General features: G+C 33.4%; 3 protein-coding genes across 13 annotated transcripts; 2 read left to right on the top strand and 1 right to left on the bottom strand.

Moving 5' to 3' along the window:
• Window positions 1-51,250: 51,250 nt before the first annotated feature.
• On the top strand, window positions 51,251-154,795 carry LOC105196442 (dual 3',5'-cyclic-AMP and -GMP phosphodiesterase 11). 5 transcript variants are annotated; one of them, XM_026140098.2, is made up of 16 exons: window positions 51,251-51,355; window positions 68,259-68,368; window positions 142,016-142,265; window positions 142,607-142,982; window positions 143,051-143,461; window positions 149,103-149,351; window positions 149,423-149,533; window positions 149,613-149,710; window positions 149,789-149,852; window positions 149,941-150,176; window positions 150,241-150,340; window positions 150,416-150,670; window positions 150,755-150,864; window positions 150,956-151,361; window positions 151,491-151,574; window positions 151,873-154,795. In XM_026140098.2, the coding sequence occupies exons 3-16, from the start codon at window positions 142,048-142,050 to the stop codon at window positions 152,044-152,046; spliced, it is 2,892 nt and encodes a 963-aa protein (XP_025995883.1). In that variant the 5' UTR covers window positions 51,251-51,355; window positions 68,259-68,368; window positions 142,016-142,047; the 3' UTR covers window positions 152,047-154,795. The 5 variants fall into 5 exon arrangements, with proteins under 5 accessions (XP_025995883.1, XP_025995882.1, XP_011160683.1 ...); XM_026140097.2 differs by lacking the exon at window positions 51,251-51,355 and having other exon boundaries at window positions 65,270-68,368; XM_011162381.3 differs by lacking the exons at window positions 51,251-51,355; window positions 68,259-68,368 and adding an exon at window positions 83,360-86,409.
• On the bottom strand, window positions 154,430-158,684 carry LOC105196441 (PDZ and LIM domain protein 2). Its single transcript, XM_011162380.3, has 3 exons — window positions 158,522-158,684; window positions 158,303-158,435; window positions 154,430-155,476 (listed from the first exon to the last, which is right to left on the bottom strand). Exons 2-3 carry the CDS (start codon window positions 158,411-158,413, stop codon window positions 155,297-155,299), a joined length of 291 nt encoding a protein of 96 aa, XP_011160682.1. The 5' UTR covers window positions 158,414-158,435; window positions 158,522-158,684; the 3' UTR covers window positions 154,430-155,296.
• Window positions 158,685-159,077: 393 nt separating this feature from the next.
• Window positions 159,078-212,619, top strand: LOC105195815 (probable G-protein coupled receptor CG31760). Of its 7 annotated transcripts, none has more exons than XM_039455997.1 (19): window positions 159,078-159,337; window positions 161,316-161,416; window positions 162,860-163,020; window positions 163,420-163,565; window positions 164,104-164,308; window positions 164,605-164,839; window positions 184,358-184,492; window positions 184,598-184,754; window positions 190,217-190,361; window positions 190,428-190,560; window positions 190,636-190,789; window positions 190,872-190,981; window positions 191,423-191,637; window positions 191,719-191,857; window positions 192,515-192,620; window positions 208,220-208,363; window positions 209,019-209,201; window positions 212,234-212,458; window positions 212,555-212,619. In XM_039455997.1, exons 4-18 carry the CDS (start codon window positions 163,428-163,430, stop codon window positions 212,435-212,437), a joined length of 2,403 nt encoding a protein of 800 aa, XP_039311931.1. In that variant the 5' UTR covers window positions 159,078-159,337; window positions 161,316-161,416; window positions 162,860-163,020; window positions 163,420-163,427; the 3' UTR covers window positions 212,438-212,458; window positions 212,555-212,619. The 7 variants fall into 7 exon arrangements, with proteins under 7 accessions (XP_039311931.1, XP_039311930.1, XP_039311932.1 ...); XM_039455996.1 differs by having other exon boundaries at window positions 163,407-163,565; XM_039455998.1 differs by lacking the exon at window positions 159,078-159,337 and adding an exon at window positions 159,356-159,496 and having other exon boundaries at window positions 163,407-163,565.
• Window positions 212,620-262,494: the final 49,875 nt, after the last annotated feature.

The raw sequence follows: 262,494 nt of genomic DNA, 5'->3' as shown, positions 1-262,494 counted from the left end.
ATAATAGAAAACGATGTAACAAAATGTTCTAATAACTTTTGCGCATAATCTATATATTGTGTAATCAAGGTATAATTGACAAGAATCGTAATTGCTACATATAATGTAAGAAAATGGATATACATATCATTTGGTTGTAACGGTGCGTGGCTTCGGTGTTACGGTGCGGGAATTTCGGGATCGGTCCGAATAAGGCTCGTCGGTTGGTCAGGTGTTTAAAATGATTATTCCCAGTGTTTAAGGTGAAAAGAAAAAGAAAATGATTTATTCATTAAATGAATTGCAGTCGTTGACAAAATAATCAAGCGTAATTTGGGTTACAAATAAAAAAAGGTTGATACGCTAACAATAATAGAGAAAGAGAACAGTTTGCAGGTCGCGGAGAATACACAAGAATGACTCGTACTTAGACGGAAAATAATAACGCGCAATCAAAATAATTGATAATAATAACTCGCATATTGACTGAAAGGAACATATTTAAATACAGAATAATTCGCGGTTGACTAAAGCATTACTGATAGGATATATGTGTTACGCTATGGTGGATTACGCGGACTATTGGTCCGTACGGTTGGGGGAATCGCGGAACGTGGCGCGATTGATAAGCGCGATCGCGTGGGCGCGTGCGTGCGGAAAGTCGCGAGCGCGGTCCGCCGCCGGTCTGTTCGTTTCCGCGATTTGCCCGAGCGCGCCCCGTGCAAAAGGGCGTTCGATGGACAAGGCGTGGATGCCCTGCCGATTAATGGATTACAAATACGACCCGGCGTTCAGTGGCATCGAAGGTACTCGAGGATGAGACGATTGGTCGAGAATGCTCGGCCGGTGATAGCGACGAGAATACTCGTCGAGGATCTCGGAGTTGACTGGTCGAGAATACTCGGCCGAGGAGCGACGAGAACGCTCGTCGAGGAACTTGGGAAGCAACGAGAATGCTCGTCTTCTGGGAGCGATCGAGAATGCTCGGTTGCCTTCTGGACAGGTCGGAGAACCGGAGGGATCTGAACTCTGCGTTCCCACTGCCGGCTTATATATCCGAACGCGTGGTTGGATGCGCCAATCCGCGCACTCGGCCGGTCAAACCGTCCACATAACAAAACTTGATCCCAGGGATATCCTGCGGATGTATGTCAAGGGATTTATTATATCCTGAAGATGTGCTTAGATAAACTTAAGAGGTCCTAAGGATATTCTGTGGATGTCTGAATGTCCGCTATGTAGAACCTTAGGATATCGTAATTCAGACATTCTCAGGATGTCTTTAGATAATCAAATTTGATCCTGAGGATGTCCAATGGATGTCTTAAAATAACTTTTAGGACTTTCTAATTCTATGAAATTTTTCAAAATATTTACATAAATATTATTGTACCACATAATTCTAATGAACAAAACAATATTTTTGTAACATTTTAAAAAACATTTTTCGCAAAAAAATCTTGGAAATTTTCTTTTGGAAATTTCCAAGCAGTCACCCATCCAAGTTGTGACCGCGGTGGATGATGCTTGACTTCTACGACTGCTGCGAACTGGATCCCTCGTGATGATCTTTGAACACTTTATGCTAATACATTTATATAATTGATAGATTAGGTGAATATATATTATTAAATAGATGAACCGTATAATTAAAGCATATTATTTATATAAATATACATAAAATTTTAGTTTTTTTAGTGATTTTTACAAATGCAAAATAGTATCTGAAATAACTTTTGTTATTTGTTTAAATAAGAATGCAACTAGAAATATATGCCAATATAATACAATAATTAAATTAAATATGAAAAAAATTATTAAAAAGACATTTAGAAATATTGTTTGCTCATTGGGATGTAAATCGAGTTTTTTTCATCCATGGACTTATTTTGTCTATCGATCGTACTGTGTTTAAAATAGAAATTTCGAACTTTTAAATCAAAAAAGCAAAAACACCAGTTTTAAATAGTTAATATATGATATTCGAAAATTTAAGTATTTACATATAGCTCAGTGGAATAGTCCCGCAGATGAAAAAATCATAGGGGTTATCAAAATCATACGCGTTTGACGTGTTTATAATCCAGACGGCAAACCTCGTAGGGACGTCCTAAGAACGTCCATGAGATGTTGTAACACTCTAAACCTATCCTATTCACGTTCCTGGACATTGAGAACGGATTCAGGATCGTCCTGAGAACGTTTTGTGCTGTTAGGATTTGTATATTATTAGTAATAAAAAAATTTTTTTTCTCAGATCAGAATAAGATATATTAAGGACTTTGATGGCAATTACAAATGTCCTAAGGACATTCTATGAATGATTTTACATTTTGGATCAGAATAGGATTAATCCGATCAAAATAGGATTTCTTAAGGAGATTTATTGCTATGTGGGCGCAAAGTGGGAGCGTTGCGGAACGCCACGGCCGGTGTGCGTGCTGCCGCGTGACTGCGCTGCGAAGTTATGCTGTGCGTGCACGTGGCTTCTTGCCGCGCTCGATGGACGCTTCGGATGGACGGAACTAAAGTCACTAAATTTATAAAGTACCGCATTCCGCTATTTTGGCTTGAACATGCGGCACATTTAAAACGTGCATATATGTATGAATATATTTAAATAATAAAGAAAATCATAAATTATATAAATCAATTTTATTTACAATGGTTCTTATTCACATATGATTTCATTACAACGTTTCTACTATTATATGTGTTTAATTTGTTAATATTAATATTTTCTTTTTTTAAGATAAAAAAGATGCATGCTATAATAAATGTTTTGATAAATTTGAAAACAATATTGTAGCATGACGGCACAAAGTCTGTACGACAATTATTTAAAAACATTTCTATAAAGTCTAAAGGTTTTAATTTATTCGAAATTAGGCATGTTTTTAAACGTTTAATATTGTTTTATTTCTCAGAGTACAACAATAACACAACAGATTTCACGCATCTCACGGTAAATAATTGCACTTAATGTGTAGATACATTATGAAAGTGTGCACTCTTTACACTTTCCGACGCTATTTTGGCTCCAAATTCTTACCCAAGCAGAATAATAAGTCAAAATGACATCAAAGTGATTCACAATTATGTCAAAATGACATCAAAGTCAATCGTAATTGATCGAAAAGTGACTTTTAATGATCATTTTGTTGTCATTTTGACATCATTTTGACGTCGTAATGACTCCCTGTTTTGCTTGGGTATACATTAAATCTTATGAATTGCGGTACTTCATTAATCTAGTGATTTTAGACAGAACGATACGGAGGTGCGCGGACGGTGGAGGGGCGTATCGTTACATGGTAAATAATCTTTTAATACAATTGGCTTAGTATACAGCAAAAATTGTCTGTATTCCGTTGTTTTCCATTGTAGGGCATGTTTAAGTACTCGTGGTCTACAAACAAAATTATTTGGACATTTTTTTATAACGATTGTTGTATTTCCAACATTTTCGCAATTGAACGTGAACCTAATTGCACATTATTAAATCCTTTTAACCAAAACTACAATAATTTTTTTATTATTCCAAGGTATATTAAATGCATATAATCTAATGGTACATCTGTTACTAATCCGAAATTGGGAATTTCATTTAAAACAGATGTACCAATTTGATGATCTCTGTATTCTTTGTTTGCAAACTCGTTATTTGTTCTTAAAACATTCTCTAATGTTCCTCCCGGAAAGCAAACCTTTGATTGTACCCGCTCTCCTCGAATAGTGCATTTTCGACAACAACTGTAACGAGTATGTTGTTTGATAGATAACGTACGATGCTGCAGGAGCATCACAAATTAAAGCGTGAATATTAATTTTACGTTAGAATATAAAAAGCCGTCTCTATATAATTTGACAGCTTCGTCAACGAATGATCGCAAAAATTTTTCGGCATACGTTGGTTTTTCTTTTCCACAAAAACATCCAACAATACAAACTTGTTTAGACACATTGTCCGAAACACAAAATTGGCCAAAAGACTAAGCCCTCAATATTTTTGGACAATGGCAATTTATTAATAATAATTAAAAGACGAACAGTTTCATTATTTTTAATTTTATCACGCTATTTCAAAATTACTTCAACTGCTCTTTTCAACCCAAAATGGTAATATTCACCTTCACTTATAGGTACAATATATGTTGATCTAGGCATTTGTAATAAATTTCTCCTATCTTTTGGAAAGGAACAGTTCGTATGCTTATTCAAGATATTTAACAATGCATTCATGGCATTATGAGGAATTCTGAATTTAATCGCCCATTGTTAAATTTTATTTTTGAATTTAATTTTTTCATCTAAAAGAACACTTTTATTGGAATTTAAAGAAATATCAAAGGCACTACCTTCGCTGTAATTTGTATTATTGTTGTTATCATTATTTTCACTATGTATTAAGTTACTTCTATCGTATTGATTTGATTCATTAAACATTTCATTAAATATTTTTGCTTAAAATGAATAGCATCGATTGTTTGCCTACAAAAATAAGAAAATATATATACACTACTCAAAAAGAAATAGGGAACACTTTCCAAACACAAAAAATTAGGCTATTTTCAAATGGCTATAACTCGGCGAAAAATCATTATAGAAAAAAAATAAAAAAAGCATTTTAAAGCTTGAAGTTTAAACTTTAACTGTCTGTCAACAGATTTTTAAAGTTCTTTTAACTTCCTTGTCTTATGCAGTAAAAAAGCACATCTTGTTTTGTTTCTTAAAATTTCGTATCTTTGATAGTTTTTAGCTCGACGAACGAATTTTTCTTGAACAATTCAAGTAAAGCTTCATAAACTACAACATTTTGACTACAAAATGTTTTTTTTTTGTTAATTTTTCTACGATTTTTTTTAATTGAGTTATGCAACTTTAAAGCTAAATCTGTATTTTTTACAAATAATATCGGCATTCCGTGAAAAATCGTAGACAAAAAATTAAAAAAGCTCGCAGTTTCAGCTTTAACATGCTATCAATGGTATCAAAAATTTTTTCCATTTCTCAGTGTTATGTCCCAAAAAGATACACTGCCTTTTCCTTAAAATTACGTATTTTTGACAGCCAGTAGCTTAATAAAAAAAAATTTTCTTGACAAATGCAATGCAAGTACCACAAAGTATTTTTCTCTACAAAATGCTTGTTTAAAAATTTTTCTACAATTTTTTTTAACCGAGTTACAAAACTTCGAAGAAACACATTTTTTACAGTACGTTTTTTTGTACTGTAAATGACATTTAACGTACCGAAAAGTGGCGTTTACTGTTCTGAAAGACTTAGTGGTGGAAAGCGTCACGACCAGATGGGATTTGATTTAAAAAAACACTACTATTCGGTCAATAAATTTCTCAAAGCTTTGGATTTAATATAATAGATTCTACATTTTTTAAATTTAATGTTTGCTACAAACAGATCTTTAGTCTGCCGTTGGGATCATCGTTATCTCCTATTTTAGCGGATTCGGTCATGCAAAATTTGGAGTGCAAGGCGTTAAAACTCCCCTCTTTTCATCTACCTTTTTACTGCAGATATGTAGATGACATTATATGAGCAGCCCCGGCTAACTTGTTATCGGGCATCCTTGACATGTTCAATTCCATGCATGACCGTTTACAATTTACTATGGAGATCGATATCAAGGGGAAAATTAGTTTTCTTGATGTTATGCTTGTAAAAGTGAATAACAAGATTATTTTCGACCGCAAATCAATTTTCTCGGGAAGATACTTAAATAAGTATCTAATTGGAAGATACTTAAATAATTTTTTCTCACACCATCCCCTGTGTCATAAAAAAGATGTTATTTTTGGTATGTTTGACAAATTACTTTTATTATCACATTCTTAATTTTATTGTAAGAACTTCATAAATTAATTAATATTTTATTGGAAAATAATTATCTTTTAAATTTTATCTTTTCCATGATAAATTTCAGACTCAAACACCTTTTTTATAAAGATGACACCTGCATTGAGGATAAACGTGTGAGAAGATTCTTTACGATCCCTTACATTGAGTCGCTATCAGAGAAATTTTTGTCTTTCTCATGTAAGTTTGACTGCAGTGTTGCATTCATGATTCTTGCTAAATTGAATAAATTTATAACTACTGACAAAGACCATATAGAGCGTCTTTCTTGTAGTAACGTGATCTATAATATTAGTGGTAAGGACTGCGATTCTTCTTAGGTGGGACAGACGAAACGCCAATTAAAAACAAGAGTCAGCGAACATAAAGCGGATATTAGAAAGGTCAGTTCTTCGGTTATCTCGTTACATCGCATTGGAGAAAACCACGAATTTGATTGGGAGAACGTGGAAGTTGCAAACAAAAATTCATCGTATGTTAAAAGATATATATCCGAGATGTTACACATATAAAATCAATTGCATAGACTCAATAAACAAAGCGATACCAAACTTCTCTCGGATGCACATCTTCCTATCCTCGATCGTATTCCTTCTTCTTAGGTTCGTCATCCCTTCTTCTATTCTTTTCGTTTGGGCCACCGAGGCTATCTCGTTCGATCCTTATTATTTGTATCTATTCTCACCAAGATGTAACAACCCATTTCACAATGCTGTGACACGAGTTTTGGTGCTTAGAGGTATTTTGTACATAATTCTTTGTTTTGATTATTTTCTTTTCTTTTTTTTATTTTGCATAATTTTTTATAACTTTTTTTACAATTTTATATCTTATGACTTATACAGCTCTCTTTTATTTCATATTTATTTTTATTTTTATTTTTATTTATTTTCCGTTTATTTCTTTTAACTATTTAATTTGTATTGTTGTCTGTTACAAGTTTAAAAGTCATCATTTTAATATTACTTTCTCATTTATTTATTTGTTAGCAACCAATTCATGTTGTTTTTACAAAGCTCTTGTCTCTGCAAACGCTCTGTGAGGTCGTTTATTATGTTAAGACGTTAAAAACAGATATACATCATGGTTTTGCACAATTTCTATTTGTTTGGTAACTTTTTTTCATTTTTGACCTTTATTTCGATAAGTTCATATCTTAATTAATGCGATTATTTTGTTGTTTTATAGACTTTTAAATCTGTACTGAGGAAGACCGTCATTAAAGGTCGAAACGTTTGCTTGACATTGGATTTATGCTGTGATTTATTTTTGCGTCTGACATCCTGCGTGGCTTTTGAGCTCATTATTTTTTATTTTCAATTTATTTATAAGAGCCTTAACCGTTATTTATTTTGTTCCCTTAGCAAAAATTCTCTTTGTGCTCCAATGGTAAATTGCAATTTCCATTCGAAATTGAATGAAAATTTGCTTTTTCCTTTGAAAATTTTATATTTCCATTAAAATATTGTCATTGGCTAATGGCAATGTAATTTTACCATTGGGATATTTACCATTGCCTATGGCAATCTGATATTTCTATTGAGGTAAATTTCCCTTGGCCAAAGAAAACATGATATTTTCATTTACTTTTCCATTCATTAATGGAAATATTTGTTTACCATTGAAAAATTTAGCATTGCCCAATGGAAGTTAAATGTTTCTATTGAGGTAAATTTTCCTTGGCCAAAGAAAGCGTGACATTTCCATTTACTCTTTCATTCATTAATGGAAATATTTGTTTACCATTAAAAAATTTAGCATTGCCCAATGAGAGTTAATATTTTCATTAAAACATGTGTAGCGTTAATATCGTCGTTGCCATCTCACTGCATATTTTATTATGTACACGGTAATTGATTCTGTTCCTCGGAAAATTTTCCAAACTGAGAATTTGCTATATATCTTTCTACATTCAGTTTACGATTAACGTAACATAACCTCTAGTCGTAGTCGTTACATTAATCATATGAACTACGAGTATGTAAAAAGATGGTGATTTCTCAGTTTGGAAAATTTTTTGAGGGACAGGATCAATTACCGTTAGTGTACTTGTGCCGTAAGACTCCGCTTGCAATAGTGACGCATTTGTACGAAATACGTATTTTGCGTCTACACATAGTCGAGCAGCGACGCACATCCGATTATTGGCCGATCGCGAGCGCGCATGGAGGAGAGGCCTGTGCTAGTCGTATATTACTACGCGCTGATCGAGGGAAAGCGAGCGAGCTTGTCCGGCAAGCGCCGGCATTGCAATTGATTAATAATTGTGATCGTAAGATTTGAAAAGAAGAAGAAAAAACGATCCTCTTGTCGCGGATACTCTTGTGCACCGTTCGGGCTAAAAGATTTTAGTCCGAACGGCGCATAAATATGTGAGAGAAAATACATCGTCTCTATAACTTAACCTTCTTCATATCACTGAATCTCTTTCACTGATGAGGTTAGGTTAGGAATCTTGTGGATTCGATATAATTTTACTGTGATTGATGTGTAAACAATTTTATATATATATATATATATATATATATATACTGCAATGATTTAAGTAATTACGAGATTGATAAGTCTATTTATTTATTTATTGAATATTTAAAGTAGGTATTGTTATGGACAAAGTCCGCATGACGGACAGTGTCGACATTGCCCGGGCAGTCCCTTAGCAAAAATTCTCCTTGGATTTCTATTAAAAATTTCCATTTAGTTTACCAATGAGAGGCTAATGGTAACCTGAATGGGGAATTGCCTTTAGAAAATATTTCCTTTTAGAATGTATTAATACATTTTTACCATTTGGATATTTCAATGTAATTCTTTTCTATTACACCAATGGAAAATTCTCAAGGAAAATACTTTCCAAAGGCAATTCCCTATTTAGTTTACTGTTAGCCTCTCAATGGTAAACTGAATGGAAATTTTTAATGGAAATCCAAGGAAAATTTTTGCTAAAGTTTTTTACAAAAATAACCCGGTTTTTAATAATATTATTTTAACATAACTTATAATAATTGTCCACCAATAACAATAACTTTTTTATTTATACCTAAACATACTTTTATTCATTTCTCAATAATCCAAACAAATGCATATAATAATGTAATAATATATTGGTGAGCACGAATTAACAGTGAGATTATATTTTAATTTTTTACTTAACAATATAAGTGAAATATGACATATTGTACAAGTTACAATTATTGTTGAATAGGAAATTATAACATTAATGTACTGTTAGTCATTATGCTTGCGTGGTAATAGCACGCTTCTTGATTGATATCCGAATATTCTATGGACGTCCAAAAATTAGCCATTAATAAACGTCCAAAATCGGACATGAATGGTCCGTTACGATGAAGGTCCATTTCATGTCTATGGACGTGCAGACATAAAATAAACTTAAAACGGATATTTATAGGATGTCCTGTGCTATCTGGGATATGATTATATATAAAATCAGATATGATTGACCTAACTATGAACTCATATATGATCATACATATTTATATAAAAATTACATATGATTATATGTAGCTTCATATTTAAAACCTTCTATTATACATGATCATCTAAGATTGAATATGGAGTCATATATTTACTTATATGGACAAATATTACTTCATATCAGATTATGCTTGACAGTATATAGTACATGATAAGACATAATCATATATAAATTATATATAATAATATATAATCATATATAAATTATATACAGTGCCCGCCAAAAGTTCGAGGACACCTAAATAATTTTTGAACAAATCTAGATAGCAAGTTGAAATTTGGAGAGCTTATATAGGATCATGAAAGCTATTTACTGATCTTATCAGTTTGACCTTTGATGGCGTCGCCAAGATCACATCAAAATTACATTAACTTTTTTAAATAATACACCCTATTTTTTATTCTAGACTCTAATAGCTGGTGTCAAGAAATTTGAACAACAATTTGAAACAACATTTGAACAACAATTGAGATAAATGATGCGTTCAGATCTGTTAACCCGATTAACATCTTAACCATTCTCAACAACAAATTTTTCATCTCAGAAAGCAAATCTCAAGGCATGTTCCAGCTAATATCTGTCAAGATATTTTTTTAATAGACCAGAGGTTACTTTCCATTACCATCTTAATCAAGCACACAAAAAGTTGGACGAGAGGCTGAATTAGCTTATTTTTAAGACGAGGAAACGCTTGGTTGACAAAATTAAACCGGTTAACTATTATTATTTTTACAAAACCAAGGACAATTTGGCTTCTAATGTGACTCTGAATGATGATTTTGAACCAGATTTCTCATTACGTCTAACGAACAATATCTTTTCACAAACGATTACTGTCGATCCGAAAAACTTTTTCAAATCAATGAACGATACCTCCCTTTCAAATATTAGGGAAAAATGATTCATAAATCTATCAACAACTCAGATTCCAAAGAAAACTCAAATTCTTTTACAACGAGGATACAAATTTTTCTTGCCGGTGATCGAGAAAAAAGGCTATGTTTGAATATATAAAAAATGTTGAAAATATTTTGTATAAGTTGAGTCCTGATCAACGTTTAAACATCAGAAATCTTTTTATACTATTCATCAATAACATTTTTTCTCTATCACAAAAAAATGGTATCACCGACAGATTAAACTTCTTAATGAAATCAACTATGAAATTTATAAAAAATAATCCTGGAATAATTTTTACAAAAGCGGATAAAGGTAACATCACGGTAGTTTTAGACAGTGATACATATAAACAAAAAATATTGCTGATGTTTGAGGATCAGGACACATACGTACATATTGATAAAGACCCGATTAACATCTTAACAAAGAGTGCGCAAGATTTGCTGATGAGGTGGAAAAAACATAATTATATCACAGAGGCTAAATATAAGAAGGTGTATTGTAGTGAGGGCAATCTCCCAATGGCGTACGGCCTTCCTAAGGTCTACAAACCGGGAATGCCTTTTAGAATAATCATATCATCGATTGACGGTCCCCGGTTTGGCTAATTTCTTACATGAGCTTATCTTAAAAAACATCTCAGATGCTCCAAGTAAAGTGGACAATAGTTACCATCTTGTAAAAAAACTCAAGGATAAATATTTAGAGCCTGACCATATTCTTATTTCACTAGATGTAATATCTTTGTTTACTAACATTCCAACTGAGTTAGCAATTGAAAGCATTTCCAACAGGTGGAAGCACCTTGCGAATGCTTGCAACATCCCTAAGGAAGAGTTTTTGCAGGCTGTAAGACTTATGATTGATTCCACTTATTTTAATTTTGAGAATAGGTTCTATAAACAAAAATTTTGCACTTCCATGGGCTCTCCACTGTCACCCATAATTGCCGATCTTGTTTTGCAAGATTTGGAGGAGAGGGCCCTCGAAAGAATTGACATTCATTTACCGTTTTATTATAGATACGTGGATGACATAGTAATGGCAGTTCTAACCAACTTAACTGACCTCATATTGACGTCTTTAACTCCTTCTACTCGAGAATGTAATTTACGTTGGAGAAGGGAGGTGACAAAATAGATTTTTTAGACACCAATATTATTAAAGATAACAACAGGTTAATTTTTGATTGGTATCACAAGCTTACATATTCAGGCAGATACTTAAATTATCTATCGGCTTACTCCTTGTCACAAAAAAGAGGCACTATCATGGGGATGGTTGACAGAGCCTTTTTATTATTAGACGCTAAATTCCACCAAAAGAATATTGAGCTTATTGTTGACACTTCGTTAATTAACGACTACCCTGCTGAAATTATTTTCGAGGCTATCAATAGCGGCTTAAAATCTCTAATTCACAAAAATACACTCAAACAAACAGTGAACAATACCGACAATAACACAAAAAATAAAAGAACTCAGTGGTTTTCACTATCATAACATATGATAGTTACATAGACAAGTGTCAATGTCTGCGACACAACCACGAGTTGAGATGCCACAACGGATCTGGCAAACCGTTGGTGACTTGATTGCTTTCCGGTCACGGTGACTGATGACGGCTAGTTTTTTCGACTTTTTTGACTTTTATTATTTTTGATACGCTGAGGATGACTCCAAAGTGAGTCGAAACGTTTGTTTGTAAAAGATATGAATAAATGATTATATATCAATACATGTGTTCGCGCACTTTGTACCCGCGCTGATTCTCAGTAGCCTATTGTTCAATTGTTTAAATTTCGAAAGCCCTTAATTAATCAATTTATAATATTGTTATATTTGCCGAAACGAGTACACAGTTCACTCGCGCAGAGACACTCGTTCTCACGACGCGAAAGGAGGACACTCTTTTATAAAAAAGGAACATTAACTTTAATCTAATAACTTTGTACAAATAAATCGTAGCGGAATTATTTGAAATATCTCGTGACAACTCCGCGTCTAAGAACAGAACAAAAATCGGCTGCGCTTCTTTTGTCTAATCGATGTTCCTTCAGCTAGCTTCTTAAACTCAGTCGAAGAACGGGCATAACAATATTAAATACATAGCAATATAAAGACAAAGGACTCTGCACAAAATCATAGGATTTTGGTTCTCTGTTCATTAAAATTCATTAAAATTTTAGCATGTTGTAGTCTTCTTGACTCACTGATCAAAAGTTTCAATTGGCACAAAACTTTAAAATGATTTGTTTTTTGTTACAGACGTTTAACACTAGAACGGCGGTCGCGGTCAAAATAACCGTTTCAGTTTTTTCTATTAACTTTATAATTAATCTATTGCTTGTAGAGTCTTGTAATTTTGTGATTGTGCATGAATTTTGCTTTTATAAAAGTTGAAAAAAAGGAACTAATTAATTAAAAAGAACTAATTAACATGATTTTTCTAATCCCATATTTTTCGTGAGACCTTTTACCACGGTTCTAGAGTTGAAGTGTTATATCTTATAATTATTTTAGTAAATAATGATTTAAATTAACCTTTCTAATAAATGAAGAGATTTTAGATGATAATATGCAATTCATATACATAACAGTATTTTTGTATATCTGTAATATTCTTGTCTGTGCATGTGTGTGTATTTGTGGGAGTGGAGTAGGTGGAAAGAATCCCACATAGCATGTAATATTGCAGTGATATTACAATAATATTGCAATATCACAGAAATATTACATATTACTGTGAAATATCACAAAAATATTGCTGATATATTCCACGTTGATAATAACATTGAAATATTCTAGTGATATCGTTGCAATATATTGTTGCAATATTTAATTGTAAAAAACAAGGTAATGTCAAATGACGTTTCTATTATGTCATTAATGCAATGTCACTATCTCTTCATTTAATTTCGATATTTTAATTTCTTTAGTATTCTTGATAATTTCGGTATTCTATAGAAGAAAATAATTTCAAAATAAAATAATGTAATCTTTTTTTAAAATAATTACAATTATATAAATAAAACTTTTTAAATAAACTTGTGCTATAGTATTTTCTCAGTACTTGCCCTTTCGGGGAATGAAAGTGAAAATTAGGAAAAAGAATTAATTTACTTTATTATTAGTTTAGATATTTACTTAGTTTATTCCTTAAACTGTAGTATTCGGAAAAAGTCACACTACTAGTAAACAGTTTATAACTTTTTAGGTCGTAACAATATTGTTTTAATTAATTAATCAATGTTATTTTTTTATGTCTAATATTACATGTAACAATTTTTCAAATAATATTGAGAATAATAATAAAAGTAAAAGAAATCATTAAAACGATTTATTTATTTAATTCCTCGTAATATTATATAAATATCACAATATTGTATAATGTTACAGTATTATTACTGTGATGTGTTTTTGCGGACATTTTGATATTACTGTGATATCACAGTAATATTTTAGTGATATTTGTGGTATATTTCATTGTAATATTGCAATGAAAGTGATATTGCTGTGATATCATTGCAATATTACGCGCTGTGTGGGATAGTACGTACTATTTGACTCTAAAAACGCATATTTTAAAATATCGAGCTACAAGAAGCAAACATTTTTATTTTAATTACTTAGCCATTTATTTACATCACACATGCACGCACACATTGCGGGCGCGCGCGCGCACGAACATACACAAAATTATATTTAAATATAAATTACTAATTTTGCTTGATTCCTTTTGCCTATCACTATTCGGGTTGCTTGATTTACTTTATTTTGCATTAAAAACAATGTATATATATATATATATATATATATATATATGCGCGCGCACACGCACGCACGCACGCACCCACATACACGCGCTCGCACGCACACGCGCACACACGCACACACACGCACGAACGCACGCACACACACACACGCACACACACGCGCGCCCACACGCGCAAACACGCACACGCACGCGCGCGCGCGCGCGCACACACACACACACACACACACACACACACACACACACACACGTGTCCCAGATCACCCGTGTACCCTTTTTTCTTCGCAGAATTAGGTTCTATCAAAAATATGTTTAGACAGAAGTTATAGAGCTTTTAAAGATCTATTTATTGATCTTATCAGTTTGACTTTGGATGGTGTGGCCAAGGTCACATCGAAATCACATTTACTTTTTAAAATGGAACAACCCATTTCTGATTCCAAAATCTAATAGCTGGTGTCAAGAGCTTTCCAAAACACTGTAATAAGTTTATTTTTATTAAATACTTTCCGAGTTCTGAAGCTTGAAAGTTACAGTACACTGTAGTTTTTAAGCCAGGCGGATCCCGATAGCACACGAGACCGATAGCACCATCACTCACAGCGGCCAATGTTTTTCCGTTGTTTGGATTAGATAAGTCAAGATGATTGGTTGGTGGACTATCGCACCATGCGCTATCGGATTCCGTCTTTTTAAGCCTCCCAACTCGGAAAGTACTTAATGAAAAATAACTTTTGATTGAAATTTACAGGGCTATAATGGTATCACAGAACCTATCACGTAACACCAAAAACATCCATTTTACCACCACCACCACCCCCCCCGGGCAGGGGGGGGGGGCCGAAAAAAGCTACAATGTACTGTAACTTTCAAGCCTCAGAACTCAGGAAGTACTTAACGAAAATAAACTTATTTAGAGTATTTTGAAAAGCTCTTGACACCAGTTATTAGATTCTGGAATAAGAAATCGGATGTTCTATTTAAAAAAGTTAATGTGATTTTGATGTGACCTTGGTGATGCCATTCAAGGTCAAACTGATAAGATTAATAAATCTTTTGAAACCTTACAACTTTTGTTTGAACATATTTTTAATTCGACCTAATTCTGCGAAGATAAGAGGTGTACTGGTGGTTTGGGACATCCTGTATAAAATATAAGGAAAATCGGGGCTATTTGGAACACTTTTTTCTTATGCGTCTCCTGAGTCCTGTATTTATCTTGTATGTATTAGGAGTATAAATAAGTTTCCGCCGTTTTTTTATCAAAAATTGGGCATTTATTGTGAAAGAACGGTACCCAATGTTTTATTCGAAGTATTGTCCATCGCTAGTCACTACTTTTTCCCATCTTTCTGGCAGCATACGGATACCGTGTCAGAAGAATGCTTCATCTTTTGAAGCTATCCACAAATCGACTCAATTTTTTGTATCTTCATATGATGTGGAGTGTTGCTCAGACAGGCCATGCGCCGTCGATCGAAACAGGTAGTAATCAGAAGGAGCAATGTCTGGTGAATACGGCGGGTGGGGTAAAACTTCCCAATTGAGTGTTTCCAGGTAGGTTTTGACCGGCGCCGCAACATGTGCACGAGCATTATCATGCAGAAGAATAACTTTGTTGTGTCTGGAGTAGTAGTGGGCACGTTTTTCCTTGAGTTCTCGGCTCAATCTCATCAATTGTGTTCGGTAGAGAGCCCCAGTAATGGTTTCATTTGGTTTGAGCAACTCATAATACACAACACCAAGCTGATCCCACCAAATACACAACATGAGCTTTTTTCCATAAATGTTTGGCTTGGCTGTCGATGTTCAAGCATGGCCAGGTGGTCCCCATGATTTCTTCTTCTTTGGGTTATCGTAGTGGATCCAGTTTTCATCACCAATGACTATACGATGCAAAAAACCCTTTCGTTTATGCCTGGCAAGCAGCATTTCACATGTGAAAAATCGGCATTCAACGTTTCTCGGCTTTAGTTCATATGGAACCCAGTTTCCTTGTTTTTGAATCATTCCCAATAATTTTAAGCGATGTGAAATTGCTGGTTGAGTCACTCCTAATGTAAGTGCAAGTGCTTCTTGCGTTTGGCACGAATCTTTATCTAATAATGTTTCCAATTCCGCGTCTTCGTACACTTTCGGCCTTCCGCTACGTTCTTTGTCTTCGACGTCAAATTCACCGTTCTTAAACTTGTGAAACCACTCACGGCAACTTTTCTCACTTAAGGCAGCCTCACCATATGCTTCTACAAGCAATCGATGCGCCTCGGCTGCAGATTTCTTCAAATTAAAGAAGTAAATCAAAAGCTCCCGCTTATTTGGCTCAAAACTCGACATTTTCGCACGAAAAGAGATGCTCATACAAAATCGCTAATATTTTAAGATTATGTTGTTGCCAGATGTCCAACCTTACGATATAACGTTTTACAACAATTTCAACCATAACATACTAGTGGCGCCATTTTTTGTGAAACGGCGGAAACTTATTTATACTCCTAATAGAAAAAATATATATTGGACGATTTGAAAGGTTGTACTTACCCTTCGTAATTCTGTTATAAATAAAACACGAAATTATACTTGTTTTGAACTACATATGAACATGTCGATCGGTGCGAAGTGTTTCGAATAGCCCGGAGAAATTTGAAACAAGTCCGGTATTATTCTCAAAGTTTTAAAATAAAAAAATCTAAGAAAAAACTGCTTTTAAGACTTTATTTCATTAAGAAAAGAATATAGGGGAGACCGGGGCAAATCGTTAGACGGGGTATTTCGATAATTGGAAATATCTTTTTATGGATACATATTAAAAATTTACTTTAAACACTGTAAACATGTTTTGATGTAACGATGTTGCTAACAAAGATTTGTTGGTAACGGCGTCATATTGAAGTCGTAGTAGTGAAAAATGTGTTTTGCGACAGTTGAAGTAATTTTTGATAGTCGGCATTTCTTCGAAATTTAAATAAGATAATAAGGTTTTTTTGAAAACTTTGAATGTATTGTGTCCAGTTGAACGTATTTGAAACATTTTGTGTTTACTTTTTGCTGTGTGATGTCCATTTTTGTCGATCATACGCAATAATGCGCACAGTTGATGTTGGAGCTGTTCGTAATACCGAGCACCGGGGCGATTCGTTAATACTGATTGCAGCGCCTAACCTAAGTTGGGTAACCCTAACCTTTCGGCTACTGTTACGAACGTCTGCGCTACGTAGAGTTAAACATTGAGGTAAAGTTCTTCATTGATTTAATTCAAACATAATAATATTGTGTCTTTTAGTACATAGAACATGAATATGAATATAAAATCGTTCTCTTAAGCAGGTAAAAAGTTATAAAGCGTTAAAGATTGACACTTGTGAGGTTAGGAAATCTGTCACACCGATGGCATAAAAGAACATGCGAACGTGTATGTTTGCATTTGTTTTTTGTATACCTACATCTTTTTTTAAATAAAAGAAAGTCTTAACAACAGCTTTTTTACAGACTTTCAACTTAAAATATAAATTTCGGAATATTCCCGGACTAGTTACGAATTACCCCGGGCTTGGGGCTATTCTTAATTCTTGACATTGGTCGAAATTTTTATATGTACTTTAAAGCAAGTACATTTGCATGTTCTATTTATATCGGCATTGTGAAGGTGAAGATTTAACCTTTCAAACCGGCTCATGTTTTTTTTTAATTAATATAGGACTCAGGAGACACAAAAGAAAAATAGGTCTAACGATTTGCTCCGGTCTCCCCTATAGTATTATTAAAGAAGTTGTATACACTAAAAAAGTACAAACAGACAATAGAGAATTTTATTACTTCAACGTTTTTGAAACAAGTCAGGAACTATTTGTATTTGGTGTTATTACATTTATTGAATTTTCAATTGTGTATTTTGTTACGTAAAATGCGAATATGAAAGAAAAAAATCGTCTGAATGACGATTCGACGTTCAATGTTTTAAATAGCTCCGACGTCAACTCCGCGCATTATTGCGTATAATTTACAAAAATAGATATCACACAACAAAAAGTACACACAAATTATTTCAATTACATTCAATTAATACGATATATTCAAAGTTTTCAAAAAGAATTGTATTTTTTTTACTTAATCAAAAAAATGCTGACTGTCAGAAATTACTTCAATTGTCGCATTTTTCACTGTCACTACTTCAATATGACGCTGTTGCCAATGAAACTTTGTTAGCTGCGCGTTACATTAGAACGCGCTCGCAGTATTTAAAATAAAATTTTTTAATTGTACCTATGCAAAGATATTTTCGAATAACCCGATGTTTCACATATCCCCGGTCTCCGCTATATATTTACTTATTTTTTTTATAATAATATTTTGTATATATGTGCGTGTGTGCAAATAAATAGTATGTGAGTGAAAATAAGAATGTTTACTTGTTACTCAATATTTTGAAATATGTTTTTTTGAGCCAAATAGTATATATACTTTCTCCACCTACTCCTCTTCCATACCCAAATACACATATGCACAGATATAAATACATACATATATAGAAATTATGTGTATCCCACATTATCATCTAAAATCTCTTTATTTATTACAAAAGTTGATTTGGATTATTACTAAAATAACCATGATATACAAAGTTTAAATGTCTATCAAAAAACTGGCCATTTTAAGTTTTGTGCCTATGGAAACTTGATCAGCGAGTCAAGAATTACAACATGCTAAAATTTTAGCCAATTTCACCAAGGACCAAAATCCTATGATTTTGTGCAGGGCCCTTTCGTATGTGATTATATCACTATGTAAGAAAAAAATTTTGTTTCGTGTTATAAAAATTTTGCCTTAGAACATTTTACAATGCTGTATGGTAAATTTATATGCAGTTTATAAAAAGTTTTTTATATACTTGTATTTTAAAAATTCTATCGTTACTCATAATATTTGTAAGGTTGCCAAGTTTGTCATCACATATGGTAAAATTGTAGCGAGTTTTGCGGTAAAATACCATAACGAACAAAAGGAAAAGGATGATAACTGACGGTTTCAAATTAGAATGAATCACAATAATGTCAAAATGATATTAAAGTGAATTGATTAAAAAGTGACTTTTAATAATTATTTTGCAGTCATTTTGATGTTACTTTAATATCACGGTAATTTTTTATTCTTTTTGGGTTCTTTCGTGAGAGTGAAAGTTAGACGATTTGATGACGCTATTGTGAAATTTCCAATATCTGTCTGAACGTGCCGTGACTGATAACGATTAGTTGACCATAATAGAGTACGTTTGGTGAAAAAGAAAGCGACTAAACGATTCATTCGATAAATATCTATATCGCGATCTGAGCCTTCTTCAAGTGGCATACGAAAGACTGATATTTTGGTGGCATTTGAAAGACTGATATTTTGGTGGCATGTTACTATGTGACAGCATAGTCGCAGGAAGAAAATAATAGTGGAAAGAAGCAAGGTGAGTTATTACCATGATTGCGCAGTAGTGGGGTGAGCGGACAGCCAATCATAGGGGGCCTATTTTATGAAAATTTAGTTTGACTGATGACGTTTGAATTTTGCGCGCATAAAATGGGTCCCCCGTGATTGGTTGATGAGCATGTCTCTCCCAACTTTTTGCCGCCATTATGCGCAATAACTAATCTTGTTTTTTTTTCCACCATGAAGTAAATTTTCGCACTTTTGCTAGAGCTTTCTTTCGAAACGTACGAAAAGTGAGAAAAATCAAAAGTTTTCATAAATTTCATCCATATTTCATGTAATTCGTAAAAGTGGATTTAAGAAAAACTTCTTAGATAGCACACGTATTAGAAGTCTTAAAAATTACTTTGAGACTCATATTCTGATTTTAGACTTATGTGTTTAAAAGATAAACTTAATCTTTTAATTTTTATTATAATTTTCCAAACGTAAATTCTCAAGTGGAGTAGCTAACTTTAAATATTTTCCATATAATAACACATTTATGATTTAAAGAATTATATTAAAATACAGTAAATAAACACATCAATGTGTTTAGAAAAATGTGTGTGTAGAAAAATGTCACTAATATTGGCCACTTTATTTTCAAGTGGCATATTTATTTCTTAAATAAAAGCTGAAAATAAAACTTTATAAATTTTATAAACTGGAATACAAACTAGAAAATGTCTTCTGTTATTTAATGGTATAGCAGTTTTATAATTATTACCTCAGGAGAATAGTTCAATACAATTTAACTTGAAAGTATATAATATCACATTTATTACACTTCCGTTACAAAAGATTTGCGATCGGGAGAAGCACAAAACCGGAAGAAGGCGTCCTAGCGTCATAAAACGATAAAAAATAAAGGATATTGCGCTTTCTTATAAAACACAAAAATAATGTACCAATCTGCCTTTTACTCTTAACAATAATACTGTTTCATATTTTGTAATATAATAATTAATAATTAATGTTTTTGCAAAATAATTCAAAAAGAGCGTCTAAGAAATTGGGTCCCAAAACTGGCACAATGCGTAATAATAGCAGAATTCAGACACGGCCGCGTAGGAATTAATTATAAGATAAATTGATAGACTAAATAATAAAATATATTTTTAAGCATTAAACATCAAATTTTATAAAATTAAAAGGTTAATTGAACTTTCTCACTTTACGAGTATATAATGATGTGATTCAAAATAACATATTGGTCCCGAAACTGGGATATTTGTAATTGAATTCTGAGACGATTTTTTCTTTGGCAAAAATTTGTCCAAAGCTTAATTTTCAAATTATAAGAAGAATTAGTTAGCGTATGACGGGATACAAGTGGTAAACAGGGGCGACGCGACTCACTGTTACACGCGGGTGTTTCCGTGATGCGCTTGTTGCACTCAAATGACTGACAACAATACACGAACAACACATTTAAACTTTCTTTCTCTCTCTGTCACTTTAGAAATGCTATACTTAACTTGTCAAATATCGAGATGACCGTAAAATCTGCAAATTTACATTATTATAATGAATGTACGCGCGCGAATAATAAAATTTAATGCAAATGATGGATTACTTAAATATCATTTGCAAGTTAAAAGTAGCACATTTAAAAAACACGAGGAATATTTTCATGGTTTTCGCAAATAATTAAAAATAAAAAATAAATAAAATACTTAGAAGAAATTTGATTTTGATCAATTTTTAAATATTTTGAATAAATAATAATTATCTTGATAAAGTCACTAATGGATTATACAATTTTTAACGAATAATGATAAACATGCATTTGCAACATTTTTCTAATAAATAATTTTATTAAATAAAAAATGTAAATTAATCAATATTTTCATTTTGAATTGCCGCGTTTTGACTTATGGCTTTAACCAATTATCCGACACTGTTATACCAACATAACCAATAATATCCAGTCAATTGCTTGATGTCATTGAGTGCACACGTGTTGTGTGATCGTAACGTAAACACATGTTTCGTTGAATAATTTTAACGCATTGAATGATTGTAGTAATCAGTAGTGATTAATAGTAATTAATAAATTCGATTGATCGGTTCGCCGCGTTGTTCCGCGTTTATCGATCAAGTAAGTAAATAGTGCAAATATGGTGAAATGTAAAACAATTTCAAGGGATAGACCCGGATAGAGAACAAATTTTAATTGAATTGTCGCATCGTGGAAACAACAAGCTGATCACCGTGTGGAATGGTGCATGAGTAAACACGCTCAAACTTGTTCGATCGCCCCCCCCCCCCGCTCACTTCTCTCTCTCACTCTCTATTCTTCTTTTCCTTCTTGTGTGTTTTAAATGTGCTATTTTTAACTGGCAAATGATATTTAAGTAATCCCATTTGCATTAAATTTTATTATTTGCGGGCGTACATTCATTATAATAACGTAAACTTGAAGATTTCACGATATTCTCGATATTTAGTAAGTTAAATATAGCATACTTAAAGTAACAGCAAGAGAGAAAAAGAAAGTTTAAATGGAAATGTATTGTCCGTGTATTATCAGTCATTTGAGCGCTATCGAACAACTGGCGCTTCACGGAAACACTCGCGTGTAACAGTGAGTTGCGCCGCCCCTGTTTACTACTTGTATCCGACCCGTTATACGCTAATTTTTCTTATAATTTGAAAATTAAGCTCCGGACAAATTTTTGCCAAAGGAAAAATCGTCTCAGAATTCAATTACGAATATGCCAGTTTCGGGACCAATATGATATTTTGAATTATCTTGTATATATTTTTTTCTCGCGCCTTATTAATGAATACATGAATCTGTTGCGTCTGACGTTATTTTTTTTATTACAAGGTATTAAAAAAATGTGGAAAAGTTTGTAAAACATCTGATAATTTTGTAGTTAAGAATTTCGTAGTTATTGTCTGTTCCCACGGAGAGATATCGCTTTACGTTGTACAGCGATTTTATGTTTCAAATCGATTTATGAAGAAAATATGAAAAAGGAAAGTAAAAAACAGTTTTAGGAAGCTACAAACATGTAAAATGATTTAACATTATCAATAATATATTCACCATTGTTTTAATTATATAATTTGAAAATCGTGTAAATTTTATTTGTGCTTTTCAAGAATTTGTTTTTAGCACATTTTATATAGAAAAAAGCTATAAATATATAAAATATATCAAATATTCTTATTTTTTAAATTATCTGATCATATTTTTATAGTATTAATATAGGAGAGATCGGGGTTATTTGTTAAAACTTTTTTTTTGTGTCTCCTGAATTCTATATTTATTAAAAAAAAACATGGGACGGTTTGAAAGGTTGAATCTTTCCCTTCACAATGCCAGTATAGATAGAATATGAAAATATACTTGCTTTGAAGTATATATAAAAATGTCGACCAATGCCAAGTACGAGGTGTGATCAAAAAGTAAGGTGACTTTATTTTTATAAAAAAATATTCATTTACTCATCCAAAATTATGTTATCCCCTTCAAAATAATTCCCCTCTGATACAATGCATTTGTGCCAGCGCTTTTTCCAGTCATCAAAACATTTCTGAAATGCACTTTTGGGTATTGCCTTGAGCTCCTCCAGCGATGCAGCCTTAATCTCCTCAATCATCGCAAATCTTCGTCCTTTCATAGGCCTTTTCAATTTTGCGAAGAAGAAAATGTTTCGTCACCAGTTATAACCCTTTTGAGCAGATCAGGATCATCATTGACGTCGTTCAACGTGTCTTGGGCGATGTTCATGCGACGCTGCTTCTGATCAAAATTAAGCAGTTTTGGAACGAATTTCGCTGACACACGTGTCATACCCAAAACATCCGTTAAAATTGATTGGCATGAGCCAAACGATATGTTAAGATCATCAGCTATTTCTCTAATCGTGATTCGACGATTTTTCAACACAATTTCTTTTACTTCCTGAACATTTTCGTCGGTTTTTGACGTGCTGGGGCGTCCAGAGCGAGTTCATCGTTAACATTTTTTCGGCCCTCTTGGAATAACTTATACCATTTATAAACATTTTTTTTGCTCAATGTTGACTCACCGTACGCCACTGTCAACATTTCAAGAGTTTTTGAACACTTAATACCATTTTTTACACAAAAATTAATACAAACTCTCTGCTCCATTATTTTCAATGGCAAAAAAACGCCGAGCACGCGTTTTTTTGCCATTGAAAATAATGGAAACACGAGTCTAACCTTTATGCCTCTCATATAAAAACAACACATGCTATATAGTCAAAACTGTGAACATATGATCGTGACGAGTGTACCAACACAAAAAAAAAAATTTTGAATTTAGAATGTACAGAGCGCGCGAAATTCAAAAAGTCACCTTACTTTTTGATCACACCTCGTATTATGAATAGCCCCAAGCCTGGAGTAATTCATAACTAGTCCGAGAATATCCCGAAATTTGTGTTTTAAGTTGAAAGACTGTAAAAAAGCTTTTGTTAAGACTATCTTTTATTTAAAAAAGGATATAGTTATACAAAAAACAAACATACACGTTTGCATGTCCTTTTATGCCATTGGTGTGACAGATTTCCTAACCTCACATAAGTGTCAATCTTTAAAGCTTTATAACTTTTTACCTGCTTAAGAGTGACGATTTTATATTTATATTCATGTTCTATTTACTAAAATACACAATATTATCAAGTTTGAACTAAATCAATGAAGAACTTCAGTTTACCTCAATGCTTAACTGCGTAGCGCAGACTTTTGTAATGCAGCCAACGTAAGGTTAGGGTTACCCATAGGCGCTGCAATATTAACGAATTGCCCCGGTGATCGATATTACGAATAGCCCTAACATCAACTATGCGCATTAATGCGTATGATCGACAAAAATAGACATCACACAGCAAAAAATAAACACGAAATGTTTCAAATACATACAACTGGACACGATACATTCAAAGTTTTTAAAAAAAACCTTATTATCTTATTTAAATTTTGAAGAAATGCTAACAGATTTCGAAGAAATGCTATCAGAAATTACTTCGACTATCGCAAAACACATTTTTTACTACTACGATTTCAATATGACGCTGTTGCCAACAAAACTTTGTTAGCTACATCGTTACATTAGGACGTATTTACAGTATTTAAAATAAATTTTTAATATGTACCCATAAAAAGATATTTCCAATTATCGAATTACTCCGTCTAATGGATTTGTCCTGGTCTCCTTTATATTTAAATAAATTTTGAGAAATAAAGGTATGCTGCTTTAAGAAGGCTATGCCAATATTTTTCATATATACAGGGTGTTTTTTAAAAAGCGCCCACTAATTATATAGTGTTATTTCTTGCTAAAAACTGAGTCGAACCATTTTTTTCTATAATGCTTAATAAAGCAGTAATTATTGAGTAAAGTTAATCCAATCATCGCCGTCTTTTAAACAGACATACAGTGAAGTTACAGAGGCAACTAACAATATAGCGGCGATCGCTTACGTATCAGGCGCGCGGTTCACCGACGCATGTCTGTTCAAAGGACGGCGCTGATTGGATTAGTTTTACTCGATAATTACCGTTTTATTAAGCTTTATATTAAAAAATGGTTCAGGATTTTTTAATTCAGTTTTTAGCAAGAAATAACACATATAATTAGTGAACGCTTTTTAAAAAACACCCTGTATAATTCAATGTTATTTATTTTTATTTATATCAATATAGAAATCTTGAAAAGTTTAATTATAACAACGAAAAAATTATTATAGCGTAAGCCATTTATGTTTTATTCGCCTCATAAATGAATTTGGAAATTAAATAGTTAATAACAACTTTAAGATGTTTTATGTCCCGATTTTTTATATGCATGGCTGTCTGTGTTGTCGCTAAATAACAAACACAACACAGATTAGATATGTGTGTTGTTTGAACTTTTGGTCGGCAACATGATTACACAAGGCAATTTCAGAACAAGCTCTATCACGTCTAATCCTTTAAATTGTTAAATATAAAGGTGAGAATGCTTGTATCAATTGCAACGGATTTTATTGTTAGTGCTGTATAATAATTTTAACAATCTCCAGTCTGTGCAAACTGCTGCAGTTTTGTCGGATTTGATATACACTCATTGCATAAAGAAAGAATACGTAATTTTACAAATTAAATTGACGAGCAATTTAATAGTATTAATGCTAAGAAGCATATTTGTAAAATTTTCCTCTTTCGAAAAGCTGCAAAGAATTTGTTGCGAAAAAGTAATACCTTAATTAGAATTTGAACCTGAATTTTTTTACATTCCGTGTGGGCGTTCTACCAATTCAATTACTAAGAAATATTTTTCGCAACAACAAATATATGTTAAATTAACATTGTCTTTAGGCGACATAATATTAATAAATAAAATTTGCACTTGCCACAAGACACACAAAGACACGCAATTTATTTTACTCGCGATAAAAACCGATACGCCTCACTTTCTACTCAAGGTTTAAACTCTATCGTTCTAATCAATCATCCCAAAAAGAGCTTACAATTATTCTTTTAAATCTCCTGTTTGCTTACTCCAACCATATCGAATTATGACGTCAGCTTCGCGAGAAGTAGCAGAAATTTCCATTTCTCGCACCGTGTATCGAGATAGATTACCTTTTTACATAATCGATTACGCATGACATTAAGGATTGATGAGATACACTGAAACTTTTTTTGGTTCATGGACTGTCAAACAACTGGATTGATTGTCGACTGAGATCCGTAGAATTTTGGAAATGCAGATTGATCTTATAATATTAGAAGTAAACAAATATGTTTAGCAATATCGGATAATAAAAAAGAAAGAGGTAGGAACAGCCTCGGGACATCAGTGCTTATTGTTCCGTATTTGGCTAGCATCGCATTGTTTTGTGCAGTAGTAATGCGTCTCTAGCTTTGCACCTGTTGCGACGCGATCTTCATAGGATCTTATCTACGACGTCAGCAAGATATATTACTAATGACTAGTCATATCACTAATTGTTTTTATGTGTCATAATATAAGCCAACGACCTTTTGATAATTGTATTGAGATTGCGTCATATTTACGTTTTTGCAAACTACCGTATTCCGTGTGACGTTTCTCGTGAACGCCATTTACGATGCGTGGGCGCTATTTACCAAAGGAACGATCGATATGGTTACGTAAATATGTCGCGGTGCGATGGCAAGCCTATATCCTTCCGTCATTTTCACAGACCATTTGGAAAGATCGAGAAAAGAGAGATATAACTATTCGTTACGTGACAAAAAGGGAAACGCATCGATATCTTATTTCGGTTTCTGACCGATAAATGCGAATTTGAACTAATAAATATACAACATATACATTTCTAGAATAACTATTTTTTGAAAAATAACGCTTGTAAGTGACGAAATGTCTGGATACTAGATTTCGTACATGAGGATATAAGTAAGACATGTAGAGCTGAATTTTAATAAAATATAACTTATTCAGGACCGAACGTGCACGTACTGCAATATCGAATCATCAAAATGCCATACGTGTGATTGGATAATGTTTATGGATCTTGCGTGCATGTCGATCGATTCTTGCGTGCATACTGTTCCTAAAGATATATAAGATTTGAACATGCCGGAAATCGCGTGAATTTGATTATAAATACAAGAACGTTTGCTGAGCAAAACTTGTTTGCGCACTTTTAAAAGCTATATTTTCTATTATTTTAGCTATGCATCAACAATAACAAGTACGAAAAAATGAGAATAGCGAAGGAAAAAATGACAAAAGATATTTATCAAAAATTTAATGAGGAATCGATAACAAGATTGTAATATCGTCGTAAAAAAAAACATATTCAAAATAAACAAATATTCAATCGATGATGTGAAAACGAATTGTGAAAACAAATTAAATGCTTACAATGGTCGTAGCTAGATTTTAGTGCTTATATTTATTCGTGTGACTTTATATACTTCTTCAAATTCACCACACTGCGCGCTGAATTACTTTTTCGGTCATAACACAGCTCTACGTTGAATAAGAATTGGTAATATCACGATTATTAAATTGAAATTAATTTAATAATACATGATGCTAACTTGCATCTAAATATTAAAACCTTTTCCCCTCTGAAAAAACTGTAAAAAATTTGTTGCGAAAAATAACATCTTAGCTAGGGTTCGAACCTGGGACTTCTTGAATCTTCGGTACGGGTGTCTTAGCCAACTCGAAAAAAATATTGTTAATATGTTACGTAAAATTGGTGCGTAAAAACATGTGTAGAAAAGAAGAGGTATTATGGCTGCTGTCGACAATATGATTATCTCTATTACCTCTATTATCACCCTTAGGTGATGTATTCTATCTGGTAACAATTGCTTATGAAGTTATTCGTTTAGTAAGCCGCCGTTTTTTAGTGATGCTAATATGCCAATACATAATAACTGACAATTGTTATAAGTCATTTTTACTTTTGAGCACTTTTAAACTTTTCAAAATACACTTCTGAACCTTTAATTACATATACTTCTTCATTATTCTTAAACTTGAGTGCATTATCACATGAAGGTACATACACTCGAGTGTTATTTTGTTATTTAACTTTTTATTCGGCTGTACACATTTTGAGTTATAAGGTACTTGAGCCGAATAAGGTCCAGTACTAAATAAGGCCCACTTTTAAATTTATCATTTAAAAATGCGCTTTATATTTAAAATCTATGCTTAAAAGATGTGTCATAGGAAGTAGATAAAGAAGGACTAGGGAATTAATACCGGTAGCAACACGTTTATTCAGTGCAACAAAAGCTTGTAACAAAGTGGGGAAATCAACCGTTTTTATAAAAATTTATTGTAAATTTGACAAGTATACATTATTTTATGATTTATTACGATATATTATAATATTATTTAACTTTCTAACTGCAGAAAAAAACAAATATATATATGTATATATCGATTTTTTGGAATAAGTATACTTTTTTATAAATAATGTATTATTAAATAAGGACCACTTGTACATTTATTGTTATAGCCATTGCCGTTTGTTTATTATGAATGTGGCTTGCAACAGAGAATAATGATTTTCAATGACGCTAACTTTCCATAAGCTAAAATTGCACTAAAATAGCCAGAATTTCTTAAAGTTAAAATATTAATTATAGACAAAATTGTGATGTTTTACAGTAAAATAGATCTTAAAGAATTTCGTATTTGTGATTAATCCTTAAACACACTGATCCCGTAAAATACGTAAACACATTTTTGGGTTTGGGAGACTTTCTCAACTTTGAGAAGTTATAACTTTGGTTCTAATTAACATTTTTTAACAATCTTTTTTTATATGAAAGTTCAGAATTTCAGAAATGTGACTGCATAATTGATATTGCCGAAAAAGTACTTATTGTTAAGTTATAAAAGAAAATCCATTAAGCAAAAATTAGAAATTGTTCAAAAATCCACTTTTCTTTTAAAAAATTATATCTTGGCAATAAAAAAACTTTTAAGGACTTTCAAATACGGCATTTTAAAGGTAAAAAGTCATATTTTCAAAGAAAATTATGGTATTGTCATTCTTTTTAAAAAGTAGAATTATACAACAAGGAGAATATGAGATATTTTTGGGTGTTTAAAAATCTACTTTTTTTTTTAAAACCATATTTTTGTAACAAATAATTTTTAAAGACTTTGCAATACGTTTTAAGGCGTTATACTTTCAAAAAAAAATTGTGTCACTGCCATTTCTATTAGAAAATATACTTACGTAACAAGGCGAATATGAGATATTTTTCATAAACTCAAGGTGTCTAAAATTGGAAATTGATGTATTTCATAATATAGGGGAGACCGGGGCAAATCGTTAGACCTTTTTTTCTTTTGTGTCTCCTAAATCCCATATTAATTAAAAAAAAACATGACCCGGTTTGAAAAGTTGAACCTTCCCTTTCACAATGCCGATATAAATAGAACATGCAAATGTACTTGCTTTAAAGTATATATAAAAATGTCGACCAATGTCAAGAATTAAGAATAGCCCCAAGCCCGGGGTAATTTGTAACTGGTCTGGGAATATTCCGAAATTTGTATTTTAAGTTGAAAGTCTGTAAAAAAGCTGTTGTTAAGACTTTCTTTTATTTAAAAAAGGATGTAGGTATACAAAAAACAAATGCAAACATACACGTTCGCATGTTCTTTTATGCCGTGTGACAGATTTCCTAACCTCACAAGTGTCAATCTTTAACGCTTTATAACTTTTTACCTGCTTAAGAGCGACGATTTTATATTCATATTCATGTTCTATGTACTAAAAGATACAATATTATCAAGTTTGAACTAAATCAATGAAGAACTTTACTTCAATGTTTAACTCTGCGTAGCGCAGACGTTCGTAACACAGCCGAAGGGTTAGGGTTACCCAACTTAGGTTAGGCGCTGCAATCAGTATTAACGAATCGCCCCGGTGCTCGGTATTACGAATAGCCCCAACATCAGCTGTGCGCATTATTGCGTATGATCGACAAAAATAGACACCACACAGCAAAAAGTAAACACGAAATGTTTCAAATACGTTCAACAGGACACGATACATTCAAAGTTTTCAAAAAAACCTTATTATCTTATTTAAATTTCGAAGAAATGCCGACTATCAGAAATTACTTTGACTGTCGCAAAACATATTTTTCACTACTACGACTTGAATATGACGCCGTAACAAATCTTTATTAGCAACATTGTTACATTAGGACGTGTTTACAGTATTTAAAGTAAATTTTTAATATGTACCCATAAAAAGATATTTCCAATTATCGAATTACCCCGTCTAACGATTTGCCCCGGTCTCTCCTATTTTGGACCCTACGTAAAAATTCTCTCTTTCATGGCACTATAGTATTTTAACTTTAGAGTAACATAGGCGAACGCAAACCTGTTTGAACGTGTTTTGTCCAGTTTTACATAAGATTACTCACAAAAAAGTTTCATTTACACACTATATGGGTCGCATTGACCCTAATAAAACTTTGCTGCCGTGTCGTTCAAATTCTAGTTGACCAAAAATGTTGATCAACCATATCTATCGAAAGAGAAGATTTCAAACTTTTTTTACGTCCTGGTCCGAACTTCGTATCTCATTCTGTCTTCGCACAGCAAGCGTTCGAAACTTCATATGGGGTCTCTCAGACCCATTTATGTGTTTAAGGATTAATAATCATTTTAACAGTGAGTTGGAAAATATGTTTAATTCCTTTGTTATTTTCAATTTATTTTTAATTCGGGTCTTATTAAAAGCATAAGAAGTTAATAAGGCTCAATGTCAGAGTTAAAATATTTCTTTTTTATTTATTTAAAAATGTTTTATATAGGTGATTATTTTGGCAAGTGATTGAAATAAACATTTTATTTTCATTTAGTTTATTTCAATATCTTTGTAAGTAAAATTTATAAAAAATAAAATAAGTTAGGTGGGCTTCATTCGGCTCGTGTACCTTACAAAGTTAAAGCAATAATATAGAAATTTGTTAATATGATTTTTTAAACAAAACTTTTACAATATATTGAAATATTTTTTTAATAAATCAATTGTTATTCTAGAGGGTAGAAACATTAGAGAGTGTTTAGAAACATTAGAGACATTATTTTATGCTTGTCGTTTAATGTTAAACAAGTAAAAAATTTTTTTTTAATGAAATTTCTAATGATATTTTTGAAGGTTCTGAACGCAGGAAAATTCTAAATCAGGAAAATTCTGAACAATAAAAAATTAAAAAAATATATAATTTTGTAACAAGATACTGTGTTTCTTTTAAACTAAACTAATTTTCTAAAATTATTTTTATGGATAGCCATATTACAATTATTTTTTATCTTCCACCGATTATGCAATGCATTAAATTTTTATCACATTCTAAATAATAATTATTTTATTACTTTTAATCTAGAATCTGTCAAATAACACTCTGACGAATGTAATTGTTCAAGTTTTAATAGAAAATATTAATTATAAACAAAGTTATTCAATAAAATAAGAATAGATTCCGTATTACCCTCTTCTCCTCTATATATGCAATTCTTGGTCATTTTATATTAGACATAAATGCTTTATTATTCTTTAGCGTAATCGGAACGATTAATCGAAGTGATAAAATAGCGTTGAGCCAGGACAGGGTAGGGCAACGCTGCCATTAGTACATTAAGTCGATGAGTACAGATCGAAAATTTAATGCATGTACGTGACGATCGTATTAGCTAACGATCATCAAAACGTTACGACGAGACCGATATTGACTGAGGAATACATAATATCTTTGACGAGGAATCGCATCGAAGCACGCATATCGTATTCGCGTACCCTGTTACTAATCAAGTGATCACCCAAGGTTAATTTATTTGAGAGCTTCACGAGCGGTCGATTTCGTTCAATTTTCCCTCTAGTTGAAAGCGAATCTTCAAATACATCGCGAGCCACTTCTCTCACGTGTGTCTTTGGTTTCATTTGCAATAGCCATCGGTGGACAACAATGTCATTATCCAATAAATCGCAAAAGCAAAACAAAATTGTTGTGCTTGTTTACCTGCAGTTGCACTACCACGTCCAGCCCCGAATTTGAAGAACTACCGGACAGATTTTGTGAGTGTGATATACGCATCTTGTGCCAAGAATCGCGAAATGATTTCACAAGAAAAGGTACAGAAGTGTCGTGTTCTAATTTTGACAAGCCTTTAATATGTTGTACTACGGATCAAAATAAGGGATATGTATTTTTTTTATAACTTCAAATTTTTTTCTTTAATTTAAAAAACTAAAATTTTTTTTATTACTGTTATAAAGTACTCTTCAAGCCATTCAACTTTCATTTGGAACATTTTTTTTCTATTTTTATTGTTTTAACTATATTCGTCTAAAAAAAAAAAAATAATTTTCTTTCAAGAGGTGTTTTACCCCTCTAAAAGTGAAAATAGCTACGTATAAAAGAATACGTGTCCCTTATTTTGAGCCTACAACATATTAGAGGCTCGTCAAAATCGGAGGACGACACTTTTGTACCTTTCCTTATTAGACAATGGTTATAATTACGAGTTATTTTCTCTTTCTCTTTATTAGTTTCTCTTTCGTTGCTCATTAAGGTTACATTACACGCAAAACGCAAGTCATAGGTCGCAAATGCGGACGTGACAACCTATCAGAAGCTTCAATGCTACTATTAACGCATTTGTTTGGCTGTCACATCCGCGTTAGTGACCCACGACCTGTGTCTCATGTAGAATGGCCTTTAGCTTGTTTAACAATGTCGTAACGGTCATCATATCCCGAACTTGTAAGTGGTCTGCGAGTTCTAAATGAATCTCTTTCTCTTTTTCTTCTTTTACTTCGCCGCTTAATTGAATCTTAACATATACACATGTCATGGATAATAATTATAAATTTGTCCGATGAATAACATTCGCGCGCAACAGTTGCGATTCAATGTCGCTGTGCACACGACCACGTTGCTTTATTACTTGCAACAGCGAAATCGAATATCGAACAAAGCGTCGTATTGACCCGTGTTGTATTTGCTTTAATGAACCATCGATAATGGCCCTCCCTTCGTGACAATAACGTTTTATCTTGATTCTAGTGCACCGTTGAATCAACGTTCTTGAGATACGTTCTATCGCATTACAAATGATCTTACCCCTCTTTCTCGTTTATTGATATTCTTAATCTTTAATTAATTGTGCATAGAGAGAATTTTTCATTATATTTTATCACTGGTGAGAAATAAGACTTATTATTACTGTTACTATTTTTTTACGATTGATTTTACTTTTCTCTATCTGCAATAATAATTTTGTTTTATTTTTACAGTAACGGTAGTAAAATTTATCGTTGCTTTATAACTATCCTAACAAACACCGAATCTGATATATATGTAATGCTAAATGATATATGTATATTTTATATGACATTACTTGTGTTATATTTGGTATTTATTGGAATATTTATTGGAATACATGCTCATGGATCATGTTGTGATTAATTTTAACTACTATAAATTTCGAATTTGAATTGATATTGTACGTAAAAATTTCTTTGTTATATACAGGACTTTGGAACAGGTCTATATTATATAACAGAACGCTTTGAAGAAGAAATTTTGTCTTTTTTTACACAAACGTAAAATTCATTTTATAGCGAGATTTCGCACAGTGAAACTTACAGCGAGATCAAAGATGAACGAAGTGATGATAAAGATACCGATAAAGATTTAAACCATTATTCTGATTTTGTGCCCTTAGAAATGTAATAAAATATGTTCAACATTTGTTAAGTGAGCAATTTCAGAGTAAAATAATGATTTTTTTTGTAAAAAATAATTTTTTCTCTTTGTAAAAAATTTTTACCTATTTTCCTACTTTCTATAAATTAAAAGCTAATGTTCTATAAATTAAAGTTGCTGATTTTCATGTTATCATGTATATAAATAATTATACGTTTTTGAAGCAATTATCATTACATTGTTTTTTTCACAAAAGTTCTAACTTTAGACTAGTTGAAGCTAATAAAGTTTTTCTTTATACACCAATAAAGAAGTTATGATTTTTTTAGTATTACAACGAATTTTGCCAATTCTGATTCAAATTTGAATACAGATACAAAAATGAAAAACGTTTGAAAAAAGTTTTGTATCAAACGATTGTGAAATTGTATTCTAAAATGATGAAAGAATGTACTAAAATTTTTTTAGATTTTGTAGAATCCAAAAATACTTTCAAAAATTCTGTTAAATATCAATTGGGTCAGACTAGGAAAGCAGCGAAAAAATCATGGAAAGTTAAAAGAAGTTTTAAAAAATCTAGTGAAAGAATTTTAAACTAAAATTCGAAGTCTAACAAGGAAACACAGGGAAGTGTCCGCCTCAGATTAAAACAAGCTTTTAATATGTTGTAGTACAGATAAAATTAAGAAACACGTATTTTTTTATATGTGCCCATACGCACTTTAAGGGGGTGAAACACCCCTTTGAAGAAAATTGATTTTTTTCTTTCGAAGCGTATACCGTCGAAACTATAAGAGATAGAAAAAAATGTTTTAAATGAAAATTGAATGGCTTGAAGAGTAATTTATAACAGCGGAAAAATTTTTTTTTTTCTTTTTTATTATTTTCTCTCACCACTTACTTATTTTTTTCAAAATTTTTATTTTTTTTATAAGCAAAATAAAGCTTATTTTATTACAAATTCAACGGTGTATGATAAAGTTACGATACAACATTCACATTTTCTTACAATAATTAAAAACCTCTCTATATGCACGGTATGCGCACCCGTCGGCGCGTTTGTGCGCTACGGAAGTGACTCCCGTTGATTTCGACGTGCCTTTAACATGTTGTACAGATTAAAATAAGGGACACGTATTTTTTTACACGTGCCCTAAAACACTTTTAAGGGTGAAACATCCTTTTGAAGAAAATCAGATAGAGAAAAATGTTCTCCATGAAAGTTCAATGCATGTTTTTCTCGCATAAAATGACAAAAACATTTCGAGGGCAGTCTGTATCTAACATGAAAACGCAGACATCTAGAAAAACATTTACTACAAAATAAAACGACACTACACTGAAGAATAACAACAATTACAGTGTTGTAAGACATTAATTTCTTGTTTAGAAAATAATATATAATTAATATAAGTTAAACATTTATTTACAAGTCTACATGATTCGACTAATATATTTGTTCTCTTCAACATTTTACAGATAAGGAGACTTGGATTACAAAAAATTATTACTCACACATTCCATACCTTCATTATCTAACGCCAGCTCATCAACTTACAACAAGAGAACTAACATGAAACTAATTAAAAAATTAGTTAGAAATTTTGTCTTTTAAATTGCATTTATACAATTCAATTAATGTGTTTATTAAATTCAATTAGTGTAGAAATATGTATAACCACACTACTGGCGCGTGCACTTTGGGTCATTTCCTTACATACGTAATTCTTGAATCTATACATGTCAATACTGCCGAGACGTAAACATTCTATTGCAAGATTGGAAATTATACTTTAGAGTTTAATTTTCCACGTTTTGACTATTGATATGTCTCAGCATTACAGATTCTATTTATATACTGATATGTCTAGACGTGAAAATATTTTCCTCGATAAAGCAATTTTGAGGAAACTGCACATTTACATAACAATTGAATGTATTCATTATATTCGAATTGCATTATTTATTTGAACTCTGCTTTTGCAAGTTAGAACCTGAGGATTGGAACTAATTATGATTAGTGCGTGCGTGCGTGCGTGCGTGCGTGCGTGCGTGCGTGCGTGCGTGCGTGCGTGCGTGCGTGCGTGCGTGCGTGCGTGCGTGCGTGCGCGTGCGTGCGTGCGTGCGTGCGTGCGTGCGTGCGTGCGTGCGTGCGTGCGTGCGTGCGTGCGTGCGTGCGTGCGTGCGTGCGTGCGTGCGTGCGTGCGTGCGTGCGTGCGTGCGTGCGTGCGTGCGTGCGTGCGTGCGTGCGTGCGTGCGTGCGTGCGTGCGTGCGTGCGTGCGTGCGTGCGTGCGTGCGTGCGTGCGTGCGTGCGTGCGTGCGTGCGTGCGTGCGTGCGTGCGTGCGTGCGTGCGTGCGTGCGTGCGTGCGTGCGTGCGTGCGTGCGTGCGTGCGTGCGTGCGTGCGTGCGTGCGTGCGTGCGTGCGTGCGTGCGTGCGTGCGTGCGTGCGTGCGTGCGTGCGTGCGTGCGTGCGTGCGTGCGTGCGTGCGTGCGTGCGTGCGTGCGTGCGTGCGTGCGTGCGTGCGTGCGTGCGTGCGTGCGTGCGCTGCGTGCGTGCGTGCGTGCGTGCGTGCGTGCGTGCGTGCGTGTGCGTGCGTGCGTGCGTGCGTGCGTGCGTGCGTGCGTGCGTGCGTGCGTGCGTGCGTGCGTGCGTGCGTGCGTGCGTGTCGTGCGTGCGTGCGTGCGTGCGTGCGTGCGTGCGTGCGTGCGTGCGTGCGTGCGTGCGTGCGTGCGTGCGTGCGTGCGTGCGTGCGTGCGTGCGTGCGTGCGTGCGTGCGTGCGTGCGTGCGTGCGTGCGTGCGTGCGTGCGTGCGTGCGTGCGTGCGTGCGTGCGTGCGTGCGTGCGTGCGTGCGTGCGTGCGTTAATTGCTATTACGTTGTCTTTTATTTAATGCGACAAAAATGTATTAGTCAATTCAGTACATATTAAATTCAATTTGTTAAGCGAATGTAGAAAAGTTATTAAAGTCAATTTTCTTATTGCGTGCACTTTGTGTCATTTCTTATCTTGAAATAGAATGTTTACGTCTCGGCAGTATTGACATGTATAAATTCAAGAGTTACGTTAATGTTTTTTTTGATGTTTGCGTTTCGATGTTAGACACCTACAAGATCCAATAGCGCACGTTGTAATAGTCCACCAACCAATCATCTTGACTTATCTAACCCAACCAACTAAAAAACTCTAGACATCGACCGCTGTGAGTGGTGATGTGCTATTGGTCCCTTGTGCTATCGGAATTTAGCCAGTTAGACAAAGACTATCCTCGAATTGTTTTTGTCATCTTATGCGAGAAAAACATGCATTCAACTTTCATTGAGAAAATTTTTCTCTACCTCTTATAATTTTGACGATATACGCTTCGAAAGAAAAAACCCGATTTTATTTAAAGGAGTGTTTCACCCTTAAAAGTGTTTCAGGGCACGTGTAAAAAAATACGTGTCCCTTATTTCAATCTGTACAACATGTTAAAGGCACGTCAAAATCGGAAGCGTGTCACTTCCGTAGCGTACAAACGCGCGGACAGGTGCGCGTACCGTGCGTATAGAGAGGTTTTTAATTATTTTTAGAAAATGGGAATGTTGTATCGTAACTTTATCGTATACCGTTAAATTTGTAATAATCTAAGCTTTATTTTGCTTATAAAAAAAATAAAAATTTTGAAAAAAAATAAGTAAATGGTGGGGAAAAGTAATAAAAAGAATTTAAAAAAAAAAGTTTTTTGCTGTTATAAATTACTCTTCGAGCCATTCAATTTTTATTTAAAACATTTTTTTCTATGTCTTATAGTTTCGATGGTATACGCTTCAAAAGAAAAAAAACAATTTTCTTTAAAGGGGTGTTTTACCCTCTTAAAGTGTGTATGGGCACGTATAAAAAAATACGTGTTTCTTATTTTTATCTGTACTATAAAGCTCGTTTTAATCTGAGCCGGACATTTCCCTGTGTTTCCTTGTAAGTACAATTATTATTTATTATACGGTTAAACGTGTTTAGTTCTTCGTAAGATATGTTGAAGATTGTACGCCGAATAAACAGTACGAAAATGTCACATTAGATGTAGTCGTATATTTTTTTATAAAAAGGGAAAACCGGTGATATTTTATTCTAAAACTTCGATTGACGAAAATCAACAGCATCATAATTGTTATAATTAATAGCAGATTTCTAATGTTTTTGGAAAAAAAGTGAAGGCCAATGGAACTTTGAAGAATGATGTAAACAAAACACATCTTCCATATGTTCATGATTTCATTAAGCCTGTCTTTGAAGATCCAACAATTAGAAGGTTACAAATATTATAAAATTACAATAAAATATACGTAAAATACAAATAGTTTTTATACTATGTTTTAATTTATTGTTTGCAAAATAATTAGTAAATATAAATATGATTTATTTACAGAGTGCTTTTAAGTACTTTATTTATACAAAGGATGATCAGTGGAAGCAGGAAAATGATCAGACAGCTTTTACAATTGAACAACTCGTGTATTCTGTAATTCGTTTTCAGGTAGAGCGGGAGGACATATCCTCGAATACAGTCGATCACCGAATACATACGATCAATACATCAATCGATATTTTTCTAGTTGTTCCTTAGGTTATACTTTTATTGCAGGGTGTATCAATACCCATCATGGTTTATAATATATACAATACAATATTTTATTACTTAACATTGTTATATTTCTACTGTATAAATTTAGTACACGTTATAAGCGAACTTATATTTTCATCCGTTTTGTCGGCTTAACAACATACCGTGAATTTAGAAAATTTTTGTTTGATTTGTCGATGAAACTAACAAAGCAAATATTTTTAGATATGTTAACGTACTAAAGCAGAAAATTGCTCAATTTGAAAATTGAAAAAATTCAAATTTATTTCGCAATAGATTTCATTTCTATTGCAACGTTTCATATGACATGTTGCAGAAACTTTTTAGAAGTGTTACAAATGAAATACAAAAGATTAAAGCTTTTTTGAAAGTTCTCAACAATAATTGATGCTGTGTATGGGAATTATTAATTACAAATTAATTAAATTAAACGAAAAAAATTATTAATAAAATATAACTTACAAAATCGAGTAAAATTTTGGAAAAGCTATACCACCCTTGACGACCTTGATCTTTATATATGTTATAGAGCAGGCATGGCCCACAAACTAGCTCGAGCTTCTCCGCTTTCCCTTCCACACGCGCGAGTCACGTGCACATACGAGGTGTGATCAAAAAGTAAGATGACTTTTTGAATTTTGCGCGCTCTGTACACTCTAATTTCAAAATTTTTTTTTTGTGTTGGTACACTCGTCACGATCATATGTTCACAGTTATGACTATATAGCATGTGTTGTTTTTATGTGAGAGGCATAAAGGTTAGACTCGTGTTTGCGTGCTCGGCGATTTTTTACTGTTGAAAATAATGGAGCAGAGAGTTTGTATTAATTTTTGTGTAAAAAATGGTGTTAAGTGTTCAAAAACTCTTGAAATGTTGACAGTGGCATACAGTGAGTCAAGTTTGAGCAAAAAAATATGTTTATAAATGGTATAAGTTATTCCAAGAGGGCCGAGAAAATGTTAACGATGAACCTCGCTCTGGACGCCCCAGCACGTCAAAAACCGACGAAAATGTTCAGGAAGTAAAAGAAATTGTGTTGAAAAATCGTCGAATCACGATTAGAGAAATAGCTGATGATCTTAACATATCGTTTGGCTCATGCCAATCAATTTTAACGGATGTTTTGGGTATGACACGTGTGTCAGCGAAATTCGTTCCAAAACTGCTTAATTTTGATCAGAAGCAGCGTCGCATGAACATCGTCCAAAACATGTTGAACGACGTCAATGATGATCCTGATCTGCTCAAAAGGGTTATAATTGGTGACGAAACATGGGTATATGGTTATGACGTCGAAACCAAAGCCCAATCATCCCAGTGGAAGAGCCCAGGAGAGCCAAGACCGAAAAAGGCACGATAAGTGCCATTTGTTCGAATGTGAAGGTTTTGCTCACAGTTTTCTTTGATTACCATGGCGTTGTGCATCAAGAATTCCTACCACAAGGTCGTACGGTAAACAAGGAGTATTACCTTGAGGTTATGCGGCGTTTGCGTGAATCAATAAGAAAAAAAGTCCGGAAGTGTGGAAAGAAAATTCATGGATTCTGCACCATGATAATGCACCTGCGCACACGTTACTAGTGAGTACTTTTTTGGCCAAAAACAATACTATCATCATGCCTCAGCCACCGTATTCACCAGACTTGGCCCCCTGCGACTTTTTCCTCTTCCCAAAATTGGAAAGGCCTATGAAAGTACGAAGATTTGCGACGATTGAGGAGATTAAGGCTGCATCGCTGGAGGAGCTCAAGGCAACACCCAAAAGTGCATTTCAGAAATGTTTTGACGACTGGAAAAAGCGCTGGCACAAATGCATTGTATCAGAGGGGGATTATTTTGAAGGGGATAACATAATTTTGGATGAATAAATAAATATTTTTTTATAAAAATGAAAAGTCACCTTACTTTTTGATCACACTTCGTACTGTAGCATAGTAGGGACCGAGAGCGGTTGTATGGAGGGGATAGGTGGATCGCGGAGTCAGAAGGAAAGACGGGAAAAATCAACTGTGCAAAGAGGGAGCATGTTCTCCTCCTCGCATGCTTCATGGGCGCCCATGGAGCCATGCATGTTATAGAGGCATGGATGCTGAACAACTTTTTCACATAAATTACTTGGTGGTCTCATAAAGTTTTCGAGATATACTTAGAGAAAGAAGAAACAGTTTTTCTTAATTATTTCAAAAAATATTTATTTTATAAAAAGAATCATACAAAAAATGAAGCTCGTGATAAGCTCTACAAAAAAGGTTATATATATTTTACCTAACTTCAATACTTTAGTCGTTATAGTAGAAAAATTGTTTTAAAATAAGTATACACTTGTAGTAAATGGCCACACAAAGCAAGGTTCACCTTATCCTCCTCTGCTTCGGGAGCTAAACAGGTACACACACACGCACAAGGGGGGGGGGGTTGCAAGGGACTGGGCCATCAGGCCTGATGGTCCACCCCTTCCTGCACCCACCACGTCGTTAGTGGACCGCGCGCGCGTGTTTGTGTGTGTGTGTGTGTGTGTGTGTGCGTGTGTGCGTGTGTGCGTGTGTGCGCGCGCGCGCGCGTGCACGCGTGCGTGCGTATGCATATGTAGTTATTATACGTACGGACCATACTTGGACATACTTATCCATTTATATGCTTTATTTCGCACAATTACAAACATGCGCTATTTAAAAGTGTGATTACGCGTATACCGTTGTGATTACAAAAATTATGAATAGAAGTTTTATTGTAAACAATTTTAAGAGCTTTATTTTTTATTTAACACATTTTTTGTAAAGTGAATATTTTCTGAAATAATTGAGAAAAATTGTATTTTTTTTCTCTAAGTATATCTCGAAAACTGTATGAGTCCGTCGATTAATTTATAAGGAAAAGTTGTTTAGTATCCAAGCTTCTATAACTTCTATGTAAAGGTAAAGTTTGTCAAGGGTGTAGCTTTTCCAAAATCATATCATTTTCTACCATATCTTCCAAAATTTCTTTTTTTGTAAACAAATCTGTATTTGTAATTTTTTTTTTAAACCGACGGCGTAACTACTCTTAAATTATAACCCGCTAAAAGTCCTTTGAATTTTTTGAAGTCTATCGAATTCCTCGAAATTTGATAAAGTCTGGTAAGTTTAGCACACTTCGATGAAATCCAATGAATTCCATGATGGTCACTTGACTGGTTTTTACTTTTATAACGAATTTTTTGTTGACATCAGTTATCAGAGATCGCAGGATGTCTCTAAAACAATGTCATTAAAAGTTTTAATTGTACCATTTTGTAAAGAACAAGTTATTTAAAATGTTTTTAAAAAATAGTGCAATGGAAATTTTTGATCATTTAGAAAAAAACGAATGACGAATCATTATGAATTCCAATGAAGTTCGATGAAGTCCAGCGTAGTCCATTGAATTTCTCAGTAATCCGATGGAGTTCATGTAGTTCGGTGAAGTTTTAAAGTCCGAAGTCAAGTGTACACCTATTTTTTGAGTTGTTATTCCCTCGATTAAAGTGTTTAGTCTTGTAGAATTTTATTAATTTTCCAAATAATTGCTCTCTAGTCTCAACAATTAATTATAAGATTGATCAGTCGACTTTTATACAATTAATTCTTTACTCTACAAAAACACAACTTATGACGTTTTTTTTCAATGAAATTCTCAGTAATAATAAAAAAAACATTGCTTTCCTTAAAAAACAAGAAAAAGTTATAACCAATGAATAGGTTTATAAGTTTAATTAATGAAATTAATAGTTAAAACGACCCATGATTTTGAGCACAGATCAATTCGTCGCTATCGCCAGGGCTTAAGATCGTGGAAATTAGACTGATATGTATGAATTAAACACTACCATTTATTCCAAAAGTAATACAATGCTCGGTAGATCGATTATGCAGAATTTATCCGACACGATGTTGAATGAAACACGTGCACGGATTTACAGTTTTAACTTTACAATATTATGCGTGCGATACACGCTGGTTTAATACACGAAAACGATTTACGGAGAAGTATTATCATATCGGTTTCAGAAATATAAGATACACGGTTTTGCGGTCTTTATATGTAGCTCGGCAACAGAAACGATTCGGTTGGTTTTTATAGCTCGATTACATGCGAGAATCGCGGTATGCGCTGTATTTACATTTACGCGTCGGCTCCGTGACGCGGTTGCGGTGCGCGCGGGTCGGTGGAGCGCACAGACCGTGCATAGCCGAATTCTGCGAATCTCGTGTGCGCAAGACAATAGACCGTTGAGCCTAAAATGCGTCAGGTGTTCGCGTCGGGAACGGATTTTCCGGAGCGAGGTGACGGGATCGTGATGACTGCATCATGATCGCTGGGTTGAGACAAGAGAACTCCCATTTTTTTGCAGTCATCGCGGGGATGCGGTTAAGCATAATTTTAAGCCAGCGGTCGAGAGCGCTTGACGGAGGCAAGAGGCACTTTATCTCGTGCGTTGTTGTCTCAGGATCAGAATTGGGAAAGTGAGCAGATACCAAGGACGCTCGGCTGAGGCATAAGAGACATGAAAACACTCCACCCTAAATCTGGCTCTGGATCTGACTCCGGAGTGATCAACGAGACTGATCGGTTTGGAAGAGTCTCTGCTGGGGGACTGCGCTTATTTATAGCGTGATCTCGGAGTTTCGAGGATGTTCGAGTGGAGTTCAGACCAACTTATAGTCTAGCATTTCCGCCACTCCGAGATCGGTTCGCTCGCGCGCGCACTCCGGATCACGCGTTTGAATTATGTTAGCAACAGAGTCTCTGCGGTATTTTGCGTGCACAATGTCTCATCCGTGTAGCAGTGTTGGTTCGCATGTAACTGTTTATCGACGTCTAGGCACATGTTAAGCTGTCCGGCAAAGTTACGGCAAACAGAGGAAATGCATCGTTACACAGTACTTGTCTGAGATTTACTCAAGAATCACTGGATCGACCTTGCTCGAGGTCTCGCGTGCGGAGTAGGGAGCTTAGCCGGTTGATGGATTTTGAATGAACAATAAGCTTTATTTGCATTCAAACACTATACAAGTTAATATTATGCACTCGTTGCTCTTCGAGATCGTGATCGATGGATAGTGTTTGTGCTATGCGTAGCGCAGATTCGATACCTGTACCGAATCACAGGCGTATCGAAACACAGCTGTAGCGGGTTAAGTTGCGATTCGTTACAAAATCGATTTCGATTGCTTGGTTTTTCAAATGCTTCTGAGTATCTATGACAATACGCGTCGGAGAACGCGATCCTAAGCGATGGGATGGGTGCGCGCCATACGTGACGAATCGGCTTCGGACAACGAGTCGCGCGAAACGATTGGCCAATTGCGCGGAATGATTGACTTATTTGGGAAATAATTCCCTTGCAAATCGCTTGCTCGCCGCGTGCTGGAGGCCAAAGTTTGTGCGCGCTTGGTTTGACGATTGACAGCTACTTGCGAGGGATGGCGCCATCGGTTCCTCAACGACCCGCCGATCGGCGACGACGAAACAATATTACATTTAATTAATTATTAACGTTGATTTTTATAAAAAAAGATTACTTTAAGAAATGAATGAAAACAATTTTAGAACTAATTAGGATCAATCAATAAAGTTCAATATAGAAACTAAAAAAAATTTTTAAAGCCTTATTTTATATTATTGAAAATTTTAAAGAAATTTAAGAAAATAATTATTAAAATATATTATTTTCGAATAATTGAATATTATTTTCAAATATTATTTTGATTGATAAATTACTATTTTTTTTTAAATGTTACATTTAATAGTATAAATATTTTTTTTAAATTATAAATATTCTGAATTAAATAAATATTCTAATGGATTTAGATTGGAAAATTTAAAACATTAAAATAAAACTTTTAATGAAAAATAGAAAAGAAAAACAAAAATAATTTTTTTAATTTAAAAGAGAAACTTTATGCAAATGGTTAGTTAAATAATTCTTAAATGTTTTTTTAAATTATTAAATCTGATTTTAAAGCTAATCATATCTATTACACGTATTTTTGTAGATGTAGCAATAAACTTATTTCTAAGAATTATAAAGCCTGTATTCATAGTTGAGTTTTATATTTAAGACCGTTTTAAATATTATCTTAAAATGTCACTAACTACAGAGCTGTTTTGGCACCTTAATAGTGCAGTCCCATGAAGTCGGCGTACGGCATATGTCATAAAGGAACTAGGCCAATTACAGATTTTACGTTCATTTTCGTCACTAGTAAGAAAGCCACGCTGATTTTTGCAACGTTCCAGCGTTTACGCTACACATACACATAGATTTCGTGCTGAGATGTTGATGCCATTGATGCGAAAAGTCACATTTGGAATTTTTACCAGGTCTTGTTTACCAATCTTCTTTTATTAAAATTTAAGTGGAAACTATAATTATTGTGACACGAAATGCGTATAATATGGAAACCATACTATCTCCTGAAGATAAATATCGCAAACAAATTTGAAGACGAGTGCGAGCAGAAATTGGCTCACGAATAACAAATTGTTTCTGTATATGTGGTGAAATAATATACAATAATTTTTTGAATGTTTCTGGTGTTACTCGGAAATAATTAAAAAATTTTTATTACAAATATGTTATTGGACCGATAGTGTAACAACACAGTAATAGTAAGAAAGCCTTCATCGGTCGTAGCTAGGTCTTAGTGCTTTTATTTTTATTTATGTGATTTTATATACTTCTCCGAACTCAACCAGAATGTGTGCCGAATTAATTTTCGGTCATAACACAGCGAGTAAAAATTAGTAATATCACTATTTATGTTAAATTAAATACTTGATGCTGATTTGCATCTATATACCCATTCCCCTCTGAAAAAACTGTAAAAAATTTATTGCGAAAAATAACACTCTACCCAGGGTTCGAACCTGGCACCTCCGGAATCTCCGGTCCCAGTGTCTTACCACCTCGACCACTGGGACACAGTGATATTTCTCGCAATATTTGGTATATGAGTGACAACGCATTTCTAAGCGCGTGATTCAAATTACAAATAAAATACAAATAAAAAATTTTTCTTTATCTTCTACATCATTTTTTGCACTAAATTGTGGCTAGCCCCTTGTGCTAATCGTCTTTCGATATTAAAAATTGGTTTAACCCAAAATCTTCGAGCATTGTATTTAATTTTAAATCCTCTTTTCTTTTCTTCGGCTCTCCTTAATTTGTATTAGTATACTTGAATTAATTTTTGACGAATATCTTTTTTGTTAAAATTACTATCTGGACATTTGTAAACTTTTAAAAGTTTTATTAAATTGATTAATTCAAATTCAGACATTTTATTAACGAAATTATGGACATTTGTTTTGACTTTATATATGCGAATGTATGTGTTAAAACATTATGCTGAAAATTTAATCGACTGTCCCATGGAGCGTATTTACGTCGGCGTAATGATCAGCCTGCCTAAAAGACATTAAAAATGTAAAAAAAAGCGCCAAGTTTTTTTTTGTTATGCTAAAACAGCAATAGATAAAATCACCCGCTTAAAAAAAAAACATTAATAATGTAAAAAAAGCGTCAAGTATATTTTTTTGTAATATATTATTAATGTATCACAATACTTAGCAAAAATTTGTGAAATCCGCTTAAAAAAACATTAAAAATGTAAAAAGAAGCGCCAAGTATATTTTTTTGTAATATAAAACCAAACCAAAACTACAACGAATAAAACCAAATATAATATCATCAAAAAGAAGTGAAATAAAAAATAGTGCAAGTATATTTATTACCGATGGAATGGAAGTCTTATGACGAACCACGTTGCAATTGATCACCACTCAAACGGGTCCCGTACTGATAAGCAGCAAATTATGTGACAAATAAAATCAAAGATGGGCAAAATTTCTAGCAGCAGCGTACTTGACGCGCCCGTTTTTCTTTTTTTTATTTTTTTTTTATAACTAATACTGTTAAAGGTCACCTTTTTTTGAACAAACTTCGTATAAATTTTGAATTTTACAATTGTAAAAATTATACGAGTATACAGGCTGTCAGATGAAGTTTGCCCGTGGACTCGTGGGTCGATAGAATAAGTAAAACTGAGCAGAAAAGTCCTGTATCATTTTTCAATATTTGCATTAGTTACCGAGATAAAAATTAATAAAATTGGCAAATGAGCGCGTACTCTCCCTGCCCACCGGGGACCGCCTATCGGTTGCTAAACCATAGACAACCAGCGCGGTGAGAAAGATAAGACGGCCATTGCTGCTTCTCCCTTCTCACCGCACCGCCTGTCGCGGCTGCCTGTGGTTTGACGACCGACAGACGGTCCCCGCGTGCGGTGGGTAGAGAAAGTACGTGCTTATTTGCCGACTTTATTAATTTTTATCTTAGTAACTATTGAGAATATTGAAAAATGATACAGGACTTTTCTGCTCAGTTTTACTTGCTCTATCAATCCACGAGAGTACGGGCGAATGTCAACTAACATCCTATATACAACAAAAAAATAGAAAAGTAATAGCGGGCGCTTTAAATTAATATTAGTAAAGAGTATATGTTTTTGAAATATATTTCACAACAAATTAATTAATAAACAAATAAATGAATTAATAAAATTAATATTAACCCTTACTAGTCAACGTGGGGTTACTCGCGGTTGAGCAAAATTTCTTGCGTATGCCTACGCCGGCACAGTACGTGGTACACGCGCCTATACCCCGCCTAAAAAAAAATTTGTTGGTAGAGAAATATGGCTCTGCAGTAGTGCTTCTTAACTGCTATTATTTCAATAGTTATATTGGTGTGAAAAATTCATACTGCTGATTCCAGCTTGGCTGGTGAAGGTGCTAAAATTTGAAGTAAATAATTGTTTACTTTTCATAATATTTTATTTTATCAATGTATTTGCACAATATTTGTAGTTTTTAACTTTTTATTAATAAAAGTATTTGATTTTTGATGTAATTATAGAAATATTGCACAGGGGTTGGACACAATAATATGAACACCTATTCTGACTCCGAAAAATAGGCGTAATTCAAGAAAATGTAACTTTGTCAAAAATGATCGTAAAAAAATTGTAAGAAAAGCATTTTAAAGCTTGACATCTCTAGTTTTCAAATTGATGAGTCCTTAAACGATTTACAGATTGTTTACGAAATTACGCGGAGTTAAATGGGGATACGTCAAATCTCAAAATATTTTACAAACTTTGCAAAGCTGTAAACCGCATTTGCGTGCAATTTTTATTTTGCGTCGTGGAACTTTGCAAAATTTGTCAAATATTTTGAGATTTGACGTATCCCCATTTAAATCCGCGTAACTTCGTAAACAATCTGTAAATCGTTTAATGACTTATCAATTTCAAAACTAGAGATTTCAAGCTTTAAAATGCTTTTTTCAAACATTTTTTACCCTTATTTTTGACAAAGTTACACTCTCTTGAATTACGCCTACTTTTCGGATTCATAATAGGTGTTCATATTATTTTGTCCAACTCTTATATATATACATACAGGGTGAAAAAGTTCACCCGTGGTCTCATGAGTTAATAGAGTAAGTCAAACTGAGCAGAAAAGTCTTCTACTATTTTTCAAAATTCGTAATAGTTACCGAGATATAATATTAATAAAGTCGGCGAATGAGCGCGTATTTTTCCTACCCACCGCACGCGGGGACCGCCTGTCGGTCACCATGCCAGAGGCAGCCGCGGCAGACGACGCGGTAAGACGGGTAAGACAGCCATTGCTGCTTCTCCTTTCTCACCGTGGCGCCTGCCGCGGCTGCCTCTGGCTTGGCGACCAACAGGTCCCCGCGGTGGGTAGGGAAAGTACGTGCTTATTTGCCGAATTTACTCATTTTTGTCTCGGTAACTGTTACGAATTTTGAAAAAAATAGGAGGACTTTCCTACTTGGTTTGACTTGCTTTATCAACTCACAATACTACGGGCGAATTCTTTCCGACACCCTGTTTATACAGGGTGTCCAAGAACAAGGGAACCTACCGGTTTGAAAACATAGAGGAGATCAAAGGGACAAGGAAAGTCTTATACCATTGTGTAATATTCGCTATAATTATCAAGTTATAAAATAAAACCTCTGAGCAATGTGCGATGACGTACCATCGTGCCTAGCTTGTAGGCAACGGCGCGCGACGGAAAAGGTGACGCGTCGTTGTGTGAATTGGCACGACGCGACGGTCTGAATTCACCGCACCGCGTGCACATACGTTGCAAAAATCAAATGTGTTAGTTACATCGACATACAGAATGGACTGTTGGGGCCTCAGCAACCAATCAAACAAGTAGACAGAGAACGAACGTTCTTCGTATTGTCTGCCTTTCACTCTATGTGTCTTTCTAACTCCACCACGGTCATGAACAGTCCATTCTGTATGTCAATGGTTAGTTATCAAATGTGTAAGAAGAAGATTTAGCTAACATAACACATTTGTTTTTTGCAGTGTACACTTAAGAACTTTGATTCTCTCCATGGGGAAATTTTCCAAACTGAGAAGTCACTACTTTCTACATACTCGCAGTTCATGATTAATGAAACGACTAGAGCTTATTGATCGTTACATTAATCATGAAGTATAAGTATGTAGAAAGATAGCGACTTCTCAGTTTGGAAAATTTCTCCATGGACAGAATCAAAGTCCTTGGGTGTATTTACACGCGGTGCGGCGAATTCAGACCGTCGCGCTGTGACAATTCAGACAACGACGCATCACCTTTCCCGCAGCGCGCCGTTGCTAAGCGCGATGGCGCGGCGTTAACGCACATGGACTCAGACGTTTTATTTTATAACTCGATAATTATAATGAATATCGCAAAATGGTATAAGGTTTTTTTGTCCTTTTTCATCTCTATATTTTCAAAACGGTAGGTTCCCTAGTTCTTGGACACCTTGTATACAGAGTGTCTGATAATTAATGATAAATCTTTTGCATGTAGTTATAATGGACCAAACTGAGTTGAAAAGTTCTGTATCACTTTGCGATCTTTACAATAGTTAATGAGTTATAAATTATTAAAAATTCCGAATTAGTCTCGCCCATCGCCAAATCCGATCGCGCGACAAAATAATAGTGATGCAATATTGAAGTGGTTAACAGAAAGCAATAGGGTGCAGATACGTGCACTTTGTGTTCTTTGCCCAAGTAATGCTTCCTAATTACGCCTGTACTACAGCATAAATCCCATGCACTACAAATGTATACTTTAAATAGATAGGATTATGTACAAAACATCAAGCTAAACAAAGAATATTAAAGCTAAGCCCTTAATTTTACAATACAAATCCTAAAACCGGCAAATTGTAATAACAAAGTGAAATAATGAATACGGCATTATTGGTCGAAAGCAGTTCTTAGTGCTCAATAATTTTTTTTAAGTGAATTTATAAACATTTACAGGATTCCATCAAACTGCGCGTCGCAATTTTGCCGAACTTAAAACACAATTTTTAAAGAATCCAAATGTAATATCACAAAATTAAATTGTTAATCAACTTTAATTATTTATTTAATGCTTGTACGTATCTCTACTATCCCCCCTAATCCCAAAAAACTGTAAAGAAATTATTACGATAAATATTACTAAGTATCTCGATGATCGAACTGACTAAGACACTCCTCGCAGATAGGGAGATCCAGGCCCTCAAACCCTAATCAAGATAATATTTTTCGTAATAGTTTCTTTACAGTTTTTCGGGGACGATAGAGATGCGTACAAGCATCAAATAAATAATTAAAATTGATTAGCAATTTAATTTTGTGATATTACATTTGCATTCTTTTTTAAAAGCTGCGTTTTAAGTTTGACAAAATTACGGCGCGCAGTTGGTAGGAATCCTGTAAATGCTTATAAATTCACTTTAAAAAAATTATTGAGCACTAAGAACTGCTTTCGACCGGTAATGCTGTATTCATTATTTCAACCCTTATATTTGGTGACATTCCTATTCTATCTCTCTACACTTATGCATCGCAAAATAACCATTAAGATTTTACATTCCTTGCAATAGTCATTTTAAAAAACTATAGTACATAATTATGCTATTCAGTACATTAAAAAATCGATTCAATCCATGAGAGTTTCATTATTGTTAACAATAAAAAGCTGAAATTATAACACAATATAAAAGCATGATTACGGGCCCATTCTCTCTATTTTTACTGACTTCTGCAGCGTAAGTACAGGAGTTACATGTTCAATTCCGATCGTTATTCTGTATGTATCACAGAGTGTATGTAAAATCTGTTTTCCACTTCTTATATTTTATAAACGGTTCAAAATGACGAAAAATCACGAAATACGTATGCAATCAATTCAAGAAGCTACTCTTTTAAAAAAGCTAGAGAAGTAAATCAGCCCCTCGAGACATGTATTTCACGATTTTTCGTAATTTTGATCTGTTGCAAAATATAGGGGAAAGGTATAAATTTTATAGACATCCTGTATTTTTAAAAGCCTGCGTTGGATCCTAAGGTAACCTGTTTCAGGCCTGGGGATGGCGAGCTGATTGTGTCTTACAAAACTTGGCTAAGTGCCATATTATGCATTTTATTGTGTTACATATATGTGTAGATATTTTTTAATAAATCAGAAGAATGCACATAAAATTCTTCGAGAAACAATGTTGTCCTATGACCGCAACAATTTACAAAATAAATTTTTTGAGAAAATTCTGTCTCGTAAAAAAAAATCACTATCCATTACGTCTATCATATACGACTGTAATGTTCGATAATCAAAATGCGGATGTGCATAAATGAACGATTTAATGTTTACTTGATAACTGTTGTCACGCGGTATTACCTTTCATCTTCTTGTTTTTATTTCTGTTGCTGGGTTTTAAACGTTTGACTCCCGAGAATGGCACTTTTCTTGTTAAATAAGTAAAAAATCGTACAGAGAAACTAAAAAACAAAATTTGAAAAGTTTGTTGATTGATTTGCAGGTTCGCGGAACGCAGTCAAGCTGGCTGCCTCCGGCGGTAATCCCGCCGCTGCCGTCGCCGCATCCGCACATCCTCCTGTGCTTTGGAGCTCCCGCAGGAAGCCGGGTAAGTCCCTTCGTCCGTTTAAAACGGCGTGCGTATCTACAGTAGACAATTAAGTTTAAATTATAAGAACACAAAAATGAGTGACAAAACGTAAATGATATTTTGGAAGCAACTTTTAATACTTTTTTTGGTTTAATCCTAACCTGTACGGTGTATCTCTGAGAGTTACAACAATAAATCAATTATTTTATGTAGTCTTTTAGCATGTTTGATGTTGCTAAATTGCTAAAAGTTTCCTCTAACTAATAAATCAACGTTTAAAATCATGTATTTAATTAATAATATGTTATTAATATAATTAATATATAAATACTAAAAAATTGTTTTATTTGTATGTATATTTTTTAACGATTAAATTTGCGTAAAATTTTAATAACCTATATTTCAAAATCATTATCTAGGGATTTTTTAAATTGTTAATTATGAATCCAAAGTCAAAATTCAAAATTAAAAATGGCGGATACAATTATCAAAATCAACCGAATTCACTTGAAATTTATTATTTATATATTTTTGAGATCTCTAATTACGAATTCAATGTCAAAAATACAAAAATCGAAATGCTAGATGTAATATTGCGGACTAATATGACAAATGTAATTTTCAAAATTACTCAGATTTGTTTAAAAATTCTGTTTGCCATATTATTATAGATCCGTCATTTTAAATTTTACATTTTTAACATTGGATTCGTAATCAGTAACCTCCAAAAACCCCCAGGTAACAAAATTATATTTATTAGAACAAAATGCAACAAAGGATTAATTTAAAAGAGCATTTCACAAATTTAAAATAATGCTTAAAGTTATATAAATCCATTGCGATATAAATTCAAAACCGCAAATTGTATACAACAAATTAAAATAGAGATAGGCGGTCAGAGCAAGATTTTGATACTGAAATGATATTTCATATATTTCAATTCATATCGAACTGCGTTTTGTTACTTCAGTTTCAAACAGAGCTCTCGGAAATGGAACATAATTACAATTGAAAATCAAATTAATACCAGCCATGATGTAAAGAAATAAGGTAAATCATTCCCATGCATGCGTAATGGTTCAAAGCAGCCTCTGCTTTTTGACCAATCAGAATCTGCCCACAAATGCTAAAAAGCAATACGATTCTTTCTACTTAGAATAATGTTATATGTGCCTTGTATAACACCGCTATTCAATTTCCTGGTATTTAGATCACTAAATATTGTTCAGTCCCAGCAAACGGATCTTAGCAAAAGCATCCTAGAGAGAGACTAAACGAATTTAAATAGATTGCAAATTTATAATTCATTTAATTTCATTTAAATTCGGAAAGAATAGCAATTACGTTATTTCAATTCTATTGCTTTGATCAAAAAGTTCTCAGAATAACCACTAGGCGCTGAGTGAACCACGATGCTCTGAGTCAACTGATTTGAGTTCTGGTTTTTTTTTTCCATTAGATTATAACATCTATCATTGACATTCCTACAAAATTTTATCGCCATAGCTTGACATTTGTAAAAGTTACGCGATTTTAAGTATATCTACCTCTGCACGTGTTTTCGATTTTTTACAGTTTTAAAAATGGAGTTGAATTTGCAACAACGAGTTTGTATTAAATTTTGCGTTAAAAATAGATTCAATGGTGCGAAAACTTTGGAAATGTTTGGAAACTGTTTCGGCAATGATACTCTAAAGAAAACAAGTAGCAACAGGACTTTTCCATGATGATGAGCGTAAAATAAACACGGATCTTCGTGCGTCGGCTTGAGTCCTATCTCCTTTAGCTTCTCTGTTATCCTCTTGTTCTATTAGCAACCGGCTTGTTGTAGACCGTAAATAGATTTTTGCAATAGACAGGCATTTCCGCCTGATCTTAAATTGTCTAGCATGCTCTGAGCCCAAACCTTTAGTTCTGGATTCGCCTTCTCAAGCACCATTCACTTGAGCATTTCTTCGAGCATCTCCGGAACATCCATGTACATTTTCTTTTTTAAAAATCTATTGAGAAAGACAGTTACTACATCTAGCTGATAAATTGTAATTTCCAACTCGGCCAACATTAGACGGAGCGACTTTAGTCGAGCAACAGGTGCAAATGTATTATGGAAATCAATACCATAAATTTGACTATACCTCTTTGCCACTAGTCGAGCCTTCCTTTGAGAGACTGTTCCGTCCGGATTAAATTTATTTGTGAGTACCATCTTATATTCAACACTGCGTTATCTAGGGGGCGTCGTTACAATTTTTCAAATCTCATTCCTGACAAGACTTTTAAGCTCTGAGAGAATGCCACTCCTCCATTCTTCGGAGTTTTTGCTTTTCATTGCTTCACAGGGAGACACTTCGGCTGCACCTGCAAAAGCAGCCTCTGAGTCAAGGTTGTCGCAAACGTCACTTGTACTCTCTTTCGTAGGATCTGTTGCATCCACGAACACGTCATCATCTTATTCCGCTTTAATCATAACAGGCGCTTCATCCATCTCACTGCCAGAACTTCCACGTGCTGAGTGATACAATTTTCTTGGACGTCTTCTTGAGCCAGTACGCAACACTCTCGGTTTTCCTTGTCCACGCTGACTCGTTTTACATGCCTGAGGCGTTTGGGAATCCTGCGGAGTCGATAACATTGGTGTTCCGGCTGGAACATCTTGCAATAGAGAATTAGGCGCCTGTGGAGACGATTGTCGACCTATTTCAGTTAACCCACCTCGATTAAAAGGGGAAGTTGGACTTGTCGATGTCTGACCATAATTTTCTGGCAACAGATCACAGATCTTATGCCCGTTTGTAACAATATCTCGCGCTGAATCCATGAAACGTACATGTCGAGCAACAATTGCCTTACGTTTCTCAGGCAACCCTTCGTTTTACGTGGATACCTAATGAAAACTTTTTTGATCAATTTTGGTGCCAACTTATCCTTGGTCTTTGTCGACGACGAATACCTCTGCAGCAAACGTTTTGAGATTTGACAAATTCGGTAATTCCCCGGTCCATTTCTCCAAGGGAGTAACTCCTTCAAGTCTGCTTGAAGGACACCAATTCCTGATGTAACATGCTGTCGCAACAGCATCAGCCCAGAACATTCGAGAAAGTCCAGACTGAAGTAGGAGACATCTCACCATGTCGAGTAACGTCCGATTCATGCCCTCAGAGACACTATTTTGTTATGGCGTCCGCGCGACTGTCAGGCGCTGCTCCATGCCACTCTCCTCACAGATCTTAGTCATCTCAGAATTACAATATTCTGTCCTTTTATCCGATTGAAGCATCTTCACTTTTTTCCGATTTGACATTCTACATTATTCTTGTAGAGCCTGAAGGCTTCAGGAAGTCCACTCTTCTCCTTGAGGAAATACACTTGACACATCCGGGAGCAATCGTCAATAAACGTGACAAAATATCGAGCTCCACTGGGCGATGGCATGCGAAACGAAGCAACTACGTCCGACGTGTATAATTCTAAGTGTCTTTTCACAAAGTGGACTCCTTTTAGGAAACGATAAGGCGGACATTTTTTCTTCCAGACACACTTCATAGCTTTTCACAGCTTAAAGCTCCTTATTCGAAGATGCGGGCTTGATCAGACTGCCTACCATCTTTATCAGATCTTTTGAATTAAGATGGCCTAACCTTTTATAGTATTCTATTATACTCGAGCAAATGGGAGAAACAAGTGAAACTTCTGCGTACCCGACAGCATTAGCATAAAAAATCAGGTATAAATCACCTCGACGCATAGCTCTCATTTTTGACTCCATTTCGGTCGTTGACAACAGCAGATTCTCTCTGAAAAGTTATCGTATTATCCTTATCAATAATTTTGAAAACAGAAACAAGGTTAGCTCTGAGATCTGGCACAAATAGGGTATTCTGAAGCTCAATGATCTTACGACCTTTATTGCAGGTGATAGAGACTCTTACAGCCTCTCTACCGTCGACATCAGTTGATGCTTGGTTTACAAGATTGAGCCTTCCTTTGCTAGACTCATCGACCCGCTCAAATAGATCCTTACTTCCACACAAGTGAACAGTGCACCCACCATCCAGTATCCAAGCCGATGGTTTTACACTGGCACTGATGACTGAAGGATATGGCACCAGTGCACGTCAAATGTCATCAACAGCCAATGCGCTAGATTGTTCAAGTGAAAACTTCAGATTAGTTTTGTCAGATTGCTTTGTCAACTCATCCTTGTTCAACTCCGGACAATCAGGCTTTTTATGTCTAGGTTTATGACATCTGAAGCACCAAATTCTTGACTGGATCCGCGAAGTTACCTCTCCACTTTCCTTGCTCTTGTTCCTCTTGAAGTTTGACTTGCCTTTTGAATTAGGCTTCGCTGCCAGATCTCCTGTGACATCGGCGATTGGGGTCTGTACTTGTACATCATACTCTTCGAGTATCTTCACTTTTAAGGCCTCCACATTTGGTAGTTCATCTCTGGACTCGATCGCCACACGAAAATTGTCAAAACTGGAAGGGAGACTATAAAGAAACATTATAGAGAGAAGATCAACATTGATCTCAACTTCCATTGGTGCCAGTTTGTCAACCGCATCGAAAAATCTACTCATATGGTTACGCACGTCATTATCTTCCGACATTTTCTGCAAAATTAGCTGTTTTAACAGGATAGCCTTTTGAGCCGGACCTTTGGAAGCATAGATAGATTCTAACTTGAGCCACACTTCTCGCGAACTCTCGAGATTTTGAACCTGAGCGAATTGAGAAGAATGTATGGAAAGAATTAGATCTGACCTTACTTTTCTGTCTATGCGTTTCCACTCCTTTCGTGCTTGCTCTGCTGCAACCAACTGGAACGCTGTGGAATTTTCAGCAACTACAGGACACACAATTTTGCCGGACACGTATTCTCACAGATCATTTTTGATCATTAAAGCTTCAACTTTCATTTTCCACGTGTCATAATTGTCCTTTAACAATGCTTCAATTCTGGTTGAGTTAATCACTGTTCCACCCGACATGCTCTCGGTTTGTCTCACACAGCCACGAAGCAATATTCCTTAATTTCAGCTAATTGCACGCAGCCACGAGGCAAAATTAACCTCAAACTGGAAACTCGCTCAATTCACGGGCCCATAACCTGTTGGATAAATCGAGTTACGATGCGAGGGAATTGATTATGAGAAACTAGATAAAGACCGCGACTGATTATAACACTTGTAATCGAGAAAAGAATACGTGTATTTATTGCTGTCTATTTATAATTAGTCCACGAGGCACACAAGGGCGACAGAAGACATAGTTAGTGAAAACTCCGTACATAAAGATAGACTAATAAAGGGCGCCACATACAAAACGAGTCGATTTACATCGATAAGAGCATTTCATCACGAGATGGCAAAGAGTACAAATTGATTAACTACGAATTATGAATAGATGTAACAATTTTACATTCAACAGATCATAAATATTTATTATAAATATTATAATAAATATTGTATAAAATATTGAATCTATATTTTAATATTTTATATAATATTTATGGTAAATAAAAAAATATTTCCATACTTATTTTTTATTAACAGTAAATATTACATATAAAATATTAAATATAGACATAATAAAATATTAAAATATAGACAGAAAAAACAAAATATAAACATATATTTATTATAAAACAATCTATATTTTAATATTTTATATAATATTTATGCTAAATAAAAAATAAAAATATTTTTATATTTATTTTTTATTAACAGTAAATATTATATAAAATATTAAAATATAGACAGACAAACAAAATATAAACATTTATTATATTTATGATTTGTTCCATTTGAGACCTCAAAAAAATTTATAAAACATTTTAATAAATATTTATAAATACTTAAAATAAATATTGTATACCGTCTAGGTAACTATATAATTTTATTCTTTGAAAATTATTAAATATACTTTTTAAAATTCTATTTATTATAGAACTTTATTAGTGTTGTAAAAAATAAAATAATTTTAGCTTTATTTAGGCTAGGTGTCCTACTTGGATTATGTCCTATGAGTAGCGTTTACAAGTGGTCCGAAACATTTATTGTCGTCAGCGTGCCTTAAGCATGCTAACGAATCGGACCGATCATGAGCATCGTGAGGACAGTGAGCGCTGTGTGCGTGAATCGGACCGCAACCTATTAGAATACGTATGAGGCATGATTATAAGTTTATTCTACAACAGCATTCAACGAACTAACAGCTACGAACGACGAACTTTGCGAACAAAAGCCTATTAATGACCTTGAAGCTTCAAAACAAAAAATATTTCAATTATTCATTTGTACAGTTCTGTGACATCACAAGTAAATATTTCTTGAACGAAGCGTTTGCCAGCGTATGTACAGAGGAAAATTTTTGTTTGTTTTGAGGTCCTGAATTTATATTTTAAATTTGGCTGTTTTACCCGGAAACACCCTGTAAATTAAAATAGATTGCGTGACCCGCCGAAACTTTTTTTGATTTAAATAAAGAATATAAATCATTTCATTTTAATCCTGTTTAATGGATTAAAAGGGATTACATGATCCGCATAATTTTATTTTAATTAAAATAATAAGAATCTGTAGTTTTAATCCCACTTTATGGATTAAAACAGATTCAAGGAATTTTTAAACTTTAATTTGATTGAAGTAAATTCAAAAAATTAAAAATTTGGAGCCAGTAAAAGATTAGCAATGTAGCGGCAAGCGCTCACATACTACCAGACGCGCGGTTCACCGATGCACGTCTATGTAAAGGACGGGCCTGAATTAGCTCAATAATTACTGGTTTATTAAGCATTACAGAAGAAAATGGTTCACGATTTTTCGACTTAGTTTTTAGCAAGAAATGACACTATAGGAAGACCGGGGCAATTTGGCAGACGGGGTAATTCGAAAAATGGAAATATCTTTTTATGGGTACATATTAAAAATTTACATTAAATACTGTAAACACGTCCTAATATAACGATGTTGCTAACAAAATTTTGTTGACAATGGCGTCATATTGAAGTCGTAGTGAAAAATGTGTTTTGCGACAGTCAAAGTTATTTCTGATAGTCAGCATTTCTTCGAAATTTAAATAAAATAAATAAGATTCTTTTTGAAAACTTTGAATCGTGGCCTGTTGAATGTATCTAAAACATTTCATGTATACTTTTTGCCGTGTAATGTCTATTTTTATAGATCATAAATAATAATGCGCACAGTTGACGTCGGGGCTATTCGAAAAACCAAACGTCGAACCGTCGTTTAGACGATTTTTTGTTTCATATTTGCGTTCTGTACCAAAATACACAATTTAATACTTAACGGATGTAATTACACAAAATACGAATAGTCTATGACTTATTTCGAAAACGTTAAAGCAATAAATTTCTCTATTGTGTTTGTATTTTTGTTGTTGTTGTATGTAATATTTCTTTATAACACTATATATCCTCCTCTTCTTAATAAAAGAAAGTCTTCACAACAGCTTTTTTATATTTTTTTATTTTAAAACAAATTTCAGAATATTCCCAGACTATTTTACCCCAGGCTTGAGGCTATTCGAAATTGGCATTGGTCGACATTTTTATACGTGCTTCAAAGCAAGTACATTTCTATGTTCTATCTATACCGGCATTGTGAAAAGGAAGGTTCAACCTTTCAAACCGTCTCACGTTTTTTTTAAATAAATATAGGACTCAGGAGAATTGAAAGAAAAAAAAGGTCTTAAGAATAGCCCCGATCTCCGCTACAATTAGTGGCCGCTTTTTAAGATACATCTTCTATAACTATATATAGGGTCTTGCAACCATTGAACAATATTTTAACAGCGTATTTTGGAGGTAAAGTGAAGCAAAAAGTCTTAATACAAAAATTTCGAGGTTACAATAGTTTTTGTATTATAACCAATCAAAGATAATCAATAATGTCGCGTAGAATTTGCGCGCCCAGGACGGTAATTGTACAGAACATTCATCGGTTTATCATTTGTCATTGATTTTACATAATATTGATTTTTACTACACAGCTGATTCCTAAGAACGTTGCTAATTATTATTGTTACAATTATTAAGCTTTATCATTTCACAATTGCGAAACAAAGATTTTTACGTTTTTAACATAAAAAGTAATTATGAAAAAAGTTATTTATTATTGTTTTTGTATTTTTCACGACTTATGAATCGTAAAATCCTATAATTACAATAAATCAAGAAAATAAGAATTAATCGTCCACATTTGTAAAACAATTTCAATTTTTATTACAATCTTGATAAACTGAATTATACAATTTTACATAGAGAAATAAAGTACATTAATAAACATCCTAGCAAAACATAGTAATGGTGTTATCTTCGAATTATCATATATCTTTAATATTGAATCTTTATTTCGCAATATTGTTGCAACATTTACAATTCAATGCTGCTGAGATGTTAATACAATTACAGTATGCTATATAGGTTAATATCTGATAAAAATTTGTTCAGTTTACTTGTTTTTAAAGATGTATAACAGAATTTCAATATAATATTTCAATATTAATTTTAATATATTATAATATTTCAATATTATATTGAAATTCCACCATACATTCTTACAAATCATATTACAATATTATAACACGATTAATTTTAAACTTTGCTGTTTGTTATTTGTAAATTTAATTGAGCTAATCAGAGATGGTAAGATTGGCTTTCTTGGAGACAAGCATTATGAGAGCAATTCTGTGGACTCGTGCGACGATTATTGATAGCGTTCCTGGTAAGTAACGTGCGAACGGTCTCCGTCGGGCCTGTATACAGCATGTAGCACGTGCGACGAGTCTTTGTACAAAATATATTATTTGCATTTAATGTATTGAACAATCTCAAGCCAAACGTTGATCCAGATGAGCCGAATCGCAAATTTAACACAAGTTTACGATTGTAATACAGTCCTTAGGCAGAGAGGAACCTGAGAGGCGTCATACTGGCCTTTTTCTGTAATGCTCGAAAATCCCGGCATGCTAACGACCTCATCCATTTTTACCCGGAATGTAAGCTACGGGTTTATTTGGAGAGACCGCTATTAGCGTTATTGTGTTGTCACTCTTTTTATTAAACACACTCGTATTTTACATTCCGGGTGAAAATGGATGAGATCATTAGTGCGCCGGGAGTTTTGAGCATTATAGAAAATAGACCGGTATGGCGCTTTTCAGGTTTCTCACTGCCACAGGCAAAGCGCACAATACAAGCCGGCTAAAAAGAGGTTAGTTAATCGAAATCATGACAGAAATTACGAAACTTTGCAAGCAACGAGGGTTAATCAAGGCGAAGATGACTAGACTCAAGACAAGGATTGAGCAAGCCCAAGAGCATCAAGCAAGTTAAGAAGAGGCGAACTATATTTCGCCAAGTTCGAGGAAATTCAGAAGAAATTCAAGAATATACAGCATAAGATCAACGATATCACGGAAGGTGAGTCGATGATTGTAAACGTCACAGGACGATGAATTCGAGGGAAGATATCTCGAATTAAAAATCAAGCTAAAACGATGGAATATAATATATCAACACGGCAAGCTGAGATGTGCACATCGGCAAATAACGAAATGTTGATGTGAGTGTTACAACAGGAAAGCGAGCTCATGAAAAATTGAGTCTATAAAACAGCGAAACGCAAGCGTCTGCCAGTAACGGCGATTCGATTGCGAGATAATTCGAGCAATAGACAGAGTTGATGCGCAGGATTGCGGACGCAGGCATGATCAGGCAAGAATCGAAGATCAAATTGCCAGTGGTAAGAATTCCGACGTTCAACGGAAGAACAAAGGAATAATAGCGGTTTTTAGAAATGTTTCAGTCGATGATACATTTTAAGTAGAAAGAAAATCGGCCACAACGATTTGAGGTTTAGTAACGAAAGTTGAAGACGCACATATTCGACATGTACAAGCGACAGAGTTTGCTGGCATATTGCAAATATTCAGAGAAACCGTGGATTGAAATTGACGAGTAAAACTCTGTAATTACATTCATTTTTGGATGATCAAGACGTGCTCAGGATGGGTGGTCAATCACAGTATTTGCCATGGAGTTTCAAGAGAAAACATCCCATAATTTTGCCAGCCGAAATGAGATTCACAAAATTATTATTTGAGAGAAACCATCACAAGCTTTTGCATGGTCCATTACTTCTGTTGTCATCTATAAGAGAGACGTACTGGCTTATCAAGGACTATGATAAGCCAGGAAAAGTAGCCTTGAATGCATTTGATGTACTCGGACTAATCCGCAAGAATTGTCTCAATTAATGGGACTACTGCCACACGATAAAGGGTATCTCAGCCGAGCTTTTGCAGTTACCGGCGTAGACTTCGCAGGTCCTATTACCACTCTCGTCAACAGGGGCAGAGATCGCAAAACCGGCAAATCGTATATTGCGCTTTCTATATATTTTGTTACAAGGACCATTCATTTGGAGCCTACCAGCGAGCTCTCGTTGGCGGCGTTTCTCGCAATGTTTCGTCGCTTCATCGGTCGACGAGGGTGGTCCACGCACGTTGTATAGTGACGCGACAAACTTTATCGGCGTCAATCAAGAATTCAAGGAAATCTATCAATTTGCTCGAGATCAGGTCAATGGAACCATTGGAGAAACACTTTCGAAAGATGGAATGGAGTGAAAATTTATACTACTACACTCACCCCACATGGGAAGATTTTGAAAAGCGAGCATAAGGTCCTGCAAGTTAAGAAGAGTGGTGGAAAGCGTGTTACTTACATTCGAGGAATTGTCTACAGTCCTTATACAAGTCGAATCCTTTTTCAATTCGAGACCACTGTTATTGCTGTCTATATATCCAGTTGATCTGCAGCCTCTGACTCCAGCGCATTTTCTGGTTGGAGGACCAATGACTAGCATACATGATACGAACGTAACCGATATTCAGATGAATCGCCTAGATTGTTGGCAGCTCATTCAACGAGTGCTTCAAGACTTCTGGAAACGATGGGCGGTCGAATACGTCACCAGTCTGTAAGGTCGAACAAAGTGGACGAAGGAACAACTCAATCTTCAGATCGGTGATTTAATAATTTTACGAGAAGAAAATTATAGCGTTAAAGTGGAGTAAGAACAAGTTATAGACTTGCATCCAGGAAGCAACCGAGAATTTAGTCCGGGTAGTCTCTATGCGAATCGAAAGTTGAAGCAAGCGATCACCAAACTGTGCAAGCTACCGGTGACACCGAACGATAAAGGGAAAATCAGCGTGCCTAATTTAGTGGACAGAATGTTGAAGACAAGCGTTAACGATGCAAGTAATTCTGCGAACCCGCGCGACGATTCACGATTACCGATAATGCTTCCGGTAACTAATTTGAGAGCGTTCTTCGTCGGGCCTTACCTATATACGTTAATCAAGTGTATGCGGCATATAGCACGTGCAACAAGTTGCATGAGTCTTTGTACACAATATATTATTATTTACAATTAGTTTGAAACGAATCAATCTCAAGTCAAATATAGTATGTCTATAATATAGTGTCAAAATCATATACCGTAAAGAGGATGCTTGACTGACGGAATTATATTTTTTTCTCAAGACAATTTCTTTGAATTGGGTTTATAGAATCGAAAATTCTTTTACACAATTAAAGTATACATGTTAATTTTAGGCGGCAAGGTCAATTCCATGTTAATAAAAGTTAAAAGTTACATTAATAATCACTCACATCTGCACTCATGCACACCGTAGAGCTATCAAGTCACGACAATGTCAGATTAATCTGACAGTTCTACAATAGGTTTGCTGGGCAAACGGACCACCGTGTGGACAACGTAATAGAATAATACTAAATTATCGAAACTTAGATCTAAAGCTTAGAAAAAGATATTCCTAACTAGCAAACAATATTTTTTAAATGTTTGTTTTTTATTAATATTTATTTTCTCAACTTATTTTGGAAAAAAATTTAATGTTTATTTATTATAGTATTTTTTTTCATTGAATATTTATTTATAATAATGATTTCTTAAAAACGTTTTTAATGTTTATTTAATATTTTGTAAATATTTATTTGGCATTAATTATTAATTCGAGAAAATGGTTTCAGTAAAAATATTATAACGTTTATTTAATTTTTTTTTCAACATTTAGTCTTCATTAATTATTTATTTGACAAAATTTTAGTTAACTTTTCTATTATATTTATTTAACATTGCTTAAATATTTATTTTTTATGGATTATTTATTTTAGAAAATGATTTTATTTAACATTTTTTAAACGTGTATTTAATATTTTATAAATATTTATTTGTTATTAATTATTCATTTGAGAAATAATGTTAGAAAACATTTTTTTAATGTCTATTTATTATTATGTAAATATTTATTTGCTGTTATTTGAGAAAAGGTTTTTAGTTAATATTTTTTAAACATTTATTTAATATTTTGTAAATATTTATGAAATATTTATGTAAAAAAATTATTTTTGGTAAACATTCTTTAAATGTTTATTTAACATTTATTTAATGTTTATTTAACATTTGAACTTGTTAGTTTTTAATTATTATTTATTTTAAAATTCATTTGAGAAATGTTTCAGTTTTAATTTGTTTTATATAATTATTTAGAATAACGATTTAATATCAAACATTAAGAGTATTTTCATTTTTAATTCAATTATTATACCATATTGATTTTTTTTTAGTTGTATCCTCGTTTAAACGAATAACAGAAAAGTTATTCCAGATGCTATTTATTTGTGAAAATCAGTAAAAGAATTATAATTTTATATATGTTTATATAAATAATATGCTTTAATTATACGTTTTATACTATATGTTTGATAACATATGTTGACCTGATCTGTCAGTAATTTACAGATATTAATACAAAGTGTTCACAGATCATTGCTAGAAATCAATTCACAAAAGTCGCAGAGGTCTAGCAATGTTTGGCGCGGATATGATTTAAATAGTGACCGCTTGGATTTTCGAAAAAAAATTCCTGAGAAAAAACTCTGCAAATCTGGCACTCCTACAATTAATAAAAGAATTAAGAATATGATATAATTCGAGTATAGTTCCTAGTTTCACAGATAAAAAAATCTGTTTTGATTTAGAAAACATTTTTATTTTTAATTTAATTTTAAGAAACATTTTTTACAATATTAAAATAAATATTTTTTTAATAAAAAAAAAAGGACTTATCTCATTATTTTTTATGTTTTTGAAAACGTTTTTAAGCACGTTTTTCATATAATTTTAAAAATATTTTTGGAACATTTTTTCTTCATTGTTTTAACGTTTAGAAAACATTTCTTGTAAACCTTAAAAAAAAAGTTTTTTTAATGTTTAATAAACATTTTTTCAAATTTTTAAGAAGCGTTTTTGTAACATTTAAAAAACATTTCTTTTACGTTAAAATAAATGTTTTTTTTTTAATGATTAAAGGCGACTTATCCTATTATTTTTAACATTTTTGAAAACATTTCTAAAAATTTTTCTGGAATGATTTCAAAAATTTTTTTAAATACTTTTTTCTTGCTTGAGTTGCTTGGATAAAATTGTATGTATGCATACGTGCACGTAAAATATACGTGTAGAATGTTAAACGGAATCTTTGTATCTATAGAAATAGAATATGGTTAGTTCCTGGGTGATGGATGGCGATAAAATCGAAGAATAAGGATAGATGACATAGAGGAAAGTGGGCTAAATCGGACCGTGTTCCAAAGAGAATCTATTTAATTTAAATGAATACGGTTAAGCAGATTCAAGTTATATTTATAATGTAAAGTCCTCATGTGACATTTCTCTGTCATAACATTCAGAATAGAAGCAAATATATATTTTCAGCTATCGTGCCAAAAATTTTTTTAAAGAAAAAAGGTCCTTGTAAATTATTATTTGAAAGATACTGAAATATTAAAAGGTAATTGATTTAAAATAATTAAAGAGTGTAGAATTAAAAAATATCAATCATTTTGTGATCACTTTTGCGGTTTATTGTAAAATTTGTTCCAAAATTAAAAGGACTCTTGTTCAAATCGGATTTTTAAATTGAAATTGTAACCTGATCGTAGCACTGGTGATCGGCCGACAAAATTTAGTCCTAGAAATAATAAATTAGTAAAATAATAGAGTCATCAGACTCGGATTAATTGAATTTTATTGATTTCAACTTCAACTTTAATTACGTAATAATAATATCATAACAGGATCGGGAAACATCTAATTATTAGGTGTACAACTTTGTTTCCGCCGTTTTTTCGACATTCGAGGCTTCATTGTAAAAAACTGATTATACATTTACGATTCAAAGCATTGTCCATCGCTGGCCACTACTTTCTCACATCTTTCGGGCAGCGTACGAATCCCGCGTCGAAAAAACTGCTTATCTTTTGAAGTGATTTACGTATCGATCCAATTTTTTACTTCTTCGTAAGAACGAAAATGCTGATCAGCTAGGCCGTGTGCCATTGATCGAAACAAGTGATAGTCAATGCGAACAATATCTAGAGAATACGGCGGGTGAGGTAGGACTTTTTATTTCAACGTTTCCAAGTATGTTTTGACTGACTTTGCGACATAGGGTCGAGCATTGTCATGCTGCCAAATCACTTTATCGTGTCTCTCGTTGTATTGCGACTGTTTGTTTTTCAATACTTGGTTTAAACGCATTAATTGCTTTTGATACAGATCGCCTGTGATTATTTTAGACGGTTTTAGCAGTTCGTAACACACTAAGCCGAACTGGTCCCACCAAATACAGAGCATGACTTTTGAACTGTGAATATTTGGTTTGGTCGATGCGGAAGCATGGCCGGAAAGTCCCCATGATTTTTTGCGCTTGGGGTTATTGTAATGAACCCATTTTTTGTCTTCAGTCACAATGCAATGCAGAAATCCCTTCTACCTTTCAAGCAGCTGTTCACAAGCAAACAAACACCGTTTAACATCTCTCGGCTTTAAGTTGTACGACACCCAATTTTCTTGTTTCTGAATCATTTCCATGGCTTTCAGGCGTTTTGAAATGGCTTGTTGAATCACTCTCAATGATTTTGCCAATTCTTCTTGTGTTTGACACGAGTCTTCATAAAGTAATGCCTCCAATTCTGCATTTTTGAAAACCTTCTCTCTTCCACCGCCACGCCGATTTTCGTGTCAAAATTAACGTTCTTAAAGCGTTGAAACCACTTACGACACGTTCTTTCACTAATAGCGGTCTCGCCATAAGTATTTAAGAGCATTCGATGAGCCTTAGCCGCAGATTTCTTCATATTGAAGTAGAAAATTAAAACCTTCCACAAATGACAAGAATTTGACTCGTAAAGTGACATTTTCAATTGAGAATTACTTTACAAATCAACTAATGCTTCGATGGGGTTATGTTGACAAATGTCCAAGTTTATTGTATGCCGTCTACATCTGTTTATTTCCACCACCACATACCACTAAAGCTATCTATTGGAAAATGGCGGAAGCAAAGTTGTACATCTAATATATAAATTGTAACTGTTGTATATTTCACTGTTCAATTGCTCGTTTTTACTCAACACTAAAAAGAAATACATTAATATCTTTTAAAATTTTATTTAAAAATAGATCAAAATAGAATCCGATTTGTACAGGAAGGTAGTCCGATTTGGAACCAGTAATTCCAAATTAGGCTGGAAAAAGCGTTTTTACATTTTCCATTACAGTTCAACACAGGTGAGAGATACATCAAAATGATTTAAAGCAAAAATGAATGGAATTAAATTATCTTTCTAATCGCACTTTCGTTTTCGCTATCGGATTTTATTTGCGTCTTATAGAGAGCAAAACCTGTAAATAGATCCGATTTAGCCCACTTTTCCCTATTCATTAGTATGTTGAACAAAGATCACCTGCTTGCTTACCTGACCTTAGCGCTACTCCCCTTACCCTTCGCCACGCGCGCGATCGTGTGTTGCTCGAAAAAAAATCTTGTGATACCAACGTCAAAGAAATTTGGCTTTAGGTTCACCATCTCCTTAAAAGATAACTTTGGTACTGATAAATCATCATGATACAACACTTTTCAATTTTAAATTTTTTATTCATTTACAGCTATCATAAAAAACCGTTATCTTAAGTTAATAAACCACGTTTTCCGTGACATCAATAAATATTATTCCGCTAAAAAATTTGTAATTTTTGAATTGTGTTTTATCAATCACCCTTTTTACAGAATATTTCGATAACATTATATTATACATATACTTATATGTATAATGTATCTACTTATTGCTATTCTCTGAAGGTAATGCTTTTTCTTAACAACTCTAACGATACAAAAGTTCAAAAGACATCTTAAAGATATTCCTTAGACATCTTTTGGGCGTCATTTTTCAAATTTCTGTGCCGTGTGGGATATCACATATTAATTTTATTTAATTTCAGTTTTCTGTACGCAATTATTTTTTTTACGGAAACATATTTTACCAACACACGAGAATTTTTTTAATAAAGCTTTTTACTCTTGAGAAAAAACAGAAAAAGTTGAAAAAAAAATCAGTTTTTTTTTTCAAGTCTTTAAAACTAAAATAACCGAAATTCTTAATGCGCGGTTTTAACTCGGTGATGTGGGTTTCACAACGGGATTAAGAATTAGTTTTGGACGAGAGGAAAGCAGAGATTCGGTACGCAAAAGCGTTTTGGTGTTTTGAATGTTTGTTTATTGATAAGAGAAAGAATAAAGAAACAAAAGAAAAGGTGCTGATAATCTATCTTACAATTGATGTCTTAAAGTGTGCATGTGCTTATAAGCATCCCTGAGTTCCAATCTTAATATCAAATTGATAAAATTATCGCGGATTTGAAGTGACTTTCGACACTTTTTGTTCTAAATTATTTGTAGTTGTTCCCCTTTCAGTCTTTACATATTCTCTTTATGTTGCTTTTCGTTCTGTTTTTACCAGATCATGTTCCGAAAACAATATCTATTCACGGTCCTCAAGATTATCATTTAGACTACGGCATTCCCGACATATCACGATTTTTGTAAGCTGATGTCGCATTTTCATATTTGGTAAGAGATTTTTATTTGTTAACTAATTTAATGCGTTAATTTGTGATGAGATTTGTAACCTTATTGTAATTTGTAATACTTGTTGTTATAGAACCTAAGTTTCTTGTACCGAGGAAGACCGTTGATTAAAGGTCGAAACGTTTACATTTATTTGGCATTTGTTTGTTTTTGGCGCATAACACCCAGCACGGCTCCTTAGCTCGTCTTGTTGTATTTGAATCATTATTTATAAGAGTCTTGAAATTGTATTTGTTTTTTAATTTTTTTAAATTTATTGATTCGAACAAAGTTTGATTCGATTCCATTTGGCATTAAAAAGAACCTTGATTTGCATCTCTAACCGAGTGAAATAATATATATAAACGAAGAAAGCATATTTGGTCGAAGCAATTTTTGATACTTAATAATATTTTTGCAATATATTTTACAATTGGTAAACCTTTGAAAAAGCGTTTTCTTCACTAAAACAAATAAAAACATTTAATTTTTACATATTTTTGTCATCTGAATACGAATATGACACTTAAAAATGGCGGTCGAGACCGGAAATACCGCAAAATCACAAAAAAACTTAAAATTTAGTCTATTTCCAAAAATATTAATTTTAGAAACAAAAGTTTTAGACAAAAAATGAGAACTTAAAAAACTCTACAAAAAAGGTTATATACATTATTTACGTAAACTCCTTTATTTCATCGGTATGTAAAAAAAATTATTTTTACATATTTATTACAATTCAATGCACTGTATAAGGTATGTTGTATGTTTGCGTGTGTGCACGCTAACGTTTTGTAGTGGCGGTAAGCAGAACTACAGGCGTTCGTAGTATCCCGAGGTCATAGCGGAAAAATCCTGTTTTGAAAGTTACACGATAAATTGAGACACCCATGTGATACAGATTGCGTGGGCGGGGGAGAGGCTTTGCCTCTTCCTCTGCACCCCCTCCCCGTATTTTTTCTAACTCAACCTAACCCTATTTTAGTTATAATTTAGCAAAGGATATCCAATTGACCACGTTGCAATATTAGATTTGAAATTATGTAACTAAAATAGAGTTGGGTTGGGTTAGGAAAAATATGGGGAGGGGATGCAAGAAGCCCCTCCCCAGCCCTTCTTCCCGATATCCGCCCACGTCGAAGTTACTAATCTTAACGCATTATTTCCGAACTATGGTATACATTGATGCAAGATATTCTTTTTGTCAAGAGAACTATCAATGAATAAGTTATTTTGAATAAGAACACGTAGGCAGAAAGAGGAAAGTCGATTAGAACGCGAGCGTAATAAGCGTATAAGCATTTTAATTGTAAATGTTGAGATAACAGGAATGCTAGATGTTTCACATTCATGATACATCTAGGATCATCTTTAGTTGCAATTAAGTTAAATAAGGTAACATCACTGGCTGCTTATCCGACATATGTATTTTATCAATAAAATTGCAATGTTGCTGAGATCAGTTGTTGAATCGTTAAAAAGAAATCAAAATTTGTATAAAAAACGAAAGAATCCAACGAAACTTAGCGGGTCCAGAAACAATTACAGAATTTTGCGGCTGTTGCGCAACTATTATATGTAAACAAAAATTTACTATTGTGGAGCTGCTTGTTATATAATTGTGAATAATTTTATAACAATATTCTTTAACAATGAAAAATGTGCAGAAATACGTTGAATTAATACGAAAATAGATGATCGATTGAACGTTGTCAAAAGTAAACGCGGCAACGTTCTTAAAAACTCGATATCTTATCACTAATTGCAACCGTGAATTACAATATAAAAAAAATAAAAGATTATATAAAGTTGTTACGAAAAGGCCTGTTTTTAATGTATTTGAGAAAGTAGACAAACATCATTTTTTATAGTTTTTGAAGCGAGAAATCCTGATGGTCTAGTAAAATTACGTCATATTATAAGATATAGAGTTCAGAAAAATGTATGGCGTCGCGAGATAGGACGTTACGCACGTATCGATAGTACATAGCAGGGTCAAATTGAAAGGGCTTGTAGCCAAGATTTTTTGTAGGATTCTCTTTTTAATGTTTTCCTTAATTGAGTTAGGTATAACTAGTATACACAGATAAATTAAATAGTTTGAAACATTCATTTATGAATTAAATATTTAATTTTTACGTTAAAAATAAATAATTTACGGTTCTGATGTCTCACGTTTCTTATAAGACAATTTTCTTGATTTTCTCACGAGCAAAATCTTTGACGATATCTTTGAAAGGCAAAGATTTTGTTAACTCGTTCTCTATTGAAAGCAGTAGAAAAGCGTACAATTTTTTTTACTCTTAACGATTACTTTAATTTATTTTTTATCAATGACAATTTCCAAATTGACCTTTCTGATGAACGTTTTGTAATATATGATATTTTTGCAGGGAGTGTCCTAGTTGCGCACAGACCCGATTAAACATCACCAATCATAGCGGCCGATGCTTAGAGTATTTCCGTTGGTTGGGTTAGATTAGATTACGTGATTGGTAGTGTCCGATTGGATCTGTGCGTAACTGAGACTAACCTTTTTTGCATACTTGGTATAAATTACATGTATAAAAATAGCTGATTTTAATTGGTGTTATTTCAACTTTGAAATCTTTTTTTAATTGCACCAGTCACTCAGTATATCGCATTATCCTATTAATTCGTACTCAAAATTTGAAGAAATTTTGATTTTTTAATCTGTAGAGTAGAGAACTATCTTAAGAAATAAAAGTTTTTGATCTTATTTTATTGAAATTGTTTAAATAATTTATTATTACCTATTTATTTTAATTAAATAAAAAATTGATATATTATCATTTTTTTGTTTTATAAAAATTATTTATTGCAGAATAAATTTAGTTTGAAATAGTTTTGAAAATAATTAATTTAAAAAGCCGGCAATGAGGCCTCTGGCGGTCAGTTCGTCTAATGGATAATTTGGCCCTGGTATACATAGTATGAAGATATCATGTTTTGACATTAAAAATACAGAATATTTTAGAAAAAATGCTACAAGTACTACTAGTAAAATTATGAAGTGCAAAAAATAGTTTTTGCGTCTACAGGGCGCTTTGCGGCGATCCGTTGAGTGGCAGAAGATCTCTCAAATACATTCGTGCAAGCACACGACTGTTGTGTCCGATATTTTTGGTAATAAATATAGCATTTTTATCAGACATTTTGATGTGGAGATCTCGGCCCCAAAGTTTGTTACCTTATTTCAGTTACCTGTATACATCATCTATATACAATACTGCAAGTTACTGCAAGTGAGACATGAAACACACAAGTAATACGAAATCTGTCGCGTAATTGTCAATTTCTTTTTACCAAAAATTTTTTTGTCTTTTTTTGCTTTTGATGTTGCGAGTTATTGAATGATCCACCAGTTTTAACGTATGAGTTATGCTGGAAAAAAAAATTTCTTTGTAGATTCGTTAACGCTGACGCTAAATTCTACCAAGTTGTTATCTCGATATATCATGATAATACCACGAACGCTACCTCATCAGTTGCATAATCCGACATGACGCCTCAACATGTCTGTACATTCGTGTATCGGTACGACATAACACGCGGAGCACGCTTACGTGACGCGGAATCAGGTATTAAGGCTCTTGACTCTTCAGCCGAGAACTCCGCGTCGACGGTAGCGACATTTCGTCGCGGACAAAACTAGAACTAATACACGTGAAACGTGACAGATTGACGATGAGATGTTGTCGTACATATCATTTTGTTATTATGTGTTTCATTGTGAAAATATGACTTGTCTCGTATTTACCAAATTGGCCGCGAGTAAAAATGGACCGCGAGTAAAGTTTCTTTGAATTTTATACATAAAAGTACATTTTTTACTTCTTTCAATAGCTATCTGTGTTTTGCTGTCTGAATAGGCGTCACTTTACGTGCTTTTTACGACTATATTTACTGACTGCTAGGCGAAAAATGGACAGTCGTGACCGATATTTAGAAGTGTTTTAAAGCCATCTGCTTAGTCTGTTTTATCCAAATTGGCTTTATTTACAAATGGCATGTTTGACAAAATTACGTGTCATTTCACGCAATTTCTTGCTTCCGACGTCACGACTTCAATCGGTCGCGGCGAGTACTCAGGAGCCTTAAAGTTTTTTTATTTTAATACGTTATAATGCATTAGAAAAAAACGAATACATGTTTAATCAATGGAAACGTAGAGAAAAAGAGGGTATTATGATTATTATAGACATTATAGCTACCCTCATTATTTCCGTTATTAGGTGACGAATTGTAACAATTGTTTATAAAATTATTCAATCAGTAGCCCGCGGTTTTTTAATGGCGCTAATGTGCCAATACACAATTGCTAACAATTGCTGTAAAATATTTTTACTTTTGAGCACTTCGACACTTTTTCAAAGTATATTTTAGCATTTAATTACACATATTTTCTCATTGTTTTTAAACTTGACCGTATTATCACACGAATGAATGTACACTCTGTTTTTTGTTATTTAACTTTTTATTTAGCTGTACATTCTTCGAGTTATGCAAAGTTAAATAATAACATAGGATTTTGTTAGTAAAATAAAAATGAGTGCCATATTACCTCCTTATTATTTTCCTCTATTGTCATATTATTCTCCTCTATTAAATTATTGAAAATGCACAAGACACAAAAATTGGGAGTGAAACTTGTTTTAAACATTTATAATTAAATTTTTTAAATCATGTCAAAGTTTAGGATAAAATTTTATTTATGAACTTACATAATATTGTGCAATGCAAAAAATATTCAAGAAGTTAGAATGTGAGCGCATATATTAAAATACATTTTTGTAGAGATATATATATATAAAATATATATAAAACTTTAAATAAAATTTTGAAATCTGTCGCAAATCTATTGGTCGCAAATCTATTCTCCAGACAGGACAACATTTATTAAATTGTATGACAAAATCTTGAAGAATTATAATTTGTACGTATATTTACATAAATAGGTTAAAATTACATAAAAGTATTAACCTTTTATAAAATATTGATAACTGTTTGCGTAATTAATTTTAAAATAATAATTTAATAAAACTATAATGATATGGCGAATCATCTTAATGGTATATTTACAAAAAATTGATAATTATTAATTTTTTGTGGAAAAATAGTTATTTTTAATTTTAGATTTGGGCTTAAATTTTATTTGCATTTTACAGAATAAAAATGAATTTTTATATAAAGTAATATTTGAAAATAGCCGAGAAACAGTAATTGTGGCAGATATATCTAAATTAAGTTGCTGACACTGTACAGCCTAAATTAGTTGTTGAAACAAAAAACCGAAATTGATCTGTAATTAAAAATGTTAAATGCATACAGTAAACCTAAAAAAAATTGTTAAAAATTATAAATTGTTAAAATTATGTCTTCATGTAGAAAAAGGTTTATTTTTTGGCCATTATTTTTTATTAAATTGTCAAAACAGTATATCTTTAAAAATAAATTACTTTTTTAGTTTTATTGTGCAGAAAAAATATTTGTAATCGTTTTATTTAATTTAACGTCTCAAAATCGCAAATCAGCGCATTAAGTCGTTTTTTTTTAGATATTGTGAGCAAATTTAAAAAAGAAAACATGTTTTAAGAAAAACAATCGCAGGTTCGAAATCTTATCTGATCTCAGATCACTCAAACCGCTAGAACTCCATAAAGCAATCGCGTTCAAATTTTAAGAAAATATTTTTAAATAGTCATTATTTACGAAATTGTAAAAAATCAAGTTTTTTGACACTACAAATGGGTCAGCCTCCTTAAAGTTCAATAACTTATTTTTTGTATTTTTGGTTGCTACCGAAAAACGAATCTGAGCGTGAAATGTCTATTATGTCAGGATTTTGAGAAATCTTATTAAAGTTACTAAAAAATCACAATTTTGGCATTTTTTAATATGTAATATGGATTAAAGTATGCTATAAACTTCTGCAAAATTTGAAACTGTAGCTCCAATCTACCATTATTAGAGGTGGGCGATTTTGTCAAAAAAATCGATTTTTTAAATTGATACAAATCGCAGACTTGAGAATCGATTTGATAACAAATCGCATAAACCGTTTGAAGAATCGATCCGTCAAAGATCAATCCTTTTATTTAATTTTACAAGGTACTAAATATTATTTAAAATAACTACACAGTTCTTTATATCAGTGAAAAATGATAATGGAATTGAAGTCGAATCGACATCAAAATGATGATTTCGACATTGAATTGATGACGAAAGTATCATTTTGATGTCGATTCCATTATCATTTTACGCTGTGTAATAGCATATTTTTGAATAAATATAAAACATCAATAATTATAATTTATTAATATATATTTATTGCTCTTTAATTTTACACACACACACGCACACGCACACGCACACACACACACATATCTTTTCATACATAGTGGAACTAGAAGACCTACTGCTTTGAAAACATAGAGGAGATGAAAAGGGACAAGAAAGTCTTATACCATTTTGCGATAATCGCTGTAATTATCGAGTTATAAAATATAACATCTGAGCCAATGTTCGGTGACGTCGCGCCATCGCGCCTAGCTCGTAGGCAACGTTGCGCGGCAGGAAAGGTGACGCGTTGTTGACTGAATTGGCACGGCTCGACGGTCTGAATTCGCCACATCGCGTGTATAGTCGTGAGCTAAAAAGTTGCAACACATTTTCTTCGATTGTTTTTGAAATGTAGACTTGCTCATCAAACGGCGAACGTCATTGGTTCTTACCTGTGGATCCAACCAATTAAGCATCAAACTATCTACCATCAAAAAAAATGTGTTGCAACCTTTTAGCTCACGACTATACATACACTGCAATTGTATTATGTTAGCTGAAGCTTCTCCTTATACATTTCATAAATAACACATTTAATTTTTGCAGTGTACGTACACGCGGTGAGACGAATTCAGATCGTCGCGCCGTGCAAATTCAAACAACGACGCGTCACTTGTCCCACCGCGCGCCGTTGTGTACGAGCTAGGAGCGATAGCACGGCGTCACTGCACATTGGCTCAGACAATTTTATAACTCGATAATTATAGCGAATTTCGCAAAATGATATAAGACTTTTTTGACCCTTTTTATCTCCTTTATACTCTCAAAGCGGAAGGTTCTCTAGTTCCCGGACACCCTGTATATATCAATAGAAGTCCAATATTAAAATAATAATGTAAAAAAAATTTAGTCAAAACTTTTGTTGGGATCACACAAACCCTCAGTGAATGTTAAGGCTTACCTCACCTCAGGAATATATAAATGTCGTATCTTGTACAATTTTTTTTTTTAGAATTAAATGTGTACTTATGCGGGTTAGATTAGATAAAGTCAGTTTCAATGAGATTAAGTATAACCTTAAAACTATTCTGGTTTTGTTTATTTTTTATCTTATATTGGTTAGGGATGGGCAATCTCGATTTGATCTTTTAAAGAATTGATTCTTTTGTATATGATACGCGATAGAGACCCTCTAGGGTCTTTAATACCCGATTAGATCGATCCTACAGTTTCGATTAATTGGGTGAATTGATTCTTGAGATTAAAGATCGAATTTATAAAAGTATAAGCAAAGAGGAACCTGAGAGTGACCATGCCAGCTTTTTTCTTATAACGCTAAAATTCCCGGCGCACTAAAAACGCACATCTATTCTGGTCGGAATATGAACTAAAATTACATTCATTTTACGATACTGTCGATAAAAATGGTTCAAGTTTGTGCTAAAATCATATGGTGGGGGTACTCTTACTGCATGATTTTAGCACAGACTTGAACCGTTTTTATCGACAAAGTCGCAAAATAAATGTGATTTTAATTAACATTTTGAGTCGACTCAACTAATATATATAAAGCACTCACAGTTTATTAATTGCAAAGGTTAATGACCTTTCGAAAAAATAGTTTTAGATTATGTTTACACATTCAACTAAAAAATTATCTAAACCAAAATATTCCGCCATAGAAACAAGTCTAATACAGTACTGGACTTCTTCAGGAACTAATGTGAACTTAAGTAATATCGCCATTAAATACTTGCCTACTTTAGCAAGATCAGTTCTTTCAGAATGACTTTTTTCCCGTACTGATAATATAATGATAGACAATCGCAATCAATTAAAAAATGACAGATTTTCTAAATTATTATTTTTTTCTAAATATGACAGATTGGCATCTTTCAGAATGAGTTTCATAAACGAAATAACGTGCAACATATATATATATATATATATATAGAATATTCGTTAACGGTTGTCTCCATGTTTTACCATAGGAGTATGATTTATCGACGGATATGTACTTCTAATATATTATTATTTTAGAAATTACAAATGCGTGCTCCTATGGTAAAACATGGAGACAATCATTAACTCCCGCATAGCACATAATATTGCTGCAATATTGCAATATTGCGGTAATATTGCAAAGATATATTGCAGTAATATTGCTGCAATGTTTAATGTACACGAAAATTTATTGCAGTAGTATTACTGCAATATTTCGGTAATATTACTGAGATATTGCAGTAATATTCTTCAACATTATATAATATTAAAGAATATTACAGACATGTTGCTGTAATATTGCTGCAATAAATTGTATCCGCAAAAAATTGTCATAGGAATATTATTGCAACATCTCAATAATATTGCTGTAACATTACTGCAATATATTATGTCCGCGAAAATTTGTCGTAGTAATATTACTGCAATATTTCAGTAATATTTCTGACATATTGCAATAATATTTCTGTGACTAATTTTCACGGACGTAATATATTGCAGAAATGTTACAGCGGTATTACTGAGATATTGCAGTAATATTTATATTCTCAAGCGGTCACCCATTCAAGTCGCGACTGCGGTCAACGTTGCTTAACCTCTAAGATCGCTGCGAACTAATCCCTTGTAATGACCTGTGAACACTTAGTGCTAATTTGTGTATATAACTGATAGAACAGGTCAATACACGTTATTTGTTTAATAAAAAATGCAACTAGAAAAAATATGTTACTATAATGCAATAATTAAATTAAATAAGAAAAAATTTATAAATTATTTCTCTAAATGTTTATTTTTTATTTATCATAAATATTTTTTGAAATATTTTATAAAATATTTTACTAAACATTAATTTTTTATTTAGCATAAATATTTTAGAAAATATTTTATGAATATTTTAATAAAATTTTGGATAAAAATTTTTATAAGTTTTTTGTCATGTACATAAAATATGTATGAAATATTTTTATAACATTTATGAAAAATATTTATAATAAATGTTTATTAATATTTATCGTAAATATTGTATGCTATCTGAGTATATCATATTGCAATATTGCTGCAATATCATAGCAATATTATAATGTGATATATCGCATTCTAATATTTTTATAATATTGTAATGTGAAATATTGCAATATTACTGCAATGTCATAACAATATTATAATGCGATATATCGCATTCCAATATTTCTGCAATACCACTGCAATATTGTAATATGACATCATATGGCAATATTGTTGCAATGTCATAACAATATTGTTACGTCCGACGGTGGCACAAGGCACTCACGCGCACTCACGCACAATAAATAATTAAGCAGATTCTTTAAAAGAAACTGAGACGTTTATTAGAACACGTCTGTCACCGAAACGAGGCTCCAGACGTCAGCAACATAAAAACAACCGTCGTCAACGAGCGACCGTCAACTCATTACTATCGATTACATAAACTATACGGTGACACATTACAAATATCGCACGACCGTAATAATATTATAATGCGATATATCGCATTCCAATATTTCTGCAATACCACTGCAATATTGTAATATGATACATCATATTGCAATATTGCTGCAATGTCAAATTAATGCTACAATGCGGTATATTGCATTCTAATATTTCTACAATATCACTACAATATTGTAATATGAAATATTATATTGCAATATTGCTGCAATGTCATAACAATATTATAATGTGGTATATCGCATTCTAATATTTCTACAATATTTCTACACTGCAATATCGCTGTAATATTACTGCAATATCTTAATATTGTTGCAATATTGTTGCAATATTATGTGCTATGCGGGCTAACACCTTATATACATATAGGGGAAAGTAGGTAAATTGCACGCACTTAAGGAAAATTTATCGCAGTGAAGTGATTTTTGAAGTTGAAATCGATACGAATACAGAAATAGAAACTTTAAACATTTTTTTTATCATTATGTATTGTAACATAACAATTTTTCATTTGGTAATGCTATATTCAGCAAAAAAAGGCAAGTGGATAAACGAAAAAATTTCTCGGGCCTTGGGTAATTGTACGTGTGGTTGGATAAATGTACGAGGAGGAAAAATGAGGTTATAACCCATTCATTTAGCTGCACTACACTGCACTACACTGTACTAGTGGCACTATAGTTGGTCTCACGTGGTCTCACGCTTTTCAAGATGGATGCGTAAAATTGTCTACTGTGAACTTGATTTGATAAAAAAACAATTACTCAATGATTATTTAAGGAAATTTAATAAACAATAGCTCGAAAAACGTACGAAAAAATTTTTGTTAGGTATAACAAGATTAAATGATTAAATTAAAAATACAGACTTATTGCCTTATTTTCTGAACGCTGAAATCGCAACAAAAATCATGATTTTACTTTTTCTTATTTTTTTAATTAACTACGTTTTTAAATGATATAACGTATGGTTATACATATATTAAAAAAATATCTTCAGCCTACAAATATCGTTGTGATATAATCTGTATTCATGGGAAGATGCCAAACAACGAAGCGTACAATTATCCAGTGCGTACAATAACCCTATTTTCCCCTAAAGCTCATTTCTAAAAGCACAATATTATTTTTTAATGTCATCTCTTTGACGGACGATATTTGTTTTTTTACGTACAAGTGTAAAAATTTTATACAAAGAAGATGTTTCTACGATCAACGGTTCATCAGAAGCTGACAACAAAACTAATTTTTCAATTTTTTTTGTTTTTCTTATGAAATTGTTACGTCCGTTATACATTATAGTTTATACTTTAATTACGGAGAAGAATTTTTAAATCTACAAGCGTAATTCAAAAATTTGAAACTTAGAAACTTAATAATAATAATTTGTAAAAACGGACGACTTTAAAATCCCTTTAAGGTTGGAATTATCTGTATACGCGAATATTTTTAAAACAGATCTTTTTATTGATGATACAGATTGAAAAATTATCTTGCAGAATTAAAGTACGGACAATAATGAAGAATATAAATTAACAAAAAGTACAAGCTACAATTTGATATAAAAAACGAAAAAAAAATTATAAAAATATAGTTTTGTTAGAAATTTTAGACTCTACGTACGTATAAAATAAGTATGGTGCACCATTGGAATTACAACAAAGAACAATATTGTGCTTCAGATTGAGCCTAGAAGCTTAGTATAAGAGAAATGATGATTCGAAAATTTGGTAATTGTTAAGAATACCCACTGCACCTCCGATTTTGACGAAATTAGGCTCATTCGACGCGTTTTCACTCAAAATGAAAGAATCTGGCAAGAAAAAGTGTTGCTCTGGTCCGCGAATCGAGATATCAAGTGTTAAAGTTGGCGATTGCACAGGTTAAGATACCTGTCATCTCGGCGTTATGTAGCAAACTGAGTATGCGCTTTGGGCACGTTTGCATGCTCCATGGGCACACACATACAAAAAGTGCGCGAATTTGAAACATAAATACAGAGCAATATAAGTGATTCAGTGATAAATGAATAAATTAATTAAGTTATCGTGCGGAAAGTAAATGCTTAAAAGGGGGAGGGGCTTTGCCCCTCCCCCCGCCACCCTTTTTTTAACCCAACCCAACCTGAATCTTAGTTTTAAAAAATTGTTTTGCATGAAAGTTGAAACTACCTATGTCTGTTTTACAGTGAAATTAACTTTTATCTTAATTTGCATGATACAAAGCACTTTCCACGTGAAGCGAGGTCCATCCCCATCCCACTTTCTCCACCCCCAGCGTACCCTCCCCCACAGATGTCTGCTTTGCAGCCAAATTAATTGTTATTTTAATTTACATGATAGAGGGGGCTTTTTACGCGGAGCGAGGTCCATCCCCACCCCACCCTTTTCACCCCCCGCGCGGGGGGGTGGTGGGAGTGGAAAGGGTGGGGTGGGGATGGACCTCGCTCCGCGTAAAAAGCCCCCTGTATCATGTAAATTAAAATAACAATTAATTTGGCTGCAAAGCAGACATCTGTGGGGGAGGGTACGCTGGGGGTGGAGAAAGTGGGTTGGGGATGGACCTCGCTTCACGTGGAAAGTGCTTTGTATCATGCAAATTAAGATAAAAGTTAATTTCACTGTAAAACAGATATCGGTAGTTTCAACTTTCATAAAAACAATTTTTTATTTAAAACTAAGATTCAGGTTGGGTTATTATAAGAAATATTGTACAGATTCATAAATTTCAAAATTTTTATTTAACACTTTTTAAATAAATTAAGTTACTAAAACGCATGCGCATGCGGTCACCAGCATGCAAACGTGACCACAGCGCATGCTCAGTTTGCTACATAACGCCGAGATGACAGGTATCTTAACCTGTGCAATCGCCAACTTTAACACTTGATATCTCGGTTCGCGGGCCAGAGCGACACTTTTTCTTGCCAGATTCTTTCATTTTGAGTGAAAACGCGTCGAATGAGCCTAATTTCGTCAAAATCGGAGGTGCAGTGGGTATTCTTAACAATTACCGAAAATTTTGCGTGCAGAATAAGTTTGAAGAATAACAGAACAGTAATTGTGTAACGTGGTAATTGAGAGATCTTGCATTAGATAATGCTGAAATTGAAGATAAGAACAGATAATATATTTAAGAATGCGTTTAAGGGGATGCTAAAGTCGTCCTTTTGTACCGACCGAACGTTAATTTTTGGGCATGCCGTTCTTCTAATTACATTTACAGATTTAAAAATCTTTTTCCACAATTAAAGTATAGACAGTAATGTATAATGGACGCTATATAAGGATAATGAAAACGAAAAAAATTAGAAAATTATTTTCAATTTTTTTTGTTTTCCTTATCCTTATATAGTGTCCATTATACAATACTGTCTATACTTTAATTGTGGAAAAGAATTTTTAAATCTGTAAATGCAATTAGAAGAACGGCATGACCGAAAATTAACGTTCGGTCGGTAAAAAAGGACGACTTTAGCATTACCTTTAGCTTGCTGGTCTGACCTTAGCGCTATTCTCTTTACCCTCACGTGATCGTGAATTCGACTTTCCGTCGAAGAAAAATCAGCAGTATCAACGTCAAGTGAGTTCGATCGACACTCCAGCATTTCCTGAAACTCATAATGCAAATGGCTCACAATCATCTCACAACCCTTCTCGCTACATGATACAACTTTATATACTAAATTTAGACACATTACGGCATACGTTAAATTCAATTATATTATTTGAAAGTCACATTCAAAGCTTTCAAGCTAGACTAAAGTTAAAAAATTATTCTCTATTATATACTAAGATACCCGAGCCGAATAAGGCCAACTTATTTTATTTTTTATAAATTCTATTTACAAAGATATTGAAATAAACTAAGTGAGAATAAAATATCTATTTCAACCACTCGCTAAAATCAAATTATCTTCTAAACATTTTTAAATAAACAAAAAGAAATGTTTTTAAATTCTGATATTGGGTCTTATTAAATTCTTGTGCTTTTAATAAGGCCTGAATTAAAAATAAATTAAAAATAACAAAGGAATTAAACATTATTTTCCAACTCATTGTTAAAATGATTATTAATCACAAATACGAAATCCTTTAAAATCTATTTTACTGTAAAACATCACAATTATTTTCAATTTTGTCTATAACTAATATTTTAACTTTAAGAAATTCTAACTATTTTAGTGTAATTTTAGCTTATGAAAAGTTAGCATCATTGAAAATTGTTATTTTCTGCTGCAAGTCATATACATAATAAACAAATGGCAATGGCTATAACAATAAATGTATAAGTGAGCCTTATTTAATAATGTATTATTTATAAAAAAAGTATACTTATTCCAAAAAATAGATATATAGAGATATATATATATATATATATATATTTGTTTTTTTCTATAGTTAGAAAGTTGAATAATATTATAATATGCTGTAATAAATTATAAAATAATGTATACTTATTAAATTTACAACAAATTTTTATAAAAACTGATTTACCCACTTTGTTACAAACTTTTGTTGCACTAAATAAATGTGCTGTTACCGATATTAATTTTCTAGTCCCTCTTTATCTACTTCCTATGACATATCTTTTAAACATATATTTCAAACATAAAGCGCATTTTTAAATGGTAAATTTAAAAGTGGGCCTTATTTAGTACTAGACCTTATTCGACTCAAGTAACTTACTCAAAATTGCGTAAAGAGTATACACTTATAACAATCGCTACTTCCTGCAAAAATTAAAATTCAGCTTTTAATAAAAACGAAATTAATGAGCCTTAATAATAAAAAAACTATCCTGCAATGTCAGAATAGATTGTAACAAAATAATTTTAGCGGTTGCTGGTAGAATTCAAGGTGAAATATGCGAGATATTATGATATCTCAGCATTCCACACGTATTTTATGACCTCCGATCTTCTATTATTGATTGCTAAAATGGAGTGTGCAATCGATCTTATTTTAAAGAGTTAAAGCTTAATAAAAAATATGAGTATTTTTTATTAAGCTTTAACTCTTTAAAATAATATTGATTGCACATTTATGTTTTAAAAGGTGAATAATATAATAAATGTAGAAAATGTATATAATTTTTTAGTTTGCGTAATACTATGCAAGGTGTCTATTCTTGCGCGCGCGCGCGCATGTGCGTGCGTGCGTGCGTGCGTGCGTGTGTGTGTGTGTGTGTGTGTGTGTGTGTGTGTGTGTGTGTGTGTGTGTGTGTGTGTGTGTGTGTGTGTGTGGTGTGTGTGTGTGTAATGTTATGCACGCATATTAATAGATTTTTAGCCCTAGTACAGAAAATGTTCCTACGTCCGCGAAACAGTAATTTAGCCTCCAGTTTTATTATAAATTTTTATCATTGCGCATGTACACCTGTCACTTTCACTAGACTTCAAAATGAAATTTTTGTAAAAAAAATCTTAGTTTGCATGATAGCAATGAATCTAAATCTAAAGTCTTCATGATGCTAGAAATCGAGCTGAGATTTTGGACAGAGAGAATTAACCAATCGCATTTGAACAATTGAATCTGATTAATGCGATTGGTCAATTCTCTCTCTGCCTGAGTGTGAGATCTCGAATCGATTTCTAACATCGGGCACAAGGTTTAATAGCGAATTCGATTGAACTGTGTTAGTGCGCACTGATGCAAATTGCTATATACTAATTTAATCTAACAATAAGTGTAAAAGTGATATATTACATGTCACGTATCTTTATGTCGATTTGTATATGGGAGCTTTAATGTGTACCAGTATACACTAGTACATCCAATCAAATTCACTATGAGTAAAAAGAAAATAAAATAGTAAAAGAGGAGCAAGAAAAATAGAAAGAAAGAATAGAAGAAGAGACATACAAAGACTAAGAGTATGATGGCATGTTGTAAAAAAAAAGAGTATGATTGCATGTTCACGCACACACACGCGCACAGCAAAGAAGGTTTAGTATCACTAAATGCTATAGGAATGACGAATCTGGGGTCTTATCTCTGTCGTCACACATATATACACATGCGCGCATATAAGGACATTTTGTATATGCGAAACAAATAATCTTTATTATTATTCATCTTTTAACACAAAGTAATTGATTTTAGTTTAAGGGGTATGAAATTTTTAAAATGCTCATAGTATTTCAGTAATCAATAATAAATCCCGATTTTCATAACTTTCCTTGGATCAAATAACTGTTTTGAGATTTTCTATTTCAAGATTTTATAAACAATTTCCAAGGATTAATTTAAGTTTTGCTTTTGGTTTAAAAACGGTTAAAATTTAACATTCTCCTTTGTTTCATTATCTAGAATAAAAGTAAAACATAATCTTTTGTTTTTGATTCTATATTTTTTGGATTAAAATAAATGCTTAAAAAAAAAAAAAACTAAAAATAGAACGTAATCGTAATAAATGCATATTCTACCGATATTTATTAGTATCTGAAATAAATTTATCCTATTCACTTTTCGAAAACGGAGGAACGAGATAACTACTACTTGGTTTGTTATAACGAGGTCTGTATGGATTCTTTTTTAACTCTTTCTCTCGTTTTTATTTTCTGCAGTCTTCTTTCCTTTTATCTTGTGACGCGTGCATGGGTACACGCATTCGTGCGTAGTTGTCGCACGAATGTGATGCAAACGTATCATGTATAATGAGCAAGATAAAGAGAGTATTTATCTCTCTGGACTGTCTCGACAAAACTTTTTCCGATCGCAGCTACCCGGGACCCACATATGCATATATGAATGTCGCAAACGTAATTTTCATTTGGATCACGTTATACACAACAATACACAATTATTTATCCGAGATAAATCCGAAGCATCACCTTACTCTTTCTTGATTTTGGTTGCAGTTCCCCGTTAGTTTGATTTGCTCCTAAAATAAATGTGAGGAGTGGCGTTAGAAACTTTGTTTTCCCGTCTTTCCTCTTCCTTCTGCTTTCCTCTCTTTCTCACTCTCTTCCCCTTCTCTTCTCGTTGGAGCGTCACATCGCGCCGCACGGAGACTCGACTGAACTCAAGTCGATTTTACTCAATCCGACTCTTAACAGTCGTAACTAAACTCGCGTGCGGTGCGCCACGCGCATCCTCGTAAGACAATTAACGCGAACGTCTCGTAACCGGGAACAGCAAATTTACGCCATTGCAATATACGAGAGGAAAGAGAAATCACCTTCCGGAGATGTATAACTTTCTTGGAAGAAAACATACATTTACACGCAAACAGAACGATGGAATAATAAATATGATACTTCTCGATGCAAATTTGGAAAAGCGGGATTTGACTCACGACGGGAGCGCGATGTGATATGTGATATAAAAAGATATTGATACGTGCACCTACAGTCTCGAATTTCGCGGACGCTGAACTCTGATCGTGCGGAATCAACGGCGATCGTGAACCGCATATTTTGTGGCTGTGTCTACAATCAATTGCGCCGAGTCTTGTTCTATTCATGCATCTTCGGTGCGATTATAAGAATTATAAGATTGTGGAGTTGTAGCAAAAGCAAAATAAAGCCAATAGACTGACACAACCGCGATCGACTTTTGGAGGAAAAAATTGGTCAAAATTTGAATTAGCTGAAGAAGCTAATCGTTTCTCAAGAATCTCGAACTCGATCCGTCTTGCGCTTGTACTTTGGCCACGTGGGTGTTATTTGGATCTAGAATTTGCGCCTCCCTTCTCTCGACGGAGGTCGTACGTGAGAGACATATTATTGTGCAAACGAGTTCATTCATCGTGCGGATTCCAGCCCGGAAGTGACGAATAACGACGACTTCCCCGTGGTGGCGATGATGTGGTGATGGTGGTGGTGGTGGTGGTGGTAGTTGGTGCGCATGGTACCAATCGAGTGTTGCATCGTGCATACACAACACGCACGCACGCACGCACGCACGTACGCACGCACTCACGCACGCACTCACGCACGCACTCACGCGCATTCACGTACACGCACACTCGCGCGCGTGGTGACCTAGAGGAAGCGAAAGGAGAGAAGGAAGGAGAGGATGTCGACTCGCCGCCGAGTGACTGCGACCACATCGTGCGGCGAGATGCAGCGTCCTGTTGTCGGTCGACGGCCAGTGGCTCTTTGAAGGTTTCTCCTTATCGACGATGGACTGGAGTGGTAGTCGGACAGACTGCGCGAGGCAACAAGAGGTCGTGCTCCGTGTGTCGTTGTTTCCTCGTTGGGGCGATTCCGCGCCACTGACGCGACTATGCAGCTGAAAAAAGCGATGCTTAAGATATTCGATCAATGTAAGTTTCACACACGCAAACGTGCGCGGTCTCCGTTCGTTACTAATGATAATAATAATTTTTGCTTTTACTCCCTCTCTCCTCCCCCCCCCTCCTCCTCCTCCTCGACTCTCCCGCGTGCGCGAAAAATAGCGATGAAAGAGTCACGCTCCGCGTTACTCTCAAACTTCTCGAGGTTGCGTGCGCGCGTGATGAACGGTGACAATTTATTCCGACGGCTAAATCACGCGGCGTTTTACATCCGTCTGTATGCGTAACACAAACGAGACGATGCGTGTGCATTACGCGGCAACGTGATTTCCTCGTGCGCAGCATGGGCCCCCATTAGAGATCTCCGGATCGTAATAACGTAATAACGGCAGGACGCAAGTTGAATTAAACTACGAGACATCGTGGAAAATCTGCGATTCTGCCGCGCTGCCGTAGCCATGACGGATAACTTCGTGATAGCGCTATTATCTGGAGAAATCGCAAAATGCACGAACGGTTCACGAGAGTCTTTAATCCAATGTTTCTAAGGTGAAAATATTTTGTACGGTTACTAACACAGTTGTAAGAGTTTATTAAATCCCATTTGATTTAAGAGTTTAATCCTTTATTACACAAATTTTTCTGTCGAATATATTTTGCTAAATTTTAATACGTGATGATTTTTAGTACATGGTGATCGCTGATTGCAAATTTGAAATCGAAATTATTAATTACCAATTTTTAAATATATTTCTTAGTTTTATAAACTGCTTGCCAATATGATTGTCGGTCAATGAAAAGTTTTTGTTTTATACAATATATTTAAAAAAAATGAGTTAAAAAATATTTATCAAGAAAATATATTGAGAAAAGCATATTTTAAAAATCCGTCCTTCACGGTTGACATGATATTTGAGATTTTTAAATATCTGAAACAAATAAATTTAAATGTCATTTTAATCTTGAATGATGTGGCTATCAGGTGAGCGTAGCTTTTTTTAAAAATAATAATTTTTAACAAAATGGCCATTTAAAAAATTGACAGTTATGATTTTCAGGAAAAATTTTATTCGTTTTCAAGCGAAAAAAAACAAAAACGGTTTAAAATTTCGAAAAAAAGCTATAATCGAACAATATACAATTTTTAATAAACTGTTAATAATGGAAAGTGATTGGTTCAGTGGTTTTTGAGTAATCGTGTCAATCAGGTCAAAAAAGAAAAACACGTTTAAAGTTTCAAGTTTGAATATCTCTTTAATAAAAAATATCTATTATTCGATAACTTTATTATTTTTCCTCAAATCAACTTAAAATTTTAGAGATGTATTCTTCAAAAATTCCTCTTTTAAATAAAATATTAAAAAATCAATTTTTTTCGTCCATCACTATTTCCTCTTAAATCATAATTGTAAACTGAACCTAAAAATAATATGTTGAATTTGAATGTCGAAAATAACTATGTTTAATAATGCTAAAGTAGTTTATTGATTTATTATTATTTATTAATTCCTCTTAGAAAACAATAAATAAACCATTATAAAATACAGATACTTTTCTTATACTGATCGCTACTTTTAATCTAATCTTAATCTAATTTTATTCCAAAACATAATCTAACTTACCTGTATTTTTCGGAAAAATTTTAAAAATTTTAGAAAAATTTTAGAAAAATTCGGCGGAGTTTGGGGAATCTTGTAAATGTAAATTTACATAGAAACATGTTGAGCACTGAGAACTGCTTTTGACCGGTATGTCGTTTCTTGTTAATTAAATTGTTGATAATCTACTGTTGTTAATTAAACTGTTGATAATTTAATCTTGAAACCTAACCTAAACTTTTCTCAACTAACACACACATACGCCCTCGTTTCCATCACAAGATGTCCGGCGATTCCATTTTGACTGTATACTTCTTTATTTTATATCTCTTTATTTATTTTCCCATTTTACACTTTTCTGCCCTCTCTTTCTTTTCTTCATTTATCATTCCTTCTCTAACTCATTCCCTGCTTCAGCCTCTATATATCTTTCCCTAAATTTTTCCAGCTTTTTTATTCATCTCTATTTTTCTCTAGTCTCATAAAGAGTAGAGGAAGGTGGCAAGATAGAATGGCAGGGCAAGATGGGGTATTTTTATATCGCGCGATTCTAATGTAGGAATCATAATCGACCATTATGCGTTAGATGTGCTCTCCTCGATCGTTGAAAGTTACCAGCGAAGTAGGCAGCTGTATTATTGAGTTAGATCATAATTTATATTTTTTACAAATTTCTCATGATTTTTTTATTTTATTTTTTCATTTGTGACATTAATATTAAATTAGGTAAAACTTCGGAAAAGCTACAACACCCTTGACAACCTTGACCTTTATATATGTTATAACTGTATAGATACTGAACAATTTTTTCTTATAAATTAATCGGTGGTCTTGTAGTTTTTGAGATATATTAAAAAAAAAAACAATTTTTTAAAATTAATTCAGAAAATATTCATTTTACAAAAAAAAAAATCAAACAAAAAATGAAGCTCATAATAAGCTCTACAAAAAGGGTTATATACATATTTTACCTAACTTTAATACTTTAGTCGTTATAGTAGAAAAACTATTTTAAAATAAGTATATACATACTTGTAATAAATGGCCACAGAAAGCAAGGTCCACCTCACCCTCCTCTGCTTCGGGAGCGAAACAAGTACACACACACACGGGAGGGGGGAGGGTGCAAGGCCATCAGGCCCACCCCCTCCCGCACCCACCCTGTCGTTATTGGACCGCGCGTGTGTGTGTGCGTATGTTCGTGCGCACGTGCGTGTCTATATGTGTGTGTGCGTACGTGTGCGTGTGTATATGTCTGTGTCTGTGTGTGTGTGTGTATGTATGAATATATATGTGAATTATACGTGCATGAACCATACTCACAACAGACATATTTAACCATTTATATGCATTATTTTGCATACAAGCATGCGCTATTTAAAAGTATGATTACGTGTATACCATTGCGATTACGAAAATTATGCATAGAAGCTTTATTGCAGACAATTTCGAAAGTTTTATTTTTTATTTGACATTTTTTTGTAAAATGAATATTTTCTGAAATAATTAAGAAAAATTGTATTTTTTTTTCTAAGCATATCTCGTAAACTATACGAGACCGCCGATTAATTTATAAGGAAAAGTTATTTAGTATCCATGCCTCTATAACACATATAAAGATCAAGGTCATCAAGGGTGGTGTAGCTTTTCCGAAGTTTTACCTTAAATTATGTAGTATACTTTTAAAGTGTGTCTCATCTTGCTAATGGGGATATCTCGTCTTACCACACTCGGGTAGACAAGATGAAAAGAAATATATTTTTTACGGTTTTTAAAATAAAGTTCATAATTCTCTGAAGATTTTATTTAATGATTGTTGAAATATTGATATCCAAAGAATATTTAAGAATAATTCGTTAATTATGAAAACCTAGCTTTTATTTATCATCAAATTTGATCTATTCCGTCTTGTCCTACTTTCTTGTATTCTTTCTTTTCTGTTTAACTGTTGTTTTTTCGATTTCAAAAATTGTCAAAATATCAATCATCGTTTATTTGGTACATACGATGAAAGTCTTTATGTAAGATCGACCTATAAAAACATTTATTATTACTAAAGATTGGATTATTAATGTAGGTAGAATATACACAAACCGATTACATTAGCATTAAGGGCCTCTTTCACTAATCTCGGTTAAAGCTAAACGACAGATTATTGCAATTGATTAATCGCATTTCCTATTGTATGAAATGACAAATGTGATAGGTCAATTTCAATGAATTAACCGATTGATTTGTTTAACGAAGATTAATGAAAGAGGCTCTAAAGCCCTTGACCAGACCATCAAAGATAACAAAAAAATACAATTGGAAATAGGACCGAAGCATGGAAAAACATTATTGAAATAAGAAGTACTTTTTAAAAATCTATTTTGCAATCTAATTGTTACAATTAATTTATTAAAAATAACTCCAGAGGAAAACTGATTGGGTCAATCGCAATTGATTCACGGAAAAAATTATTAAAGAAACGTGCATTACTTTTTCTTACATCCTTCATATTTACGCAACAAATAATTAATAATATAAATAATTAAAACCCGTTTCTGTTCATGGCCAGACCAGCAAAGATAACAAGAAAAATAACAATTGGAAATGAGATTAGAGCATAAAAAAAACATTATTGATGTAAAAAAACACTTTGCAAAAATTAATTTTGCAACTAGTTATAAATCAAATTGACTGTAGAGAAAAACTGATTGCGCCAATTGATTTTAAGGGAAAAATTACTAAAGAAACATATATGATTCTTTTTCAATTGTTATAAATGTTATAATTGTAATAATTGTTATAAACAAATTAGTTATAAACAAAATTGATTTTTGCAACGTACTTTTTATGTCAATAATGTTTTTTTATGTTCCGGTTTTATTTCCAATTGTTATTTTTTGACTATCTCTGCTGGTCTAGCTATGGGCAAAAACGGCTTTTAATTATAATATTTATATAGTTTATTATTTTTTGTACATAAAATATACATAATGTAAAAAAGATATATGTTTCTTTAATAATATTTCCTGTAGAATCGATTGGCGCAGTCAATTTTTATCTACAATTTTTAATAAATTGTTTATCAATTATCTGCGAAATTGACTTTTAAAAAGTGCTTTTTATGTCAATAATGTTTTTTCATGCTCCGGTCATTTCCAATTGTTATTTTTTTGTTATCTTTCCTGGTCTGGCCACGGGCTTTAATAGGTTAATATAATCGATATGTACATATTTTACCTACATTAATATTTAATCTTTAGTAATAATAAAAAAATGTTTTTATAGGCCAATCTTATGTACATAAAGACTTATCGTATGAATCAACGTATCAAATAAACAATAATGATTGCCAATTTTGACAATTTTGATATTTGACATATCAATATTGACATAATTATTAAAGTGCTATGTACAAATATTATTTATCTGATTTTATATGAAATTTATTATAAATAAACAGAATTTGTTTTTTAATAAAACTCTTATTGTGTATTTTTACAATAATTTCGTTATTGTCAAAGTCATTAGGTTCATGGGAACTCATTGCCGTCCCTGAACATGCGAAATTCCCTGTTATTCGTAATTTTTAAACTCTTCTCATTTGAAAATTATTATAGCCTCGACATTTTAGTATTAGAATTCTCATCTTAAAATTTTCCAAAAAATCTGTCATTAAAATAATTATTGTCAATTTTGGTACACTCTGTAGTCAGAATGCTTGTTAAAAACTAATGCACAAATGCATTATCTTGCCTATGCACGACGTTCGTTGTCTTATCCGTAGTCGTTGTACTTATTTATTTATTACATATTTTATTACTTATATAATTTATTATTTATATAAATATTGCATTATGAAAATTGAAAAATATGAATACATTATTACATATATTTTTAGCCATACAATATTGTTGATTTTATAGGGAAAATAAAAATATTTATTCTAATTATGTCATTTGTTATGAACAAACGCCAAACAATTACATATAGGTGCTTCCAAAACACATTTCTTATTATAAGTATTATCCACTCTTGTAGACAGATTGAAATTAAACTACTACAGATTATTTATTACCTGAAGTCTCTAATAAATTAAACACCGGTTTGTCGTCATTTGTTATTAACATGGAAAAATTAACAGTTAGTCATTTTACCTCCCTTTCCCCAGTTTCTCCTACTTCAACTACTTTTCTAATAGAGAATTTCTTTAATTTAATTTGCATAAAATTGTCGATTCTGTAAAAAATGCAATAAGATTATTTTAATAGGTTAAAACTATTAAATTTAATAGGTAAAAATGAATCGAAGTCGTATTAGGAAAAATGGAACACTGCACATGAATGTAATCAAATGTAATTTGGTGTAATAATTTTATAAACCTGTAGATTTTTGTATTCTTATTATTTACATTTTACGTACATCAAATATTATAATCAGATGTCAAGATGTTACACGTCAATCGCCAAAGCGGGAGTCGGAAGTTAGCCACACCGCAGGAGCGAACCTGAAATGGTATTAGTCGCCCGCGAAACTTTAAACCGACATAACTTCTATAACTTGTAAAATAATTTTGATAAATCATACATCATTGTATTTATTATAAAAAACACTACAACTTTTATCATATAAAAATATTCACTTTACCATGCAAAAGTTGTGCATGTCTCTTCGTTCTTTAACACAGATAATTTCTGTAAGTAATCACTGTGCTCACAATAAAGTTTAGTTTAAACCATTTAATTTGATATTATATTTATTGGGTCTATCTCTGTTAGTTTACAAGATAAAGGGGGGTGGCCACTTATACTGGGACACTCTGTACACACACACACGCACGCACGCACGCACGCACGCACACACACACACACACACACACACACACACACACATATAGTTTTAAAAAAATATATAAATGTAAAGATGTAATTTTTACTTTTCAACACTAAATTCATATTTAAATTTAAACTCGCAGACCTGAAATTACATTTATTAAATCTTATATGATCCGCTAATTTTGTATCATAAAAATAAACATCTTTTATGTTGAAAATTAACATTAAATTATAAATCCAAACCAATGAAACATTTTTTTTATAACAGTATGATCCTTCAGCTTTAATTCCTTTCTTGAATCAGTTTTCTATCATGATTTTTAAGAATGTTATGATTTTTTTTAAATTTATCCTGCATTTATCGTAATTTTGTTCACATATTTGCCAAAATTATATAGTTTCATCAATTGTTATTGCCACTTCATTTTTTAATCGTAGAAGGTTGAAACTAACTATAAATAAAATTACGGTTAAAAATCATCTCATTATACGGTGTCTCCTTTAATAGAAACGTAAAACGCGTGACCCCACATTGGCTAGTGAGGAACAAAAAAAACGATGGCTAGTAAGTGTTAATATAAGATTTATTACATTATAATAAATTTGTTTACTCATAAGAACATTTTTAGAAGAACTCATTACATTTTTAGTTTTTTCTCGACTGTTTATCATCTTATCCATTATCAAAAATCATCATACTCACATATGGGGGCAAGATGACGAAATTGACATGTCCCATTAAAAAGATTTAAATTTAAAAAAATCTAGTTTATGTAACAGCTTTTAATTTTTATTGATGATAAACGAGGTTTTAATGATTCTAAAAAAATAAATTGTTATTTTTACATTATCACAGAAATAAAAAAAAATTGTCAAACTTTAACGTCGTTATCGTATACCCCCTCCCTCTCTTTCATACTTGATAAGAAATGTTCTATATGCATATGTACATTTTTTCTTTAGAAGAGAAGCTCTTGATAAGAAAAATCTTTTTTTTTGTGCGATCATCAGACCTATTTTTTAATGTACTTTTTTGCTTCAAAACTGCAAAGGTCCAAATACAAGACTACAGAACGGAAAAGAGAACATCTATATAAATTATTGAGGGAGAAAGCATTTATTTTTAATATCTTCTTATTAAACACCCTGTACAAAATAATTACATCCTAGATAGCACTAGTTGATTTTATAAACCTAGTTGATTTTATAAACGTGTACATAGTTTTATAATCATTAATCATAAAGAACCAATAAGAAAACATTCTACTAGAAATATTTTTGAAATTACAATTTGTGAAATGTAATTTTTACGTTTTTATATAATTTCTAAAAAAGATTTTTACAATGGTTTCAAAAATATATTTTTGCCAAAAAAGAAACGTTTTATTTAAGAGGTTTAGGCGGTCAAAAATAAAGTTTTTTTTTATGAGTCAACTGCAAAAAAATAAAAGTACTCCCAGATTTACCCTTTTACATGTTTATTGTTAGCACGTAAATAAAAAAAAATTGTATTAAATATATATATATATATATATATATATATATATATATATATATATATATATATATATATGTATATATATATATATATAGGAGAGACTAGGGCAAATTGTTAGACCTTTTTTTCTTTTGTGTCTCCTGACTCCTATATTAATTTAAAAAAAAAAAAAAAAGCCGGTTTGAAAGGTTGAACCTTCCCTTTCACAATGCCAATATAAATAGGACGTGAAAATGTACTTGCTTTAAAGTATGTCGATCAATGTCAAGAATTAAGAATAGCCCCAAGCTCGGGGTAATTCGTAACGTAATTCCCTAGTCCGGGAATATTCCGAAATTTGTATTTTAAGTTGAAAGTCTGTAAAAAAAACTGTTGTTAACTTTCTTTTATTTAAGAAAGGATGTAGGTATACAAAAAACAAATGCAAACATACACGTTTGCATGTCTTTATGCTATTGGCGTGACAGATTCCTAACCTCACAAGTGTCAATCTTTAACGCTTTATAACTTTTTACCTGCTTAAGAGCGACGATTTTATATTCATATTCATGTTCTATGTACTAAAAGATACAATATTATCATGTTTGAACTAAATCAATGAAGAACTTTACCTCAATGTTTAACTCTGCGTAGCGTAGATGTTCGTAACACAGCCGAAAGGTTAGGGTTACCCAACTTAGGTTAGGCGCTGCAATCAGTATTAACGAATCGCCCCGGTGCTCGGTATTACGAATAGCCCCAACATTAACTGTGCGCATTATTGAGTATAATCGATAAAAATAGACATCACACAGCAAAAAGTAAACACAAAATGTTTCAAATACGTTCAACTGGACACGATACATTCAAAGTTTTCAAAAAAACCTTATTATCTTATTTAAATTTCGAAGAAATGGCGACTATCAGAAATTACTTCGACTGTCGCAAAACACATTTTTCACTACTACGACTTCAATATGACGCCGTTACCAACAAATCTTTGTTAGCAACATTGTTACATTAGGACGTGTTTACAGTGTTTAAAGTAAATTTTTAATATGTACCCATAAAAAGATATTTCCAATTATCGAATTACCCCGTCTAACGATTTGCCCCGGTCTCCCCTATATATTGTGTGCGTGCGTGCGTGCGTGTATAACCACGATCAAAACAATGGTGCGATTTAAGAGACTAAAGCATTTTGTAAAACTTTATTTAATTTACAAGTAAGAATACAAAGTTATTTAAATTTTGCTTATCTAATTTTAATAATATTGTGATCATTACAAATTATTGAAATTTTGATTATTTATTTTACCTCCAATCAAGCTACGAAATGTGTTGAAAAATAGCAACAAAGTTATCATTTTTCTAAAAATATTACAAAATTTCGATTGTTCTTAACGTGTTAAGTTCAATAGAGGATAATGATAATGTTACGTAGTTATCAAATAATCCTGCAAAGAGTGTACAAGTACTATAGTTAAATTTATACGCAAGGTGCTGCGATTTAGGAGCCGCTGTGATATTGGTAACCTTACTCTACTAACTTGTATAACTTGTAAAATAATTTTGATATATTATACATCATTGTACTCATCAGAAAAAACGTTACAACTTTTATCATATAGAAATATTAACTTTATCATGCAAAAGTTGTGCATGTCTCTCCGTTCTTTAACATAGATAATTTCTTTAAGTAACCACTGTGTTCACAATAAAGTTTAGTTCAAGCTATTTAATTTGATATTACATTTATTAGATCTATCTACATTTATGAGATAAAAGGGACTGGGCTCTTATACGAGAACATCCTGTGTATGTATGCATGTGTATATACAGGGTGTCAGGTAACTACCGCCCGTGGTTTCGTGGATTGATAGATCAAGTAAAACTGAGCAGAAAAGTCCTTTACCATTTATTAATATTTGCTATAGTTAACGAAAAAAAAATTAATAAAGTCTGCGAATAAGCGCGTATCACCGCGCGCAAGGACCGCCCGCCGGTCGCCAAAACGTAGGCAGCCGCGGCTGTAGGCGCGGCGCGGTGAGGAGGGAAAAGCAGCTACTGCTTCGCAGCTCGCGGCTGCCTACGTTTCGGCGACCGGCGGGCGGTCCTTGCGCGCGGTGATACGCAGACTTTATTAATTTTTTTTTTTTTGTTAACTATGGCAAATATTAAAAAATGGTAAAGGACTTTTCTGCTCAGTTTTACTTGATCTATCAACCCACGAAACCACGGGCGGTAGTTACCTGACACCCTGTATATAGCTGATTGAAGTTTAGAACGTGATTTTGGAGTGATTTTTTAAAAATTATTTTTCACGATTCTACTTTGTCACACAATGACTTCTAAGTGCCATAAACTCGAAAACAAAACACATCGTACAAATATGAATGTGGGAAAGTATCCTTATGCTCGAAAAACCGCCCTTTGAAACACTCAAAACATTTTCTCTACTCTCAGATCGATTTGTACCATTTGTCCTTCCGCAAAGAAACACTATTAACTACCAGCTAACGGATAAAAAATACTCGGACCAAATACGTGCGGACATAAGGGTGTCTTCCGACGCATTTGGTCAGTGTATTTTTTATCCGTTAGCTGGTAGTTAGTAGTGCTTCTCTGCAAAAGGGTAAATGGTACAAATCAATTTTAGAGTAGGGAGAATTTTTTAAGTGTTTTAAAAGGCGGTTTTTTGAGCATAAAGGTGCTTTCCGACGCACGTATTTGGTCGGTGTATTTTTTATCCGTTAGCTAATAGTTAATAGTGTCTCTTTGCAGAAAGGCAAATGGTACAAATCGATTTTAGAGTAGGGAGCATTTTTTGAGTGTTTTGAAGGGCGGTTTTTTGAGCATAAGCGTGTTTTCCCATGTTCGTACGATGTGGTGTTTTCGCGTTTATAACACTTAAAAGTCATTAAGTGACAAAGTAGAATCGTGAAAAATAATTCTTAAAATATTGTTCCAGGAACGTTCCAAACTTCAACCAGCTATACACACACACGCGCGCGCGCGCGCGCACACACACGCGCACGCACAAGCGCGCGCGCGCGCGCACACACACACACACACACACACGGGGTGTTTAAAACGTTTGGGGACGGCGAAATATTTTGAAAACTAAGCATTTTAGAAAAATGTGTTTCAGATAAAGTCATAGAGTTTTAAAAGATTTATTTACTGATCTTATCAGTTTGACCTTGACCTCGCCAAGGTCAGACCAAAATCACGTTAACTTTTTTAAATGGAACACATTATTTTTGATTCCAGAATCTAATATCTGATGTCAAGAGCTTTTCAAAACACTATAACTAATAAATTAATTTTTGTTAAGTATTTTCCGAGTTGTGAGGCTTAAAAGCTACAGTGTACTGTAACTTTGAAGCCTCACAACTAGGAAAGCACTTAACGAAAATAAACCTATTAGTGTTTTGGAAAGCTCTTTACACCAGTTATTAGATTCTGGAATCAAAAATAGGTTCCATTTAAAAAAGTTAATGTGATTTTGATTTGATCTTAGCGACACCATCCAAGGTCAAATTGACAACCTCAGTAAATAGATCTTTTAAAATCCTACAACTTTTATCTGAAATACTTTTTCCTTAAATGCTTAGTTTTCAAGATATTTCGCCGTCTCGAAACTTTTTAGACACCCTGTATACACGCACGCGCATACATGCACGTACACGCGCATACATGCATGTACACGCGCACACATACACACACGCGCGCGCGCGCGTTTTTCTCAAAAATTTTTTATCTCTTGGTTTTGCCCTAATTATGAACAGAAGAATATATAGATCGATTTGAAAAAATTTTGAGATATATAGAACATGGATTATTTTTGGTTAAATCTTGATACAGTACATAAGAACTCTAGTTTAAAAAAAAAGCACATTATAAAGTCACGTTTTTTGCAATAAAAAAGTATTATTTCGATAAAATCGCCGTTTTTCGACCGCCTTGTTAATAATTTCGTTGCAATATTTATTTTTTTTTTATGTTTTTAGATAGCTGGAAGCTACAAGTCTGATAAACAACATCCCACAATAAGAAAAATGTTGCTATCTCATTTTTTAATTTTTTGTATTGCTACCAAAGTAAGAATACATTTCTTCAAATTCTCATATGGTAGCCCCTTTGCCATTTTTTAAGTATGTATGTACATGCATACATACATTCTTACACACACATATATATATATATATATATATATATATATATATATATATATATATATATTAAGGTGGTCCAAAAAAACCGACTATTTTTTTTCTTTGTATACTTTACTGGAAATCGAAAGTATATGTTGCAAAAGTAAATTTTGTTTTTTGTTCAGATTTTAAGAAAATGTTTTAGAGGTCGCTGTAATCGTTTAAACACGAAAATTGACGTAACATAATATTTTAATTTTTTTAAATCACATTGAGGTATATCCTGTTGAGTTGATCATTGAGATATTGTTGCCAGGAATCAAATAAATAAGCTTGAATTTTTGTAGCCAAAAGTACTGACAAAAAGTCATTTATTTAATTCTTCAAAACTGGAATTTTTACAAAAATGACCATTTAAAGGCATAAAAAATCTATTTTGACCAATTGCAGTCGAAAATCGTTTGTGGTTTTCTTGTTCAATGGAAAATATATTATGATATACAGAAACTTTAACATTTATTGATAGATAGCGCAACAGTTATAAAATGCTTAAAAAGTACGATTTTTCTTAAGCCTGACCCTCATACCAACACCAGATTTAATTTTCTTGACAAATTTTTGTTAAAGAAAAATGTTTTTATGTAAAATATACTTTTATAAAAAATATATTTTATAACAGTTTTTATAAAAAAATATTTCTATAAAAATTTTTAAAAATATTTTTCTAAAATATTTTTATAAAATATATTTTTTATAATAATATATTTTATATAAAAATATTTTTCTTTAACAAAAATTTGTCACGAAAATTAAATCTGGTGTTGGTATGAAGGCCAGGTTTAAAAAAAATCGCATTTTTCAAGCATTTTATGACTGTAGCGCTATCTATCAATAATGTTAAGTTTCTGTATATCATAATATATACTCCATTGAACAAGGAAACCGATACCACAAACGATTTTCGACTGCGATTGGTCAAAGTAGACTATTTTTAAGCTTTTAAATGTACATTTTCATGAAAATTCCAGTTTTAAATAAATGAGTTACTATCAGTATTTTTGGCTACAAAAATTCAAGCTTATATATTTGATTCTTGACAACAATATCTCAGCTCAACATATACCTCAATATGATTTAAAAAAATTAAAGTACCATGTTACGTCGATTTTCGTGTTTAAACGACTACAGCGATCTTTAAAACATTTTTTTTTTAATCTAAACAAAAAACGAAATTACTTTTACAACGTATACTTTCGATTTCCGGTGAAACACATGGAGAAAAAAAATAGTCGGTTTTTTTGGACCACCTTAATATATATATATATTTAATAACAATTTTTTTCTACCTATCTGTTAGCAATAAACATTGTGTAGAAGGATAAATCTGAATGTATTTTTATTTCTTTGCAATTAATTCATAAAGAAGAGCTTTATTTAAGTGATTTGACTGTCTAATTCCCTTAACGTTTTTCGAATAGACATTTTAACTCATGAGCAACGTTTCTAGAATGTATAAAACAGTTACAAAACATTTTTCGCAAATATTTATAAAACATGTTTGAAGTGTACGTGTTCTATTCACGTGATATTCACGTTATTGATATTTATAAGAACTTATAAAACTTAGAAACTTAATATTACCAAATGTTATACAAACCAATTACATGAACTGTGAAAACAAAAAAACGAAGGAATAAATGTACTCTTATATGATATACTAACAAACACAAAATAAAATCATAAATATTTTCTAAATATTTTAAGTCAAGTTTCGCTTTTGATCTAAAATTTTAACAATAATGATCCAAATTAATGTAAAACTTTTTTTATTACACAGAATAATTGTGAAAGTAACTATGTTTATGTTATTACGTTATTATTTTTGTAAAGAAATGTAAACGTTATTGCGCAGCTTTTTTTCATGTATAATATACCTGCGTAATATTATAACGAAAATATCGACACTGTCTTATCAAATTACAGAATCGGGCTACTAAAGTTTGTCATGCCCCGCATAACGTAACGTAAAGTCAGATTCACACATTGCTTCACTACGCAGCACGCATACAGATGCGTGTCTGAAGATGATTTTTGGATAGAAGAAAGACATGTATTTCAAAACGATACTTTCCACACATTTACATGCACTGATACGTAGTAGCGCCGCGTGAGGTTTGCAACGGCGCTAGCGCAGCTGTTTTCGTTTCTCGTTATCGCTCATTTGACGATCCGGCGATATCTTTTTTGAACGTAAATGCACTCTGCCGAGCTACGTATGCACATATACGTACTCGCACGTGTGACTTGAAAGTGATACGTTGCGTCGATCGTCATCGCGCTTAAAATAAAAGTTGGCGATCAAGGAAAAGCGAGATAGGCAACGTGGAAAATTACGCTCGTTTAAATAAATGCAGTTTTCCACGAAAAAAAATAAACATACGCTCGTCTTGTTGTCGATTTACGTGATGCTAATGTCATGATAAGATTCTCAGTTAACGATAAGTCTTATCGTGAATGAGAATTACAATCTTTGAATTTAAAACGAAATTTCTAGCGCGCACTTAGGTTGGTATCATTTATTGCTGGAACTGTTTATTTACGTTTATTTATGTTCAATAGATAATTATATTGACAACTCTTATTATCCAAAAAACAAAATAACAATTTATTCAACCCATGTCATCGATGACTAAATTTTATCGCGTTATTGCCCCACATGTACTTTCGCTCGAAAAAGAAATAACCAAGTGAGAGCTGGATCAATCTTGTGAGTTTTGTAAAAATCGAGTTATTGAACGTAGAAAAAAGTCCATAAATAATTTGAGATGGTCTTTTGCAATAAACATATCAATTTTTCGAAAAAAAGCTATTGAAAGTTTAAAAATAAGATGTTAACTTTACAGAGATCAAAGTTAGAGTACAATTCATCAGGTTTTATCAATTTTTAATTCTGAAACACTCTTGAACTGGTCTCATAAATTTCATACAAGACGATAATCTTTATGGATAAAACAGTAGAATCCTACGATGCATCCACTCTTTTGTTTTCTTATTATTTTTTTTTATTTTTTATTTTTTTACCGAATTGACCATATACAGTAACTGACTTGATCGAGAGAACTTCAAGCGTTCTTTGTGACGCGTTATACCTATTGCAGTAGACGAGGCGAATACACGACGACGCGTATTTGCATTGGCCAAGGTAACTGTCGCTATTTCGTTGCGTAACTTTGCAGATTACGAGAAACGACAGGTTCCTCGCAATGACGTGCAATTTTTGTCCTCAATCCGCGAACAGTTTTACTCTTCGCCCCTTGGTTCTTGATATCGATATAAACAAATTTCGTTTACGGATAACTACGAAATACTATGATCGAACTTTTTGCTTTTCAACGAGTTAACGATACAGCCACCATACATGTGTGACGGAAGAGCCAGAAAAAAATAAAAGGAAGACGTAATTTGGACCATTAACGTTAAGATATGTGCATTGTATTTTATATGCGTTTTCGATCTATACGACGCAACTTATTCGTGCATGTATCTGCATGAAACGTGCATACACGCATACATGTGATAGTTGAGTTTAATATAGCTGTGTGTCGTACTTCCTCACATTGTTTAACGTTCCCAACACATGTCGAAAGTTGAAACTGAAGTTGAAACTTTTGTTCTACAGGACAAAAATTCTTCTTCTTCTCTTTGGAAGAAGAGTTACCCGTGAAAAATGTCCAGCAAACAAAAATGGATACAAATTGATTTGTATGTTTATCACCGAATCCAAATTCTTGACTTTTTGAATCTATTTTAATCTAATTAATTTTAAAAAATTTTTTAAAATTTATTTTAATTTATGAAATGAGATTGAAACTACGGAATTTCTATGCTTTCAATCCAAAAAAAAGATTTTGCAGATCACATCAATCCATTTTAATTTATAAAACGGGATTGAAACAAAGTGATTTTTATTCTTTCAATCCGAAAAAAGATTCAAAAGCTTCAAATCCATTTTTGTTCATAATACAGTATTTTAAAAAAGTAAGTCTTACTCTTTTCAATAAAAAAAAAATTAGGTGAATTTGTTTTAAATTGTTACATGGAATTGAAACGTAGTTATTCTTATTTTAACAATGCACAAAGATTTTCTTGTGAATTATAAAATAGTAAATATAAAATAATTGTTTCTTAAAACAATATTTTTAATTGAATTATATGAATCAATTTATGCATATAAATTTAATTCTCTAAGAATAATTTCTACAGCATTGATCAATAACATATATAATTTTATATTTTTTTAAAATAAAAACATAAATTGTTTGAGATTCTTTCATAGAAGCAATATTTTTATGAAAGATTACTGTAAAATATATGTAAAAGTTATTTTCTATATGAACACGTATTTTATTCATTTATCCAGGAATTACTTTATTTTATTAGAGAAAATTAACGTAATCACAAGAAAGGATACAAATATTTGAATCCATCTGAATGTATGAAAAAGAATCACGTACTATTCTTATATGTACATGCATAAAAAGTGATTCAATTTTATCACTTTCAATTGCTTTCTATGTATATCGTGAATTTGGATTTAAATAAATTAAAATGAATTACAAATTTTTACTTTATTTTTAATCCATCGTCGTTTGCTGGGTGATGCACGCCCTTTCGATAATGCTGGTCTCCCAGTCTTCTCGGGCATGATTTCCTCGCTTGAATCGAGGAGTCGTAAAACATCAGTTTGTATTCGATCTGTTACTTTTGATGCGTATTTGTTTTTATTTCTCTTTTTTGATTTAACAGTTTGTATTATCCGATTGCTCTAATTTTATTTGTGCAATCTTTATAAAGGTAACATACCAGCTTTTTAATTTTGTCAACTAAAGCTCTTTCTCATATGTATCTGAAATTCGAGAATTTCACATGAAAGAATTCCATCGATTATATTAAATTTTGAATATTTTGGACCGACCAATTTTTTGGTGAATATACTTTCGATATCGGTCTTACAAAGAATCAAGTGCGTATCGCGATGTAAACGAAAATGCTTAGAATAAAGTTAAACAATCGATTTAATGAAAATTCACCCAGTTATACCTCGATTTTTTAATGTTCGTATTATCGTCGAATTTTATTACTAGAGCGTGACCAATAATCGTGAATTTAATTACGTATACTTATTGTTTTTAAATTTGAATGTATCATCATATAAATGCATGTGCACTAGAATGTTTTTTGTTATTTAACTTTTTATTCAGCACATTTTAAATTATGTAAAGTTATTCAATAGCATAGCATTTTATTAGTGTGGGATAGACACGTGTTGGTAATGTGGGTTCTATCGAGATTTTCACATCGAAATATTTTTTCAATAAATCAATTGCTGCTTTAAAGAGCTGCGTTTAGAAATCAGAGAGTTTCAGACATTAGAGGTATCATTTTATCTTTGTTACAATATTTACCGAAAAGGTTAAACAAGAATAACATGCGCTCGCGTGCACTTGGGTGCATCCGAGCTATGTTTCTGCACGTAGCCCTGCAAACCTATAATTTACGTAATATATATCATAACCAAGCAAAACAACGAGTCACAATAACATCAAATTGACATTAAAGTAAATTGTGATTGATCAGAAAGTGATTTTTAATTATCATTTTGCAGCCATATTGACGATATTTTGATGTAATGACTTTTTGTTCTACTTGGGTTATATCTGTAATGTCAACACTGGAAAGATTCTGTGTAAATGTAGGTATTTTGTAATTTTGTAATTATTTTTTATAATTAAAAGTCTAAAAGTTTGTTATATGAAAACTGTCCTTTTGGAAGTTTGTCCGTGATTTATTTTCTAATTGAGAAGCAAGTCGCTATTTACTTCTATCTCAAAATTTCGATTATATTGCAGTTCTTATTAATAATTTAATTTATTTAAAAATATATATAATTTTGTAACAAAATACTATGCGTTTTAAACAAAATTAATTTTTTAAATTTATTTTTGTAATTACCATATCATCACTTCTGTTCCTTTTTGATCCATTACGCCAGTGTTGTCACATTTTTATAATTTGTGTTCTATGTAATAAATATTTCATAACTTTCAGTCTAGAATCTATTAAATGTAAACATTTTGAGGAATATAATATTTACACTGAAATATAAATTTCAGTGTAAAATAGTGATTATTAAGAAAATTATTGAATAAAATGTACCAATCGTACGAAAATAAATTTAATTAAATTGAAAATTGCAATTTATTTTAATTTACCCGAGTCAATGTTTTGAAATATTTTTGGATTTATAATAAATGAACTCAAATGAATTGAAACATGAAATGAGTTACACATTATTTTGAACTCGGATAGATTCAGAGCTCCATTATATTATTTTTGAATTTAAATGGCTTAGAAAAATCTGAAACGCGAATTTGAAAATGTCGAAATGAATTTATTTCTATCTATTTCAATTTATTTTTGTTTGCTGGCTAAATAAATGCCCATAATATTACCTTCTTTATTGCATGCCAATATTAGCCCATTGTGAATTAATGATATATGTATCATTGACTTTCGGCGATATTATATTAAATATACACAGGGTTGGCAAGTAATACGTTACTTGTAATGTCATTACCATTACTATTACTTTTTTTCGGTAACGAATCAGTAACGGCGTTACATTTCATAATTTGTAACGGTAACGGTAACGAGTTACAACTCGTCGGTAATGGTAATGATTTAAATAATTACTTTTATAGTTACTTTTTGAGATACTATATTAACGCAGTAAAGAGGTCATCTTAATCCTGATTTTATGGAACATCAACTTTTTGTAAAAATTAATAAACCTTTCTGGTGAAATTTGGCAAGAAAAATACTGTTTTGAGTGATAGTTTAATTTGTGTATTATGTTGCTCTTTCAATTATTATAAAATGTTCAACAAGGTTTGAGCAAGCCTTAACTTTCTTACAGTGCATCATTTTATTAACTATGCTATCATATCATATACTGCGATTATCGTAATTTACTTGAATAACTTAATTTTTTTTTATAAAACATTTTACTCATTTTTCTTTTATATTACTAAAATATTTCTAATTCCAATGATTTTAATTAATATTAATAATATTAATTACATTCTTTGTAGAGATATGATATCAATCTCTATTTCTACACATTATAATAATTTAATAACGAGTGCAAATACGCTGTATGATATTAATGTTTTTTGTTAAAAAATGTGATACATGAGTTCAACAATTTTCGAGTAGTGTGCAAGTTAAACGTTTACGTAAAAAGAATCACAAAGTTGTGTCATAATAAAAAAGCAAAATTTATTGAAGTGTTAATTTCGAATGTACGAATAATAATTATTTTTGTCACATTGATTAAATCCTGAATCGATCATTTTCTCTATCAGATATAGATAATCAGACTATTAAATAAATAATTGTTTTTATTAAAAACGATGTAATTGCGTTTTTAATTTTCTACATTTAATAAGTAAAATAATGCATTTAATAATTAAAACAAAATAAAAATGCATTCAAAGTTAATATTATAAATTTATAGTGTATAACATATTCAGTATTATTACATTTTGACAAACAATATAATATTAACAATTATTTTATCTATATAATAATTGCAATTTTGTTTTCAATGTCGAAATTATTATCACGAGCCTTTCGATTCATAAAATATGGAATCAACTCTACGATAATTAGAAAATATGATTAGGGAACATTAAATGGTATAATAAAATAAATCTTATTACAAGCTGCATTTAAAATATCTAATCTTATCTTTTGAATTTTAATTTTAAACAAAATTGGAAAAATTTGGATTTCTCAGAATATTCTTTTACAAAATTTGAATAAACCCAGTATTACTTCGCAACTATACGTTCGCAAATAGAATAAAAAATATTGACTTATAATGTTACGTACGTGTATTTAATATACATATATTTTGATACGTATTCCTCTACTAAAAGTTAAATAACTTTTATTTATATTTATCTCAGTGATTTGTATATATTTTATTAACGTAAAAAAAGTAACGAAGATAGTAACTATTCGTTAATTTTTAAGTAATGGTAACGGTAACAAGTTACTTTTATAAAGTAACGTTGTTAATCCTAAATATACATCATAATTTTCAGTCCCCACATTTAATCAACTACAGCACCTATTTAAATTTAACTTTTTTTCTGTCGTATAGTCGTTTTAAAACATCATTCTTCAATTTTAAATGAGGTGTAGTAATAGATGATGCTGCTGATATAACCTCAAAAAACAATAAAAGCGATATTGTTCGAAAAGGCACTTCCTCCTTTTCACATTTCAACTAAAGAAAAATGCTAGCGACGCTAAAGAAATGATTTGCTTGGCTTTTTGTGAAAATGCTATACTTTATAGCACAAGTAAAAAATGGTTTCAAAAGTTTTGGCATAGCAATTTTAATCTTCAGGATGAAGAACATCTGGAACATCCTGGACAACTAAAGAAAATTGTAGACGTAGAATTGGAACAACTTTTGACAGAAAAACTTTGCCAGATTTAATCAGAGCTTGTAAATGGATTTGCATTGAACCAATAAGCGATTTCGAAACGTATATAAGTTTGGTAAGATTTAAAAAACGAGTCATTGGGTTCTACTTACATAATAATGCGCGGTTGCACATAGCAAAGACAACCTTGAAAATCATTTTTGACTAGGGTTAGGAAATATTCCCTTACGCGACGTATTTTCCAGTATTTCGTCTCTTCGGATTATCATTCTTTCTGATCCCTGCAACATCACCTAGTTGATTCTTACTTCAAGTCTTTCGAGATCGGCAAAAACATCGACGAGTTCAACTCAAAACCACCATCCTTCTTTCAATGCAGATTTCGCCAGTTATCGCAAAGACAGCAGAAGTGTATAGAAATTAACGAAGATTATTTTGAAAATTGAAAAATTATTTTTTTGTAAATAAATATTTTTTCTTTAAAAGTGCTCTGGAGTAACTTATTATCACAAAAAGTTATAAAAATTAAGTTTAGTTGAATTCTACCTAGCGTACCTAATCAACAAAATGTTAGCATTATGTCGGCAGGCTGACGGCAGACTCGATCAAGACGTGTTGACAGACTGAACTCAACTGATCTCAAATTCTGCTTACATTCTGTTGACAGAACCTGTTGATATCCTGTATTAGTAAAATGACAGCACCAGGCGAGCCCTCCGTGCTGCTATCACATGGCGCCAGATAAGCAGCAGAATTCGAACATGACATGCGCAACACAATCTGATGGCAGACTGCTAGCACAAATCGAGCACGCCGTGCCGAGAGGACGTGACGTCAGATTAGCGGCACAATTCGAACATAACCTAACGTAACATAATCTGACGGCAAACTGACATCACAAATCGAGCATCCCGTGCTGACAAGATCTGACGTCATGCTGGCAGCAGAAATCAAGCAAATCGTGCTGTTTTGCATATTTTTAAATTGTGACGTCATTCCCCTGGTAAAAATTACAAATAGAAACGGACAGAAAACGTATTCTATCCGTATCTGTCTGCTTTACTATGCGTTTCTTAATCCGTAATTACAGACAGAAATCGGTAGAATGTGTTTTGCAATCTATTGGTTTTTGTCTGTGAAAACGGATAGACAACTGCAAATTCTATCCGTTTCTGTTTGTAACTGCATACACAAATAAAAATTTTTAATTAAAAATTTTTATTATAAAAAAATTTTTTTTCAGCGTTCTTGCAAATTTTATTTTTATTTTTATTATAGGTTAATCTAATTCGCATATATTTTACTATATCACGATTATGCATTATTTTACAATTTTTGAAAACGCATTGGCGCTGGCGAGATTCGAACCTAAAATTTCGGGACAATAACCTAATATGCTAACACTGAGCTAATTGTACACCTGTGATATCGATAATAAAAAGTTATATTTGAAGTAAAGTTCATTTGAACAGAAAGAAACTTATGTATTAAGTATCGCGCGAACATTCTCACTGGCCCTTTGATTATTTAACTTTAAATATTTTTAAAATAAACGGTATAAATTATATAAATAATTAAAATCTGTTTCTGCCCATGGCCAGACTAATATAGTAAAAAACAACAATTGAAAATAGTACCAGAGCATGAAAAAACATTATTGACGTAAAAAGCACGCTTCCAAAAATCAATTTTGTAATTAATTGTTATAAACAATTTACTAAAAATTGACTGTAGAGGAAAACTGATTACTCCAATCGATTCTACGGGAAAAATGACTCAAGAAACATATATAACGCTTTCTTGATTGTTATAAACAAATTAGTTGCAAGATTGATTTTTGCAACATTTTTTTAGTAATTTTTCCCGTAGAATTGATTGGCGCAATCAGTTCTCTTTTAGAGTAAATTTTTAATAATTTGTTTATACCAATTTTTTTGCAAAATTGAGTTTTGTAAAGTTCTTTTTACATCAGTAATGTTTTGTCATGCTTTGGTCCTATTTCAAATTCTAATTTTTTTTTTACTATTTTTGCTAGCTATATCTTTTTGTAATAGTAACTGTCAAAGTTATAATATTACAGAAAAATGCCACAATTTATAAATTTTTTCGTAACAGCAGTGTCTTTTTGAAATAAAAGATAAAAACAATGTAATACGTGATTTTATTTTGCGAAGAGACATTACCTTCTGTTTCTCTTGCAAGATTTAAATTGATTAATGTTATGTTTATTTCATTTTTTGTATAATATATATTTTTATGTGTAAATGTTTATTTTTGTATTTACGCTACTAATGCTAAATAAATTAAATGTTATTAAAAATAAAAGTTATTTCCTGAAAATAAATTTAGTTATAAGTCAGTTGTCACTAGCACATTGCACCAAACGCATTTTGGATACTTAAGGGCCTATCCAGACAACCTTGCATAATTGCATAAATATATGCATAAAAAAATTGATTGGTCCAATAATTAAGCAAATGCATAAGAAAATGGATCAATCACTTTCTTTGTTATATATTATATGTTATTTATGCATGCAATTATGCAAGTTTGTCTGAATAGACTCTTAATAAATTCATGAAGAGTGACATCACAATTTAAAAATATGCAAAACAGCACAGTTTGATTTTTGCTACTACCATGACGATCCTGTTAGCACGGAATTTGTGATCTCAGTTTGCCGTCAGATTATGTTAGGGAGCAGGTTATGCTCGAATTGTGCCTCCAATCTGACGTCACGTCCTCTCAGCACAGGATGCTCGATTTGTGTTAACAATTTGCCATCAGATGGTGTTGTGCAGGTCTTGCTCTGATTCTGTCACCTATTTGACATTAGGTGCTGGCAGCACGGCGTGTTTGCATAATGCTGCTATTCTGTTGTTAGATTGTCGCGTAGATCCTGCTCGTTTTTTTGCCGCCAATCTGACGTCAGATCTTGTTAGCACGCGCTACTCGATTTCTGCTGCCGTCAGATTGTGTTGCGCAGGTTATGCTTGATTTGTGCCGCCAGTCTGACAAGAGTCTTGTCAACACTATTTGCTCGATTTCTGCTGGAATTAAATGCCAACAATTTCTGTCCTATTTCTGACAGTAGTTTGCTGATACCGCAGATATTGTAGAGTCTGTGTGAAATCTGTTGTCTTTCTAGCAACAGAAATTGATACCAGACTCTCCGAATAATCTGTTTGTTCACGTTTGACTAACGGGGTACATAAATAACACATTATTTGTATATTTGTACCGCAAACGCGGAAATTTCTAGCCTTCTTACGGGAGAGTAAAACCCGAAAGATATAATTGCACATAGAACTAAAACTTCTAATGGACGTTGTCGTGGAGGTTTGAACCTTCCAGTGGACGTCCCATGGACATCCAATGGAGGACAATCACTAAGCATCCTCAGTTCCGCATTGCGCACGTCCATTGGTCGTTCATTAGACGTTAACAATGGATGTCCATTAGACGTTACGTGGATCATTAATAAAGGGTTCCTTAGTGGATGACAAACCGACGTCACGTGGATTATTAGTAGAGGCTTTATGGAATCTCAGCAGACGTTACATGAATTATTAATGGACGTCTGCCGTGGAGGTTTGGACCTTCAGTGGACGTCTAATGGACGGTAAAAAAAAATTTTTTTTTTAACAGATTTTATTATTTTTATAGCTTAATCTGTATTTACTGTTTCACATATAACATTTTAATTCACTAATTACAATTACGTATTATTTTATAAATTTTTGAATCGCATCGACGCCGGCGGGATTCGAACCTAAGATTTTTGGAACGATAACCTAGTATCTTAACACTGAGCTAAACGTACACTTGTGAGATTGTTAATAAAAAGTTATATTTGAAGTAAAGCTGATTTGAACAAGAAGAAACTGGCGTCTTGAGTATTGCGCGAACACTCTTATTAACCCTTTGTTTATTTAGCCTTAAATATTTTTAATATAAATTATGTAAATAATTAAAACCTGTTTCTGCCCATGGCTAAATCAGTCAAAAAACAACAATTAGAAATAGTATCGGAGCATGAAAAAACATTAATGACGTAAAGAGCCCGTTGCCAAAGTTAATTTTGCAATTAATTGTTATAAACAAATTGTCAAAAATGACTGTAGAGGAGAATTGATTGCGCCAATCGATTCACCGGGAAAAATTACTAAAGAAACATATATGACGCTTTTTTAATTATCATAGTTATAATTCTTATAAACAAATTAGTTGCATAATTGTTTTGATAAAGAGATAATGACCAAATTCCGTAAAGAGAGCGCATGATGTACGTAATATAACATTTTATCTTTGTTTAACTTTTGGTGATCAACAAGGATTACATCATGCGCATTATACGCTTTACGGAATCTATCTGACTTCTATGATGAAAGTAAAATCTCATGAAGCTATAGAAATTTTATGGACTTCTAATGGACGTCCATCTGACGTCCATGATGGAAGTAAAATCTCATGGAGCTATGGACGTTTCATGAACTTTTAATGGACGTTCGTCTGACTTCCATGATAGAAATAGAATTCCCTGGAGATATGAAAGTTGGATAGACGTTTAATGAAGGTCTGTCTTACTTTCATGATGAAAGTAAAATTCCATGGAGCTATGGAGATTAAATGGATGTCTAAAGGAGTTCTATCTGACTTCCATGATGGAAGTAAAATCTCATGAAGCTATAGAGGTTTAATGGACTTCTAATGGATGTCCATCTGACTTCTATGATGGAAATAAAATCCCATGGAGCTATGGAGGTTGGATGGATGTCTAATGGAGACCTATCTGACTTTCATGACGGAAGTAAAATCCCATGAAGCTATGGAGGTTTCATGAACTTCTAATAGACGTCCATCTAACTTCCATGATGGAAGTAAAATCCTATGGAGCTATGGAGGTTTTATGGACTTCTAATGGACGTCCATCTGACTTTCACCATGGAGATAGACGTCCCATGGAGCTATGGAAGGGCGATGGACATCCACTGGAGGTCAATTTCTATGTGGGATCTAACTTAACCCCTAACCAATTTTTTACGCAATTGACTACGTTTTAATTGACCAAATTGTCATTTTGGTCTAAGAATGTGATCAATATCAATATGTTTAATCGCGATAAAAATTTGGGCTAGATTAGATTACATCTTTCGGGTTTTGTTCTTTCGTAGAAAGGCGAGGATTCTCCAGAAGAACCTTATTTAACTCGAAATACATATTTACATTGCTAACTTTATTCATTAACAACTTTTTAACGAGTAATGTTTGCCAGAGATAAAACCTACAGGTCATTTGAGGTTATGATCTTGGGAACATAAGAATTGGGGAATGGTTCTCTAATGGAAACATTTACCCATAAATTGTTAGATAAAAATTGTTCAGAACCTAAATTTTAACCTTTAAATACATTCGCAAAATACGTGAACATATTTTCCGGTCTAGGAGACTTTCAACTTTGAGAAGCTATAACTTTGGTACCAATTAACATTTATTATTTTTTAATAATTTTTTTTTTCATATAAAAGTTCAGAATTTCAGAAACATGACTGCACAATCAGCATTGCCGAAAAATGGTTTATTGTGCAGTGATAGACGAAAAACCATTAAGCAAAAATAAAAAATTGTTCAAAAATCTACTATTCCTTTAAAAAATCATATCTTTGCAGCAAAAAAGTTTTACGGACTTTAAAATATGACGTTTTAAAGTTAAGGAGTCATATTTTCAAAAAGAATTATGTCATTATCATTCCTATTAAAAAATGTATTCATGTAACAAGGCAAAGGATTTTTAATTAACTCAAGGTATCTAAAATTGAAAATTTATGTGTTTCTTGATATATTTTGAACCCTGCACAGAAGTCTCCTTTTCCACAGCACTATATAGTATTCTAACTTTAAACAAAATTATATACGAATAATATATGCGAATAATATATGCAAACGGACCTGTTCGAATGTGTTTTGTCCGGTTTTTCTTTTTTTTTTTTAGATTACTCACAAAAAATTTTACTCACATACATGGATAGTCCCACGGACCCCAACAAAACTTTGTTACAGTACCATTCGAGTTTTAGACCAATAAAGTTTATCCATATCAATTGAAAAGGGAGATTTCAAACTTTTTTTACTTTCTTGTTGAACCTTCTATCTCATTCTGTATTCACACAGGAAGCATTTGAAACTTCATGTTGGATCTCTCTGACCTCGTTGTGTGTTTAAGTGTTAATCCACCTATTTCAATTCATGGTTTTTATTCTGCAATTGTTACCGAAGCTTTTAAAACCACTTTTATATGCGCTGTAAGAAACAGCATTTTCACTTAAAAGTATACTCACTATCTAAGTGGATAAAAGAATCGATTTTTGCCTTTTCTTATAATATAATATCTTAAGAAAAATTTCCTAAAGTAAGTCAAAATGCGCAAAAATGTAAAACATTTATTGTGTTTGAAAAAGATGGATGTTACGATTATCGAACAAGTGTCGTTTGACTTAAAACGCGATTTTCTCGAAACAATGTTTCTCAAATTGGTACCCAAAATATCTCGAAAACGAGTGGATGGATCGGATTTATTTGATTTTCTTTTATTTATTTCGCATAAAAATACGCAGTCTGTCAAAGGGTTTTTTTTAGATCTTAATTTCTTTTTTTGCAGCCAGGAAACCGACATATTTTTAGGTGATACTCATATTCTTAATTTTAGATAAGCGTAATTATACAATAAATGTGAATTTTTAAAATCGGCTATGATAAAAAGTAGATTTATTTAAATAGAATTATTTTTGGTACCTCAAAGTGTACGTAACTTTTTAAAGGAGAAATGTTAAGATAAGCTAATTGTTTTCTTAATAGATTGTTAATGAAAAGTTTTTGTGTACTCTCAGAGAAGAAGAGGGTAATATAGCACCCATTTTTATTATATTGAATAATTTTGTTTATAATCAATATTTTATATTGACACTGGAACGATTCTATTCATCAAAATGTTGTTTAACAGATTCTAAACTCAAAGTAATGAAATATTTATGACTTGGATGTGATTTATAAAAACGATGTGACGCATTGCATAATCAGTAGGAGAAAAAAAGTGGTTGTAATATTACTAGCCTAAAAATAATTTTTAAAACATTAGTTTAGTTTAAACAAAAACATAGTATTTTGTTAAAAAGGTATATATTTTTAATTTTCCATCGTTTAGAATTTTCCTGCGTTTAAAGACTTACAGACATCATTAGAAATATCATTTTATCCCTGTTTAATATTAAACAATAAACATAAAATAACATTTTTGATGTTTTTGAACATTGCCCTTTAGAATAACAATCGATTTGTCGATGAAATATTTTGATATGAAAATTTCGTTTAAAAAACCATATTAACAAATGTTATTGTTTAACTTTGCACAATGCGAATGTGTATGTACAGCCAAATAAAAAGTTAAATAACAAAAAACACTCGAGTGTACATACATTTGTGTGATAGTATGCTCAAGTTTGAAAACAATGAGGAAGTGTGTGTAATTAATTGCTAAATTATACTTTGCCTTGTAACAATTGTGAGCTATTGTGCATTGGCATATTAGCGTCACTAAAAAACGGCGGACTACTAATTGAGTAATCCCATAAATTGTTAGAATTTATCACCTAATAATGGACAAAAGGATGGTAGCCATAATATCTGCAGTAGCCATAATACACCCTTTTCTCTTCTATATGTTAATATGTCAATAAACTTGTTAATATGTTAATAATCTTATAGTAGATTTTAAATACTGACTATCGGAAATGTAACCTAAAATATATTTTTAGAAATTAATGTTGTTATTAAGATTTTTATATTTACTGTCAGTAGAGGAGAAGAGGGTATTATGGCTATCCCTATTATTTCCGTTATTAAGTGACATTCCAACAATTTCTTATGGAGTTAATCGTTTAGTAGCACGCCGTTTTTTAATGATGCTAATATACCAATACATAATGACTGACAATTGTTATTACGCATTTTCACTTTTGAGCACTTTTAAACTTTTTCAAGGTACACTTTTAACTTTTAATTACATACGCTTCCACATTATTGTTAAACTTGAGTGTATTATCACACGAAGGTACATACATTCAAGCGTGTTTTTGTTATTTAACTTTTTATTCGGCGTATACATTTCGAGTTATACAAAGTTAAAACAGTAACATGAAATTTTGTTAATATGGTTTTTTAAACAAAATTTAAATATTGAAATATTTTTTCGATAAATCGATTGTCATTCTAAAGAGCGGTGTTTAGAAACATTAGAGACATCATTTTATACTTGTTGTTTAATGTTAATTAGGGATAAAATGATATTTTTAATGAAATTTATAATAATATTTCTAAAGCTTCTGAACACAGAAAAATTCTAAATCAGAAAAATTTTAAACAATAGAAAATTAAAAATATATAATTTTGTAACAAGGATCTGTGTTTCTTTTAAACTAAACTAATTTTTTAAAATTATTTTTATAGATAGCCATATTACAACCACTTTTTTTCTTCCACCGATTATGCAGTGCATTAGATTTGTATAAATTACGTTCTAAATAATAAATATTTTATTACTTTGAGTCTAGAATCTGTCAAACAATACTCTGACGAATGTAATCGTTCAAGTTTCAATAGAAAATATCAATTATAAACAAAATTATTCAAGAAAATGAAAATGGGTGCCATATTATCCTCTTCTTCTCTACTAAACATTTATAGTATATATACAGGGTGTCCAGGAACTAGAAAACCTATCGCTTTGAGAACTTAGAGGAGATAAAAAGAGACAAAAAATTCTTATACCATTTTGCGATAATTGCTGTAATTATCGAGTTATAAAATAAAACGTCTGAGCCAATGAGCGGTGACATCTATTGAACAAGTATTGAAATTTCACTGAAATCTTGTTCTTTTTTAGTCAGATTAAAAACTTTTTAATCTACTCTCGTACTGACGTAATATATAACATTGTAACATATTTTAAATTATACACTTGTATTTACAATTGTATTGAAGATGACTATCGCGAAATTGTATTTTAAATCTTAAAATTAAATGCAAATATTTTTTAACAATGTTTAACAAAAAAATGCTAAGTTTTTATGTAGTAGTAAGTGCAAAGTTCTGAAAGAAATCGCATTTAATTTATCCCTTAAACACATTGATGCCATAAAATACGTAAACACATTTTCGGGTCTGGGAAACTTTTTCAACTTTGAGAAATTATAATTTTGGTTCCAATCAACATTTTTAAACAATTTTTTTTTTACATGAAAGTTTAGAATCTCAAAAATGTAACTGCATAATTGGCATTGCCGAAAAGTGATTTATTGTTAAGTTATAAAAGAAAAACTATTAAGCAAAAATGAGAAATTGTTCAAAAATCCACTTTTCCTTTAAAAAAATCATATTTCCGCAACAAAAAACTTTTAAGGACTTTCAAATACGGCGTTTTAAAGCTAAAGAGTCATACTTTCAACAAAAAAAAGAATTATGGTATTGCCATTCCTTTTAAAAATTATAATTATATAACAAGGAGAATATAAGGTATTTTTGGGTGCCTAAAAATTCACTTTTTTTAAAAAAATCATATTTTTGCAACAAAAAATTTTTAAAGACTTTACAATACGGCGTTTTAAAGTTAAAAAGTCATATTTTCTCCAAAAAATTATGTCACTGCCATTTCTATTAAAAAATATATTTATGTAAGGCGAATATGAGGTATTTTTGTTAAACTCAAGGTATCTAAAATTAAAAATTGATGTGTTTGATAATATATTTCGAACCTTACGTAGAAGTCCTCTTTTCCATGGCACTACAGTATTTTAACTTTGGACAGAGTAACATACGCAAACGGACCTGTTTAAACGTGTTTTGTCCAGTCTTTTTTACATAAGATTACTCACAATAAAGTTTCACTCACACACTATATGGGTCGCATTGATCCTAACAAAACTTAACTGCCGTACCGTTCGAATTCTAGTAGACCAAAAAGTTTATCAATCATATCAATCGAAAGAGGAGATTTCAAATTTTTTTTACGTCCTTGTCCGAACCTCTTATCTCATTCTGTCTTCGCATAGCAAGCGTTTGAAACTTTATGTGAGGTCTCTTAGACCCACTTATATGTTTAAGAGTTAAATGAAAAAATTATTGAAAATTATGTGAAAAAAGTATTATCTATCAATTGAATTTTCGTCAGGGATGCTGAAACATATTAAAAATGATAATGATAACTTTTTTTTCATTCACATCATGCGAGGTCCTTTGACATGGAAAAATAAAAAAAATTTATTCATTGTGTGTTAAAAAAACATGTGTATATTTCATGTATACTCAATAACATGATTTTATTACAGAATCTTATCACAATTGCAATTTGTAATCACATATGAATGATTGTGATTGATTATTGATGACGATTAATCAAATATCATGATTGATTAATACACAATATCAACTGTAAACTAATTTAATGATTAATCATATGTTTAAGAATATTTCTTAATATACTTTAATTTAATGCGTGATTAGCCCGTGATCTATTGAGTGGATAATAAGGAACTAAATAATGATAAAAGTAACGACTAAAATCGTTACCGTTACTATAAAAATTAATAACGTTACCGTTACAGACATAAAAATGTAACACTCGTTACCACAAAAAAAGTAACGAAAACGGTAACAGCATTACATGTAACGCGTTCAATCCCAACTCTGACCAATAGGAAGTAATACAGATAAAAGCATTCCAGATAAATGAAAAAAGGACAGGTTAACATTTTTTATCAGGTCGGTATAATTATGATTGTCTTAATTAAATATATTACTTATTATTGGGCAAATTAAATCTTTTTGTCTATAAGTGTACATAAAGAATAATAAGAATTAATAATTATTAATTTAATTACGCTAGTAATTCAAAATATCATTGATATCTGATTATCTAAAGAAAGAAGTCAATGTAAAGTCAGTACACGTTTGATATATGTCGCACATGTACTATAAAATAGTATTTCTATAAATGGCACATAATTAGTGTTCAACTAACAAAATTGCTAGTGTTGTACCAATATCATTCATCAATGTTAGATCGTTGAATTTCTAATGTTGGCAAAAATTCCATCTGGGCTCGTTCACGTTATTCTTAACACATTTGCGGTTAAAAATTAAAGAACCGCTAATGGTTCTCAATTTATAACCCTCTATATAGCGGTTACATTTGCGGTCACTAATTCAATGGCTAATTAATGGTAATACTAAAGACGCAATTAACGGAGGCACATGCAAAACGATGAATAACATAAAACAAACGAGATAGCTCGAACCAATTTTTTTTATATAAACTCGAAAAAAAGGACAGTAGCATTGAACTTACAATTAGTACCTAGTGCTGGCCAAGTCCGCGGACTTGGCGAATGAAGGGGCAGGGGGAGATGAGAGTCTGGTGCTGTCAGAAAACGAAGAACCGGCGACCGGTCCAAGAGCAGGTTTTAGTGGCCTCTCTTGTTGCGTACATTCGAACACAAAAACGCGAACTCGAATGCTGGCGGGACTACGGTGGAACGCGGAGAAATCGACGCCCCTTCGAAAGACGATAAATCCTTTTTTTTCTCACCATCCTTCCACCATCCTTTCTTTCGGGTCCTTCGACCTTGCCTCGATCGCAATTACATGGTTTGAGCACGCGGTTTCGAGTAGCTTCCGCTTTCTGGAAACTGATTTATCTGTTGTTATTTACGTCATCGAAAATTAGTATTTAAATACGATTCCACTAAATCTCTCCCTCTTCAGCCACATTTATATACATTTTCTTGACTATAAGAACTTATGTACGTGAAACTGGCAGTGTTTAATTTCTAAAAGAAATATTTAATGTATGACAGCTTACTTCATATAAATAATAATTTTGTGATAATATCTCAATTCTACCTGTAATATTTTTTTACGAAAGTGTTATATGTACAAAACATATCGAATAGAACTTTAACACTATCGCATATATATATTTAAATTTCCAATCATATTATTTGAAAAAGTGGTCCTTCTTTTCACTTGTGTCACTGAGGATTATGTCAATCGTGCCTGAGTGCACGAAATTCAGCTATAATTATTAGTAATTTTTCATCGCTTTTAATTTAAAGAGTATTATAGTTTCGATATTTTTATATTAGAATTTTCATTTCTAAAATATTCCAAAAATACATCTTTAAAACGAAATATGATAGTGTGACGACATGCGTGCACGCACAAATCTCTTGGCTCATTTGTTCTTCGAATGGAAAAATTTAAAGCAACTGTTATAAATTTAACGAAAGATCTTTTGACGACTATATCACAGTTTTTATTCTTTCAATTTTACTGCGCGTAATACTCAAAATTTGTGATTTTTGAAAGGTAACCTTTAAAAATCGGCAGTCTTCCACTTTTCAGAAAATAATAATATGTAAGGAGTACTACATTCGCGATTACCGTTAAATCGCTTTTTGTCATCGGAGAATGTATATCGTACACGAGAGATACGGCAAGGTATCGTTTTCGGATCTTGGAAACTGGTTTAAGATGATACGAATTGTAAATTTCTCAAAAGGTTGAATCTTCAAAGTCGATTTTGAGATTAATCGATCGGTTTACCTCATAAATTGAAGCCAATTTATATTTGTATTTTGCTCTACGTATGCTTTTTCCCCAAGCAGAACAGAGAGTCATCACGACGTCGAAATAATGTCAAAGTGACTGCAAAATGATCATTAAAAGTCACTTTTCGATCAGTTACGATTCACTTTGATGTCATTTTGACTTATCGTTCTGCTTAGGTCCTTTGGTATAAAAAATCTGAAACTGAATAATTGCGTCTTTTATTACATTTGTAATGTGTAATCTTGGGAGAATTCATATGCACATGATGGAGAACGATATCGGTCGTCAATTGATTGGTCAGCGGTCGGTCGCGGCTGGGTGAGCAAAAGTGAGACAAGCAAGATCGGTTACGAGCAGATAGGTCAGCTTGGCGCCATCAGGCTGAAAGGCGCGTGAAGGCCAATCGGTTGATTTTTCGGTTTTCCGACGCTATTATCCACTCGCTACAACCGTGCGAAACGCCTTTGCGCCGCGACGCACATTGCTTGCCTTTTGTAACTTTGTCTTTCGTACATTCAGGCTGTCACGCAAAAGCGTACGCATGTTCGAAAAGAAATGGTTATTTTAAGAAAAACGCAGAAACATGGATACTTTGGACAATGTTACGCATTTCCTCGAATCATCCGGCTTCATCACGAGTTGAATATAACCTGGCAATGATCCAGAACGAAGTGAAAATGGTTCACTCCGCTCGCGATTGCTCGATACGAATTTAATGGAAAATATGATTGATTATAAAGAAAAAGCTCCGAAGAAAGTGTGTTTACGCCAAAATAGCCATGCGACGAATTCGAGTGATTTAGATTATTTGATACTACAAAATTGTTACTTTTGAATTTCTTGTAGAAAGGTATCAACGGGGATGACTTTTGAAATCCTAAATTGGTATTAGCAAAGACATTCTACGAGTATGACGAAGACAGAAGGAGTATTGTTATCGAAATAAGTTTGTCGCGTAGATAATTTTAATCGAATTTTACGCGCGATTATCTGCTGACTGTAGCTTTATAGACTTCAATTCCAGTTGTTTGGCCACCACTATCTTCATAGTAATGATTATCATGTTTCCTCTGTCGTTTCAGAAACCAACGAGCGGCGAAAGCAATGACGTTTATTGGGATCTCGTTAAACCTAAAATCTAAAACACGTTTACCGTGTGCTGATCATCTTCATAATCAATCATTTAACAAAGAAACATTATAACAAGAACATTTATCGCGTAAGAAAATCTAGAAATTAGGCATATCTCGTAATAATATATTTCGTTTTCTATCAATTACGCAGTGTAATCGCTTTATAATTTATCTTCTTATTTTTCTGATGAGCGTACGTGCGATATAAAATATCTGAACCAAGTAAAACCCACCTGACTTATTTTATATTTTATAAAACTCTATTTTTGGGTAAATTACTTACCAAGCTGATGAAAGTATGGCGTGGTAATAAGTGCGTAAGTTATTTTTGTTCAATATGCAGATTTTATTTTATTTGAACAAAAATAACTTACGTACTTATTACCGCGCCACACTTTCATCAGCCCGGTGATTTATTTAAAACTTTTAAGTAAAACTTCACGGATTCTATTTATGGAGACATTAAAATAAACTCAGTGAGAATAAAATGCTTATTTCAATCACTCACAAAAATAAAATTATCTTCCATATAGAATGTTTATAAATAAAAATTTTTTACTTGAACATTGAACCTTATTAAATTAAAAACCTGCATATATTTTTAATAAGGTTTGAATCAAGAATAAATTGAAAATAACAATAGTACTAAACATCTACCAAATTACTTTTAAAATGATTATTAATCACAAATCCTTTAGGATGCACTCTACTGTTAAGTATTACAATTATTTTTAATCTTGTTTGTAATTAATTTTTTAACTTTTGGAAATTCTTCATCATTCAAGTACAATTTTAGCTTTTCAAAAGTTAGCAGCATTGAAAATCATTATCCTCTGTTGCACAAACGTAACAAACAAATGAGAATGACCATAACAATAAACGTATAAATGAGTCTTATTTAATAAGTACATTATACAGAGAGAAATTATAAATGATTGATAACCATATGAATATAGTTAAAGGTTAATTTACAACTAAATTTTTTCTATGTAACAACGATCTCGAGAAGTATATTAACCAGTCGATATATAAAATGAAACTATACGAATATTTATAAGTAGATATGTTCAGATCAAGTATATGACAAATTACGCTATGCTCGTATAACTATGCTAAGTCCTCCGAATAATTGCTGCTCTTATAAATTAAAATATATTCTGAGTTAAGCTGACAGATGTAGAATCATTAAAAATGTTATCCATAATCCATAATCATATGGTTGCAATATCAATTATTAATACATAAATTATTTCAAATACATTTAATTTGACACAATACGTTAAAAGTTTTAAAAAGAATCTTATTTTTTTCACTTAAATTTTGAAGAAATGCTGACTATCAGAAATTACCACGGCTATTAGAAAACACATTTTTCACTGCCATGACTTTAATACGATACCATCACCAACGAAACTTTTAATGCTTTCGAGTGCAGTAGGTTCTATCCCGGTTCATAGCGGATTAATGACGTCACATACTCTATTTTATGTTCTCATTGGATGATTACAGCATATTATTCATCTGATTCAGGTTGGGTTAAAACCCACTGCATTCGAAAGCGCTATTTGTCAGCAGCGTCGTTATATTTGGGCGGGTTTACAATATTTAACCCTTACTCTTACGGAAATGAACTATTGGAAAGGCAATAATCACTATTGACTTACAATAGTGATTATTCATTCTCTAATAGTGATTATGTAGCATCTAATGATTGGATTATTCGCAATAATCATTTCCTAATAGTTTTTGAATGAGTGATTATTGATTTCATAATGAGATTATTTGCAATAATCATTCCCCAATAGTTTTTTTATGGAATGATTATTGATTTCATAATCAGGTTATTTGGAATAATCACCAGCACACTACTTTTAATAGTTAATATATAAATGATTATTAGTCGACTATTCACAATAAACCCAATAAGAACTGGATTGTTTTATACGTTTATTAAACGCAAGTACGGTATAAAACAGGTATAGATATAGGTATGTGGCAGATATGTATATAAGTAAAACGGTTTTTATACGTTAGTGCAATAGACGTTTATAATAATTGTTCTTATTACGTATATATAATACGGAACGTATTTTATACGTTGAAAAATGGTTTATAAAATGTCAGAAATGTGTTTACGTTTATAACACGTATAAAAATACTATAAAGTACTATCATATACTAATTAAACGTTTCTTAAATACGTTTATGATTTGTAAAAGTTGTCCCTTTAAATAACGTATCAAAAATAGATTTTATTAATAGCTTTACTAATAGTTACAATAGTCCATTTTCGTAAGGGTAATTACGTTGATCTCGTAAAATACATAAACACATTTTCCGATCTGGGAGACTTTTTCTATTTTGAGAACTATAACTTTGGTTCAAATCGATATTTTTCAACAATCTTTTTTTTCGAATAATAGTTTAGAATCTCAAAAATGTGACTGCACAATCGGCATTAGCGAAAAATGGTTTATTGTGAAGTGAAAGCAAAAACCATTATGCAAAAATGAAAAATTATTCAAAAATCCACTATTTTAAAAAAAAATCATTTTGGCAACAAAAAACTTTTCAGAACTCTAAAATACAATGTTTTAAAATTAAAGAGTTATATTTTCAAAATAAATTATGGCATTGTCATTCCTTTTAAAAAGTATAATTATATAACAAGGAGAATATAAGGTATTTTTGGGTGTCCAAAAATTCACTTTAAAAAAAGTCATATCTTTGCAACAAAAAACCTTTAAGGACTTTACGATATGGCGTTTTAAAGCTAAAGAGTCATATTTCCAAAAAAATTGTCATTTCTATTGAAAAATGTACTTGTGTGAAAAGGCGAATATGAAGTATTTTTGATTAATTCAAGGTGTCTAAAATTGAAAATTGATGTATGGTATTTCGTGATATATTTCGGACCCTGTGCAGCCCCCTTTTCCACAGCACTATATAGTATTTTAACTTTAGACAGAGTATATGCGAGTAACATATGTGGACAAACCTCTTCGAATGTGTTTTGTCCGGTTTTTTTATATAAAATTATTCACAAAAAATTTTACTCGCATATAATGGTAGTCCCACAGACCCCAACAAAACTTTGTTGACGTGCCATTCGAATTCTGGTTGACCACTGAGGTTGATCAACCGTAACACTCGAAAGAGTATTTTAAACTTTTTTTACTCTCTGGTCTGTACCTCCTATTGCATTCCGTCTTCACATAGTAAGCGTTCGAAGTATCATAGGACGTCTCCCAAACTTCCTAATGTATTTAAGGGTTAAAGTAAATTTTTAATGTATCTACAAAAATATTTCCATTGTTTCGAATTGCTCCCTGTTTCGAATAGCCCCGGACTCTTATACTCATTTTAAAAAACTGGTTATATATACATATATTTTTTTTATACTTAGGAAGTTGAATAATATCATAATAACAAGTATAATAAACTATAAAATAATGTATACTTAATAAATGTATACTTAATAGTGTACTTTGCAGCGAATTTTTCGTCAAACGTCATTTATTGTATCCACTTCACAAATTTTTGTTGTACAAAATGAACGTGTTACAGCCAGTTTTAAACTCCTCTTTATCTATTCTTATGATACATCTTTTAAAATGTTATATTCTATGCATAAAGCGCGTTTTTAAGTGATAAATTTAAACGTTACATACTATCTATGTAACGGTAACTGTAACGAGTTACTTTTGAGAGTTAGTAACGAATAACGGTAACTAGTTACTTTTTTTAATTTGGTAAAGTAACGAGTTACTTTTAAAAAGTAACTTTCCATTCCCTGCAAGATTCTATTCTTCAATTAATTTCGAGTAACTTTACTGAACTTTAATACAGGCTTACTTACAAAGGCGTATAATTAGAAGTTGATAAATAAATGATGATGTTCTAATATCTTCGTTAAAAAACTGACATATCTAGACTGTTGGCACTTTGCAAAGGTCACTCTACATAACAAATTTTCAAATGCACACCGCATCCGCATCGTCCGAGCAGTGACTTAAACGAACCATTGATATTCAGTGCGTGTTTAAGAATCGGAGTTCGAATTAGCCAGAATAACATTAGAGAAAAAAGGAAAAGAGAGGGAAGGAAGCAGCACGGAAATATAAAGGAATACTGAACATCGGCCCACCCACGTGTATCGTATCTATTATTTTTCTGCTTATCATAAAGCATCATCAATTCAACACAGTTTTGATTTCTAGTACACTTTAAGGATACATATAATAACATTTACAGTGACATTGCATAACACATTTGCAATTTTATGATTAAATATTTCTGTCGTGTTTCGCGATCTATCTATTTCATATAGAAAATAACAAAATTTTGAGAAAAATTGAAAATATATAAAATGTCTGCGATTGTGCTAATATAAAGAAGAAGATAATTCATCCCATGTAAGATATAAATGTAAAACGTTGATGACAAGTTTCAATTACTCATTTAAACTGCAGCTATTTCCTCAGTTACATCATCAGTCGCAGAATGCACTGAAAAAAGAGTTTGGTAATAGCTATCAAATGTTGAGTGAAATAATGCTAATTAACATTAAGTTAATGTAATAAAAAATAATTTTACTTTTATAAATACGTTTATTGTAGTTAATATAATCAAAAATAATCTTGTTTTTATAAATATTTAGTAAGTATAACCAAAATCACCAAACTCTTTTTTTTTAGTGTACTCTGTACTCAATTATTGTATATCGTCAAAAAAATTAATATTCTGCGTGTTTACTTTACACTAAAAAAAAATTTTAGTATTAACTACAAAATGTTGAAATAATGCTAATTAAATATTAGTTAATATAAATAAAAATAATTTTACTTTCCTGAATTTTTAATACCTAAGTATAACTAAAAGAGGATGTGCAAAAGTGGTTTTGCTTCCAACCGGGAAGTAAAATTTGTATATTTTTTTACAATTTTTAAGCCGCAGAATTATGTGATGCAGTTAATTTTACATAAAATATGATGCTATAAAAATAAGATAATAGAGGAGAAAAGGGTAATATGGCACTCATTTTTACTTTATTAAATAATTTTATTTATAATTAATATTTTCTATTGAAACATGAACAAGTATATTCGTCAAAGTGTTGTTCGAGAGATTCTAGAGTAATGAAACTCTCTAAGTAATGAAATATTTATTATTTAGGACGTGATTTATAAAAATCTAATGCATTGCATAATCGATGGAAGAAAAAAAGTGGTTGTAATATGACTATCTATAAAAATAATTTTAAAAAATTAGTTTAGTTTAAAAAAAACACAGTTCTTTGTTATAAAATTATATATTTTTAATTTTCTATTGTTTAAAATTTTCCTGATTTAGAATTTTCCAGCGTTCAGAAACTTTAGAAATATCATTAGAAATTGCATTAGAAATATCCTTTTATTTCTTTAACATTAAACATCAAACATAAAATAAAGTCTTTAATGTTTTTATTCACCGCCCTCTAGAATGACAATCGATTTATGAAGAAATTTTTCGATATAAAAATTTTGCTTTAAAAACCATATTAATAAAATTGCATGTTATTGTTTTAATTTTGTATAACTTGAAATATGTACAGCCGAATAAAATGTTAAATAACAAAAAAAAATACTCGAGTTTATGTACATTTGTATGATAATACACTCAAGTTTAAGAATAATGAGGAAGTATGTGTATTTAAAGGTTATAAGTGTACCTTGAAAAAGTTTAGAGGTGCTCAAAAGTAAAAATGCCTTATAAAAATTGTCAGTTATTACGCATTGACATATTAACATATGGCATATTATTGGCATATTAATTAAAAAACGGCGGGCTACATAAATCCATAAACAATTGTTAGAATAACATCACCTAATAACGGAGATAATAGGGGTAGTCATATTGTCGACAGTAGCCATAATATTCTGTTCTCTATATAATGAAGATTTCTTTTACGGAATATCTAAAAAATCCTGAAATATATGACATTTTGTCGTAATAAAGTTCAAATATAAAAAGAAATAAACCCACGAAAACTTGAAGGATAAGACAAGTGTCAGATACACGCACTTTGCACGTCATCTTCCAACTTTTAAATATTTAGAGTCTTAAACTCCAAATCCTTAAGGGGGGAATTCGGTTTTTTTGGCCAAAAACGTAATAAAATTCAGGAATTTTTTTTTTTAAACTAGCTATTCAATTAATTTGAAATTTGTACCATATTTTTATCCATGTTTTAAAAACAGTTTTTTTTGTCAATTTTTAATTATAAATAGAGAAGTTATATATGATTGAATATCATGCTGCGCAAAGTTCTTCATCTACTAGTGTGCACGATATTGATTTTCCAGATAATCTGAAACAGAAAAATAAAACGGCGTTTTACTTTATACACATGTAGTTTCAGTTTGATGAACTAGAATTAAAAGAAAATATTATTACGGTAGTTAATGATTTTCAAATCCAAATTATAGTTTATACTATCAAAATTCGTCCATTTTTATCATGTAAAAAAAAAATATGTAACTTATCAATGGTTCATCAAACGATAAAGTAATGTTTACTGAAGGTCAAATTTGAAGGTAATCGATTCAATGATTACAAAAATATTATGCATCCGCAGAAATGTTGTTTCGAGAAAACAGCGTTTAAAGTTTTAAGTTTAGTTTATATAAGTATATCAAGTACTTACGTGACTTTTTGTTACTCAGCTATTTCAGGGCCATATAGTAGTCATTCCTCTTTTCTTACAAAAATAATTCACCGTTTTTACACCTCATATGGACCGCTTTTAGCCCGTTTTGTTTAGCCCGTTATTGCGAAGAAAGATGACGAGTATGCTCACGAGTATTTTTGAGTAGATTGTCCGTTTTCAATATTCATTTTTCAGCTGATGAGTGACAACACGTTAATACATTCTTCTTTTATTCACAAGAGGGAAGACCAAGTAGATTGTCCATTTTCAATACTCATTTTCCAGTTGATGAGTGGCAATATGTTATTTATACGTTCTTTTACTCACAAAAGGAGAATAAAATATTCGCTGATTTTTCTTAACTTTATTCACATTTATATTAATTATATTAATACTTACCCTCCACTAATTCATGAATAAGTGGTACGACACAATATTTAAGTATTATTAATAATATATGATACTATTTATTCTTTTGATAAGTTATAAATCCCACTTGAACATGTGTAGGGTACTGCTATTAAAGAGGATTTAAATTTGTTACGCACGGCGAAAAATAAGGATATTTTACGAATTTTTGCGGAAATAGAAAGGTGATTTGATTCGCATTTTGAGAACAAATTATTTAATAATATTTGACGTAACAAGTATATACAATTGTACATATACACACACGAATACGCATACACACACAAACACGCGCGCGCACACACACACACACACACACACACACACACACACACACACACACACACACACACACAAAGATTGTACATATATACGTTTTACATATAATAACCATGTGTGTACATATATAGCATTCACATTGTATATTTTAAGATAGCGTGATTCAGTAAAAATTTTAATAATTATGTATTGATTATATATTAATTATAATTTTTAATAATTTCTGCTATTTCAAAATGTGCAATATTTCGTGTGGAAATTAATTCATATTTAATACTGTCTATATGGGTATTACTGAGGCATCCAAAATAAAGTTTTGCCAAATTCAAACTTTTTTAGAGTATAGTTAGGATAGTATAACTTAGGCTGCCCAGTTACAACCCTTATAGGACCCAGTTTGAATTTTACTTTTATTTCAAGATAATTATACTTAAAAAGTATGTTTAAATAAAAATTTCTTTTTTTTTTTCAAAAATAAACAAAATTTAACTAAATAATTCCGTAAATTAAAAAAAAATTATTTTTTTTACAGAGAAAGAACTTCTACTTTTTGTTTTAACTCATTAAAGCCCACGACCAGACCAGTAAAGATAGTTAAAAAAATAACAATTAAAAATAGGACCGAAACGTAAAAAAACATTGACATAAAAAGCATGTTTCAAAAATTATTTTGCAACTGCATTTGGTGGAAAATCACTAAACATTGACAGTTCTGAGTTTATTTTCAATAGTTCTACAGTTCCTGATAGATAAAACAAATAGTTCTGGCCTTTAAAGCGAAAAAAACGCATAGGACAAAGTGAGGTGCCAGGTTCACGCAGCACCTCACTTTGTCCTACGACATTTTCCAGACCGAATTCTTGTAGGATTTTAAAAGATCTATAGTTCTACATGAGTTCTAGAAAGAGTTCCAGCGTTTAACATAGTTTTTTTTATTTTTTTTTTATAAAACATTAATGTTATAATATTATAAAATAGAGTTCCGTGTACAAAAAAATATTTTTCCTACAGTTCTAAAGATATTGAAGCGCGTTCCGAAGAGTTCCGGGCGATTCCGATATTAGTTAATTAACAAAAAATTAATAACTCCCGAAAAAGCCGATTTTCCGCACATATAGGTGAGGTGCTGGACTTTTTCGAAGAGTTCTGTGTACGAAAAAATATTTTTCCTACAGTTCTCAACATATTGAAGCGCGTTCCGAAGAGTTCCGGGCGATTCCGATATTAGTTCATTAACAAAAAATTAATAACTCCCGAAAAAGTCGATTTTCCGCACATATAGGTGAGGTGCTGGACTTTTTCGAAGAGTTCTGTGTACGAAAAAATATTTTTCCTACAGTTCTCAACATATTGAAGCGCGTGCCGAAGAGTTCCGGGCGATTCCGATATTAGTTAATTAACAAAAAATTAATAACTCCCGAAAAAGTCGATTTTCCGCACATATAGGTGAGGTGCTGGACTTTTTCGAAGAGTTCTGTGTACGAAAAAATATTTTTCCAACAGTTCTCAACATATTGAAGCGCGTTCCGAAGAGTTCCGGGCGATTCCGATATTAGTTAATTAACAAAAAATTAATAACTCCCGAAAAAGTCGATTTTCCGCACATATAGGTGAGGTGCTGGACTTTTTCGAAGAGTTCTGTGTACGAAAAAATATTTTTCCAACAGTTCTCAACATATTGAAGCGCGTTCCGAAGAGTTCCGGGCGATTCCGATATTAGTTAATTAACAAAAAATTAATAACTCCCGAAAAAGTCGATTTTCCGCACATATAGGTGAGGTGCTGGACTTTTTCGAAGAGTTCTGTGTACGAAAAAATATTTTTTCTACAGTTCTCAACATATTGAAGCGCGTGCCGAAGAGTGCCGGGCGATTCCGATATTAGTTAATTAACAAAAAATTAATAACTCCCGAAAAAGTCGATTTTCCGCACATATAGGTGAGGTGCTGGACTTTTTCGAAGAGTTCTGTGTACGAAAAAATATTTTTCCAACAGTTCTCAACATATTGAAGCGCGTTCCGAAGAGTTCCGGGCGATTCCGATATTAGTTAATTAACAAAAAATTAATAACTCCCGAAAAAGTCGATTTTCCGCACATATAGGTGAGGTGCTGGACTTTTTCGAAGAGTTCTGTGTACGAAAAAATATTTTTCCTACAGTTCTCAACATATTGAAGCGCGTTCCGAAGAGTTCCGGGCGATTCCGATATTAGTTAATTAACAAAAAATTAATAACTCCCGAAAAAGTCGATTTTCCGCACATATAGGTGAGGTGCTGGACTTTTTCGAAGAGTTCTGTGTACGAAAAAATATTTTTCCTACAGTTCTCAACATATTGAAGCGCGTTCCGAAGAGTTCCGGGCGATTCCGATATTAGTTAATTAACAAAAAATTAATAACTCCCGAAAAAGTCGATTTTCCGCACATATAGGTGAGGTGCTGGACTTTTTCGAAGAGTTCTGTGTACGAAAAAATATTTTTTCTACAGTTCTCAACATATTGAAGCGCGTGCCGAAGAGTTCCGGGCGATTCCGATATTAGTTAATTAACAAAAAATTAATAACTCCCGAAAAAGCCGATTTTCCGCACATATAGGTGAGGTGCTGGACTTTTTCGAAGAGTTCTGTGTACGAAAAAATATTTTTCCAACAGTTCTCAACATATTGAAGCGCGTTCCGAAGAGTTCCGGGCGATTCCGATATTAGTTAATTAACAAAAAATTAATAACTCCCGAAAAAGTCGATTTTCCGCACATATAGGTGAGGTGCTGGACTTTTTCGAAGAGTTCTGTGTACGAAAAAATATTTTTCCTACAGTTCTCAACATATTGAAGCGCGTGCCGAAGAGTTCCGGGCGATTCCGATATTAGTTAATTAACAAAAAATTAATAACTCCCGAAAAAGTCGATTTTCCGCACATATAGGTGAGGTGCTGGACTTTTTCGAAGAGTTCTGTGTACGAAAAAATATTTTTCCTACAGTTCTCAACATATTGAAGCGCGTTCCGAAGAGTTCCGGGCGATTCCGATATTAGTTAATTAACAAAAAATTAATAACTCCCGAAAAAGCCGATTTTCCGCACATATAGGTGAGGTGCTGGACTTTTTCGAAGAGTTCTGTGTACGAAAAAATATTTTTCCTACAGTTCTCAACATATTGAAGCGCGTGCCGAAGAGTTCCGGGCGATTCCGATATTAGTTAATTAACAAAAAATTAATAACTCCCGAAAAAGCCGATTTTCCGCACATATAGGTGAGGTGCTGGACTTTTTCGAAGAGTTCTGTGTACGAAAAAATATTTTTCCAACAGTTCTCAACATATTGAAGCGCGTTCCGAAGAGTTCCGGGCGATTCCGATATTAGTTAATTAACAAAAAATTAATAACACCCGAAAAAGCCGATTTTCCGCACATATAGGTGAGGTGCTGGACTTTTTCGAAGAGTTCTGTGTACGAAAAAATATTTTTCCTACAGTTCTCAACATATTAAAGCGCGTGCCGAAGAGTTCCGGGCGATTCCGATATTAGTTAATTAACAAAAAATTAATAACTCCCGAAAAAGCCGATTTTCCGCACATATAGGTGAGGTGCTGGACTTTTTCGAAGAGTTCTGTGTACGAAAAAAGATTTTTCCTACAGTTCTCAATATATTAAAGCGTGTTCCGAGAGTTCCGGTCGATTGCATAATTTATTAGTTAATAATAAATTGTTAACTCTCGCCAAACACGTATTTTGTCATATATGGGTGAGACGCTAGTCTTTATTCGAGAGTTCCGTGTACAAAAAAATATTTTTCCAATCGTTCTTAACGTAACAAAGCGCGTTCCGAAGAGTTCCGGGCGATTGCATAATTTATTATTAACTAATAAATATTATTAACTAATAAATTATGCAATCGACCGGAACTCTTCGGAAGGCGCTTTGTTACGTTAAGAACGATTGGAAAAATATTTTTTTGTACACGGAACTCTCGAATAAAGACTAGCGTCTCACCCATATATGACAAAATACGTGTTTGGCGAGAGTTAACAATTTATTATTAACTAATAAATTATGCAATCGACCGGAACTCTTCGGAACGCGCTTTAATATATTGAGAACTGTAGGAAAAATATTTTTTCGTACACAGAACTCTTCGAAAAAGTCCAGCACCTCACCTATATGTGCGGAAAATCGGCTTTTTCGGGAGTTATTAATTTTTTGTTAATGAACTAATATCGGAATCGCCCGGAACTCTTCGGAACGCGCTTCAATATGTTGAGAACTGTAGGAAAAATATTTTTTCGTACACAGAACTCTTCGAAAAAGTCCAGCACCTCACCTATATGTGCGGAAAATCGGCTTTTTCGGGTGTTATTAATTTTTTGTTAATTAACTAATATCGGAATCGCCCGGAACTCTTCGGAACGCGCTTCAATATGTTGAGAACTGTAGGAAAAATATTTTTTCGTACACAGAACTCTTCGAAAAAGTCCAGCACCTCACCTATATGTGCGGAAAATCGGCTTTTTCGGGAGTTATTAATTTTTTGTTAATTAACTAATATCGGAATCGCCCGGAACTCTTCGGAACGCGCTTCAATATGTTGAGAACTGTAGGAAAAATATTTTTTCGTACACAGAACTCTTCGAAAAAGTCCAGCACCTCACCTATATGTGCGGAAAATCGACTTTTTCGGGAGTTATTAATTTTTTGTTAATTAACTAATATCGGAATCGCCCGGAACTCTTCGGCACGCGCTTCAATATGTTGAGAACTGTAGGAAAAATATTTTTTCGTACACAGAACTCTTCGAAAAAGTCCAGCACCTCACCTATATGTGCGGAAAATCGACTTTTTCGGGAGTTATTAATTTTTTGTTAATTAACTAATATCGGAATCGCCCGGAACTCTTCGGAACGCGCTTCAATATGTTGAGAACTGTAGGAAAAATATTTTTTCGTACACAGAACTCTTCGAAAAAGTCCAGCACCTCACCTATATGTGCGGAAAATCGGCTTTTTCGGGAGTTATTAATTTTTTGTTAATTAACTAATATCGGAATCGCCCGGAACTCTTCGGAACGCGCTTCAATATGTTGAGAACTGTAGGAAAAATATTTTTTCGTACACAGAACTCTTCGAAAAAGTCCAGCACCTCACCTATATGTGCGGAAAATCGACTTTTTCGGGTGTTATTAATTTTTTGTTAATTAACTAATATCGGAATCGCCCGGAACTCTTCGGAACGCGCTTCAATATGTTGAGAACTGTTGGAAAAATATTTTTTCGTACACAGAACTCTTCGAAAAAGTCCAGCACCTCACCTATATGTGCGGAAAATCGACTTTTTCGGGAGTTATTAATTTTTTGTTAATTAACTAATATCGGAATCGCCCGGAACTCTTCGGAACGCGCTTCAATATGTTGAGAACTGTAGGAAAAATATTTTTTCGTACACAGAACTCTTCGAAAAAGTCCAGCACCTCACCTATATGTGCGGAAAATCGACTTTTTCGGGAGTTATTAATTTTTTGTTAATTAACTAATATCGGAATCGCCCGGAACTCTTCGGCACGCGCTTCAATATGTTGAGAACTGTAGGAAAAATATTTTTTCGTACACAGAACTCTTCGAAAAAGTCCAGCACCTCACCTATATGTGCGGAAAATCGGCTTTTTCGGGAGTTATTAATTTTTTGTTAATTAACTAATATCGGAATCGTCCGGAACTCTTCGGAACGCGCTTCAATATCTTTAGAACTGTAGGAAAAATATTTTTTTGTACACGGAACTCTATTTTATAATATTATAACATTAATGTTTTATAAAAAAAAAATAAAAAAACTATGTTAAACGCTGGAACTCTTTCTAGAACTCATGTAGAACTATAGATCTTTTAAAATCCTACAAGAATTCGGTCTGGAAAATGTCGTAGGACAAAGTGAGGTGCTGCGTGAACCTGGCACCTCACTTTGTCCTATGCGTTTTTTTCGCTTTAAAGGCCAGAACTATTTGTTTTATCTATCAGGAACTGTAGAACTATTGAAAATAAACTCAGAACTGTCAATGTTTAGTGATTTTCCACCAAATGATGTGCCAGCTTCACACACACCATAAAAAGCATGTTTCAAAAATTATTTTGCAACTGATTTGTTTATAATATCTATAACAATTAAGAAAGCATCATATATGTCTCTTTAGTCATTTTTTCCATTAAATCGATCGGAGCAGTTTTTCTTTACAATCAATTTTTAATAATTTGCTTATAATAATGTAGGATGTTAATTAAAATTAAGTAAAATCAGGAATGACGGGAATATAAGTAATTTAATAGTGAATGAACGTTTAATAACTAAATAAAGTCTCTCAATTCGCTTAATAGTCGTTCACGATTGAATCTCTTTTCAATCGCTCGCGACTCTTTGCTCTCAACTCACAAGCTCTTAAAACTCTTTTAATTTCTGACTCTTAGACTGCTCGCAATACTCTAGAACTCTAGACTCTCTCGTTGCTCGAAATCTTCTGCCTTCGGCTTGTCCTGCCTTCTCGCCTTTACCCTTTTTACCTGATACGTACGTGCGTCCATTCGCAGACGTCACATTTACACGCTTTGAATACAATTTATTGTGTGTTTCATGACGCTATCATAAAACAACACATGTTTCGAACAATGGCAATCCTTTTTGTCAAACGACGCTTTTTTCTACTTGACGATACATGTTCTTTTGCTCTTGCTCTCTCTCTCTCTCTCTCTCTCTCTCTCTCTCTCTTTCTCTCTCTCTCTAACTTAAATAAATGACAATCTATTTGAATATCTTACAATAATTAATTTGCAAAATTGATTTTATCATGTTCTTTACATCAATAATGTTTTTTTATGCTTAGGTCCTGTATTTAATTGTTCTTTGGCTACTTTTGCCAGTCTGAGCAGGAACGGATTTTAATTATTCATATAGTTTATTTTTTGCATAAAATATGAATAGTTTAAGAAAGAGTCATATATATTTCTGTAGTAATTTTTCCCATACAATCGATTGGCGCAATCAATTTTCCTCTACAGTTAACTTTTAATAATTTGTTTGTAACAATTATTACAGTTGCAAAATTAATTTCTGTAACATGTTTTTTACGTCAATAATGTTCTTTATGCTTCGGTACTATTTTCAATTGTTATTTTTTTTTTACTATTTTTACTGGTCTGGCCATGGACAAGAACAGGTTTTAGTTATTTATATAATTTATTATAAAAATATCTAAGGTTAAATAATTAAAGAGCTAGTGAGTGTTTGCGCCATACTTAAAACGCAAGTTTCATATTCAAATCAGCTTCAAATCCTTCAAATATAACTTTTTATTAACGATATTCCGAGTGTTCGATTAGCTCAGTATTAGCGTCTTAGGTTACTGTTCCGAAGATCTTAGGTTCGAATTCCGCCGATGCGTTTTCAAAGTTGTAAAATTATGTGTATTTGTATTTAGTGAATTAAAAATCTTATATGCGAACAGCGAATACAGATTAAGCTATAAGAATAATAAGATTTGTTAAAAAAGAAATATATATATATGTATATATATATATATATATATATTGTATATATATTTAAAAAAAATTAAAAAATAAACGGCCGCAAGGTAAAATTTTTGGCCCAAGTTTGAAAACTACTGCAGGCGTGAGTGCTTGTGAGTGCTAAATGAGTATTTTGTACTCGTAGCCGAATATACATTTTTATACCTCAAATTTACACACAGGACGTTTTTACTACTCAAAAATACTCAAACTATACGTTATCACTACTCGGATATCCTTGTATGCAATCCGCTTTAAACACTTATTTTTCCGGAAAAGTTTCTGTTTGAAGAAAAATGAGTGTTAAAAACGGATCACATTCATCGAGCGAATTGCACGTTTTTACTACTCAAATTAACCGTTTTTGAAGGTTAAAAACGGGCTAAAAACACTGAAATATTTTTGTAAGGGTTCTTCGTAGAATTGGTTTTGAGCCATTTGTTTACTTCTACGCTTTGTCCGATCTTCTTTTGGAGCCTCGAGGCTTCGTCGCGCTGATTTTCAAGTCGGTATTGATCTTGTTCTTCAGAATATATTTTGGCTTTTTCTCCTATAACTCTTCCTATCGTTATCACAGTTTTAAGGACAGCATAAAAACCTTCATTAAAAATTCCGCTTGCTAAATAAGGCGCGATTTCAATTATTTTTGATTCACAATGAAGATGTTTAGTGAATCCCAGGTAGAGTAAAAACTCGTTATTATTTTGAGTTTCACCACCCAAACATCTTTTTAACAATTCTCTTGATGATCAATCTTTGAAAATTGGCTTTATGGCTTGCTGAATATCTTCATGTAATGGCGGTTCATGATCAAATTCATCAAGACCTGCGCTCGGATTAAAGACTGACTCATAAGGAAGTTTTATGAATTTCGAAATGAAATTTTTTGGAGATATTCTTAAGATGTTAAACTAAAATGTTCCGTAAAAAAAAACGATTTTTTTAACCCAAAAAACCGAATTTTTCCCCTTAAAAACTCGGAGACATTTAATCATCTGCACTCTAAACTTCTTAGAGTGAAAAATCACTCAAAAAATTAAACTGTTTCAATTATCACTCTGTAGGAGTGAATTTTTACTTTTCACGAGTAAATTTTTACTCTTATTAAAGTGAAAAATCACTCAAAAATTGCACTGGCTTAATTGTCACTGTCTTATGTGATTTTTCGCTCTAAGAAATTTAGAGTGTAACTTTTTAGCCCCATATCCTTAAACGTCTTAATTTCTAAATTCTTAAACTCCAGAGCTAAATTGTGGACTTGTAAATCGTAGACTCTTAAGCTTCAGATCTTTAAATCTTTAAATCTTAGTCTGAAAATTCAGACACTTATTATATAAACCCCATACGCTTAAACTCTAGACTCATATACACCGGACTCTTAATGACAATTTAATTGTCATTTTAGTAGTATTATAATTGACCCTTGATGTCAATTCCTCTAATACTGTCGGCATCAGCGTTACCCGATGTGCACCACGGGAAGATTGCGCGATCGGATTTTGCACATCGTTTGTGTGTGTATGCGTGTGTGCGTGTGCGTGTGCGTGTACGTTTGTTTACATAGTAATGAAAAATGAATTTAATAGTTTGCTCTTCGGTATTTTTATCCTTTTTTTTAACTCTATTACAACAAAATATCTTCTATTTAATGGTTTTCATGGGATAAAACTTTTAGTAATAAAGATCATTATCTTGTTTTTATGGCTTATTTTGTTAGTACACGTGCTTATTAACTCATTTCTTTCGATTTTTACATATGTTCCCATCATGTCCATGGAAAACTAATTACCCCACGTGATTCTGCAGCTTAAAAACTATAAAAAAACATATTATTTTACTTCTCAGTTAGGAGTAGAAATTGACCACTTTTATACATCCTACTTTGATAATTTAATACTTAGATCCTCAATATTTAAGAAAACAAAATTATTTTTGGTTATATTAATTAAATATATTATTAGCATTGTTTCATTCAATATTTTGTAGTTATTACCAAACTCTTTTTAGTATGCTGTAAGTTATCGCAATTCACATCCGTGAACATCAAGTCTATAGTTCATAATCGACATTTCGAATGAGTAGGATTGAAACAACGTGTAGTAACTCATCCGTGAAGAAAACGCGCGCTCGTTTCGTAGGAAATTTACCCGGTAATCTGTGTTGGGTTTTTCCACGGATTTCGTTTACGTTTGCTTGTTCGACTATTCCTACAACGAGCAATCACGACTTTCTCGTAGAGATTCCTTGTTGTATCAAAGTAAAGCTAATAAAAACAACTATTTCGTAAAACACTTCTTTTGCAAAATACACGTCCTATATGTAATTTGTACATTTATTTTTCATTTTAACACTCTTCTTAATACCATGCAGAATGACGGAAAAGCTCTATCTGGAAAGTGTCGTATATTTCCATCAAAAAGAGACGTCGACGATCTTGAAATCTCAAAAACTAATCTTTAAAAAATTCTTATCAACGATAAAATTCATCCTCTAGAACAAATAATTTCGTGGCATACATTTTCATCGAAAACAACAGAGATGTTTGGGATGATAAGAGGAGCAGTAAATCATATCACTTATAGCGAATTCGGTTGGACGCATTAGTGCGTACTGGTGCACATTAAAACCACCGTACACAAATTAACGTAAAGATATGTATTTAATATGCATATATAAACAGATTAAATTATGAAATTCTCGAGCAATATTTTATTTTTAAACAAGGTTAGATCAATGTACAGCGGCTTTAATGTACATCAATGCACTAGTGCAGCCAATGATTAGCTGGAAAATCCCAAGAACAATTTTTTCCTCCTCTTACAAACGAGCCGATATGTGACTGTGCAAAATTTACACAATACTCTTTTACGAAAAATTAGTCTTTTAAAACCTTAGGAAATTAGTAGCTAAAGAATAATATTTCTGTACATATGATAATAGTGATTTGAATGTAAAGCGTTCTTCCAGTAAAATTTGTTTTATTTGCTCGTCTAAAGAATTTGTAAATGTATAATTATTTTACTATACTTACTATAATAAAATTATAATTATTGTACAAATGACAGCAGTAAAAGAAATTTAAAAAAAGCGGATTATTTTTTTATGAATGCAAAAGTTTGTGTCCTATTTCAATAGTTGTCATTAGAAGAATTATATGATAGCGTTATTGATTGTTACGTGAACGTATCGCACATCTATGGAAAAGAAATAATATATATTTAATGATTATTTGAGCCCAAGATTTATGTGTTTTGATTGTGTTTTGTTTATGTTTTAAAAAAAAATTGTTTAAATGAGCGAAGAAGAATTATATTTACGGCATGTTATGTTTATGAATGTAGAAAGGGCGTAACAGTTGAAATTTCCATTAAAAAAAAAACATTTAATATGTCTATCAGAATTGTGCACTAGAACTTCAAATTGTTAAAATAGATATCTCACGCGCGCGCGCACGCTCTATTACGTACAAACGTAATATTATTATAAGTAGTCAATAGGTCAATTGAGAGCAAAATAGATATGTAATTAATATTTAGCGTGTACAGTAAACACATGAACGTTTTGGGTTTACTTGCCCTTTTTAAAAATTTGAATAAATGTTACGTATTCAAAATAATCGGAAGCAGATGAACAGTAGACAATGTTTAAATACAATGAAAAGAAATTTGTACATCGAAACGCGAACGCAGATGCATACATGGACCGAGATTTCTTCTGACATCTTTGAAATTATATTTTCACCTATGATAGCATATGGAGATGCAATAGCATTATTAAGCGGAAACCAATGATTTAAAAAAATACAATTTTGATTTTGCTCATATTATTTTGTAATTCATGTCGATTCATTGTTTCAATGTCAAAGTTATCTGTATGCCAAAATGTTGTCTTATGAAAAAGAAATTAAACTTATGAAATTTAAACGGCGTATTCATGTTACGTATTATTAGACCATCCGTATAAAATAAAATAGATATCTCACGCTCCATTTGTGCCAATGCAATATTAAGTAATCAGTAGGTCAATCGAGAGCAAAACAGATATGTAATTAATACTTCAAATTGTTAAAAAATGTTTTACGAAATTTAGACGTTGTAATCTTGACTACTCACGCTTTGACCAACCTTTACAAAACTATATATATTGCAAAACAGACTTTACGCAAATTTAAAAAACTGAAATGGGATATTATCCACATTATTTTCCGTCACATCTTCGGATGATCACTTATTTTGATTATTGCAGAATTTAAATAGGAAAAAATTTGCATCTTTGACGTGAAAGCTGTCAAAAACCATATTTTTTTTCTCCTTCAAACGTAAAACGAAAACAAGTTTTATTGCAAAAGAATAGATTAATAAAATAAAATAATTATTTTATTGGAAACGTGTACTAATCTCATTATGTTCAATTATGCGGGGTGGATACTTCATAAAACATGCCTATTATACAAAAATAAATGTTCAAAATTTCATAAAAACCATAATCAGTGACTATTTACCCCATTTCTGTCTTTCACTTTTTCGTACATTTTTTGAACTACCTACAAAAATAATATCATTACATACAATATCACAACAATATTATATTTTACCAATTAATACAATAAAAATTATATTACGTATCACTTCAATGTTATTTTTAACATTACATATTCAGGGTTAATATGGAAAAAAACACTATTCTTTTCTTTACTATACAATTCTTGGTTGGAACAAGAGCTAATCTTATTGTCTTCGGTCACATTTTGCCCCGTGTTTTAGTACCTTAAAGTGTATAAATTTACTTTCATAATGTAAAACATCACAGATAATAAATATATTTGCATAAATATTTTATTACAGTGACAAGGAAAGATTATTTAATAACGTAAATGTACTTAAGGTAATAAAAAATAGAATGTTAATATTCCTTATCTTATGCAAATATATTCCAGAAACTGCAACTCGTTGTCAGTTGCGGAAAGCATAGCGAATACATAAAATAATTTCTAGCAACTTTAAGCTGAAAATAATATAAAAACTGATAACAGCATATGGTAAGATATATTTAATAATAATTATTGCATAATATTTCATTACGTAATAACATTTCTGTAAACGTTATCGATCATGCCTCATTATACTCCGTGATTTCATTATGGCCTTGGTTCCCCTATATAGAAAACGAAATTATGAAATCATTGAATGGACAAATGTCCTTATGATAATTTTTGTATTGCTGGGTCCATAAATACCAACATTATATTTTTCACGATAAAATGTAATGTTGAAATAAGAAGTAAAATAAAAAAAGCTAACAGCGTTTTAGCTACAAATCGATATTGTATAACACTGTGTCACACTGTATGACTATATGTCAACAATTAATTACTGAAAAGCATTATCTATTACAATAATATTACTATTACTATTTAGCAATGAAATACATTCATTTATATGATGTACAATTTTCAACTAATTTGATTCATGTGTTTGTGTTTGATAATTATTATAGTAAAATTAGTATTTTTTTATGATATCGACGTTTTTTCGAAAAATTTAAAGAGGAATAATAGTCGTTAAAAGACGATTAACGGAAAGGTCTTTAATTTTACTAATGCTGAAGGTATCATTCATCACTGAATTTGTAACGAAGAAACAGACTGTGATAAAGTTTATAAAGAAGTGATCAAAAGATTGCTCGATTTATTGCGCTAGGCACGAGTTTAATGAAAATGGGAAAGTTTAGATTTCTTTTGAACGACAAAGCACCGGTTCATTCTTTCGATTCATTCAATCGTTATTTCCGAATTTTTGATAAAAGGTCTGATCATGTTAGTCCAACTTCTATGTTCTATATCTTATATTTAATCTGTTCTACTCACCCTATTTAGTATCGACTAACTCTTTCCTAAATTATTACAATGAAAAGGACGAAATTCGAGAATATATCATTGATTTGTGATAAGATAATTGAAAGCAAAGAAGTATTTTTTTGAGCATTCGATTCGTTGTATGAATAATGTAAACATTGTTTCAAAACTAGCGGAAACTATATTGAATGATGGGGCTAATAATATTTTCGCTCTCTTTTTATGCTTTTTTATGTGCAACCCACATGCCAAATCCTGTTTTTAGAATGTTGCTTTCTAAAATATTTGAACATTCTTGCAATCGCGTTATTATTTTATTTATCTAATAAATTGAAATTTTATTGATCGATTCGTCAAACAAATCTTACTGCTCGTAAAAACTGAGATTTTTTTATGGTCTTAGTCCGAGAATTTAATTGTCACTATATGATTGATTTAATGCGTTAGCGAAGCTGTTGAATACTCGCACAATTAACGAATAGAACACGATGAAAATACAGGCCTGCACTTGCGGAGCATCGAAGAACCGAGGATGACGGCGGAGACGGCAGCCCCTTGCGTACAAGGTGTACAGGGAGCACAAAGCGGCATAGTGAGTCAGAGTATGCTGCAACAGGTGCAGAATGGAAGCGGTGGCGGTAGCGCTTATTATTCTTCAACGTCGACTTCGACGGTGTACGATCCGGAATACGCCCGTATGGAGTCTTGGCTCGACGAACACCCCGATTTCGTCAACGATTACTTTCTCAGGTAATCGCTCCCTTCCGATTGAAGATGGACCAAGCTGATGAATTAATGTTCATTGTCATCCTACAAATTTATTCATAATCTTGTATTATTGTTCTTGAAAAACATTAAAAAGCCTCTGTTGCTAAATTGCTTCTGTTCCATCGATCCATTTTTTTCCCTTTCTTATATGGTCTTTTTATTTTATTTGTATACGTTATCCATTTTTTATCGCGATACTTTCCGAATTCTCTTTGTTTTTTTTTCTGAACTCTCTGTTGACAAGCATCGCAATGAACAATAGATAATATACACATACACATATTTATATATATTATTACTATATTTGGTTTCTCATTTGACAGAAAAGTGACACGGCAAACTGTGGACATGTGGTTGGTATCACACGCAACGCCGACTTCATCATCCAGCAGTTGCGTCGAGCTTTCAAGCCCGACTCACGCTACGGCCGGCAATTCGTCCTCCGGTCGAGGCGGCACCGGTGGCTCGGGGGCCACGACACCCGTACGCAAAATCTCAGCGCACGAATTCGAGCGTGGGGGCCTTCTGAAGCCAATCGTCAATACAATCGATGGCACACCAACCTTTTTGAGCGTAACAACGAGTGACGCGGGTCAATCAGGCGGGCCGCAGGTCGGATCCGGTAATTCGAATCGTCCGCAAAGACGATCAAGACACGAACTCAGGCACCTCGACGAAAAAGATCTCATTTTCGAACTGGTAAATTCTTTGATAACATACAGCTAGTCTGTATCTTGAATACTCTAACTTTCGTAAGGTCTGTACAGGTGAAGGATATTTGCAATGAACTAGACGTGAGATCGTTGTGCCACAAAATCCTGCAGAATGTGAGCACGCTCCTTCACGCGGATCGTGGTTCATTGTTCCTCGTCCAGGGGGAGAGAAGTGGCGCCGCTGCTGCTGCCGCTGCGGCTGCTGTTGTCACCAATGCATCATCCTCTCCAAATCAATTCCAATTTACCCCTGCGAACAATTCCGACGAGAAAAATAACTTACAGCAGCATGATCAATCCTATTCAAAGAGCAGGTGTCTGGTGTCTAAATTATTTGATGTTTGTTCGAGATCGACATTGCTGGAAATGGAAAAAAAAGATGAAATTAAGATTCCTTGGGGTACCGGTATCGTTGGATATGTGGCTGAAAGTGGGGAACCTGTTAATATACCGGATGCTTACAAGGTAAGACTTGATTAGATACCATTTTATCGAACAACCAGTACTTTTCCATCTAATTTTTGTGTCCGATGAGAAATTAAAACGCGATGCGTTTCATTGTTATTGCACCTCTATTTAATCGATTATGTAGGTTGACAACCAAAAATCTCCAAAGATAAAACTAAACGATTATAGGTTTTTGGCAGAATTCAAATCTGGTTATAAAAAGTCTTCAACACATCTTTAGATTTTTTGTAACTTTTAATTTTGTAAAGTTGCGAAAAAGCGTTTTTGACCTTCTTTGATCAGCTATAATGAGCAGATGAGATGTGTTAAGATATGTTTTATTAGATTTGTCAAAAATATCTCTTTTAATCATAAGGTAACGTTGTAACCTTATGATTAACTTCTCTATATGTTCCGTAATGGAACAACTGACACTAGTTGACATGATTACTAGTTGCCTTGATCTGCAGAGAGGTATTTTAATTTTTATTTTAATTATTTATTAAAATCTGTATTATTACGCATTATTTATTAAAATAATATTTAATGACAAAAACTGTAGTCTTTTCACTTAAAGATGAATAGAAACTTTATTATGCGCTATTGTACGTAAACATATTTAATCTAATTATTATTATTAATTATTATATTAATATAATATTGATAGATTAAAATTAATTGGAACGTACGATGTAGTTTCATTATATTATATTTTTTCGAGGTATTTATCTTATTGTGTTTTATCTAAATTTCTAATTTAGAATTGAAATTTTGATTCTAAATTAGAAATTGAAAATCATAATAAGATTTTAACACGCCCGTAGAGGGTTCTAATGACGCTCGAAATATACATTGAAACATGTTTTTCAAAATATAATACATATTATACATGGTGTCGCAATAAAGTTTGGTGAATATTTTTATATTTGATATGTAAACGCATGCAGTAAGTCGGTTCATCACGTCTATTAAGCCTTATATTCACAATGCTAGAAATCGGTCCAAGATCTCGACGAGAATTAGCCGTCCTATAAAACCTTGTATCCACGATGCTAAAAATGCGATCTGAAATTTCGAATGAAGAGAGAGAATGATCCAATCGCATTTATATAATTCCGCCAACTGACTAATGCGAATGGATCGTGAACATAAGGTTTTATAGAATGGCATGTCTAGGAACACATTTACAACAGTATGCACGCTTGCCCTTAACGAACGCGTGACTATGGCTTCAAGTCAATAGACAAGACGAAGGAGCACGTTTTATAAACGAAATTGGAACAAAGAGCTAATATTAAGTTCGATTTTAAATTGGGCGTTAAGCCCGTGTCCCACTACGTATTGCGGATGCGTATCGGATTAAGATTGTGGATCGTGAATGCAGCCAATCAAAGCGAGGCAGCTTCAGATCCGGATTGCGAATCGTAGAATAGATGGCTCTCTATTTGGCCGCATTTTAATTCGCGATCCACAATCCCAATCCGATACGCATCCGCAATACGTAGTGTAACACGGACTTGAGAGATGCACGTAATGCTACGAAAAATTTATGGGAATAATACAGTAATGCGAGAATACTGTAATCATACGGCAATTTTCGAGTGAACGTTGTGTTACTCTTTTAAACTTTCTCTACTCTCCCGATCTTGCACCAAACTTTTTTTATCCCTAAATTAAAGAAGGTAATGTAAAGGATTCGATTTACAAATATTTTGAACATTCAAAAACATGAGACAATATAGGTTGCGTCGCATGCTCTAAAAGCACTTGTATCACTTTTTTCACCAATCATAACATTGATTCGAACATTGAAGCGCATTAGAGTATGTTGGAGCATGAGACGCGAACAAACCTGATGATTTAAAGCAATATCTAAAGATGACTTTTCACAGAACTTCCGTAAGCTGTACGTTGTTAGAAGAGTATTATCTCTAGGGGGAATTACTTTGATGGACAAAGGTAATTTGTATATTAATTAAATGGTGCTTATTTTCTCATAATATTCACCGAACTTTATTGCCACACCACATACACTTTCTCAAGAAATTGAATTTGCTTTAATAAAAAACAGTAGCGATATGGCAGAAGGAGTTACGAGTTTGTTCTCCGTGCCAAAGATCCGGATTCAAATCTACCGAGAATAGTATAATTCTAAATCGGTTTTTAATCAATTTTAAGAAGCGATTACCATCTCTCAAAAGGCAAAAAGGCAACCTACTGAGAGTAACTCTACCCAGGAAAATCTCTTCTAATAGGTTGTTTGGAACCTTAACCGGCGTTAAAACTGTATATCTCAAATATCTACGGATATATGTAAAAGAGATCGTCTACACGCTGACAAACGTATGGCAAGCGAAGAAGAAGAAAAAACAATATTTTCATCAAAATTAAAAAAAAATTGACGTATTTTTTAAATAGCACAAACACGTTACAGTAGTAAATAAAATAGTTGCAACACATTTTTTCAGAAGTTTCGAAATGTAGCCTACTCACCGAGCGATTGAACATAATTGGGTCTTACCTGTAAATTAAAGTAATTACATATTTACCGCTCGACAAGTAAGGTTACGTTCTACAATAAAACCCATCGAAAAAAAGTATTGCAATTATTTTATCCACCACTTAAACATGTATTGTCTGTATGTACATACATATACAAGTTTTTGAAGTCGTTAATTGCGAATATAATGTTCAAAATGAAAAATTGGAAATGGCGAATTTATTCGATTTTTGTAAAAGATTATATATATTTAGCATTTTAAGGTCGTTGATTTTGAATATGGTGTTTGAATTAAAAAATTAATGTTGGATCTAATATAGCCAATGTCAATATCGAGAATTCCATTTTTTGTTAACCCTTAAACACGCAAGTGGGTCTGAGAGCCCCATATGAAGTTTTGAACGTTTGCTATGTGAAGACGGAATGAGATAGGAGGTTCGGACCAAGACGTAAAAAAAGTTTGAAACCTCCTCTTTCGATTGATATGGTTGATCTTTTTTGGTCAACTAGAATTCGAACGGCACGGCAGCAAAGTTTTGTTAGGGTCAATGCTATTCATATAGTGTACAAGTGAAACTTTTTTTGTGAGTATTTTACGTAAAAAAGCTAGACAAAATACGTTCAAACAGGTCAGTTTGCGGATGTTATTCGCATATACTCTGTCTAAAGTTGGAATACTATAAAATGCTGTAGAAAAGGGAGTTTTCCCGAAATATATCATGAGACACATCGATTTTCAATTTTAGACACGATTTAATCAAAAATACCTCATACTCGCCTTGTTACATAAGTACATTTTTTAATAGAAATGACAATAATAATTTTTTTTGAAAGTATGAATCTTTAGCTTTAAAACGCCGTATTGTAAAGTTCTTCAAAGTTTTTTGTTGCAAAGATATGATTTTTTTTTTTAAGTGGATTTTTAGATGCCGAAAAATACCTCATATTCTCCATGTTACATAATTATACTTTTTAAAAGAAATGACTTTGCCAAATTTTATTTTGAAAGTGTGACTCTTTAGCTTTAAAACGCCGTATTTGAAAGTCCTTAAACGTTTTTTGTTGAAAAGATATGATTTTTTGAAGGAAAAGTGGATTTTTGACCAATTTCTCATTTTTACTTAATGGTTTTTCTTTTATAACTTCACAATAAATTATTTTTCGGCAATGTCGATTGTGCAGTCACACTCCTGAGATTTTGAACTTTTGTTAAAAAAAAAAATTGTAGAAAAATATTGATTGTAATCAAAGTTATAGCTTCTCAAAGTTGAAAAAGTCTCCCAGACCCAAAAATGTGTTTCCGTATTCTACAGGATTGGTGTGTTTAAGGGTTAAACATGTTATATTTAGGTTTTTGAGATCATTGATTATGAATAATTAAAAAGGAGAATATTAAAAATAGGCCATTTTTTGATCTAACCCGACACCTATATTATTCATTGGAAACTGTTTGTGGGGCCCTTTAAAGCAGAAAGTAATAATTATTTGTTTACCAAGTCCAAAGAAAGTTATGAAAAATTTGGATTTATTATTGATTACTAAAGTAGTTATATAAAGGTTTTTTTAAGATTTATGCTATTAAAATAAAATTAATTGCATATTTATATGCTAAAAAAGTGATTAGTAAATGTAAAGAGTATGAGATTTTCCCTTGAAAAAAAAGTTAATAAACTTGTTTTAATAGACTGATTATTGATCAGTAAGTAATGATATTTTATCAGTTAACTGACAAAATATAATCAGTTACTGATCAGTTTATTGAAACAAGTTTATCAACTTTTTTTTCAAGGGTTTGTTCGCATAATATACAGAATGTATTCAAAAATTCCCGTATCTCTTAAATATTTAAAGTGTTTTTCCATTAAGTATTTTTCAATTTATGGAATAAACAAATTTTTCAGTTTATGAGAATTTATGACATACACACATACATATACACACAACACACACATAAAACCAACCGTACAATCTTCACGTGGTCACCTTGGGTAATGCTAAAGCCGGTTGTACATTTCAAAACCTCATAAATTGGAAACTATTAAAGAAACACTTCAAATATTTAAAGAATCTGGGAAATTTTCGGACATCCTGTATATTATGCGAACCAAAATACTTATATTTTTTACATTTACTATTCGCGTCTTTAACACTTAGGTACGCAATTAATTTTATTTTAGTAGTGTAAAACTTAAAAAAAACACTCATATAACTATTTCAATAATCAATAATAGATCTTGATCTTTTTATAACTTTTACTGGTGAATAAATACTTATGATTTGCTCCTTTTAGAGGTTCTCATAGAGTTTTCAATAAATAACTGAAGTGTCGGTTCAGGGCAAAAAAATGGCCTATTTTTAACATCCTCTTTTGAAATCGATGGTCCAATATAGTAAATGCCAATTGAAAATTTAATTTGTCCAAAAAATTTATAGTATCTGTTTTGAAGAACATGTTGCATAGTATATTTTGAGCACCGTTGTAGAATTCTCTTGCATGTCCCGTCTAGGAGATACAATCAAAACACGTTTTCCACAATTTTACATTTACATTACAAAAAATCTAGACGTGAAAGAAACTTTTTACTGCTAAATTTTTTATCAAAAAGATATAAGAATCGCCCAGTTTAAATTCCGGAGATTTTCAAAAAATATTTATTTGTTATTGATCATTATTAGTATCATTATTAGTATCTATTCCTATTATAGCATTATTTGTATCTATTCCTTCCAAGATGTAACATCTTTCCTCATATTACTGTGACACGAGTTTTGGTGCCTAGAGCAAATCAAGTCATGTTGATTTTTCGAAGCTCTTGTCTCGGCACATGCTCCTTGAGGTTGTTTATTATGTTACGAGGATAGAGGATGTACATCGCGGCTCATCACAATTTCTAATTTTTGACTTTTATACTGAGGATGACCGACATTAAAGGTCGAAACGTTTATCATTGGATTTATGCTGTTATTTATTTATTCGCACCTGACATCTTGCGTGGCTCTCAAGCTCAATTTTCCTCATCATTAATTTATTTAAGCGAGCCTTAATCTTTGACTAATTGTTTTTGACAATAGTTCGATGCGTTATTCATTCGGGTAGATTATTTGGATCGATAACATATGTATTCAATATCTGAGTTAAACATTTTTTAAACATTTTAGGATTCGAGGTTTAATCGAGAAATTGACGCCTTAACTGGATATCGTACACGTGCCTTACTGTGTATGCCTATTAAAGATTGCAACGGTGATGTAATTGGGGTGGCACAGGTGATCAACAAACTCGGTGGCGAGGGACAATTTACCGCTCAGGATGAGAAGATTTTCGCTGGTTACTTACAGTTCTGCGGTATCGGCTTAAGAAACGCTCAACTTTACGAAAAGAGTCAATTAGAGGTGAAGAGAAATCAGGTGAGCGTTGAATTTCGTCCAACTGATCGAAACAATAAAAAGAAGAAAATCTAATTCGTCTTGATACGTAGGTTCTATTGGATCTGGCCAGAATGATTTTTGAGGAACAAAGTACGATAGAACACATGGTTTTTAGAATTCTTACGCACATGCAATCGTTGATACAATGCCAACGTGTTCAGGTAAAGGACGTGAACGATCATGCGGAGAACGCAATTATGCGAACAAAGGAGAGCGTTGTAATGTCATAATTACTTTCAGGTGTTGCTCGTGCACAAAGCTTCAAAAGGAAGTTTCTCGCGCGTTTTCGATTTCGAAGCGAACGATCTCGCTGGCGAGGATTCTGATTCTCGCACTAGGTGAATTAAGTTTGTAATTACACCTAGTTTTTTTCCGTTAAGTTCATCCTGGAGATCTAATAAATCCTTTTTTTGCAGTCCTTTCGAGAGCAGGTTTCCTATTAATGTTGGCATCACAGGTTACGTAGCAACAACCGGTGAGGTAAGTATCGCTCGATTGATAAGTTCTTTTAAAATATATTAATGTTTTAAAAAAACACTAGCCCGCGACAATATAAAAAATTTTTCAGACTGTCAATATACCGAATGCTTACGAAGATCCGAGATTCGATCCATTGGTGGATGACGGTACCGGTTTTAGACATCGTACAATCCTCTGTATGGCCATCAAGAATTCATCCGGTCAGATAATCGGCGTCATTCAGCTGATCAATAAATTTGACGATTTGCCTTTTACGAAGAACGATGAAAATTTTGTCGAGGCTTTCGCGATTTTCTGCGGAATGGGAATTCATAACACGCACATGTGAGTGTACTTGTGTATCTTGGGGTTTATCTCGAACATTCGACTTGATTTATCGGGTCTTCAGGTATGAAAAGGCTGTGATAGCGATGGCAAAACAAAGCGTCACTTTAGAAGTATTAAGTTATCATGCGTCGGCGTCGTTGGAGGACGCGCAGAGATTAAGGGTTGGTATACTTACAGCTTCATAATATCTCATCTCTAACCATTAAACATTTATCGTATATTCTCTATCTCGACAGAGTTTAAGAATCCCATCATCGGCGCATTTTGAATTACACGATTTTAAGTTTGATGATATACACATGGAAGACGTCGAAACTCTTACTGCATGTCTCAGAATGTTTCTCGATTTGGATTTTGTTGAGCGATTTCACATCGATTACGACGTACTTTGTCGTTGGTTGTTGAGCGTAAAAAAAAACTATCGGAATGTTACGTATCACAATTGGCGACACGCCTTTAATGTTGCTCAAATGATGTTTGCTATTTTGACGGTGAGCTTTTTTTTATATCAGTCGTTTATAATTCACGTTTCAAATGTAAAACGGAAATTATAATCGCTTCTACATCATTTCTAGGCTACTCAGTGGTGGAAGATCTTTGGCGAAATTGAATGTCTCGCGCTCATCATCGCCTGTTTGTGTCATGATCTCGATCATCGTGGAACAAACAATTCTTTTCAAATTAAGTGAGTGTTTTTACTTTCAAATTAATTTACGTCCCTTATCTTATTACAACGAGTTCTATGTTTATGCGAGATATTATTTCTTCATTTTCAGAGCATCATCACCGCTGGCACAATTGTACTCAACCTCGACGATGGAGCATCACCACTTCGATCAGTGTCTGATGATTTTAAGCAGCCAGGGCAATCAAATTCTGTCCAATCTTTCACCGGAAGAATATTCGCGCGTAGTAAAGGTTCTCGAAGAAGCGATACTCTCTACCGATCTGGCCATTTACTTCAAAAACCGTACCTCTTTTCTTAGTTTGGCACGCAGTGGTAGTTACAACTGGGCGTTCGGTGAACATCGAGAACTTCTCCGCGGGATGTTGATGACAGTTTGTGATTTGGCTGCTATCACAAAACCATGGGAGATTGAAAAGAGAGTAGCCGAACTAGTTAGTAGCGAATTTTTTGAACAAGGCGACATAGAAAGGCGAACGCTGAATATTACGCCTATTGTGAGTAGCGTAAACACATAACTTGTGTTGTGTGCGTGTATGTGTGCGTGTGCACGTGCGCGCGCGCACGTGTGTGTATGTGTATATATAAATATTCTCGCATAAATGTACTCATTTTTGGTATTGTAGGACATTATGAATCGAGAAAAAGAGGACCAACTACCGATGATGCAAGTTGGCTTCATCGACTCGATCTGTTTACCTATCTATGAGGTATGTATTGTGATGTGAATGTAACGTGATGTGAAAAAATAATTAAGAAACTCAAAAATAAAAAAGTAAGAATTTTTAAAATTGAAATAAATACAACATGAAAAAGGAACAAACAAGAGTCTAACGCGAACGACAGTACGCAGTTAAACTTAATAAAATAATAAATAATTATACGTTATAAAATATTGTATGTTTCAATTTGAACCATTAGTCAAAAATAATAATTAAAGTGCAAAATTTAAAATTGCACAATTAGCTTTTAATCAAAATTTTAATTTATCTGTGCTTCCCTTAATAGGCGTTTGCTCATCTGTCCGATAAACTTGTACCACTCGTCGATGGAGTCTGTAAGAATAAGCAACATTGGTTAGAGATTGCCGAAAGCAAGCGCCAGGCAGAAACCTGTACGAACCATGACAGGACGCCATCGATATCCGATAACGAGGAGACCAGCGAACAAGCGGACCAATAGCTGTTATGATGGTGTCACTGGCTATTAAAATTGAATGTACTAAATGCAGTGGCAATTTGCCAGTCGTCAGAAAGAGAAATACGGAATATAGTTTATTGTTCTTGCGAGCTATTTCCCGTAACGTTCATTTTCAATTATTATGGCCTGTGCTCTACGTGAACATCAACAGGTGATCTGTCCATTTATCGGATTCTGTGTTTATTCCTTTCCATCAATTTCTACAAATTTACTGATCAAATAGACTGAATATATAATTTTTTTGTTAAAATATGTATCTTAATTAAAGTTATTCTGAAAATTTTATATAACAAGGTGTTCTCAACAAACTTAAGATTTTAAAGAGATACTGAAGTTGTCAGTTTTGTCGATTGAATAACGACTTATACATATACGATTTACAATACGTACGACGAAATATCTATACGTATTATTATAACAATATCGTATGCATACATACGGATAAATTTTCGTATAAACTTTTTATATTGAATTAAATATCTGAGTGTAATTCTAAAAGCTCGATGTTGTTTCTTCGTGTAATCTACATGTCTGGAGATTCTAACTTTGTAAATAGATTGTGTATCAAGTTTTTATATCAAGCAAATATATATTATCACACGATTTAACAGCTCCGGACAAGTCTAATAGACGATAAAAAATCTGAATTAAAAAAATTTTTTTTGTTCTCTATATAAAGTCTATATTGCAAACATGTATTAATACATATACTTTAATTCTGGAATAGGATTTTCAAATCTGTAAAAATATTACATACGAAAAGTTGTTACAAAATTATTGCATTTTATCGGTAAAACAGGACTAACTTCAGAATCCTCTTAATATCGTCTTAAAAATCAGGCAATGTAGATACTGAACAATCTAGTCTTTTTTATTTTGGTATTATATATGCGTCATATATTTTTAAGAAAAATGACGAATTTTACAAAAGCGACAATAACGCCAAAAACACAAAAAAAACACAAACATAAGAGTTTGATATCAAACAAAAGACGTTATCTGATTTTTAAAATAACTTTAAAATTCCAGAGTTTATCATGGACACCTAGTTTATTAAATTAAAGAAACCAAATATGACGAAAGGATTATTTTATAAAATGTGATGAAAAAGATTTTTGTTCTCTCTCTCTCTCTTTCGCTCTCTCTCTCTCTCTCTCTCTCTCTCTCTCTTTCTCTCTCACTCTCCCCTTTCCTCACTATTTCTTTCTCTCCTCCTTCCTCTCCTCTTTATCCTTCATCTCTGTATATCTGTCTCTTATAATTTGATTCTCAATGCTCCCGTTCCTCGTATATTTGTGTCTATCTAGAGACTAAACTGATTACTCTCCATATGCTACTACTGTACCTGATTACATTGTACATATATTTACTGTGACATAGATCTTCGATACAGAGAAAAAGAGAGAGAAAGAGAATAAAGACGGAAACATAATTCTCTAAAATGATACAATAGTTTTCGATGCGAGTAAACTCGTTAAAGGACAACCGAAATGGCGCCTATAAGCACGTGATTAGATTATGTATTTGTATACCAAAGTGTAAATTTATGTATCGAGATCGGTTGCGACTACTATCAGTCGGCAAAATATAACATTGCAAGCGGTCTGTGACGCGTGTTAATTAGCAATTAACTTTAATAGACATGGTACCTGCCAAGCTTCTCAGTTGATTTGTTTTCTGTTACAAAAATAATTTTAGATTCCTCGAATCGATCTCGAGCTCTCCGCCCCACAGCCGTTTTCGTCTTCGCGTGAAGCTGTTGTATTGCTAGAGAAATAGGTAATACGGAAGTTATAAGCGTTCAGTACAATGAACATTTGTGTAGTATCATCTTTGTTGTGTTCTAAAGTTCACGATAAAGCGAACTGTATATTATACATGTACAGACAGATAATAAGAAGATTTAAAATTCTTTTCGTAAACCTTTTACGAATTCTTGCTATAATAATACTTAATGTTTTAGAATGCATTATTATTTTAGAGTGCATTAAATCTACTCTCTCAGACACGACGTCTACGATAACGAGAGATATGCATATCATTAATCGCTGCGAAACGGAATAGTTCTATCTCATCATATCATACGTGGAAAGTAGAATTGGCATAAATGGATAGATAGTATAAGAAGGATCCAATTCCTCATTCGTTACATTCGCCTGACGCGTATACTACGGCTCTGAGAAGACGAAGACAGTTTAGGCATTTAGTGATCGCAACATGTGATCGTTACTTATCGTAGCGCGTGACTTTCTATGTTCCTTCAACCCTACAATCTTCAAAGTGATTTTTTTTCTTTTTTCTTTTACTTTAATAATATACGAATCCAAGTTTGAGCTTGGATTCGTATATCGTTAAATATAAGTTAATACTTCATCCTGCATCGCCTTCTGTGACAACGATGACGATGATATATAATAAAACACGGGGTAAAGTGATGAAAAATGTAACTAAAATGAGTGTGATAAGGTTTTTTTTTGTGTGCGTGAGATACAGCGCGGATGTATGTCGAAAAAGGCGGAAGCGCGAGAGAACGGTTAAAATATATTGTACAGTAATTTTTGTGTAAATTATATTTCGAAGTGACGTGTACGTCAAATTGTTACGATGACGATTATAACATGAGTCGTATACATAACACACATACACACGCGCGCATGCGCGCGCGCGCGTACACACATATTTTATAAACAATATCTAATATATTAAAACGAAAATAAATTATGTAAATATACATAATGTGTTCTATCGTGTCCTTGAATTTGTTCTCGTTTCCATTCGAGCGTGCGCGAGCATATTATCTAATTATATTATTGAAAGGGGACAGAGTTTGTAGATCATTTAATTACGAATAAAATTGATGACCCGCTATGGATGCGGCATCCCGCCGTGTCTGATCGACAGTTGACTAATTGCGCTCAATCACGTGCGAACCGATTGCCAACATAATTTCGCAACATTGTATCACCGAGTCCTTGATCGTCGCGACATGATGTGTGCCAGATGCGCGGCCAGAGAGGTCAGGCCAAGGCGTGCTATAAGCTCACGTGCAGCTTAAAAATCTCGTCGATATTTTCCAATAATTTTATTCCACTCGTCTGTCGCATTTACATCGTGTCGTGTCTTCATATTGCAATACTACGTACGACGTCAAACTTTCACTTTTGTTAGCGCGCATTTATCACGTGACATCGAAAAATGAACCATTGGTAAAGGAATATTGTTATTGCCTCTGTTATCGTTGCGCGATCTCGTAACTTCGTACAACAGATAGAACGATGTCATCGTCGTTGATGTTGATGAGCTTATCGTAGACTTGGGCGTGTGTGAGATGACTTATTGGCTCTCCGTTCAGGCGGACGACCACGTCACCTGCTTGCAGACCAGCTGTGTGGGCCACACCTTCGATCGTCACCTTGTCGTAGACAAGCGAATTTAATGATACAGCGTAGAAGCTTGTAATAACATTGGTGTAACGTTGCAACAATGCATATTGCAATGTAACGTTGCAGAGATATTGCGAAAACTTTTTTGCAATATTACTTCAGCAATGTTATAACAACATTTAAAAAGTATTGTAAAAAAATAATTTGTTTTGTGTTTTATCTACGAGTAATACGAGTCACTGTTGCCAGATGGATAGAGTTTTTCTCGTGATTAAGAAATACACAACTTAAAATAAAAGGCATAGCACTATAAAATTTTTAGCTTCCGTTTTAATGATATAAAATTCTTGAAAGGACGAGTCTCCAAAATTGAGTTCGAAAATGAAAGTGAATAACATGTATGACATGTTTGTGTAAAACTTCAATGAAATATGATGATGTTAGTAGTTAAGGTACCTGAGTCGAATAAGGCCTACCTAACTTATTTTATTTTTCATAAATTTTATTGATAAAGATATTGAAATAAATTAAATGAGAATAAAATGTTTATATTTTAATCACTCACCAAAATAAAATTATTTTCTACATAAAATATTTGTAAATAAACAAAAAAAAAATTTTTTTTAAACTCTGACATTGGACCTTATTAAATTCTTGTGCTTTTAATAAAGCCTGAATTAAAAATAAATTGAAAATAACAAAGAAATTAAACATTATTTTCCAACTCACTTTTAAAATGATTATTAATCACAAACACGAAATTCATTAGAATCTATTTTACTGTAAAACATCACAATTATTTTTAATTTTGTCTATAATTAATATTTTAACTTTAAGAAATTCTGGTTATTTAAGTGCAATTTTAGCTTATTGAAAGTTGGCGTCATTGAAAATCGTTATTATCTGTTGCAAGTCGCATACATAATAAACAAATGACAATGGCTATAATAATAAATGTATGAGTGGGCTTTATTTAATAATACATTATTTATACAAAGTACATGTATTTGTTTCTTTTTTATAGTAAGAAAGTTGAATAATATTACATTATGTTGTAATAAATCATAAAATAATGTATACTTATTAAATTTATAACAAATTTGTATAAGAACGGCTGATTTATCCACTTTGTTACAAGTTTTTGTTGCACTGAATAAACATGTTGCTGTCGGTATTAATTCCTCAGTCTCTATTTATCTACTTTCTATGACATATCTTTTAAGCGTATATTTCAAACATAAAGTGCGTTTTTAAATGGTAAATTTAAAAGTGGTTTAAATGGTAAATTTAAACCTTATTTAGTACTGGGCTTTATTCGGCTCAACTACGTTATATGTGCTACAATGTGTTAATATAATCGGCATCTTAAATATTATCAGAAACATTAAAGTACATGTATTAATTCATACTCAGAACACGCTTATAAAAACATTAAAGTGTGCTTCTTCATTATTTTATCTTTATCGTTTATTACAGTTAAAATAAGAATAGAATGCGAAACAGCGCGTTAACATCTTTATAAGTGCTGGATATGGGCTATTATATTGTAATGTTTTTACAATCCTTTATATATTGCAATATTTCTAAAGGCGGACATTTATCATTGCTACAATGTTGCAACAATATTGAAGCAGCATTTTGTAATATTGTAATCTTGCGATAAAATATTTCCTCAATGTTACTGCAATTTTTCTGTATTATATGGGCTAATAATGTGGAAAAAAGAAGTATATTTCTTTTTTTTTTGGCAACGTGATTAATCATTGAAATATCAATCAAATTATACCAATGCTTACAATTTTTTTCGATATGCTGCTCCTTTAATAGGAGCATATTGAAGAAAATTGTAATTTGTATCTCATATAGCACCAAAACTTTTTCAACATCTCAAAAATATTTCACTTGATAAGTAAAACATTTCATCAAAATTGCAAAATACTTTTTAACAGTTTTCAAACAACTAGAGTAGCAAAATGTTTGTGACTCTTGCATTTGTAAATCTCATAGAAAGGTTACTGAAAAGCTTCCATACAACATAGAAACTTATAAAAATATTGTTGCAATATTGCTGCTAAGTTGCTACATTGCTGCATGCTTTATGCTGTATGAATTTAACTGTATGGAATTACTAAAAAAATGTTCAGTCTTACTGAAACATTGTCGAAAGATTACTGGAATAATAGAACTATTTCGAAAAATTATAATTCTTTTAAAACTATCTTTCTGTTTTAATTTTTAAACAGAACTAAATTAAATTGTATTAAAAATATATTTTATTTATTTTTATCTTAGAGACTAATACTGTGGAAGCTTACCTTCAACGAGTTCTTTCATTAGAACATGTGCCAAAGATTTCGTAATGTTGTGCCTTGTATTCTATCCTGTATAGTTATTTACGAGAAATAAAAGTCCGCTGCATCCATCTGATAGCAATACTGTTTGCAGGTTTCCAAAATCATTTCTTGGAAAAGTTTTATGCAAAATCTAATTTCAAATTTATTGAATGCGATAGATTTTATAAATATTTCTATTGTAACATTTCTCATATTACGTATTATAGAATATATTCAGAATTTATGCACGTGGAATCTAAAAGATTTTAAACCGCTGAAATGATTTTGAACTGTTTATAAAATTATTTGTAGCAATCGGTACTGTATAGATAAGTAATTTGTATTGTTGTTTGTTCCCAAATAGCATGTATGTCCAAAATCGAGATGTAAAACGGTTAAAGATATCTTTTAGTATGATAGGGTTTAAAAACACGTTTAAGATGTCATTTTTAAAATGTTTAATATTTCGATTTTGGATATGACACTGTTTAGATCACAAAATTCATACGAGCTACATCTTACCCTAACGACGGTTAAAGGAAAAGCAAAGTCCACACCTCCGGAAAGTCGAAAGCCCCATGGTTGATCGTTACATCGCGACAATTTAACGTCAGTGGCGACGACGGTCGCCATGTAGATTTGGTGTACGTATTTTCTGATTATTCATTAATTCTGATTAAATTACAATCGTTTTTTTTTTAATCCTACAAAGATCAAATTTTTCTTCCTTTTTATGCTCACCACAACTATTCGACTGTCATTCGAATCAGCGAGATCGACCCGGTCAAGCACGCTTAAGATCGAGTGTGAGCGACGATCCAGAATCGTTTATCGTCTTTCGATGTCTGCAACGCGGCGTGATTCAAATTTCGTTCTTTAGGCTCAGAGAGAGAAAGAGAGAGAGAGAGAGAGAGAGAAACAGAGAGAAAGAGAGGGAGAGAGCTGCGCCCGCGCTGAACTTACATGCTATTTTCATCAAGAAGATGACATGCGCGAGAGGCGTGTCCATAACACGACGTTTCGCACGACGGATACATGCCAGACGAACGGAAAAAGTTGCGAGATTAAATTGGTTTTCGCCCGTGATAAACGTGCCGATTAATGTGCTAAAAGATCTTTTGATTTTCTTTTGTGTTCGCTCCCTTCCCCATTATCTTAAATCCAATTCATCTCGAATTAGTGTCGCCTCTTCGCAAACTCAACTGTTCTCTCCCGCGCCGTGCCGTGGACGTATCAGGACGAGAGCGACGTTTGATTTTGTGCGAAAGGCGCATACTCCGATGACGGGGTGACCCCCGACCCCGGCTCCGGCTCCGGTCCCGGCGATACAGCTGAGTCCTTGTCGTGCCACGAGCGAGTCCAATCACTTCACTCGCCTTCGGAAAGGATCTCTTCGTGGATCCTCGTACAGTTGTACTCTGTGCCGTGGCCCTATGCCGTGTACCACGTCGTACAAACCGCGTTGATAAATTGCGTTTGTTTTCATCAATTTATTGGTAATCATCCCTCCGATCTCCCGCTTCGCGCGGGAAGCAAGGAACGCGTTAAATGCCGAGGGTAAGTGGGGTGATTATTCGCTATCCGCTGGGGACGATTCGCGTTCCAGCATATCCGCAACTTTTCTTATTTTCGCAGACATTCGACATTTTAATTTTTTTTAACGTGTTTTACGATATCCGCGTTACATAATAGATTATTTTCGTAGAAGGCAGGAGGGTGCGTTTTTAAAAATATTACACTTATAGATTAAACGTGGATTGTCTCTTTTGAAGCAGTGTTTAGAAATTTTTCGCGTGAACGCAAGATGCTTCGTACACTTTAATTTGCTTATTTTCTTTTCTACATTGATGCATTTGATCTCTCGATATTTCGCAGAAAAATCGGATAAAACGATAAAACTAGTGACACTTCAATTTCTCGGTTTTTAACGTTTATTATTTAAACTATCTTTTGTAGAATATAATATCAGACATGTGAAGTCCAAAATCGGACCATAAAATGTTTTAAAGACGTTTAAAAAACGTTTAAAAAAAAAACGGTTTTTACAAAGATATCTTTAAGACATTATAGGGTGCTTTCCAGCTACGACACAAGTCAACACTGTGTAACACAGTGTCCATTAGTGCGAGTGAAACAACTAAAATTTTCTCTCTTACACTAATGGACACTGTGTTACACAGTGTCGATTTGTGTCGTAGCTGGAAAGCACTGATAGACGTCTTAAAAATATTTTATGATCCGATTATGGATTTTGCCTGAGATATGATAGAATCAGTCAGTAAGTAAAAATAAAAACAAATTGGCATATTTTAAACTTTAAAATTGTATGTATATGTATATATTATATACACACAGAAAGAGAAAGAAAATAATTTGTGAAATTGACTAAACTTTTCAATTTGATTAAATTTTTTTAATTCCAGTATTTACCCCGATAGGACATTTATTAAATTATATGAGAAAATCTTGCATAAAAATGACAAACAGCAATTATATAGATACATTTACAAAAATAGATGTAGAAGCATTGACCTTTGTAAAATATTGATAATTGTTCAATTAATTTGGAAATAGTATTTTGGTATAACAATATAGCGATTCATCTTAGTGATCCAAAATTGAATTTGGAAAGAAATTATTTAATAATTAAGAAAAATATTTTTAGTTTCTTTATGTATAAAACATTTAGAAATATAATTAATCCAAATAAATGTCTAAAAAAATGCACAATTATTCCTATTATAATGTAGAAATATTATTGTATGAAATATTACACATTAGTCAGCATGGTAACATTTTAAATAAAGAATCAAACGGTTTTTAAAATAATTTTAAAATATTTATATCTCAAATTTAGATTTATCTAATTTTTGACAAATATTTATAGATTTTATTTCGAAAAAATTACTTTGTTCTAACATATTATCTTAGCAAAATTATTCAAAATTTTTATCAATTCTTGATGCTATTATTGTACAATATTTGCACAATATGCCTAACGGGGTATGTACTTCTTAAATGCAATATATAAAATATTTAAACTTTTAATTTAAAAATTTATATATTTAACTTAAATATATAAATATTTAAATACATAAATACTTAAGGTGAAGAAACTTTATCAAATTGAAAAATTTAATCAATTTGACAACTTTTTTATTTCGGTGTATGTATGTATGTATGTGTATATATATATATATATATATATATATGTGTGTGTGTGTGTGTGTATGTATGTATGTATGTATGTATGTATGTATGTATGTATGTATGTATGTATGTATATAATTTCAATTCAAAATATTTCAACTTCAAACATTTTTTTCGCCGATTTGTTATTTTTACTGATTTTATTGTGTCTTACACACACATACACACATTCATATATAGCAACAAACGTCGATATTCGATTTATCGATTTAAAAGAAAAAAGTGATCACTCGTAGTCGTCATAATAGCCGGCTACGATGAATTACACAGGTCCATGTATGTATGCATATGTGTATGCGTGTAAATTATATTATTAATATTTCAGTGATCGGTGAAGTGTCATGGTTCCTGTGAATGAAGATATTCTCTGCTCACGAGTAGCTTCGACTCATTATATTCGGATACGCTTCCGTACAATCTTTATGCGTAAGTTTTATTTACTTTACGTGTAATAATATAAAGTAAAAAAAACCCGCCTTTCGGACAATCTGTGTGATTCGTAACAAATTTTAGAATGCTTAGGATATTATTCGATTTTATTATGTCGCATAACATCGTACTATAATACATATGTAAAATTTGTATTAAAATTTTGTATACATATTTAATATTTTTGAGATTGGTTATTACATACATACTTACACACATATATATATATATAGTTATAAATAAAATTTTCTCCAGAAATTGAATAGAATTACAAATCATTTAAAGTGAATTTAAAACTTTATTTACGTAGAATTGTCAGAATAACGATAACAGAATAATACTACGAAGAGGAGCCATGTGAATAAGCGTAAATTACGAACGCTAGATTGCAGATTAAACTCCCGTTTCTCGATACGTGGTTTAGTTTGGCGTATAGCGTAAAATAAAGTTAGGAGGAGAGAGAGATAGCTCGAGAGAAATAGGATGTGAAAGGAGTGAGGTTCGAAGAGAGGGGTGAGGACGCGAGTTCTGGGGGTAGCTGTGCCATGCCAGTGGCTGCATCGATCGTTTTCTACTGAGCTACAGCGCCCGTCTCCAACGGATGGACAATGCGACCTCGTCGCGCCAGAAAAATACTGTAAATCGCGATAACGAACGGCGTTAGAGAGAATTGACTGTTGGACTGGACGAGACGTCGCGTCTGTCGCCACCCAACTGCTGGCCGAAATGATACGTCGTGCGTATCGATCTCGAACCGATCAGAAACGCGACTTACACGAGCGAAACTTTCGCGTCCTCTCGCCTCCCTTTTAATCGATGACGTTTTGTTTTCTACGTACTGTAGTATGTACTTTTTAATCAAGCACGCGCTAACGAACTTTCTCTCTGTCTTTCTTTTTCTCTCTCGCAACCGATCTCAAATGTTTCCCAAGGGAAAATGATACGTTTCCTTCTCGTCTGAAGTATATGATCGCGCAACGCAACCGAGATGGTCGTGCGGGCGCGAGTGAAGCCGAGGGTCGAAGGGTTGTTGAAGTTTATTCAAGGTTGAGCGAACTTCACGTGTCGCTTATCAAAGGCCAGGTAAATCGCTGGAAAATGGACTCTTCTATATATCATCGATTATTCTATTTTACGATACGCCAAGGAAACGAGACAAAATCGAACGACTGGACCGCCAATAGCCGTGTCAGTAATATTCCCAACGTTGTCCGAGCTGTGCGTTCTACTCAGTTTAAAATAGCAAAATACTTCAGTGCGGAGAGAAGGAGGAGGGGGAGGAGGAGGAGGAGGAGGAGAACGGTGCCTTCGGTCTATCGTACGATTAATTAGTTCGGCTAATTGATTCGGAGATCACTCGCGATCGCGTTCGATGGCGGCGTATAACTGTGAGACGAAGCGTACCATCTACTGTTTTGCGTTATCTGTTTCTCGACGTAGGCGCGACGGTATTTCCCCACGGCGTTTCCTCGATGGAAAATCGAGAGGACTGAAGGATTACAGGCGGAAACATGCCCGAACGATCGTCGGCAAGAACGTACGAGCGGCTCATTACGAGCGAGGGTCGCGGGCTTGCCGCCACTTGAATGTCACCGCCGGAGGTAAAATAGTTGCGGTGAAATAAGATATTTTGGTGATATATTTTGATGCGATAGCGAGAGTTTAACGCAATGTTCCTCCAACTCGAATTTTAAAGTTGTTGCTAAATAAGTTATTGCTTTCCGCGATATTTCTTACTCATGGTACTCGTACACAGCACACAGATCATTCCAACAATGTTGCAGTAACTTTGTAAATTTTCTTCAATATTACTGGCAATGCTGCTGAAATATCATTAAAATGTTATATTCTATATTATATGGAATTAATTTATATCGAAAAGAGGAGGTGTTAATTATCTAAGATATTACCAATTTACCTTATCTTACCCACAATGAATATTATTTTTGAATAAATCAACATCTCGGAGCTTTCGTTTCTTTACAAGAACAAATGATCAGGGCGCGGGATGGGCGAATCCTGGCTCTCGGTCCTATTCGCTGCCACGCTGACAACTATCACGATGATGGCGGTGACGAAGGCCGATTCATCTTCGACGCCGTCTCTGTCGACGACCGCTCGTGACGACATCGTTAACTCCAAACGGGTTTGTATTAATCGACGCTTATTTCATCCAACTATGAAGCTTATGCAATTCTTTTTTGATATACTGAAACATTTTCTTTTTATAATAAATACATTTTCCTCAAACCATGTACTTTGATGAAAACATTTGTTTATTCTTTTTCAGTAAAAATACATATTTACTTTTAAGTACATATACATATTATCTCACGTATATAAGTTTGTATTTTTACATTTAAATAACGTGTGATTTTACAAATAAACTAATAATATTATAAAACTTAATATTAAATTGTTTTCTTAGATTGATAAAACTGATTATCTTGAATATAAAAATAATCTAACACTAAATATCCTTTCTAAAAATAAAAAAAAAATGCTTAATTAAAAATTATTTTTTTATTTATACAAATATTTCAATTGAGAAATTTTTTAACTTGACTGCAAGTAAAGCTATTAAGCTATTAAGGGTAAACCATTTTTTTTATATTAAGTAAATTCTTTCTCTTTTTGTTTGAGATAATTTTTTTCAATAACGCGTTTTCCCGATTTTTACAAAGGCGGCCATTGAGGAAGCTTTGGACGTGATAGAGGCGGCATCGACGGGTTCCCTGGGCGAGGTTTGCGTTAGTATGACGGGATTTAAATCCCTTCCGGCTGATGTCATCCTGGACCCAAGGCGTTACGACGCGGCACGTCAGAAGGCCGACATGACTGCTATGGTGCTTCGAAATCTCGGGGCTACCGAGGCGATGCGACGTAACGGTGAGTCAAGTAATGTAGGGAATATTATTTTCGAATCATAGTAAAGGAGAACGTTCTTTCCTTGAAACATGCGACAATGAAATATTTAACGCGCGCTATTTAACAGAAAAAATGAAGGAAATTGAAGCTTGATAAATGATTCAGAATTCGTACTCCCAATCTAATTCCCTTACTCTACCTGCCGTTTAATTGGTAGCACCTGTTGCACGTGACGCGCGTTAGCAACGCGCGCGCCGAAAGTAATCAGTTGAACACGGCGGCCAAAGTACGGACGTGTCATTAATGGAATGGTGCAGTTCTTTTAGACGCCTTGACCAAGTCCCTGCTCGTGTCAGTGGACGACGCTGTGGAGGCAAGGGTGATAGCGCTGAACGCGTCCACCGGCACGGTCATCACTGCAGTGTGGCTTAAACGCAGTCCCGGCAGTGTCGGTGAGCCCTCCAAGGTCGAAAGTCACGCGGTTCAACCCGGATCACAACCTGATTCCAGTTTACCATGGTTCGAGAACGCAGGCAGCAGCGCCGGATTAAGGTTCGCGATTCGTCGCATATTCTTGCGCAACTGTATATCTGCAGAAGCCAAACTTTTTGAAATCTTTCATCTTTCCACTGAGTGTCAATAATGTACAATGATCCGTTATAGATGGTACTATCGTTGAATAGATGACAAAAATTCTGCATAATAAAACATTGATTTTTTTATTTTTACCTTTGAGTTTTATGAAAAACGAAATTTTACGTAAAGAAATTATTTAATGTTTTAATCAGTTTAACATATCTCATATATTCTTTCATGTAACATTCCAAGGAAAACAGAAAAGCTACAATAACGTTATATTGGTCAAATTTATGTTACTTTTTATCATAATTTGATCAATATAACGTCAAATTAACGCATTTTGACTTTTTTTTCCTTGGAGATTGTTTTCTTACCAAGGAGATGGCAAAAATTGCAAAATGCCAAATAAAATGAGACGTAATTTCTCTAGCAATGTTTTACAATCGAACCAGTACTGGCGCGGTACTGGCAAACAACCGACCCAGTACTGCGCCAGTGTTGAATGATAACATTGGGCCAACTCTCGGCAACCGATACTGACCCAACAGGTTTTATGATCAGCCCAGTCAGTACTAGTAAATTTTACTGGCGCAGCATCCCTTATAGAAAATGATTATTGAAATCTTAATACTCAGTATTGGTAATACTAAATTGGTCAATACTTAACATTGGTGAATATTCAGTATTAGTATTGGCGAATGCTCTTCTATGAATTTCTTTGAAATATCCACATAAATATTATATTATTACATCACATAATCCCAATGAGCAAAACAATATTTTTGTAATAGAGAGAGATATTTTGACCGTTGCTGTATCAATACAAATTGAACAAGAATGTCTTCTACGGTCGCAGCTAGGTCTTCGTGCTTGTATTGTCTGTGTGATTTTATATACTTTCCTCAAATTTAATGAATTGCGCGCCAAATTAATTTTCAATTATAACACAATTCTAAATTTAACAAGATTAAGTAATATCACGTATTATTAAATATTAACTCCCCCCCCCCATGAAAAAACTGTAAAGAAAATATTTTTGTAATATTTTTAAAAACATTTTTCGCAATGAAAAAAATTCTAAGATTTTTTTTCTGAAATTCTCAAACGGCTACCCATCCAAGTTACGACCCTGCTAAATGATGCTTAACGTCTGCGAATGCTGCAAACTGATCCCTCGGGATGACCTGTGAACGTTTTGTATTGATACGCGTATATAACTGATAGATCAGGTCAATATGTGTTATCGAAAAGATGAAACATGTATAATTAAAACATTATTTATATAAATATATATAAAGTTATAGTTTTTACTATTTTTAGAAATACGGAATAGCATCTGAAATAACTTTTCTGCTATTTGTTTAAATAGGAATGCAACTAGGAAATATATCTCAATATAATACAATAATTAAATTAAATATGAACAAATTTTTATTGAGAAAACAGTTAAAAAATATTGTCTGCTCATTGAGATGTAGATCGAGGTTTTTTCATAGATCTATCGATAATGTTTATGTTTCTCAACAGTACTATGTTCAAGAAATAAATCTTGGACTTCAAAATCAAAAGATCACAACTATAAGTTTACAATAATTAATATATGCTGTTTAAAAACGTACGCATTCATAGTTAAACGGAATAATCCCGCAGATAAAAAAATTTCTTACGTAAATTCTATGTTGCTATCTTCTATCTTTATCTCCTTCAAATTCAATCAATAATTCTACGTGGATTGTACAGGATAAGTCGATATGAATTTATTCCCATGAAATCCACATTGCTGTCTTCTATCTTAATCTCCGTTAAAGAGTAACACCAAATTTGGCCCATTTCGTAGACCTCGAATTTCAAACTTTCTTTTATGCCAAATAGTATTATATAATAGAACATTAATCTCAAAGAAATTTTAAGATGAACATAAGCGCGGTTCTGGAGATATAAACGGTTGAAAGTGATGGTTTCTCATATCACAGGGCGACGTTTTTAGACTTCTTTTCTATTGTTTAAATAAAAGTTTTTTTATGTATTTTTGCGCGCTGAACACAAATCTGGTAAGCAAATTGCTCTATCACAAATTGCTCTATCAGATTTCTTAGAAAAGTGTAAAAAATAATCACTTTTACTTCACCATGGCGTTAAAAAAATCTATTTTGTATCTATTTAAAAATATATTTAAAGAAATATATATATATATATATATATATATAACGAAGTGGAACATTGTCTTCTATGGATTTTTATCCCGGATTAAAATATGATCTTAGTTTTCGTCTTGTATGAAAACTCACCGAGATAGATGGAATTAAAGTTACACGATGACACCGCCTTTCACGGATCGAGATGCTTTTCTACTAAGAGCCCTGTGTTATGAGAAACCATCAATCCTTTATATCTCCGGAACCGCGCTTATGCTCATTTTGAAATTTTTCTGGGATTAACGTTCCATTATATAGTACTATTTGGCACAAAAAAAGTTTGAAATTCGAGGTCCAAGAAATGGGCCAAAAAAACTGGTCTTTTTGGTGTTACTTTTTCATCAGTAATACTATGTGGATGAAATGTATTAAAATTTACATGAAAGTGTCCAGGTGCACGTAGAATTCATATGAATATCAAGTTGGTCAAATCCTATACTAATACTAAGTGTCAATGCTCAGTATTCATCAATATTTAATTATTTCTAATATTTGAATATTAACCAATATCAGTTTCCAATATTCAATATTCACCAATAGTAACTATCAATACTCAGTATTCATCAATACTTAAGTATTCACCAATACTGACTTGCAATACTTAGTACAACTTGAATACTACATACTGAAATCTCAATACTCAGTATTGAGAGTATACTCATTTTCATATTCATTTTCCGTAAGAGATTGGATACCACTACCAATCGTACATTGGTTTCGACTAACAACGCAGACTAATATTGCCTAACAATTCTAACAAAGGATTATTGTAATGGAATAAAGTTAAAAGATGACAAATAATATAACCTAGTAATATACTAATTAGTTATATATCAATAGTCATATCAATAATATAATTAACTTCCCAGCCAAAAATGATAATAGAATCGACGTCGATTCAATGTCGATGTGATGATTTCGACGTTGACTCAACGTCGATTTCATTATTATTTCTGGCTGGATTGCGTTAACCTATTAAAGATCATGGCCAAACCAGCAAAGATAGCCAAAGATAATAATTGGAAATAGAACCAAAGCATGAAAAATCATTACTGACATAAAAAGCACTTTTCAAAAATCAATTTTGCAACTGATATAACAAATTATTAAAAATTAACTATAAAAAAAAATTGATTGTGCCAATTGATTATAAGAAAAAAATTATTAAAAAAACATACCTATTTAATTCTTTTTTTTAATAATTCATATTTTTATGTATGCAAAAAAATAATAAACTATATAAATAATTAAAACGCATTCCTACCCATAATTAGATCAGCAAAGATAGTTAAAAAAATAACTATTGGAAATAGAACCCGAACGTAAAAAAAAAACATTAATGACATAAAAAATATGTCGCAGAAATCATTTTTTGCAAACAAATTATTTCAAATTGATTGTAGAGAAAAATTGATTGGGCTTAGTGCATTCTAAGGGAAAAATTACTTAAGAAACATATATATCTTTTCCTTAAATCATTTATATTTTATGCACAAAAAATACAGTTTACTTTTTAATAATTTGTTTATAACAATTAATTGCAAGATTGATTTTTGAAAAGTGTTTTTTATGTAATTGTTTTTTTTTTTATGCTTTGGCCCTATTTCCAATTGTTATTTTTTGGCTATTTTTTCTGGTCCGGCTATAGGCTTTAATGGGTTAATGTATTTATTAAATAATTACAGCTCTCTTTTAAAAATAACAAATAATTAAGATCTAATAAGAATAAATAACATTAAAGTTAATAGTAACAATGAAAGTAAAATAATGTTATTTCTAACATATTTTTTAAATTAACAGGCAGTGTTGTAACTTTTATTGTAAATCGTTATTATTTAAATAATTGAATCCATACATGTTTATGCATATATGATGTATTATTTGATGTATGATAAATTGACACATACACATATAAATACATATGTACTTATTTAATTATTTGTCGAATAATGATTTACAAACATTTAAAATTAATGTTACAATATAAAAAGTGTTATTTGAATTTGATTACTATTGACATGGATATTATATACGAGTACGTTTACTGGATTATTATTATTTGTTATTTTTAAACTGTGATTATCTCACTATAATTCTATTCTGCGCCATTGAATCTATGTTATTAGCCGATGTTGAACTATTGGACCGATAGTACCAATACCGCAAATACAGGGTGATTCAGAATGACCCATGTGTCCCTGTAAAGACGTGTTCTTGGATAAATTCTGAGACGATTTTTCCTGTACGAAAATTTTGTCCGACGCTTACTTTTTGAATAATAAGAGGATAAAGTTAGCAAATCACGGGCCGTGTACACATGGTAGACAAAGGCGGCGCAACTCACCGTCCGATACGGGTAAGCGCCCGCGTCGGACGGTGAGTTGCGCCGCCTTTGTCTACCATGTGTACACGGCCCGTGATTTGCTAACTTTATCTTCCTATTATTCAAAAAGTAAGCGTCGGACAAAATTTTCGTACAGGAAAAATCGTCTCAGAATTTATCCAAGAACACGTCTTTACAGGGACACATGGGTCGTTCTGAATCACCCTGTATAGTAACCAGTACTGGCCCAGCACTGGGCCAGTCGTAAGCCAATTGCTGGCCCAATGTTATAATCCGACGCTGGCACAGTACTGAGCCGGTTTGCTAGTACCGCGCCAGTACCGAAAACCCTGTATAAGTTGTTTGAAAGGGGAATTAAATATACTAAAAATATAAAAATGTTAGCGGTAATAGGACTTACTTTTAAAAAAATTGCAATTAAAGTTTGGCATCGGGACAGTTGCACGTCTTAAATCGATAAGCAAGAAAGTATCGTAGCTGAGATGAGCGTATTATATTTTCTCATCTGGAATGAATTTATTATAGGTTTGAATTCTCACAGTATCAACTTTTTTAACTATTTATTTTAAGAAACTATTATATTTTACAATTTAATTATTTTTGTTATCCTTTTAATCAAAAATACTATGTAATGTATATTACACAGTTGTATCTCCAATAACGGACCATCCTCTTTCCATTTCTTCCTAAAAATGTTAGCACGCACGCACGCACGCAAACGCACTTTTTCAGCACTATTTTGCACTCTGTCATGCCCTGTCATGTTCATGTTTAAAATGTTATCTTTCTCTTCTACCGTGATGAAGTAAAAGGAAGATACGGGTCTGTCCACTTTGTAATTTTATTGAGTCGAAACAAGAATTGTGTGCCATATTTTATTTCAAATCAAAGCGCAAATGTTCAAATTACTTTAGGTCTGTTCTACAATACGTTGTGTGTTATTGTCAAATACATACGTTGAACTGTCGTTTAGGCTCTGCAATACTACGTTCCGTAAAGCACATATATGCTAGAAATGTCGTTTCGTGATCTCACATATGCGTGCATAAACTGACTCAAGTAGAGTAAAAACGTTACTTTTATCAAATTTTTATTTTTTGCGAAAATGGTGAAATTAGGGAGTAGTAATTTTTCAAAATAACCTAAGGAATATATTACAGTCAAAAAAATGATATTTTGACGTCATTCCTTTTGATGTCATAACGATTACATCACAATTTTATCAGGAAAAGTAAAAATGATTGAATATAAAAAACTGTATATTGACGACAAGAAAATTAATAAAACCGAGTATGGGAAACTTTTTTTATATTACAAGTATATATGTATATATAGATATATATATATATATATATATATATATATATATATATATATTATATGTGTGTGTGTATATATATGTGTACACACACACACACACACACACACACACACACACACACACACACACACACACACACACACACACACACACACATACATACATACATATATACAGTCTGTTAAGTAAGAGCGTGGTCGGGTTAATTTATAAAAAAGTTTATTTAAAAAATTTTCAAACATATATATATATATATATATATATACATTCTACTTGATAAGGACTCCGATGCAATTATCTCAATAATAGGTCCAGTGTTCATTGGCGTCGATAATAATCGCCTGGCATACTTTCGGCAAATTGACGGCGTATTCTAGCGGCAAGATCCTCCAAATTTGACGAATCTCGCGAGATAACTGTTTTAGTGTATATGTACGTTTTCCTTGAAGTTTGTGCTTGATATATGCCCACACATTTTCGATCGAATTGGCATCGGACGACTACGACGGCCAATTCAATATAACGATGCCAGATTGCTCCTTCCACTCGGTACAGAGTTTGCTTGGATGCTTAGGATTGTTGTCCTCCTGCAGAATTCAATCTTCATTTTTATTGATAAATCAACGTTCGGCAGACGGTAACAAAGCCTTTCCGTAGATTCCCAACATTTTCTTGGAATTCAGATTGTCTATAAACAGATGCAAATTGCTGAATCCTCGCTTTGAAAAGCAGCTTCAAAGATGCACTTTTATTCTGTGTTTAACGGTTCGCTCGACATTCCTGTTGAAGGAGGTTGACCAAGTTTGTTTGAGACTACTACGTGCCCATATCGAACATTCGTCAGTAAAAATTACGTTACTAAAATCTCGATCAATATTCTTGTGCGTCCAAGCGAGTCATTTTTTCACATGTTTTTCACTCAACAGAAGTTCCTTTATTGTACTGCAGCATTTCATGCCATAAGCTGATATTTGAATAGTTACATACAATATATTTAAACCTTTTTGCTTCAATTTAGTAGATGATTCACTTCCACGATTTAGGCGAGATTCCATTAATTAGTACGTTATAGTTTGTTAGTCCGTTTTAATTGATTTCGTTCTTACTTTATTATATTTGTTTATGTTTTAATATTAAATATTTATACAATTGCGAATGAGGAATACTAAATGAAGTCGACACGTGTCTCGCGCTATACATATGTTATTTTGAGTTGATACATATATTAAATTAATTAATTAACATATTGTAATTTTGTGTTCGTGTATTTGACCCCCATATGATTGTCAATTAGTCTTTTATTTAATTTTTCGAAAACATCCTTGCTGTAGTTTTCTATTTCCACATTTCGAAACATCCTGTATATAAGTTGTATATTGTATTATAATTATATTTTTATTATCTCCATGTATTTGATATGTGCACGATAAAACAGACTTTAATTCATTCATTTTTTAATCTTTTTTCTAAGATATGCATTTGCATAAACATATGAAATATTAAGAATATTTTAAATCTGGAATACTTCATGAATAAATATTCTTTAGATTGTACTAAACACCTTTGAGTATTTTTGAAATATGATAATGAATATTCTTTGGTCATTTCTCGAATATTTAAATTACTCTTATTTTCATATTCTATGTAGATTTATATAAAACATTTAGTAGAGAGAAGAAGGTACTATGGCTACAGTGGATATTATGGCTGCTCCCATTATCTCTGTGATCAAGTGACAAATTCTAATAATTATTTATGGATATATTTCATTAGTAGCCTGCCGTTATACCAATACACAATAGATAACAATTGTTATAAGCTATTTTTATTTGTGAGCACTTCTAAACTTTTTCAAGATATATTTTAGCATTTAATTACACATACTTCGTCATTGTTTCTAAACTTGAGCATATTATTACACGAATGTATGTAGGTACACTCGAATATCTTTTTGGTTATTTAACTTTTTTTTCAGCTGTACACACTTCGAGTTATGCAAAGTTAAACACTAACATGGAATTTTGTTAAATTTGGTTTTTTAAATGAAATTTTCATATCGAAATATTTCTTCAATGAATCGTTGTTATTCTAAAGGACGGTGTAAAATCAGAAATATTAGAGATATCATTTTATGATTGTTGTTTAATGTTAAGAGGATGCTATAGTGACCGAAGAACTTCCTCGACGTCGGCATTGCAGATTATTTTTCGAGGGAGACCAGGCTATCGCTCTTTGTCCAACGCATAGATCTGTCTTTGTTTTTCGATTATTTCGCCATCTGCGAAAAGACCTATTAACTACAGCCACTGCTCTTCTTGCCATCGTTTACGTACGCTAAGCGAAATTTGGACACGTACAGCTGTTCACCTATTAAACTTTTTTGTTAGGTTGTTGACTGAAACGATACACAGTCAGTGTTGTTTGTTAGAGTTTTCTGAAGTCCGCCCTGGTCTCATTTTATACATACGAGCTACAGAACGTCAGTAAATAACAAAAATTAATCTTGGTTGACAGATCCACGAGTCGAAAATAAATGAATTTTTAACTTTTTGATCGATTTTCTCATAAAATTTACCAGAGCAGACTTTGTTTTGGTGCGTACTTTTATTTTGCAAAAGGATTTTGTGATCTGTAAAGCCAATTCAAAAATTAATGAACACTGTAATGGTCGGTAATTTCCGTCAGTATAGCATCCTCTTAAATAGGTATAAAATAATATTTCTAATGAAATTTCTAATGACATTTCTAAAGTTTCTGAATGTAGGAAAATTTTAAATCAAGAAAATTCTAAATGGAAAATTAAAAATATATAATTTTGTAACAAAATAAGGTGAATGTTTCAATTAATGACCAAATAAGGTCTATGAAAGTAATGGATGAAATTTAAATAAATAAAACTTGGTTTTTAAGTGAAATTCTTATTATTGTAGGAAAGCTCGGTCATTTTATTAACAAAAAATTATTGCTAATAATTTTGTAATGCTATACATATTCATTAAGGGGTAACACCATAGTGAGCCTTCAAAAAGGGCCTATTTTTGATCATTTTGATCATTTTCGGGAAAACAAAAATGATAGCGCAACATCCGTTTTAAGTACCTTATTCTACATCCTTTGAAGTATTAAAAAAATTTATTTTTGCATTTTTTTATTACAAAATAGTGGTGACAAAGCTTGGCAACGGTGACTACTCGTTTCGGAAGGTGTCTTACTGCCGCACCAAAATCTGCTACAATTTTTGCTTTAGAACAAAAAACCAATTTTTTTTTAACTCTATGTCATTAGCTAGCAAAGTACGTACGGAAATTAAAAAATAATTTTTTTTTTATAAAAATGACACAAGTTTGAAGAAAAATATTCATTTTTTGCGAAAAATTTTGCAGAAAATTGTTTATAAAAAAAAAGTTTACAACAAAATATAAAATCCGTACGTACTTCGCTGACAAATGTATTTTAGAAACTACAGTTAAAATTTCAAGTAAATCGGTCAAGATTTATGGAAGTTATGAAACTTAAAGAGTGATTTTTGAGAAATACGCGTTTAAAGTTTTATATAACAGAGATAGAAATTTGTCATTTACCTTTAATCTACGATGCCTGCACCGTACAATTGGCCTTCCTTATTGATGTTTGCCTTTTCCTGATCCCTCTTGACCTATTTTAAAGAAAATTCATTGTAGGTAACTAATTCTCTTATTATTCTCAAAAGGACACCTTCACAAACGTTTCAAATCTTACCGAAAAGTACGACGCTTTAAACTTCCAAAAATGACACTTAGTTATCTTTCTTTGCTTTTAGACCTTTTGTACCTTGTTTCTAAGACCTTAAAGCATCATTTAAGCAAAAAAAAAAGGAAACTGATTTTTGGAAAATTATACAGTGGTGTTATCTCTTAAATAACAAATATACCGCTATGTATAAATGTACATGTTAGTGACCGTTTAATTTTGCTCTAATTAGCTTTGTTCTAATTAGTGATCTAAGTTTGTTCCGATTAGTGACCGGGATTGCAATATGACTACTTCAAGTAAAGTGTTAAATATTTAAAAATTAAAATGAATAATCTAAATAAGAAGGCTTATTCGGTCATAGCTGGATCTTAGTGCTTTATGTATACGTGTGATTTTATATACTTTCTCAGACTCAACCAAACTGCGCGCCGTTACTTTCGATCATATAACATAGTTATAATCGAATGAGAGTTAGTAATATCACTTTTATTAAATTAAAATTAATTTAATAATACTTGATGCTTCTATAGCATCTATATTAACCCTTTCCCCCTTCGCAGTTTGGTTAAGTCTGAGAAAGTATATAAAATCACACGTATACATAAAGCACTAAAATCCAGCTATGACCGAATAGGCCTTCTTATTTAGATTGTACGTTAGATGTATCGGTCGAATATCTTTCTAGTTTAAAATGAATAACTTTGCGACTTTTATGTGAAAATTTATCTGGACATAAGAAAAAATGCAATTCTCGATAAGAAAAAGTAATTTTGTGAAAGCAACTTAAAGAAAGTATAATACTTCTTAAATGTGTCAATTCTTTTTCAATGGAGACTATGAAATCATTTACTGCGTTGACTTTTTTAACGTTAAAAATCTTTAAAACAAGCATGAACCAATAAACTAAAAATTCATAATAAATATGTTTATAATAAACAATAAGATAAGATTATTTCTTGAAGCAAATAAAAAAATCATATTATTTCAAGTCATTTTATTTAGTTGGTCACTATTTTGACACGTAAGTTTTTTGGTACATATTAGTGACCACTACAATTATTTTATTTTTGACTAGCCATGTAGTACATTTGCATTTACTATTGACTTCTTCTAAATTCCAAATAATATAAGAAGTGATCACTTTTATCATTATTTTTAATAAAACGTGTAATTAAACACACATATTGCACTAATCAATATTAATGCAAGTTTATTAAAAATTTAGCGTATCTTATAAGCCAACAGCTGTTACATACAACGCATGTCTTGAATGACAACGCGCTCACATTTAATATGCTTAAACTAGTAAAATAAAATAAAAACTTGAAACAACGCATATAAACATGTACTACTTTAAAATTAGAAAAAGTTGATACTGGTGAAATGCATTGCGGAATTTCTTTGCAATTCCAATATTTCCAATAAATATATGTGCCTAGTTACTAACTCGTCTGTTTTCAGAATACTTAAATATTTTGAAAACACATTAAATGTTTTCATATAATAATACTGCCAAACAAAAAAAAAAAAAAGGAAGTGTTTATAATTAAACGCAAAAATATATCTTGAAAAAGTGTTTAAATGTTCAAAAGTAAAAAATGCCTTAGTAAAAATGTCAGCTATTATGTATTGATATATTAGTATCTGTACCACTGTAATAAGATTCACTAAACAAATAATAAATAATTAGAGTTGATCACGTAATGAAGGAGATATTACGAATAGCCGTTATATTCTACGTACAAGAGCCATAATACCATTTTCTCTATTATTATTGGGTGTACAACTTAATTCGGTCCGTTTTTTTTTTTTTTTGTTTGAAAAACGCATTTATTTGAAAAATGGTAAAATGAATTAATATCTTTTTTAAAGTATTGTCCATCGCTACTTTTTCCCATCTTTCTGGTAATTTATGGATTCCGTCGCGGAAGAAACGTTCATCTTTTGAAGCCAAGAATGAATCGAGCCAATTCTTGATACCCTGTTCTGAAGTGAAGCGTATTCCAGTCAAAGCGTTCTGCATCGATCGAAACAAATGGTAGCCGGAATAGGCAAGGTCTGGACTATAAGGGCGGGTGAGCCAGAACTTCCCATCCGCTATTTTCCAAATAATTTTTAATCGGAACAGCAACATGAGGCCGAGCCTGAAAGATCATGGACTCTTGTCTGGTCGCATATTCTAGATGTTTTTCGGCTATAGCTCGCTTTAAATGGATCAATTGTTGCCTGTAGAAGTCTCCCATGATGGTTTGACCAAGTTTTAGCAGCTCATAGTGGATCACACTTTTCTGATCCCACCAAATACAGAGCATTACCTTGGCACCTTGGATATTTGGCTTCGACGTTGATGTTCCCGGTTGACCGGGCTTTACATACGATTTTTTGCGTTTCGGATTGTAGTAGTGAATCCATTTTTTGTACCCGGTAATGATTCGATGCAGAAAAGACTTCTCTTTGTACAGTTCAAGTAATATTTCGGACATGCAAAATCGTCGTCCGATATCTCTCGGAGTTTCAATTCGTACGGGACCCAATTTCGTTGCTTTTGGATGTATTCCGCGTCTTTGAGTCGTTTCGAAGTAACTTTTTGAGTAACTTGCAATGTTTTTGCGAGCTCTTCTTGCGTTTGACATGAATCTTGATCGAGTAATGTTTCTAATTCTTCATCTTTCAACTTGTTTGGTTGACTCGAACGCTCTTTGTCTTCAACACTAAAATCACCACTTTTAAATCTTCGAAACCATTCTCTGCAAGACTTATCGATGGTGCAGATTCACCATACACTTCTACCAGCATTAGATGCGCTTCAGCTGCACTTTTCTTCCAATTGAAACAGAAAATCAAAACTTTCCGCAAATGGTGCTTATTTGGAACGAAACTCGACATTTTCAACGCAGTAAAAATTAAACTTGTTGTGCAAAACTCAAAGGCTTGTAAATAATATTTGGTTGACAGATGTTGACACTTCACGATACAGCTGTTGCCGTCAACCATTTATAGCACGTAGAGTCATCTTTTCAGAACGGACCGAACTAAGTTGTACACCGAATATATCCATCCGATTATTCAAATTGATTTGGATTGACAACAGTATGGATTAGAATGTAATTATTTCGGATTAGAAATAATTCGCGAAAGTGATATTAAAATCAACGGTTTGTATAGAATTAAAACCGATTACTTTTTAATCCACTTGTACATTAAATCGATTAAATCAGCTTAAAACCAATTAAAAAGAATTCTGTTTCAATTGGTTTTAATCGCACATTTTCGGCAGAGATTAGTCATAGAAAAAAATAATATTGATATAATTAATTAAAACAATACGTAATATTGTTAAGAACTAAAATGTTATAAACTGTTTAGCATTAGTGTGACTTTTTTCGAACACTAAACACAGAAAAAAATATTAAGTTCAAATCAACAATTTATTGTTTCATATATAAGCAAGAATATAAAATTTTTATGTAAGAATTTATAATCTTAAACAGACATAATTTGTTTACATGAAGAAAATTTTTTTCTTCATGTAAACAAATTATATCTGTTTAAGATTATAAATTTTTCCAAGGAATTTTATATTCTTCATTATACAATAAAACAATGAATTGTTGATTTTATACAAAATTTTTTTCTGTGCAGTTTAAAAGATAAACTAGTAAATATCTAAACTAATAATAAAATAAATTTTTTTTTCTAAACTTTCACTTTTATTCTGCATTAATAAAACATAATAGAAATGTCATTTAACATTATCTTGTTTTTTAGGATTAAATATTGCAACAATATATTGCAACAATATCACTGGAATATTTCAATGTTATTATCAACGTGTAATATTTTTGCAATATTTCTGTGAGATTTCACAATAATGTGTAATATTTCTGTGATATCACAGAAATATTACGTGCTATGTAGGATATAACGGTACATCCAGAGTACGTCCTTCGGACATCTTGCGGATGTTCGAAATACAGAGACATAAACAAGACATAAATTGGATGTCCAAAGGACGTCCATGTGTTGTGTGGGTACATATATTTTATGAGTAAGAGTAAGACGGATATATAGCAATTTGGTTACAACTATGTAAATAATACTACTAACTGAATCAAAGTTTTTCATTATAACTACATATAGCAACAAAGTTGATAAAAATATTAACATTTACTGCACTATGTCTATGTGACAAACAATAATAAATCAAGAAACTATTGCTGTCCTTTATCAAAAGTATTGAATTTTAATGAGATGTGACAACGTCGCTTTGTTTGATCTAATACGCGCAATTTTCAGTCAACTGCTATACTTAACCTATTCTACATCTATTTACTTATTTGTTTGTGTTAAATGAATAATTTAGACATGTAAAGGAAAGTTAAGTTGATACTTTAAAAGTCTTGAATGTATTAAAGAGTTCTTTTATTAAACAAAAGCAATTAGTTGTATAGAAACAGCTGTCATCTTTTTATTAAATTTGTCACTTCGTCTCTGTCGTTCTTAAGATTTTGACGTACTGCTGATTGTAATTTCTGCTCTTTGAATAAAAGATCTTTCTGCCCATTTATAATTTGAACACCAATTGTTTCTCAGGTTATGGGCCCAGACTAAAACGCGCAGTGTAATAATAGTTAACGCGAGTGAAAATAATAATAATAGTATTAATTTGTGCGTGTGTTCCGGAAATAGTTTATATCGTGTGTGCGGTTTAGTGTAACATGCAGGCGGAAGAAGACAGATATAAAGTTCCTCTTTTCGATGGAACCAATTTTAGCAATTGGAAATTTCGCATGGAAACGTTACTCGCGGAACACGATTTAACTGATTATGTTGAAAGGCCGGTAACGCGGACGATCGAATTGAAGGATACGGACACACCGGAACAGAAGGCACAGAAAGAAGCGCAGCTGAAGGCTCTCTTTAAAAGCGATCGAAAATGTAAATCGCTTATTGTTCATCGAATAGGCGATAGCCATCTGGAGTATGTAAAGGATCAAGAAACTTCTTATGAAATTTGGAGAATTTTCAAAAATACCTTCGAGAGAAAAGGCATCGCAAGCCAGCTTAGAATACGGAAGAAGCTGCTAACTATGAAATTTGAGACGACAGAGACGATGAGTACACATTTCCTTAATTTTGATAGGCTTATTCGTGAGTTAAAGTCCACTGGTGTCGTGGTTGAAGAAACGGATGTTGTCTGCCATTTATTATTAACGCTACCTTCAGAGTATGATTGTTAGCTTTAGAAACTTTATCGCCAGATCTACTCAAAATAAGTTTTGTGAAGAATCGTTTATTAGACGAAGAAGCGAAGCGTAGCGGATCGAGTGATGCGGACAATGGAAAACATGTGGCATTTGCGGCAAGTAAAGGTGGAGTGAAGAAAAGAAGTGGAAATAATGTGAAATCTCAGTGGAAGAACAAATCGAAATTTCAATTTCAATGTCATAATTGTGGTTTGTATGGACACAAACGGGCTGACTGCAGGAAACCTCGTAAAATAAAAGAAGAAGCAGGAAGTGCAAATATTACTACGGAGAATCTGAAGAAGAAATCAACTGCAGAAGAGGAATATGCATTCAATGTTGAAGCGGAAATCGACGGAGATACTTCGACGTGGTATTTGGATTCAGGTGCGACGGAACATCTAGCGCGTTCGGGTGAGAAACTTTTTAATATCAAGGTATTACGGAAACCTGTTCAAATACATGTTGCTAAATCTGGACATAAATTATTTGCAACGGAATATGGAGAAATTCAGGTACGTACATTAGTAGATGGAAAAGCACGTTTGATCACGATTAAAGAAGTGTTGCTTGTACCAAATCTTCAATTTAATTTATTGTCAGTTCGAAAGCTGGAAATGAATGGTTATTCAATTCTTTTTAGTAATGGTAAAGGAATTATTAAAAAAGGAACCTGTACGGTTGCGGAAGCAATACGGAAAAATAGATTATATGAACTTGATATTTGTAGAGAATCGTTAATAGCAAATGTCTGTAGCGTGGAAAATAAAATAGATTTGTGGCATAAGCGTTTTGGTCACATTGGTTATGATAATTTAAAGCGACTGTCTTTTTTGGTAAACGGTATTAAGAAAGAGTTTGACTAGAAGAAAAGTTTGACAGGAAAGCAATTGGTCAATGTGAAATTTGTATAAATGGAAAGCAAACGATATTACCACATTCTCAGACGCGTATACGTGCTAAAAGGGCACTTCAATTGGTTCATAGTGATGTTTGCGGTCCTATGGGCATTGAATCTTATGACAAGAAGAAATATTTATTGTCTTTTATTGATGATTTTACTCATTTTACTGTCGTGTATACTCTACGAGAGAAGAGTGAAGTTTTCAAGTATTTCAGGCTTTATCATTCAATGGTGGAAACACATTTCAATCAGAAGCTCAATAGATTAAGATGTGACAACGGACGAGAATATCTTTTTACAGAAATGAAGAATTTCTGCGCTAGTCAAGGAATTCAATTTGAATTTACAATTAGGTATACACCACAGCAAAATGGAGTGGCGGAACGGATGAATCGTATTATCACAGAAAGAGCACGTTGTATGCTTTTAAATTCAAAGGTGAGCAAGAGTTTTTGGACAGAAGCAATTCAAACAGCAGTGTATTTAATTAATCGAAGTCCAACAGAAGCTATTAAAGGAAAGGTTCCTGCTGAGTTATGGTATGGAGAAAAACCGGATGTTCAAAAAATAAGAATTTTTGGATGTATTGCCTATTTACGTTTACCCAAGGAATTAATTGGTGGAAAATTTGATTCAAGATCAAAGAAGTGTCGTATGATGGGTTACTGTCCGAACGGGTATCGTTTATGGTGTCCGGAAGAGAAGAGGATCACTTTAGGACATGATATAATCTTTGATAAAACAAGGTTTGTTCTTGATGGAAATGAAGATTTTTATAGAAACGGTCAAATAGAACATGAAGATAAGAAGACGATTTCAACAAATCATTAGGATGAGGAAGCGGAATTTCAAGAGGAAAGGATTTCAAGAGACGAAACAAGGTTGAATATTAGTAGTTCTGAAGAAAATGATTCTTTCGAGAGTGCAAATGAAGAAGAAATTGTTCATAAACGGAGTTCTTGCAGTTCAGAAAGAAAAGAAGAACAGAAGAATAAAGAACTTAGACGCAGTACAAGACTAAAGACTAAACCCAAATATTATGATGAATATATTGGAATGGCTTTAAATGCTGAAGCTTTTGTTGATGATGTACCAGAAGATTATGATGATATTCAACGGAAAGAAGATAAAGAATACTGGTATAAAGCAGTACAAGAAGAAATTACCTCTTTATTGGAGAACAAAACTTGGACTCTTACGAAATTACCGGAAGGTAAGAAAGCAATTAACAACAAATGGGTTTTTTAAATCAAACGAGATCAAGATAACAACGTTCAGCGGTATAAGGCTCGTCTAGTTGTTAAAGGATGTGCTCAGAGAAAAGGTTTTGATTATACGGAAACTTATGCACCAGTTGCACATATTACAACGGTCAGAACACTTTTCTCATTTATTAATCAAAATAAATTATTTACAAGACAGCTAGATGTCAAGAATGCCTTTTTGCACGGAATTATAGAACAGGAAATTTATATGAAGAAACCTCAAGGTTTAGAGAAATCAGATGGATTAGTTTGCAAATTAAACAAATCTCTTTATGGACTGAAGCAGGCGCCACGAGCATGGAATGCTAGATTTGATAGTTTTGTTAAAGGACTTAATCTTAAACGTTCAGAAAATGATATGTGTTTATACTCTCGTATAACAAAACGAAGCAAGCTGTTTCTTCTACTTTATGTGGACGATATTATTATTGCAGCTGATAATAAACGAGAATTAAGAGATATGCTAATGCACGAGTTTCCAATTACAGACATGAAGAACCCACATTATTATTTAGGAATGAAGATCGATTTTCGGCATAATGGCATATTCCTAAGTCAAAAAGCTTTCATGGAGAGAATGTTAGAACGGTTTAACATGACTGAGTGCAAATCAGCTAAAACACCGATGGAAGCAAAAACAAAGGAGAAAGAAGATCATGAAGAAGTCAAAAGTATTACTGAAACAAAGCCTTATCGAGAATTGATCGGATGTTTAATGTATCTGATGCTTTACACACGTCCGGATATTAGTGCAGCAATTAATTATTTTAGTCGTTTTCAGAATTGTGCTACAGAGAGTCACTGGATTGGTCTAAAGCGAATTCTACGTTACATAAAGGGTACACTGGAATATGGATTGTTCCTACCAAAGAAGAGAAATAATATTCCTCTGCTTGCATACGTTGATGCAGACTGGGCCAGTGATAGCGATCGGAAATCTGTTACTGGTTATTTAATTCAAGTTTATGAAGCTACTGTGTCCTGGATAACAAGAAAACAAACAACGATAGCTTTGTCGTCAACAGAATCTGAATATGTAGCCTTAGCTACAGCAGCAATTGATATTTTATGGTTTATTAAATTGTTACGCGATTTTGGACATGACTGTGATGAACCAATTACTGTTTTTGAAGATAATCAATCTTGTATACATTTACTAAATAAATGGGAACATCGTAGACTGAAACATATTGACATTAAATATAATTTTGTTAAAGATTTGTATAGTAAAAGAAAGTTGAAAGTTGTGTATATACCTTCAGATAAACAGATTGCAGATTTTTTTGACTAAAGGGTTAACGGGTGAACGGTTTGTCAAATTGCGTTCAGAAATAGGAAATTGTATGTTTTGATTTAAAAGTTAAATATATAAAGATGTTAAATTAAGAGGGAGTGTTAAATGAATAATTTAGACATGTAAAGGAAAGTTAAGTTGATACTTTAAAAATCTTGAATGTATTAAAGAGTTCTTTTATTAAACAAAAGCAATTAGTTGTATGGAAACACCTGTCATCTTTTTATTAAATTTGTCACTTCGTCTCTGTCGTTCTTAAGATTTTGACGCACTGCTGATTGTAATTTCTGCTCTTTGAATAAAAGATCTTTCTGCCCATTTATAATTTGAACACCAATTATTTCTCAGTTTGTGTATTTGTCTTTCCTTCTCTCTCTCTCTCTCTCTCTCTCTCTCTCTCTCTCTCTCTCTCGGTTTCTCTAATAATGATATTTAATATTTTTTATTTTTATTTTATTTTTTTTCCTTTTCCATCGTCTAGGCATTGAAATATATTATTATATAACATGTCAATTCGAATTTTCGACTAACAGCAATTATGTTATGTAACGTCAAATTTCAGTGCAACTAATTTCATAAATGCGATGTTGCTATATCTCATCATAATTTTATATTCTAAATTACAAGTGATATATTACACAATCATACAAACCGTTATTGTTGAGCCTTCTAATACCAAAAAATTATTATTTTATATTCTAAAAATCAAGTAGTTTTGATAAAATATGTTATAAACTTAATTTCAAATATGTTAGGTTGGTAGTGATTCTTTCTATCTCATTTTTTTCTATGCTAAAATAGAGGAGTCGCTCTCCTTACCGCACCCCTTTCGCGAAAAATAAATAAGTTTCTTAACAGTGGACAGACCCATATAAAACAATTCACTACAAAATCGCGCTGGTCCTATAGGCGCTCCACGATCATTCATTATCCCTCATCATCCCGTACGAGCGTCATAGAAACTCAATAGACGTGCGGACAATGTAGTTTTACGAATATTATTTCGCGATTTTACAAGAGTGAGAAACCTTATATTGCTGTTTCGATTAATCGTTTTGATGTGGCCATAGCAATACCGGGATGACCGTGAAGTGCCGGGCATATGACTCGTTGCACGAAATGGAAACGTGTTTATAAAAAAAATTGTTGAAGTTTCTATGGCGGCTTGTGGCGTTTGCGTGTGATCCCAGGTCACCGAAATTCATGCAGTCACCGCCGATTGAATCCTACAGGGGTTGGTGGACCATCCCGTACTTTTCCTGCAAAACTCGCCGTTGGCTCATTTCGTATAGCGTCAACGTCAAGCCACTGGATGTCCGACCCGGGTTGGTATAAAGCTCTCGTTTGTGGAAAAAATTATTTAATTTACACTGGCTAATAATAAACTTCTAATTCGATTGCTTTTTTTTTACTGTATTCTTCCGTTGAAGGGTGCGGGAATTCATCAGCATGGATATTGATATAAGCGGATTGGAAGTGAATCAGTGTGATGGCCCGACGCAAAACCGTAACGACGGACTTGAGACTTCGAGCAATCAAATAGCCTTTTTTAAGGGCACTCACAAGTGTCACACCGATACCACCCAAGTAAATGTTCTAAACGTTTTCTTACTCTTACATAGTAAAAAAAATGGTTGTTAAATTAAACACATTTTATATCTTTAACAGTCTACCTAAATTATTGTTAATTTAATATAAAACGAATATGTTTAAAACGAGTTGATTCGTTAAGAAGAATATGAATAAGACGAGTACGATTTAGAAACAAATTATGCAAGAGTATTTCTTTAGTAAAATTATTATTTATAGTATGTTGACACATAAGGGAGACCAAGAAAAGTGGAAAAGTGGAAAAGTTATCGTAAATTATCCCTTTTTATAATATATAACTATTCCACAAGTTTTATTTAAATCAAACAAAAAAAAGGGTAAAACGGAGGCCATTATTGACTTGGAACTGACACCTAAGTTATTTACTAGAAACTGTTTATGGAAGCCTATAAAAGCAGAAAAAAATAAATATTTGTCTACCAGGTCCTGGGAAAGTTACAAAAAAATCAAAATTTATTATTTTTTGTTGAATTAGTCATATAAGTGTTTTTTAAGCGTTACAGTATTAAAATAAAATTAATTGCTCCTTTATCTACTCAAAAAGATTAGTAATAAATGTAGAATATGAGATTCTGGTTCGCATAATATACAGGGTATCCAAAAATTCCTGGATCCCTTAAATAATATTAGCGTGCAAAATAGACAATTTTACTGCGGATGTAATAAGACTAATTTTTATAGATTTTTGCGTGTTGAACACGCAAAATCTGTCGGAATTTGACTATAACGTTACAATTTTGAGAAAAACTATCCAAGAGGTAAAAAACGATGGTTTTGAAGGCGTTCATGATGTTGTAGCATCCACAGTAAACTATTTTTCTATTATAAATTCCGTTTACGCTACGGAAAGGTGTAATCTTTTAGTTTTAAAATCCTTTTTGCTTTATTTTGCAGAGATCTTTTGTTTTTTAGATATAGTCGGAAAAAGAAATATTAGTTGTGCGCGCGATATGATTGCTGGTACGATGTTTCGCCAAGTACAGAGTACGAATTTTTATTTGTGTTCAGCACGCAAAAATCTTTAAAAATTACGTAATCTTATTACATCCGCAATAAAAATGTTAATTTTCTCAGGCTAGTATTATTTAAAAGTTACCGGGAATTTTTGGACACCCTGTATGTTATGCAAACCAAAATCTCATATTCTCTATATATTTACTACTAACCTTTTTTAGTACATAAATACACAATTAATTCTATTTTAATGCTATAATGCTTAAAAAACGCTCGTATGACTACTTCAGCAATCAATAATACGAGGTGTGACAGAAAAGTAATAAGACTGATTTTTTTTTGTAATAATTTTATTTTATTTTTATACATTAATTTATCCCCCTCAAAGTAGTTCCTTTGGGCAACTATACATCGGCGGAGGCGTTGTTTCGAGTCTTCATAGCATTGCGGGAAGGCCTCGACTAGAATCACCTTCAGCTCCTCGGTTACGCTCTTTTGGATGTTATCGATAGTACCAAGATGACGTCCTTTTAAATGGTTTTTGATCTTGGGGAACAAAAAAAAGTCACACGGACTGAGATCCAGCGGATAGGGGGTCTGGGAATCACAGAAATCTCTTTTTTTCGTCAAAAACTCGTTGATGGAAATGGCCGTGTGGCAGAGTGCATTGTCATGGTGGAACATCCAAGTGTCCACAATGTCCGATCTGACGCGAATCACTCTTTTTCTGAGCTTTTCAAGGACTTCTTTAGAAAAAACTTGGTTGACTGTTTGTCCTGGAGGCACACATTCTCTATGAACGATTCCCCTACTATTAAAAAAAACAAATGAGCATGCACTTGATTTTTGACTTACTCATTCAAACTTTCTTTTGTCGAGGAGATTTGTTAGTGTGCCATTTTTTACTTTGACGTTTTGTTTCGGGATCATATTCAAAAATCCATGATTCATCACTAATGGTAACACGATTGAAGAAATCTGGGTCCAAAGAAGCGTAACCGAGGAACTGAAGGTGATTTCAGTTGAAGCCTTCCAGCAGTGCCGCGAAGACTCGAAACAACACCTCTGCCGATGTATAAAAAGCTGTCCAAGGGAACTACTTTGAAAGAGATAATATTGATGTATAAAAATAAAATAAAATCGTTGCAAAAAAATCAGTCTCATTACTTTTCTGCCACACCTCGTATATTCTGATTTTTTTGTAACTTTCCCAGGACCTAGTGAACAAATAATAATCTTTTTCTGCTTTAGAGGGTTCCATAGGGAATTGATCTATTGACAGTACGCTGTCTTAGGTCCCTAATGTCTTGCTATCCACTATTATATTTGCCTAGTTTTCGTCTTCTCGAAATTGGTTACGGAAACTCTTATCCTTATCTGCCCGGGTGCTGTCTCATCTAGAACTGATTATAAATAAGTAGATGCTCGTTCGTGGTGGCCTACGTGACAGTTGTCAGGACAATTCTTATGTACGTAGGTCACCACGAACATCTACTTATTTATAATTAGTTCTAGAAGAGATGGCTTAATAACTTTATTGTACTCTATTTATTTGCTCACTAATAATAAAATTACTAAATTTATTTTTACTTAAGTGTGAGTAAAATATGTAATTATTAAAATAATATAATACTACAAAATTTTTTTACTTTATTTTTTATGACCTTTTTTTCTTTTTTAGTTGTTTATACTAGAGTAATATATTTATATGTATATTTTTCAAATAACGTAGTTTTAGGAAATTAAATATTTCACTTGCTTTTCTTATAGAAACTCCTCTTTCTACTTCTTTTAATGTTTTGTAAATATTTTTTTTGTGAATACCTTCTTTTTTTTGACATTATATAATATGGAAATTATAAGAATCTACTTTAAATTAATTCCAATTAGTAAACTTTAAACGTTAATATACATAACACAAATAATATTTCCATATGTTATTTTAAGGTTAAAACAATTTCTAATTATGACACAATTATTATTTAATAAAGTTAATACTACATTAATAACTTATTAAATTGTCAAAAAAGGAATAATTATCGAATGGTTATTTAGATTAATGAAGAACATTTGAGATATCTCGAATGAATTAATAGTACAACAGTGCAACAAATGTTGATGATCACTAATAATATAACTTTTATTATTATAAATTCAGGATATCAAATATATATAGATGGACACTGGGGCAGTCCTAAGTTTAGCTAGTAACAATAACTGGACATTAATTATTTATATATAAAATTAATTTTTTAAATAAGAGAATTATACACATACATGTCGAATATATCCGAAGAATTATTTTTATTTATTAAAATATCGAAACATTACTTCTAAGAGTTAAGAAGACCTTTTTGCGTTACAAAAATCACTTACTTTTAGTAAAATGATTAAGGATTAAAGTCAGTCATCTTATACGTATACCTAATGTACCTTAGTTCATTCTATTAATTATTAGTTAAATGAATATTACGACTCTAAACTTTTAGTATATAAAAGCGTAAAATATATTACATCAATGATTTTTAGAAAATATTTACTGTAAGATTTATATTTATAAATATTTAATAATAACTGCTAGATACTATTGCGAAAATCATAAAATAGGTAAGTGGTGGGGAAAAGTATAAAAAACAAAATTTTTTTTTGCTGTGATAAAGTACTCTTCGAACCATTCAACTGTTCTTTAGAACATTTTCCTCTATCTCTTATAGTTTGGACGATATACGCTTCGAAAGAAAAAAATTGATTTTCTTCAAAGGGGTGTTTTACCCCCTAAAAGTGCAAAAAGACACGTATAAAAAATACGTGTTCCTTATTTTGATTTGTACTACAACGTATTAAAAGCTCGTTTAAATCTGAGGCGGACACTTCCAAACGTTTTCTTGTGAGTTTAGTCCGCTCTACCTGCATACAACCGCTTGGTTATTTATTATGGAACACTGTATACCTATGCTTTCAAAAGTTTAAAATAAAATATATTATTTTTTATTAATAAAAGTTTAAAAGTATTTCCTTAACCCTTAAACACACCGATCCTGTAAAATACCTAAACACATTTTCGGGTCTGGGAAATTTTTTCAACTTTGAAAAGTTATAACTTTGATTCTAATCAACATTTTTCAACGATTTTTTTTTTCATGTGAAAGTTCAGAATCTCAGAAATGTGACTGCATAATCGATATTGCCAAAAAATGACTTATTGTTAAGTTATAAAAGAAAAACATTAAGCAAAAATCAGAAAATGTTCAAAAATCCACTTTTCCTTTAAAAAATCATATCTCCGCAATAAAAAATTTTTGAGAACTTTCAAATACGGCATTTTAAAGCTAAAGAATCACACTTTCAAAAAAAATTATAGTATTGTCATTCCTTTTAAAAAATAGAATTATATAACAAGGAGAATATGAGGTATTTTTGGGTGTCTAAAAATATACTTTTTTTAAAAAATCATATCTTTGCAACAAAAAACTTTTAAAGACTTTACAATACGGCGTTTTAAAGCTAAAAAGTCATACTTTCAAAAAAAATTATGTTACTGCCATTTCTATTAAAAAATATACTTACGTAACATAAACTTAAGATGTCTAACATTGAAAATTAATGTGTTTTATAATATATTTCGGACCCTACGCAAAAATCCTCTCTTTCACGGCACTATAGTGTTTTAACTTTAGACAGAGTAATATACGCGAACGGACCTGTTTGAACGTGTTTTGTCCATTTTTTTTTTTTTATATAAGATTACTCACAAAAAGTTTCATTCACACACTATATGGGTCGCATTGACCGTAATAAAACTTTACTGCCGTGCCGTTTGAATTCTAGTTGATCAAAAAAGTTGATCAACCATATCAATCGAAAGAGGAGATTTCAAACTTTTTTTACGTCCTGATCCGAACCTCCTATCTCATTCCATCTTCACATAGCAAGCGTTCGAAATTTCATTTGGGATTTCTCAGACCCATTTATGTGTTTAAAGCTTAAAATAACAATTTACAAAATGGAAGCATCTTCAAAGATTTTTTTAGTAGCAGTAACATCACAACTTTTAATATTTATAAAATAATAAAGTTTGCCCAATTTCTGCTGTAAATTTGTTATTAGCCTTGTATCGTGTAGATCTTGCTCAGTTTCTGCTGCTACTTTATTGTTTGAATAAATTTTGTCAACAAGTTTTGTCGATAAAACATATGTTACCAGAATTCGGCCTCAAATTAATCTATTAACATTTTTAAATTACACAAAATAATATTTTCTGTTATCAGTCTTCTAATATTCTGCTAATTTTGCTGATTGGGAATGACATTATTAAATTAACACTGAAATATATTAAAAATTCAACACAAAAATTGTAGTAAAAATTAATTTTAACAGAAATACAAATTGTTCACAAAGTTAAATTGACGGATAAATAATTATTGCAAATGTACAGTGTACTAATGGAAAATAATAAAAACAAAAATTCTTGTTTTTTTGTTTAGTGCGTGTATCAAGGACCCGGCAGCCGAGTGAATGAAAATGGAGTGGGTGCCGGTTGGGCGAAAGGCGCATATGTGTGTAAGTGTCGGCAAGGCTTTTATAGCGTCAGTCATCATCAGTCAGGTTTCAACGGGAGTCTCGTGGAAGGTCAGAATCAGTTATTGATACTCATCGTTTGTTACGTATTTAATCCTTCACTTATATTTATTACAGCTGCGTGGAAGGAAATGAAAGAGAACAAGAGTAACTCCTATGAGAAAGTATTTCTATGTTTACGCTGCGCACCGGGATGCGCCAGGTGCAAAGGCCCTGAGCCTTGCTTGGCGACGTACAACTGGCCATTTAGGTATTCTCAAATTGCCTGAATATTTTTTATCTCGTTATTCGACGTCGTTATTTCAATCGTACATTACTTTTTAAGAATCTCGCTGTTAGCTGTTTCAATTTTCTGCGCATTCGGCACTATCGTCCTAGTGGCGTACATGTATCAGCACCGTAAACTAAAAGTATTCAAAGTGGCTTCCCCGATATTTCTATCTATCACACTTTTGGGCTGCGCCTTGATGTATCTCGAGGTAGGTAGAGAAGCGTTGTATCCTCTTTTGTTTATTTTTTTTTAATTTCCGTTTATACTAATCAAGAGATCTTGCCCTGTAGATGGCCGCTATATTCCCGGTCCTCGATATGTATTCGTGTATCGCCACAAAGTGGACGAGACATATGGGTTTCTGCGTCTCGTATACGGCGCTTCTGATGAAAACTTGGCGGTAAGCGATTAACGCGGTATCAGTCTAAATTAAAAGTCAGATTAAAATTGGATTGAAAATCAATCAATGTTTACTAAACTTGAGATTGGTTTACTTTCTCCTAATTGATGAAATTCCATTTCAAATTTAATTTCAATCTCTAGTCTGATATGGTCTTTATACAACAAGCATTATCCCATTAAAAGTACGTGAAGATCAAGTCAAGTTACTTTTTGAAGAAAACAATACAGAAGCATTGAGGTCAAGAAAGGTTCTTTGTGACAAAAAGCGATTCTTGATTTTAAAATCGAATCAGTCTTTTTTCTAAGAAAAATCAATGACAAGCTGCTGTGTCTCTTTGTTACGACTGCAATTGGTCCACTTGTATCTTCAGTGCTTTGGTTTTTGCAATTCAAGTACACGCAGTGGTGAAAAAATTAATTAAATGACTCTTGATTGCAGAGTTTCCCTTACATACCGAGTGAAAAGCGCTCACAAAGTTAAGCTGACGGACAAACAGTTGTTGCAATGGATGGTGCCCATCCTACTGGTGATGTTAATTTATCTTGGAACGTGGACCGTCAGCGCACCGCCTTACGCAGAAGTAATTGCGGATAATCATGACTTGAAATTCTACCAGTGTTCTTATAATTGGTGGGATCACAGTCTGGCTATTGGTAAATATACAGAAACTTTCTTAGATCTTTCTTAGGTCAATAGAATAGCTCGGGTAATCGATGAACAATTTCTGCTTTAAGGTGAAATTCTTTTTCTTGCCTGGGGCATAAAGGTATGTTACAACGTGCGAAATGCGGAAAGTCTGTTTAACGAGGCCCGTTTGATAAGTTACGCCATTTACAATATAGCCGCGGTGAATATAACCATGATAGCTATTCAGTACGTAACTAACGCAATGTACATTATTACAACACATACAAATCAAGATAATAAAGCTTGTCTCAGCAAAATCACGCAAATCTGTGATTGCTTATGATGCTGCCAACTTGCCGTATATTTGTTTTCAATGATTGTAAATTAAAGCAACACGCAGACAACAATATATATATGTGTGTGTGTGTGTGTGTGTGTGCGTGCGTGCGTGCGTGCGTGCGTGCGTGTATGTGTGTGTGTGTGTGTGTGTGTGTGTGTGTGTGTGTGTGTGTGTGTGTGTGTGTGTGTGTGCGTGCGTGCGTGCGTGTGTGTGTGTTGTTATAATTTACTGGCAAGAATAATAAATTTATACCACGTTATTGGCAATATGGCAGCATTGTATGATTCTATAATAATTATGACAACATAGTAGCAAAAGTACAAATTTTTAATGATAATTTCAAAGTTGCCGGAAAGTTGTTGACAAATTGCTATCCAAAGTTATCATATCATGATGGTATCAATTTGTCAACAAATGCGGACTCAGTTACCACAATTCTAGTAGCAATAAATATTATAATACAAATAATATGCCAATTAATAACAACATGTAAACATGTTATCTGGAAATTTTGCATCTTGCGACAAAGTATTGTACATCATGTTGAACAATGTTGTCCACAGTCTTTTCATATTTCCCCGTGCCGGACCGGATATCAAATACCTGTTGGGCTTCCTGCGGACTCAGTTGTCAACATCTGTTACGGTCTTCCTCGTATTCGGCCCTAAAGTAAGACAATTATAATAAATGGACAAGATAATTATGGATACTGAAAAGACTAGTTTAGGATAGACTCGGCAGTATTAAAATTAGAGAATAAAACGTAGGAAATGTGAGTCAAACGCGGTAGTTGGTGCGTCAATAATAATAGTACATGTATTTCGCTATTAGTACATAAATATGAATGCAAATATCGGACGCGTTTTGACTTCCCTTGAAGTCATTTTCAACGATGAAATTCCATTAAAATGACCGTTGTGTGACATGGTAGTCGTGTTGAATAAAAGGAACACACATTTTAAGCTCGGCGTACGTTGTCTCCGACTCGAAGACAAGAAATTGACACGCCATGCTTTTTTGTGTACAAGAATTTACACATTATGGTCCATCAATGTTGACCACCAAGATGGACATATGAGCGATCATGCCATAATCAGCACTGTCAATTCAAGCCATTTTTTAAGATGTTGACGTCCTGTTGAAGCTATCGAAACAGATAATAATCCGATGAGGCTAGATCTGACAAATAACCCGTATGAGAGAAAATTTTGTAGCATATTGTATAAATGATATCATTCGTCTCTTTTACAAGTAGTCGAGAATTGTCGTGTTGCAAAATCACTTATTTAATCTCTTGAATTTTTAATTTTGAGTTGATGTAGGCGATAGAAAATATATTGGAGGATAATTTCCAATTGTAACACAAGCGCCTGTCGTGGTTTGCATTCAATAATTGCTCAAGTTCCTCGTTTTAAAACATTTTTGTTTGTTTGAACGTTCTAATCCGAAGAATTAAAATCTTTATTCGTAAACTTTCGGTATTATATTTGTAGGAATTTTTGTTAAAAAATAAGTTTATTTGTGTAAATTATACAAGGATAGCTCGAAGCAAATTAAAAATAAGATTCGCGTAAAAATTACTATGCCAGTGTAAACTATACACAGTTCTCACAATCAGTAAGTCAGGCAATCAAAAAAGGCACCGTCCGCTCTTTACTCCGCGCTCCTCCGTCATCTGTCCCGCCGCCATCTATCGGGTCCCCACAGTTCGACCCTTCTGCATTATTATCCCTGCCCCGGATAATACTTGATTGTTTAATTTTGGGTTGATCCACCGTTCCAGATACTCGACACAAGTGGTAACCTTCTCTGGTCCTTCGCAATTGCCGGTTTTGACAATATCATGTGTATCGTACAATTTGACTTTTACAATACGATATGGTCCTAGATACGAGGATTTTAGCTTTAACCTTGGTCACAATTGCGTCTGCTTGATGGCTACAAAGTTGTTGATGTAGTATCTGTTTAGGTCTTTTCGTCGTAAGTCATATCGCGTCTTGTTTTCTAGTTGGATTTTCCCTATTTGCTTTCTGGCATCTTATCATAGCTGTCTCCGTCATTGTAATTATGAGTCATCTCTTGCTTGATTGCTTCTTTCATATTAAGAGTTTTAGTTTGCATTTTTGTACCTATCATCAATTCAAAAGGTGTAGCGTTAATGCTGATAAGTAGAATTTAGCACCTGTTGTAATTTTGCAACGTGTTTATATCATTAGATCGGTTCTTCAAACGACATTTTAGCCAATACTGATGTGATCGTTTTATTGATTCTCGCGATCTGCCCATTGGCGGCAGACTAGTGGTAAGGCATAATGTGCTCAATGCCTCTTCATGGCAGTAGTTCTCAAATTCAGACGAGGTAAAAGCAATGCCTTAGGCGGAAATGATCCGAGTTGGATTTCCAAAAATACTCTTTTGTGTTTCCAGTTTTTCTATAACTTCTTTAGACGTTACAGTCGTTAGATACAATCACACCATCTTGGTAAATATGTTACATCAGTGATGGCTAGAATATGCTTGTTTTTGTTCGTTGACTCAAGTGGTTCTAAATGATCCAGGTGACACGACATCTCCTTTATCCAGCAAATGTAAGTATCCTATTTGTTTTTTTTTTTTTAGATTTTTTGTTAACCAGAATATATTTAATTCAGTTAACGGTGCAATTTTCAACTTTATTACGGAGGTTCGAGATAAAGTATTCTTGTTTCATTTTCTCCTCGGTTCTTTTTGCAACAAAGTGTCCTCTTTTGTGTGCATTTTTTATTTCATTTTGCATGGCGCTGGGAGTCATAATTAATTCACATTCATCAGAATATTTGTAGATTAAATCATTCTGTAACGGATGAGCTTGATAGGGTTCTTTCTTTAACAGCTTCCTTATGTTTTTAATAGATGCGCCGTTTTCTTGAGCCGTTTTCATCTTCGGGTTTGATGTCATATGTTAAGTTTATCATTGCCACGGGATATCGACTTAATGCATCCACGTGCTTTAATCTGGAACCGGGTCTGTGTTTAATAGAGTTGTTTTGTCTCTTCTTTTTACTTTATGGGTTTGGGGAGAACCGAGATATATAATATATTGAACCACTGAACAACACTTTATTGAAGATATCACATCAATATTTGTGGGAATCTCAGAGAGTAATCCTGGAGCATCCGCTCACCACGCGCGCCGGTCTCGGTCTCGCTCTGTCTCGCCGGTCTCTCGTCTCGCGGAGCGAGGGAAAACAATGACTCGGCAAGATACCGAGCTTTAGCCGATATTCGCGAATAGCTAAATAAAAGCACCGAGAGATGTCACGCTAATTCTCCTTTTATCATCTCGGCGTATATACTTGAATACATATCAGCTCTTCCCCCTATAACATTGAATGGGAAATTTCAACGATTTATAATAAATCTCGCAGGTCCAATTCCACTTGAACTAATATCGGATATACAATATTAAATTGAAAATTTCTTTATACGTTTATAATAAATCTTCTCCACTACCATTTCACTTAAAAACTAGTATCACATATATAATATTAAACGGTGTATAACTGGCTTACAACTAATAACAAAGATCTCTTAAAGATATGCTTAATTTTTAAATTTGCGCCAGGTGGTTCCCGTATCTCTCTGGCGGTTTCCTGTTCCGCTGAGGTCGGGCCTCCCTGTTTACGTTTGTACAGTTTTTAACATTTATTTCTTGATTGGATGAGTGTGAAACCTCGGCTCGCGCTGCTTCCCCTTCTTCGGATGTGATTATCTCAGGGATTTCTGGATAGCATCTCGAGCTGGCAGAGACAATGCTTTTGTGAATAGGTTGCACTTGATCGTTATCGCTTGGTTCCACTAGGTTCCACTTGATCGTTATCGCTTGGAGTCGAAGAATCCTGCGATACTTCCGCTGGACCATAATGGTCCGCAATGCCGAAATTACTTGCCCCGTCAGGGGTATTAATTTGTTCACCAATTTTTCTTATTTGTTCAATGTGCCGTTTCCAAATTTTTCCGCTATCTAGTTTAATTAAGTAATGCGCTTTTCCTAATTTAGATACTACGTTTCCAAATCGCCATTTTATATTTTTAACTAAGTATTCTCGCACGGCGATTCTTTCCCCCTCTTTAAAATTTCTATCGCTTATGGCATTTTCTATTTCAAATTTTTTATTAGGTTTCGGGAACATCAAATCCAGTCTGCTTCTCGGTTTACGATTAAACATGGCTTCTGCCGGAGATTTATTAATTTCAGAATGAGGCGTAAGTCTATAATGGAATAAGAATTTCTGCAGATTGACTTTGATGTTTCCATGGCTAACGTTTAATTTTCGTAACGCCTGTTTTAAGGTTTGCACAAAACGTTCCGCTAGGCCATTGGTGGCTGGATGGTAAGGTGCTGTGAGCTTATGGTATATCCCATTGTTTTTTAGAAATTTTTCAAATTCTTCCGCAATAAACGTACGACCGTTATCCGACACAAGAACTTGTGGTAATCCAAATTTTGCGAAAATTTCTCTACATTTTTCAATCGTGCTTTGAACGGACATGTTTTTAACAATGTACACCTCAGGCCATTTTGTACACGCGTCAACCAAAACCAAAAAAATATGGCCCATAAATGGACCCGCGAAATCTATGTGAACGCGTTCAAAAGGTTCTGACGCTGGTTCCCAGGTATGCTTAATCTTGCTTCTAGGATTATTTAAAAATGTTACACAAGCCTTACAATTTTTTATTATGTTCTCTATGTCTTTATCTATTTTAGGCCACCAGCAAAAATTACGGCTAAGTTGTTTCATTCTTACTGTTCCAAAATGCCCTGCGTGCAACTCCTTCAATACTTTATCTCTTAAATTTTTCGGGATAACCACTCTTTCTTTTCTAAACATGATACCATCCTGTAATGTGAACTCGCTATCGTTATAGCCTAACGGAAACAAACTTTTTCCGTTTAGCAACGCTTGCCGAATTTTTGCTAACCATTTGTCTTTACACATTTCATCTCTTATACTTTTTGCGGTTACTGGTAATGCCTCTACATTTTCCATTTGAAATACGTCAATTACATCATAGTTTCCCTTACTTTTTTCTTGTATGGGCAATCGCGAGAAACCATCGGCATTCCCATGCTCAATTGCTTTACGATATTTAATATTGAAATTGAAAGCCTGTAAAAACACGGCATAGTGCTGCATACGCAGCGCGCTATATGCCGGTAAACCCTTTTGCGGGTTGAGTATTTGTGCCAAAGGCTTATTGTCTGTCCACAATGTAAAGTGATTCCCATACAAGAATTGATGAAATTTTTTTATACCAAATACGATTGCAAAAGCCTCCTTATCTATTTGCGCGTACTTCTTTTGCGTCTCATTTAAAGTGTTTGAGGCGTATTGTATTACGCGCTCCGTACCGTCGGGGTACATGTGTGAAAGAACGGCTCCGACTCCGTACGGGCTGGCATCCACCGCGAGGATTAATGGCAGCTTAGGGTTAAAAGGCACTAAAACTTTATCGCTTCCAAATTCTAGTTTAATTTTATTGAATGCGATCTCACATTCTTTTGACCAATTAAAATTCACGTTTTTCTTTAACAAATTATTTAATGGGTATAATTTGTTACTTAAATGTTCAATAAAACGTCCATAGTAGTTTACCAATCCAATAAATGCTCGAAGCTGAGTAATGTTAGTTGGTCTTGGCATCTTTTGAACCGCTTCGATTTTTTTAGGCTCTTTTAAAATTCCCTTTTTACTAATTATGTATCCGCAATAGGATATTTGATCTTTAAGAAAGGCGCATTTTTCAAAATTTATACGTATATTATACTCTGATAGTCTTTTTAATACACTTTCTAATCTCTCGAAATGTTGGTTTATATCTTTCCCTGCAATTCTGATATCGTCCAAAAATACTGCAACACCGGGTATTCCCCCCAGTATGCTTTCTATTGTTCTCTGCCATATCGCGGGTGCGGATGCCACTCCGTACATCAGACGGTTACATCTAAATAACCCTTTATGCGTGCTTAAAGTTAAGATTTCTTTGTCCGAATCCGCAACCGGTAATTGCAAATACGCTTGTTTAAGATCAATTTTTGAAAAGATCGTGCCACCCGACATCGAAGCGAACAACTCCTCCATCGTGGGCAAGGGATGTTCATCAATGATTAAAGCCGGATTGACTGTTACGCTAAAATCGCCGCAAATTCTAACTCCGCCATTCTTTTTCAAAACCGGGACGATTGGCGTCGCCCAGTTTAAAGATTCCACTTTTTCTAAGATTCCGGCCTCCAACATTTTTTCTAATTCTTTTTCAACTTTCTCTAATATTTTAAAAGGCACCGACCGATTTTTTATAAGCACAGGTTTTGCGTTCGGTTTTAACTTTAAACGGGCTTTAAATTTTTTAATGTGCGCAAACTCTTCACTTAATACATTTTTATACTTTTCCAATAACTTTGACAATCGTTCTTGTCCGGACGCGTCGAGAGTAGACACGTCTTCTATTTCTTTCAAACTATTTTTAATTTTTTCCAAAGATTTTAATTGATTGATCCACTCTCGCCCTAACAATGGGTCTCGATCTATTTTTACTACGTACATATTTAATATTTTAATTTCATTTACGTCCTTGACTTTAACTCTAATGTATCCGAGTGGCACGAAATTTTGTTTACAGTACGAGCGTAATTGCAATCGAGTTTTATGTATCTTTAAATTTGGAAACGTTTTTATAAGCCATTTCTCGCTCACCAATGTGACCGCTGATCCGCAATCCACGTCGAATTTCACCTGTTTGTTTTCAATTTGAAGCGGCACAGTGAATTTTGCCCTCTGCTCGAAATGCTCTCCATCATCCACACGGAAAACCTCCTCCAGCAAATGGGCTTGGCCCTTCTTTTTGCACACTTTTTGGAGGTGTCCAAAACCTCCGCACTCATTGCATTTCACGTTCCGAGGAAGGGTACAGCTTGGCGCCAAATGAGCCTTTCCACACCTATAACAGATAATGTCATTTATTTTTGAATTCGCACGCTTGTTATTCGAATACTTATTGTGTTTGACTAAAGAACGGTTTGTTGACGGTGCGTCCTTCTTCGACCCTGCTTGTTGTTGATTTCGAGAATTTGCCTTTCTATCTTCGCGACCTTTCGCCTTCTTTTACTTGGCTCCCGCTCCGATGTAGTCAACGGTCGATTCCACAGGATTTTCTTCTTTTAATTTGTTAACGCCCTTCTCTGCCAATTCCATTCCGCATGCGATTTTTAATGCCGAATCCTTCGTGAGATTTGCTGTCTCCAGCAGCCTTGCTTGGATACGTTGGTTTTTTAAACCGAATACAAATTGATTCCGTAGCTCCGTTTGTAAATAATCTCCGAATTTACAATGTAACGAGAGTTTCTGAAGAGCGGCCATATATTCCTGGACCGATTCCTCTGCGCGTTGCATACGCTTCCTGTATATATATATTTCGACTATTTCCAGTGGTTCCGGCGCGTAAAATTCTTTTAATTTTCCTACTAGCGTGTTATACGACTGAGTATATGGATCGACCGGATCCAATCGATCACATAAAATTCCGAACGGTTCCACGCCCACGAAATGTAATAAGTAGGCAGCACGTTCCGTGTCTCCCGAGATTTGGAAAACTCGAAAAGCACCTTCAAGCCGCTGTAGCCAACGAATTAACGGCTGCCGTTGCGGGTCGAATACGTCGACTTGTAAAGGATTCGCTATAGCTACCTTCGCCGGGGGATTTATCCCCGGCACCGGGCTCTGCGTCCCCGAGCTTGTACCCGTCGTCGTCATCCTGTCTTAGGCTTCCTTCGATTTGGCAATCCGCTTCGTCGGTTCTCGAACTGCGTCGCGCGCTCGGCTCCAACGAGAAAAAAAAACTTGCCACGAATTCCACGTGGCTGATTTCCACTACGTTTAACTGCTTCACGCCTTAATGGATCCCATCCTCGTCGCCAGCTGTTTTGTCTCTTCTTTTTACTTTATGGGTTTGGGGAGAACCGAGATATATAATATATTGAACCACTGAACAACACTTTATTGAAGATATCACATCAATATTTGTGGGAGTCTCAGAGAGTAATCCTGGAGCATCCGCTCGCCACGCGCGCCGGTCTCGGTCTCGCTCTGTCTCGCCGGTCTCTCGTCTCGCGGAGCGAGGGAAAACAATGACTCGGCAAGATACCGAGCTTTAGCCGATATTCGCGAATAGCTAAATAAAAGCACCGAGAGATGTCACGCTAATTCTCCTTTTATCATCTCGGCGTATATACTTGAATACATATCAAGAGTAATTAAATTGCTGCATAAATAAGACCCATTTTGCTACTTGAGGTAAGAGATTCTTTTTCTTCGTTGTTTGTTGGAATACGGTACAATTTGTTAGAATTTTAAATGCCTTGCCTAGTAGATAAATAAGAAATTTCTTTAGGGCCTCTACCACACCTAGAGCCTCGAGTTCATAGCTGGAGTACTTCTTTTCTGCATCGGTAGTCTTTCTACTCATGTCGTATATCGGAATCAGCTCTCCATCCTTAGAAAGTTTTTGTAAGGGTATTACTTTGTAACCGTATTAGCTGGTATCCGTATGTATCTCGGTGCTCTTGATGGTAAATACTCAAGACTGGTTCTTTGGTTAAACATTCTTTTAATTTTTCAAACACGTCGGCTTTTTCTTTCTTGATTTTTCTTGAGCATATCGCTTAATGACTTAGCAATTATGAAATAGTAAAGGATGAACTTCCTAAAGTATACAGTCAAGCCAAGGAAGCTTTATACTTAATAGTCGTCGGTTCAGGAAATCTCAAAACTGCTTTCATTTTTTCTGACAAAGGGTATAGTTTTACTTCTTCAATCACACAACCTAAAAATTCGATGCGTCGTTTCAGTACTTGACACTTCTTTTTAATTATTTTTAATCCGTATTTTTCAGCGTGCTTTAATACTAGTTTTAGTTTTTCTATAGCCTCGTCCTTGTCCTTTGCTGGTATTATTAAATCATCAATATATGGTAGTGCAGTTCTTTTTATTGTTATATCCTTAAATATTTTGTTATTAAGCCGGGAAACGACTGATGAGTTGCACAACCGAATGGTACTTTCAGAAACTGCTACTGCCCACTATGTGTGACGAAAGCGGTATATTTGTGGCTATCTCTTCTTGTAGGAATATGAAAGAACCTATTCTTAAGATCTAACAAATTGAAGACTCGGGCAGTTTATCTGAGATGTCTTCTATTAGAGGTAAAAGGATAGCGGTCCTTTACTATCATCCTATTGATAGCTCGGCAATTAAGACAAATTTGCGGCGTACCATGTTTCTTTTTAGTTATTACGACTTGACTAGCATACTCAGATGAGCACGGTTCGACAATCTCTTCTTCAACCCACTGTTTTATCTGCTCCTCTCTAGAAATGATAATCGTCTTGGTCTGGCAAAAATCTTCTTGTCCTTGTCCATAGTAATGATAAGCTCGACGCTAGATTTCTTGGTCTTCTTAGGCGTACAATTATCCAGAAAAATCTCCACTTCTTTTCTTCTTTTTTCGCGAACGTGTTTTACATCAGGTGTATCCTGTTTAATAATATTGTTTGGTTATTGAGAGAATACTATTTTCCTTGAGTATCTTGCTAATAACGATGTCACCCTAATTTATATTAGGTTCCGTTTGTGATAATAACTCCTTTCCGATAACACTATTTATTGTTATGACGTCGTTAGCAACCACGTAAATCAATACCTGGAAAGGTTCATTATCGATTAAGATAATGTCGTTGAAGTATCCCATTGACTTCACCTTGTTTTGGCTAAATCCAAGAGAATTGAATTACAGCGTTCGACAATATTGGTGCGCCTGTTATATGAGCTTTGATTTATTATATTGAATTGGCTGCTAGTATCTACTATGACGACGTTCCTAATCGTGACACAACTTCGTCGTTCGTCCAACGCATATCGGCAGCAAAATCTTAATTCTTTCAATCTCGTAATTATTTCTTTACCCTAAAACGGGCGCCAAGCACGAGAGAGCGCGCCACTCTTCTACTAGATTCTAAATGCTGCATACAATATTTATCATTAATAGCCGAGAACATCGACGGCACCGACAGCCAGTTGCTAAGCCACAGAATTGGTAGAGAAAGGGGTTTGATGCGAGAGGGTAGAATTAGGAAGAGCGAGAGGGATCACACAAAAAATAGACAAGATTTAACAATAAAAATAACAATTTATATTTCTCGTATCGGGGTAAGTTCTAACATGAAATTAAGCACGCGGTTCGTCGGCGTGTTCCAGGCGTGACAAAATTATGGAATGTTAGTTGGGCCGAAGAATCAAACAGACTATTGCGAGGTAACGATGACATGTAAATCTCTTACGATAGCAGCACATTACCCCGAGAGAAGGTGCACACGAGAATTATGATCTCCGCGGAATATCAAATGCACACACTATACGAAAAATTGCGTACTTTTATCGAAATTGCTACAAGTTATCTTACAAAGATTGACACAGAAACATAATCACGCTCACAAATACAAGAATTTATTATACGATATGGAACGACGATTTGGTTATAGCGATACAGGCGCAAATACCGGAAATGAAATACTCTATTCGGCGGGATCGAACGAGCAACATTGTGGCAGCGGAAATCCCCATGCAGGGAAATAGTACAGCCCTTGATAGTCAAATGACCGTAATCAGATAACATTTTGCTGTTATTTATTCCGTATTCAATTTTATTAAACTAAAACCAAGATGTTTCCACAAACTGTCCATTGTTCTGACATCATTAAAGTCTTTATTTAAATTCAGAAAATTGTCAGCAAATTGTTATCATGCGTGCACTACATTCAACTGATGTGTTTGATATCAAAATGTCAGCAAGTCATCATATATGACATCTACACGTGAAGCTTTGTTGCCGGCAATTTAATTACTACCCTAGTAGTAATTTTCTGCAAGACTGCAGTAAATTTTGCAGCAGATTCTTTAAGATTCTGCCAACAAGACGATTTGCTCCCTCAATTTTTATACTCAATTATACTCTGTATATTCAATTGTTTCGAAATATTCTGCAGTCAAATTCTTGCTATATCTGCTGCAATATTTGCAAAATTCTTTCACCAAAATATTAATATAATCTCAAGGATACTTTTCTCTGTCAAAAATGTGCGATTAAACCTTATTAAAAAAAAATGTAATCCGAAATCGATCGGGATTTCTGTACCAAAAATATAAAATTTTATGTGGAACAGCGTTCCATACACACGTCATGTTTTAAAAGAATGAGAGCGAATATTCGTCTCGATGTTACAACATGTAGCTTCTAAAGGCTCACTGAAGTATGAATCATGGTATGAATTGGGAAATCGGTTGTGGTGGCGCCTAGATATAACGCCTGTAGCCGTACTTGACTCACGAGAAATCCCCCGCGGCGTGGCCGCCTAGTGGCGGCACCAGCACTCACTTGTTTGCGTGAGGTCTTACACACGGCGGGACCAAATATTGTCATGTCACCAAATTGTTAATAATAAGCTTCAATTTAGAATCTTTAACAATATTCACCAAATATTTTACTTCTTGTATTAAACTTTTGATATCATACGTGCCGTCATTTTGTTAACATATTGCTGTCATATGACATATACGAATGCAAGCTCGTGACGAGCCGACAGTTTGCTATCAACATGATATGTTATTATTAATAAACGTTTGCTCTTAACATTTCATTAACTGATGTTGTGTTGTTGCTCTCCTGTTGCTGACTCAGTTTTACGTGAAATTCTGTGGCCAGCAAATTGTCTGCAAATTCACAACAATACATGTAATACATTAATTTGCTCGATGTGCTGAATCTAGCTTGGTTATCTGGGGCGTAATACAACAAATTCAAGATGAAGTCAAAAGGACTTTTTATCTAAAATCGCCCCCCGATGCCACTTACGCTCAATCGCAAATTTGGCGACTTTACAAAGTTATCGTTGACGCTCGTCTCACCTGGTAGCAGTGGCACGGCACGGAAGGCTTTTCGTCTGCATCCTCTCTTTCTCTTTAATTTGGCGGATGGCTCTCTCTCACATAAAATACTGGCTTAGGACACGCTCACAGCACAAGTGATGATTGATCCTCAATCCTGCGGAAGGCTCGTGGTGACGTGCCCCACTTAGCATAATTTCTGCTTTGTTATTGGCTGGGAACAAACGACTAGATCCTTGCAAGGTGCGAATTGCACTAACGTCCTGCGCCTGTGATATTTCAGGCGCATAAGGCTCAAACTCGGCAATTGTGCAGATGAGCAGCGTCACCGGAAACTGATATTAAACAACCGTGTCCCTTTATTTGGGGATAACCTCAGGCCCATAACAATTCCTCCACAAGGTCCATTGCACGGCCGTCCTCGTCTCCGCTCTCTCGCGGTACTTTGCGTGGTTTTGCATCTACTCTGCCTCTGGATTATTGAAGCCTTCACTGTTCTTGCAAATAAATCTTATAACAAAAAGATGTTTGTTCCACGGCAAACGGAGAAATGGTGTGGACGGTACAACCTGCAAGCCCTCACAATCCAGGGTGCTCCGTTAATCCCTCGGTGGTAATTTTCGTTTCCGCGCTTTCCCCGGGTGGACTAGACGTCGCGGTTGTACAATAAAATAGCCCTTGTAACTACAAGATAACTACCTACTCTCTCTTTTAGCTCATCTCCTGGCGCTTACTTTTTATTATTTAAGATAGGAGGGACGGCACAAAGACGGTCTCATACACGTAAAAATTGCGCCAACAAAATCGCGCCTGCTCCTGAGCCAAAAGAATGCAGCATCCGTGTCGCGCCTTGCGATTGGGCCATACGGCTCTTGTAACAGACGACGAACGCAAATCAAACCGTCATACTACCAAGGCGTAGAACATTTTGCTCTGAATTTCAATTATTTTATGCATATCTTTTGGAGCACAAAGACTATTCACCGGTTAAATTTTCCTTACATCTTCTTTAATGTCTCTCGTCTTCTTCGATTTTTCTTTCTTGTAATCGAGCGACTTGTGCTCGAATTTATTACAACAAAAACATTTGGCACCCTTACTTTTATTATCGCACGTTGTTGACCTACCTACTTTGCCACAATTAAAGCATCGAATCTCCTCCTTTGTCGATTTCATCTTTTTATTTACAGCAGAATTTGATAATTTATCTGTGTTCCTTGTTTTCAAACAGTTTGGCTTTTTCTTTAAACTTTTTTAGTCTTCTTGCTCCATACCAAATGCTCTTATTCATCGGCTGATCATCAATACCACCGACGTATTAGAATAACGCTTCTTCCTCTATTTCAACTCTTGCCGCTATTTCTCTCATAGCAAGAAAGTATGCTTGCACTGACTTGTCCTTTTTTATTTTTCACTTGCTTAACTGTCGGTGTAATTTGGCGCTATTTATTCTCTCATCGAATTCATCCTGGAGTGCCTTCTTTAATTTTCTCCATGTAGTCAAGCCTCGTCCTCTTTATATGAATAATTTTGCTAACTTACATAGTGATTTCTTGGCAAATATCAATTTCTAAATATCCGATCATCCGAAAAGTTCTGCAGCTTCCTCGAAATATCTGATTCATTCAACCATCGGATATTTGTAGTCTCCACAGTAGGGATTCATTGAGTCCTTTACGTCCCTAAAAGTTATTGCAAACTTATTTTTTTTCGTCTCATTTCTAGCTTTATCTGTCATCTTCTTCTGATACTTCGTTTTCGTCATCTTCTCTTACTTCGTCTTCGTTATTCTCTTCTTCAACGTCGTTGTTAACGTCCTCTTTATCATTCCTTTCGTTTTCCTCATCTTTCGTCTCGCTATTCGCGTTGTTCAGCCATTTAAGATCTATTAAGTATTGCATATTTGTTGGCCTAACTCTTTCATTGTTTCTCAATAATCAATCGCCAAGATGTTGAAAATCACGATTAGGTTACCCCATCCGAGATGCATATTTACATACAGTTAGCTTTATCTTATATTCCTCTGATCCGCTCACAAATGTAAACTCGCGAAGCCACTTTCTGTTGCCTCGATCGCCTTCCTGCTCAAATACTAACTTGAGCAACGTTTTAACAGCTTTTGTAGAACTCGTCTTAAAATTATTGGCTGCAACTTTTATCTGCTCGAGTCTTTCCATCATCGTAATTGTCTTATAAGGAACGTTCGGGAAGTGTCCGTCTCAGATTGAAACAAACTTTTAATATGTTGTAGTACAGATAAAAATAAAAGACACATATTTTTTTATACGTGCCTTAATGCACTTATAAGAAAAAAACACCCTTTTGAAAAAAATCAGTTTTTTTTTCTTACGAAGCTTATATCGTTAAAACTAAAAAAGAGATATAAAAAAATGTTCTATTTAAAAGTTAAATGGCTTAAAAAGTGCTTTGTAACAATAATAAAAAGTATAAAAAAAATATTAAAAAGTTTTACAAAAGTTTTACAAAAATTTTTTTATACTTTTCCTCACCACTTACATACTTTTTTCAAAATTTTTATTTTTTTTTATAAGCAAAATAAAACATATTTTGTTATAAATTCAATGGTATATGATAAAGTTATGTTACGACATTTTTATTTTCCACATATAATTAAAAGCCACTCCATAACGCTTGATATGCACACCCGTCCGTGCATTACGGAAGTGTCCTCTTTCGATTTTGACGAGTCTTTAATGTCGTGTAGTACAAATAAAAATAAGGGACACGTATTTTTTTATACGTGCTTGCATGCACTTTTAAGGGCAAAACACCCCTTTAAAAAATCGATTTTTTTTAAGCGTATATCGTCGAAACTATAAAAGATAAAAAAAATGTTTTAATTAAAAATTAAATGGCTTGAAGAGTAATTTATAACAGTAATTTATAACAGTAATAAAAAAATGCGAAAGAAATTTTTTTTATACTTTTTCCCAACACTTACCTGTTTTTTTTTCAACATTTTTAGAAGTATGTATATCATAGATTTTAATAAAATTTTATGGGTGTGTAGTATTCACTCACACTTTTACTGTAGCAAAGCCGTTTGTTGGGAAACTTAGGTATTTTTGAGAAAATGACGATTAAATATTTCTAGCAGCTATAGTACTATCGTTACAGAGGAACGATTATCGAGTAAGCGACGTAGCGCGAAGCGTTAAAACGTTGAATGGTACGCTCGTGTACTCAGGTTTGATTCCGGCAGATGAGACTTTTTTTATTTAAATCTTATATTTTTTAATTGTTATATATAATTTTTAAATTGTTTCTAATTATTTAATAAAAAATGTTATTTAAAAAAAGATCAAGGAATTAAAAATGCTTTTCTATTATTAATTAAATTAAAATTTCTCATGGAACATCAAAATAAATGTTTCTATAAATTATTATACCTACAACGGTCTCCGAGTAAACTAATAATACTATAAATTAATTGTAAAACAGTCGTTGTAAGTTTTTATTGTAAATATATTTTTTGTTTTTGTTTTTTAAACCTTTAATTATTCTGTTTCTTGTTTTTTGTGTTCATAAAAAAATTTTAATTTAATCAATAATAAAAGAGCGTTCTTAAACTCCTTGATTTTTTAAAATAATATTTTACATTAAATAATTAAAAATGGTTTAAAACTTATACATAACAATTTAAAAATTTAAATTTAGAAAAAAAGTCTTATCCGTGGGGATCGAGTTTAAGACCCCAAACGTACCAGTCGACGTCCTAACGCCTCATGCTACGTCATTTATTCGACAATCGTTCTTCTGTAATGGTGCTATAGACGATGGAAATATTTAATTGTCATTTTCTCGAGAATGCCTAAGTTTCGCAACGAGCTTTACTACAGTAAAGGTGTAAGTGAATACTACACACCCATAAAATTTTATTAAAAACGGTAATATACTTTTCAAGGGTTTTCCTTGTTAGTAAGTCGGGCCACCGAAGAAGACGCCGCCCGCTCTTTACCCCGCGCTCCGACGTCGTTCGTTCCGCCGCCATCTATCTCGGATCTTCATATATTTTTCCACGTTTTATATATCACATCGTTTTACATCACGTTTTATGCAGCACGATTTATATGCATATTACGTTTTTACTCGGAAAATAAGTCTAATTTTGTTCTGTTGTGGTCTTAAAATGAAAGTTTTTAAGATGTCCAGAAAAATAACACAAAAAAATCTCTTAAAAATGTCCGAGGTTCTAAATATTGCAACTTACAAAAACTTACAATATATACACTTTTAATACATTTTGAAAACATTATTGTGTGTGTTTAGGTAATCAGAGTATTACGAGGCCAAGGAGATCAGTGGGACAGTCGAGCAAGAGCACGCGGTGTCACCGCAAGTTTTTCCTTGAACGGAATCGGTTTAGTCCCAGAGGAAACGACAGATTTATATCAGGAAAATGAAGAGCTGAAGGTACTTATATGCTTATGTTGTTTTTACGCGTCTTTATTATGCAGCATGTTTCTCAACCACGACTGAAAAATAATGATAACAAGTAACGCCGTCACTATTACTACTATCGTTACTTTTTTTTGGTAACAATCCTTATATTTTTAATACCTGTAACGTCATTACATTTGTACAATAACGATATCGAATTTTATTGTTACTTTTATCATTACTTTATAAACATACGGTTAGAGGCAAGAAAGTTACAACACTTTTTTTTTTATGAGTTTCGGAATCACCGAGCAATTGATTTTTACTAGACCATATCGTGATTAACTAAACCACTATAAATTTCGAACTGTTTAAGTAGCTAAAAATTTTAGCTATTTAAAAAATTTTTGAATGTTCTAATATAGATGTTTTTAGAAAGTCTATGCTATATGGGATTATTCCAAAAAAGATCATCAAAATTTCTTGAGAAAGTAATGAAGAAAGTAACGAGCCGTTATCTTCTAAAAAAACAGTAATAGTACACGTTACTTTTTAAAATTAATAACGAATAACGGTAAGGCTTTACTTTTATAAAGTAACGGTTCCAATCTTGCATATAAAGATGTTAGGTGACGTAATTAGATTCGAAATTTTAATTTTTCGTACTGTCTTGAATTCTGCGCATCAGGAGGAAATTCAGAAGTTGGCCGCACGAATTGAATTTATGAAGATAGTGCACATGGAGATGCATAACCGACACATCAAACCGAAAATGGGCGGTTACTTCAGCACGCATGGTCATGGTCATGGGCATCCATCTGCCGGCCAGAGTCCCATCGCTAAGAGCTCTACGGCCAGTTTTATTCTCAAAGTATGTATCTAAAACATTTTATACAATAACACGTTATATAGAATTGACAAAATTAAAACACTAGAATAGAAGGCCTATATCAGTCACAGCGGTAGTTGGTGCCTAATAATAATTTTAATTTTTACAATTTTCAACTCAAATTGCGCGACGCATATTCGTCGGATTCGAAACATAGTCATAAAGACGGAATAGTTTCGGGAGTATAAATTAATTCGGTCCGTTTTTTTGTGGTCAAAAATGCATTTATTTCAGAACAAATTGAATAAACAGATTAATCAAAGTATAGTCCATCACTGGCTACTACTTTGTCCCATCTTTCAGGCAATTTTCGAATTCCATCTCGAAAAAATGTTTCGTCTTTTGAAGCGATCCAAGTTAGGAGCCAATTTTCGATTTCTGCAAAAGAAGTGAACCGGTGTCCTGCCAAATCGTGCTGCATCCGTCGAAATAACCAGCAATCAGATGGAGCGATGTCCGGCGAATACGGCGGGTGCGGCAAAATATCCCACTTGAGCGTTTCCAAATAAGTTTTGACGACTTTTGCGACATGAGGCCGAGCGTTATCGTGTAGCAGAATAACTTTGTCATGTCGTTCCTCGTATTCCGGCCGTTTTTCTCGTAATGCACGGCTCAAACGAATCAATTGTAGCCTATACCGATCGCCCGTAATGAATTCGCCAGGTTGTAGCAACTCATAGTATACAACACCCCTTGTCTTCGAATTGTTTTTGGCTGTCCAGAGCGAGGCTTGTCTTCAACGCTGAAATCACCATTCTTGAAACGTCGAAACCATTCCCTACATGATTTATCAGTTGGAGCATTGTCACCATAATTTCTACCAGCATTCGATGCGCTTCAGCTGCGCTTTTCTTCCAATTAAAACAAAAAAATAAAACCTCCCGCAAATACTGCTTAGTTACTACAAAAGTTGACATATTCAACACAGTAAAAAACAGGGTTTTTGTATAAAACTCAAAGCGATATGTACTGAATATTATTGACAGATGTCTAACCTCTCTGAAACCACCGGAATCAACTGTCACTATGACACATTCATAACAGCCAGAGCCGTCTTTTGAAAACGGATCAAACTAATTTATACTCCCAATAATATTAATGCTATAAGAAACGTGTGTAATATTTCCCCTCCCCAATAAAACTGTAAATTATTTTGTTACGAAAAAATAACACCTCAGCCAGGGTTCGAATCTGGATTTCCCGAATTCCATGCAGCGTCCTATCATTTCGATCACCACGACATGTGATGATATTTTCTCGCAATAACCAATATACAGAGCGTACGTGAAAAGCAAAATATATGTAAAATATTAGTTTTTAAGTAAAATTAATTAAATTATCTAATAGAAGGAATTAACAATTAATAATATAATAATATTCCATAGTTCTAATTTCCATTTCCTTCCAATAGAGTTATATAAAAGTATGGTTAATTTTCGTATAAGGTACCCAAGCCGAAAAAGGCCCACCTAACATATTTTATTTTTTATAAATTCTATTTACAATGAAATTGAAATAAATTAAATGAGAATAAAATGTTTATTTCAACCACTCGCCAAAATAAAATTATCTTCTATATAAAATAGTTTTAAGTAAACAAAAAAGAAATGTTTTTAAACTCTGACATTGGATCTTATTAAATTCTTGTGCTTTTAATAAGGTCCGAATTAAAAATAAATTAAAAATAACAAAGAAATTAATTATTATTTTTCAACTCACTGTTAAAATGATTAATAATCACAAATATGAAATCCTTTAAGATCTATTATACTAGTAAAACATCACAATTATTTTTAATTTTGTCTATAATTAATATTTTAACTATAAGAAATTTTGGCTATTTTAGTGCAATTTTAGCTTATGGAAAGTTAGTATCATTGAAAATCGTTATTCTCTGTTGCAAGCCACATACATAATAAACAAATGACAATGGCTATAACAATTAATGTACAAGTGGGCCTTATTTATTAATACATTATTTATAAAAAAGTATATTTATTCCAAAAAATTGATATACATATTTGTTTTTTCCTATAGTTAGAAAGTTATATAATATTATAATATGTTGTAATAAACCATAAAATAATGTATACTTATTAAATTTACAACACATTTTTATAAAAACAACTGATTTATCCACTTTGTTACAAGCTTTTGTTGCACTGAATAAACGTGTTGCCAGCGGTATTAATTTCCTATTCAATCTTTATTTACTTCCTGTGACATATCTTTTAAGCATATATTTCAAACATAAAGTGGGTTTTTAAATGGTAAATTTAAAAGTGAGCTTTATTTAGTACTGGGCCTTATTCGGCTCAAGTACCTTATATTTATTTATACTTTATTTTGTGTCTTTTATTATATATAATACGAAAGTTGTTTTAACAATATCTATACGCGATCTTTGAGACGGTCATTAAGTTATTCTATGACTATTAAGTCATAGTATGTCTTAATAATAGGTTGGTTATAAAACAATTGTATTATAAGTTTTAATGTTGTTAATGCAACGTTAGAAATTAGTCGTATATATTCCTCACTTAGTTGATGTAAACTACGACGTTACTATCTAGTTGTAGTACGGTTGTAAGAAAAAATTACAAAGTTTTCTATAATTCTAAAGCCCATTCTATAATAGCCGTAACATAAGGCTGTAAAGGCGTGGTCGTAAGAGCTCATAAGCGAATGAATAACTTTTATTTTTTACGTTACAACGTTACAATATAGCCCATTGTACAATTGCATAAACGTGGTTGTAAAATGATTGCAGTTGTAAGTTCCCAATGAGCAGACAATATTTTTAAAATGTTTTTTAAATATTTTTTAAATAAAATTTTATTAGAAAAACATTAAAAAATCATTACAAAATATTGTCTGCTCATTGGGTCGTTGTTACGATTATTAAATACAGCCCATACAATAGCCGTAAACATAAAGCTGTAAGGTTGTAATGTAGAAATGTACGAATGCACTGAGAAAGAGTGTTGGAAAATAAATTGGAATAATTTATTGAGCAGACGGCCGTGGAGCGAGGTGCGACAGCAGCCGCAGCTGCGGCCGTCGAGGACTCGACCTTTCCGTCCGGAAGTCTGCACAGAGCGCGAAGATCGGAAATGCTGAGGGAGAGGAAGGCAGAGAGGGAAAGGGAACGCGAAAAAGAGCGGAATAAGGATAAAGAACAGAAGGAGAAGTCGCGAACAAGCGGCGAGAAAGTTTGACTAGTAGTCAATAGTGAGGAGGTAAAGAATTTTGTTTGATCTTACGCGTATCACGTACCGGGGATCAATTTAAATCTTTTTCTCTGTTTTACTCTTGTCATCTTTTCTTATCGGCAGGTATGGTTGTGACGAAGACAGTGTCTCGACAGAAATAAGAAGACGCGAGGAAACCGGAGAAAAAAGAGGAAGAAGAAATTGGAAGTATTTAAATGGTATCCTTTAAAGGACAGGAGATTGCCCGTGTTTGTATAAAACGCTGTATAATCAAAACTCGCGTTCACTGTCTTCGCGCCATTGTGATAGCGATATATTCGTAATTACTAGGTGTACGATATCTTTCTGAAAATCAAAAATCTTCAATGAGACGTGCGAAAGGCGAAAGACGACGGCAATGACGAGTATTACGTGTCTTCATTTATTTTTATAAACGGCTATCAAGAGAGCATAATTCTGTATTATAGATAAATCAATATCTTGTTTCTTCTACAACTAAACAACTTTTGAATGACACATTGTTGGCACGACGCACAGGAAATAAACATATTTAAAGATTAAGAATGCTTCTCTTTGGCAGATCAGACGGAATGATTGAGATAAAATCGCGATATCAGCTGTCACATATGCACAAAGGATGCGCGGACGAATTCGTAAGTTGTCGTCGTCTTCAACGGTATACATTTCGCTTTTCGCAAGTGCCGCGCCACTTCGTTGCGAGAACATTCGATAAAACCGTAAGAAACGCGTGATTCTGAATTATCCCCTTCGTCAAAATCGTTTGCCCGCGATAGCGTATACTCAGAGAGAAATGTTTCTTTAAATTTAGTAAATTTCCTTCTAAGAAATTTATGCCTTGAAATAATCCAACAAAACCGATGTTTAAAAGCTAAAAAATCCAATTGTTTAAAAATAGAATAATTATTAGGATAAAACCGCGTGTTGCGTACATTATTAAAATTAAGAAAAGGTTGAGAAGTAACTCCGTTTCTCGATTTTAATTATGTTTCATGCATCACAATCTTATTCCAATTATTGTTTGAAAAATGTATATTATTTGAAACATTCCATTTTCTCAATTTTAATTTATCTTCTAATACATGTTTAATTAAAAAAAAATTTTTTTTTTTAAATAATTGTATAATATATAAAATTTTGTTTAAATAGATTTATTATTTCAGTGAAAAAAATATTGTATTAATACTCAAATTATAATTTTGTTACTTTAAACAATTTTATTATTTCTGTAAACCTAATATTTTACTTAAATTATTGAGAAAAGACACAAATCAATGTGGAACAGTACATTCATAGATCTCATTTCGTTCCGTGAACAGGGGAAAGTAAACTTCACTTAGTGTAAAAAATCGCAAACCCATGTGAAACAGAACAATTAATGACTTTCTCATCAATCAGCATAGTCGTATTCGTAAATAGCGCACAGAAACGCAATAAAAGTAGTATTTTAAAAAATTGGAGGTAACGATTTTTTGGAACTGCACTCATCGAATCTGGAGGTCCTGGAATTATATTGTATTAATATTGTAGTTATTTTGTATCAATGCTTCCCGAAATATTTTGTGAAAACAGTGGTAAACATTTAAAAAATTGATTTTAAATTTTTGATTATAATGACTAAAATACAATTAATGTATAGGACCTTATTTGTATAATGTATAGAACCTTATTTGTATAGTTTTTCAATGAGCTTCACTTTTTGTTGGACAACTTTTTTCATAAAATAAATATTTTTTGAAATTAAGAACTGTTTTTTTTAGGGGTGAAAGAGACGAAGGGAGCATTTGTAAAAATCCATTTGGAAATCTTATTTAATTCACAACATAAAAATCAGTAATTTTGGTTTATATAAAATAAAAAAAAGATATAATTATAATATAGTTACTTTTTGCAAAGAAAATCAATATTTTATTATAAAATGGCTCACTTAAAAGGTTTTATTATATTTTATAACATTTCAAAGATGGAATTTTTTCTGTAGAGCATTCTGTTATTTCAATATAAATTTATTCTGAATCCCTATATTTATTACAACGCAAATAACTTTTTACTTACATATCGAAACTAAGATTAAAATAAAAATAAATCTAATTTATTTACTAGCAAGAAATGCAAATTCGCCGGCTCAACCAAGTCTTTGGTAGCACGCTTTTAACTTGTCGCTGTAAAAAAAAAAAAACACTGGCGAAATACAACGTCACTAATCTGATTAGGTCTCACTATCAATAACTTTCTTTAGAAGTGGTGCCGATCCTTCTCATTTACCATCTCATGAATAATTCAAAATTAAAAATAAGCCTGTGTTTTCAAATCTTAGTTCAACCGTGGAGGTTAAATATATTTTGTTATTTAAGATTGACAGCACTTTTCTAGTCAAATGGCTATTTACATTCGATAAGAAATAGAAAAAATAAAATAATTGTTACATAATAAAATAATTGTTATTAAATTGACATGATGATTCTTAATGTAACTATTATATATTTAATTTTTGGAGTTTACTCATTTAGTTTATTCATTTTTAAGTAAATAACTAATTAATTTTGAAAGAATTAATTTATAAAATAAAGTATAGAAGCTCTCATGATTACAATATTAATTTATGAAATGCAAAATTTATATTATTCATACTTTGAATCATTCCTTCATCAATAAAATTAGAAGCATACTTTAATACATTATTTTGTATATAGAGTGATCGGAATAACTTTGCATCTTTTTAAAGACATTTTCTACATTCTGAAACTATTTTGCCTTTATGAAAAGTTTATACGGCCTTTGAATTATAAATAGAAATAATTTGCGAATCATGAATCGAGTACGTAAGATAGATAAAACCCTTTAAGCACACAATATTTCCAGAATATTATACGAATACTATTAAAATTTAAAATAATATTACTAAATACCATAAATTCTTCAATATGTTTTAAATATTATGTAAACATTATGTTAATATTACATGTCCGTTTTTCACATAATATTTGTAACATATAACTTCAATGTCCGTGAAATATTATAAAAATGTTCTACGAATATTGTAATCAAAAATTAATGTGAATTATTATGTATAAAATATTCATAAAAACTATTAAATTTAAATGTTATAATATTTCACATAATTTAAAATATGTGAAATAATGAAATTAATAATATTATTTACTTCTTCATATAATATACATACATAATATCATTAAGAGTGAATATATAGGGAAGAGGCTAAATCGGACCATGTTTCACAGGACCTTTTTAATTTAAATGAATACAATTAAGCAGATTTTCGTGTCATTTATAATGTAAAGTTCTTATAAAACATCAATATGTTAGGTTTGAGGCTTGCTACAATATGTAGCAGTTTGACAGTTCTGTGTTATAACATTCATAGAATAGAATAGACGTGAATATGTATTTTCAGCCAGCGTGCAGAAATTTGAAAAAAAAGACAAAAAAAGAAAATGCTTGTAAATTATTATTTAAAAGGTGATGAAATTTGAAAAGGTAATTGATTCAAAATAATTAAAGAGTGTAAAATTTAAAAATATTAAGTGTTTTGTGGTTACTTTTGCGGTTTATTGTAAAACTTGTTCCAAAGTTTCAAAAGACCCATGTTCAAATCGGACTTTTAGATCGGAATTGCAACCTGGTCGTAGGTGACTGATCAAATCTGATTCTAGAAATGTTAAATTAATAAAATATTATTAGTAATCAAACTCGGAATAATTAAATTTTAGTTATTACAACTCTAATTCTATGTACCACTATTCTAATAACATAACATATCATAACATAACTGGAAAATGTCTAATAATATACAATGTCATTAATTTTTTTTTTTCTAATAAATTTTTATTTTTGATTGTCAAATTGCTCGTTTTTACTCAATAGTAAAAAAATACATTAAAATCTTTTAAAATTCTATTTAAAAGTCGGTACAAATACAAATCTCCGATTTGGACCAAGAAGTTGTCCGATTTGGAACCACTCGTGTTCCAAATCGGACTGAAAAAAATGTTTTTACATTTTTCATTATAGTTCCACACAAGTGAGACGTCAAAATGGTCTGAAGCAAAAATAAAAGAAATTAAATTATCTTTCCAACGGCACCTTCGGTTATGCCTTATAGTGAGCAATAAGTCCGATTTACGCTGCTATCCCCTAATCATTTTTATTAATATTTCAAGAATATTATTTAATATTATAGAGGAGCGGTACAACTCACCATCCGAACCGGGCGATTACGTACGACGCTCACTGCGATGAACTACAGAGTAAGGTTACCAAAATCGCACCATTTTTAACATAAAGGCTTATAACTTAAGAAATTATGAGGAATATTTTTAATTTTTTCACGTCATAATAAAGTACATTTCTCCTTTCTGTAATTTTTTTCAGAATTTTATATATTGTCATAAATTTTTAAATGGTTTTTAATAAACTTTTAAATAGTGCGATTTAGGCAACCGGTCTCATAAATTATATCACAATTTAATTTTACTTTTCCTGGGGTAAAACGACACTTTTTCAGCTGGATTCTTTCTTCTCGAGCAAAAATGCAATACATGTTGGATAAGCATAATTTTATTAATTTTGGAGATAAATACCGTAAACTAAATATAATTTCTATCATTGTCATCATTTCAATAATCTTTCAATAATATTGCAAACACATTGCTACATTACGCCAATATTGTTTCAATGTATAATTGATATATTTAACTTTATATACACATATAACTATATACGATCAAAGCAATAGCGCGATTTAGAAAACTATGAGAAACTAAGATATGATGCAATTTAGAAGGTTAGTATTTTGTAAAATTTTATTTATTTAAATTATAAATAAAAACACAAAGTTATTAGAATTTTATTAATCTAATTTTAATGATATTGTGATCATTATAAATTATTAAAATTTAGATTATTTATTTTACTTTTCTTGTAATCAAGTTGTAAAATGTGTTGAAAAATAGTAGTAAAGTTATGATTTTTTTACAAATATTAATAACAAAATTTCTATTATTCTTAACATGTTGAGACCAATGAAGGATGATGATAATGTTACGTAGTTCCTAAATAATCCTACAAAGAGTGCATAAATTCTGTGGTTAGATTTATACGCGATGCGATGCGATTAGGAGCTGGTGCGATATCGGCAACCTTACCCTATATTATATGCAAATACTTTTTTGTACACATGTACTTTCTTTCTTTCTGTCTCAGTTACTCACTCACTTATGTCTTATCTTGTAAAGATTTTATACCTTTATGAACAAATGTAGCTTGAAACAGAATGAACTTCATGATAGGATTGAAATCACACGTTCCCCCATGATAGGATTGCAATTATACGATCACTTTGCATTAAGATAGCAAGTAAGTCAGTTTTCATTTCACCAATTGTGTCATGAACGGTTTATTACTATTAATCACTGCCGGTTAATTATTTGGCGACATAAAGAAAATCAATCAGTTAAGAATTGAAAACAAGCATTACATACAAGTTATCGACGTGAAGACTGCAGTGTTCGATAACAATAATCAGGCAGATTTATGTTTTTGTAGTAAAATACTATTACCGTGCACATATAACGCTCCGAATAATTAGCCGGCAGTGATTAATAATATTAAATCGTTCGTCCGTAAGTCAATCAAGTGCGTAAAAGTGTTAATATATGATGCAATTGGTGAAATAAAAACTGATTTATTTGGCTATCTTAATGAGGAATCATCGTGTGATCTCAATCCTATCATGTAGAAACGTGCAATTTCAATCTTACCCACGTGTTTGTCCTGTCTGTTCATGCTACCTTTGTATTATGAAGACAAATTTTTACAAAGTATAGCGAAGATATAGCGAAGTGATGAAAAAGAGAAGGAGAAGGACAGTACATGTGTATAGAAAAGGATACATGTATTTGCGTGTAGCACGCAGCTGATCATTGCAAGCGCCGTAATCGCTCGTTTCGGAAAGGGAGTTACGTCGCTCCTGTTTACCTCGCGTACTCGGTCCGTGATTCGCGAACTATTTATCTTTATAAAGTCAATCTTCAAAAAGTAAGCTTGGATTAAATTTTCGTAAAAAAAATTGTCTTAGAATTAAGTGAGTAATATGTCTTTACAAGATTGTTCTGAACTATATATAATATCAATAAATCATTATTTCTTTTTTGAAAGAAAAGTTACATTGTTATAAAAACTCAATTATATTATGAATAAAATTCGGTAACATTGCATTAAAGAATAAGTCATTCTTGCTGATCACTACTAATAGAACGATGTATGTTTAGAGGTTTTACACATTCGTTGGTGATGATACACATGCATATTATGCGCGTTTTCGTAGTTGTATGTTGCTGCCAAATTTCAAAAGGTATAAATCAACAGGAATATCATTTTGTCAAAATTTATGTATTGGAAATTAATTTTTTCTTAAATTACACGGTGAACTAATTATGGTTTATGTCTTCATTGAAAATTTTAGTTTGCATCGATACGTTTTTCTTTTGTTCTTGTTTGTTTCAAGATAACATATTGCGATAGATAAAACAATTAATGTGTGCACTGTTCGCAATAAAAGTATGTGTTACGAACAAATATATTTCGTAATAATTTTCCTTAAAAGGTACGATAAACGATTGACTTCAAATTTACATTTTAACACAATATTATGGAAATTGTATTATTTTCAAAATTTTGTCATATATTCTTAAAAATTTTAAACACAATAATCTAAAGTTCGTGTGAACGTAAAATTATTAAGTAAAATAAGGCCAACAAGATGATTAAAGAAATACGATTTACGTAAACAACCAAATTTTTGCTTGTCTTATTGGTCTTATTTTACTTAATAACTTAAAAATTTTCTTTTTGACTCCTGAAGGATAATTCAGGAATTAAAAGTGTAAATAATATTAAGAGTATTAACTGTTGTAATTAAACTGTGATTGTTTATTGAAATTTACGTTGCCTTGTATCTACCGTATGTTGAATTTTGCAATTGAGTTAACAGTCTCTTTAGCTATTTAGCGAGTATTTAGTAGAAACGTTACAGGTCGATAGTGGAAAAATTAATTAATTATAATTAAAAAGTTTAATATTTATAAAAATTTTATTGAAAAACGTTTCGACCAAACAATATGACTTTATACAACAAAACTAAGAAATTTGTGTTCAACAAAGTAATGTTTTATTTAAATTTATATTGTTCTGTGAAATAAATGTAAGGAATGCTGAATGTAAAGGAACATTTCTTTCAATGTATTTTTGCCGAACAGCACAAAGTCCTAGACATTTGATATTAAGGACAGCGGACAGCGTTAAGATGCCTTTTTTAAATGTTAAATAAGTCGTCATATACTGGGGTTTTAAATAGCATCGTTCGCGGCGGCTTTATCACGCTAACGTGATAATGTCTTCCTTATCGGATATTTAAATACACATCTTGAATGTAATCATTTAATTTAAGCAAATAATATATACACGTGTAATAGTGGCGTACTTTTCTGATTTGAATGCTTGACAAGTACTCGATGAACATGTAGAGAATCGTTTTCGTTATATGTACATTAAATTTACGACTTCATTTACGAATCGTATATTCGAAAGGCGAGACGTAATTTTCCCTCGCACTCTTATTATTTCCTATTTATGTACCGCTTTATCCAATTTATATTACATTTTATATGTTTCTGAAGTTACATTTAAAGCAGGGACTGAACGTCGAAATAATTTCGCTAGCACTGAATATCGGTATAGTATAAATTTATTTTTTTAATACCCTAGTATTTTAATATCTTTGATGAATACCGGTAATAAAATTAAATGTCGATATATAATCAAAATTTTTATATCGCCACTTATTTTTTGATAATATCGGTTTTATAATAGTATTATTAAACATCATTATTGCTACACATCAGTTACATTTGTAATACATTCTTAATATGTAATTACGGTATCATGTTATTAGTATTATATATGTACTAATGTATATCATAATACCGTAACATGTATTATACATACATGTTACGGTATTAGTATTATATAGTAGAACATTATTATACACGTAAAAGTTGTCGCACAAATTTAATCACAATTTTTATATTTAAAGAAATCAATTTTTTAAACATGCTTATTTTTTTACATTACAACGTTTCATATTAAAGAGAGCCTTTTTAAATAAAAAAATTCAAATTTAAAAAAATCAATTTTTACACATTTAAAAAATATTACTTTGAATATGTTGTCTTAAATTTAATAAATTTTTTTTACCTAAAGTAATACATTCAGAGAAGTACATTATTTATTTTAAAACTTTTCTGTATGTCCGTTATGTTTAATTTCTTTCCCTTTTTCTAAAAATAACTAGCGTATAATTTACTAAAGATTTTTAAGGTCGCTTATTATGAATCTGTAATTAAAACTTTAGAATTAAAAATGGTCAATTAAATATGTCGAACTAAAATTTAATAGCATTTTTTTCCGCTATATTGGATTCGCCATTTTCAATTTTAAAATTTGTATTACAGATTTGTTGAAAACTTAAAAAAACCTGTAGATATCAATTTATATATGTATAAATACAACATTTAATATTTTAGTGTCTACATTAAATCTGCTATTTTGAAATTATAATGATTTCATTTATATAACTCTTTATATTTATATAACATTTATATAACTCTTATGTTAACTTTCAAATTGAGAAAGAACTCGTTATCTTAATTTTTGTGTAAAATATAAGTATTTTTCACTTTTATCCTATTTAAAACTCACAAAGTTATTAATTTTTTCTTTTATGAAAAATCCTATCCTTTATTTTCAAAATAAACGTAGAAAAAAGTCGCTCTCTTTAATTTGTGGAAGATATTTTAAGGACATATATCCCTCTACGAAAGAGTTAATGGTCATTATGGAAACCGTCTCTGAAATTCTAATTTCTATTCTTAATATTTCCCTATTGTGCACAAGTCCAAATATTTGCAAATTATCACCCGAGGTGATCGTAAAGAATGTTTGTGCAAAAGTTCTTTCATAGGACATATAAAATAATGTTCTATATATAACAGAGAAAGAGAGAGAGAGAGAGAGAGAGAGAGAGAGAGAGAGAGAGAGTAGTAATATTATATGTAACAAGTAATAATGTCATCTAATACATTAAGGATTTATTACAAATCTCATTCATTTGTAACAAAGTTAGTGTTTAACAATACCAATTATAATATCGGTATAATACTGGTATAATTATCGAAAAATTGACTGTTATTATTACGTTATACTGTTTACTATTTATTGCAATCAATTATTTCGGTAATAACCGAAATATAATAATATAAAACCAAAAAATACTAGTGCATACCGGTATTTTTATATCATTTTAACCCTTGATTTAAACTTGTGAACAACTCAGCGATAACTATTCGTAACAAATTGTATAAATGTTACAAGTGACAATAAAGTTACATAGCGTGCTGTAAAAAAAGAAGATATATCAATTTAGTTGACGATCATAGATTCGTGTTTGGAAGAAAAGAGAAGATAAATTTAAAAAAAACTGAAAAGAGAAATAAAATTGTGCTACAAAGCAATTAACAATTATTAAAGTCTTTGCCTTGTTAGTTTACACTTTTTTAAGAGTGTTTACGTTTTTACGATAGAACGCTGCTATCGTAAGTTGCATCGTGCGTTAACAACAACCGACAGAATATTGCTGTTCGTATCTAACATATTTATAATAATTGTTGAATAATGTGATTAATAGGGAGAGAGAAGGAAAGAAGAAATGGAGAGCGGATTGATGTACACTACCGCTCAAAATTTTTGGTAAGCTTAAGATTTTCTTTAAGAAATTTATAAAAGTCTTTAAAAATTTTTTGGTAAGCTTGCAATTTTTTTTAAAAGTTTTTAAAAAATTTTGAAAAAATTTATACGCATAAACACATTTTAGCACACATTATTTCTCTTTTTTTTTATAAACTGGACAAAACAGGCGCGCGCTACGCACGCGTTACAGAGCCTTTGATATTACATAATTTCTTTTAAATTACACAAATTTAATATTACGCTATTAACATTTGATACACATAACTGTTACAACGCGATTTCCGCAATGACAGCAGCTCACGAAGTAAGCACAGCGAGATAATCAATCAGCATTATGGAAAAGTGTCAACAATAAACTTCGAGACTTTTAAGATACGATTATCAATTTAATATGCACTTTTTCAGATAAAATTCTTTAGTTTTTAAATTAAAAAACATTTTATAATCGAGATTTTACAAGGAGTTTCGTATCATTGCAAAAATTCTAACAATAGAGACTCCCATATCTGAAGTTCCATTATCTGAATACTTTAATATCCGAACATTCTACTATCCCAATGTTCCATTATCACCATACAAAAATGTTTATTCTATTATCCAAAATTTTCCTTATCCGAACAATTTTGTCTCTTTATTATTTCGAATATGGGAGGCTCCACTGTACATCATTAAAAGAAAAAAAACATTTTAGAACTTAGAAACCTTACACTGAGAGAAAAAATTACTTAATTTAAATATGTTATTACTATTCAAATAACTATTATATATTAAACCAGTAATATTTACTTTAAATAACTAAATAACTAATATTTACTAACAAAATCACTAAACAAATAATTTTTACTTGTTTGAAATAAATAAGTTATTTGAATAATAATTAATAATATTTATTTAAATTTAGTAATCTTTTTCTAATAATTAATGTATTTAAATTTTTTCTTTTTTTCTAATTTTTGTATTCCACAATATGTCGTTAAGCTTTAAAGTAAAAAAAACACATATTTTATATTAATTGATATTATTGAATTTTTATACAAATTGACAGCAACAGAATTTTTACATATTTATTCACATTGTTATAATTAATACTTTTTGGCGAATGCAGTGAGTTATCTCTATATGTCTTCGAGCAATTCATTAATTACCATAACACTGTGTGTGTGTGTGCGTGTGGGGAGGAGGTCGTGTGCCCGCGCGCGCGTGCGTGTGTGTGTGTGTGTGTGTGTGTGTATATACATATATACACATATATATATATACACATATATATACAAATACAATATAGGGGAGAGCGGGGCTGTTAGGAACACTTTTTTCTTTTGCGTTTCTTAAGTCCTGTATTCATTAAAAAAAAAGTTGAAAATGGTTTGAAAGGTTGAACCTTCCCATTCATAATAGCCTTATAGATAGAAGATGGAAATGTATTTGCTTTGAACTACATATAAAAATATCTACCAGTGCCAAGTGTTTCGAATAGCCCCGAGCTCGGGGTAATTCGAAGCTAGTTCGGGAATATTCTGATATTTATGTTTTAAAATGAAAAAATGTAAAAAAGCTGTTGTTAAGACTTTGTTTTATTTAGAAAAAGTTATAGTATGAAGAAATGTTACATACAATAAAAGAATACAAAACAGAGAATTTTATTGTTGTAGCGTTTTCGGAACAAGTCAGGGACTATTCATATTTTGTGTAATTACATCTGTTGAGTAATAAATTGTGTATTTTGGTACATAAAACGCGAATATGAAAGAAAAAGATTGTCCGAACGACGATTCGACGTTCGGTGTTTCAAATAACCTCGTCAACTGTGCGCATTATTGCGTATAATTTACAAAAATAAACATCACACAGCAAAAAGTAAACATAAAATGTTTCAAATACATTCAACTGAACATGATACATTCAAAGTTTTTAAAAAATATATTATATATATCTTACTTAAGTTTCGAAGAAATACTAACTGTTAAAAACTTCGACTGTCGCAAAACACATTTTTCATTATTACTACTTAAATTCAATTTGACGCCGTTGCCAACGAAACTTTGTTAGCAGCGTCGTTACATTAGGATGTGTTTGCAGTATTTAAAATAAATTTTTAACATGTACCCATAAAAAGATATTTCCATTTTTCGAATTGCGCCGGTTTCCCCTACATATACATATACATATACACATAAATATACATATACATATACATATACATATATATATATATATATATATATATATATATATATATATATATATATATATATATGTATATATATATATATATATATATATATATATATATATGTATATGTATATGTATATGTATATGTATATGTATATGTATATGTATATGTATATGTATATGTATATGTATATGTATATGTATATGTATATGTATATGTATATGTATATGTATATATATATACATACATACATACATACATACATACATACATACATACATACATACATACATACATACATATATGTGTGCGTACGTGCGTGCGTGCGTGCGTATGTATAGAATACTAACTAAATTTGTAATTTTTTTGTTTGCTTGATTGTTAAACCATGTGTCAACGTAACTGGATAAATGTTAAAAAAACATTTTTACTGTTTGTGTTATGGAAACTTAAAGATCCATGTTTTTTGTATGCTGGATATAGCCCAAAACAGTGTCAAAACGTTTATTTTGGAATTAAAACTTGCGTACTGAGTACTGCGCAAACACTCTCATTAATCTTTTGATTATTTATCCTTGTCAATTTCGAGAGTTTAACATTATTTATTAAAGTAAAAAAGCTTAAAAAGATACTAATTTTTAATTTTATGTAATTTAAAAACAAAACATCGTAAAGACAAAACTACACTAAAGAAAAATTATTAAGTTTTAATAATTATTTATTTGAATAGTACTAATGAAATGTAATTTAATGTAAATATATACAATATTTATTTAGTACAAAAACCACTAATTTAAGTATCAGTTTTTTTATAGAGTAAATATTTGTATACCGTAAGTAAATATTTCATTAGTACTATTTGAATAAATTTTTATTAAAATTTAGAAAATTGTTTCTCAGTGTAGAAGACAGATTCAAAATTCTCTTTGACCTTTAAACTGTAATGTTTGAAAAAAATCACACTATTGGTAAACAAAAGTCTGACAGACTACTATCATGTTTTGGCTAAGTTTTATAAGCTTCATATAATAAAAAAAAAATATTTTTAATTATTATAAATACTTGTAAGTAGGGAAGGACTGAAGGTGGAAAAAGATTGTTTTAATATGAGAATTAGCAAAAAATTTCATATACAAGGTGTTCCTAAAATCTATAAAATTTTACCCGTTATATTTCAGAAACGATTCAAAATTATTTATGAAAAATCACGAAATGTTTGGTCATTTCGAGAGACTACTTTTTTTTATAAGAGTTATAGAGATTGCACACCTTAAGGATTACTTTAGGTGAACCCCAACTCAAATATTTCAAAGAGACTTCTTTATATTGTAATCATTTATATCATTTGAAAAAGCATAAACATTTTTTTTATATAAAGTGGAGATTATTATAATATATCGATTTGTTTGGGAGTTATTTAGGATGAATGTTCAAAAAGGTCAATTTTCAAAAAATTGTTACTCCAATTTAAAAAATTGAAAAATCTTAAGAAAGTTAAATAAAAATTTTACTAGCATTAAAATGTAACTATACACCAGTAAATAAGATTTAAATTTATAAATAAGACGTAAATAAAGAAATAAATAAATGCTCAATACCGCGATAAAAGTAATGTAAACGGTAAAACACGATCTGTGGGACCGCTACAATTTTTCAATCATCGCATATTACATGTTCTTAATAGCGAATGACAACGGGATCACTGCAGTGTTTGATGGGGGCATTAAGTTTAGAGGGCTTTTTGATGTCAAAGAAGTTATTGACAAGTAAAGTTTTAATGGTCCGTAAGAGCGGCATTACAGTTTGAAGGTTAAAACGCATTTTTGAAAACTTGATTTTTTTTCTTTGATGTACACCCAAGGACTTTGATTCTGTCCATGGGGAAATTTTCCAAACTGAGAAGTCGTTATCTTTCTACATATAACTTACAGTTCATGATTAACGTAACGACCAATAAGCTCTAGTCGTTTTATTAATCATGAACTGCGAGTATGTAGAAAGTGGTGACTTCTCAGTTTAGAAAATTTTCCCAAGGGTGAAATCAAAGTCTTTGGGTGTACTCTTCATAATAAATGAGAGAAAATCTCAAGCATGCTTTTGAACAATAATATGTATGTGTGCGTTACGAGTACTTACCCACACAGCAAAATGAAATCTGTAGAATCTCGTTACGATATCTAGCCGGGATATTGCAATATCTCAAAGATATTCTAAAGAGATCTGTATGTACGAGAAATATTAATAGGATATACTAATGTTCGCAATTAACAAAACGTAGTGATATTACAAGGTTAAGTGAAATATATCTCAACGTTATTCCTGAGATATCTGAGAGATCCCTGAGATATCCGAAATATTCCTGAGATATTGTTCCTAACTTTAGATATTTAATATATAAAAAAATTTCTTTAAAATGTAAATATTAATATGGTTACACCACATAATTCCAATAAAAAACAATATTTTCGTAGCATTTTAAAAAACATTTTTCGCAAAAAAAATCTCAGGAATTTTCTCTCAGAAATTCCCAAACGGTCAACCATCCAAACTATGACGCTGCTTGACTTCTGTTTCGCACTTGTAACGACTATTTGGCCACAGCCAATCGAGGGGTATGATCTTTCTGTTGAGAGTAGGTCCTATATGATTTGTCAAGACAAAGACGTGGGGGAAAAACAACGATATAAATAGAGCGAACTTTTCGAAACGTCCTCTCTCTCGCTTTCTTCTCCGCGCAAGTTACACAAACACTCCACTGTTGCTGTAAGAGACCGGTACATCCTATCTGTACGACATTGTATTTTAATGAGCGGTCGAAGTTGGATTGTCGCAATAAATCCTGGTATAAGGAACGGAATATCTTCTTATTTCGACTGGTGGATTCCACGTGTCGAGTGTCTGTCCCTCGGTGCATCCCGTTAGCAATATAACGTTGGGGCGAGAACGCGTCGGGTTACAACCGGCGCACAAGTTCTTAAATCATTAACAACCAACTTCCAAGATCACTACGAACTCAATTCCTCGTGATGACCTGTGGACACTTTATAGTGTTCACTAATACGTGTGTAGAACTGATAGATTAGGTAATTATATATCGAAAAGATAAAACATGTATAATTAAAGCACAATATTTATATAAGCACATATAAAATTATAGTGTTTTTACTGATTTTTACAAATGCGGAATAGTATTTGAAATAATTTTTTTGTCATACGTATAAATAAGAATACAATTAGAAAAAAGTCAATATGACACAATAATTAAATTAAATATAAAACAATTTTTTGTTAAACATTTGAAAAGCATTTAAAAAATATTATCTGATTATTAACATGTAGATCAAGGTTTTTTTGCCCACAGACCTATTTCGTATATCGATAATATTTATGTTTTTGGATTTACACAGCGTTTTATTTTTATTCATTCTTTACAAAATAAAAAAAATATTGATAAGAATTTGTTCAATGTTGCTTTAATGTTACAGCAACATTACCATTTAATGTAGAAAAATCAATATAGATTTAATATAGAAAAAATATTCATACTTCAACATTCAACATCGCAATGTTTCTACAATATTTCCGCAATATTACATTGCAATTTGCAACATTGCAACATTCCTACAATGTTGCTGCAATGTTCTGTGCTGTATGTACATACATACACGTACACGTACTGGCAGAAATGGTGTCCCTCCGCGCTGACGCTCGGCTGCCGCACACACGCAAGCCGCGCACGGTCGTGTCTCGAAGCAGCGCGGCGAAGGTCAGAGTGCGGGCAGAAAATAGTGGGGGGGGGCGTTTCGATAGCGCATCTTTCTCGCTCGACGCTGGGTCGAGAGAGAAAACACGAATTGACGTGCTCGAGAAACTCGGCAGAAATGGTGTCCCTTGCGCCTATACGGGCGGTATACGGGATATCACAGTTGGTCGCGCACTGTTTTAATTTTTAATTGCATAAAGAAATTTACTCGGATACAAAAATTCGTTTGAAAAATAATGTAAATAGAATTACAATTTTTAATAATTAATTAAAATTATGTCTTGACAGTCGCAAGAATTGAAGTTGTATTGCCGTGATGACATAATTTTAATTTATTATTAAAAATTGTAATTCTATTAACATTATTTTTCAAACGAATATTCGTATCCGAGTAAATTTCTTTATGCAATTAAAAATTACAACACCGCGCGACAAACCGCGGTATCCCATATACCGGCCGTATAGGCGCAAGGGATACCATTTCTGTCAGTTTCTCGAGCGCCTCGATTCCGTGTCTTCTTTCTCGATCCAGCGTCGAGCGAGGAAGATGCGGTATCAAAACGCCCCCCACTACTTTCTGCCGGCACCCCGACCTCCGACGCGCTGCCGCGAAACACGTACATACGTGCGCACCTCGCGTGTGTGCGGCAGCCGAGCGTCAGTGCGAAGAGACACCATTTATGCCGGTGCGTGTACAGGGTGTTACATTTAGGACGCACAACTGGTTGCATACGGTAGACTGCCAGAGGCAGTTGTCATTAATAAAATTTAATTATTTAATTTTTAGTTTGAGAATTTTTGAAGGAATAATTGTAGGAATTTTATATTTAATTTAAGTAGATATAAAAAGATTAGTAGCTTATTCGTCTGTAGTTCATATGAATATAATATTATATGTGTTTTAATAACTATGTATAAATTAAGTATTTTAGGTAGATATATTATGATAATTTCTCATGGATTATGGTCTTCAGAATGATTTTATATAATAAATTTATTTTGTAGACGGAGGGGGAGATTTTTGTTAATTTTTAATAAGGGAATAATAAGAAAAATACCTTCTGTAATAATTTGGTGATTTTTATTGTGTGTGGCTAATTTTTCTTTTCCTTCTTCATTAAATTTTTTTAGAGAGTTAATAATTTTAATGACTATTTTACACAACAAATCTCATTACGCCTAATCAGTTGTGTGTCCTAAATGTATCTGCAATACTCTGTATGTACATACATACGCCCGCTTTAGGGATTTTGTCCACGAATGTCGAACATATAAATGAGAAGATGTTACGTACTTTCAGCGCACGATACTGATTTCCTTATAATGTAAAATGCCCATACATTTATTTTTATTATTTTATAAGTCCTATATAAATAAAATATCTTAAAAACGTCTGAAAAATATTCTATCTGTTTTGAACATCTTTAGGATAATATCTCTAAGATGTACTGAACATATTCATTTTTTAAAGGTAAGTTATGTTCTGAATATCTTATATGGGAATAATTTCATAATTTATTTATTATAATATACTGGTAATATTTTCAGGAAATTGAGATATATTTCATATATCCGCGATAATTTTAGTATATCCTACAGATTTCCATTGCTGTGTGGATACAATATAGATAATATTTGACGATAAAAATTGATCAAATGTAATAAACCCTGCATGAGATTAACATCCGCATATCACTAAATTCAGTCTTAGTATAAACTCCGGCCAAAAAAATTTTCTATTATTTTTTTTCGATACAAAAAAGGAAATAACATGCACGCGCGGAAAAAAACTGAAAAGGAAAGAGAGAGAAAGAAAAAACGATCTATAACAAACGGATCTATCCCATCTTTTCGTCGAACAGATAATTATGTATTTAGAATCAGACACATATTTGTATGTCTCTCAGTGTATACAATAATCTTAAATATACTAACAAGATTCTTTCTTTCGATATTTTCGTTCTCATATCTCCAGTAGAAAAAAATGTTCAACAGTATCTCATTTTATATGTAGGTCACATTAAAAATTTTGTGGATGACAAAAGTCATCAATTATTTTAACCAAATTTTTTTTATTGTTTTTCAAAATGTTTGCCTTCATGATCGACACTTTTGCATTCGGTGGAACCAGTTCTAAAAATACTGAGCCTAATACTCTGTAACCACCTCAGAAATGAAAGTTCTATCACTGCTTATGAGGTGTTAAACATTAATCCGACGCATTTGCCTTTGATGAATGGAAATAAGAAAAAGTCAAAGTGCCAGATCGATGACTATAAGACGGATGAGTCATAAATTTCACTTCCCAGCAGCCCTGTGACACAAATCGTATTTTGATTTGTGTCCTCTTAGAGTTGCCAAACCGTTAAATGGCAACATTCATGCCTGCATGCCTGCAAATCCTAATCACATATCGCGTGCGCCGCGTGTGCCGCTAATACATTTTAGATATAAATTGTTTGAGTTATTCAAGTTCAAGATTATTGTTCGCAGTTGTACGGGTTGTAGTAAGATAGATTTATAAAATTTTACGCAATATGCCGCGCTGTATTACCCCGGGTTGTACCTTAATATAGGTACTTATAATTAATAATTAATATGTAGCTCAAATCAAGAATACTATGTTAATTGTACATATTTTACAATTTATAAATAACGTATTCAAAAAGTATTTGTAAAATTTTCAATAATTACAACTTTAATTTTGAGTTGCATATAACAAAGCTATAGTTATTTTACATGATAAATGTTATATATATAGTATAATATGTATACGTATATATATATATATATATATATATATATATATATATATATATATATATATATATATATATATATATATATAGTATAATATGTATATGTATATTTTGTTTTATGTTGTAACGGTACGCGGTTTCGGTCGTTTCGGTGCGGTGCGGGAACTTCGGGATCGGACCGGATAAGGCTCGTCGGTTGGTCAGGTGTTCGAATCGATTATACCCAGTGTTTCAAGTAAACAAAAGAAAAGGTTTTATTTAAATATTGTAATCGTCGTTGTCGGTACAGTGGTGTTTGAAAGAACAGAAATGTAGTGTCAATACCATGTGGACTAGACTGGTAGTTCGCGTTCGTGAATGCCGCAATGCGCAGAAAAATAACAGAAAGAGAGAGAGAGTAGCAGCTCGTAGGTACGGCGGCGGATACGCGAGAACAATTTAAAGCTACGCGGACAATACCAACATTTAATCAAAATAATGGCTAAGGCCAATTCATACTAACTCGTAACATTGATCAAAGTAAAGGCTTAAGGCTAATTCATAATAGTTCGCGGTTAAATAAACGTAACATTAATCGGCGGTGTGTTATACGGACGATCGGTCCGATTAGTCAGGGGAATCGCGGAACGTGGCGTGATTGATTGTCGGAATCGCGTGAACGCGGTCCGTTGCTAGTGCGGTCGTGTCCGCGGTTTGCCCGAGCGCGCCTCAGGCAAACGAGCGCTAGAGTCCCTGGAAGTAGAGAGTCTGGACATCTCAGGGTTCCACGTGATTGGATACACGTGATTGTGCACCTAAAATGGCAACACCAATACGGATCCCTATTTAATCCTCTTTAGCCAATGCGATAACAGCATACAACACGTTCAAGTGCACACAACGATAAACATACACACACATAAAGCTCACGTACATACACTGACATAATCATCACCGACATTTTAGGAACAGATGTCCAGACTCTCTACTTCTAGGGACTCTAACGAGCGCTTGGTCGACAGGGTGCGGATGCCCTGCCGATTTCTAGGTTACGAAGTTTGACTCAGGGTCTATGTGGAGCTCCAGGTACTCGAGGGTGGCGGTGATTGGTCGAGAACGCTCGGCCGGTGATAGTGACGAGAATGCTTGTCGGTGATCTCGGACTTGATTGGTCGAGAATGCTCAGCCAGTGATACTGACGAGAATGCTCGTCGAGGACGTTGGTGGTGACTGGTCAAGAATACTCGGCCGAGGATAGCGACGGAAATGCCCGTCGAGGAGCTGGAGAGCGACGAGTATGCTCGTTTTCGGGAGCGATCGAGAATGCTCGGTCGTCTGGGCAGGTCGGAAAGTCGGACGGATCTGTCTCCTGCGTTTCCACTGCCGGCTTATATATCCGAACGCGCGGCTGGGCAAGCCAATCCGCGCGCCCGGTCGCCCAAGCCGGAGTCGGCGCGCGTGTCGCCGCGTGGTCGCACGGCGAAGTTCGGCCGTGCGCACACGTGGTTCTTTGCCGCGTTCGGTGTACACCCAAGGACTTTAATTATGTCCATGGGGAAATTTTCTAAATTGAAAAGTCACCATCCTTCTACATACTCGCAATTCATGATTATCGTAACGACCAATAAGCTCTAGTTGTTACGTTAATCATGAACTGCAAGTATGTAGAAAAATAGTGACTTCTCAGTTTGGAAAATTTCCCCATGGACAGAATCAAAGTCCTTGGGTGCAAGGTCCGTGGATTGGCGTTGGAGGGGAAGGAAGGTCGTTGCATCCACTTCAACGATGTGGAACGAAAATGGCGGCGGCCATACTTTTACTGCACACTCGCTCACTCACACAACTAATAGCTGTAGTACCTTACTATCTACGTACATACACTAACACTGACTCGCTGTCTCGAAAATGGCGGCTATGCAACGACCTTCCTTCCCCTCCAACGCCAATCCACGGACCTTGCTTGGGTGTACGTTGTTTGGTGGACGGAACGGAGGCGCGTGGACGGTGGAGGGGCGTATCGTTACAATGTTTATTATGTAAAACAACGGCTCTATTGTAAAAGTGCAACATAAAATTACGTTTATGCAAAAGTATTACTACTGAAAAAAATTACACACGGAATCTATTATTTTTTGTGATTTTAGAAACTTGAACAATTATATTAGTCAAAATGTTATGTGTATGTAACTTGTATATGTACAAACACATATATTGTACATTTTGTATTACTTCAATCTAAAGAAATCACAGAAAATAGCATGATTCTGTGTGTATTTTTTTCGGCAATAATAATTTTTCATAAGGGTAAACTTGCAATTATCGTCGAAAATTGTAACAATACTTTTGGAATACGTAATTTATAAATTATAAAATATATACAATTAACATACACATATACATATATACATGTTATATTTAGAATTGTTATTTAAAATCTGTTATTGAAGATATATCGGTGATCTCAATGATATTCTATCTCTATCTTTGTCGTACACCGAATGTTAAATAGAGATAAATACTATATGCATTTATATATGATAAGACTGAATGTTGCCAGCGCCATAACAACACTACGCTGACACACAAACTACACTCGTGTCAGGAAGTTGCGCCCCAGTCAGAACGGTAATTCAAGGTTGATTCAACGTCGATACCAGAGAGGAACCTGAGAGCGGCCACGCTGGCCTTTTACTTATAACGCTAAAATTCCCGGCGCACTAACGACGCACATCCATTCTGGTCGGAATATGAACTAAAATTGCATTCATTTTGCTACTCTGTCGATAAAAATGGTTCATGTCTGTGCTAAAATCATGTAGTGGGGGTACCCCCACCATATGATTTTAGCACAGACATGAACCATTTTTATCGACAGAGTCGCAAAATGAATGCAATTCTAATTCATATTCCGACCAGGGCACGTATTATGCATTTGTTCGGAATCAATTCCGATCGGAATTATTCCGAACAAATGCGTAATACCTGCCCAGAATGGATGTGCGTCGTAAGTGCGCCGGGAATTTTAGCGTTATAAGAAAAAGGCTGGCGTTGCCGCTCTCAGGTTCCTCTCTGTCGATACTCTTGACAGCTGGTTGAGTCGATAAAAAAATCGATATTCATGCAATATAGATCGCTTCTTGTCAGAAAAGTATGCTGATTCAATGTTAATTCAACGAAATAATTATTTGAAACTTATGCTTGTGCTTTTTCGATTTTGAAGATTTGTTTCTTAAACACAGTACTGTTGAAAAACATAAATATTATTGATAGACGATATAGGTCCATAAATACTTTATCAGCATAGAACACAGAATATCCTGAAGACGTTCTGTTATGTTGAGCAGGATATCGTAGGGAATACCTGTTATAGGTCCTTTTTTTTAACGAAGAGAAAACATTTTATACGTACCCCAGATTCGGCGAAGACCTGAGGTTATGTGGGAATCCCTTTGCCGACAATTGTCGGCAAAGTATATCCACTAAAACCTTTCCGGGTGTCCTGCTTTGGTCTTTGATTAGGGGGTCCCGAAAACGCGTGCTGCATGCTTCCGGAGCCTCCTGGGCCCGTTGACTGGTCTGTTGGCTCTTTCCGCCGGGGAAAGAGATATTTACTTTCCCCGGCGCATCAAAGGCGAAGACGGCCCTTAAATGGCAAGGGGGGACACCCTCTTCCATTGGTTAACAATAAGGGGCAAAGTGCGAAGAACTAGCCTCCGTTGGCCATCTCTGCAATCTCTCCCGCAAAAAGTCTTAGTTTCCAACAGGAAATAAAAGGATAGGGGGGGAATCCTTTCCACTCTTTGCAGATATGCCTTTGTACTTTGAGGAATTCCCCCTTTCCCCGGCGAGAAAGAGGGAGCGCGGAAATGCATTAGTGTCTGTCTTAATATCCGCGCTCTCCCGGTGTGTCATTCGACACTGTCGGATGCTCCGAGAGAAGGACCCCTCTACAAGGGTCCCCGATTCCGCCTATAACTTCCGCCAGTATCAGGGTGGCGGTAAAGGCGGGGTTTTTAATTAGCCTCGCCCCGCGCACCCTGCATCTGGTCCCGGGTAGGATCAACGGACCTTCTCGGTCTCTCCCTGCGGCCTCACCTGTGGCCGTGTTCCTTGACACCCCTCTGGCCCTGCTCCGCGTCTCAAACGCGGGACGTTCTGGAAACGACCATAAGAACAGCACAAAGACGATTACACACACTAAACGATCGCGCCAACGGAATTGCGCCTGCTCCCGAGCTGGAAGGACGCAGCATCCGTGTCGCGCCTAGCGGTCGGGCAATGCGGCCCTTGTGACGGACAACAAACGCAAGTTGCACCGTTACAACTCCCCTTTCCCTAGGGAGGACCGAGGAGATTTTGGCTATTGACGAGCGGCAACAGCCATTAATTTCGTTTTCCGTTTTTGTGTCCCGGATGGAGGGGGAGGGAGATTGTCCGGCCAGCCACTAACATCTTTTAACAGTGGTGAGATGTTAGTAAACTGCGTCCGGTCCACCAACTCGTCTAAACGCGAATACGAAACTACCAGTCCAGTTTTGGGGCTGCCCGGGCACGGAAAACCCGCCTCGCGTCCGCAAGGGTCAGATCCGTACCGAAACCTGTGGCAGCAGCCCTCCTTGGACCCCTTAACTCCTCAAAAAGAAAGAAAAAAACAAGAAACAAAATCTATTGAGAGGGGATGCACTCCCGAGGGTTGGCCTCGCTGCCGTCGACCCTGCCAACCCCGATTTTGTCAATCAAATTAAAATTTAGAAGAAACAGAACAAAAAAAAAACAACGAAAAAAAGAATTTTTAACATTTTCTTTTTAGCGTTTTTTACGGTCCCGATTGCAGCTTTCTGCGTATGAAGCACCATTTCCTATCGACAACCATCGCGTCTCCCGCAATCTATTATTATGGGGGAAAGGTAATGCCACTCAAGTGAAACAAACGGGGTTTTTTTTTACACATGTTTATTGAGTCCTTTTTTAGGGGTCGTTCCCCGGCCACCGACAAGATCATAAAACCAACTGAAATGTGACAACACAGACAAAACAAAAACAAAAGAAAAGGAAGTGGACAGGGAGGAAAAAAGAAAAAAGAAGAAAGAAAAAGAGAAAAATAATTAACAGGAAAATTTTTTATTTCCTCCCCGTCGCTGATGTTCTCCTTGCTTTATGGTAACGGCGTATTAATTGGATACTCCTCTCCCTAGTCCTCTCGTATCTTACGCTCCGATTGGCGCTCCCTTTGTCTCTATCGCTAACCTGACCCACATCCACTGCACCGGCGTAGAGTCCTATATAAAGAGAGAAGCGACATCGAACCCCCATCACAACCTTCAGTATCCAATTGAGTCCTCCACCGCCATTTTGGGACCGCTTTAACGTCATCAAACACCATTCGTATCATTCTGCAAACAGCTGTGGTCACAATATGGCTGCTCGCTAGCCAATCAAGTATCAATCAGATTACCAATCAGAGCTTCGGACATCAATGTCGCTTCTCTCTTTATATAGGACTCTACACCGGCGTAGGGTGTATCCCTCCCGCCCACATCCATAGCAGAAGCAGCGGCGGGTATGGAGCAACTGCCCCGTCAGCCAAACGTGAACGAACAGATCATTCGGAGAGTCTGTTATCAATTTCTGTTGCTAGAAAGGTAAGAGATTTCACACAGATTCTGCAATATCTGCGGTGTCAGCAAACTGCTGTCAGAAATGGAACAGAAACTGTTGTCATTTAATTCCAGCAGGATCGAGCAAATAGTATTGACAGTACTGTTGTCAGATTGGCGGTAGAAATCAAGCACAACCTGCGCAACACAATCTGACAGCAGACTGGCAGCAGAAATCGAGCACCGCGTGCTGACATGGGCGTCCATGAGGGGGAGGGCAAGGGGGGGGGCATATGCCCCCACCCCCCGGATTTTCATATTTTAATTTTTGAATTTAGAATGATTTTATAATTGCCAACCAAATAATTTTTGTTTGTAATTTATAAATTAATTGAAAATAAAAATATACCTAAATATTTGTTTAAAAATAATATATACATGGTATTAAAAATTTCAAACGTAACAGATGGAATATCTCGCAAATAATACATTTTAGAAAAATGTTTCATGTACAAAAGTTGTAGGGGGACAAATAATGGTAAAATTAATTTTTTTTTAAATTCTACTTTTTAAGGTCACATGGAGGTCATCGCCATTTTTTAAATGGAATTATATAATTTTTTTACATAGTATGAAGTATGATTCTTTTGATTATTCTGCATACAAAAGTATTAAGGTAGAATTATCGAAAAATCATTAGTTAACAAGATATTTTATATATTATTCTGGCATCAAAATATTTTATATGCACGGGAACTGCTTCTTTTTTAAGAACGAGAAAATTCATTGATATTTTTTCTTCTGGAAGTCGATAGCGTTTTCTATTTACGGAAACCTTGAGCTCGAAACAATGCAGAGTGTCGAGAGTGATCGTCACTTGTTTCATCGTTGCTTCCAGCATTTCGATGAAACATTTTAGTCGTTCCTGCACAGTGACAGTGTTCACCTTGATACTTTTAGGAATTCAAATTCGATATTATCCCAGTGCCTCCGTATATATAAATTCGGCCTTGTGTTATTTTATATTAGACTTTCATACTACGTTTTTCATGCAATAAAAATAGTGGCACTCTGTGAAACACAAAAGTGTATTTATATGTAAGTATACATAAGTTTATATTATTAACTGTAGACATTTTCTTTGAATTTATATATGTTACAATAAATGTGCTAATTCGGTGGATGTATGCACTTACTAGTCAATGTATATACCTATTAATTTGATAAATAAATGTATTTAGCAACGAAATTTAAACTTTTACCAGTAGAAGCATACATTATATATCTACTATATTGTGTTATAGCAAATGTATACATTGTCTAGTAAATGAATACATTTACTGGGAATAGTAGATATTTTTATACTTACATTAGTTGATACTTTTGCTAAAATCTTACATAAATGCATATATCGACTAGTAAGTGTATACACTTGCTGAATTTTACGCTTTTACTGTAACATATACACATATTCTTAGTTTTTGAGAGAAAAACTTATATACTGTAGAGTAATTCCTATTTGCAGATCAGAAATCATTATGGATATAAGAAAGTTTTTTCAAACAAAAAGGCCAGCAGCAAATAAAAGTGAATTACCATCACCCAAAAAACCTCTTGGCTGTGACATGAAAAATGATGACAACAGAAGTGATAGATACAAATCACCGAACTAAAACATTATTGTCAAAGAAAAAAAAACCCGGGATACTTTTGTAGCGCCTTGTTCAAGCCTTAAATCCGAGCATGTTACATCTGAATCGTCTGAATCTGATAAATTATCGCATGATATTGGTAACTACATTGAACTCAATAATATTTTAAGACTTAACGACGCAGAAAAATATGATTTGTTGACCAATCCTTGGAATCCTGATAAAACGTATAATTTCAAGGATGATCTAGGGGAAAACCAAAACAGATGTTTTCGTTAGAGTCCTATATAAAGAGAGAAGCAACATCGAACTCCCACCACAACTTTCAGTATCCAATTGAGTCCTCCATCGCCGTTTTGGGACCGCTCTAACGTCATCAAACACCATTCGTATCATTCTGCAAACAGCAGTGGTCACAATATGGCTGCTCGCTTAGCCAATCAAGTATCAATCAGATTACCAATCAGAGCTTCGGACATCAATGTCGCTTCTCTCTTTATATAGGACTCTAGTTTTCGTTTGGAATAGTTATACCAATATCCGTGGATAGCATACTCCAAAAAACTAAAAGGTGCTTTATGTGTACATTGTATACTATTTAGACCTAGTGTAAAACGAGGAATTCAGGGAGCATTCATCATTACAGCTTTCATTAAATATAAAGATTTTCACGATAGTGCTAAAAAACATTCTCAAACGGAATTGCATAAAGAAACAATAATGAAATCAAAATTATTTAGTGATGTTATTACAAATAAGAAAAAATCAATAGATTTACAACTCAACGACGCAAATAACAAGTTAATTGTTAAAAATAGAGACAAACTGCGTTCAATAATATCAAGTATCGTTTTTTGTGGTACTCACGATCTAGCACTGCGCGGGAAACAGTCAGACTCAGGAAATTTCCAGGATCTATTGAAATTCAGAATTGAGGCAGGTGATAGTGTTTTGGAAGAATATTTTAAAACTTGTACAGTAAGAACAAAATACACTTCGCATCGAGTACAAAATGAATTGCTTAATATCTGTGGACTTGTCATACATAAAAACATTATTGAAAAGATTAACAACGAAAACACCATTGCATTTTCACTGCTCGCGGATGAAACTGCAGATATTTCAGGAATCGAGCAGCTGTCGATAGGGGTTAGACTTGTAGAAAAGAATAATGATAGCGTTTCAACCAGGATATGCGAAGAGTTTCTCGGTTTTGTTCCTCTAAAGAAACTTAATGCAGAGCATATTGCATTAGAAATTCTCTCATTTTGCAAGAGAAAATATAAATATGTCAAAATTAGTAGGTTTAGGCTTTGATGGATGTTCAACAATGGCTGGTACTGAAGGCGGCGTTCAAAGACTATTTCGAGATAAACACAATAAAGCATTATTTTTCCATTGTGCTTCTCATAGACTTAATCTTGTGGTGAATGACCTGAATATTGTGCGTGACTTTCAAAATACTGTTGGCACCATAAAAGAAGTAATCATTTTTTCGTGAAAGTACTCTTCGAAGAAATTTAATTTGTAACATTCCTATGTTATGTGAGATACGATGGTCCGCAAAATACAAGAGTATTAGAGTGTTTTCTGAAAATTTTATTGAAATTAAAAAGGTTCTCGATTCTTTACCTACAAACGCTGAAGTCAACCGTGCTACTAGAGCTCGAGCACAGCAACTGTCAAGTGCTACATGAGAAACTTCTTTTATAGTATGTATGCAAATTATTGCAAAATACTCTGCAATGCTTGAACCTGTGATTAATGCTCTTCAAGGTATTTCTGTGGATATAAATTCGGTTCAAAAGCATATAATTTACTAGATACATTCAGAAGACGTAGAGAGATGTCTGATTTAGATAGCACTTTCGACATTATATTTAAAACTGCAACAGCAGTTGCTCAACATTTTGAAGTAGAATTTAAGATTCCAAGGACAGTTGGTAAACAAACATATCGTGCAAATTATAATGCCAAATCTGTTATGGATTAATACAAAAAGTCTATTTTCATACCTTATCTCGATTCTCTCTTAAGTTCATTAAATAACAGATTTTCTTCTCAAAATAATGCTGCGTTTTCGCTTTACAATTTACATCCATATTATCTCAGAAAAAAGAATCAGAAAGAATTTATGGACACAATTAAAATAATTAATGACTTCTATCACATAGAAAACTTTAATGCAGAAGCTGAAATATGGTATAATTATTGGAATAATAATGACATCGTTATAACAGATGAGACATTAATACTCGACTTATTGCAATACTGCCAATTTTTTAAAGCAATAGCACAAGCAATGGAAATTTTAATTTATCTATCTATCGTCACCTACTACCTGCCGAATTGAAAGATCATTTAGCACTTTGAGACGGGTAAAAACAAGGCTCAGATCTACTATGAGTGAAGATCGTTTAGATAGTCTATGCATGTTAAGCATCCATCGGGCATTTGTTTTTAATAATAACAAAAGTTTTGTAGCAAGTGTATTAGACGTATTTTCAAAAAATTCAAGAAATTTGAAATTTGCTTTTTCTGAATAATTATTTTTCATCGTTTCATTTATACCAAATAAAGTATTTTATTTTTTAACCCTTAGGGGAAATTCACACCTTAGCGGAAAATCAGAAAGCAGAAAGCAGAGAGCCAATCAGAACTCGCGCTGGTAGTAAGCAGGTACAGTCTGTAGCATATTGAAACTATATACTACCAGCGCAAGTTTTAATTGGCTCTCTGCTTTCTGCTTTCTGCTTTTCCGCCAAGGTGTGAATTCCCCCTTAGTTCTTCGCACGTGAACAAAAATTGTGCGTGCGTGCGTGCGTGTGTACACTATATATATATATATATATATACTCTTAATATATATATATATATGTATATATATATATATATATATATATATATATATATATATATATATATAATATATATATATATATATGTATATATATGTATATATATACAGAGTGTCCAAAAAGTTTGGCAACGGTCAAATATCTCGAAAAGTAAGCATTTTAGGAAAAAATATTTCAGACAAAAGTTGTAGGGTTTCAAAAGACCTATTTACTGATCTTATTAGTTTGACTTTGGATGGCGTCGCCAAGGTCATAACGAAATCACATTAACTTTTTTAAATGGAACATCCCATTTTTGATTCTAGAATCTAATAGCTGGTGTCAAGACCTTTCCAAAACCCTACAAGAAAGTTTATTTTCGTTGAGTATTTTTCGAGTTACAAGACTTGAAAGTTACAGTACCGCTGGCATTGGCATTACCCAAGATGTACCACGTGGAGGTTGCCCAGTCGGATTTACACCTCTTTTGTGTGTGTGTGTGTGTGTGTGTGTGTGTGTGTGTGTGTGTGTTTGTGCGTGTGCGTGTGCGTGTGCGTACGTGTGTGTATGCGTACGTGCGTGAGTGTGAACAGAAATAGGGACCCTACGGTTCGTCACTTCCGTAGTATTTAGAGACTCCAAACCCTCTCTGTATTAATGTTTGTTTAATTTAGAAGATGTTCAAATTGACGGCCATGAACGGTTTGACAATGTGCCAAACGTTCATAAAAATTACGCCGAACATTTTGCAAGTTTTCCGGGGTTATTGATGCTACAGTATCTAAAATGCAATTTCTTAATTCATTTAAATTCGTAGGTTTTGTTGCAAACACCAAATTTTTTAAATGACCCCAGAAAAAATAATTCAATGGATTCAAATCAGGAGATCTAGGTGGCCATTCAATTGCACCTCTCCTGCCAATCCATTTTCTTGGAAAAGTATCATTTAGGAATCGACGGACGTTTATGCCAAAGTGAGGTGGTGCACCGTCCTGTTGGAACCAAACGCTATTAAAAGCGACACCAACTACATTTTGAATAGCAGGCAGTATCTGATTTTGTAAGAGATGCAAATAACGCTCCGCATTGATGTTCTCATTCAAGAAAAATGGTCCTATAATTGTATTTCCGAGTATTCCCGCCCATACATTTAACTTTTGAGGATACTGAGTATGAGAATCTCTCATCCAGTGTGGATTTTCGTCACTCCAATATCTGCAATTGTGTCGATTGACAGATCCATGCAATTCGAATGTCGCTTCATCGGAAAATACAATCCAGTTAAAAAAGTTATTGTCTCCATCAAATCGCCTCATCATTTCTTCGCAAAATTCCATCCTCTTATTATAATCATTTTCTGACAGTTCTTGAACTAAACGTATTTTAAAAGGATGATAATTGTATTTTTTTAAAGTTGTCTGAACTGTACTTTTACTAATATCACATTGCTGACTTGTTTTTCGGATTGACGTATGAGGATTTTCTACAAATGATTGTAGAACTTCGATGTTCTTATCATCATTGCTTGCAGTTTTCGGTCTTCCTGCTCGAGGCCGGTCTTTAACTGAACCTGTTTGTTCAAATCGAGCTACAGTTCGCTGAACAGGAGACTTTGTAATTCAATACCGCTCGGTAGAGCGCGCGCCGCGTATTCGCAAGCTCGACCTTCGAGCGGCGAGCGGTAGTGGGGGAAGCAGTGGGCGTCGCCTCAGGAATCGACCCGAATGTGGAGATCATTGCAAGCACTGCAATACATTGAGCAGAACATTAAACATAACATAACATAAAATTAAAAATGCATTTATCTGAGAGAGAAAGAATAACATTACTCACAATGCGAGGATACGGAGACAATGTTAGATCTTATGAAGCAGTGGCTGCTTTATTTAACAATACATTTCCTAATCGTTTGCCAATTACAAAGTCTACTGTTCAGCGAACTGTAGCTCGATTTGAACAAACAGGTTCAGTTAAAGACCGGCCTCGAGCAGGAAGACGCACACACACACACGCACACACACACACACACACACACACACACACACACACACACACACAAAAGAGGTGTAAATCCGACTGGGCAACCTCCACGTGGTACATCTTGGGTAATGCCAATGCCAGCGGTACTGTAACATTCAAGTCTTGTAACTCGAAAAATACTCAACGAAAATAAACTTTCTTGTAGGGTTTTGGAAAGGTCTTGACACCAGCTATTAGATTCTAGAATCAAAAATAGGGTGTTCCATTTAAAAAAGTTAACGTGATTTTGTTATGACCTTGGCGACGCCATCCAAGGTCAAACTGATAAGATCAGTAAATAAGTCTTTTGAAACCCTACAACTTTTGTCTGAAATATTTTTTCCTAAAATGCTTACTTTTCGAGATATTTGACCGTTGCCAAACTTTTTGGACACTCTGTATATATATACATATATATACATATATATATATATATATTATATATATATATATATATATATATATATATATATATATATATATATATATATGTATATTAGGAGTATAAATAAGTTTCCGCCGTTTCACAAAAAATGGCGTCACTAGTATGTTATGGTTGAAATTGTCTGTTGTAAAACGTTATATCGTAAGATTGGACATCTGGCAACAACATAACCTTAAAATATTAGCGATTTTGTATCAGCATCATATATCTTTTTTTGTGCGAAAATGTCGAGTTTTGAGCCAAATAAGCCTCATTTGCGGGAGCTTTTGATTAACTTCTTTAATTTGAAAAAATCTGCAGCCGAGGCGCATCGATTACTTGTAGAAGCATATGGTGAGGCTGCCTTAAGTGAGAGAAGTTGCCGTGAGTGGTTTCACAAGTTTAAGAACGGTGAATTTGACGTCGAAAACGAAGAACGTAGCGGAAGGCCGAAAGTGTACGAAAACGTGGAATTGGAAACATTATTAGATAAAGATTCGTGCAAGAAGCACTTGCACTTACATTAGGAGTGACTTAACCAGCAATTTCACATCACTTAAAATCATTGGGAATGATTCAAAAACAAGGAAACTGGGTTCCATATGAACTGAAGCCGAGAAACATTGAACGCCGATTTTTCACAAGTGAAATGCTGCTTGCCAGGCATAAACAAAAGGGTTTTTTGCATCGTATAGTCACTGGTGATGAAAAATGGATCCACTACGATAACCCAAAGAAGAGGAAATTATGGGGACCACCTGGCCATGCTTCAACATCGACAGCCAAGCCGAACATTCTTGGAAAAAAGCTCATGTTGTGTATTTGGTGGGATCAGCTTGGTGTCGTGTATTATGAGTTGCTCAAACCGAATGAAACCATTACTGGGGCTCTCTACCGAACACAATTGATGAGATTGAGCCGAGTACTCAAGGAAAAACGTGCCCACTACTACTCCAGACACGACAAAGTTATTCTTCTGCATGATAATGCTCGTCCACATGTTGCGGCGCCGGTCAAAACCTACCTGGAAACACTCAATTGGGAAGTTTTACCCCACCCGCCGTATTCACCAGACATTGCTCCTTCTGATTACTACCTGTTTCGATCGATGGCGCATGGCCTGTCTGAGCAACATTTCACATCATATGAAGATACAAAAAATTGTGTCGATTTGTGGATAGCTTCAAAAGATGAAGCATTCTTCCAACGCGGTATGCTGCCAGAAAGATGGGAAAAAGTAGTGGCTAGCGATGGACAATACTTCGAATAAAACATTCGGTACCGTTCTTTCACAATAAATGCCCAATTTTTGATAAAAAACGGCGGAAACTTATTTATACTCCTAATATATATATATATATATATATATATATATATATATATATATATATATAATATATATATATCTAAGTATATGTACACTCTGCCCTCCCTTGAAAAAAGTTATATGGGCGCCCATGCGTGCTGACAAGACCTGGCGTCAGATTGGCAGTAACAAACGAGCAGGATCAACGCGACAGACGGGCAGCACCACGTGAACACGCCGTGCTGCCAGCACTTAATGTCAGATAGGCGACAGAATTCGAGCAAGACCTGTACAATACAATCTGACGGCAGATTGTTAGCACAAATCGAGCATCCCGTGCTAACAGGATCTGACGTCACGCTGGCAGTAGAAATCAAGCAAACCGAACTGTTTTGTATATTTTTAAAATGTAACGTCACTCTTCATGAATTTATTTAGGGCTTATTCAAACAAACTTGCATAATTGCATGCATAAATAACATATTTATAAAGAAAGCGATTGATCCATTCTCTTATGCATTTGCTTTTAATTATTGGACCAATCAATTTCTTTAAGTATATGTTCTGTCTGTTTTTGTTTGCATTCTATACGCTGCAATTTCTATCTGCACCTGTCCACAATTACGTACAGGAATCCGTATCTATCCGCATGTATTGTGTCCAGATTTCTATCTGCATCTGCCCGCATATATAAATAATTAAAACCTATTCCTGGCCATGGTCTGACTAACAAAAATAGTCAAAAAAATTGGAATTGGAAATAGGACCAAAGCATAAAAAAATATTATTGACGTAAAAAGAACTTTTCAAAACTCAATTTTGCAATCAATTGGTATAAATAAATTATTAAAAATTTACTCTAAAAGAGAACTAATTGCGCCAATCAATTCTACAGGAAAAATTACTAAAGAAACGTTGCAAAAATAAATTTTACAACTAATTTGTTCATAACAATTAAGAAAGCGTTATGCATGTTTCTTGATTCATTTTTCCCGTAAAATTAGGTTGGAGTAATCCTCTACAACGATGGAGTTTTTCTCTACAATCAATTTTTAGTAATTTGTTTATAACAATTAGTTCCACAATTGATTTTTGCAAGCGTACTTTTTACGCCAATGTTTTTTTTATGCTCTAGTACTATTTCCAATTGTTGTTTTTTTGACTATATTACTTTGAGTGAAAGGTTTTAATTATTTACATAATTTGTACAGTTTATATAGTTTATTTTAAAAATACTTAAAGCTAAATAATTAAAGGGCTACTGAGAATGTTCGCGCGATACTCAACCCGATAAATTTCTTCCTGTTAAATCAGCTTTACTTCAAATATAACTTTTTATTAATGGTCACTCCGGACCGACCAACCGTCGAACGCACCGCAGCCGAGCACGTGTATCTTACGTAAGACCCACGCGCGTGCATCGGCTTACGTAAGATCACCGCATGCTACCGCGCGCGACCGACGCGCTACGCGCCGCGTTCCGAAAGCGCTCCCACTCTAGCCGGCCCGTCCGCGCGCGCTGATTGGTCCGTTCAGCCGCGCGGAACGATATATAAGCCGGCAGCGGGCAGCGTAAAAGAGATCCGTCCGAACATCCGATCTCATCGGATCCTTTCCAGCGCTGGGCATACTCGGCGCCTCCTAGCTCGGGGATTCTCGAGCACCTCCTCGGGAACGGGCATTCTCGTTCCAACCTTCCCGCGACGGGTAAAACCGTCGTCCCCGAGGCCGGGTATGCTCGGCCAATCCGATCCGCTCAGCCGCGCGACGGGCATTCTCGTCGCGCAGGCCATCCAATCCGAAAGCCGTGTGACGGGCATCCTCGTCACGCGGCCAATCCGGACCGTCCGGCCGGACAACGGGCATTCCCGTACGTCCGGCTAAATCCGATCCGAATCCGTTGCGCCGTGCGGCGGGTATTATACCCGCACGGCAATTCCGTTTCCGTTCGGCTGGACGACGGGCATTCTCGTCGTCCGGCCACTCCGACCAGACCGTTCCGAGTGTCCCCGGGAATTCTCGGGGACCGTCCGCGCCGACACCGATCCAGTGTCCGCCACCGTACCTCCCGGGCTAACCCCGCGAGATGAGGCCGAACCGGCCGCCCCCGTCGACAGCCCGCGCACAGCGCGAGGGCGTCGAAACCGAGACCGTAACCGGTCAACCGCACGGGCCAATCGGGCCCCGAGCACGGCATTAGAGTGGACCGCCGCGCGGCCACTCTAACAAACGGATCCCGTACGCATAAAGCGTAGACCGAAGCCGTCCGTAGACCACACGACTCATCCGAGCCGTTACACTGCGATAACCGCGAATCCGTTCCGACATCGCACGTTCCGCCGCGAACGATGTAAATAGATATATGTTTAAAACCGAGCAACCCCGTTTGCTACTGCCGCGCGCAAAGCGCCTAGTCACGGTCCGTCCGTTTCCGAATTGTTCAAGTCCTTCCGTTTAGATAGTAAGTACCGCGCAAATACGTTGCGACTGTTCTCTTAAATTCACGCGGGCCGACGGCCGCGCAGTTAAGTGCCGCGACGCTATTCGAATATCACGTGATCGTTCTCTTGATTTCCCGCGGGCCGACGACCGCGCAATTAAGGGCCGTAATGTTGTACAAGGAGCTCAGTATTATCCGATAACGATATCGGAACTGTATAATTTCATTTTTGTACTAAAGTATCGCTAAATATATTTAACCTCTTTCATTTTCACTACCAAAATACGGCGTTATCATTTCGACACGAACCCGGACATCCGGCGAGCACATCCGAGCATCCTGTCCTGAACCTAAAAGCCCGTAACCGACACCGGAAAAGTACCAGCGTTACATCCTGTTAAATCAGCTTTACTTCAAATATAACTTTTTATTAATGGTATCACAAGTGTACGATTAGCTCAGTATTAGCGCATTAGGTTATTGTTCCGAAATCTTAGGTTCGAATCCTGCCGATGCTAATGCGTTTTTAAAAATTGTAAAATAATGCGTAATCGTAATTAGTAAAATAAAATATATGCAAATTAGATTAACCTATAATAAAAATAAGAATAAAATCTGCAAAAAAACTAAAAAAAATTTTTGTATAATAAAAATTTTTGAAATTTTTAAATAAAAATGCTTGATTTGTGCTGCCAGCGTAACGTCAGAACTTGTCAGCACGGCATGCTCGATTTGGCCTAGCAGTCTGCCATCAGATTGTATTGCGCATGTCATGTTTGAATTCTGCCGCCTATCTGGCGTAACATGCTGGCAGCACGGCGTGTTCGCTTGGTGCTGTCATTCTGCTAACATAAAATATCAACAAATTCTGCTTACGTTCTGTTAACAGAACGTAAGCAGAATTTGAGATTAGTTGAGTTCAGTCTGTCAACACGTTGTGATCGAATCTGCCGCCAGCCTGCCGACACAGTGCTACATTTTGCTGACTGGATGGAGTAGCGGTGCGTGAGTACACTGCAATTCCCACACCCCTTCGGTATTGTGCTTCTTCAGGATGGACCTGCCTTCATCAGTCCGGCTCTGTTTTCCTCTGCCGGCTGTATTGCGGCTGTATTATATTCTCCAGTTGTTGTTCAGCTCGTTCTATTGCAGCGTGGTTCTTCACCTGTGGCTATATTACGGCCTCTTGGTTCTCTGATTGTTTGTTGGGACAATGGGGTCCTGACTATGGCTCCATTCATATGCCTATATGTCCATGGTTTCCAGGAGCGCCCCCAAGGCGTATTCCTTTTTATTTTTTGCAAGAGCTCTAAAAAATCTATAGCGATTTGTCTCCTCCGCTGTTTGTCCTCTATCTCATCTTCTTCGCCGATTGTAGTTTGACTGATCTTAGCAAACGTCGGGATAATACGGAATATGATGGGTTAAGAGGGTAAAACGGTTATTCAGGATCTTCGGACCGATATGGTTTAAGATCCTTGACGTGCACCTTCCCCTCTGACGTACCATCTAAATTTGCGAGTTTGTACACGATCGGAGATAAAATTGTTGCAATTTGGAACCCGATTTTAATACCCTACTTAGCCTTTCCATGGGATTAACCTGCGGATAGTACGGTGGAACGATGGTGTGCGTAATTCCATACTCTTGTGCGAACACTTGCAACGTCTGGTTGACAAATTCCGTACCGTTATTCGTAATTAGAAATTTTGGCGTTACCCACCGTGATAGAATCAGATCCTCTAAAGTTTCTCTGATTTTTTTCCTATTCGCTACTCTTAGAGCGCGGCACTCAACCTATTTTGTAAATAAGTCTTGGATGACTAAGATATACGTGAAGCCGGAATTACTTTTGGGTAGTGGACTCATTATATTAGCAGCAACTACCATTCATACGGAGCCTCCACTATGCGATGGCCAATCGGTCTAACACCACCTATATAAATACAAGACCTCTCCACTGAAATCGTGACGTCATCACTAGTAGACCATTTATAGCTATTTTCAAATGTTAAGTATAACGACAGAATGTCAAGTTAGCTTTACAAATTTTCAATACCAATGTTGTTACGGCGCTGCGTGAACTTGGTAAATAGCTAGAAAATAGCTAGAAATGGCCTACTAGTGATGACGTCACAATTTCAGTAAGGAAACCTTGTCTATACTCTCATAGAAAAACACTCAAAATTTGAGTGTTTACACTTAAATTTAAGTGTTTACACTCAAATTTATGTGTTAACACCCAATTTTGAAAGTTTACTCTTAAATTTGACTCTCAAATTTTGAGTGTTTACACTCAAACAATGAGTGTCTACACTCAAGGATTGAGTATTTATGTTTAAAATTGAGTGTATACGCTCAAATTTTGAGTGTTACACTGCAGGTTAAGTGTTTACACTCAAACAGTGAGTGTGTACACTCAAGGATTGATTATATTTAAAATTGAGTATAAGGGTGATTCAGAACGACCCATGTGTCCCTGTAAAGACGTGTTCTTGGATAAATTCTGAGTCGATTTTTCTTGTACGAAAATTTTGTCCAACGCTTACTTTTTGAATAAGAGGATAAAGTTAGAAAATCACGGGCCGTGTACACATGGTAGACAAAGGCGGCGCAAACCGTCCGATACGGGTAAGCGCCCGCGTCGGACGGTGAGTTGTAAAATATTTTGAGATTTGACGCATCCCCATTTAAATCCGTGTAACTTCGTAAACAATCTGTAAATCATTTAATGACTTTAAATTTCAAAATTAGATTTCAAGCTTTAAAATGCTTTTAAAAAAATTTTTTTACGATTATTTTTGACAAAGTTACACTCTCTTGAATTACGTTTATTTTTTGGAGTCAGAATAGGTGTTCATATTATTTTGTCCAACCCCTGTATGTACGTATGTACAGACCGTGCCATTAATGCCTGAATCACCCATTTTAGAGACCTCGTTTTTTTCTTGGTTGTTTTTACGTTCATGACCGAATGTCGCGCGCGACCACGAATGTATCGTGGTGTTAGTAATGTTTTGACAGCTAGCCGTTCTAACCTCAATTTTGATCGTTCAAATTTTTGAAATATTTCAAAGGAATATTTAGTAATAAAATCAGGTGTTCATTAGGAATTAAAGAAAATTACTCACAATTTAATCAAAAGGAAGTGGATTAAAGCATTTGATACGTCAGATAAGTAGCATTAAAAAAAATAAAATACAATTGTTAATAAATTATTTGTTAATAAGAAAATATACTTTGTGAGCTGTTCTTCTTATTTACAGCTAATAATAAATAAGCGAAAGGAGTCAACAACGGAGCGTTTGTGGCGACAAGCATTTTATTGGATGCAAACACAGAAGTATTATCTAATCATGAGATATTTGACAGAATATAATGGTAAAGTAGTTTAATATTACTGATCTTGCAAGAATGGATATTATATCGTTGGATTTTGTGTGCATGTTATAACAATCATTTGTTATTTAAGATATGCATAATATCTTGACAAAGATATCCATGAACTAGCAAAATCAGCTAACGGTGTATTTGTTTGGTTTCATAAAACTTGATAATAAAAAAGAAGTTGAAAATAAATAGTTTATATGTTTGCCAGGATCCAAGTTTGGCAAGAGAGCGTGTTTTCTTGCTGGAAGATCGGTAGAGCCCAAAGTGTTTATTTTAGTGCTTGCATGCCATTACCATTATATTTTGTACAATGAGCAGCTGGACAAAGGAGATGCATCGATGCACTGCTACGTTAGGAAATGTTGCAACCAGCTATGGACATCCCTCCTTAGAGCCTCTGCACCTGAGGCGCCTGAAAAAATTAGTATACCACTTGAGAACAACATTGTTCGTTCCTCAGTCAGGTTTAAACGAGGGGGAATTCACAACCCAAAATTTTGTACACCAATGCCGATTTTTGGCATTGCTGTAAAACACTGCCGACATTTTTGTACACTGCCGACAATGCTTATTGTTAGTCAATGCCTACAATGCCGTCAATCCTATATTAAAATTAAGGCAATGCCATGCAATTATGAACACTACCGCGTGCCCATTATCATACGCCAATGCCTGCACAAGAATTCTAAAGCTTTCCCGAAGTATTCTACACAATTATACAAAAAACTTCCAAAAATTTTATTTACGAACTGTATCTATACATTTTAATGTAATTGCACATTATTATGTGCTGTCTTATGCATATAACTTCAAACAATGGAACACTAAACATAATAATAAAAATAATCAAAATAATGACCTTGATATTGTATTTGTTTGTAATCAAAATAAATTTTAAACATTCTTCTTTAAAAATTCTATACATTTTACTGTAATTGCATTTTATTATGTGATGTCTTATGCATAGGTATACCTAACTTCAAACAATAGAATACTAAAAATAACAATGTCTGTTAAGTTACCACCCCCACCACAAAAAATCGAAACGCCACTTATGCCAAAATTAAGTGCTTTTTATGTGCTAATTATGTACCCTATTTGAAATTTTTGTGCTCGAGCGGTTTAGCAGGAAAATGAGATTGAAGGTGGGGTGCCAGCTTAACGTTAAGCCAGCACCAACTCATATAAATAATTAATAAAATAAAAAAATAAATACACTAGAATTAAGTGCTTTTTATGTGCTTTCCAACGATATATAAATAAATGTTCGTACTCAATCTCTTCGACCAGAAAATCGTCCCGAAAGTACGAATACACATTAACGGTACAAGAGTAAAGTACCAGAAAGAAAGCAATTCTGAAACTGATTATAGGCTTGAAATATTCTCCTATTTATGTGCTTTCGAAATATGCAAGACCAGATTTTTGTGCTCAACCACGTGATCGAAAAACCGACTCTGAAGTGAGCTCACCACTCCCCAACCACTGACGACAATGCCGTCAATATTATAGGTCACTGCTTACTTTTTTCGGCAGTCCACTGCCGAAATTTTGTACACCAATGCCGGCTGTGAATTTCCCCTCGGGTTTAAATTAATATATTATTCTTTAATACATACATATTTTAAAATTCCTTGCACTCTTGTTTAGACACATATTAAATGTATGATTGAAAATCCATCCAGACGAGACTCTCAGCATAATTATGATCAAACTTTACTTGGTAAGTTCGTTTGATCTATAAATTATGCCTTGGGTCTTGTTCGGATGGGGTATCACTTGAGTTGTTTAGAACGTGACTCGTCCCTATTCTTGTTCTGATAGTTATACGAAAACAATAGAGTGTAATATCTTATTTATTCACAGTTAATTGATTATACATAAAGAACTGAGACTTGAAATAAAAAATTACGCTCTTTGGTACTTTTTAAATAAGACTGCGTTTACAAACGCGTTCCCCTCTACTATTTGTCTATTATTGAATTCTGCGAAAATTTGCGAATTTTTGGACCAACCGGCCGTACGCTTAATCAGATTTACTGAAACTCTTTTTTGAGCCGCCAGCAAAGTCGACGCGTGTCTCGTACTGTGGGCGGAGAAAGTATCATTGATTCCGCAGTCTAGCGGGGTTGCTTTTTTCCACCGGTTAATCGTTTGTGATTCCACCGCTCCGTGCGGACGTTTAAATGCAATAAAGAGATAGTCACAAGAAAGTGGACGTATGTCGCGAGTCCATAGTAAGAAATGAGAGATTAATGTAACGATACATAAGTTGTTACGACCCTCAAAGCGGGGAAAGAATAAAAAAGGCTGCGATCGCCGATGTCTTTAGGCGATCTGGGATCCGAATAAGAATCTTTCGGCAGTAAAGAAGATTTGGGAAACGCAAATAGTTGCCAGAGTTTGGCAACGTAGATATGAGGCTGAGGCTAGTAACGTACTAGGGTACGTAATGACCCGCACTTTTGCTAGAATATCTCTTTAAGTTCGTCACACTGCGTTCTAGGCAAGCAGGCTTTAAGTTGGCACTACTAGAGTCCCATAATCAAAGCTAGAAATCGTATCACAGCTCTCTGTTCCTTCTTGGTGCAAACTTCTAGCGGAGCAGTCATATTTACACGTTTGTAGCGGTAAACAAACGGAAACAAACTGACGCAATCAAGGTCCAGTTTTGATCACGGAACCTTAGTAGTACCAACTTAAAGCTTGTCTGCCCGAAACGCAGTATGCCAAACTTAAAGATGTGTTCTCCCAGAAAATCTCCCAGACCCAAAAATGTGTTTCTGTATTTTACAGGATCGGTGTGTTTAAGGGTTAAAATAGAAGATGACATTTTACTTGCCGCAGAACATTTCAACACAGCTATTTAAAGAGTGGTTATTCAACTCCTCCTGGTGAACCGATTGATGTTGCGATTGCTTTCTCTAATAGAATCATGAAAAAAGTATCTAAAAAAAGAAAAATTTGAAAACTATGGCGAGAAACTAGGTGTCCTCGTATTAAAACTCGATTAAACTACGTCAAGGAGTTAAAGAAATTTCTCGAGAAAAATCGCAACGTACAAACATACCTGTAGAAACCTGATGCCACAGTTTCCACTAACTACTTTTTGTGGCCTGCAACCAAAAATTGAAGCAACCTAAATTTTTGTCTCCGCCATTACGATTACTAGATGGAGGATAAGCTAGAGATGACAAGGATAAAGTAAATGCTTACTCTGACCATCTATCTGAGGTTTTTTTGCCTCACTTATACGAAGCAAGTGCCGGAGCAAGAAAAAAGCCGTTGAGAACCTCTTAATGTATCTTCCCCGCTTTCAATTAAATTTGTGACAGAGTAATTTAATAAGACAAAAGTAAAAACTGCTATTAAAAAATTAAACAGTAAGAAGACTTCAGGATATGACTTAATTACGGGTCATTTACTCAAGAAACTGCCTAACCCTTATAAAAAAAACTACAAGTGTAACAAACCGCCTTTCCGCTCCCCCCTCGGACCGTCCATCGTTCCGGGCTGTCCGGCCGAACAACCGCCGGACAGCAGAAACCTGGCGCATAGCGCCGAAAATATACTCCGACACCGGCGTAGCGCGCGTTGACGCATCCGCACGTGAGATCTGCGTGACAGATCTCCGCGCGCACGCGCTCGACCGGAGTGGCGACCGCCGGACCGATCTCGAGCAGCGGGGAGACCCCCACCGACTACGTACCGTTCCGTACCCCCGCACCGTCCCTGCTCTCGAGATTCGGGTATATAAGCGCCGCCGCTCCGAGAGTCGAGCGGTCTTCTTCTCCGTCCACTCTCCGATCCAGAAGAAGCCCATCCTAGCGCTCACTTGGGAGTTAAGAGCCTTAGCTTCCGCCAAGCAGTCTTGGCAAGAGCCTTCCGCTACTCCCGATACCGCCGACAGAAACGGGCTCAAGTACATCTTGGGCTCCACCAGGAGATCCTGGTCGGCAATTCCCGATCCGCCGTCCTCACTACGGTATCGACTCACGACCTGGGGTGTGGAGTTCCGCGCCTCTACCAAGGGCTCTTGGCGTGAGTCGATCACCACCGCCGAACATCGCGGTATTAACCGCTCGCGACGGGAATCCCCGATCCGCGTACATTCGCACCGAGCGCGCGTCACTTACGGCCGTGGCCACGGCCTTCAGCAAGGCCACGGTCTGCGCGCGTCAACACCGGCTTCGAGTTCTCGGAAAACTCGAGGCCGGAATTCCGCGAACTCAGCCGCGACAATAGCGCGATTCAGATACCGCGGCAAAACAACCATTGTAAATACCGTTCGTTCCGTCCGCGCGTTCCGTTTTCTCGTCCGTCCGTCCGCGCGTAGTCTTTAAGTTTTGTTGCGTCCGTCCGAGCGTCACCGCCATCCGTCCGTCCGCGCGTCGTGGCCAAGCCACTCCCCTTGTATATAACCAACGCGAAATAAACGTACTATTATATTCAACACCTAAAGCAACCAAGTCTAGTTCTCTTGGCGACCTCCCTCCGCGTCCTGGTCCGTCCGCACTCACGCACCGCCCCGTGCGCGGAAAAAGACGGGTCGTTACACAAGAATGCGAAAAAATTATTGATGTACTATACAAAAACTGCAATTCTTCAACAGTATTTTAGTAATTTTTTCGTATTCTTGTAGTTTTTTTCCGTAAGGGAAGTCAAGAATCATTTATCTCACACAACTATATAATGCGATTTTGAGAACAAAATTCGTTCCCTTTCAATGAAAAGTTGCTTTAATTAAAATTATTTTTAAACTTGGAAAAAATCGTGAAGATCTCAAATTTTGAAGGCCAATTAACCTGCTCCCAATCATCTCTAAAGTCTTTAAGTCCCTACTCCTGACCAGACTTTTACCTATTATTAGGGAAAAATATCTCATCCCCGATCACCAATTTGGTTTCTGTCTAACACACGGAATAATCAATCAAAACTTGTTAACAAAATCCACACGTCTATGAAAAAAAAGGAATATTATCCCCCAGTTTTTACAGACGTTTCTCAAGCGTTCTCAACCGAGTCTGACATGAAAGTCTATTCAAGATCAAGAAAAACATTCTCGAAGTCGTCTTCCGACTTTCAAGATCACACCTTAACGATCGACACTTCTTGTTCGGACAAAACAATAAAATGTCAAAACTGCCAAATTTTTGGAGGAGTCCCTCAGGACAGCGTTTTGGGACTAATGCTGTATCTAATTTATATTAGGGTGAGTCAAATGTAAACGAGACAGACTGTATAACGTAACGTCGAGGGGTTGGTCACTAGCGGTTATGGTGTACAAAAATTACCCTTAACATGGATTACCTTTAAACCTTGGATTACTTAAGATTACCCAATACTACCTCAGATTACCCAATACTACCTCATATTATCAAATATTACCTTATATTACTCAAGATTATCTTAGAGTAATAAAAATTATGTCATATTTTCTGAGATTACCCGAGATTTTACCAAATTTACTTTGCTCATCTAAAATTATCTTATACGAGTAGCTAAAATATTATTTCTTCAGATCAATTTTAGATTTTCACTGCTTAAAAAAAAACACAATTTTACAAAACAAATATTTATTACATACAAGAACACAAAAATATAAAAATTTTTATAAACAAAGTATTATATGTATACATAGTAAGAAATTTGACTACTTATAACGTTTGAGATCTTTTAATATACTAACAAAACAATATCGTATTGAATATAAATATTAAACCTCTGTGAAGTTAGCACATAATAAATATTAAAAGGTATTTTAATAAAATAAAAAAAATATTAAAAGAAAAACACTAATAGTAAGATGGATTCTTTGTTAAACAATATCACAATTTAATGTTAAATTAAAAATTTTGCGATTAATCAAGTTAAGTATAAATAAAAAGGTACATTTGTGAAACAATTATCTCAAAAGTTTTACGTGTGTGTACTTAAAAATGATTAAAGTCCTAATGTAACTAAAACTTTTTTTCATTTTTTTGAATTGTTTTATAATCAATTTTCTATCAGACTGAGAAATAGTTAAAAGGTTAACACCCTGCATATTAATAGGACCATTATATATATATATATATATATATATATATATATATATATATACTCTCAACTTCTTGAATATCATCTTTTTGTGGCCACTTAAAAGCTTCTAAATTTTGAAATTTTATTGTAAATATTCGATTAGTTAATTTTTCCAAGACTCTCCCTATATACCATCCAGTGTCATAATAAACAGCGTAATACATTTCAATATTTATTACAACCTTCGAATTGTCATTTTCAATGTCTACTTGATGACTTAGATTTTAGATTGTGAGAACTCGTGGGATTTTGTCTGACACGCACTAATCTATCATTACTTAATTTCTTATTATTATTAAACAACCAACGAAGAGATGATTTTTTAACTATTTTTGTCTGGTTTGCTAAAACTACTTTTATAAACGGCGACTTTTCTTTATTATCTTTTTTCTTAATAAATTCTGGATCATCAACATAATTTTTTAGACAAAGGTCATCGTCCAATTCATCATCATTAAAATTATCAGTTTCAGAAACCAAATCAGTTTATAATCTTGTTTCTAACATTGATTCAACTTGTGTTGTAATATCTAATTCTGATTCAAAATTCGAAATTAATTTATCATCCTCATTATTTAAATCAATATCTTCCAAAAGATTTTCTTCCAAAAATTTTGGGAAACAATTAATATTTTTCCAATACGATTCAGGAATGTTGTTTATGACAATTTTATTAAGGTCCGATTTAGCTTCTGTAAGAGCTGACATAATAATGTTTTCAATTTCTACATCATCTGGGATATCACCTAAATTTTCATTACTTCCAATACCTAAACGATTATGTACTTCCCTTGGGAAAATAAACTGATCTTTTAAATCATTTTTGACGTTTTGTATAATTTGAATTTTTTAAATTCTATTCATAATATCGTTCAAACTAAAATTGACTATTGTGAAAAAAGTAGAAGTCAAGCTTCTTGTTGAACGAAAAATTTATTCGCATGGTTGGCTACTCATCAACCATGGGACGCACATACTAGAATTCAAGTTAGAGTCAGATACAATTTTTTGAAAAAGCATAAGTAAGAAGTGAGCATTGATTTCTACTGACATATAGGAATTTGAAGTAATGAAATTTTTTGTGATAGAGTTAAAACATTTTGTTCTAAGATCCAGTTTCGCCATATTCGGAAAATAAATACAGATTTCCAAATTAAAAATAATCTCTTTGTATGGGCCAAATTTTTGTTTAAAAATGAATCTAAAATATTTCTTATTGTTTCTAAATAAATTACAGAACCTTTCGCATTAGCCACTTTTTCATTTAAAATATTTATCACTATCGGATCACATATTTTTTTCACAGCCTTATAATTCATTTTGTCTTTTCCATTTATATCAGACATAGTTAATAAGTGTTTATCTTTTCCAAAATTGAATATAAGATATTCAAGATGCTTTTTATCGATTATGTAATTGCCTATTTTTAAATTCACTTTTTTATGTAAAAGCCGCGTTCTCAATTTTGTACCAATATGTATAGTGTCTTGGCAGACCAACGCATTTGAATTAGGAGGTTTCATACAATGAAACCAAGGCCACTTATTTTCAACAGAAGCTGGAAGTTTATATGTAGTTTTCAGGGCTTTCATAATTCTAGTATCACCATCAGATGAATAACCCAAAATTGTAATACCAAATTCTTTAGCCATAGATTGCATTTTTATCCATCTTTTCAAAACATCAGAAGCTGATTATCTGTACCAAAAATTGACAGACAAAACGATGGAGTATTATTCTGTAAAGGCTGGGCCATAACAACATAGGCATAATTAGAAATACGTTCCTCTTGAAATTGTCTTTTTATTTCCTTATAAGTTGTTGCCTAAAAATCATAATCCAATAATTTTATGAAAAATTAACTTGATAATTGTTTAAAAATGAAAAGAGTTGTTGTTTACCTTAAAATATGCAACTTTTGGTAAGCCATTGTCATTTAATGGTAAAACAAAACCTATATTACAATTTTCGTGTATTGAATATTCGACTCTGCCAGTAATTCCAGTCGCATCTTCACTAAGCCAAACCACTTTAGGCAAATTTCTTTGTGTTAAGAAATTGTTTAATTCCTTAAAACGGAATTCTCTCTCTCGAAGTGAACAATGGTTTGCATTTATTTCTCTGCTGATAGTGGATACAGCTGGAATGTTGTTCAAATTGGCATGTAATGTTTCGTAAGTCAAGCGTCCACCTATTATTTAAAACAAATGTTAAAGCTAAAAATAATTAAAAATGCAAATATATAAAAATTTCGAAATACATTCTTACCTACAATACATTCTTACCTACAATAAAAAGATACATGCAAAATCTTTTAAAAGATTCTTCATATTGATTCTTCTTGGGATTTGTTTTGGAATTTGTTGATTTTGTGTGAATTTCGCAATCCGAGGGCCAGGATATGTGCAATGAATGCGAGAGATATAATGTGCCAAAAAGAACATGTACGTCTTTAATAAGTATATTGGTACAGATACATTACATGTGAAGCTCAACGTGCAGCACAGGTACAGATACATTAAGGAAGGTGAGAGAGGCGAGCGGAACGTAAGAAAAGAAAGGATAGATGAATGTATCGATTGTCGCCCATCTCGATTACCGCAGGATGGCGCTACAATATAAGAAAGCGCGAAGTGACCAAATAAATCGATTTATTACTTCAACACGCCCTCTCAAATTATCATTTGAGCGTTAATCATCTTCAAATTTAGCTAGTAGTCCCAACTCCTCCAAGCATCTTTCATGCGAGACATGGGGAAGTGCCTTAGTGAGGATGTCAGCAGTCATGCGTTTTGTAGATACGTGTTGTAGTTCCAATTCGCCAGATGCGACCTTCTCGCGGACTAAATGGCATCGGACATCTATGTGCTTCGTCCGTGCATGATGAACTGGGTCAGAAGCTATGTATAATGCTCCAAGGTTGTCAACAGAAAGAATAATCTTTCCATACTTGTCCATTCCAATCTCGTGAAAAAGGCTTCTCAAATAGATAGCTTCCTTTGTAGCTTCCGAGAGGCTAACGTACTCAGCCTCGGTAGACGATAATGCAACCGTCCGTTGTTTTTGAGATCTCCAAGAGATTGCTGCTCCACCTAAAATATAAACATAACCAGTATACGAACGACGATTAGATGTATCGCTGGCCCAATCGGCATCCGAAAATCCGTGGATAGGCTCGCCTGTTGGAGTATAGACGAGCGCCAGGTCAGATGTCCCTGATAGGTATCTCAGAATTTGTTTAGCCGTGGACCAATGTTCAGCCTGGGGATCATTTACGTGTTGAGCCAACCTGGAGACAGTATTGGCAATGTCTGGGCGAGTCGCCACAGCAAGGTACATCAATGCATCAATTAACTCACGGTATGGCCATTTTTCTGAGTTTGGAACTTGATTCGCTAATGGCTTTGTTGCAGAACACCATGATGACATCTCAGAGGGGGTGGCTACTACGTTGCAATTTTCCATTCCGTATTCTTTCAGCAACGCCATAATATAACCCATCTGTGACAACTCGATCACGCCATCCTCTTGTCTGATTTCTAGTCCCAGACAATGTTTTGCAGGTCCAAGGTCCTTTATTTCGAAGTCTTGCAGTAGTTGATCTTTAATCTCCTGGATCCAAGCTTCATCTCGCGCCGCCACGAGTAAATCGTCAACATATACGACCACGAGCATAATTTCGGAATTGCGCCAGCCGTAAAAGAGGCATGGTTCATTCACGGTTGCCTTAAGCCCTAGACCCCTCAATTTTTGACTCAACTTAGCATGCCATTGTCGTCCAGCCTGACGTAAACCGTATAGTGCTCGCTTAAGACGACAAGCATTTCCTCCTTTTTCGATCATCTTAAGCATAGTTTGAGCGCGAGTAAAAACCTCTGAAGTATTCGATGACTTAGCAACGATCTTTTTCAGCGTCTCCTCAAGCATCTCAGGCATTTCCATAATGACCTTTTCTTCGAGTTGACCATTTAAATAAGCAGTAACAACATCAAACTGCCAAATTTTTAGCTTAAGCTCAGCAGCGAGTGCCATCATTGTTCGGACGGTTTCTAATCTCGCAACAGGGGCAAATGTTTGATAATAATCAATTTCGAAGCGTTGGCTATATCCTTTTGCAACTATTCTAGCCTTGCGTCGTTCAATTTGGCCATCGGAACGATACTTATTCGTAAGCACAAATCTGCAGCCAACGACATTTTGCCCCTCGGATTTCTTGATGATATCCCATGTGTCATTTTTTAACAGACTTACTACCTCGTCCTCTACAGCTTTCTTCCATTCTTCATGATTCTTACCCTCAAGTGCTTCCTGAACAGGTACTTCGGCTACGCCGGTAAAAACGTCATCTGAGTCGCTTGCCTCTTCGGAATCCACTTCTATCGGATTCTTCTGAGCTCTCTTCATCGACGTCGTGGATCTAAATAATCTCCTGGGTCGTCCTCTGTTTCCGGTGCGAAGCAATCTAGGCCTTCCAGGCGCTCGCTTAAGTTCTTCGCATTGTATGGAAGGTTCACACGGAGTATCGGGAAGAACAACCGGTGGAACCGTTGTTACAGGATCAGTAGGAACCAGCTCGACGTGATCGCGCGGAGAATTTTCGGAAGATTTTTCAATCAATTCCGTTGTATCTTCGACTATCAAATCATCCAATATCGGCGAATTCTCAGATACATCGTTCATCCTCTCCAGAAAGCGAACGTCTCGAGCAATAACAGTCTTATGCTTCGACGGGATCCATACCCGGAAGCCTTTTGTGTCTCTAGGGTATCCCACAAAAACACCTTCCAATGAACGGGCTGTTAATTTATCCTTCGTCGGATCCTTATCTAAAACAAATACTTTTGAACCAAAAATTTTTAGATTATCGTAGCTCAACGATTCACCTGTCCATTTTTTCAAACGGAATGCCTCCATTTAGGGCGCTTGTTAGACATCGGTTACGTATATAACAAGCTGTAGCAATGGCATCAGTCCAGAAGCTCGCTGTCAAACTTGACTGAAGCATCAGACATCTAGCCATATCTTGCAAAGTCCGATTAAACCTTTCAGCCACTCCATTCTGCTATGGAGTGTGAGGAATTGTTAATATGCGCTCAATGCCACTCCTTACTAAATATTGGTCGAATTCGGCGTTGCGATACTCTCTGCCATTGTCTGATTGCAAATACTTTATTTTTCTTCCAGTCATTCGCTCCACCATGGCCTGATATGACTTAAACGCCTCGAATACGCCCTTTTTCTCTCGTAAAAAATACACTTCGCCCCACCTAGTACAGTCATCAACAAAGGTTACAAAATATCGTGCACCATTTGCGGCCTGTGTACGATATGGGCCAACAACGTCCGAATGTACAATCTTTAGAGGTTCAGTACATGGATTCCGATCCTTTGGAAAGGGGAACACAGTCATCTTTCCTTTTAAACAGATGGTACAACGCGACAGACTATCAATGTCTTTCAAATTTACGCTCGGTGAAATACGGTCCCGGATCGAACGCGAGAGATCACGTGCATTTAAATGACCCAAACGGCAGTGCCACTTCAACAGTTCGGAGCACTCCGTTGCGATCGCAACTTTCGCGCATCTGACGTCTTCGTGAACGTAATATAAATCGCCTTTACGATCCGCGATTAATCTCACATCACCATTACAATTTACTACTCGCGCTTCCCGATCATTGAAAATTACATTGTGTCCCATGTCTGTTATCTTAGCCACTGAAACTAAATTTGTACGCAAGTCGGGCACATACAACGTATTTCGGAATTGTACCAATCGTTTTTCTTGTTTAGTCGCAG

Source organism: Solenopsis invicta, chromosome 12, assembly GCF_016802725.1.
Source record: "Solenopsis invicta isolate M01_SB chromosome 12, UNIL_Sinv_3.0, whole genome shotgun sequence".
In the NCBI taxonomy this organism is placed as follows: domain Eukaryota; kingdom Metazoa; phylum Arthropoda; class Insecta; order Hymenoptera; family Formicidae; genus Solenopsis; species Solenopsis invicta.
The sequence above is the reverse complement of the archived record's forward strand: the minus strand, read 5'-3'. Positions and strand labels throughout refer to the sequence as shown.

Coding starts and splice junctions, on each gene's coding strand:
- LOC105195815 (XM_039455993.1), top strand. CDS start 162,792: ATGGCGGCGTATAACTGTGAGACGAAGCGTACCATCTACTGTTTTGCG. Junction 191,858..192,514: donor ATAACCATGATAGCTATTCA/GTACGTAACTAA, acceptor TGTTGTCCACAG/TCTTTTCATATTTCCCCGTG. Junction 209,202..212,233: donor CGGCCAGTTTTATTCTCAAA/GTATGTATCTAA, acceptor TAATTTATTGAG/CAGACGGCCGTGGAGCGAGG.
- LOC105196441 (XM_011162380.3), bottom strand. CDS start 158,413: ATGGCGACCGTCGTCGCCACTGACGTTAAATTGTCGCGATGTAACGAT. Junction 155,477..158,302: donor TTCCTTTAACCGTCGTTAGG/GTAAGATGTAGC, acceptor GTCTACGACAAG/GTGACGATCGAAGGTGTGGC.
- LOC105196442 (XM_011162381.3), top strand. CDS start 86,370: ATGCAGCTGAAAAAAGCGATGCTTAAGATATTCGATCAAT. Junction 142,266..142,606: donor GTCAACGATTACTTTCTCAG/GTAATCGCTCCC, acceptor CTCATTTGACAG/AAAAGTGACACGGCAAACTG. Junction 149,534..149,612: donor TACAATGCCAACGTGTTCAG/GTAAAGGACGTG, acceptor AATTACTTTCAG/GTGTTGCTCGTGCACAAAGC.